Source organism: Bos indicus x Bos taurus, chromosome X (assembly GCF_003369695.1).
Source record: "Bos indicus x Bos taurus breed Angus x Brahman F1 hybrid chromosome X, Bos_hybrid_MaternalHap_v2.0, whole genome shotgun sequence".
NCBI lineage: Eukaryota > Metazoa > Chordata > Mammalia > Artiodactyla > Bovidae > Bos > Bos indicus x Bos taurus.
Window position 1 is genome coordinate 125,222,400 of NC_040105.1, and position 288,358 is coordinate 125,510,757.

The 288,358-nt window shown below is 40.8% G+C and overlaps 3 protein-coding genes and 1 non-coding gene across 14 annotated transcripts; 3 read left to right on the forward strand and 1 right to left on the reverse strand.

Moving 5' to 3' along the window:
• Window positions 1–128,783: 128,783 nt before the first annotated feature.
• GPR101 (G protein-coupled receptor 101) lies at window positions 128,784–138,704 on the forward strand. Of its 4 annotated transcripts, XM_027534487.1 has the most exons (4): window positions 128,784–128,919; window positions 131,034–132,648; window positions 134,326–134,356; window positions 134,877–138,704. In XM_027534487.1, the coding sequence occupies exon 2, from the start codon at window positions 131,124–131,126 to the stop codon at window positions 132,633–132,635; it is 1,512 nt and encodes a 503-aa protein (XP_027390288.1). In that variant the 5' UTR covers window positions 128,784–128,919; window positions 131,034–131,123; the 3' UTR covers window positions 132,636–132,648; window positions 134,326–134,356; window positions 134,877–138,704. The 4 variants fall into 4 exon arrangements, 3 of the variants coding, with proteins under 3 accessions (XP_027390288.1, XP_027390287.1, XP_027390286.1); XR_003509722.1 differs by having other exon boundaries at window positions 131,034–134,957; window positions 135,783–138,704; XM_027534486.1 differs by having other exon boundaries at window positions 134,326–138,704.
• Window positions 138,705–141,635: 2,931 nt separating this feature from the next.
• Window positions 141,636–222,277, reverse strand: LOC113887349 (transmembrane 9 superfamily member 2-like). Of its 5 annotated transcripts, XM_027534443.1 has the most exons (17): window positions 221,899–222,276; window positions 218,157–218,224; window positions 216,508–216,601; window positions 212,908–213,035; window positions 211,765–211,894; window positions 201,891–202,018; window positions 197,081–197,192; window positions 184,491–184,570; window positions 181,396–181,492; window positions 180,563–180,695; window positions 179,452–179,571; window positions 179,202–179,259; window positions 168,013–168,172; window positions 166,627–166,775; window positions 163,841–163,952; window positions 158,804–158,975; window positions 141,636–141,833 (listed from the first exon to the last, which is right to left on the reverse strand). In XM_027534443.1, the coding sequence occupies exons 1-17, from the start codon at window positions 222,085–222,087 to the stop codon at window positions 141,766–141,768; spliced, it is 1,998 nt and encodes a 665-aa protein (XP_027390244.1). In that variant the 5' UTR covers window positions 222,088–222,276; the 3' UTR covers window positions 141,636–141,765. The 5 variants fall into 5 exon arrangements, 4 of the variants coding, with proteins under 4 accessions (XP_027390244.1, XP_027390245.1, XP_027390247.1 ...); XM_027534444.1 differs by lacking the exon at window positions 179,452–179,571; XM_027534446.1 differs by lacking the exon at window positions 163,841–163,952.
• A 24,879-nt stretch (window positions 222,278–247,156) lies between these two features.
• Window positions 247,157–255,984, forward strand: RBMX (RNA binding motif protein X-linked). 4 transcript variants are annotated; one of them, XM_027533149.1, is made up of 11 exons: window positions 247,157–247,338; window positions 248,638–248,766; window positions 248,968–249,074; window positions 249,518–249,689; window positions 250,196–250,348; window positions 250,628–250,742; window positions 250,837–250,962; window positions 251,063–251,145; window positions 251,775–252,997; window positions 253,883–253,974; window positions 254,482–255,981. In XM_027533149.1, exons 2-9 carry the CDS (start codon window positions 248,658–248,660, stop codon window positions 252,083–252,085), a joined length of 1,176 nt encoding a protein of 391 aa, XP_027388950.1. In that variant the 5' UTR covers window positions 247,157–247,338; window positions 248,638–248,657; the 3' UTR covers window positions 252,086–252,997; window positions 253,883–253,974; window positions 254,482–255,981. The 4 variants fall into 4 exon arrangements, with proteins under 4 accessions (XP_027388950.1, XP_027388952.1, XP_027388949.1 ...); XM_027533151.1 differs by lacking the exon at window positions 251,775–252,997 and having other exon boundaries at window positions 254,482–255,984; XM_027533148.1 differs by having other exon boundaries at window positions 251,775–253,974.
• LOC113888278 lies at window positions 248,815–248,886 on the forward strand. The gene has a single exon (XR_003509914.1). It is a non-coding gene; the product is annotated as a small nucleolar RNA SNORD61 (small nucleolar RNA).
• Window positions 255,985–288,358: the final 32,374 nt, after the last annotated feature.

Here is a 288,358-nt window from a genome sequence, read left to right on the forward strand (position 1 = left end):
CAGGAAACACTCTCACCGGCGGGTCTGTGGCGAGGCTTGGAATCTCAGAGTGCAACATAACTGGGAGGAAAAATAAATAAATAAATAAAACACACAGATTACATGCCTAACGGCAACTCCCAGCAGAGAAGCAGCCCAGATTCTCTCATCCACCACTAGCAAGTGGGAGCTGGACAGGGAGGCACGGGCTGCACTGCTTAGGGTAAGGACTGGGCCTGAATGCCCCGAGGGCAATCTGAGGGAACTAACTTGAGATAGCAACCCAGACTGTGGGATAGCTATCCTGCAAAAATCCCTGACCTAAGACACTGCCAGGCCCACTCACAGAACAAAGGACTGAGCAGAGCTAACCAGTTGCAGACCGGCCCATCCCCCATCAGAGACAGGCAGACGAGGGCAGCCAGAGCCAGAAGGGGGCAATCACAGCCCTAGAGAGGCATCCTCTACCAAACTGCAAGCAGGCTTCTTTGCTAACCAAGACTTCTTGGGATTCTGGATGGTTGACATCCACCAGGGGGGTCGCAGCCAGAGATCAGCTCCCCAGAAGAGACACATGGTACACCTGAGAAGTCGCGCCTGTTCTACACCCAGAAAACCGAGCAGCTGGGATGGGGGAGGTGATAAGATGCACTCTCCAACTGAGGGTGACTGTGCTCACCAAGCACCTGGTCACCTGAGCTGCTCGGACCTGGGAAGGGCACAAAACGCAGGCCCAACCGACTGCGCCTTTGTGGAGTACCCGAGAACCTGAACCTGAGTGGCTTAGACCTGGGAAGTGCATGCAACCCAGGGCCCACCTCAGACAGTTCCTGGCAGAGGAACCTAGAGCCTGAGAAGTGTAGACCATGAAAGTATACACACTGTGAGCAGGAGCAAACCCAGTGCAGCTGAAACACTGCAAACACTCCCCACATACGCCAGTGATATTTGTTTGCAGTGTTCCTCCCTCCCCAGAGCAGGACTGAACAAGTGAGCCTAAAAAAGTGACCACCACCGCCCTCTTGTGTCAGGGCAGAAATTAGACCCTGAAGAGACCAGCAAACAGAAGAAGCTAAAATAAGCAGAGGGAACCACTTTGGAAGTGACAGGTGCAATAGATTAAAACCCTGTAGTTAGCATCAACTATATAGGAAGGGGCCTAGATCTTGATAAGTATAAGCCAGATCAAGGAACTATTTGAAAATGAACTGACCCCACACTGTCCACAACAGCTCCAGAGAAAGTCCTAGATATATTTTTACTATTATCATTTTTTTAATTAAAAAAAATTTTTTATTTTTAAGTCCTCTATTCCTCCTTTAATTTTCATTTTTATAACCTACTATTACCTTGCAAAAAAAAAACCCTATTTTTAAATCAAACTTATATTTTATAAATTTTTTTACTTTGTTTTGTCTTTTTTAATATTGTATTTTGAGAATCCAACCTCTACACTAGATTTTTAATCTTTGCTTTTTGGTATTTGTTATCAATTTCATACTTTTAAGAACCCAGTCTTCAGTACCCATTTTTATTGGGAGTGAGATTACTGGCTTGATTTCTCTCTCCCCCTTTTGACTCCCATTTTTCTCCATCAGGTCACCTCTATCTCCTCCATCCCCCTTCTCTTCTCTACCCAACTCTGTGAATCTCTTTGTGTGCTCCGGGCTGTGGAGAACACTTAGAGAACTGATTACTGGCTGGATCTGTCTCTCTCCTTTTGATTCCCCCTTTTATCCTCCTGGCCACCTCTGTTTCCTTCCTCCCTCTTTTCTTCTCTGTGTAAATCTGTGAATATCTCTGAGGGAACCAGACTGTGGAGAGTACATAGGGAAATGATTACTGGCTAGCTTGCTCTCTCCCCCTTTGATTCCCCCTCTTCTCCTCCTGGTCACCTCTATCTCCCTCCTCCCTCTTCTCTTCTCCATGTAACACTGTGAACCTCTCCAGGTGTCCCTCACTGTGGAGAAACTTTTCATCATTAACCTAGATGTTTTATCATCGGTGCATATATATGGAGAACTCTTGAGGCTACTGTAAGAATAAGACTGAAAACCAGAGGCAGGAGGCTTAAGTCCAAAACCTGACAACACCAGAGTACTCCTGACTCCAGGGAACATTAATCGATAAGAGCTCATCAAAAGCCTCCATACCTACACTGAAACCAAGCACCACTCAAGGGCCAACAACTTCCAGAGCAAGACACACCACGCAAATTCTCCAGCAACACAGGAACATAGCCCTGAGCTTCAATATACAGGCTGCCCAAAGTCACACCAAATCCACTGACATCTTAAAACTTACTACTGGACACTTCATTGTACTCCAGAGAGAAGACACACAGCTCCACCCACCAGAACATGGACACAAGCTTCCCTAACTAGGAAACCTTGAGAAGCCACCCATCCAACCCCACCCACAGCAAGGAACCTCCACAATAAAGAGGAACCACAAACTGCCAGAATACGGAAAGGCCACCCCAAACACAGCAATATAAACAAGATGAAAAGGCAGAGAAATACTGAGCAGGTAAAGGAACAGGATAAATGCCCACCAAACCAAACAAAAGAGGAAGAGACAGGGAATCTACCTGATAAAGAATTCAGAATAATGCTAGTGAAAATGACCCAAAATCTTGAAAACAAAAGGGAGTTATAGATAAATAGCCTGGAGACAAAGATTGAGAAGATGCAAGAAATGTTTAACAAGGACATAGAAGAAATAAAAAAGAGTCAATATATAATGAATAATGCAATAAATGTGATCAAAAACACTATGGAGGGAACTAAGAGTAGAATGATTGAGGCAGAATATAGGATAAGTGAGCTGGAAGATAGAATGGTAGAAATAAATGAAGCAGAGAGCAAAAAAGAAAAAAGAATTAAAAGAAATGAGGACAACCTCAGAGACCTCTGGGACAATGTTAAACACCCCAACATTCGAATCACAGGAGTGCCAGAAAAAGAAGACAAAAAGAAAAACCATGGGAAAATACTTGAGAAGATAACAGTTGAAAACTTCCCTAAAATGGGGAAGGAAATAGTCACCCAAATCCAAGAAGCCCAGAGAGTCCCAAACAGGATAAATCCAAGGTGAAACACCCCAAGACACACATTAAGCAAATTAACGAAGATCAAACACAAAGAACAAATATCAAAAGCAACAAGGGAAAAGCAACAAATAACACTCAAGGGGATTCCCATAAGGATAACAGCTGATCTTTCAATAGAAACTCTTCAGGCCAGGAGGGAATGGCAGGACATACTTAAAGTGATGAAAGAGAAAAACCAATAGCCCAGATTACTGTTTACAGCAAGGATCTCATTCAAATATGAAGGAGAAATCAAAAGCTTTACAGACAAGCAAAAGCTGAGAGAACTCAGCACAACCAAAACAGCTCTCAAACAAATGCTAAAGAATATTCTCTAGACAGGAAACACAGAAAGAGTGTATAAACTCAAACCCCAAACAACAAAGTAAATGGCAATGAGATCACACTTATCAATAATTACCTTAAATGTAAATGGGTTGAATGCCCCGACCAAAAGACAAAGACTGGCTGAATGGACACAAAAACAAGATCTCTTTATATGTTGTCTACAAGAGACCCACCTCAAAACAAGGGACACATACAGACTGAAAATGAAGGGCTGGAAAAAATATTCCACACAAATAGAGACCAAAAGAAAGCAGGAATAGCAATACTCATATCAGATAAAATAGACTTTAAAATAAAGGTTGTGAAAAGAGACAAAGGACACTACATAATGTTGAAAGGATCAATTCAAGAAGAAGATATAACGATTATAAATATATATGCACCCAACATAGGAGCACTGCAATACGTAAGACAAATGCTAACAACCAAGAAAGGGGAAATTAACAATAACACAGTAATAGTGGGAGACTTTAATACCCTACTCACACCTATGGATAGATCAACTAAACAGAAAATTAGCAAGGAAACACAAACTTTAAATGATACAGTGGACCAGTTAGACCTCATTGATATCTATAAGACATTTCACCCCAAAACAATGAATCTCACCTTTTTCTCAAGTGCACACGGAACTTTCTCCAGGATAGATCACACCCTGGGCCATAAATCTAGCCTTGGTAAATTCAAAAAAATTGAAATCATTCCAAGCTTCTTTTCTGACCACAATGCAGTAAGATTAGATGTCCATTACAGGAGAAAAACTATTAAAATTGCAACATATGGAGGCTGAAAAACACGCTGCTGAATAACCAACAAATCACAGAAGAAATCAAAAACGAAATCAAAATATGCATAGAAACAAAGGAAAAAGAAAACACAACAACCCAAAACCTACAGGACACTGTAAAAACAGTGCTAAGGGGAAGGTTCATAGCAACACAGGCTTACCTCAAGAAACAAGAAAAAAGTCAAATAAATAACCTAAATCTACACCTAAAGCAACTAGAAAAGGAAGAAATGAAGAACCACAGGGTTAGTAGAAAGAAAGAAATCACAAAAATTAGGGCAGAAATAAATGCAAAAGAAACAAAAGAGACCATAACAAAAATCAATAAAGCCAAAAGCTGGTTCTTTGAGAAGATAAATAAAATTGACAAACCATTAGCCAGACTCATCAAGAAACAAAGGGAGAAGAATCACATCAACAAAATTAGAAATGAAAATGGAGAGATCACAACAGACAACACAGAAATGCAAAGGATCATAAGATACTACTATCAGCAACTATATGCCAATAAAATGGACAACTTGAAAGAAATGGAGAAATTCTTAGAAAAGTACAACTTTCCAAAACTGAACCAGGAAGAAATAGAAAATCTTAAAAGACCCATCACAAGCACGGAAATTGAAACTGTAATCAGAAATCTTCCAACAAACAAAAGCCCAGGACCAGATGGCTTCACAGCTGAATTCTACCAAAAATTTAGAGAAGAGCCAAAACCTATCCTACCCTAACTCTTCCAGAAAATTGCAGAGGAAGGTAAACTTCCAAACTCATTCTATGAGGCCACCATCACCCTAATACCAAAACCAGACAAAGATGCCACAAAAAAAAAAAAAAAGAAAGAAAGAAAACTACAGGCCAATATCAGTGATGAACATAGATGCAAAAATCCTTAACAAAATTCTAGCAAACAGAATCCAACAACACATTAAAAAGAAGACCAAGTGGGTTTCATCCCAGGGATGCAAGGATTCTTCAATATCTGCAAATCAATCAATGTAATACACCACATTAACAAATTGAAAGATAAAAACCATATGATTATCTCAATAGATGCAGAGAAAGCCTTTGACAAAATTCAACATCCATTTATGATAAAACCCTCCAGAAAGCAGGAATAGAAGGAACATACCTCAACATAATAAAAGCTACATATGACAAACCCACAGCAACCATTATCCTCAATGGTGAAGCACTGAAAGCATTTCCCCGAAAGTCAGGAATAAGACAAGGGTGCCCACTCTCACCACTACTATTCAACATAGTTTTGGAAGTTTTGACCACAGCAATCAGAGCAGAAAAAGAAATAAAAGGAATCCAGATTGGAAAAGAAGAAGTAACATTCTCACTGTTTGCAGATGACATGATCCTCTACATAGAAACCCTAAAGACTCCACCAGAAAATTATTAGAGCTAATCAATGAATATAGTACAGTTGCAGGATATAAAATTAGCACACAGAAATCCTTTGCATTTCTATACACTAACAATGAGAAAACAGAAAGAGAAATTAAGGAAACAAGCCCATTCACCATTGCAACGAAAAGAAAAAAAAAATACTTAGGAATATATCTACCTAAAGAAACAAGACACCTATATATAGAAAACTATAAAACACTGATGAAAGAAATCAAAAATGACACAAATAGATGGAGAAATATACCATGTTCATGGAATGGAAGAATCAATAAAGTGACAATGAGTATACTACCAAAAGCAATCTATAGATTCAGTGCAATCCCTATCAAGCTACCAATGGTATTTTTCACAGAACTAGAAAAAAATAATTTCAGAAATTGTATGGAAATACAAAAAGCCTCGAATAGCCAAAGCAATCTTGAGAAAGAAGAATGGAACTGGAGGAATCAACCTGCCTGACTTCAGGCTCTACTACAAAGCTACAGTCATCAAGACAGTATGGTACTGACACAAAGATAGAAATATAGATCAGTGGAACAAAATAGAAAGCCCAGAGATAAATCCATGCACCTATGGACACCTTATCTTCAACAAAGGAGGCAAGAATATACAATGGAGAAAAGACAATCTCTTTAACAAGTGGTGCTGGGAAAACTGGTCAGCCACTTGTAAAAGAATGAAACTAGAACACTTTCTAACACCATACACAAAAATAAACTCAAAATGGATTAAAGATCTAAATGTAAGACCAGAAACTATAAAACTCCTAGAGGAAAACACAGGCAAAACACTCTCCAACATAAATCAAAGCAGGATCCTCTATGACCCACTTCCCAGTGTACTAGAAATAAAAGCAAAAATAAACAAATGGGAACTAATTAAACTTAAAAGCTTTTGTGCAACTAAGGAAACTATAAGCAAGGTTAAAAGACAGCCTTCAGAATGGGAGAAAATAATAGCAAATGAAGCAACTGACAAAGAATTAATCTCAAAAATATACAAGCAACTTCTGTAGCTCAATTCCAGAAAAATAAACGACCCAATCAAAAAATGAGCCAGAGAACTAAACAGACATTTCTCCAAAGAAGACATACAGATGACTAACAAATACATGAAAAGATGTTAAACATCACTCATTATCAGAGAAATGCAAATCAAAACCACAATGAGGTACCATTTCACGCCAGTCAGAATGGCTGCGATCCAAAAGTCAACAAGCAATAAATGCTAGAGAGGGTGTAGAAGAAAGAGAACCCTCTTACACTGTTGGTGGGAATGCAAACTAGTTCAGCCACTATGAAGAACAGTGTGGAGATTCCTTAATAAACTGGAAATAGAAAGACCATATGACCCAGCAATCCCACTGCTGGGCATACACACCAAGGAAACCAGAATTGAAAGAGACACGTGTACCCCAATGTTCATCACAGCACTGTTTATAATAGCCAGGACATGGAAGCAACCTAGAGATTCATCAGTAGATGAATGGATAAGAAAGCTGTGGTATATATACACAATGGAATATTACTCAGCCATTAAAAAGAATACATTTGAATCAGTTCTAATGAGGTGGATGAAACTGGAGCCTATTAACAGAGTGAAGTAAGCCAGAAAGAAAAACATCAATACAGTATATTAACACATATATATGGAATTTAGAAAGATGGTAACGATGACCCTATATGCGAGACAGCAAAATAGACAGAGATGTACAGAACAGTCTTTTGGACTCTGTGGGAGAGGGCGAGGGTGGGATGATTTGGGAGAATGGCATTGAAACATGTATATTATCATATGTGAAACCAATCACCAGTCTAGGTTCAATGCATGAGATAGGGTGCTCTGGGCTGGTGCACTGGGATGTCCCAGAGGGATGAGATAGGGTGGGAGGTAGGAGGGGGGTTCAGGATGGGGAACACATGTATGCCCATGGCAGATTCATGTCAATGTATGGCAAAACCACTACAATATTGTAAAGTAATTAGCCTCCAATTAAAATAAATAGATTTATATTTTTAAAAAAGCAGAGACATTACTTTGCCAACAAAGGTCCATCTAGTCAAGTCTACGGTTTTTCCAGTGGTCATGTATGGATATGAGAGTTGGACTATAAAGAAAGCTGAGTGAAGAATAATTAATGCTTTTGAACTGTGGTGTTGGAGAAGACTCTTGAGAGTCCCTTGGACTGCAAGGAGATCCAACCAGTCCATTCTGAAGGAGATCAGTCCTGGGTGTTCATTGGAAAGACTGATGTTGAAGCTGAAGCTCCAGTACTTTGGCCACCTGATGAGAAGAGCTGACTCATTGGAAAAGACCCTGATGCTGGGAGAGATTGAGGGCTGGAGGAGAAGGGGATGACAGAGGATGAGACGGTTGGATGGCATCACTGATACAATGGACATGGGTTTGGGTGGACTCCCAGAGTTGTTGATGGACAGGGAGGCCTGGCCTGCTGCGGTTCGTGTGGTCGCAAAGAGTCAGACATGACTGAGCGACTGAACTCAACTGAACTGAAAATTTATATTGAAGCCCTTCCCTATGTGATGGTACTTAGACATGGAGCCTTGGGAAGATAATTAAGTTTAGATGAAGTCATGAGTGTGAGGCCTCCATGATGAGATGAGTGTCCTTATAAGAAGAAGAATATACCAGAGTTTTCTCTCTGCCGTGTGAGGACCCAAGAAGGTACCAACTTGCAAGTCAGGAAGAGGATCTTTCAGATCAGATCAGATCAGATCAGTCGCTCAGTCGTGTCCGACTCTTTGCAACCCCATGAATCGCAGCACGCCAGGCCTCCCTGTCCATCTCCAACTCCCGGAGTTCACTGAGATTCACGTCCATCGAGTCAGTGATGCCATCCAGCCATCTCATCCTCTGTCGTCCCCTTCTCCTCTTGCTCCCAATCCCTCCCAGCATCAGAGTCTTTTCCAATGAGTCAACTCTTCACATGAGGTGGACAAAGCACTGGAGTTTCAGCTTTAGCATCATTCGTTCCAAAGAAATCCCAGGGCTGATCTCCTTCAGAATGGACTGGTTGGATCTCCCTGCAGTCCAAGGGACTCTCAAGAGTCTTCTCCAACACCACAGTTCAAAAGCATCAATTCTTCGGTGCTCAGCCTTCTTCACAGTCCAACTCTCACATCCATACATGACCACAGGAAAAACCATAGCCTTGACTAGACCAGGCACCAAATCTGCTGGTACCTTGATTTTTTTACTTCCTAGCCTCTATAGCTGTGATAAATACATGTCTATTGTTTAAGTTACCCATTACATCATATTTTGTTATAGCAGCCTGAACTAAGACAACTGGGTTAAAGGAACTGTGGTAAATAGGCATTTAGTAATGTCATGACGTGGAGAAGGCAATGGCACCCCACTCCAGTACTCTTGCCTGGAAAATCCCATGGACGGAGGAGCCTGGTAGGCTGCAGACCATGGGGTCGAGAAGAGTCAGACACGACTGAGCGACTTCACTTTCACTTTTCCCTTTCATGCATTGGAGAAGGAAATGGCAACCCACTCCAGTGTTCTTGCCTGGAGAATCCCAGGGACGGGGGAGCCTGGTGGGCCGCCGTCTATTGGGTCGCACAGAGTCGGACAAGACTGAAGCAACTTAGCAGCAGCAGCAGCAATGTCATGATGAGGTGTAGGGGAAGAGGAAGCATTCTATAGCCCTATGATTAGGTCATAATCTTTTGGTGATCCTGTACCCTTGGATGGTAAATTTCACAGGATGGGTAGTGGGGGTTGGAGTTGGGTGCTTCCCTTCCCTCAAGTAGGCTTTTATAAACTCTAGCATGTGAGGTTCTAATAAAATAGTTTCTGGTAAAATAGCTTCTCCTGAGAGCATACCTTGTTAAGAAGAACATAATGGTTCCAACATAATTTCTTTTCTCCTCTGCCTGCTAGAAACACAAAAGAATCTTCTCTGATATTTACTGTGATGGCCTGGTCAAGCTCCTAGAAGCAAAACTCACAGAAGTTTGGTGGCCCCCATATGACTGGGTCCCTCTGGGGTCTTTAACTCCTAGAGCTGTCCACACTGATCCTCCAGCTCAGTTTACTGTAACTGAAATTCATTGATCCCAGCTCACACTCTCCTACTGCAACACTGGATCCCAAGGAGGTTTCTCCTCATAGATTTCTAATTCATCAAGTAGTGATTCTCTGTATATGTCTGTCTGTCTTTCCAATTTCAGGGGGAGCAATTTGCCCTGTGACCTCACTTCTCTGACAGATCTAGGAAGAGTTGTTGGTTTTTCCATTTGCTCAGCTTTCTATTTGTTAAGACAGCATGGCAACTTCTAAGTCAGTTATTTGTTTTTCCTACCTAAGTATACATATCTTCTTTAGCCACTCAGTCCCTACTTCCTACAGTAAAGTTATAAACAGATTTGTTTGTTTTTAAAGGAAAGTGACATAACAATAAAGATGAAAATCATACTCAATTCTTTAGATGATTTTTTTTTCATAAACATATTTTCCTGTTACGGTAAATTTATATTAAGTAAATAATGATGGCATTAACTGGTATTCTTGATGTGCTTTTGATCATCTTTTTCCAAAAGCTACTGCCAAGAGAACTTCCTAAGAAATACCACTTAACCACTAAATGACCATTTCTTATATAATGGCCATTTCTTATATATAATGATAGCTTAGTTAGATATTGCTCTTCATTCCATTTTCTTCTCTATTCTATTGCCATTAACAATAATGAGATTTCCACACTTTCTCTTAAAATATAATAGATTCATTGAGCAATTGTTTCCCTGCCAAATATTATTGTAGAAAATGAAACATGTCTTCAGAATGATGTTTAATAGCTCGAGCCTTACCCAAAGCCCTCAAGCTTAGGATCCATATCTAATTTGAACCTTATTTATGGCCCTTATCATACTGTACTATAATTGATTGTTTACTTGTCTGTCTCCAGACTGGATTTGCAGATCCTCAAGGGCAAAGGCCATATTCATTCATCTTCCATGTCAAGCACCATGCCTTAGCACATAGCTGGCACTCAGGAAATACTTGTTGAACTGGGATGTACTTCCTCTTACCCTTGGTTCACTTTTTGCCATATATTCATTCACTCATTCACTAAGTGAGCACATATTCAGCGTAAAAATGCTCCCTTCCATAAACATGGAAGGGGACTTTTCAAGTACAACCTTTTCTGTATAACCCTTTCAAAGACAGGTTTTCACTGCACATCATTCATTCAATAACAAAAAAGTTTATTGAGTACTTCATTTGTGCCTGGGCTTTCCTGGTAGCTCAGCTAGTAAAGAATTCACCTGAAATGCAAGAGACCCCAGTTTGATTCCTGGGTTGGGAAGATCCCCTGGGGAAGGGATAGGCTACTCACTCCAGTATTCTTGGGCTTCCCTGGTGGGTCAAATGGTAAAGAATCCATCTACAATGCAGGAGACCTGGATTTGACCCCTGGGTTGGGAAGATACCCTGGAGAAGGGAATGGCTACCCACTCCAGTATTCTGGCCTGAAGAATTGCATGGACAGACGAGCCTGACAAGCTACAGTCCACAGGGTCACAAAGAGTCGGACACAACTGAGCAACTTTCACTTTCACATATGTGCCTGGAATGATGCTAGGCACTGAGGCAACAATAATATATAAGACCGATGAGGTCTTCACTCTTATACTGAAAGAGACAGATATTAAACAGTTATTTAATCACACTAGCATGTGTCTCAACAGAGCACAATCATACCGTTTCTAAATTGCCTTTCCTCATCTGTCTACCCCTTTGGAGTCATGCCCTTAAGGACAAGAACTCTGTCTACCTGCTTTACTGACTCTCACCCTTCAAGCACCTACCACAGTGCCTGACATATGCTGCTGCTGCTAAGTCGCTTCAGTCGTGTCCAACTCTGTGCAACCCCATAGACAGCAGCCCACCAGGCTCCTCCATCCATGGGATTTTCCAGGCAAGAGTACTGGAGTGGGGTGCCATTGCCTTCTCTGGCCTGACATATGGGACAAGACCAAAAAACATTGGACAAATAAATAAAAAAATTAAAGAGTGAATGGCCAAATGAATAAATATTGTCAATATTACTATGTGGTAAAATTAACTAGGCAGTCTTCATACCTCCTACTGAGCAGGTCCTCTTGGATTTACAAACAACAGATACAACTTACAGAATCATAGCCTGTGTGATTATGGCCTATGGAATTTAAGTGCTCCCTATTTCTATCAAATTATTATTCTTCCCAGAGGAAGGAGAATCATTGATGAGAAGTTAAAGAGGACAAGGAGAGACTCAATAATAATATATAGCAGTTATTGATAATGAACCACAGTCTGTACTAAAAGGTTTATGTAGAATATCTCGTTAAGTACTTATAGCATCTCTTTGACATGGTATAATTATCACCACTGATAGAGAAAAGAGAACCCTTCTACAATGTTGGTTGGAATGTAAATTTGTACAACCATTATAGAGAACAATATGGAGGTTCCTCAAAAAACTAAAAACAGAACTACTGTAGGAGCAATCCCACTCTTGAGCATATGTCCAGAGAAAAGCACAATTCAAAAAGATATATGTACCCCAATGTTCATTGCAGCACTATTTGCAATAGCTAAGACATTTAGGAAGCAACCTAAATGCTCATTGACAGAGTAATGGATAAAGGTGTGGTACATACATACAATGGAATATTGCTCAGCCATAAATAAGAATAAAATAATGCTATTTGCAGTGACATGGGTGGGCCTAAAGATTCTCATACTAAGTCAAGTAAGTCATACAGATACAGCCAAATATCACACAATATCACTTATATGTAGAATCAAAAAAAAAGATACAAATGAACTTATTTACAAAACAGAAACAGACTCACAGACTTCAAAAACAAACTTATGGTTACCAAAGGGGAAAGGTGGGAGGGATAAATTAGTAGTTTTGAATTAACATATACATACTACTGTATATGAAATAGATAATCAACAAGTACTTACTGTATAGCACAGAGAAAACTATTCAATACTCTATAATAACCTATATGGGAAAAGAATCTGAAAACGAATGGATATATGTGTGTGTGTGTGTATATATATATAACTGAATCATTTGGCTGTACTCCTGAAACTAATATAACATTGTACATCAACTATACACTAATATAAAATAGAAATTAAATTTAGAAAACAATAATTATCACCATTGTTTTTTAAACATGAAGAAACTGAGGATCAGGGAATTTAAGTGATTTTTCCATGGTCACAGTTAGTAAATAGTATAAGTGGAAATGCAACTCAGGTCTGTGTGTCTCAAAAATAGAGCACTAAAATGCCTTGATAGATGCCTAATATAATTGACCAAGCGTTCTCAGTGTGAGAAAAGGAAATCAAAATCTGCAGAGGGTCATATATAATGTGAAAAAGTATATATTCACTTGGTTAAAGATGCTAGATTGACAACACATATTTATCTCCTTTCCTTCCTAAGAACTTCTAAAATGACACCAAAGGAATTTTTTTAAGGTATAAATCTATAAAGACCGAAAAGATTAAGAGAGAAATCATCAGAAGCCATCACCCAGAAGCCATGGGTGAGATTTCAACAATTCTTGGAAGTAGAGACTTCAGAGGAGGATATTGGATAAGCCAGCTGATCTGCTCTGTGAAATCCCCAAGAGACACCAATAAGGTAGGAGTGTAATTCAGAAATGAATACTGGAGAATGGCTGAGTATCTGTGTGTGAACTGAACATCCTCTGATGTCCCTACCCTTATTCCAAGCAGTAAGGCAAGAAACTATAGGTTCTATCTCTGGAAACTCAAATGAATAAGGTCATGACTTAAAAGACACCAAACTATGCTGGAGAGCAGTGGTTAGATGTCTTAAAATTTTGCTTCTAAAATCATGAGACCATTCTCACTCCCACCTCCAGATTCCTCCCTGCTAGGTTCAAAAAATGACAACAGCCAGGCTTCTGTCAAGACATGGAAGTATTATTTTTGGAGACACTGGCCTATCTGAGCAAACTATCTCCACATACTTACAGCTGAGATGTGAGGATCTTAGTAGAAAAGTCTGGCTTCTCACCCAACTACCAGCTGTAGGCTACCAGTCAACAAGCTTTATCTGCACACAGACTTCCTATAAGTGTTTTTGTACCTCACCCTAAATATATATAACATGTACCAATCATCATCTGACATATAATCATCATCCCACTTAGAATATAAACTCCATGAAAGCAAGGGTTTTGTTTCTTTTTTTGTTTATTTAAAACAATTTACTCAATATAGTTGAATGAATGAATAAATTTTAGGAAGGTCTCCAACAATAAATGAGCAAACAAATAAAGCATAAATAAGGGAATCCAGAACTATAACAGAGAAAATGGGGGGGGCACAGGAAAAAAAATTTGCGTTTTAGAATCTCCATATTGACATCAGTAGGAATGATAGAGTATGGACATCTAAAAATTCTCTCCTCCATAAAATCAACAAGAACATGGCGCGGGAAGGGGGGGAGGATTGTTAGAATCAACATTTTAAGAACTCTGCATATTAATGAAAAGATTGCAGCAACTGTATTTTTTAAGAAAATGGCTGGTTTTCTGTGTAAGAGTGAGCTTTGAGGCATTTTTAACTGACTTTATCCCCACATGGCTCTCCCTAGCTCAAGAGTAGCCTTGAAACCTAACATCCTGCAATTACAGTGAATAGCAGCAGCCTGGCAGCCACTGGAGGAAAAATGGGGTTCAATAAACTATAAAACCCAGAGAAGAGAACTGTCATTATTTGGCCTATCTGGTGATTTCCTGGAAGATTCCACTCACAAGTTTCACTGTTATTTAACCAGACTGCTGTTGCTGCTAAGTCGCTTCAGTCATGTCCAACTCTGTGCGACCCCATAGATGGCAGCCCACCAGGCTCCCCCATCCCTGGGATTCTCCAAGCAAGAACACTAGAGTGGGTTGCCATTTCCTTCTCCGATGCATGAAAGTGAAAAGTGAAAGTAAAGTTGCTCAGTCGTGTCCGACTCTTCACTCCCCGTGGACTGCAGCCCACCAGGCTCCTCCGTCCATGGGATTTTCCAGGCAAGAGTACTGGAGCGGGGTGCCATTGTCTTCTCCAATTAGGAGCTTGTTAAATACCTAAAATCTTTTCCCCAGAGAAAATTATAGAAAATAATAAGAAGTGGTTGAAAAACTTCAAGACTGCCTTTAGGAGTAGTTAACAGTTCAAAAATAGGCTAACAAGCAAGTTTGAAAGGAAAACCTGGAGAATGAGATATCCAGGGGCTTTGACAAGTTCTGACATAGTCCACGGAATCTAGAAAGCCATGTGCATGTGTAATGAGAAATCAGCTCTTATTGAGAATCCCTTGTATGTCCCACACTCTTTTCAAGATTCTCTGTTTGTCTTTCAACAGTTTAATTATGATATGTCTAGGTGTCGCTGTCTTTGAGTTTTCCTACTTAGAATTTGTTGAATATTATGTAGATTATTTAGATGACCCAGGAAAAATGTATAAACTCCTAGAAAGACATTAACTAGCAAAGATGAGTCAAGAAGAAATAGGAACTCTAAATAAACCTCTAAGAAGTAAAGCAATTAAGTCAGCAATCAAAAAATTTCCCACAAAGAAAAGCCCAGGTCCCTATGGCTTCACCAGCAAATCTTAAAGAAGAATTAACACCAAAAACTTGCACATTCATCTAAAAACAGAAGAGGAGATACTACCCAACTCATTCTATGAGGCCAGTATTACCCTGATACTAAAACAAGACAGACTTAAAAAGAAAACTATAAACCAAAAAAAAAAGAAAAGAAAAGAAAACTATAAACCAAGCTCTTATGAATTGAGATGTAAAATTTCATCACAAAATACTAGCAGACTTACACAAAATGCTGCTGCTAAGTCACTTCAGTCGTGTCTGACCCTGTGCGACCCCATAGACAGCAGCCCACCAGGCTCCCCCGTCCCTGGGATTCTCCAGGTAAGAACACACAATAACCATAAATAAATCCAGCAACATATACAAAAGATTGTAAACCATGACTGACTGAGATTTAACCCAACAATGCAAGGTTGGTTCAACATCAGAAAATTAATTGATGTAATATACAATATTAATAGAATAAAAGATAAAAAACCACAGGATCATTTCAGTAGGTGTGTAACAGTCATTTGATACAACCAAAACCCTTCCATGATAAAAATAAAATAAACAAACTAGAAAAAGAAATTAATTTCTTCAGTCTAGTAAAGGGCATCCTATGAAAAATCCACAGCTAACATCATACATAATGGTGAAAGATAGAAAACTCTCCTTCCCAGATATCAAAGGCAAAACAGGAATGTTCACTCTTGCCATGCCTATTCAATATTGTACTGGAAGTTCTAGTCAGGGCACTTAAGAAACAAAAAGAAATAAAAGGCTTCCAGATTAGAAACAAGTAAATCTATCTCTAACTACAAATGACATAATTTTGAGTACATGAAATTCAAAGGAATACACACCAAAGAAACTGTTAGCACTAATAAATATGTTCACCAAGACTGCAATATAAAAGAACAAATACAATAATTGATTGTATTTCTATACACTAGTGATAAACAATTCAAATGAAATTAGGAAAATAATTCCAACAACAATAGCATCAAAAAGAATAAAGTATATAGGAATAAATTTAACAAATGAAATACCCACACTGTCTTGAAGAGATTGTTGGTAGGAATATGATCATTAAAACACACTACTATATAAAAAATAGATAACTAATAACAACCTACCGTATAGCATAGGGAACTCTACTCCATACTCTGTAATGGCTTATATGCAAAAAGAGTCTTAAAAAAAACAGTGGATATATGTATAATTGATTGTTTGCTCTACACCTGAAAATAATAAAACACTGTAAATCAACAAAATAATAAATCCAATAAAAAATCCAATCCAATAAAAAAATTTTTTTAAAGAAAGGAATTTTTAAAGTGATTGGGAGGAAATTTCAGATGAAAATAAGGAATATGTTATTGGAAACTGTAGGAAAGGTGATCCTCATTATAAAGTAGTAAAGAAGTTGTGTTCCAGTGTTCTGTGGAACGTTAAAAGTGATAAACATGGATATTTAACCAAGGAGATTTCTATGCAAAGTGTTGAAGGTGCAGTCTCATTTCTCCTTACTGTTTTTAGTCAAATAAGAGGGGAGAGACAAATTGAAGTAATTGTTAAGCAAAAAGGAACTAGAACTTGAAGATTTGGAAATGTCTCGGCCTATTCTTATTATGAAAAATGAGAAAGCATGTTCTGGAGAGAATACCAAGAGAATGGCTGGAAAATCATTTGATAAAAAGATTATGGGTGCTATTCATAGATTTAATCAGCCATCTCAGCAGAAGCTAGGAATAGCAATGAGATTATATTAACAGAAATATTGCCGGCTTGGTCTAAAGAGGACAGAGGTCAAAATGAAGGAAGGCTCTTAGACTCCTGGGATTCTATAAGATGAAACAATAGAGCTGTCCAGCATCAACCATGTGCTGTCTTTCAAGAAGAGGGAAGAATGACCCTGAAAGTGTTTCAGAAGTCAGTAGGGTTGCCACTCCCATCACAGACCGAGGGGACAAGGCTGTCTCCTCCTCAGTTTCAGCAGTCCATGCTGCTGCTGCACAGTGTCACAGGGACAGGGCCCCCATTCATAGCTACATAGGTGATGCTGCTATTGCAGTGGGCCCAGAGGGCAGAGCATTGAGCCAAAAAGGATTATACTTGAGCTTTAAGATCTAATAGAATTTGCCTGTACTTGTGACTGCATTTGGACACAGGGCTTTTAAAGAGGTAAAGTTAAGTCAAGTCATAAGGGTGAGTCCTAATCCAATATTCCTGGTGTCCTTATAACAAGAGAAAGAGAGACCAGAGACACACATTCCCAGAGGAAATTCCCAGAGGAAAGGCCATGTGAGGACACATTGGGAAGATGGCCATTTGCAAGCCAAGGAAAGAGGCTTCAAGAGAAATCAACCCTATGGGCACCTTGACCTTGAACCTCCAGCTTCCAGAACTGTGAGAAACTAAATGACTATTGTTTAAACCACTAGTCTATGGTATTTTGTTATGGCAGCCCCAGAAAATGAATATAGCCACTGCTGCTGCTGCTGCTAAGTCGCTTCAGTCCTGTCTGACTCTTTGTGACCCTGTGGACTGTAGCCCACCAGGCTCCTCTGTTCCTGGGACTCTCCAGGCAAGAATACTGGAGTGGGTTGCCATGCCCTCCTCCAGGGAAACTTCCCGACCTGGGTATCAAACCCGCTTCTCCTGCATTGGCAGGCAGGTCCTTTACCACTAACACCACCTGAGAAGCCCAATATAGCCACTACAATCAAGTTTCTACAGTTTGTCACCAAAAATATTCCTAACTGCTACAATGTATCACAGGCAAAGGACTATATATCTATATGTGTGTGTAAAACCAAATAAAGAAGAATGACTCTATAGATAAAAAGAAAATTAATATGAAGAAATAAATGTGTTCTTAAACACATGAAAAAAAATACTCAATCTCACTCATAATAAAAGAAATATACCTTCAGACTACAATGACATATAACTTTTTAGGTAAAAAGTTAGGTAAAAAAAAGTACATGATGCATGGTGAAAATGGACACTCATACATCACTGATGGAAGAATAAATCTCTAAGAACAATATTTAAGGGGTAAATTTAGCAAAATCTATAAAAATATAAAATTCACATATTCTTTGACCCAGTTCCTAGAGGTAGCTCTAGGAACTGATCCTACACACATAGTCATATGGGTGCAGACTGAAATATGTTTAAGGTTATGCATTGAAGAATTTTTTGTAATAGCAAAGTCTGGAAGCAACCTACATATTCAGCATAGGAAATTGGTTAAATAAATTGGTTAAAATTTATACAGTAGAATATTATGCAGCCACTAAAATAAATGAGATAGTACTAATTGGACTGAACTCATATGGACTCATCTCCATGATATAAGGTTAAATGATAAAAAAAAGTAAGGTGCAGAACTATATGTAAATTATTTTAGTAACTAGAAAAGGAAAAACAAAGTACACTTACAGATCTGGCTATATACACATAGAATATCTCTGGAAGGATACACAGAGATGATAGTGGTTACCTCAAAATAAAAATAAAGAAAGAAAGGAAGGGACACACATAGATCAAAAGAACAGAATGCAGAATTCAGAAACAGAGTCACACAAATATGGACACTCTGTTTGGGGCAAAGGAAATTCAATAGGGGGAAGGGATAATCCTTTCACAAATGCTACTAGAATGACTGGACAACCATACGCAGATCAGATCAGATCAGTCACTCAGTCGTGTCTGACTCTTTGCGACCCCATGAACCGCAGCACACCAGGCCTCCCTGTCCATCACCAACTCCCGGAGTTCACTCAGACTCACGTCCATCGAGTCAGTGATGCCATCCAGCCATCTCATCCTCTGTCGTCCCCTTCTCCTCCTGACCCCAATCCCTCCAAGCATCAGAGTCTTTTCCAATGAGTCAACTCTTCACATGAGGTGGCCAAAGTACTGGAGTTTCAGCTTTAGCATCATTCCTTCCAAAGAAATCCCAGGGCTGATCTCCTTCAGAATGGACTGGTTGGATCTCCTTGCAGTCCAAGGGACTCTCAAGAGTCTTCTCCAACACCACAGTTCAAAAGCATCAATTCTTTGACACTCAGCCTTCTTCACAGTCCAACTCTCACATCCATACATGATCACTGGAAAAACCATAGCCTTGACTAGACAAACCTTTGTTGGCAAAGTAATGTCTCTGCTTTTGAATATGCTATCTGGGTTGGTCATAACTTTCCTTCCAAGGAGTAAGCATCTTTTAATTTCATGGCTGCAGTCACCATCTGTAGTGATTTTAGAGCCCAGAAAAATAAAGTCTGACACTGTTTCCATTGTTTCCCCATCTATTTCCCATGAAGTGATGGGACCAGATGCCATGATCTTCGTTTTCTGAATGTTGAGCTTTAAGCCAACTTTTTCACTCTCCACTTTCACTTTCTTCAAGAGGTTTTTTAGTTCCTCTTCACTTTCTGCCATAAGGGTGGTGTCATCTGCATATCTGAGGTTATTGATATTTCTCCTGGCAATCTTGATTCCAGCTTGTGTTTCTTCCAGTCCAGCATTTCTCATGATGTACTCTGCATATAAGTTAAATAAACAGGGTGACAGTATACAGCCTTGACAAACTCCTTTTCCTATTTGGAACCAGTCTGTTGTTCCATGTTCAGTTCTAACTGTTGCTTCCTGACCTGCATACAAATTTCTCAAGAGGCAGATCAGGTGATCTGGTATTCCCATCTCTTTCAGAATTTTCCACAGTTTATTGTGATCCACACAGTCAAAGGCTTTGGCATAGTCAATAAAGCAGAAAGAGATGCTTTTCTGGAACTCTCTTGCTTTTTCCATGATCCAGCGGATGTGGGCAATTTGATCTCTGGTTCCTCTGCCTTTTCTAAAACCAGCTTGAACATCAGGAAGTTCACGGTTCACATATTGCTGAAGCCTGGCTTGGAGAATTTTGAGCATTTCTTTACTAGCGTGTGAGATGAGTGCAATTGTGCAGTAGTTTGAGCATTCTTTGGCATTGCCTTTCTTTGAGATTGGAATGAAAACTGACCTTTTCCAGTCCTGTGGCCACTGCTGAGTTTTCTAAATTTGCTGGCATATTGAATGCAGCACTTTCACAGCATCATCTTTCAGGATTTGGAATAGCTCAACTGGAATTCCATCAGCTACACTAGCTTTGTTCATAGTGATGCTTTCTAAGGCCCACTTGACTTCACATTCCAGGATGTCTGGCTCTAGGTCAGTGATCACACCATCATGATTATCTGGGTCATGAAAATCTTTTTTGTACAGTTCTTCTGTGTATTCTTGCCACCTCTTCTTAATCTCTTCTGCTTCTGTTAGGTCCATACCATTTCTGTCCTTTATCGAGCCCATCTTTGCATGAAATGTTCCTTTGGTATCTGTGATTTTCTTGAAGAGATCCCTAGTCTTTCCCATTCTGTTGTTTTCCTCTATTTCTTTGCATTGATTGCTGAAGAAGGCTTCCTTATCTCTTCTTGCTATTCTTTGGAACTCTGCATTCAGATGTTTATATCTTTCCTTTTCTCCTTTGCTTTTCGCTTCTCTTCTTTCTTTTCACAGCTATTTGTCTCTTCTTTTCACAGCTATTTGTAAGGCCTCCCCAGACAGCCATTTTGCTTTTTTGCATTTCTTTTCCATGGGGATGGTCTTGATCCCTGTCTCCTGTACAATGTCACGAACCTCATTCCATAGTTCATCAGGCACTCTATCTATCAGATCTAGGCCCTTAAATCTATTTCTCACTTCCATTGTATAATCATAAGGGATTTGATTTAGGTCATATCTGAATGGTCTAGTGGTTTTCCCTACTTTCTTCAATTTAAGTCTGAATTTGAGACCTAAACCTCACACCTTAAATAAAAATTAATTCAAGATAGATCATAAGCCTACAAATGAAACATAAAGCTATAAAATTTTTTAGAAAAAAATTAGAAATCTTTGTGACCTTGGGTTTAGCAATTAGTTTTTAGATCATGAGTCATACAAGAAAAAATTAATGAATAGGATTTTTGTCAAATTATAAACTTTTCCTCTGCCAAAGATACTGTGAAGAGACTTAAAAGACAAGTCATAGACTTGGAGGGAATATCTTCAAACCACATATCTAAAAAAGTTCCTAAACTATAGAAAGAGCTCTTAAAATTTAACAATAAGAAAATTAATACGAATTAAATTTTTTAAATGGGAAAATATTTTAACAGACATTTCATACCAAAGATTATTTACAAATGGCTATAAGCACATGAAACCCCACTCAAAGTCATTAGGGAAATGATATTAACAAGGATGCAGACTGTATTAGAAAGAGCCCTCATAAAGCAGTTAATATATTATATCAAATGTAGTACTCAATTGAATCACTGAGCAAGTCACTTAACCAATGTACAACTTTTCTGCCTCTGCAAAAATGTGGACCTTGACTAGATTATTCCTACAGTCTCTGCAGTTCTTACATCCAATAATTCTAATTATTCAAAATGTTTCTAATCCTTAAATATTTAGTGTTATCTCTCTGTCTTTACTGAATTAAAAATGGGCTGCCTTGTATTTTAATCACTCCTAAATGTTAATCACACGACCCTGGCTAGAATATAAACTTTTTAGTACAGGGACTCTGTCTCACATAGGAGAAGGGGGCAACAGAAGATGAGATGGTTCAATGGCATCACCAACACAATGGACACGAGTTTGAGCAAACTCCGATTGACAGTGCAAGACAGGGAAGCCTGGCATGCTGCAGTCCATGGGGTCACAAAGAGTCGGATATGACTGAGCGGCTTAACAGCAACAAATATCTCACATATCCTTTGTGTTCACTATAGCAGTAAGAAAAGTACACTAGAAGAATAGTTACTTAATACTCATTAAAGTGAAATAAACTAATTCTAAATCCTTTAAAAGATTGCTATGTTTTTCTATATGTAAATGTATTTCAATTAAAAACAAATAAATATTAAACTTAATGATATTCACACTGAAGAGTTTAGAAGTGATGTATGCTGATGTCTGCAACTTATTTTCCAATAATCAAGACAAAGCTCATAAAATGGACTGATGGATGGAAAGAGACACAGGTGGATAGATATATAATAAAGCAAAAATAACATGTTCATTGTTAAATCCAAGGAAGGATGAATGTGTAGATGTTCACTATAAATGTCTCTCAACTTTTCTGTGTGTTTGAAATTTTTCATAAGAAAATATTGGAAGAAAAGCAAAGCATGAGAAAGTACTATGAAAGGAGTCATAGGATTTTAAAGTTTATCAGAAAGGAACAAGTCTTTTAAAAGATATCCAAAACAATGCTATGGGTAAGGAAATCAAAGTTAAAATGACCTACACATGATGGCCCAGCTTGAAAGTGGCAGAGAAAGGTCTGGAATCCACATATGTGCATTCCCATAGCATGCAAAGTCTTCTCAACAGCAAGCCTCCAGAGGCACAGTGCCACAACCACATACAGCTGTCCTCTGTCTAGCACAAAACCATGTACAGTGAGCACTTTGAGCCATTAGACAAGGAGGGAGGACATGTCTTCACCAGCTCTGCTCAAAGTTTTATTCAAAGAGTTTTAGTGAAATCAGGTTCTGGGCTTCATTTGTCAACAGAGAATTTTAAACTTCCCTTGGGATATTTGTAGGCATGAAACTTTCATTCCAGCCTTTCTTACACCTAAGAGGCACTGCTTTCTCATCTTTGTTGAGTCAGAAACACTTCAGTTAAGTAAATAGCCTGGAGAGAACTACCATTGCTTACATCAATCTTTTTGGACCAGATTGCACATTTTAAAACACAAATAACCCTAATATTCATCAACAGGAGGATGAATGAAAAATCGTGATGCCATTATGCAATGGAATACCATGCAGCAATTAAAATTAAATGAATGCACTAGCACTGCATGTAACAAAATGGATAAATCTCAAAAACATCATGTTGAACAGAATGCGAAAGTTACAGAAGAATGTATTTAGCACAATATCATGTTTCAAAATTTTAAAAACATACAGAACAATCCTATACATTATTTGAGGATATGCAGCTATGCAGTTAATGTATAAAATGATAAAAACCAAAATCAGAATAATACTTTCCTCCTGGAAAAGAGAGGAGTTACACAGGTGGCTTCTGTAATTCTTTAGAGATAAAAATTTAAAACATAGACTTCTGTTTCTGATCATTGCAGATGAGCTCATTCAGAACTACCTTTCTGCTAAATAAAACTAACAAAGTATTTTTATAAGAACATATTTTTTAAATTATCAAGGAACTAATAAAAGAGTGTAGAATTACCAAGCCTAGATTTAGGCTTGGATTAGAAAACTCAGATAGGTATTTGGCCCACTATTGCCCATGGGGATTTTGCCAATATCAAAGTAGCTGCAAGGTGAGCAACTTGTTGACAGTTCTAGAGCAACAAAAGTTGGAGCCCAGGATCCACAAAGGGTGGGAACTGTGTAAACCACCCCTAATCTGGGGCGGGGACCTCAAAAGACCAAACACTAGGTGGCATAAGCATGAACTGGAAATAAACCATACGTCACATGGATTACAGCCCTGCTTAGGATTATCTGGGTGGTCCAGAACACCTCAAGCCCTAAACCTGGAGCAACATGATCTTGAATAGCTAACGTAGAGTTCTGACACTTAAGCATTTGGAAGTACATTCTTCTGCAGTCTAGCCTCCAAATGAGAATTCAGCCTGTCTGACCCCTTGAATGTAGACTTATAAGCCCCTAAATAAAGAATCCAGTTAGGCCATGCCCAGACTCCTGACCCACAGAAACTGTGAGATAATAAAGTGTGACCCTTCAAACGTGGTTGTTTGAAGCCCCAGAGTGTGTGGTAACTTGTTACATTTCAATTGATATATAATACAACCCTCATGTTGACTCGGAGAAGGCAATGGCAGCCCACTCCAGCACTCTTGCCTGGAAAATCCCATGGCTGGAGGAGCCTGGTAGGCTGCAGTCCATGGGGTCACAAAGAGTCGGACACGACGGAGCGACTTCACTTTCACTTTTCACTTTTCACTTCCATGCATTGGAGAAGGAAATGGCAAACTGCTCCAGTGTTCTTGCCTGGAGAATCCCAGGGACGGGGGAGCCTGGTGGGCTGCCATCTATGGGGTCGCACAGAGTTGGACACGACTGAAGTGACTTAGCAGCAGCAGCAGCAGCATGTTTACTAGTCACTGGATGCAAGTTGTCCCCAAGAAGGAGGCTTGACCTTGGACAAGGTCCTCTCTTCAACAGAAGCAATTCCTATAAAAAGCTGGCAGCTAAAGACTGGTATGCAACAGAACCTCAGAGGATGGGTGAATAAGTCCTTGAGACCTAAAAGGGGACTGAGGGAGTACAGCACAGAATCCATATCAATCACACCCATCATTCACATCTCATTCAGTAGTTTCCTGTGATTGCCCGAACAAAGCACACTTCTGGAGGCAAGAAGTCTGAGATCAAGGTGCTGGCAGGGCCACACCTCCCTTACTGAGAATCTCTTCCAGCTTCTGGTGGCTGCCTGGCAGTTGTCTGTCCCTGGCTCGTGACTTCAAGATTGCTGGCAGAAATATCAGTAACCTCAGATATTCAGATGATACCACCCTTATGGCAGAAACAAAGAAGAACTAAAGAGCCTCTTGATGAAAGTGAAAGAGGAGAGTGAAAAAGTTGGCTTAAAACTCAACATTCAGAAAACTAAGATCACGGCATCTGGTCCCATCACTTCATGGCAAACAGATGGGGAAATAGTGGAAACAGTGAGAGACTTTATTTTGGGGGGCTCCAAAATCACTGAAAATGGTGACTGCAGCCATGAAATTAAAAGATGCTTGCTCCTTGGAAGAAAAGTTCTGACCAACCTAGACAGCATATTAAAAAGCAGAGACATTAAATTTGCCAACCAAGGTCCGTCTAGTCAAAGCTATGGTTTTTCCAGTAGTCATATATGGATGTGAGAGTTGGACTATAAAGAAAACTGAGCACCGAAGAATTGATGCTTTTGAACTGTGGTGTTGGAGAAGACTCTTGAGAGTCCATCGGACTGCAAGGAGATCCAACCAGCCCATCCTAAAGGAAATCAGCCCTGAATATCCATTGAAAGGACTGATGTTGAAGCTGAAACTCCAATACTTTGGCCACCTCATGCGAAGAGCTGACTCATTTGAAAAGACCCTGATTCTGGGAAAGGTTGAAGGCAGGAGGAGAAAGGGACGACAGAAGATGAGATGGTTGGATTGCATCACCTACTCAATGGACATGAGTTTGAGTAAATTCCGGGAGTGGTGATGGACAGGGAGGCCTGGCGTGCTGCAGTCCATGGGGTCGCAAAGAGTAGGACACAACTGAGCGACTGAACTGAACTGAACTGTGGCTTCTTTGCTACAATCTGTCTCCATCTTCACATTGCCTTCTGAGTCTGTGTGTCTTGTGTTCTTCTGTCTCATAATGATATTTGTGTTCCCTCAGCCAGATGTGACTTTATCTGCTGGTTCCAGTCCAAAGTTCTACCCTCATGTTCTCTATCCTTGGAAACTCCAGAATCCCTGAGTGGCACTTCCTTTATGGCATTTTCCTTAGAACACCTTCTGTTATAGTCCTAACCTTGTATACCTTCACCCTTACCACTGTTCATCTCTGAGCTCCAGGGAGGCAGCATGTGCTTTATGTTCAACTTCCAACTCAGTCACTTACTAGTGTGTGACCTTAGGCAAGCTCCTTTAGTCATGTACTTTATACATATTTATTGAGTGCCTTCTATTTTCCACACATCTTACCAAGTGCTAGGTATACAGCAGTGAACAAAGCCCCCTGTGAGACATACCTCTAGAGAGAAAGACAAACAGTAAATGAGATAAGAGTGAAATGTATTTTATATATTTACACGTGCTTACTCAGTCATGTCTGACTCTTTGTGACCCCGTGGACTGTAGCCCACCAGGCTCCTCTGTCCACAGGATTCTCCAGGCAGGAATACTCGAGTGGGTTGCCATGCCCTCTGCTGATGTATCTTCCCGACCCAGGGATCGAACCAAGGTCTCCCACATTGCAGGTGGATTCTTTACCATATGAGCCACCAGGAAAGCCAGCTATATATATTTACATACTTTATATCAAATAGTAACAAGGGATCTGGAGTAAAATGAAGCAGTAAGAGAGTTTAGAAAGCACGGGGTGGTGAGGAATTTGGAACAGAACTGTCAAGGAAGGTCTTACTGAGAAGGCGGCAGTTGAGGAGAAATTTTGAGGTAATGAAGCCACTAGTCATGTGGTTATCAAGAGGAAAGTCATCTCAAGCTGAAGAAATAACATGAACAAAGGTCCTGAGGCGGGATCATGCTTGAAATATGAAGTATGAGCTAGAGGGAGAATAAGTAAGAGGAGGGTAAGTGAGAGGGAGAAAGTAAGAGATGAAGTCAAGGTGGTAAGGAGCAGAGTCCAGATCATAAAGGGCCTGGTGGGACATGGTGAGGACTTTGAGCTTTACTCTGAATGAGCCTGGGAGTCACTGGAGAATTTTGAGTAGAAGAATGACAGGATCTGGCTTACATCTGAACAGGATCACACTAGCTGCTGGGTAGAGGAGATACTGCAAGGGGATGTGGTAAGCAGAAGACTGAATATACATCCCCAGCCAAGAATTCTATCCCCTGGTTATTAGCACTGTGAAAAGATTTTTCTAACATAAATGAAGTCCCAAATCAACTGACATTAAAATATGGGGATTGGGACTTCCCTGGCAGTCCACTGATTAAGAATCCACTTTCCAATGCAGGGGACTCAGGTTTGATCCCTGGTTGGGAAACTAAGATCTTATATGCCACAGGGCAACTAAACCCATGTGCCACAACTCGAGAAGCTTGCAAACTGCAACAAAGACTCCATGTAGCCTAAATGAATAAATAAATAAAATCTAAGCTTAATAAAAATAAATCATGGAGATTATCAGGGTGGGCTGGACCCAATCAAGTAAGCCCTTGCTCTGGGTGGTAGCAGAAGAGGAATTCAGAGAGATCTGAAACACAAGTCTTTGATGTATTTGATGTGCCATTGCTGAATTTGAAGATGTAGGGACCACATGGGAAGGAATGTGGTTGGTCTTTAGGAGTTCTCCCCCTGACAGCCACCAGCAAGGAAACAGGGACCTTGGACCTACAGTCACAAGTATATGGATTCTTCCAACATGACCTGGGAATGACCTGGGAAGTAGATTCTTCCCCAGAGCTTCCAGGTAAGAATCCAGTCTGGTTGACACCTCAACTTTGGCCTTGTGAGATCCTAAGCAGAAAACTCAGCCAACCCCTCCAGACTCCTGACATATACAAGACTGTGAGATAATATATGAATGTTATTTTAAGCTGTTCAAAGTGTTAGTTGCTAAGTCGTGTCTGACTCTTTGTGACCCCTTAGACTGTAGCCTGCTGCCAGGCTCCTCTGTCAATGGAATTCTCCAGGCAAGAATATTGGAGCAGGTAGCCATTCCCTTCTCCAGGGGATCTTCCCAACAAAGGGATCAAACTCAGGTCTCCTGCATTACAGGCAGATTCTTTACCATCTGAGCCACCAGGGAAGCCCATTTTAAGCTGCTATGTTTGACTTGCTATGCAGCAATAGGGGGCAAGAGAAGAAGCTTGGAAACCAGTTAAGAAGAACAATTACTATCAATGGTAGCAATTTAGATAAGAGAGGACAGTAGTTCAGGCCAAAATCGGAGCCATGGAGATGGACAGAAATAGTCCAATTCCAGATATATTTTGAAAATGTGAGAAAAAAGTTTTTGATCCAAGAGCAGGAAGAATAGAGATTCCCAAGACAGGAGGGAAGAAGGCAGGGCACAGCCATTAATAGAATGACAGCCACTGAGAAGAACAGGAAAAGCTAAGACTCTTAGAACCAGCTAGGTCCAAGATGGCAGATGTAACTTCCAGTGAACCTTGAGCCTCATTATATGCTCACTAAAACTCAACATTCAGAAAACGAAGATCATGGCATCTGGTCCCATCACTTCATGGGAAATAGAGGGGGAAACAGTGGAAACAGTGTCAGACTTTATTTTTTGGGGCTTCAAAATCACTGCAGATGGTGACCGCAGCCATGAAATTGAAAGATGCTTACTCCTTGGAAGGAAAGTTATGACCAACCTAGATAGCATATTGAAAAGCAGAGACATTTTGATATTTGGCAAAACTAATACAATTATGTAAAATTTAAAAATAAAATAAAATAAAAAACAAAAAAAAAAGAAAGAAAAGCAGAGACATTACTTTGCCAACAAAGGTCCGTCTAGTCAAGGCTATGGTTTTTCCAGTGGTCATGTATGGATGTGAGAGTTGGACTGTGAAGAAGGCTGAGCACCGAAGAATTGACGCTTTTGAACTGTGGTGTTGGAGAAGACTCTTGAGAATCCCTTGGACTGCAAGGAGATCCAACCAGTCCATTCTGAAGGAGATCAGCCCTGGGATTTCTTTGGAAGGAATGATGCTAAAGCTGAAACTCCAATACTTTGGCCACCTCATGCAGAGTTGACTCATTGGAAAAGACTCTGATGCTGGGAGGGATTGGGGGCAGGAGGAGAAGGGGACGACAGAGGATGAGATGGCTGGATGGCATCACTGATTCGATGGACGTGAGTCTGAGTGAACTCCAGGAGTTGGTGATGGACAGGGAGGCCTGGCGTGCTGCGATTCATGGGGTCGCAAAGAGTCGGACATGACTGAGCGACTGAACTGAACTGAACTGATACATTTGTTGTTGTTATTCAATCACTAAGTCGTGTCAGACTCTTTATGATCCCATGGACTGCAGCACGCCAGGCCTCCCTGTCATTCACCATTTCCTGGAGGTTGCTCAAATTCATGTCCATTGAGTCATACATTAGCATGCTAAGTAACACACGGACAGGTCATGACAGTTACAAGGCTGACCATAAAGTGCCAAAAAGTGGTCGGTGGCCCAATTCCTGGATATCTCCTCTCCTTCCCCCAAAATAATTGGAATAATCCTCCCATTTATTAGTCTATGAAATTACCCAGCCCATAAAAACCACACCCACACCCTGAGTCTATTCTCACTGTCTGAGACTGATCACACTCTGCCCATAGAATGTGCATCTCTCTAAATAAGCCTTCTTTCATTTTACTACAGGTCAGTGTAAAATTTCCTGTGCAAAGCCAAGGACCCTCACTTGATGGCTCATCCCAGGGACTCATTGGAAATCTGGGACACGATCATCCTCTCTCTTGCACCCCATTTTCCTGCAACAATCTCATCAACTCAGATTGGGAAGATAAGGAAAAAGCATTTTAAGGGAAGGGGAACTCCATTCAGGACATAAATCTGAGATGCCTATTCAACAAATATGGTGGGATCTAAATATGGTGGTGCCATGAAACTAAATGAGATCAAATCTAGACCAAGAAGACATCCAAAGACCAAGCCCTGGGGTACTCCAGAGTTAGGTCAGGAAGATGAACCCACAAAAGAGAATGAGAAAGAGCAGCAGTTAGTTTCTCCAAGCCTTAGCTTCCTCATCTGTACAATAGGGATACAAATAGTACTTCTATAGAGTCACTGAGGGCTTCCCTGATGGCTCAGATGGTAAAGAATCCACCTGCAATGCAGTACACCTGGGTTCAATCCCTGGGTTGGGAATATCCCCTGGAGAAGGGAACAGCTATCCACTCCAGTATTCTTGCCTGGAGAATTCCATGGACAGAGGAGCCTGGCAGGCTACATCCCAAGGGGTCGCAGAGTTAGACACAATTGAGCGACTTTCACTTAGAGTCACTGAATTAAGTAATGGGTCTTTTAAAATATTTACTTATTTATTTAGGCTCCACCAGGTCTTAGTTGTGGCACAGAGGAATCTTTGATCTTCTTTGCAGCATGTGAACACTCAGTTGTGGCATGTGGGATCTAGCTCCCTGACAAGGGATGGAACCCAAGCCCCCTACATTGGGAATACAGAGTCTTAGCCACTGGACATCCAGGGAAGTCCCAAGTAATGGGTTTTTAAAACGTAGAACAGTGCCTGGTACATTGGATGCATTCAACAAATGTTAGTGATTATTCAACAGGGCAGAGGCCATCTTTCATTTATCCTTTATCCTTGTCACCTCCACCTCTCTGCCTCCATCCCCACCACCTCACCAGCACCAATGCAGGGCTTTGAACACAATCATCACTAGATTGATCGATATCTACTAAAGTGAATTTAATACTCCATCATAGTGTTCTAAAGCTGGGATTACTTTTTCAAGCTGAGTGAAATGAGCAAATCCATATGGCCATACGCAACTCAGGATCTGGGGAGCCAAGGGCAAGAGAAACTGTCAAAAAACGAATTCCTTCATTTTGGCAAGTGGCTTCTGTCATTACGCCACAGCCATGCTGACGACTCTACACACACAGCTTTTCTCCCTAGATTTCCATTCTGGAGTAGTCGTAAGTGGAACAACACAACAACAGAGAGAAAATCAATTCTGTTGACAAGACAAGGCCACAGATACTTAGTTTTCAAATGAAATATCCCCGTAGGGTTTACTTATTTTCTGTTTGGAATCATTTCTTCAGACCCTCAGGATATTTATAAACGCCTAACTGAAAAATACTGCCCATGGTAGGTCATAATTCTTTGACATGTGCTTTGTGGTTTCAAACAGTGACCTGAACAGTGGCTACTGGGAATACTGGTACATTTCCCTCCTAACTCCTCCTCTGAGACTTATTTACTGAAATACTTTATTGCCTCTGCACTGAGAATTATTTAAAACTGCAGTTAAGCCTGTAGTGGTTAAGTAAAAGCATGCATCATTTGGATTGAATTTGTTGAGAATGAATCAACTGTTCACTATCTGCCGTGAAATTTTGAAAATTCTAGGCAATTAGCTCCTTGAAAAGAAAAACTGTTCTAATTTACTCGGCTGCACAGAAATGCACTCAGAAGTGCTGTTCAAAGCCTTAACGTTTGCCTTCTGTGTTTTAAGGTAACTGTTCCAATCTCAGGAAAATGTGTGAATTTAATTAATGGTATCCAAACAAAAGAAGCGTTTCCAAAGTGCTCCAATCCATATGAGACCAATATGTTGACTTGTTGATGTGAATTTAATTAGTGTCTTCGAGCATTAACTCCAAAAGCCCCTTTTATCTAATCATCACATTTATATAAACCGTTAGCACGTAGTACTTGGTTTGAACCGCTTTGCTACATAATCCAAACTGTTGTCCTACCCTAGGAGAGTCTCTAATAAACTCAGTATATTTCGACAGAGAAACTTTTGTACCCACATCAAGTAAATTTAGGTTCAATTGTTGCACAGAAAGTAACTTAAAACTGGTCTTTAAGCACGTGTAACGGAAGTGATTTAGTGCTTGTTCTGTTTTTCCACCACCTTCTGTCATGAATAAAAAGGAAGCTTCTGCACATCAAAGGAAACTATTAGCAAGGTGAAAAGGCAGCCTTCAGAATGGGAGAAAATAATAGCAAATGAAGCAACTGACAAACAACTAATCTCAAAAATATACAAGCAACTCCTACAGCTCAACTCCAGAAAAATAAATGACCCAATCAAAAAATGGGCCAAAGAACTAAATAGACATTTCTCCAAAGAAGACATACAGATGGCTAACAAACACATGAAAAGATGCTCAACATCACTCATTATCAGAGAAATGCAAATCAAAACCACTATGAGGTACCATTTCACACCAGTCAGAATGGCTGCGATCCAAAAGTCTACAAGCAATAAATGCTGGAGAGGGTGTGGAGAAAAGGGAACCCTCTTACACTGTTGGTGGGAATGCAAACTAGTACAGCCACTATGGAGAACAGTGTGGAGATTCCTTAAAAAACTGGAAATAGAACTGCCTTATGATCCAGCAATCCCACTGCTGGGCATACACACTGAGGAAACCAGAAGGGAAAGAGACACATGTACCCCAATGTTCATTGCAGCACTGTTTATAATAGCCAGGACATGGAAGCAACCTAGATGTCCATCAGCAGATGAATGAATAAGAAAGCTGTGGTACATATACACAATGGAGTATTACTCAGCCATTAAAAAGAATACATTTGAATCAGTTCTAATGAGGTGGATGAAACTGGAGCCTATTATACAGAGTGAAGTAAGCCAGAAAGAAAAACACCAATACAGTATACTAACGCATATATATGGAATTTAGAAAGATGGTAACAATAACCCTGTGTACGAGACAGCAAAAGAGACACTGATGTATAGATCAGTCTTATGGTCTCTGTTGGAGAGGGAGAGGGTGGGAAGATTTGGGAGAATGGCATTGAAACATGTATAATATCATGTATGAAACGAGTTGCCAGTCCAGGTTCGATGCACGATACTGGAAGCTTGGGGCTGGTGCACTGGGACAACCCAGAGGGATAGTATGGGGAGGGAGGAGGGAGGAGGGTTTAGGATGGGGAACACATGTATACCTGTGGTGGATTCATCTGGATATTTGGCAAAACTAATACAATTTTGTAAAGTTTAAAAATAAAATAAAATTTAAAAAATAATAAAATAAAATAAAAATTAAAAGGAGGAAATCAGATTGGGCTAGCTTAACCAGTCTCTCAGGAAGCAGCCTGAGTGAATGACTAAACTGAGTCCCAGGGTTCCATGCTGCACAGAGTGACAATGACTGAAGAAGTCAGTTCGTCAGGCAATATTGACTTGACAGCTTTAGGTGAAGAAATACCACTCTTGGGTGTGCCAGGAACAATTTCTCAGTAATAAGTACATTTATCTTCCAGTGACTCCTTTTCCCTGTCTCTCAAAAAAAAGTTCTTAAAAGCAAAAAAGAATTTTAATATGGCTTTCAGTAATCACTGTAATGACTCTGTGACCCTAAAATTTGACTCTGTGGATCACAATAAAGTGTGGAAAATTCTGAAAGAGATGGGAATACCAGACCACCTGACCTGCCTCTTGAGAAACCTATACGCTGGTCAGGAAGCACCAGTTAGAACCGGACATGGAACAACAGACTGGTTCCAAATAGGAAAAGGAATACGTCAAGGCTGTATATTGTCACCCTGCTATTTTAACTTATATGCAGAGTACATCATGAGAAACGCTGGGCTGGATGAAGCACAAGCTGGAATCAAGATTGCTGGGAGAAATATCAATAACCTCAGATATGCAGATGACACCACCCTTAGGGCAGAAAATGAAGAAGAACTAAAGAGCCTCTTGATGAAAGTGAAGAGGAGAGTGAAAAAGGTTGTTTATTATTTTTTTTAATTTAAATTTATTTATTTTAATTGGAGGCTAATTACTTTACAATATTGTATTGGTTTTGCCATACATCAACATGAATCCGCCAAGGGTGTACACGTTTGTTTAAAGCTCAACATTCAGAAAACTAAGATCATGGCATCCAGTCCCATCACTTATGGCAAATAGATGGGGAAACAGTGGAAACAGTGGCTGACTTTATTTTGGGGGGCTCCAAAATCACTGCAGATGGTGACTGCAGCCATGAAATTAAAAGACGCTTACTCCTTGGAAGGAAAGTTATGACCAACATAGACAGCATATTAAGGAAGCAGAGACATTACTTTGTCAACAAAGGTCCATCTAGTCAAGGCTATTGTTTTTCCAGTAGTCATGTATGGATGTGAGAGTTGGACTATAAAGAAAGCTGAGTGCAGAACAATTAATGCTTTTGAACTGTGGTGTTGGAGAAGATTCTCGAGAGTCCCTCAGACTGCAAGGAGATCCAACCAGTCCATCCTAAAGGAAATCAGTCCTGAATGTTCATTGGAAGGACTGATGTTGAAGCTGAAGCTCCAATATTTTGGCCACCTGATGCAAAAAAACTGACTCATTTGAAAAGACCCTGATGTTGGGAAAGATTGAAGGCAGGAGGAGAAGTGGACGACAGAGGATGAGATGGTTAGATGGCATCACCGACTCAATGAACATGAGTTTGGGTAAACTCCGGGAGTTGGTGATGGACAGGGAGGCCTGGTGTGCTGCGGTTCACAAAGAGTTGGACACAACTGAGTGACTGAACTGAACTGATCGTGGTGGTGATTTAACTCTTTAGAATCAACACAATAAGAAGCCAGCCTTTTGGAGTATAGCCTGAGATCCAAGACAGGAAGGTAACGGGCCAGTAGGAAGCAGGCTCTGAGGTCAGACTGAACTGGGTTCAAATCCCAGCTCTGCCCTTACTCTGTGACCTTGTGCATGTCACTTACATTTCTGTACCTCAGTTTATTCATCTGTAAAGTGGGGATAAAACTAGTAACCCCTGTATGAGTTTGCTAGGGTACTATGTTACCACAGTGCCAAAAACTGAGTGACTTAAACAACAGAAATGTATTTGTCTTACAGTTCAGCCAGCCAGAAGTATTAAGACTTGTTAGCAGGGTTGGTTCCTTATGAGGCCTCTGAGGGAAAGATCTAGTCCAGACCTCTCTGCATGGCTTGGTGATGGCCATCTTATTCCTCTGTCTCTTCACATCAACTTCTCTTTATGTCTGTGTGTCTTTGTCTCCAAATGTCCTCTTTTCATAAGGACAGGGATCATATTAAATTGCAGCCCACCTTCACAAACTCATTCTAACTTGATTCCCTCTACAAAGGCCCTATTTCCAAATAAGGACACATTCTGAGGTACTGTAGGTTAGGTCTGCAACATGTAGATTTTGGGGGAAGACAGTTTAATCAAGAACATTCCACAAGCAGGTGCTGTGAGGATGTGATGAGATAATATATGCAGCTAGCAAAATTTAGCATAGGTTCTGGCTAATATAAGCACTAAAAAAAAAAAAAAAAACTAGTTAATATCAGGCACTGTGGGGGTCCATACTTACTGATTTTATGGGCTTAGATAATTTTTAGTAAAAATGAAATCAGTAACTATCCGCCCCCCACCACCACCGCTAAAGAATACTTTCTTCAACAAGTACAGATGGTCGAGGTGAGAAATGCTAAAGCATTGCAAAAAGTAACGAGGGGGACAAACTTGGGCAGTGGGGTACCTTGAAAGTAGAAACTGAATCTAAGGTAGTAGGAAATGATAAAAATTCCTCACCTGACAGACTGCAAAATCAATGTTGGATCATCAAGCAATCTTGGGATGGTGTAAGATACTTTGGAGATGACTTCAGTCTAGAAAAAACGGCAAGCATTTTAAGAGACTAATCAAAAACCCCAGAATGACAAGGCTAGAAGCCCTCAATCCCATGGTCTGTTCTATGGAAAGACTGGAGTTCAAGTGCAATCTGAATCATTCCCTTATAGCCAAAGGAACAATAGGCTCTGCTATGGTAAATTTATCAGGTTACTCTTTCAATAATGCGTATTCATAAACACAGGACATGTGGCCTGATCATAAAGAAAGTAGATGGAATTTCTCATACATTTCTATATACACGTATGCTTAGGCAAGGAAAATGGGTCCCTAGAGACTGGAAGAAAATGGCCACCAACAGAGTCAATTCTGACTGTACAGTTGAAAAAGGAACTGTGTGGTAGAAGAAATGTAAAGCTACCAGTAAAGAGACTTGCTTCTAGACCTAGACGTGCTACTAACTAGCTTTGTAACTTTGTTTAAATCACTTCTCTCTGGGCCTTACTGAAAAAAGAGGATTGGGCTGGATAACTGCTACATTTCTGTGCCTTGGTTTATAATTAACTCTTTTATACAATAAAGCAATAAATAATACACCCTAAATTATTAGCAGTGGTTCTGGGAACTGCAGACTTCACAGTGTAATTACATCTTCCCATAATGTCTATGTACTACCAAATAGAGTTAAAGTTTCAGAAGACAATCCCACCCTCTTGAGAACCTTTGCCAACTGCCATTTTCTTTCACATAGCAGATGCCCCATTTTCTTCCTATGCATCTTATCTTAGTAAATGGCACCTTCCTCCACTTCATACTTCTGGGAGATATCCTTCATCCCTCCCTCTCAATCCCCACAACCAGCCAACTACCAATTCTCATTCATTCTATTTCATAAATATTTCTCAGATCTATTTACTTTTACTAACTCTACTGCCACTAACCTAGTCCAAGCCACTTACCTACTTCAAGTCACTAACCTAGTCCAAGCTACATCATCTGGGCTGTGACAATAGTCTTCTTCATTGATCTACCCACTTCTACCCATGCCCACTCTTCCCAGTCTATCTTCTACGTAACAACCCAAGGGATCTTTTTTTCTAAGTTCTCATAGCACTTCCCCATGGAAGTGGGGAAGCACTTACTTTATTTTGCAAAAATAGCACTTCACATATTGTCACACACTTTATTGTATACATATCTATCTCTTCCACTAGGTTGCAAAATTGTAGAGATGAGGAGCTGGATCTTACACATTTTTCTACTTAGGATATTTGGTACTTAAAAATACTAAGGTAAAGAAAATTGAACCAAATTTTAATGAATAATCTCAACAAAATTACATAATATTACAGTGTTTGTAAATATATAGTTGGCATATATGAATGTGTGTTCATATTATACAAATATACTAAAATGTTAAGGATAATTTATTCAGTGAGGTAAGGTTATGGGTTATATTGTGTATTCTGTAACTGTTTTGTAAATTTTCTTTTATAACTATTGAGATGTAAATATAAAACTGTACATAATTAATTAATACAACTTGATGAGTTGGATATACACATATACACACGAGACCATTATCAAAATCAAGGTAAAAAGCATATTCATCAGCTCCAAAAGTTTCCTTGTGTCCCTCTTCTTCTGTAGGGAGTGGAGGTATGGACACAATATGCAAATCATATCATATTACATCCTTTTCTAACCCCACCTCCAGTGGCTTCCCACTGCACTTAGAATAAAACCCAAAGTCCATAACTCAGACCTCTGTTTCCTCATCTCTCTAGGCCCCCATCATCTCTCACCTGGACCTGCTTTTCCCCAACTCATGCTTCATATTCCATTTTCTATACAGAGTCAATGATCTTTTTAAAATACATCATGAATTTGTCAATCTCATGATTAAGACCCTATCATGGTTCCCTACTATCTATTGGGTTAAGTCCCAACTCCTTCAGTTCAGTTCAATTCACTCTCTCAGTCGTATCCAACTCTTTGTGACCCCATGGACTGCAGCATGCCAGGCTTCCCTGTCCATCACCAACTCCCAGAGCTTACTCAGACTCATATCCTTCGAGTCAGGTGATGCCACCCAACTGTCTCATCCTTTGTCGTCCCCTTCTCCTCCTGCCTTCAATCTCTCCCAACATCAGGGTCTTTTCAAATGAGTCAGTTCTTCGCATCAGGTGGCCAAAGAATTGGAGTTTCAGCTTCAGCATCAGTCCTTCCAATGAACATTCAGGACTGATCTCCTTTAGGATGGACTGGTTGGATCTCCTTGCAGTCCAAGGGACTCTCAAGAGTCTTCTCCAACACCACAGTTCAAAAGCATCAATTCTTCAGTGCTCAGCTTTCTTTATAGTCCAACTCTCACATCCATACATGACTACTGGAAAAACCATAGCTTTGACTAGATGGACCTTTGTTGGCAAAGTAATGTCTCTGCTTTTCAATACACTGTCATAACTTTTCTTCCAAGGAGCAAGCACCCAACTCCTTAGCTTCCAAGGAGCAAGTACCCAACTCCTTAGCTTGGTATTTAAGGGCTTTTCATAGTTTGCCCAACATTCTCCCCCCGATCATACCATCTATTTCATCAGCCTCACCTTTGGACACTCACTTCCACCTTTACTTTGTCCTAACTATAACAAATCTCTTATTTTTTCTTTGTTTTAAAATTCTATTGTGGAAAATTTCAGATGTACACAAAAATAGAAAGAATAGGACAATTAATTTCCTAATATCTATCATTGCACTTCAAAATTATCCACTCTCTGTCATTCTTGTTTTGTCTATTTGGTCTCCTCCCCACCCCACAGACTTTTATCTTTCTGGAGCATTTTGGAGCAAACCCCAGATTTCACATACACTCACCTGTTAATATTCAAGTGGGCAGTTCTCACAGAGGAGAACTCACCAACCTGCTTGGTGTTCTCCAAATATGTCTACTTTCCCCTGTGTCTCTGCACAGTGTGTTCCTTCTGCCTATTGTGGGCTCGGTTCCCTTACTTCACCTGACAAACTCCTAGGTACCATTCAAGGCCCACCTCAAAAGTTAGTCTCTCTGTGAAAACTTCCCTGCCTCTCCTCTGTGCTACCACAGTGCTTTGTAATATGCTACACATTTACTGATGAAATAGACACATAAAATAATAAGTATGGTGGTGGTGGTTTAGTCACTAAGTTATGTCCAACACTGTGCAACCCCATGGGACTGTAAAGCCTCCAGGTTCTTCTGTTTATGGGATTTCCCAGGCAAGAATACTGGGGTGGGTTGTCATTTCCTTCTCTAATACATAAGTATAGCTCATATTAAGTTATATTAATAGATCATATAATGCTATTGTATATTTCCTATTTCAAAAAATTTATAAAAATAGAATATAATATCTAGCCTATTGAATACCTATTGTATTTAAATTCTGTGTTTTTGTGCCTTTCTCTCCTACTAAAGGGGAAGCCCTTTGAGACAGAGAATGTTTCTATTTCTGTCTTTTCTCACAGGTTGAGCCCACCATGTTTGTACTCAGCACCTAGCAGTATTTGGTACATAGGACTGATTTGCAAATATTTGTTGCTGCTAAGTCACTTCAGTCATGTCTGACTCTGTGCGACCCCATAGATGGCAGCCCACTAGGCTCCCCCGTCCCTGGGATTCTCCAAGCAAGAACACTGGAGTGGGTTGCCATTTCCTTCTCCAATGCATGAAAGTGAAAAGTGAAAGTAAAGTTGCTCAGTCATGTCTGACTCTTCACGACCCCATGGACTGCAGCCCACCAGGCTCCTCCATCCACGGGATGTTCCAAGCAAGAGTACTGGAGTGGGGTGCCATCGCCTTCTCCGAAATATTTGTTAAATTAATACATTAATCAGGTGTAGTATCACAAAAAGCATATAGAAATTGGAGTTTAACAGTTTATAATAGCCAAGACATGGAAGCAACCTAAATGTCCATCAACAGAAGAATGGATAAAGATATGGTATATATACACAATGGGGTAGGCATGTGTGCATGCTAAGTCACTTCAGTCATGTCTGACTCTTTGCGATCCCATGAACTGTAGCCCGCCAGGTTCCTCTGTCCATGGGATTCTCCAGGCAAGAATATTGAAGTGGGTTGCCATGCCCTCCACCAGGGGGTCCTCCCAATCCAGGGATCAAACCCAAGTCTCTTATGTCTCCTGCATTGGCCGGAGGGTTCTTTACCACTAGCACCACCTGGTAAGGCCAACTGAATATTGCTCAGCCATTAAAAAAAGAAAATAATGCCATCTTCAACAATATGGATGGACCTAGAGACTATCATACTAAGTGAAGTAAGCCAGCCAGAGAAAAGATAAATGATATTGCTTATATGTGAAATCTTAAAAAAAAAAAAAAAGATATGAAAGAACTTGTTTACCAAACAGAAATAGATCTACAGACTTAGAAAATAAACTTATGGTTACCAAATGGGAAAGGGAGGGGAATAAATTAGGAATCTGGAATTAACAGATACATTCTACTATATATCATAAAAACAACAAGGACCTACTATACAGCACAGGGAACTATACTCAATATTTTGCAATAACTTATAAGGGAAGAGAAACTGAAAAAGAATATACGTTTGCGTCAATGTAATGAAGGACAGGGAACCCTGGCATGCATGGGGTTGCAGTGAGTCGGATGTGACTTAGCAGTCACTTCAGTCGTGTCTGACTCTGTGCAGCCCCATAGACGGCAGCCCACCAGGCTCCCCCGTCCCTGGGATTCTCCAGGCAAGAACACTGGAGTGGGTTGCCGTTTCCTTCTCCAATGCATGAAAGTGAAAAGTGAAAGTGAAGTTGCTCAGTCATGTCTGACTCTTTGGGACCCCATGGACTGCAGCCTACCAGGCTCCCCTTGTCCATGGGATTTTCCAGGCAAGAGTACTGGAGTGGGGTGCCATTGCCTTCTCTGGACTTAGTAGCTGAACAACAGCAAATACACACATACACACACACACACACACACACACACACACACATATATATTCAGTTATATGTATATGTAACTGAATCACTATGCTGTACACCTGAAACTAACCTAACACTGTAACTCAACTATACTTCAATTTTTTTAAGTTAGAAATTAAAAAATATTAATTTGGAGTTCAACAGACTTGGATTTAAGTTCCAGTTCCAGCAGTTATTTACAAGCTATCTTACCTCTCTGAGCCTTGATTTCTCATTTGGCAATTGGCATAGTAATGCCTGTGTATGTGTATGTTAGTTACCCAGTTGTGTATGACTCTTTCTGACCCCATCAATAGTAGCCCATCGGGCTCTTCTGTCCATGGAATTTTCCAGGCAAGAATACTGGAGTGGGTTGCCATTCCCTTCTCTAGGGGATCCTCCAGACCCAGGGATTGAACCTGGGTCTTCTGCATTGCAGGTGGATGCTTTAGCACCTGAGCCACCAGGGAAGCCCATAGTAATGCCTACATCCCTGTATTGTGTGTAGGGGGGGGATAAGTAAATAGTAACACAGTAGTACGGAGAAGACGATGGCACCCCACTCCAGTACTCTTGCTTGGAAAATTCCATGGACGGAGGAGCCTGGTAGGCTGCAGCCCATGGGGTCCCAAAGAGTCAGACACGACTGAGCTACTTCACTTTCACTTATCACTTTCATGCATTGGAGAAGGAAATGGCAACCCACTCCAGTGTTCTTGCCTGGAGAATCTCAGGGACAGGGGTGCCTGTTGGGCTGCCATCTATGGGGTCACACAGAGTCAGACATGACTGAAGTGACTTAGCAACACAGTAGTAAATACAAAAACAATCACTACATACAAAAACCTTCCACGTGTACGGCAACAACAACAAATATGCAACATGACCTAAGGCATGAAAGTGTTTCACACAATGCCTAGAATATAGAAAGTTCTCAGTGGTTGCAAGCTATTATCATTATGCTTGGCAATGAGGCTGCTGCCAGCCACCCTACTTATTCATTCACCTTTGTGTGTGGGAGAAGTGATTGATGGATAACCAAGCAGCTCTGCCCATATAGCAACTGCTCTTCATTTGTTGGTTCCATGGCTATGTGACTGCTGCTTGCACTCTCTTACGTCTGCAGTTTATCAGCCATTGAAAATATTCCATACGGAGGAGGTCCTAAGATGGCGGAGGAATAGGATGAGGACACCACTTTCTCCCCCACAAATTCATCAAAAGATCATTTGAACGCTGAGCAAATACCACAAAACAACTTCTGAACTCTGGCAGAGGACACCAGGCACCCAGAAAGGCAGCCCATTGTCTTTGAAAGGAGGTAGGACAAAATATAAAAGATAAAAAGAGAGACAAAAGAGTTAGGGATGGATACCCGTCCTGGGGAGGGAGTCTTAAAAGAAGAGAAGTTTTCAAACACCAGGAAACTCTCTCACTGGCGTGTCTGTGGGGAGTTTTGGAATCTCAGAGGGCATTACAACCGGGAGGAAAAAATAAATAAAACCACAGATTAGGCGCCTAACTGCAACTCCCAGTGGACAAGTAGCCCAGAATCTCGCGTCCACCACAAGCTAGCGGGGGCTGAACAAGGAGGTGCAGGATGCATTGCTTAGGGTAAGGACCAGGCCTGATTACCCCGAGGGCAATCTGAGGGAGCTAATATAGATAGCAACCCAAACCGTGGGATAGCCAGAGAGGAAAAAAAGAAGAGGAGAGAGAGAGAGAACTTTCCTGCGAAAAGCTCTAACCTAAGGCACTGCGGCCCACTCACAGAACAAAGAACTGAGCGAATACCAGAGGAGAGTTAGCCGGCTGCAGACCGTCCCATCCCCCGCGGGAGGCAGGGAGGCAGGCAGGCAACAGCCAGAGCTGGAAGGAAAGGGGCATCCTCTACCAAACTGCAAGCAGGCTCCCAGTTGCTAATCAAGTCTTCCTGGGATCCTGGATGGTTGACATCCATTAGGAGGGTCGCAGCCAGAGATCAGCACCCCAAAAGAGACACACGGCACACATGAGACGGCGCACCCACTGCGCACCCAGGAAACCAAGCTGCTGGGACCGGGGAGGTGATAAGACGTACAGCCCATGTGGGAAGAGAGCACTCGCCAAGCACCTGGTCACCTGAGCTGCTCGGACCTGGGAAGGGCACAAAACGCAGGCCCAACCGAGTCTGTGCCTTTGTGGAGCACCTGAACCTGAGCGGCGTAGATCTGGGAAGTGCACACAACCCAGGGCCCGCCTTAGACTCTTCCCCAGCAGAGCAACCTGGAGCCTGAGCAGTGCAGACTGGAAAAGCACACATGCCGTGAGCAGGGGCAAACCCAGTGTGGCCCAGACATTGCGAGCACTCCCCACACACGCCAGTGATATTTGTTTGCAATGTTCCTCCCTCTCCGTAGCACAATTGAACAAGTGAGCCTAAATAAATGACCACCTTCGCCCCCTTGTGTCAGGGCGGAAGTTAGATACTGAAGAGACTTGCAAACAGAGGAAGTCAAAATAAACAAAGAAGAGGGAATGACTCTGGAAGTGACAGGTGCAACAAATTAAAACCCTGTAGTTAGCACTGGCTACATTGGAAGGGACCTATAGACCTTGAGAAGAAGTATAAGGTGGAATAAGGAACTATCTGAAACTGAACTGACAACACACTGTCCTCAACAGCTCCAGAGAAATTTCTAGATATATTTTACTATTATCATTTTTCAATTAAAAAAAATTTTTAAGTTCTATATTACTCCTTTAATTTTCATTTTTAAAACCTACTATTACTTTGAGGGAAAAAAAGACCCTATTTTTAAAGCAAATTTCATATTTTTTTATATACCTTTTGTGATTTTGTTTTGTTTTTTTAACATTGGATTTTTGAGAGTCTAACCAAAGAATTGATGCTTTTCAACTGTGGTGTTGGAGAAGACTCTTGAGAGTCCCTTGGACTGCAAGGAGATCCAACCAGTCCATTCTGAAGGAGATCAGCCCTGGGATTTCTTTGGAGGGAATGATGCTGAAGCTGAAACTCCAATACTTTGGCCACCTCATGCGAAGACTTGACTCATTGGAAAAGACTCTGATGCTGGGAGGGATTGGGGGCAGGAGGAGAAGGGGATGACAGAGGTTGAGATGGCTGGATGGCATCACTGACTCAATGGACGTGAGTGTGGGTGAACTCCAGGAGTTGGTGATGGACAGGGAGGCCTGGCATGCTGCAATTCATGGGGTCGCAAAGAGTCGGACACGACTGAGCAACTGAACTGAACTGAACTGAACCTCTACTCTAGATTTATAATCTTTGCTTTTTGGTATTGGTTATCAATTCTGTACCTTTAAGAATCCAATCTTCAGTACCCATTTTTACTTAGGAGTGTGATTACTGGCTTGATTGCTCTCTCCCCTTTTGACTCTCCTTTTTCTCCCCCAGGTCACCTCTATCTCTTCCCTCCCGTTTCTCTTCTCTACTTAAATCTGTGAATTTCTTTGGGTGTTCCAGGCTATGGAGAACACTTAGGGAACTGATCACAGACTAGATTGGTCTCTCTCCTTTTGACTCCCCTTCCCCTCCTCCTGGTCACCTCTATGTCCTTCCTCCTTCTTCTCTTCTCTATGGAACTCCGTGAACCTCTCTGAGTGTTCCAGACTGTGGACAGCAAATAGGGAATTGATTACTGGCTGGCTTGCTCTTGCTCCTTTTGATTCCCTCTCTTCTCCTCCTGGTTACCTCTATCTCCCTCCTCCCTCTTCTCTTCTTTATGTAACTTTGTGAACCTCTCTGGGTGTCCCTCACTGTGGAGAATCTTTCCACCATTAACCTAGATGTTTTGTCATCAGTGCTGTATGGATGTCTTGAGGCTACTACAAGAATAAGACTGAAAGACAGAGGCAAGAGGCCTAAATCCAAAACTTGAGAACACCAGAAATCTCCTGACTCCAGGGACCATTAATTGACAAAAACTCATCCAAAAGCCTCTATACCTGCACTGAAACCAAGCTCCACCCAAGAGCCAACAAGTTTCAGAGCAAGACATATCTAGCTAATTCTCCAAGAAAGCAGGAACATAACCCTGAGCACAAAAATACAGGTGGCCAAAAGCCACACCAAACCCATAGACACCTCAAAACTCACTACTGGACACCTCATTGCACTCCAAAGACAAGAGATCCAGCTCCACCCACCAGAACCCCAACACAAGCTTCCCTAGCCAGGAAACCTTGACAAGACACTTGTCCAACCCCACCCACAGGGAGGAACCTCCACAATAAAAAGGAACCAAAAATTTCCAGCATACAGAAAGGCCACCCCAAACACAGCAACCTAAACAATATGAAAAGGCAGAGAAATATTCAGCAGGTAAAGGAACATGATAAAAGCTCACCAAACCAAACAAAAGAGGAGGAGATAGGGAGTCTACCTGAAAAAGAATTCAGAATAATGATAGTAAAACTGATCTAAAAATTTGAAAACAAAATGGAGTTACAGATAAATAGTCTGGAGACAAGGATTGAGAAAATGCAAGAAAAGTTTAACAAGGACCTAGAAGAAATAAAAAAAGAGTCAATCAATAATGAATAATGCAATAGCTGAAATCAGAAGCACTCTGGAGGGAACCAACAGTAGAATAACTGAATCAGAAGATAGGATAAGTGAGGTGGAAGATAGAATGGTAGAAATAAATGATGCAGAGAGCAAAAAAGAAAAAAGAATTAAAAGAAATGAGGACAACCTCAGAGAACTCTGGGACAATGTCAAACGCCCCAACATTCAAATCATAGGAGTCCCAGAAGAAGACAAAAAGAAAGGCCATGAGAAAATACTTGAGGAGATAATAGTGGAAAAATTCCCTAAAATAGGAAAGGAAATAGCCACCCTAGTCCAAGAAACCCAGACAGTCCCAAATAGGATAAACCCAAGGCAAAACACCCCAAGACACATATTAAGCAAATTAATGAAGATCAAACACAAAGAACAAGTATCAAAAGCAGCAAGGGAAAAACAACAATTAACCCACAAGGGGATCCCCATAAGGATAACAGCTGATCTTTCAACAGAAACTCTTCAAGACAGAAAGGAATGCCAGGACATACTTAAAGTGATGAAAGAGAAAAACCTACAACCCAGATTACTGTACCCAGAAAGGATCTCATTCGAATATGAAGGAGAAATCAAAAGCTTTACAGACAAGCAAAAGCTGAGAGAATTCAGCACCACCAAACCAGCTCTCCAACAAATGCTAGAGGATCTTCTCTAGACAGGAAACACAGAAAGGGTGTATAAACTCGAACCCAAAACAACAAAGTAAATGGCAACAGAATCATACTTATCAATAATTACCTTAAATGTAAATGGGTTGAATGCCCCAACCAAAAGACAAAGACTGGATGAATGGATACAAAAACAAGACCCCTTTATATGTTGTCTACAAAAGACCCACCTCAAAACAAGGGACACATACAGACTGAAAGTGAATGGCTGGAAAAAGATATTCCACGAAAATAGAGACCAAAAGAAAGCAGGAGTAACAATACTCATATCAGATAAAATAGACTTTAAAATAAAGTCTGTGAAAAGAGACAAAGAAGAACACCACATAATGATCAAAGGATCAATCCAAGAAGAAGATATAACAATTATAAATATATATGCACCCAACATAGGAGCACGGCAATATGTAAGACAAATGCTAACAAGTACGAAAGGGTAAATTAACAATAACACAATAATAGTGGGAGACTTTAATACCCCACTCACACCTATGGACAGATCAACTAAACAGAAAATTAGCAAGGAAACACATACTTTAAATGATACAATAGACCAGTTAGCCCTAATTGATATCTATAAGACATTTCACCCCAAAACAATGAATTTCACCTCTTTCTCAAGTGCACACGGAACCTTCTCCAGGATAGATCACATCCTGGGCCGTAAATCTAGCCTTGGTAAATTCAAAAAAATTGAAATCATTCCAAGCTTCTTTTCTGACCACAATGCAGTAAGATTAGATGTCCATTACAGGAGAAAAACTATTAAAAATTGCAACATATGGAGGCTGAACAACACGCTGCTGAATAACCAACAAATCACAGAAGAAATCAAAAACGAAATCAAAATATGCATAGAAACTAATGAAAATGAAAACACAACAACCCAAAACCTACAGGACACTGTAAAAGCAGTGCTAAGGGGAAGGTTCATAGCAATACAGGCTTACATCAAGAAGAAACAAAAAAGTCAAATAAATAACCTAACTCTACACCTAAAGCAATTAGAAAAGGAAGAAATGAAGAACCACAGGGTTAGTAGAAAGAAAGAAATCACAAAAATTAGGGCAGAAATAAATGCAAAAGAAACAAAAGAGACCATAGCAAAAATCAACAAAGCCGAAAGCTGGTTCTTTGAGAAGATAAATAAAATTGACAAACCATTAGACAGACTCATCAAGAAACAAAGGGAGAAGAATCAAATCAGTGAAATTAGAAATGAAAATGGAGAGATCACAACAGACAACACAGAAATACAAAGGATCATAAGACACTATTATCAGAAACTATATGCCAATAAAATGGACAACTTGGAAGAAATGGAGAAATTCTTAGAAAAGTACAACTTTCCAAATTGAACCAGGAAGAAATATAAAATCTTAATAGACCCATCACAAGCACGAAAATTGAAACTGTAATCAGAAGTATTCCAACAAACAAAAGCCCAGGACCAGATGGCTTCACAGCTGAATTCTACCAAAAATTTAGAGAAGAGCCAACACCTATCCTACCCTAACTCTTCCAGAAAATTGCAGAGGAAGGTAAACTTCCAAACTCATTCTATGAGGCCACCATCACCCTAATACCAAAACCAGACAAAGATGCCACAAAAAAAGAAAACTACAGGCCAATATCACTGATGAACATAGATGCAAAAATCCTTAACAATATTCTAGCAAACAGAATCCAACAACATATTAAAAAGATCATACATCATGAGCAAGTGGGCTTTATCCCAGGGATGCAAGGATTCTTCAATACCTGCAAATCTATCAATGTAATACACCACATTAACAAATTGAAAAGATAAAAAACCATATGATTATCTCAATAGATGCAGAGAAAGCCTTTGACAAAATTCAACATCCATTTATGATAAAAACCCTCCAGAAAGCAGGAATAGAAGGAACATACCTCAACATCAGATCAGATCAGATCAGTTGCTCAGTTGTGTCCGACTCTTTGCGACCCCATGAATCGCAGCACGCCAGGCCTCCCTGTCCATCACCAACTCCCGGAGTTCACTGAGATTCACGTCCATCGAGTCAGTGATGCCATCCAGCCATCTCATCCTCTGTCGTCCCCTTCTCCTCCTGACCCCAATCCCTCCCAGCATCACAGTCTTTTCCAGTGAGTCAACTCTTCGCATGAGGTGGCCAAAGTACTGGAGTTTCAGCTTCAGCATCATTCCCTCCAAAGAAATCCCAGGGCTGATCTCCTTCAGAATGGACTGGTTGGATCTCCTTGCAGCCCAAGGGACTCTCAAGAGTCTTCTCCAACACCACAGTTCAAAAGCATCAATTCTTTGGCACTCAGCCTTCTTCACAGTCCAACTCTCACATCCATACATGACCACAGGAAAAACCCTAGCCTTGACTAGATGGACCTTTGTTGGCAAAGTAATGTCTCTGCTTTTCAATATGCTATCTAGGTTGGTCATAACTCTCCTTCCAAGGAGTAAGCATCTTTTAATTTCATGGCTGCAGTCACCATCTGCAGTGATTTTGGAGCCCAGAAAAATAAAGTCTGCCACTGTTTCCACTGTTTCCCCATCTATTTCCCATGAAGTGATGGGACTGGATGCCATTATCTTCGTTTTCTGAATGTTGAGCTTTAAGCCAACTTTTTCACTCTCCTCTTTCACTTTCATCAAGAGGCTTTTTAGTTCCTCTTCACTTTCTGCCATAAGGGTGGTGTCATCTGCATATCTGAGGTTATTGATATTTCTCCTGGCAATCTTGATTCCAGTTTGTGTTTCTTCCAGTCCAGCATTTCTCATAATGTACTCTGCATATAAGTTAAATAAACAGGGTGACAATATACAGCCTTGACGAACTCCTTTTCCTATTTGGAACCAGTCTGTTGTTCCATGTCCAGTTCTAACTGTTACTTCCTGACCTGCATACAAATTTCTCAAGAGGCAGATCAGGTGGTCTGGTATTCCCATCTCTTGAAGAATTTTCCACAGTTTATTGTGATCCACACAGTCAAAGGCTTTGGCATAGTCAATAGAGCAGAAATAGATGTTTTTCTGGAACTCCACTGCTTTTTCTATGATCCAGAATAAAAGATATATATGACAAACCCACAGCAACCATTATCCTCAATGGTGAAGCACTGAAAACATTTCCCCAAAAGTCAGGAACAAGACAAGGGTGCCCACTCTCACCACTACTATTCAACATAGTTTTGGAAGTTTTGACCACAGCAATCAGAGCAGAAAAAGAAATAAAAGGAATCCAGATTGGAAAAGAAGAAGTAACACTCTCACTGTTTGCAGATGACATGATCCTCTACATAGAAACCCTAAAGACTCCACCAGAGAATTACTAGAGCTAATCAATGAATATAGTACAGTTGCAGGATATAAAATTAGCACACAGAAATCCCTTGCATTCCTATACACTAACAATGAGAAAACAGAAAGAGAAATTAAGGAAACAAGCCCATTCACCATTGCAACGAAAAGAAAAAAATACTTAGGAATATATCTGCCTAAAGAAACAAAACACCTATATATAGAAAACTATAAAACACTGGTGAAAGAAATAAAAAATGACACAAATAGATAGAGAAATATACCATGTTCATGGATTGGAAGAATCAATAAAGTGACAATGAGTATACTACCCAAAGCAATCCATAGATTCAATGCAATCCCTATCAAGCTACCAATGGTATTTTTCACAGAACTAGAACAAATAATTTCAGAAATTGTATGGAAATACAAAAAGCCTCGAATAGCCAAAGCAATCTTGAGAAAGAAGAATGGAACTGGAGGAATCAACCTGCCTAACTTCAGGCTCTACTACAAAGCCACAGTCATCAAGACAGTATGGAACTGGCACAAAGACAGAAATATAGATCAATGGAACAAAATAGAAAGCCCAGAGATAAATCCATGCATCTACGGACACCTTATCTTCAACAAAGGAGGCAAGAATATACAATGGAGAAAAGACAGTCTCTTTAACAAGTGGTGCTGGAAAAACTGGTCAACCACTTGTAAAAGAATGAAACTAGAACACTTTATAACTCCATACACAAAAATAAACAAAATGGATTAAAGACCTAAACATAAGACCAGAAACTATAAAACTCCTAGAAGAAAACATAGGCAAAACACTCTCCGACATAAATCACAGCAGGATCCTCTATGACCCACCTCTGAAAGTACTGGAAATAAAATCAAAAATAAACAAATGGGACCTAACTAAACTTAAAAGCTTTTGCACAACGAAGGAAACTCTAAGCAAGGTGAAAAGACAGCCTTCAGAATGGGAGAAAATAATAGCAAACAAAGCAACTGACAGAGAATTAATCTCAAAAATATACAAGCAACTCCTGCAGCTCAGAAAAATAAATGACCAGGAAAATAAAATTCCAGAAAAATAAAGGACCCAATCAAAAAATGGGCCAAAGACCTAGACAGACATTTCTCTAAAGAAGACATACAGATGGCTAACAAACACATGAAAAGATGCTCAACATCACTCATTATCAGAGAAATGCAAATCAAAACCACAATGAGGTACCATTTCATGCCAGTCAGAATGGCTGCGATCCAAAAGTCTACAAACAATAAATGCTGGAGAGGGTGTGGAAAAAAGGGAACCTTCTTACACTGCTGGTGGAAATGCAAACTAGTATAGCCACTATGGAGAACAGTGTGGAGATTCCTTAAAAAACTGGAAATAGAACTACCATATGACCCAGCAATCCCACTGCTGGGCATACACACCGAGGAAACCAGAATTGAAAGAGACACGTGTACCCCAATGTTCATCACAGCACTGTTTATAATAGCCATGACATGGAAGCAACCTAGATGTCCAGTAGCAGATGAATGGATAAGAAAGCTGTGATACATATACACAATGGAATATTACTCAGCCATTAAAAAGGATACATTTGAATCAGTTCTAATGAGGTGGATGAAACTGGAGCCTATTATACAGAGTGAAGTAAGCCAGAAAGAAAAACACCAATACAGTATACTAACGCATATATATATGGAATTTAGAAAGATGGTAATGATGACCCTATATGCAAGACAGCAAAATTGACACAAATGTAAAGCACAGTCTTTTGAACCCTGTGGGAGAAGGCGAGGGTGGGATGATTTGAGAGAATAGCATTGAAACATGTACATTATCATATGTGAAACAGATTGACAGTCCAGGTTCGATGCATGAGGCAGGGTGCTCAGGGCTGGTGCACGGGGATGACCCTGAGGGATGGAATGGGGAGGAGGTGGGAGGGAGGGTCAGGATGGGGAACACATGTACACCCATGTCTGATTCATGTGAATGTATGGCAAAAACCACAATATTGTAAAGTAATTAGCCTCCAATTAAAATTTAAGAAAAAATAAATTTTAAAAATATATAAACAAATAAAAGTTAAAGGAACATAAAAATAAAATAAATAAAGTCAATTTTAACAATTTATAAAAAGAAAAGAAAATATTCCATGCTACTGAATGCCAGGGTTCAAGACAGCGTTAAGTTTATCCAAGCTGATGGTCAAGGCTGGAGGAATCATACAGATCCCAAAGTGTGTAGGATAGTCTCAGGCTATGTTTATGGTATTCTTTCACTTTCAAGAGGGTTATTTGTTGTTCATGTCCAGCTCTTTGTGACCTCATGAACTGCAGCACACCAGGCTTCCCTGTCCTTCACTATCTATCTCCCGGAGCTTGCTCAAACTCAAGTCAATTGAGTTGATGATGCCATCCAACCACCTCATCCTCTGTCACCCCCTTCTCCTGCCCTCATTCTTTCCCAGCATCAGTGTCCTTTCCAATGAGTTGGCTCTTCACATCAGGTGGCTAAAGTAGAGGGTTATAATTTGCACAATAAATGATACTATGGTTAGCTTCATCAAGAATATATAATATTTGCTACTCAAGTTACTTGTTTTCATAACAATAAGAAGAAAAAACCCCAAGTTAAAGTCTTATTAGGCTCTTCTCCAGAGAAATATCTTTCTTATATTTGGCACAAGGGTTTTTTTTTTTTTGGGGGGGGGGGTGGTGGTTTTTCTTTTGGCTTGTTTTTGCCTCCACACAGCACATGGAAGCAGACCATGAGGGAAATTAAGAGTGGTACAAGCAGCCTTGTCTCATAGCCCCTGGGTTTATTTACATGAGGAACTATTCTGTATTTGCATCTATCTGCTCCTTGTAGCAGCACGAGCAGGATGCCTTCCTGGACTTCAGAGGGCATTCTATTTGGAGCTCTACCATCTGCCCACTTTTTGGCCACTGGCCACATGGCAGGGCAGTGCCTATAGCCATAACCTGCGCAAATGGTCCTCAGTCCCCAGCTCTCTCCCAGACTGCAGTTTTAAGGGGGCAACTTCATTTCCTTGTGGCTCAGCTGGTAAAGAATCTGCCTGCAATGAGGGAAACCTGGGTTTGATCCCTGGTTTGGGAAGATCCCCTGGAGAAGGGAAAGGCTACCCACTCCAGTGTTCTGGCCTAGAGAATTCCATGGACTATATAGTCCATGGGGTCACAAAGAGTCGGACACGACTGAGCAACTTTCACTTTCACTTTTCACTTCATTCTACAGCCTGTGCCCTCAGTTACCTGGAGACTTACAGACAACTCTGCAACCACTCCTAGCTACCACTTGAGGGGCAGGGGTGAGAACCAAGGGCCACAAACCACGTTGGCCAACTTCAATATCTCTACTTAACCTCCTCTTATGTTGACTGAGCCAGAGTCAGTTAGATATGATTCATTAAAAAGCATTCTGTCAGTCAGACTATGCCACAGATATTTACATCTGCTGGTTTAGTCCTTATTAAAGCTGTTCAGCCATGGTATATTGTAGGCAAAACTTCAGTGTCAGCTGTTCCCAGTGAGAAGAAACATCGTTATGCATGACGATCCAGCCATCATGAACTGTGCTTGACTGATGCCTGTTCCGTGCCCTGCACAATGAGGGAGAGAAAGTCTAAATCCCACTGGGAAAATCAGAGTGCAAACACAGAGCAGGGTAATTTATTCCGATCAGGGAAGGACTTAACTCCTTCGTTGAATCTATGGATCTCCTCTACTGAACACGAGGGGAACAGTGGTAACTGAGACAAGCACCACTCCTGCCCTCATGGGACTTACAAGAAAGTAGGCAAGACAGACATTAAAACTGCAATTTTAAAATGCCCTGAAGGTTAAAACAACAACAGGATATAAAGAAAGGGCTTAACATGGTCTGGGATGGCCAGGGATACTCTCGGGACTGACTCCTAGAGGAAGTGGCAACTAACCTGAGACCTGAAAGAAGTTAGCTGCACAAGAATCAACAAATTGTATTCATTCACACAGTCATATATTTAATGGGTATTTGTTGAATGCCAGGCTCTGTGCTGAATGCCAAGGAAAGTGTTTTGAAGAAGACAAAATGAGTCATCATAAAGCATACTGTCTAGCAGAATTTCCAGAAAGTTCATGATCAAGGAGAGTTTTCAGAGACCCTGAGCGCTTCTGTTCCCTCCTATCTTTCCTAGCTAGAGAAACATAGGCCGCTTACCCCAAAGTTTAAGGTAACTGGTCTCCTAGCTTGTAAAACAATCCCATTCTAAGGCTGTGAAGCCTACTCTCCTTTTGAGTCTGGTGTTTAGGTCAAGGGGAAGCTTTGATTTTAGATTTTTTGGACTCTGAGTCAGGAATCACTGAACCCCCTCTATACATATATACACATCCTAGTTTCTGTTCCTTACTTATTTGCAAAATATCTCCCTGGCTCCCAGAATCCCCAGGCTGGTATAAGAATCCTTCTAAGACCTTGTTTCTTAGTCTATATACGCATTAGAGATGGGCTTTACTCTTTCAAAATACCCTCTGTATTCCAAAACAGACAAATTTTGTGGAAATCACTTCTAATACCCTGTCATTTTCAGTGTATTTACTTCACAAAACATTTCATAATGTAGAGAGGTTTTCAGTCTAGAGCATTTTCCCCAATATTTCTATTAGAAAAATATCAAAAATACAGAAAACTTTGAAAGAACTGTACAATGAACACACACATACACATCACCTATATTATACAATGAACATCTCATTATATTTACTTTATCACATCACTGATCAATCTATCTTATTTTGGATGCACTACATAGTAAATTGCAAACATTTTCACCCCTAAACACTATAATATGCATTTTTAACTAAAGTTTAACATTTGTTTATGGTTCTTTTTTTTAGGTTAAAATTTGTAAAAGGTATAATGTACATATCTAAACCACTGAATGAGTTTTGACAAATGCATGGACCTGTGTAAACCAAACTTCTAACAAGGTGTAGAATATTTTTATCACCCTAGTAACTTTCCTTATGCAGCCTCTCCTAGTCAATTGCTACTTATCCACCACTGGCAATGATTGCTACAATTTTTTCATCACAGATAGGTTTTGTTTATTATAGAACTTCTTATAAATGGAATCACAGTGTATAATCTTTTGTGTCTTTCTCATTTCACTCAACATACTTTGGAGATTCAACCATGCTATTGCATATATCAGCATTTCATTCATTTTTATTGCTGAGCAATTTACCATTGTATGACTATTCAACTCCCATTCCATAAATTTTGGAAAACACATTGCCTTTCCAAGATTTCTGTGAATTCCCAGGAAAGAAGAGCCAAGTGTCAACAGACAAAGTAGAGAACAAAATTTAGATGATAGAAGCAAAAAAAAAAAAAAAAAAAGGACAAAACCCTAGGGTTATATCAGGAAATGGGCTGGAGTAAGCTGGAGACCAGGCTTCCCTGGTGGCTCAGATGGTAAAGAATCCACCTGCAATGCGGGAGACCTGGGTCTGATCCCTGGGTTGGGAAGATCCTCTGGAGAAGGGCATAGCAGCCCACTCCAGTATCCTGGAAAATCCCTATGGACAGAGGAGCCTGGCGGGCAACAGTCCATGGGGTCGCAAAGAGTCAGACACAACTGAGTGACTAAGCACAGCACAGCACAACCTGGAGACCAGTAAGATACAGCAAGAAGACCAGTGAGGGCTCAGAGAACATGGAGACAGAACAAGGTATGGGAACAAGCCAGGACTTCAAGAGTACTTTTGGGGGTTGCTCAATTCCAGACGTGTTCTCCCTTTGTTCCTAATTTGAGGAACTCCTACCAGACCAACACGGGTAGTGCAGGGACTAATCAAAGTCAGCATCAGGGGAAAATGAGATAACAAAGAGGGCCTAATCTAGATGGAATGTTGAAGGAGGAAGCAGCATGAAAGACTGTTCTAGGAAACAGCCAGAGCAAAGGCTCAGAGGCAAAAAACCTGTTGAGGAAATGATGAGAAGGCAGAATGGCTACTGTAGGGCCTGGTAGGGAGACTGTCAGAAGATAAGGCTGAAAGAGCATGAACAGATCATGAGATCCTTGTAGGCCACTGAAGTTTTGCCTTTATCCTAACAACAGGCATATTTAAGAGGGGCTTTAACGAAGAGGGGAGGCGGATGATTGCATTTGTGTTTCAAAAAGGTCACAGTGGCCATGGGAGGGAAGATGATTTGGACAAGGGCCAGGGTGAAGGCATAGATCCCAGTTAGGACACTACTGCAGATGTCCAAGTGACAGAAAGAGATCTTTGGATCATGTTAGTGACACTAGAAGTAGCAGTAAGATATCAAGATGAATTTCACAAGTCAAACTGACAACTTTAGGGTCTGAAGTGAGGAAACTGGAAAAAGAGAGTCCCAGCTCCTGTTCTGTAATAATTTTTTCCAACTGCTTTTCTGCATTATCCTTTGATCATGGAATGTGGCTGTGGTCTTCTTTGCTGGAAATGTTTAGGTTTCCTGTTTTGCCTACAGAGGCCTCTCTCTTCTATTTCTGATTCGTGCACTTAATAGCATCCCCAGATATTATCTCTGAACATTAATCTAATGCCATGTGGGGACCCTACTTAAAACCTAGACTTTGGGTGGATGAATATTTGTGAGTGTGTGTTTTGCCTAGAAAATGTCTGGGAACATAACCACCAAGTGTTAGTAGGGACTATCTCAGGATGGGAGGTATTTTCTTGAACTTTTTATTTTGTACTGGGGTATGGCCAATTAACAATGTAGTAACTGTTTCAGGTAAACAGCAAAGGAACTCAGCCATGCATACACATGTATCCATTCAGGATGGGAGGTATTATTAACAGATTTTTATTCCCTTCTTTGTTATTGTAGTTTTTCAAATTACCACAATGAATATGGATAACCGGTGGGGGATGGGTGGAAGCAACAAAGTTATTACATTCTTAAATCCCAAAGAAAGGTGATATCAGACCTTAACCATAGACACGACTATCCTTTGTGTTATGCTGACCCCATCAGAGGCCCTCCACTCTCCAGAGAAGATCTGAAGTGTGTGACTACCTCCTGGGAAACTGCCTTCAGGACCTGCAGTCCAAATTTCCAGTGTGCTCAGTGGCCACACAGCTTCACCCTCTGGGTGGGGCTTAAAGTTTTGCAGTCATAAGTTATTTGGAACCACATCTGTTGGGCCTTCAGGGTAGAGGGTGGTTGAGGGAGCCAAAGGTGAAAAGGTAAGTGATGCTATTTTAGTTAAAACAACCACCACCTGTGACTCCAATGTTCTAAGACCTGGTTCTTCTGTTTTGCTCGTAAACTGCCTCTGAAGACAGATCCCAAAAAAAGCTTGCTTGTAGCCAGCTTTTGAGGAATGGATGCATTCTTACATGCAGCCTAGACATCCTTCCAAGCTTAAAAGCCAAAATCTCATGACCTTACAGTCATTTCTTATTTATTACAGGCAAATTCTCATTGCTGAACACTAATAGGAAATTTCTGCATCCTATTCCTTTCCTCCAACCAAAGTCTAGGTTTTAAGTAGGGTCCCCAAATAGCATTAGATTAATGTTTAGGATACTATCTGGGTGCATGAATCAGAAACAGAAGAGAGAGGCCTCTGTGGGCAAAACAGAAAACCAGAACATTTCCAGCACAGAAGACCACAGCCACATTCCATGATCAAAGGATAATGCAGAAAAGCAGTTGGAAAAAAATTATTACAAAACAGGAGCTTAGACTCTTTTTTTTCCAGTTTCCTCACTTCAAACCCTAATGCTAATACCAGCCAATCAGATGCAATTTTTGATCATGAGTGTTTTGGCTCTAAGGGAATAATAATAATAAAAAGCCATCTAACTTTTTCAGCAGTTTATTTTAAACTCTCTAAAACTTACCTCTTGTCAGTGATATATTAGATGACTCTTGGTATTTTATGGTGATGCATAAAAATAATGTAATTATGAATGTGCCATTTGCAGAACAAAGTCAGTAAGTATGTTGGGGAAAATTGCTCTTGTAATTGGCTGCAATAACTATCCCGGATTTAAGGACCTGAAATATGTGACTGTAATGCAGAAAAACCTAAGGAAAGTTAAAATAAGGACTTCAGAGCTCAAATATGTAATTTTACCCAGAATCTTAGTGTCTGAGTGCTCTCCATAAGATCTAGGCCTAGAAAGGGAAGACATTTGTCTGCCTGACCCTCTCAATGGCTACTTGAAAACGATTAAGAGCCAGGAAAGCTGCTAAGGACTCACCTAAGACTATGGCTATATTGGAACTCTGTAGGACAGTGAAAGGTAAGACCCCACATGTTTTGTCAAGTATTTGAGCAGGTTTTTCAATGCAACTCTTTATTACCTGTCTAAATGGAAGAGCAATTGTTACTGCCTTTACCTCTTCAAAGGAAAAGATAAGCTCTCATGGTCTGCCTCCTGAAACATCTTCCAAAACTGCAGGTCTGCTCATGCCACTCAGCTACTCACATGTCTCTAGGTGTCCTCATCCTGAACCACACTGCCTACAAAATAAAAAGCCTCCGCCTGACAGCTATCTCCTTCTATTTCCTTGTTCCCAATCAACATCCTCAACTGTGTTGACCCATACGCAACACTCCCTTCACATACTCTATGTCTTTGTAAGGACTTTTAGTTGCTGTGGTTGTAGGTGTTTGGGTTTTTTTGTTGTTGTTATTTGGTTGGGTTTTTTTTCTTTGGTTGGTTGTTTGTTTGGGAGAGATTGTTTTTGTTTAATTGTTGTTGGTGGTGGTGGTGGTTAGATGAGATCATTTGCTAGGAGAAAATGTCAAAAAGAGAATAGGGTCCAGGACTCAGTCCTGGGTCACTCCAACATTGATAAGCTGGGAAGAAGAAGAAAATGAGTCTGATAAAGAAAAAAAAAAAAAATGGAGGCCAGAAAGGTAGGAGAAAATTCTGGGGAGTGAGGTGTCCCAGAAGCCAAGAAGAATTTCAAGAAAGAGGGAGCAGTCACTGGGGTCAGATGCTCTGGAGACATTAAGATAAGGAGGTCTGAAAACTGACCACTGGATTTAACACAACAGAGCAGGGCCGGAGAGAAGAGCATAGATATAGAGAAAGAAGCAGGAAAGCCCAGGGCCCTGAGTAAGAACTACCTGTTACTTGAAACAAGCTGTGCCAATGGTATTTGGTGGCCCCAGGTTTTAAGGGTGGCTGAAGGAATCTGGGTGGCTTTGTGAACAAGAAGGGCTGGCAGGCACTGGAGGAGGGGAGATTCACTGCTCATCGTTAGCAGCTTCTAGAAGACTGTCTCTACAAGATTCTTCCTCCTCCTTAGCAGCTATCTCCCTAGCTTTCCCAGAGGTCTTGTCCCCCATCAGCTGCTCTACCTGCTACTCAGCCTATTTAAACGTCAAACCAGCTGTACCAATTAGCACTGGCCCAGCCATCCAGAGCCTGAAAAGAAATGAAGTGTAAATGCAAAAGTCAGGATAAAGAAACCCTCAGAAAATGCTCCCCCATCTCCCCAAACCTGCTGTTACACTTTTTCAAGGTAGGGAAGGTTTTCCACAAGATGCTGTGAGAGCAGGGAGGGGAAAACACACGTGCAGCAAAAAGCAAACATGGCCAGGAAAGACCTTCATGAGCTGATCTTTCCAGGGTCTGTTTGTAGAGCTGTATTAAACTTTCTCTGGAAACCTTATATGACATTTGACAGAGAAAATCAAACTAGCTCTGTGAAGGGTTTGCATGAGGATTGTTAATAAGGAATATGCTCAACTGTATCTATGGATTAATCAGACTCATTAGAAGAGAAATGTTGATCACTGTGTCCAAATGTGCTTAGGTTCTGGGACCGAGACGAGTCACTCGGGACTTGCCTGAGATGCACCACTGTCTGTACTGCAGACTCTGTTTAAATATCAGGAAACAGCATCAAATGGCCGCTTCTACACTTCAAGTTTTTCAGTGGAGTGAAATTGATAATTCCATATACAGCAAAATGATTATAATGAACACTACTGCTCCTCAAAGTTAGCTCTCGGAAATGGTCCTCATTTCTCTTTTGCCCTCCATCTTAATGAAGTGCAGAAACACCCACTCCTAGCTCCCAGGCCTGTTGCCATCAGTTCTTGTCACCATTCATGATGCTAAAGAAAGAAGAAATGTCCCAAGTGCAAATTCAGGCAGTATGCTCAAGCTCTGACCTGGGAAACTCAGAGACAAATCCAAGATCTGCCACTAACTCACCTGGTAACTGCATTGGCATTCTCTCAGCCTCCGTTTCTTCAGCAGTAAAGTGGGAGGAGTAAATGAGGACAGTCCAAAGACGATTTCCAGAACAACCTGTGAGGGTTTCTCTTGAACTTGGTTTGTTTTTTGCTTTACTGTCATTGTACGGCCACTGAAACATCTGGATAAGATACAGCTGCCCTTGGGCTGCCACTTTCCCCTTAAAGAGCCAAGTCTCCCAAGTTCGAGGAAGGAGGCTAGTCATAAGCTGTGGATTTGTTTCAGCCTTTTCAAACCAACACCCCAAGGACTCCCAAGTTTCTGTCCTAAACATGCTTGCAGGCAGAACTTGCACATATTCTAGTAGGCAGGTATTAGTACTTAATATGAAAATTAGGAATTTGGGTCAGAAAGAAATCCCAAAACTTTAAGACCAATAGAACACACAGAATATCAATAACCTCAGGTATGCAGATGACACCACCTTTATGGCAGAAAGTGAAGAGGAACTGAAGAGCCTCTTGATGAAAGTAAAAGAGGAGCATGAAAAAGTTGTCTTAAAACTCAACATTCAAAAAACTAAGATCATGGCATCTGGTCCCATCACTTCATGGTAAATAGATGGGGAAACAGTGGAAACAGTGGCAGACTTTATTTTCTTGGGCTCCAAAATCACTGAAGGTGGTGACTGCAGCCATAAAATTAAAAGACACTTGCTCCTTGGAATAAAAGCTATGACCAACCTAGACAGCATATTAAAAAGCAGAGACATTACTTTGCCAACCAAGGTCCATCTAGTCAAAGCAATGGTTTTTCCAGTAGTCATGTATGGATGTGAGAGTTGGACTATAAAGAAAGCTGAGTGCTGAAGAAGTGATGCTTTTGAACTGTGGTGTTGGAGAATACTCTTGAGAGTCCCTTGGACTGCAAGGAGATCAAATCAGACCATCCTAAAGAAAATCATTCCTGAATGTTCATTGGAAGGACTGATGTTGAAGCTGAAGCTCCAATACTTGGCCACCTGATATGAAGAACTGACTCATTGGAAAAGACCCTGATGCTGGGAAAGATTGAGGGCAGGAGTAGAAGGGGACAACAGAGGATGAGATGGTTGGATGGCATCACCAGCTCAATGGACACGAGTTTGAGCAAGCTCTGGGAGTTGGTGATAGACAGGGAGGCCTGGTGTGCTGCAGTCCATGGGGTCGCAAAGTCAGACACGACTGAGGTACTGAACTGGACTGAGCAGAGAGAGCTGAATTTGAGTCCAAACTCCTCCCCTATCCTGTGTGACCTTCAGCAAATTACCTAACTTACTGGATTACCAATTTCCTCATCCATAAAATGGAAATGCTACCAGTAGTCCTTAACACACTAGGTTCTTCTAAGGATGAAAAGAAACAAGACACATGCCCTTCCCAAGCATGATGACTAGATGATACATTGACTACCTACGGTTTTAAATCCCTTGTTTTGAGCTTGTGGATAAGACTATGGCAATAGTTTCCAAGATGAAATTTCTTTCCTTTTCTCAACCCTGGAAACCATCTGAGAAATACCCAAAAGGTGGGGCAGAAGAACAACGGCTTCATTGCTCTTCAGCACCTATTAGTGTCCACACTACTTAATCTCTCCTAATCCAAGGAAAATGAAAGGTGGAAACTTCCTGAGAAAGTCCCCTTGGCTCTCTCTTAGACCTTAGGGCCCTAATCTGAATTTATCAGAACACATTACTTTGAAACATGCTATTTTGACTTCTCACACATCAAATTGAAAATCAAAATCATCTAAGCCTTACTTAGATACCTGAGATGAGTCACCCCGTCTCTTCTTTCACTGGCCCGACAAGGCTCTTTCCAATCTCTTGTTGGGACTTCTGAGAAATGATTATACATATTGTTGTTGCTGAGAAGCATTTGGTCTACAATTGTTTTCATTTTCCCCTTCGGAAGCAATAGCAATTGAAGAAAAATAAAGTTGGATTATCTTAAAATAGGGGGAAATGCATGAGCAAACAAAAATATCACAAAATGCTCCTCTTTATGCTGAGAAAAACAGATCTACTACTTCTCTCTTGAGATCCCAAAGGCCTCATTCAGCATATGGTGTCAGGGCACTTAATAAATATTGCTTAAGGGGATGATGATGAAGATGATGATTTTAATAAGAATAAATACCTCTCCACCAGGCACACATCTCAGCCTTCTCTTCTGTAACAGAACCAATGTCTCTTCTTTCCCATCTGTCACTACAGATCATGTTTTCTAAAGAATATTGCTACTTGCCAAACATGGGTCTTCAGACAAGTTATTTAACCTCTCTGTACATCACCGTAAGGACCATGATAACAGTTTGAGCACAAAAACACACCCTATTGACCCTGTTTTGTTTCAGGAAATGGCTAGCCACAGACAATCTGACACTCTTAACAATGAATAATGTTACCTCTATTGAAATGTCCCTAAAATGCTTGTTTACCCCCATGGAGCTAATCACCGACTGCCAACCATACCTGAATTAAAAGTTACCTTGCTTCCAAAATTCCCACACCAATTGAATGCTTGCCAGTCAAAGACTGTCTTTGTATTTCCTCTTTTATACTCTATAAAACTTACTCTCCTTTCTAACATGTGTCCCACCTGCTGAAACAAAAGTTACTGCAGCAAGTTTATGAATCAGCACCCTTGTTAATTCTGTCTGTAACTTCATTTTGTCTTTGACACGCTCAAGAAACAGCAGCTATATCAATTCATAGTTCTATACTCCACTCCACTTGTTCAACCAGGCCTTGGACACAGAAAGCACACAACCCATATTAATGAAATAGTTAACAGTAAGTTAATTATAAATTTATAATTACCAAAGGGTAAAGAGGGGAGGATTAAATCATGAGTTTGGGATTAAAATATACATACTACTAGATATAAAATAGATAACCAGCAAGGACTTACTGAAATGGAAAAGAATCTTAAAAAGTATAGTGTGTGGCTGATTCATGTTGATGTATGGCAAAAACCATCACAATATTGTAAAGTAATTATCCTCCAATTAAAACACATTAATTTTTAAAAATCATAAAAATAAAAAATAAATTATAAAAGTATTGTGCGTGTATATACACACACACACTGAATCACTTTGCTGTACACCTGAAACTAATACAACATTGTAAATCAACTATATTTCAATAAAATTTTTAAAAATAGTAAGTTAATTATTACTTTAATCAACATTTATTGAGCCTCCTACGTCACTAGTCCCTGTATGAGGTGTTTTCACTCACATTTTCTCTTTTTACCACATTATTCATCAACTCAATCTTACAGGTTGAAAATCTTTTCATTATTTTCTAGAAGCTGTGTTAATGATAAGAAAGAGTTCTGTTGTCTGTGAAAATTGAGATCTGGAAATCCTAGTCCCAGGACACTTCTGACTTACACTTTTACTTGTACTTTAAAATAGTATAGCTGGTGGGATTCCCTCAGCATGCAGGAATCATGATAAATAAATAATGTTCTTTTTCCCTTTCCTCACTTTGCCAGTCCTTGTAATTTATTTCCCTAATTGCCAAGATCCTCTTATCTTTTGCATTTTACACCGTGTGAGATTGTAAGGTAGGGGCAGTGGAGGAAACATTCCCTTAAATTTAGGAGAAGGACTTAAAAGTTCATCCACCATGAATGAATAAAGCCCTGAAAAGGAAGGAAATTCTGAGACATGCCACAATGTGGGTGAACCTTTAGGACATTATGTTTAGTGAACTAAACCATTTGCAAAAAGACAAATACTCCATGATTCCATTTATATAAAGTAGTAAAATTCATAGAATCAGAGAGCAGAATGGTGGTTGCCACAGGCTAGGGGGAGGGAGAAATGGGAAGTTGTTGAATGGGTACAGAGTTTCCATTTTGCATGATGAAAAGAGTTCCAGAGATCTGTTGAACAACAGGATGAATATATTTAACACTACTGAGCTGTACACTTAAAGTAGTTAAGATGGTAAATTTTTTTTGTTGGTTTTAGCACAATGAAAAAATATTAGAAGATGCAGATTCCACAGTGATCCAAGGGCCTTGGTGAGGCAGCATTAAGCCATCAGCCCCAGGCATCTCCTACAATGCCGTTCATTTTGAATTGAGGGCCCACCACTCAACACACATGTCTCTTCCACTGCCATGACTTCTGCAGCTTCTTATTTATGATCCTACAAGTGAGCTTTACTTCAGGGCAGGAGACTAAGAAAACAGAAGTGCATGAGACAAGCACTTTCCCACCAATTGCTTTCCAATTGATATTGAGAAATATTCAATCTCCTCTACGGAACAGTGCATGGGAATTTGCAGTTGCTCATCTCTACTGTGTTTCCTTATTACCAGGAGCTCTGTCAAAGTCATTCCACGTGAGCTTTTAACTAAAGCTTATGGATCAACTGAGTCACTGTATGCATATGAAACATGTTCATAATAAATATTTAAAACCCTAGAGCCTAACTTTCGGAGAAGGCAATGGCACCCCACTCCAGTACTCTTGCCTGGAAAATCCCATGGATGGAGGAGCCTGGTGGGCTGCAGTCCATGGGGTCGCTAGGAGTCAGATATGACTGAAGCAACTTAGCAGCAGCAGAGCCTACCTTTAAATATCCTCATTACTGTGAAACTCATCAGTGAAAAAGAGCAACTTCAAGGCAAAAGTGACCAGCATGAAATTGATGAGCAGAGAGTGGCTGCGAGAGAAAAGAAAACTCAGCTCTGGTTAAAATTTCACCTTGTTGATCCCCTTTGTGTGTGTGCTGGGCGGTGATTTCTGGCCAATCTAGGATGTTTTAATTTATCATAGTGTTCATGTAACCAAGGCAGTTAATTGAATAAATGCCTTAAATATTTCCAGCTTAATTGAGGAGAACATCAATATGGTTTTTTGACCTCTAACATTTGCATAATAAACTCTAAACAAATCTCTCATTACCAACTTCTCTGAAAAACAAACATATCCTGCTAAAAATGGAAGGCTCAGAAACAGATGGGGATCACCTTCATTCTGTCCTCAAAATGTCCCTAGATTCACATCTACCCATGACCTTGATTCTCCTTCCTCCATATCTCCCCCACTCCCATATCCCCTGCCTGCAGCAATGCCATCCTATCAGTGAATACTTACAAAATAGTCTCCTAGTCATTGCTCTACCATTGGATATCTGCTTCATTGTATTAACAGCAATAATAGCAGTAGTAATAGTAATAATACTGACAGTCATAACAGCAACAATTTATTGAGCCCCTAATACGTGCCAGACAGTAGTAAATGTACATTTATGTATACGGATTTCTTTAATACTCATTTAAAGTGCTGTAAAATAGACACAGATGAAGAAGAGTAAATCTAAGTCTAACACACAATCAAAATCTAGTGTGGCTAGTAAATAGAACTAGGTCTGTCTGACTCCAAAGTCCATTACCTTGGTGTCCCTCCATGCCACCACTAAGAATCATATTTCCAGAACTGGGCAAATATTATAAAGAACTCCAAGTGTTATAATCCACATTCATACAATGCATGACAACAAAGTAAAATGTGGTTTCCCTTTCCAACCAACCACCAGAACTTCTGTATCAAAGTGAATGATGACCTTCTGAGTGGCACCCATGGGAGGACATATACTGATTCCAAGGACATGAGCATTGATCCAGTGTTCCAACATTTCTTCAACCCTCTTTATCAGAACTGCCTATAAAATGCCCTTTGAAGCTACACAGGAAAATCTGTCTCCTCACCAGAGAGACAGAGCTCATTTCAAAATTCAAAACATTCACTGCTGGGCATGATCACCCACCTTATCCACCAGTGTGGGCTCTAATGACTTTGGGCTGTTTGTTCAAATATAGCCTGTTCTGAGAGGATAAAGATTTATCACCACAGAGGAGATTCAAAGGAACATGTGACAGGCTCTGAATGCAACTTGACAATAGAGTGGCTTCTTCTTCCCCAACATCTAGCATCTGGTTTGCCTTTTGAAAATGTCATGGCAAACAGGCAAGAAGGAATCGAGAAGTTCTTTTCTGAATCAGAAAACAAAACTTTTTCCTCTAAATATAATGTCCCAGAAAGTTTGCCTTCTCCAGACGACATTCATAGATCCTGGAAGGGCTACTGCTGGAAACAAGTTGCTAGTTGACCTTTGCTTTGCAGTGGCCAGAAACCAACTGGCTCCCTGGGGGTTATTCACAGTGAAACAGGAAACAAACTATTTCTCACCGCAACTCTCCTTTGGTTGGAACTGTTTACTCCAGGAATAAATTCACTGCTGGTATAAAACTCTATTCCTACTTTGCCTGATGTATGTCTGTGAGAGGAGAGAGCAAGGCCCTTTGCCAGGTGGTTGCTTGGAGATAAACAGGCAGTGGCAAACCAGCTGCCAGTTGGTCATCCTTGCAACCACCATCAAATACATATTTCAAGCTGTCTCTCCTGCTCATACTGATAAAATTTCTAGTATATTTATTGTGCAGGAAGTAATCAACATAAGCATGATGTACCAAACCACATTGCTAAGTAAATAAGATATATGCTTCATGGATCAATTACCTTCATGCAAATTGCACATCACTTTAACACTCTCATGATGTGTCAAGCTTTTTGCATTTGAATGCCAAAAAGGATATAAAGGGGAATTATTATTTTGGTGCTAGGGATATGATACCAATGTAACATCCCTGGGCCAAGCAATGGGACTTTCTGGATGTGGGAGTTGCAAAGAAAGGGGCACTTGAAAAATAGCCTGAGTGAAGGATGGCCAACCTGTGGTTAGCCCTTGAGCAAATGGGAAAGAAAATCCAAGGCCATTCTGAATGGGATAGATGCTGTAATTAAATTGCATTTTATATTTCTTAGATTATATATTGCCTTGAAATGGCTGGGAGCATTATAATCAATAAGCAATGGTGGAAAGCAGGGGAATTTCATGATCTTCTTTTCAAATAAAGCAGACAGTGGATTCAGTCATTCATCAGTGGTCCTGTGAAATCTAGCATTTGCTCTTAGATTCCATTGAAAATCTCATGCTAAATCGTCCAGGGAGCAGTCATTTGGGGCAATTTATTGGAGGTTCACTGGGTTCTTGAAGCTTCCTACCACCTTCCTCTTCTCGCTTTTCATTCCCAGGCTCCCACATCCCTCTTCATCCTCTGAAGGCCATCTGAGGTCACTCTCACAGATCTCCTGGTCTAAAATGCTGCTCTGGGTTAACATAGAGGCTTTCTGACAGCCTTAGACCTGTGTTTAACTTTGTTAGGTAAATTCAAGTGAAACCCAACTGAGGATCTGCTGTGAAAAGCACATTCTACACAAAATGTATTGGTATCTATAATATTCTCACTAGTGAGTAAAATTCACATTCCCACATGAACTGGAAATGCTCGATTTCTTCCCCAGGGTTTTTCTCTTACTAGGCTGCCTTTATCAGAGTCAAGGCTCAATCAAATACTCTTTATTTGTGTGTGTGGTGTACAAGCCTCTAAGAGCTCTTCAGTCATTTTCCTCCTCAGTCTGGTTTTTAATTTTCCTCAAGGGAGAAAAATCTGTTTTACATGTAACCTGAGCACATGACAATATCCAAATCATTTTATAAGCCAATGAAATGTTGTAATAAGCACTGCCAGAAAGTTAGTAATGTTAGCCATAAACATTACCCATGCTCGCTGTACATTTGCCCCATCAGCAAAATCCATCTGCATCAAGAAATGTCTTAGCAACACTAATGTACCATCATGACCCTAAATGCATTCAGATTTTCTTATAAACAGAAACAGGAAGCCCTAGACTAGAAGGGTTGGCCGTGGGAGCAGATTTTTTTTTCTCTGCCATATTATTTCCTTTCATAAAGACTCCTGATTTTTGGTGACTTTGCCTCTTGGTGGGTCCCATGAGAACTCGGTTGATCATAAGGACTCTGCACTTTTCCCAGCTCTCCTGGGACTACTAGCCAGAGAGGACATTCCCAATTAGTCATCTTTTTCAGCAGGGCATGTTGCCTGACACTAGTGAATCTCAGAGCATGAATACAATCCCTCTCAAAGGCCGTATTTGCTGCCACTGAAGTTTGTGAACACATCAAGTTTGACAAAAAGTAATTTCACAGGAGCTTGTCTGGTACTACCTGGGACCAGATCCTTTTATTTTGTTCTAGCACCTTTTTACAAAATGCCACATATTTACTTGGAAGTCTAAGTGGTAAAACAATCTCTAATGCAATCCCCCAATCAGTGGCCCCAAGATTAGGTCATGAGAGCTGGGATACTTGCAGACTTGGTTAAAGAATTCCTCTCCTTGATAGTACAGCAGACCCCAAATACCCCTTGAGGTCAAATGCTTCATCAGTTCAGTATCCTATATGGATACTGCCACAAATTCCCTGTGTCCCCACCCTACTGGAGAGTAAAAATGTTCTAAATATCCATTGATAACCATTTGAAGCATGCATTGATGAAAGACTTTGAACAGCTATGGGTACAGCCCTGGGAGGGCTGCAAAATATTAATACATGTTTTGATTTAACAAACTTTTTATGATTATGAAACAAACGAGAAATCATTCCTAAGCCCACAACATATTTTACAACCATTTAGCAAGTGTGTGTACATCTTCAGTAAAGTCAATATAAACCGAATACAGTCCTGCTATTTTGTCATTGCTGAGAGATTTCTCAGTTAGCCTGATGACATCGCCAATACTATCTTTTGCTGTTGATTTAGAAACATACTCTGTAAGCACTTCTCCCTTTATTTGCGCAGAAGGCATTCAACTACTTATTGACGATGAAACTCGCTGGTCAAAGGAAACACTCAATTTGACTCCTTGACTTCTCCCATTTGGGGGACAGTCTCAAATGCCTCCAAGGAGCAGCATAAGCATCTGGTCAGTTTTTCTCTAATAACACCTGCATTTGCTCTTAAACAAGCAGGACTGAGCAAGGAGGCAGAGACGGAGAAGGGGAGAAGCAACAAAGGCACTAAAGCTTAGTTAAATCCCTTAGAATAATGGTAATAGTGCTTATTTAACCCCCCAAAATTAATGGTCAAAAGTCAAAACCAAGAGCAATCAGTTCCCCTATTCTTTAGGAAAATATGTGTTCTTTTAAAACACAGCCAGTAACATAGCTGAAATTGGCTTATTCTGCACACTAAGCCAGGATTCTTGTTACTGCCATGTCACCTGAGTTCAAGTCCAATCTTTTCTCTTTTGTACAAGCCAGGTGAGCCTGAGGCAAGTCATTCTACTTCTCTGAACTGTTTTCAAATAGTAGCACGTAGGAAAATCACAGTATCTACTGCACAGCATCGTTATGACACTTAAAATCAAGATGAGAGGACGGGACACTATAAAGTACTCGGCAACGCCTGCAGACTCTCAAGCAGTTTATAAACATGAGGTAATGTTATCTACAGTTTAGGGACCACCCAAGTTCATGTGGTTGCTGGGAGAAGCTGAAAGATTCCAAAGTGCTTTTAGCAGTAAGTATAGTTAGGTCTGTTCTCACTCCTCTCAGCCCTCATCTTCCATGCATGTAGTACGTATCTACTAGGCAGACCAGTTGGTTACTCAGCCACTCCACTTCCCAATAAGACTGAGTAGAAGAGTCTACCAACTGCTTTGACCCAGAGCTAGGTGTACCCTCTCATCTCAGTGTCTGCCTTATTGCCACCCGCCTCCAGGCATCAGACAATGCAAGAGAGAGGGACAGAGGGAGGGAGAGGGAATATGTAGGTAATGTGACTCCTTTACTACATGCAACCGACTGGCAGATACTTGGCTGTTGGCCATTCAAATCCTAGAGTCCATCTGCCAATAGGATTGCCTTTACCCCTCCTGGGCTCACAGATGTATACAGGATGGCAATTAGCTCAAACCATGGCTAAACAATTTCATTCAAGCTATTTTCCACAAAAATATTCACACCCCGTTCCAGGATGAATAACCAACTAATAACCCAGTGTCATTGGTGGTTCACGTATAAACTGTGTATGAAACCAGCTTACATGAGTGTTATATTCTCATGAAGTACTTTGCCTCATGTTATTCTGCATTTCTCCTCATAACAACCTGGGAGGGGGTGGGTAAGATAGGTGCTACCCTCTCCTCTTTCAAAATGATGAGGCTAAGACATAGAATGTTATTGCTCCAAGTAATATAGCTGTAGCACAGGGAACTATATTCAATATCTTGTGATAAACCATAATGGAGAAGATTATGAAAAAGAATATATATCTGTAAAAGTGAGTCACTTTGCTGTACAGCAGAAATTCACTCATCATGTAAATCAACTATACTTCAATACATTTTTTTAAAGTAATACAGTGGGTCAGTGAGAGGCCCAGGCCTAGAACTCGGGCTTCCTGACTCCCAGTGCTCTCTCTAGGTGCTAGGTGTCAACAGAAAGGGAGCTGTGGTCAGTATAGGCAAGAGAGACAGAGGCGCTCTTAGCAGGGCTACATCAGCACCCCGTCACACTGGCCCGCCCACATGCAGCACTGACAAGGGAAGATGTCTGAGCTTTTCAATGCAAAGACTGACTGTCGCACTGAATGCAAAGAGAAGTGCTCCATGTTAAGAAGCATATTCTCTTGCAGCCACCAAAAAACACGGGTTGACCCAGCATCTCCTTCTCCCTGGAAACTCAGCTTTGGAATTTCACCAGCCTGATCTCCAGAATCACACTGTGTAAACCCTAAAACATGACTACGAACTCACCCAGTTCCTCAGCTTCTTGGCTTCTTTTCAGGAACAAGGAGGGGAAAACCTGCAAAGAGAACACTGTGGACCATTCACCAGCACTCATGGCCAAAATAAATAAATAAATAAATAAAATCTCAAAGATAAACAGGGCTGCCCTTAAACAGGTTGTATTCTACCCAATTTTGCCCTGGGCTGTATCTCTCATGAGCCTATCAATTTCTCGGAAAGCTATTTTTATTGCTTTTATATAATGACTATGCCTGCAGGCCTATGAACTTCTGCACTGGAGAAGAGTCGCAAATAAGACAGAGTCATGGTTTTCACCCACAAACACGGAAAGTCATTTCATACTCCCTGGCCCTACTAATTACTGAAAATAATTATGCAACAGTGAGAGCTTTCTCTCTCATTGTGTTTGGACTGATCATAATAGAAAGCCCTCAGGCAAATTAGAAGTCTAGCAACTGCTTTGTTCAGAGTGGGAGAGAACAGTAAACTGGGAGGAGGAGGAGGGCACAGGAGTAGAGCCAACTAGAACTGGAGTGATTTAGGTTCATGCAGGAAATTTCTCACCTCAGAAACAGTCAATTTCCTTGTGTCTCTTCCCGTATTTTAAGTGCAAAACAAGAATAATAGCTCAAGTGTGTCCCAGTTGAACCATAGGCTCTCCCTGAACTGGAATAGGTAGCTCTTTGGTCAGGTCAATGAAGCGATTTTCTTGGCAGAGAGAGATCACTGGCTTCTGTGGCAATTCCCAGTAAGGGCTCCCAGAACTCGTCAGTGACAACCAGTGAATCCAAGCTACTGTAAGGGAGGGGCTCCTCCAGCCTCTACAGCACCCAACTCCCTGCAAATGCTCATGGTCAGTTTCATCCCTGGCACCTATGTTCCATCCCCTGTTTGCTTGTTTCTGATTTGTATAAGTAAAATGTATACAGAGAAATGCACAAGTCTTAAGTGTACCATTTAAAGTTGTTATTCAGTCGCTAAGTCATGTCTGACTCTTTGCAACCCCATGGACTACAGCATGACAGGCTTCCCTGTCCTTCACCATCTCCCGGAGTTTGCTCAAACTCTTGTCCATTAAGTCAGTGATGCCATCCAACCATCTCATCCTCTGTTGTCCCCTTCTCCTGCCCTCAATCTTTCCCAGCATCAGGGTCTTTTCCAATGAGTCGGCTCTTCCAATCAGGTGCCCAAAGTACTGGAGTTTCAGCTTCAGCATCAGTCCTTCTAATGAATACTCAGGGTTGGTTTCCTTTAGGATTGACTGGTTTGATCTCCTTGCTGTCCAAGGGACTCTCAAGAGTGTTCTCCAGCCCCACAGTTCGAAAGTTATCAATTCTTCATCACTCAGCCTTCTTTATGGTCCAACTATCACATCCATACATGACTACTGGAAAAACCATAGTTTTGACTATATAGACCCTTGTCAGCAAAGTGAGGTCTCTGCTTTTTCATGTGCTGTCTAGATTTGTCATAGCTTTTCCTCTAGGAAGTAAGCATCTTTTAATTTCATGGCTAAAATCACTGTCTGCGGTGTTTTGGAGCCTTTTCCCCTTCTATTTGCCATAAAGTGATGGGACAGGATGCAGTGATCTTAGTTTTTGAATGTCAAGTTTCAAGCCAGCTTTTTCACTCTCTTCTTTCATCCTCATTAAGAGGCACTTTAGTTCCTCTTCACCTTCTGCTAGTAGAGTGGTATCATCAACCTATCTCAGGTTGTTGATATTTCTCCCGGCAGTCTTGATTCCAGCTTGTGACTAACCCAGACCAGCATTTCTCATGATGTACTCTGAATATAAGTTAAATAAACACAGTGACAATATACAGCCTTGATGTACTCCTTTCCCAATTTGGAACCAGTCTGTTGTTCCATGTAAGGTTTTAACTGTTGCTTCTTGACCCACATACAGCTTTCTCAGGAGACAGGTAAAGTGGTCTGGTATTCTCATCTCTTTAAGAGTTTCCCACAGTTTGTTGTGATCCACACAGTCAAAGGTCTTAGTGTAGTCAATGAAGCAGAAGTAGATTTTTTTTTCTAGAACTCTCTTACTTTCTTTATGATCCAACAAAAGTTGGCAATTTCATTTCTGATTCCTCTGCCCTTTCTAAACCCAGCAGTACATCTGGAAGTTCTTGATTCATGCACTGCTGAAGCCTAGCTTGAAGGATTTTGAACATAACCTTAATAGCATGTGAAATTAGCACAACTGTATCATAATTTAAACATTCTTTGGCATTGCCCTTCTTTGGGATTGGAATGAAAATTGACTTTTCCAGTCCTGTGGCCACTGCTGAGTTTTCCAAATTTGCTGACATATTGAGTGGGCCACTATAACAGCATCATCTTTGGGGATTTTAAATAACTCAGCTGGAATTGCATCACCTCCACTAGCCTTGTTTGTAACAATGCTTCTTAAGGCCCACTTGACTTCACATTCCAGGATGTCTGGCTCTAGGTGAGTGACCACACCACTGTGGTTTTCTGGGTCATTTTCTGAGTCATCTATACACAGAACTTTTTTGTATAGTTCTGTGTATTCTTGCCACCTCCTCCTAATCTCTTCTGCTTCTGTTAGGCCCTTACCATTTCTGTCCTTTATAATGCCCATCCTCGTATGAAATATTCCCTTGATATTTCCGATTTTCTTGAAGATATCTCTAGTCTTTTCCATTCTATCATTTTCCTCTACTTCTTTGCATTGTTCATTTAAGAAGGCTTTCTTATCTCTCCTTGCAAATGCAAGTTTCCTCTGGAACTCTGCATGAATCTGAAGATGGGTATATTTTTCCTTTTATCATTTGCCTTTCACTTCTCTTCTTTTCTCAGCTATTTGTAAGGCCTCCTCAGACAACCACTTCACCTTCTTGCATTTCTTTTTCTTGGGGATGCTTCTGGTCATTGGGCTTCCCAGGTGGCGCTAGTGGTAAAGAACCTGCCTGCCAATGCAGGAGATGTAAGAGACGCGGGTTCAATCCCTGGGTCAGGAAGATCCCCTGGAGGAGGAAATGGCAACCCACTCCAGTATTCTTGCCTGGAGAATACCATGGACAGAAGGAATCCATAGGGTCACAAAGAGTCGGACATGACTGAAGCAACTTAACATGCACACACAGTTTTGGTCATTACCTCCTGCAAAATATGAACTTCCATCCATAGTTCTTCAGGTACTCTGTCTACCAGATCTAGTCCCTTGAATCTATTCATCACCTCCACAGTATGATCATTAGGAATTTGATTTAGGTCATACCTGAATGGCCTAGTGGTTTTCCCTACTTTCTTCAATTTAAGTCTGAATGTGGCAATAGGAGCTCATGATCTGAGCCACAGTCAGCTCCAGGTCTCGTTTTTTTCTGACTATACAGAGCTTCTCCAACTTCGGCTACAAAGAATATAATCAATCTGATTTCAGTATTGACCATCTGGTTATGTCCATGTATACAGTCATCTCCTGTGTTGTTGGAAGAGGTTGTATGCTATGACAGTGCATTCTCTTGGCAAAACTCTGTTAGCCTTTGCCCTACTTCATTTTGTACTCCAAAGCCAGACTTGCCTGTTACTCCATCTCTTGACTTCCTACTTTTTCATTCCAATCCCCTATGATGAAAAGGACATCATTTTTGGTGTTAGTTCTAGAAGGTCTTGTACGTCGTCACAGAACTCGTCAACTTTAGCTTCTTCAGCATTAATGGTTAGGGCATAGGTTTGAATTACTATGATGTTGAATGGTTTGCCTTGGAAACAAACCAAGATTCTTCTGTCATTTTTGAGATTGCATCCAAGTACTGCATTTTGGAATCTTTTGTTGACTATGAGGGCTACTCCATTTCTCCTAAGGGATTCTTCCCCACAGTGGTAGATATAATGACCACCTGAATTAAATTTATCCATTCACATCCGCTTTAGTTTGTTGATTCCTAAGATGCTGATGTTCAATCTAGCTATCTCCTGCTTGACCAGGTCCAATTTACCTTGATTCATGGAACTAACATTCCAGGTTCCTATGCAATATTGTTCTGTACAGCATTGAACTTTACTTTCACCACCAGGCACATCCACAACTGAGAGGGCAATTGCCCTCTCCTCTTCCTCAGTAGCATATGGGACACCTTCTGACCTGTGGGGTTTCATCTTCTGATGTCATATCTTTTTGCCTTTTCATACTGTTCATGAGTTTCTCCAGGCAAGAATACTGGAATGGGTTGCCATTTACTCCTCCAGTGGACCATGTTTTGTCAGAACTCTTCAGTATGACCCATCCACCTTGAGTGACCTCGTATGGCATGGCTCAGCTTTATTGAGTTACACAAACACCTTCAACAAGGCTGTGATCCCTGAAAGGAACCATTCAATGAGTTTTGATAATGCACACACAAGGATAACCCACATCCCAATCAAGATATAGAATATATCACTCACCCCAGTTCCCTCATTCCTCTTTGTAGTCAGCACACATGCTCATACAAACATATGTGTGCATGCCACCCTCAGAGCCCCAGTGGTCTGACTGTTCTCACTACGCCCTATTTTAGTACTTCAGTCAGTCAATTCAGTCGCTCAGTCATGTTCGACTCTTTGTGACCCCATGGACTGCAACACACCAGGCCTCCCTGTCCATCACCAACTCCCAGAACTTGCTCAAACTCATGTCCATCGAGTTGGTGATCCCATCCAACCATCTCATCTTCTGTTATCCCCTTCTCCTCCTGCCTTCAATCTTTCCCAGCATCAGGGTCTTTTCCAATGAGTCAGTTATTCACATCAGGTGGCCAACACATCGGAGCTTCAGCTTCAACATCAGTCCTTCCAATGAATATTCAGGACTGATTTCCTTTAGGATTGACTGGTTTGATCTTCTTGCAGTCCAAGGGACTCTCAAGTGTCTTCTCAAACACCACAGTTCAACATCACAGTATTCATGTAATGGAAACATAAAACCATATACTCTTTTGGATAAGCCTTCTTTCACTTTCATAGATATTCATCTATATATTTATTCACTAAGTAGAACTCTAATACATGACTATACTATAGTTTTTTTAATCCCTTCACCAGCTGATAGACATTTGGCTTGTTTCCAGTTGGAGGTAATAAAACTGGTATAAGCTTTCTTTTACAAGTGGAATCAGGCTTCCATTTCATTTCTCTTGGGAAAACGCCTAGCCGTGGGATAACTGGGTCATAGGGTAAAAGTGTGCTTAGTTAAATATGAAACTACTAGTTTTTTTTTCCAAAGTGGCATGCCATTTTACCTTCCCATCAAAGGTGTATGAATATTCCAATTGCTTCCATCTTTCTCCACACCTGGCAGTCAGTCTTTTTTAATTTTAGCCATCCCAGTGAATGTACAGTGGTATCCCATGGTTTTGGTATGCTTTCCCTAATGACCAAAGATGTTTAACACTTTTTCTGGTACTTATCAGCCATTTGTATTTTCTCCCTTTGAGAAGTGTCTGTTCAAATCATTTGCCTATTTTTTTATTGAATTTTCTCATTATTGAGTTGTAAGAGTTCTTTATACATTCTGGGTATAAGTTCTTTGTCTTAGTGCTGTGAATATTTTCTCTCAATCTAAGATTTATGTATCCATTTTCTGAATGTTATCATTTGGTGAGAAGTTACAAATTTTTATGATATTTAGTTTATCATATTTTTCTTTTATGATTTTTGTTTTTCATGTCCTAAGAATATAATCAATTTTAAGTCCTGTTGATGCTCCCTCTTCAATTGGTCTTGTTTCTGGCCCCCTTCCCCTTTTCTTTCCCTTTTGCAAATAATCAACTCCGAGCCACCATCATCTCTTGTCAAGACCATAAACTCTTCGGAAGCCAAAATAGATCTCACAATTCCCAACTCTCCACTCCCACTCCTACCAGTCCCTCCCTTGGTCTCCCCAATCCTTTCCACACCCTTGAATCTTCTCTTGCTCTTACACCATATGGTAAGTGCATCAAGAAATCATACAAGCTTTCTTCTCAAACATGTATCACAGTCTACCTGGAGTACAGCAGCAGGTGTTTTTCTAGTCTTCTCTAGAAGAGTGCAAGCTCCTTGAGACAGAGATGCTACCTCATTTACACTCATGCAAAGAGAAGGCAATTGTTTACATGCTGCAATGTCATGCACCAGATGATCTCTCCCATCACAGTGCTCACATGTTTCAAATATCAACATCAGAACTCCTTTGTCTGGGGTCCTGAGTCTATTTCAAATGCCAGCATTCCTAGAATGTCCCACCAAAGTGTTAGTGGTGCATCACATCTGCTTCCTTCATGTGAACGCATTAGCCCATAGGGGAGAAGGAGAACACCACCCAAAGAGAAGGACAATGGAAAGAAAGGCCCACAGTACAATTTCATCTTACCTTTGCCCTGCACATTGCCAATACCCCATGGGTAGCAGAGCGGTCCCCGACTGGCTACACAAGGAAATGTTTATACTCAGAATGCGCCATACTATTCCTTTCCTCCACAGATGTTACACCAGAGAACATAAAATAAAGTTCTTCAAGACCTTAGAAGAATAATTTTTATTAAAAAAGTTAAACAATAGGAAGAGGTAAGAATCTAACCAAGAAGATGGAAACTGGTAAAACCTTTCTGAAAAGCAATTTGGCTCTTGGCATCATAAGCCTTTGACCCAGCAATTCCCCATTTGGAAATCAATCCTCTGTGGGGAAACAAAATCCAGAAAAAGAATTCTATGTAATGATACACATTTTTAATGGTCAACAAAATGGACAACTGATCTGTCCAACAACAATGGATCGGGTAACAGATATAAGGGAATACTATGCAGTCAATGAAAGTTGTATTTTCAAGGAATATTTAATGACCTGGGGAAATGCTCATGATATAATTAAAGTGGATAAACTAAATGCAAAACTACAAATGCAGTATGTGTATATTTTTGATGGTGTTTATTGTATAAACAATTTGTCTATTGTGCCTACAATAGTGGCTGCCATGTAATAGTGCCTGGCTTAACAAATAATCATTAAATGGATAAATGTCATATATATAATATGTAATAGTCCATCTAGTCAAACTCAAAAACATAGTCTATGTTTTTTCCAGTAGTCATGTATGGATGTGAGAGTTGGACTATAAAGAAAGTTGAGCACCAAAGAATTGATGCTTTTGAACTATGGTGTTGGAGAAGACTCTTGAGAGTCCCGTGGTCTTCAAGGAGATCAAGCCAGTCCATCCTAAAGGAAATCAATCCTGAATATTCATTGGAAGGACTGATGCTGAAGCTAAAACTCCAATACTTTGGCCACCTGATGCGAAGAACTGACTCATTTGAAAAGACCCTGATGCTGGGAAAGATTGAAGGCAGGAGAAGGGGATGACAGAGGATGAGATAGTTGGATGGCATCATCAACTTGATGGACATGAGCTTGAGCAAGCTCTGGGAGTTGGTGACGGACAGGGAGGCCTGGTGTGCTGCAGTCCATGCGGTCGCAAAGAGTTGGACACAATTGAGCGGCTGAACTGAACTGAACTGAACTGAATGTAGCATTATACAACAGTCTTTGAATGATTAAAATATTTGAGTGTTCACAATGTATCACACTCTACACAGAAAGCTTTATATGGTATGTGCATGCATGTGTGCTAAGTCGCTTCAGTCATGTCCAATTCTGTGCAACCCTGTGTACTGTAGCCTGCTAGACTCCTCTGTCCATGCAAGCAAGAATACTGGAGTGGGTTGTCATGCCCTCCTCCAGGGGATCTTCCCCACCCAGGGATCGAACCCACATCTCTTACGTCTATCTACATTGGCAGGCAGATTCTTTACCACTAGCGCCACTTGGGAAATGCTTTACATGGTGTACATACCACATTTCATTCTTACCACAATCCTTGTGAGACAGTTATTGGCATTGTATCAATTTTTATAGACAAGGAAATTGAAAGTCTGAAAGGGTAAATAATTGTATCAAAGGATACTCAATTACTAAATGGCAGAGCTAGGATTCCCACCCAGGCAGTCTGATTTCACAACCTAAGTTCTGTAACAATATAGTAACACCATGCAGATTCAGCACTTATAGGGGAAAAAAGACAAGGAGAGAAAAACACCAGTATGTTACCAGTACCTTATCTCTGGCTGATAGGATAAAAAGGAATTGGTACATTCTGCTTTTGTTTTTCTTTATGTTCCAAATTCCCTATAATAATTTAGTTCAGTTCAGTTTAGTTCAGTTGCTCAGTCATGTTCGACTCTTTGTGACCCCATGGACTGCAGCATGCCAGGCTTCCCTGTCCGTCACCAACTCCCAGAGCTTACTCAAACTCACATCCATTGAGTCAGTGATGCCATCCAACCATAATTATGCATTGCTTTTGTACTCGGACTTTTTTTTAATCAAGAATTTAGCTAGGAACTTTGAAGTTCTCAGCGCTCAAGTTCAGCCCTTGGTCCCAATTTCACTCTCACAGCTTGGGGCAGATCCACTTCCCTGCAGTCCTAACCTAGCACTGTGCTCTGACCTCCCTTGCCAAATCCACCTGATTTCCAGCTGTAAGTGTAAACAATGCTTCCTGGCAGAGGCTGGAGTTAGCTGTGTCCCTCTGTAGTCCCTAGTATCCAGCTTTCTGGCTTCCCTTGGTCTAAGCCCTTGTTCTGCCTTGCCCCCAGGCTCTCTGCCTCCTGGCAAACCATCCCCCACTATCCCCTACCCCTACCTTTCTTTCACAGAGCCTATAGGCCCAGTATGGCATTACGGCAACAGCGACTGCCACAGCTGGCGGCAGAGGAGGGTGGGGTGTGTACAGAGTCCTTGCAGCACACAGGATCCAGGAACAAACCACAACAGCACTCTCTCTCCTCTGTGACATCTTCACTTCCCTCTTCAATTACAGACCCCAAGCTGATCACACCACGTTAATAAGGCCCTGATCAATGCTAAGGAGTTATTTTATGATTCCTGCAGGTTGTATTCCTATTATTATTACACATCACAGCATCACATTAGCTTTCAAAAAACAAACCAGCATTGATCTGCTGACTCACTCTATGGTCTCCTATGACGCCCAGATCTTTCCATTATGTTTGCATCTCCAGGCAAAGAGAGAATTGATTTCCTCTCCAGCCCTCCATAAGAAGTTCCTGTTCATTCGCCACTCCCAATCTTCCCCCACCCTCCCATCCTCTGGACCGAAATTGGAGAAAAGCAGAAAGCAACAAAACCCTCAGGTCTATTTGTTAAAGCCCTGAAAAGCAACAACCAAAAAGACAAAAGCATTACAAGAAGTAAACTAAAGGCTTTTTGCCTAATTTCCCCAAATCTCTCCAATTTTTGATTTGAAAACTTTACAACCAAAATTATACTTTATTTTTTATGCTATAAATCAACACAATGGAGTAGTTAAGAGCTGAAGTTATGGAGTCAGAGAAATCTAGACTTAAAAGCCAGTTCCCAAATCTCCTAGCTGTATGATCTTGAATAAACCACTTTGCCTCTTGAGACCTCAGTTTTACCACCTGTAAAATGGGAGTAATTATAGTACAGTCAGGCTTCCCTGGTGGCTCAGCAGTAAAGAATCTGCCTGCAATGCAAGGGGCTAGGGTTCGATCCCTGGGTCAGGAAGATCCCCTGGATGAGGGCATGGCTGCCCACCCCAGTATTCTGGCCTGGGAAATCCCATAGACAGAGGAGCCTAGTGGGCTACAGTTCATAAGCTTGCAAAGAGTCAGACATGACTAAAGGGACTGAGCATACATGAATACTACAGTGAGTTTTGCAATAATGTGATGTATGACAGTTTTACATGTTAGACGGTTAAGAAATACATAAAAACTATAATAAAGGTAGCACTTTAAAAAGACTTGATTTGCAACAACAACAAAAAAAAGACCTGACTTGTGGAGGCAGCTGTTAAGAGGGTTGCAGCTTTTGAGTTCTTATGCCATGGTGGAGGGAGGGTGATCTGAAATCAGACAGAAATTTGTCAAGCAGATGTGGGCAAGTGTGGCTCATATCATACATGGTGAACTGACAGAGCTGGTGGACGTTTGGATTGTGTGTGTGTGTGTGTGTGTGCACACACATGCACAAGTGTACTCATATTCCTGCATGCACATACTTTGCATACTACTTTGTGGCTCAGTTCAGCTACATGCAGTTTCCTGTGTTCACTGAGAGTTTCTCATGGAGAGATTGTGCATAAGCATACACAAAGTTCATGTTATGCTCAAACTGGTCCCTAAAACATCAATCCCATTAGAACAAATTCACATTTCTCAAAAGAAGATTTTATAGCAGAATTGACTGTCCCAATCTCCTCGGCTTGGGAAGATTACATGAAATAATGCCTTTAGCAAAAAGCCTAGTACCTGGTAAGCTCCCAGTAAATGATAGCTGCAGATAGCTAAAGCAGCACTAGTAGCTCAACCACTGTAGCCCTACAGTGCCTGCAGGTAGAACCCGGAACCACTTCGATGTGGGTTTTCCTTCACGTATCTGATGAGAGGCAACCAAAGTCCAGTAAAGCTCATCTCAGTTCGGATTCATCTTTCCCCACACCCTACTTGCTAATCAAGTGCCTGTAACACTTGCAATTAATTCTGGAACACCTTTTATGGCCCTACAGTACCAAACCATGGCTAAGCAGTGTAGAATTTACAGAAGAGCCACAACAGCCCAACGGCCTAAAAGAGTTTCCTCTGGGGACTTCCCTGGTGGTCCAGTGGCTAAGTCTCCACACTGAACCTGGGTTCAATCCCTGGTCAGGGAACTAGACCAAACATGCCACAACTAAAGATCCCCCAAGCCTCAACAAAGATCGAAGATCCTGCGTGCAGCAACTAAGACCTGGTGCAGCCAAATAAACAAACAATACCTTTTATAAAAAAGAGTTTCCTCTGATAATCAGTGGGCAGAGTGAAGTGTAAGGGGAGCCAGGGTGGTCTGGTTGAAGGGTCTCCGATAAGCAATAGAGAGACACTGTTGGTTCTGGAGAGGGCAGTGACATAATCAGAGCCATTGCTTGGAGCAGATGTCAGCAAATTTTGTTCATAAGAGGCCAGATTATAAATTTTTAGACTTTGCAGGCCATATGAGTTTTGTTATAACTAATCAAATCTGCTACTACAGCATGAAAAGAGCCATAGACAAAACATCCATGAATAAAGATGGCTGGGTTCCAATAAAACTTTCCTCATTAAAACAAAACAGGCAGATAGAACAAGATGGAGGAGGAGTTGGAGGACGTGGAATACATCTTTCTCCACAGATACATCAGGAATTCACCTTCAGACACCAAAGTGCATGCAGAACACCAGCTGAGAGCAGACAGGAGTACCTGACCAGTGGAAAAGAATATATAGAACCACGCAAAACTCAGTAGGATGAAGGAACTAGAGGGGGAAACAGGAGTGTTAGTAGGACTGGACCTGCCCTCAGTGGGTGGGGAAACTGAAACAGGGGTCCAATCCCCACCTTGGGGCAATTGTCTGGGTCAGAGGAGAAAGATTTAAGGCTGAGAGTGAAGCAGCTGATCTGTCACAGCCTAAATGGAATGAGAATCAGACAATCCTTGCCACATCCATACGTACCCTGGACAGAGACACAGATCCCCGGGAAGGTGCAGTGATTAGGAGCTGGAGTTCAGGGATTGTGGAGCAAGCCCAGGGCGAGGGCTGCTGTTGACTGCTGGGAGATGGACTGAGGGGACGTGAGGGAGGAGATTGTGGTGGGAAATGCCTATGGGGGAAAGTCAGGCAGCCACGGAAGCAAGGTGATACTGCTGAGTCATGCACAGGGGGTGGAGCCATCACCATAGCCTCTCTCTCCCCTTGTGTCAGCACCGGCAGCTGAACAATAGAGAGGCTGGCCCATCAACCGCCTGTTGCGTGGAACAACAGAGTAGGACCCCACCCAGGGTGCTCCCTTTCCGTGCCTGATACACCGAACAACAGAATAGGGCCCCAGGCAAGGGAGCCCTCTAAGTGCCTGAACAGGTGGAACAATGCAGAAAGATTAGCCAAAGAGGCCTTCTGATCGCCAGCTACCAGAGGCTCGAAAAAAGGCAATGATAGGGCCATAACTCCTGCGTCTGAGGCAGTCCATGTCCCTGCATGCTTGATACCTCCAGGGTCCCCATGACCCAAACAGCTGCACCACCTTCACACTCAACCCTCACCAGAGCAAAACTGCCATGGGGGGAAAAGTCTTGCATCTATGCACATGTGGTTGCTTTGGTCATGTCCAACTATTTGCGACCCTGTAGACTGTGGCCTGCCAGGTTTCTCTGTCAGGGGGGTTCTCCAGGCAAGAATGCTGGAGTGGGATGCCATACCCTTCTAGAGCACTGTATTTCCTAGCCACCAACTCCTCTGAGTACCTGGTGCTGCCAGGGCTCCTGTGACCCAAGCAGCTGCACCACCTCCACACCTGGCACTCACTGGGGCAGACCCAAGTCCTCTAGGGCAGCCTCAGGAACAAGCCCCAGTGGATGGCCCACATGCAGAGGTGGAAATAAAATCACAATTGAAATCCAGGGCAGTGTGGCTAAGGAAGAGGACCCAAAACCTTCCCACCAGCTGTACAAGCTGCAGATTAAATCCACAAGATCAACTAGGCAGACTCTGTGTCTATGGAATACATAAAAGGACACTGAGACCTCCCACAAAAGAAAATGCACTCGTTCTGACAGCTGTGGACATTGGAGGCAAGAACACACAAGTGTAGGACCAGATCGGAGTCTGAGCTGCCCCTACAGCAGGTCCAGAGATGAGCACAGCGTTGGAGGGCATCCTAGGGAGGTGAGGTGGACTGTGACTCCCAGTGAGGGAAAGGATGCTGACAGCAAAGACTCAAGAAAAACATTTATTATTCTTATATTTCGACTTGTTCTGTAGTTTCTTTTGGATTATTTTTTTCATTTTGGTTTCTTTTTTTCCTCTCTCCCACCCCGCCTCCAGTCTGTTGTAGTTGTCTAGTCATTGATTTTATTAGCACTATGAAATCTATTTAAGCTTTTTTAAAATCACACTTTTTATTTCTGTTATAAACTTCTGCCTCTAAGTTAGCCTTTCACAGTTCTGTAGAGTTTTCCTTTTTTATTTTCTTTTTCTTTTTTCTCTTTTGTTAATTTAAATTTTTTAACTTTTTAGACATTATTTTTTCTACATTTATTCCTTTGTTTGCTTTTCCTACTGTTCTTTTCCCCTTGCAATTAATCTTTACAATATATAAAACTTCTTTATCTATCTCTATTTAACTTTGCATTTATATTCTTTCTTTCTTTTCTTTCTTTCCCTTCTTTTTCTCACCATATTTGTTATATTTGTTAGTTTTGTTTTCATTGCTTTATTCCCAAGTTGGTACCTTGCTTTAGTTTTGTTTTCCAGTTTGTGCTTTAGTTAGTTTTGTTCTTAATTGGTGGATATCATTTTGGGGTTCCTTTGTTTGCTGGGTCAACCTATTGTACTTTATTTTTGTTGGACTGTTTTGATTTTGCTTATGGGTGTATATGTATGTTTGTATATTCCATTATTTTAATTATTATTTGCCTGGTTTTGTAATTGCCATTTGTCTGGGGTTTGTCTTTGGTTTCTCGTTTTGGGGTATCTGTTTCAATCTCATTTAATGCCATAACAAACCACCTGTGGAATCTACATTCCTGGCCAGAGATCAAGCCCTGAGCCTTTGGAATGGGAGCACTTACTCCAAGACCCTAGACTACCAGAGAACTCCTAACCCTAGGGAGTATTAAATAGTGAGAACTCCCAGAAAGGCAACCACTTGTATACAAGACCCAGCATCACCCAACTACCAGTAGCACCCTGTGCAGGATGCGTCATCCAAACAACAAAAGTGAAAGTCGCTCAGTTGTGCCCAACTCTTTGAGACCCCATGTTGCACAGTTCCACAGCTCATGGAATTCTCCAGGCCAGAATACTGGAGTGGGTAGCTGTTCCCTTCTCCAGGGGATCTTCCCAACCCAGGGACTGAACCCAAGTCTCCCGCATTGCAGGCAGATTCCTTACCAGCTGAGCCGCCAGGGAAGCCCTCCAAACAACAAACAAGACGAAAATACAATCCAATCAGCAGCCAGGATTACCACCTCATTCAGCCCTGCCCATCAGAGGGAAAAAAAAAACTCACTTCCTCCCACCAGAGGGACAAGTCACATCCTACACGAAGCTTACACAAACCACTAGACCAAACTTACGAGGGCAGAAACCAAAAGAAAGTATGTAACCTTGAAGACTGGAAAAAGGAGACCTCAAACACAATAAGTTAAAAAAAATTAATGAAAAGGCAGAGAAATACTGCACAAATGAAGGAACAAACTAGAATCACACAAGTCCAAATAAATGAAGAGGAAATAAGCAAACTACCTGAAAAAGAATTCAGAATAATGATAGTAAAGATGATCCAGAACCTTGAAAATAAAATGGAGAAAATGCAAGAATCAATTAACAAAGACCTAGAAGAATTAAAGAATAAACATACAGAGACAAACAACACAATTACTGAAATTAAATTAAAAGTACTCTAGAAGGAATTAATGGGAGAAGGCAATGGCATTCCACTCCAGTACTCTTGCCTGGAGAATCCCATGGATGGAGGAGCCTGGTAGGCTGCAGTCCATGGGGTCGCTAAGAGACACGACTGAGTGACTTCACTTTCACTTTTCACTTTCCTGCATTGGAGAAGGAAATAGCAACCCACTCCAGTGTTCTTGCCTGGAGAATCCCAGGGGCGGGGGAGCCTGGTGGGCTGACGTCTATGGGATCACACAGAGTCAGACACGACTGAAGTGACTTAGCAGCAGCAGCAGCAGAAGGAATTAATAGCAGAATACCTGAAACAGAAGAATGGATCAGTGAGCTGGAAGATAAAATGTTGGAAATAACTGCAGAAGAGCAGAATAAAATAAAAAGAATGAAAAGAACTGAGGATAGCCTCAGAGATCTCTGGGAAAACATTAAACACACCAACATTTGAGTTATAGGAGTCCCAGAAGAAGAGAAAAAGAAAGGGTATGAGGAAATTGTTGAAGAGATTATAGTTGAAAATTTCCCCATGATGGAAAAGGAAATAGTCAATCAACTCCAAGAGGTGCAGAGAGTCCCATACAGGATAAACCCAAGGAGAAACACGCCAAGACACATACTAATCAAACTATCAAAGATTAAACACAAAAAAAAAGAATATTAAAAGCAGCAAGGGAAAAGCAACAAGTAACATACAAGGGAAACCTCCATACATTTAACAGCTGATCTTTCAGCAGAAACTCTGCAGGCCAGAAGGGAATGATAGGATATATTTAAAGTACTGAAAGGGAAAAATCTACAACCAAGATTACTCTACCCGGCAAGAATCTCATTCAAAATTGATGGAGAGATAAAAAGCTTTACAGACAAGCAAAAGTTAAGAGAATTCAGTACCACCAAACCAGCTTTACTACAAATGTTAATGGGACTTATATAGTCAGGAAATACAAGAGAAGAAAAAGATCTACAAAAACAAACCCCCAAAGAGACACTGATGTATGGAACAGTCTTATGGACTCTGTGGGAGAGGGAGAGGGTGGGAAGATTTGGGAGAATGGCATTGAAACATGAAAAATATCATGTATGAAACGAGATGCCAGTCCAGGTTCAATGCAGGATACTGGATGCTTGGGGCTAGTGCACTGGGACAACCCAGAAGGATGGTATGGGGAGGGAGAAGGGAGGAGGGTTCAGGATGGGGAGCACATGTATACCTGTGATGGATTCATTTTGGTATTTGGCAAAACTAATACAATTATGTAAAGTTTAAAAATAAAATAAAATTAAAACAAACAAACAAACCAACCCCAGAGGCGGTCCTAAGATAGCAGAGGAAAAGGACGGGGAGACCACTTTCTCCCCCACAAATTCATCGAAAGAACATTTGAACACTGAGCAAATACCACAAAATAACTTCTGAAAGTGTCGGAGAACACCAGGCACCCAGAAAGGCAGCCCATTGTCTTCAAAAGGAGGTAGGACAAAATATAACAGATAAAAAGAGAGACAAAAGAGTTAGGGATGGAGACCCGTCCTGGGGAGGGAGTCTTAAAAGAGAAGTTTCCAAACACCAGGAGACCCTCTCACCAGCAGGTCTGTGGGGAATTTTGGAATCTCAGAGGGCAACATAACCAGGAAAATATAAATAAATAAATAATAAAATAAATACTAATAAAATAAAATAAATAAAACCCACAGATTAGGGGGTCTAACTACAACTCCCAGAGGAGAAGTAGCTCAGACGCTCGTGTCCTCCACCAGAAAGCTGGGGCTGAACAGGGAGGTGCAGGCTGCACTGCTTAGGGTAAGTATGGGCCTGAATGTCCTGAGGGCAATCTGAGGGAGCTAACATGAGATAGCAACCCAAAGTGTGGAAGAGCAGAGAGGAAAAAAAAAAAAATATATAAGAGGAGGAACGAGAGAGAGAATTTTCCCGTGAAAAGCTCTAACCTAAGGCACTACCGGCCCCGCTCACAGAACAAAAGGCTAACAAACACATGAAAAGATGCTCAACATCACTCATTATCAGAGAAATGCAAATCAAAACCACTATGAGGTACCATTTCACGCCAGTCAGAATGGCTGCGATCCAAAAGTCTACAAGCAATAAATGCTGGAGAGAGTGTGGAGAAAAGGGGACCCTCTTACACTGTTGGTGGGAATGCAAACTAGTACAGCCACTATGGAGAACAGTGTGGAGATTCCTTTAAAAACTGGAAATAGAACTGCCTTATGATCCAGCAATCCCACTGCTGGGCATACACACTGAGGAAACCAGAAGGGAAAGAGACACATGTACCCCAATGTTCATCGCAGCACTGTTTATAATAACCAGGACATGGAAGCAACCTAGATGCCCATCAGCAGATGAATGGATAAGAAAGCTGTGGTACATATACACAATGGAGTATTACTCAGCCATTAAAAAGAATACATTTGAATCAGTTCTAATGAGATGGATGAAACTGGAACCTATTATACAGAGTGAAGTAAGCCAGAAAGAAAAACACCAATACAGTATACTAACACATATATATGGAATTTAGAAAGATGGTAACAATAACCCTGTGTACGAGACAGCAAAAGAGACACCGATGTATAGATCAGTCTTATGGTCTCTGTGGGAGAGGGAGAGGGTGGGGAGATTTGGGAGAATAGCATTGAAACATGTATAATATCATGTATGAAACGAGTCGCCAGTCCAGGTTCGATGCACGGTACTGGATGCTTGGGGCTGGTGCACTGGGACGACCCAGAGGGAGGGTAGGGGAGGGAGGAGGGAGGTGGGTTCAGGATGGGGAACGCGGGTATACCTGTGGCGGATTCATTTCGATATTTGGCAAAACTAATACAATATTGTAAAGTTTAAAAATAAAATAAGAAAAAAAAAAAAAAAGACTGAGAGAATACCAGAGGACAGCTAGCCAGCTGCGGACCAGCCCATCCCCCGCCGGAGGCAGGGAGGCAGGCAGGTGCCAGCCAGAGCCAGAAGGAAAGGGGCAAACTCGGCCTAAGAGACGGCATCCCCAATCAAACTGCAAGCAGGTTCTCAGTCACTAACCAAGTCTTCCTGGGATCCATCAGGAGGGCCACAGCCAGAGATCAGCACCCCAGAAGAGACACAAGGCACACCTGAGATGCAGCTGCGCACTAGGAAAACAAGTGGCTGGAACCGGGGAGGTGATAAGATACACCGCATCTGGAGAATGTGCGCTCGCCAAGCACCTGGTCGCCTGAGCTGCTCAGACCTAGAAAGGGCACAAAACGGGGGCACAAAACGCAGGCCCAACTGAGTCTGTGCCTTTGTGGAGTACCCGAGAACCTGAACCTGAGCTGTCTAGATCTGGGAAGTCCACGCAACCCAGGGCACACCCCAGAAAGTTCCCTGGCAGAGCAACCTGAAGCCTAAGCAGTGTAGACGGGGAAAGCACACATGCCGTGAGCGGGGGCAAACCCAGTGTTACCCAGACATTGTGAACACTCCCCACACACACCAGTGATATTTGTTTGCAGTGTTCCTCCCTCCCCACAGCACAATTGAACGAGTGAGCCTAAATAAATGACCACCTTCGCCTCCTTGTGTAAGGTCGGAGGTTAGATACTAAAGAGACTTGCAAGCAGAGGAAGCCAAAATAAACCAGGAAGAGGGAACAGCTCTGGAAGTGACAGGTTCAACAGATTAAAACCCTGTAGTTAACACTGACTACATTGGAAGGGACCTATAGAGTTTGAAAAGAACTATAAGGTGGAACATGGAACTATCTGAAACTAAACTGACCACACACTGCCCTCAACAGCTCCAGAGAAATTCCTAGATATATTTTACTATTATCATTTTTAAATTTATTTTTAAGTTTTTTATTAATCCTTTAAATTTCATTTTTAAATCCTACTTTTAACTTGAGGGAAAAAAGACCCTATTTTTAAAGAAATTTCATATTCTTTTATATCACTTTTGTAATTTTGTTTTGTTTTTTTAATATTGTATTTTTGAGAGTCTAACCTCTACTCTGACTTTTAATCTTAGCTTTTTGGTAATTGTTATCAATTTTGAGGTTGTACTTTATTCTAGTAAAGTAATGCTCAAAATTCTCCAAGCCAAGCTTCAGCAATATGTGAACCATGAACTTCCTGATGTTCAAGCTGGTTTTAGAAAAGGCAGAGGGACCAGAGACCAAATTGCCAACATCCGCTGGATCATGGAAAAAGCAAGAGAGTTCCAGAAAAACATCTATTTCTGCTTTATTGACTATGCCAAAGCCTTTGACTGTGTGGATCACAATAAACTGTGGAAAATTCTGAAAGAGATGGGAATACCAGACTACCTGACCTGCCTCTTGAGAAATCTGTATGCAGGTCAGGAAGCAACAGTTAGAACTGGACATGGAACGACAGACTGGTTCCAAATAGGAAAAGGAGTAGGTCAAGGCTGTATATTGTCACCTTGTTTATTTAACTTATATGCAGAGTACATCATGACAAACGCTGGACTGGAAGAAACACAAGCTGGAATCAAGATTGCCGGGAGAAATCTCAATAACCTCAGATATGCAGATGACACCACCCTTATGGCAGAAAGTGAAGAGGAACTAAAAAGCCTCTTGATGAAAGTGAAAGAGGAGAGTGAAAAAGTTGGCTTAAAGCTCAACATTCAGAAAACGAAGATCATGGCATCTGGTCCCATCACTTCATGGGAAATAGATGGGGAAACAGTGGAAACAGTGGCAGACTTTATTTTGGGGGGCTCCAAAATCACTGCAGATGGTGACTGCAGCCATGAAATTAAAAGACGCTTACTCCTTGGAAGGAAAGTTATGACCAACCTAGATAGCATATTCAAAAGCAGAGACATTACTTTGCCAACAAAGGTCCGTCTAGTCAAGGCTATGGTTTTTCCTGTGGTCATGTATGGATGTGAGAGTTGGACTGTGAAGAAGGCTGAGCACCGAAGAATTGATGCTTTTGAAGTGTGGTGTTGGAGAAGACTCTTGAGAGTCCCTTGGACTGCAAGGAGATCCAACCAGTCCATTCTGAAGGAGATCAGCCCTGGGATTTCTTTGGAAGGAATGATGCTAAAGCTGAAACTGCAGTACTTTGGCCACCTCATGCGAATAGTTGACTCATTGGAAAAGACTCTGATGCTGGGAGGGATTGGGGGCAAGAGGAGAAGGGGACGACAGAGGATGAGATGGCTGGATGGCATCACTGACTCGGTGGACGTGAGTCTGAGTGAACTCCAGGAGTTGGTGATGGACAGGGAGGCCTGGCGTGCTGCGATTCATGGGGTCGCAAAGAGTCGGACACAACTGAGCGACTGATCTGATCTGATCTGATCAATTTTGAACCTTTAGGAATCAAATCTTCAGTACCCATTTTTATTTAGGAGTGTGACTACTGCCTTGATTGATCTCTCCCCTTTTGACTCTCCTTTTTCACCCCCAGGTCACCTCTATCTCTTCCCTTCCCCTTCTCTTCTCTACTTAATTCTGTGAATCTCTTTGGGTGTTCTGGGCTGTGGAGAATACTTAGGGAACTGATCACAGGCTAGATTTATCTCTCTCCTTTTGACTCCCCTTCCTCTCCTCCTGGTCACCTCTATCTCCTTCCTCCCTTTTCTCTTCTCTGTGGAACTCCGTGAACCTCTCTGAGTGTTCCAGAATGTGGAAAGCAAATAGGGAATTGATTACTGGCTAGCTTGCTCTCTCTCCTTTTGATTCCTCCTCTTCTCTTCCTGGTCACCTCTATATCCCTCCTCCCTCTCCTCTTCTTCATGTAACTTTGTGAACCTCTCTGGGTGTCCCTCACTGTGGAGAATCTTTTCACCATTAACCAAGATGTTTTGTCATCGGTGCTGTATGGATGGAGACGCCTTGAGGCTATTACAAGAATAAGACTGAAAGACAGAGGCAAGAGGCCTAAATCCCAAACTTGAGAACACCAGAAATCTCCTGACTCCAGGGACCATTAACTGACAAAAACTTATCCAAAAGCCTCTATACCTACACTGAAACCAAGCTCCACCCAAGAGCCAACAAGTTTCAGAGCAAGACATATCTAGCTAATTCTCCAACAAAGCAGAAATATAACCCTGAGCACAAAAATACAGGCAGCCAAAAGTCACACCAAACCCATAGACACCTCAAAACTCACTTCTGGACACCTCACTGCACTCCAGAAAGAAGAGATCCAGCTCCACCCACCAGAACCCCAACACAAACTTCCCTAACCAGAAAACCTTGATAAGCCACTCATTCAACCCTACCCACAGGGAGGAACCTCCACAATAAAGAGGAACCACAAACTTCCAGCCTACAGAAAGGCCAACCCAAACACAGCAACCTAAACAAGATGAAAAGGTGGAGAAATACTCAGCAGGTAAAGGAACATGATAAAAGCCCACCAAACCAAACAAAAGAGGAAGAGATAGGGAGTCTACCTGAAAAAGAATTCAGAATAATGATAGTAAAACTAATCCAAAATTTTGAAAACAAAATGGAGTTACAGATAAATAGTCTGGAGACAAGGATTGAGACGATGCAAGAAAAGTTTAACAAGGACCTAGAAGAAATTAAAAAAGAGTCAATCAATAATGAATAATGCAATAGCTGAGATCAGAAGCACTCTGGAGGGAACCAACCGTAGAATAACTGAGGCAGAAGATAGGATAAGTGAGGTGGAAGATAGAATGGTAGAAATAAATGATGCAGAGAGCAAAAAAGAAAAAAGAATTAAAAGAAATGAGGACAACCTCAGAGAACTCTGGGACAATGTCAAATGCCCCAACGTTCAAATCATAGGAGTCCCAGAAGAAGACAAAAAGAAAGGCCATGAGAAAATACTTGAGGAGATAATAGTTGAAAAATTCCCTAAAATAGGGAAGGAAATAGCCACTCAAGTCCAAGAAACCCAGACAGTCCCAAATAGGATAAACCCAAGGCAAAACACCCCAAGACACATATTAAGCAAATTAACGAAGATCAAACACAAAGAACAAATATCAAAAGCAGCAAGAGAAAAACAACAATTAACCCACAAGGGGATCCCCATAAGGATAACAGCTGATCTTTCAACAGAAACTCTTCAAGACAGAAGGGAATGGCAGGACATACTTAAAGTGATGAAAGAGAAAAACCTACAACCGAAATTACTATACCCAGCAAGGATCTCATTTGAATATGAAGGAGAAATCAAAAGCTTTATAGACAAGCAAAAGCTGAGAGAACTCAGCACCACCAAACCAGCTCTCCAACAAATGCTAAAGAATCTTCTCTCGACAGGAAACACAGAAAAGGTTTATAAACTCGAACCCAAAACAACAAAGTAAATGGCAATGGGATCATACTTATCAGTAATTACTTTAAATGTAAATGGGTTGAATGCCACAAACAAAAGACAAAGACTGGCTGAATGGATACAAAAACAAGACCCCTACATATGTTGTCTACAAGAGACCCACCTCAAACCTAGGGACACATACAGACTGAAAATGAAGGGCTGGAAAAAGATATTTCACACTAATGAAGACCAAAAGAAAGCAGGAGTAGCAATACTCATATCAGATAAAATAGACTTTAAAACAAAGGCTGTTAAAAGAGACAAAGAAGGACACTACATAATGATCAAAGGATCAATCCAAGAAGAAGATATAATAATTATAAATATATATGCACCCAACATAGGAGCACTGCAATGTATAAGGCGAATGCTAACAAATATGAAAGGGGAAATCAACAATAACACAATAGTAGTGGGAGACTTTAATACCCCACTCACACCTATGGATAGATCAAAAAAACAGAAAATTTGCAAGGAAACAAAAACTTTAAATGATACAATGGGCCGGTTAGACCTAATTGATATCTATAGGACATTTCACCCTAAAACAATGAATCTCACCTTTTTCTCAATTGCACATGGAACCTTCTCCGGGAGAGATCACACCCTGGGCCATAAATCTAGCCTTGGAAAATTCAAAAAAATTGAAATAATCTCAAGCATCTTTTCTGATCACAATGCAGTAAGATTAGATGTCAACTACAGGAAAAAACTATTAAAAATACAAACATATGGAGCCTAAACAACACACTTCTGAATAACAAACAAATAACAGAAGAAATCAAAATATGCATAGAAACAAATGATAATGAAAACACAACAACCCAAAACATATGGGATTCAGTAAAAGCAGTGCTAAGGGGAAGGTTCATAGCAATATAAGCCTGCCTCAAGAAACAGGAGAGAAATCAAATAAATAACCTAACCCTACACCTAAAGCAACTAGAAAAGGAAGAAATGAAGAACCCCAGGGTTAGTAGAAGGAAAGAAATCACAAAAATTAGGGCAGAAATAAATGCAAAAGAAACAAAAGAGACCATAGCAAAAACCAACAAAGCCAAAAGCTGGTTTTTTGAGAGGATAAATAAAATAGACAAACCATTAGCCAGAGTCATCAAGAAACAAAGGGAGAAAAATCAAATCAATAAAATTAGAAATGAAAATGGAGAGATCACAACAGACAACACAGAAATACAAAGGATCATAAGAGACTACTATCAGCAACTATATGCCAATAAAATGGACAACTTGGAAGAAATGGACAAATTCTTAGAAAAGTATAACTTTCCAAAACTGAACCAAGAAGAAATAGAAAATCTCAACAGACCCATCACAAGCACAGAAATTAGAAATCTTCCAACAAACAAAAGCTCAGGCCCAGATGGCTTCACAGCTGAATTCTACCAAAAATTTAGAGAAGAGCTAACACCTATCTTCAAACTCTTCCAGAAAATTGCAGAGGAAGGTAAACTTCCAAACTCATTCTGTGAGGCCACCATCATGCTAAGACCAAAACCAGACAAAGATGCCACAAAACAAAAACAAAACAAACAAACAAAAAAAACTACAGGCCAATATCACTGATGAACATAGACGCAAAAATCCTTGACAAAATTCTAGCAAACAGAATCCAACAACATATTAAAAAGATCATACATCATGACCAAGTGGGCTTTATCCCAGGGATGCAAGGATTCTTCAATATCTGCAAATCAATCAATGTGATACACCACATAATCAAATTGAAAGATAAAAAACATATGATTATCTCAATAGATGCAGAGAAAGCCTTTGACAAAATTCAACATCCATTTATGATAAAAACCCTCCAGAAAGCAGGAATAGAAGGAACATACCTCAACATAATAAAAGCCATATATGATAAACCCACAGCAAACATTATCCTCCATGGATAATGGAAAAATTCACAGCATTTCCCCTAAAGGCAGGAACAGGACAAGGATGCCCACTCTCACCACTACTATTCAACATAGTTTTGGAAGTTTTGGCCACAGCAATCAGAGCAGAAAAAGAAATAAAAGGAATTCAATTGTAAAAGAAGTAAAACTCTCACTGTTTGCAGATGACATGATCCTCTACATAGAAAACCCTAAAGACTCCATCAAAAAATTACTAGAGCTAATCAATAAATATCACAAAGTTGCAGGATATAAAATTAACACACAGAAATCCCTTGCATTCCTATACACTAACAATAAGAAAACAGAAAGAGAAAGTAAGGAAACAATTCCATTCACCATTGCAACAAAAATAATAAAATACTTAGGAATATATCTACCTAAAGAAACAAAAGACCTATATATAGAAAACTATAAAACACTGATGAAAGAAATCAAAGGTGACACAAAGAGTGGAGAAATATACCAAGTTCATGGATCAGAAGAATCAACACAGTGAAAATGAGTATATTACCCAAAGCAATCTATAGATTCAATGCAATCCCTATCAAGCTACCAATGGTATTTTTCAGAGAACTAGAACAAATAATTTCACAATTTGTATGGAAATACAAAAAACCTTGAATAGCCAAAGCAATCTTGAGAAAGAAGAATGGAACTGGAAGAATCAACCTGCCTGACTTCAGGCTCTACTACAAAGCCACAGTCATCAAGACAGTATGGTACTGGCATAAAGACAGAAATACAGATCAATGGAACAAAATAGAAAGCCCAGAGATAAATCCACGCACCTATGGACACCTTATCTTTGACAAAGGAGGCAAGAATATACAATTGGAGAAAAGACAATCTCTTTAACAAGTGGTGCTGGGAAAACTGGTCAACCACTTGTAAAAGAATGAAACTAGAACACTTTCTAACACCATACACAAAAATAAACTCAAAGTGGATTAAAGATCTAAATGTAAGACCAGAAACTATAAAACTCCTAGAGGAAAACATAGGCAAAACACTCTCTGACACAAATCACAGCAGGATCCTCTATGAGCCCCCTCCAGAGTAATGGAAATAAAAGCATAAATAAACAAATGGGAACTAATTAAACTTAAAAGCTTTTGCACAATGAAGGAAACTATAAGCAAGGTGTAAAGACAGCCTTCAGAGTGGGAGAAAATAATAGCAAACGAAGCAACTGACAAAGAATTAATCTCAAAAATACACAAGCAACTCCCGCAGCTCAATTCCAGAAAAATAAGTGACCCAATCAAAAAATGGGCAAAAGAAGTAAACAGACATTTCTCCAAAGAAGACATACAAATGACTAACAAACACATGAAAAGATGCTCGACATCACTCATTATCAGAGTAATGCAAATCAAAACCACAATGAGGTACCATCTCATGCCAGTCAGAATGGCTGCTATCCAAAAGTCTACAAACAATAAATGCTGGAGAGGGTGCGGAGGAAAAGGATCCTTCTTACACTGTTGGTGGGAACGCAAACTAGTACAGCCACTATGGAGAACAGTGTGGAAATTCATTAAAAACCTGGAAATAGAACTGCCATACGACCTAGGAATCCCCCTGCTGGGCATACACACTGAGGAAACCAGAATTGAAAGAGACACGTGTACATGTACAGAATTGAAGGAACACATGCTGTTCATTGCATCACTGTTTATAATAGCCAGGACATGGAAGCAACCTAGATGTCCATCAGCAGATGAATGGATAAGAAAGTTGTGCTATGTATACACAATGGAATATTACTCAGCTATTAAAAAGAATACATTTGAATCAGTTCTAATGAGGTGGATGAAACTGGAGCCTATTATACAAAACAAATTAAATCAGAAAGAAAAACACCAATATAGTATATTAATGCATATATATGGAATTTATAAAGATGGTAACGATGACCCTATATGCGAGACAGCAAAAGAGACACAGATGTATAGAATAGTATTTTAGATTCTGTGGGAGAAGGCAAGGGTGGGATGATTTGAGAGAATAGCCTTGAAACATGTATATTAACATATGTGAAATAGATCGCCAGTCCAGGTTTGATGCATGAGGCAGGGTGCTCAGGGCTGGTGCAATGGGATGACCCTGAGAAATGAGATAGGGAGGGAGGTGGGAGGGAGGGTCAGGATGGGGAACACATATACACCCATGGTTGATTCATGTGAATGTATGGGAAAACCACCACAATATTGTAAAGTAATTAGGCTCCAATTAAAAAAAAAAGAAAAAAAATAACAAACCCCAATTAAGAAAATGGCAATAGGAACACATATATATCAGTAATTACTTTAAATGTAAATGGATTAAATGCTCCAACCAAAAGACACAGACTGGCTGAATGGATACAAAAACAAGACCCATATATATGCTATGTATAAGAAACCCACTTCAGACCTAAAGACACATATAGACTGAATGTGAGAGGATGGAAAAATATATTCCATGCAAATGGAAATCAAAAGAAAGCTGGAGTAGCAATCCTCATATCAGACAAAATAGACCTTAAAATAAAGAAGATTACAAGACATAAGGAAGGACACTACATAATGATCAAGGGATCAATCCCTTGATCATTATAAATTGTAAATATCTATGCACCCAATGTAGGAGCACCTCAATATATAAGACAAATACTAATATACATAAAATGAGAAATTGACAGTAACACAATAATAGTAGGAGACTTTAACACCCCACTTACACCAATGGACAGATCATCAAAACAAAATTAATAAGGAAACACGTCTTAAATGATACATTAGATGAGATGGGTCTCATTGATATCTTCAGAATATTCCGTCCAAATGCAGAATACACCTTCCTCTCAAGTGCACATGGAACATTCTTCAGGATAGACCACATCTTGGGTCATAAATCAAACCTCAGTAAATTTAAGAAAATTGAAATCATACCAAGATTCTTTTCTGACCACAATGCTATGAGACTACATATCAATTACAAGAAAAAAAAACTGTAAAAAACACAAACACATGAAGATTAAACAATACATTTCTAAATAATGAACAGGTTACTGAAGAAATCAAAAGGGAAATATAAAAATTCCTAGAAACAAATGACAATGAAAACATGACAACTCAAAATCTATGGGATGCAGCAAAGCAGTTCTAAGAGGGAAGTTTATAGCAATACAATCCTACCTCAAGAAACAAGAAAAACATCAAATAGACAACCTAACTTTACACCTAAAAAGAACACACACAAAAAAACAAAATTAACAGAAGGAAAGAAATCATAAAGATCTGAGCAGAAATAAATGAAAAAGAAATTAAAGAAACAATAGTAAAGATTAACAAAACTAAGAGCTAGTTCTTTGAGAAGATAAACAAAATTGACAAACTTTTAGCCAGATTAATCAAGAAAAAAAGACAGAAGAATCAAATCAACAAAATTAGAAATGAAAAAGGAGAGCTTACAACAAACAGTGCATAAATACACAGGATTATAAGAGACTATTATGAGCAACTATATGGCATTAAATGGATAATCTGGAAGAAATGGACAGATTCTCAGAAAAGTTCATTCTTCCAAGACTGAACCAGGAAGAAACAGAAATTATGAACAACTCAATTACAAGCACTGAAATTGAAACTGTGATAAAAAAAAAAAATCTCCCAAAAAACAAAAGCCCAGGACCAGATGGCTTCACAGGTGATTCCATCAAAATTTAGAAGAGCTAATATCTATCCTTCTAAAACTCTTTCAAAAGTTTTAGAGGACACTTCCAAACTCATTCTACGAGGCCACCATCACCCTGATACCAAAACCAGACAAAGACAACACACAAAAAAGAAAACAACAGGCCAATATCACTGATGAACATAGATGCAGAAAAAGCCTTTGACAAAATCCAGCACCCATTTATGATTAAAACTCTTCAAAAAATGGGCATAGAATGAACCTACCTCAACATAGTAAAGGCCATATATGATAAGCCCACAGCAAACATTATTCTCATTGGTGAAAAACTGAAAGCATTCCCTCTAAGATCAGGAAGAAGATAAGGGTGTCCACTCTCACCATTATTCAACATAGTTTTGGAAGTCCTAGTTATAGCAATCAGAGAAGAAACAGAAATAGAAGGAATCCAGATGGGGAAAAGAAGAAGTAAAGCTCTCACTGTTTGCAGATGACATGATACTATACATAGAAAACCCTAAAGATACCATTAGAAAATTACTAGAGCTAATCAGTGAATTTAGCAAAGTTGCAGGATACAAAAATCAATACACAGAAGTCACTTGCATTCCTGTATACTAACAATGGAAAATCAGAAAAAGAAATTAAGGAATCAATCCCATTCACCATTGAAACATTAAGAATAAAATACCTAGGAATAAACCTACCTAAGGAGACAAAAAAACTGTATACAGAAAATTATAAGATGAAAGAAATCAAAGATGACTAAACAGATGGAGAGATATTCCATGTTCCTGGGTAGGAAGAATTGTGAAAATGACTATACTACCAAATGAAATCTACAGATTCAGTATGATCCCTATCAAATTACCAATGGCATTTTTCACGGAACTAGAACAAAAATTTCACAATTCATATGGAAACACAAAAGACCCTGAATATCCAAAGCAGTCTTGAGAAAGAAGAATGGAGCTGGAGGAATTAACCTTCCTGACTTCAGATTCTTCAGATTAGGAAGAATCAAATTTCCTAATCTTCAGACTGTAGATTATACTACAAAGCTACAGTCATCAAAACAGTATGGTACTGGCACAAAAACAGAAATATAGACCAATGGAACAAGATAGAAAGCCCAGAAATAAACCCATGCATCTATGGGTACTTTATTTTTTACAAAGGAGGCCAGAATATACAATGGGGCAAAGATAGCCTCTTCAATAAGTGGTGCTGGGAAAACTGGACAGCTACATGTAAAAGAATGAAATTAGAACACTTCCTAACACCATACACAAAAGTGAAAGTGAAGTCATTCAATCGTGTCTGACTCTTTGCGACCCCATGGACTGTAGCCTACCAGGCTCCTCCCTCCATGGAATTCTCCAGGCAAGAGTACTGGAGTGGGTTGCCATTTCCTTCTCCAGGGGATCTTCCCGACCCAGGGATCAAACCCTGGTCTCTCGCATTCCAGGCAGACGCTTTAACCTCTGAGCCACCAGGGAACTCAAAATGGATTAAAGACCTAAATGTAAAACCAGAAACTATAAAACTCTTAGAGGAAAACATAGGCAGAACATTCGATGACATTAATTAAAGCAAGATCCTCTATGACCCACCTCCTAGAGTAATGGAAATAAAACAAAAGTAAACAAGTGGGACCTAGTTAAACTTAAAAGCTTTTGCACAGCAAAGGAAACTATAAATAAGGTAAAAAGACAACCCTCAGAATGGGAGAAAATAATAGCAAATGAAACAACAAACAAAGGATTAATTTCCAAAATATACAAGCAGCTCATACAACTCAATAACAGAAAAACAAACAACCCAATCAAAAAGTGGGGAAAAGACCTAAACAGGCATTTCTCCAAAGAAGACATATAGATGGCTAACAAACATATGAAAAGGTGCTCAACACCACTCATTATTAGAGAAATACAAATCAAAAATACAATGAGATATCACCTCACACCGATCAGAATGGCCATCATCAAAAAGTCTACAAACAATAAATGCTGGAGAGGGTGTGGATAAAGGGGAACCCTCTTAAACTGTTGGTGGGAATGTAAATTGATACAGCCACTATGGAAGACAATATGGAGATTCCTTAAAAAACTAGGAATAAAATCACCATATGACCCAGCAATCCCACTCCTAGGCATATACCCTGTGGAAACCAAAATTTAAAAAGACACACGTACCCCCAATGTTCACTGCAGCACTATTTACAATAGCTAGAACATGGAAGCATGTTCATTGACAGATGTCCATTGACAGATGAATGGACAAAGAAGTTGTGGTACATATACAAAATGGAATATTACTCAGCCATAAAAAGGAACACATTTGAGTCAGTTTTAATGAGATGGATGAACCTAGAGACTATTTTATTGAGTGAAGAATGTCAGAAAGAGAAAGGTAAGTATCATATACTAATACATATATATGAAATCTAGAAAGATGGTACTGATTAATTTATTTACAAGGCAGCAATGGAGAAACAGACATAGAGAACAGACTTATGGACACAAGCAGAAGGGAGGAGAGGGTGAGATGTATGGAGAGAGTAACATGGAAACTTATATTACCATATGTAAAAGAGATAGCCATTGGGAATTTGCTATATGTCTCAGGGAACTCAAACAGGGTCTGTGTATCAACCTAGAGGGGTGGGGTGGGGAGGGAGATGGGAGGGAGGTTCAAAAGGGAGGGGACATATGTATACCTATGGCTGTATTATGTTGATGATGGACACAAAACAACAAAATTCTGTAAAGCAATTATCCTTCAATTAAAAAATAAATAAATTTAATTAAAAAAAAAAAACAAACAGGCAGTGAGCAAGGTTTGGTGTTCATGTCATGGCTTGCCAATCTCTGCTTTAGAGAAGTCCTTATCTAATATAATCTGTGCCACAAATGCAAGCCACAGAGGTAACTTTAAATTTTTCTAGTATCCACATTTTAAAAAGCCAAAAGAAAGAGGTGTACTTTTTTAGTAGTGTATTTTTAGAGGAGTACATTAATAGTATATTTCATTTAACCCAGTATATCAAAAATATTATCATTTCAACATACAACAAACAAAGAAATTATTAATGAGATATTTTACATGTTTTTTATCATACCAAGTCTTTGAAATCAGTTACGGGCCAAATTGAATTTCTCAAAAGGGTGTTGAAGCTTTAATCCTCTGTACTTGTGAATATGATCTCATTTGAAAGAGGGTCTTTGCAGGCAATCACACAAAGACAAACTCATTACAACGGGCTCTAATTCAATAGGACTGTTATCCTTATTAAAAGAGGACATTTGAACACAGAAACAGACACATACAAAGAGAAAAAGCTATGTAAAGACAAAGGCAGACATTGGGGTGATGGAGCAGAAGCCAAGGAATGCCCAATATTGTCAACAAAGCACCAGAAGCTAGGGGAGAGGCCTGGAACAGATCCTCCCTTAGAACTCTCAGAAAGAACCAACCTTGCAGACATGCTAACCTCAGACTTCCAGTCTCCAGACGAGGAGGAAATAAATTTCTGTTTTTTAAGCCACTCAATGGGTGGTGCTGTGTTACATCAGCTCTAGGAAATGAATACAAAATCAAAGCCTTTGTATTTACAGCACAACTCAACTGATACTAAACATATTCCAAGTGCTCAACAGCCAACCAGGGCTAGTGACTACCTACTGGAGAGTGCAGCTTGAGAGGCAGCAATTTGGCTTCCCCTCAGAGTGGGTTGAGTAGCTTAGGGAAAGAAAGGCATCAGGGAAACAGGGAGTTTGAGGACTAAGTATAAACAAAGAACTTTTTACAAATCTTGACCTTTCTTGAAAATGTATTAAATGGAATAGTGCTAGGTGTTTACTTTCTTTCAATAGTTTAGGGCCCTCAGGAACTGACCACGGCAAAGCCAAGGAGTACTCCATTTTCTTTAGTTTGGGCCAAAGTCATTTCATTTCAGAGTTCTGTTTTTGCTTCTATGGTGTATGATCATTTTTAACTCCCAACTGATTTCCTCTGAACTCAATATGTGATATTTTCCCTTGAAGTAATTTGGTGGTTTCATCATTTTATTGATCTTACTTTCCCATTAACTGTATTCGAGTATGCAATATATTATCTGAAGTGACAGGAAGATGGTAACAAAAAGCTCCATTGTTGATGTCTGACTGCTGACAGCTTTCAAGCTACTTTCCCCTTTTCCCCTTCTGCCCCACATCTAGTAAGCCAATAAGAAAGGCTGAGCCCTCTCTCGCCTGGTGCTGATGAGAAAGCTCAAACCAAGTACACCCCGAGCCATGTTCAAGACTCTTCACCCCAACCCCATCTTCTACCCACACTAAAAACCAGAGCCTCTCACCACACATCCTTTGCACAAGGCAAGTGGATGGGCTTGAATGCCAGCCCTACTCTCTCCAGAAAGCCTCGTGATATGAATAATAAACCTTTTCACATCCTCTTGGTGCATGTGTGGCATCTTTGGCCTCAAGATTCAAACCAATTTGGTGTGTGAGTAACAGGTATGATACTGCCCTTTCACAGAGGAACTCCAAGATGGTTGGTGCTGAGAACAGTAGTGTCTAAAAGATGCCCAGCACCTCCTGAAGGCCTTTCTTCTACTGCTTCCAGTTAACTACCTGGTTCCACAGCCTGCAGGCAAATCTGCACTCTGAGCCGCTCCCTAGGGCCTGCTGCCTAGTGTGCTCTTTGAACCGTGCTGCTACCTGCTAGTGAACTCACGTTAGAGTTGCTGCAGCATTTAATAAGTCCTAGCAAGCCTCAGTCAGAAGATTTGCATTTCAGGCCAAGACTATGGGATTGGGACCCTACTTAAAGTGGCCCTGTGTTGGGTATCTCAGCCTGGACCTATTGGTCTCAGATTGAGTCACGTGTCTCAATTCCTGCACAAGGTATGACTGATGCCATACTCAGGGGAACAACTCTCATCCAGTGATTGCTGAGTGTATGTTTCAACCAGGCATTGGTCCTATTCTATATAGTGTTCAGGGAAAAGACTGATAACATGTGCGATATGATGGTCATGGGTGGTCACTGGGGTAAGAAACAGTTGTCATATGGAATGCTGAGGTCACATGCCTAAAAGCAGATGGCATATTAGGACCCTAAATGACTCTGGTGCAACAAATATCTTGATCTTCAGTATTATAGTAGAAAGCATGCACCCCTGGTATCCCTGTGGCAAAGACCCTTATAAAAAACATCCTTAATGCTTTATTCCCAACCCTCTTAAAGAACCAGGGGTCACCATCACCTTATTGCTGCTGCTGCTGCTAAGTCGCTTCAGTCGTGTCCGACTCTGTGTGACCCCACAGACAGCAGCCCACCAGGCTCCCCCGTCCCTGGGATTCTCCAGGCACGAACACTGGAGTGGGTTGCCATTTCCTTCTCCACCATCACCTTATTAGATGGTTGCAAAATGGATCAATGAAGACTCTGGGTTCAACTGAGTACCACATGTGATCAACATACCAAAAGGTTAATTCAAACTCAATTTAAGCCCAGAGTCTCTAGGCCCAATAAAACAATAATTGCCCTAACAAAGGTCCCTAACCCTGATAATACTGATTTGGGACGCTTTGGAGGAAGAAACTTATAAACATGACCAGGGTAGAGAGGAGTCCTCCAACACAAGGTATATCCAGTAATGACCAAAACGAAAAAACGAAACAAACAAAAATTGATGTGGGATGGAGGAAACAGAGAAACTACAGTTGAGACCTGCAGTTGACTCAATTGCATATCCAAATTGTTGGAAAACAATTTATGCAACAGAAAGCTAAAAGTGTGCTGATTGGGTTTTGTACTTCTAAAACGTTCTAAATTAATTTTAACATCTGCTGAAATGAACCAACTGGCAAACTTCCATGGCCTTAATTGATACTGGGGCCCAAATTAAAGCCAACCTGTAGGTCTCACTAAATTTAAACAAGGTATCCTCTATATTTTCAGATAATTACCAAACATAAAGTAGAGGTGGGGAAAGGTATGCCTCACCTTAACCATCAGGACTGCTGCCTTGACTAAGTCCCCATGGTCACACTGCCCACTTCCCTAATACATCCCATAGCGGGCATGGATGCTCTGATCAAATGAGTAATAAATTGAAATAAAATTAAATATTTGGTATTTACAACTGGTGTGACAAAATGGAACCATATAGACCTCCTCCCTGATGAAAATCAGCCAAGGGAAGAGACACATGGGACCAAGTTCCTCCAAACTGGAGCTTCCAGTTGTCCTCTCTCCACAGTCAAGGACAGCATTCGTTTCCTGGCATCAATATGTGACAATATACATTGAGTACAGTCCACGAGGGAAGCTCACCTGAGCCTTGAGTCCAGAGTCTTTAGTGTTGCTTGATAGTACACCCCTGGCCAGCCGTCCATATGGCTGATCTCAAACTCCAGTCCCTCCAGAGGTCAAGTGAGACCTCATGAGGTCTCCCACACTAAATCAGACTGTTACTGTGACCCAAAGTCCTGAGACAAATGAAGATATTCCTATCGGGCATGGCATTTCAAGGGCTTATCTCCAAGAAGCTAAGGGAAAAGGCTGGACCTGCCTCTGGGCAAGGTTACATTCTTTACTACACAGCTTCCATAACTAATGTTATTGAAATTACTGGACCCAATCCACAACTGGCAAATGTTCTGCTACTAAATATTTGGTGAATATGCTCTACTCAGCGCCTATTTCCATAGTCTCTCAATTGAAGTCTGCCCTCATCTTCAAAGAGATATAATATACCTTCACCCAGCTACACACAGGGTATCTCAACAACCCTGCCATGGCACACACAATCTTTGCAGGGAAGATGTCAATGGCATCCAACTTTCCTCATGAGCACAGGTATAATATCCCACTGATGACATCTTCCTCTGAAGAGATTCATCTGACACACTGATTCAGGATAAAAAATGTCCACAAAGGAGCTCACAAAGGGGGATGAGCTATTGCCCCAGCATTTGGCTAAATTCCTGGAAATCATTTGGCCAAAGGGCCACTCCACCCCAATACTGTCAAGAAACAACTATTGACCGTTTCAGCAGCCACATCATTAAAACAAGCCAAACATCTTTTAGACATTTGGGGGTTCCCAAGGCAATATATTCCTTCTTTACAAATTTTACTTAAACCCACTTATGCTGTTACTTACAAATCAGCCCATCCTGAATGAAGTTCCCACCAATGAAATGCACTTGAATGTGTCCAAAGTGCAAGATGGCAGGCACTCTCATTACTGTCTTCCAGAGAGTCTTTCACTGTAGAGGCTTGAGGAACCTCCTCTCCTGCCTCCTGGAGTCTCTGGACCACCTAGGATGGCCATAAGTTGTCTATGCAGAAAACCTTTTTTTTCTGATGCAAAAGCTGCTCCTCAGCCCCAGGCTACATGCATTAGAGCAACAACTGCTGGCTATTTGAGCATACCAGGCCCTTCTGCAGATGGAGACTCTCACAGGAGACTCTCCATGCCAGCTGCCCAGGATGCTTTTGATCATGGTGGCAGCACCCCTCCTTATTGAAACGAAAATAATATTTCCACAATAGGGCCAAACCTGGGCCTTATAGCATAGCTCACCTAGAGGAATGGGTGGCCTCCTCTGTCCCCAGGCCCTTGACAGATCCAATGATGCTGAAGGAGATTACCTTCTTCCAGATTCAATGATCACCTGAAGAGCGCCTTGGGATCAACTTCAGATCCGCAAAGGGAACTGGGACACTTTACAGACAGCAGCACTGCTGGAGAGCTGCTGCTGTTCATCATCCAACCTGGACATCCCTAATCATGGACAGGACTCAAGAGTCATCAAAACTGAGTCAACTACAGGCCATCATCTTAGCACTAGAGGATACCCTGGACAATCAATCCCATAAGCATTTGCTTGGTCGGTTGTTGTTTTTTTTATAGACTCTTGGGCCACTGCCAATGGTGTGGTCACCTAGTCCAACCAACGGCAACAACAATTCCTTATCCAAGGTTTCCCCTTTTGGGTAAAGAATTCTGGGAATTTATGGCTTCACAGTTACCCAAAATATAAATCAAGGTCACACATGTCTCTGCAAGGTCCCAGCAAGACACTCCTTATCCTCTTCAGAGTTCCAGACATCATTGATAGTGAATAAGGCATTCATTTCACTTTTCAGAATACACAATGCTAGGCTCTCGAAGCAGGTATTCAAAGGAACGTTCAAGACCCTCACTGGTCTCAGGCTGCAGACCTCACAGAGCACCATAATGGCTTACTTAAACAAGTTCAAATTCAATTAAATGAAACACAGCATAATTCAGTCATCAGTGAAACATCAGAGATGAATTACATCAAAAATAAAGAGTCTGAACCCATGTTTTATGCTTGCTGATGGCTTTCTAGCCCACTCCCTCTTTCTCATTTGTCCCAAGTTTGCACAACTCTGGAATAAAGTCCAAGTGATCCCTCCCTTCATGCCAGCAGGGAGGTTCAAACCATCAAAATTTCAAAGGAACCCTCACCCTTACCACATGCCCAAATCACAATAGAACCAAAACAACCACTAGCCTCTTCCTTCAATCAAGTTAAATGGACATGCTTGGGAGCTTGCCATGCTCGCCTTATGATGGAATAGCTTTTTTGTACCATCTTGGTGCATTATGACATCTCAGCCTTGATTTAAAAACCAGTCTGAGGCTGAGATGATTCTTTCCTCATCAGGGCAACCATAAAACCAAGATTCTATCCATTAATAATAGAAAATGTACATCCCATTTCTGATGAAAGCTGACTCCACCTCCAGAAGTAACTGACTTCTAGTCACAAAAGGAGATTTTTGCAATTGTATCCATGAAAGAAGAACATGTTTGAGAAGTTTATATAATGTGTCACATACCTCCCCCACTCCCACTTAGTTACAGATTAATTTTCCCTTAAATATATTTGCAAAAGCTTACTTTTCTAGCCAGGCAGGAAAGAATGCAACATTCAAAGCCATCGTCTGTACAGAAATCCTGGTAAAGAGTTTTAAAGAACTGCAATGTCACAGCTCACCTGGTATTGTTAATCCATGAAAAGGAGAGTCAGCATTGCCCAAGAAAGCTTTGTTAATACTATAACCATCACACACTTAGCCAGCAAAAAAAAAAAAAAAGTAGCAATAGTAGGATTGAATCTTGAGTAGGTTTTATAGAAATGAAGGGTCTGTAAGAGGTTATATAGTGAAAATGATACTGACAAATGCCATAGCAACCAAAACTGCTTGTTGTCTCGTGAAAATAAAAATCTTCCTGATGGTCAGGCATCTGGTGTGTGTCTGTAGATAAGTGTATGAATAAAAAGGTTCTCTCGAAATAAAATCCATTCCAGGGCTGCTAAGACTGTTCAGGGAAAGGGGTAACTTCGATCATGGAACTCTTTTTTTTTTTTTTTTTTTTTTCAGTCTAATCCTACACAGAAGGTATCAATTTCAGTTTCCGATGAAAACAGAAAGGAGAAATCTGTATTTATGTGAGGATGTGAAGCAGCCACTGCACCGCCTGCCTGCACAGCTGGGTTGTGCTCTCAGGCAGGGCTCTTCAGAAATACTGTATTTCCACAGAATGAGATTTCATTTCCTCCTTTTGCTAAACACTGCTCACAGCCCTCACTCACAGAGTTCTTTCTGGGTCTAACTTCCATTCTTCTTGCCCTGGTTTCAGTGCTTCTCATTTTTCTGGAGATGGTTTTCCTTTTACCTTATTGGTAGATTTGGTAAGTAGATTTGAACCTTATTGGTAGGTTCAGCATCCTGCCACTTTGAGATAAGTCCTTGGCTCTTGAATCCAGTCCTGTCCACTGGTTTATAAACTCAGAAATATTTCCATTCCATCACTATGCTCACCCTGACATTAGTCCCACTTGAACATGAGTGCTCCTCTCTCTCTCTCTGCTAGGAGTCACTGCAATTTGCTATTTCCATCTCAAAGGAATTCTAATGGAACTCTTCTTTCTCCTCTGTCTTCTCCCCTTACATACACACACTTCACAGGATCCACATTCCCAACAAAGTGGAAAGCACTACTATAACTTGAATGCATCCTATGAGCTGTCCACTTGATGAACCCCTCTGATCCTCACTCAGCCTTACAGGTTGTCATCCTCCTTCTCCATATGAGGAAACTGAGGCTGAGAATCAAAGCAGAAGCCTTGCAGCACTAGCGCTCTCAGTTCAACCAGTCCATTTTGAAGGAGATCAGCCCGGGGATTTCTTTGGAACGAATGATGCTAAAGCTGAAACTCCAGTACTTTGGCCACCTCATTCGAAGAGCTGACTCATTGGAAAAGACTAGCACTATACACAACTGAAATTCCCAGTTTAACCCCTGGGGCTGCCACAGCTCCCCACCATCGGGCCTGGAGATCAAGGGCAGAGTCTCAGACTGTAGGGGTGGGGCAGGCCACTCCCTCCATCCTCCCTCCTTGAAAAGTGCTAAAAACACCATGAAAATATCCAGTGGTCCTTTCTGGGAGTCCAGCCTTAGGTCCACCAACCAGCCCCATCTCCCAAGAAGACCAAGTACACAAAACAAAAACACCAAGGCCCCTGGGGCTCTCTGCCACTTTCTCTTGGTGGTCCAGTGCATGTCCCTCTAAACCCAAGGTGTACAGACCTATACTAAGTCCTGAGCAGTGGAAGTGGCCTTCAGTATTTTTCCTGCTATGCCTTCCCAGATTTTCCCCTTGCAGGGAGGTTGCACAGTTACAGAGAAAAGCAAGCAGTTGAACACTGGCAGAAGAAATCAAGTTTGAACTTTGAACTTTGCATATGTGCAACAATAAAATTAAAAATAGAGAGGATAGGTAAGGGGGAAAAAAGAAGAAGAAAAATGTACATTTAAGAAGGCCCACACAATGGCAGTGCTTCTGTAAGCCTTGGGTTTTCTTAAAAGTGACATGCAATTGTTTCTTGCAATTGTATTTCTCTTATCATTTTCTCTCTCCAACCTCTTACAGATCTGCCTTTCACAGAAACACATTTGGTGATGGGTACTGAATTGGAACACTCTACTTGTGATAAACCTGTCCTGCCGAGTTCATATAAAAGGAGAGGGGAGGTGCGAGGAGGGGGAACTCAAGTAAGAGAAGATAATGCCATAATTGAGACAATAGTAATTCTTCTTCTTACCTTTACCGTTAAAAACATTTTAACATTTGAAGGGATGAATACATAGCCTCTCAGGCTGTGCTATTCAATAATACAATTCATTACAAGGGAGCAGAGAGGAATCTCGGTAGCATTAAGAACACCAAGCAAGGGGGAAATGAAGGCCGGTGTTACAAGCCCTATGGCCAAACCCAGAAATGAATGACAATTAGATTGCAGTTCGAAACGCTCAGGCGATCCAGACACACATTTTGAAGCCCATCCATATTTTTCAGAAGGAAGAGGGAGACGACGCCTGGAATATTGTCTTTCAAAAGTATTAATGATGCACTATAAATTTCGTCCACGTATTAATGATAATTCAGTCCTCATTAAACGCCGGGTGCTGATAGCAACCCACATTTCGGCACAGCAGGCCCTCGCAAATTTATTTCCCTTTGTGAAACCCAGTTTTCTTTAATAATTTGTCGAAACATAGACTGAAGCTGCGCAGGGGTGAAAATCCATTTCTACGTCTGATCAAACTCAGGGTTTTCTAACCCGCAGCGCCTGCGCTCCACGGACCCGCGGGCATCTTCCTGGGGCTGCACATTTCGTGTGGTTCCCAACAGGGTACCAGAGAGAGAGAGAAGCCCCCCTTTCTCCTTGGAGTGCTTCCCCAAACATAAATGGTGGCGAGGGCAGCAGATGGCAGCCTCCAGGGCACTGCGGGATGGGGGCTGGAAGTGGCAGCTTCTGAGCCTGGCGGGCACAGCGGTCCCGAGACGGCGCGGTAGGGACCCCGGCTGCACGCTACTGAAGGCGCTGCCCTCAGGGCCAAGACCGAGCGCCCCGTTTTAAGCACAGTTTTGCTAAAGAAATAAAAGACCCGGAGCGCCACCCCCTAGGTCTGCGTCCTGGGGTCCAGGGGGACCCAGGACCCCGGGGAACGGAGATGGAGGCGCGTGGCGGTGCCAGGGGTCTTCGCAATCACTCTCGGTGATCCGAGCGGGCTGGGGGCTCGGGCACTCCCGCAGTGACAGCTCCAGGACACCAGAGGGCGCCGCGCGCACAGCTTGCTTTCACCGCGAGCCGGGGACCGGCGGGGACTTGGGGGCCTCCGGGAGGCGAGGGACGGAAGCGAGGCTTCACCTGCCCTCCAGTCCGCCTGAACCACCGCCCCCTCCACCCACGCCCCCGGTAGCGCGCGGCCCCGGAGCTCCCTCTGCAGCCCACAGGGAGAGGCCTGCGCTTCTCGAAACATCGGATCAGGTAACCTCTGCTAACAAGCTGGCAAAACGCAAATGAAGGAGGGGGAAGCATCCATAACACCCACGGGAGCTCAAGCAAATGTCATTTTTAAACGGCTGAGAATGAGCAATTGCCATCAGACCCCATCCTGCCGCACCTCGCAAATCCCTTAGCGCTGGCTCTGTCCTGAGGAATGTACCCCGCCTCAGAGATGCCAGGTGCCACCCACCAAGGAGGCGTCCGCTAAGGACTGCATCACAGTCATCCGAAAAGCACCTACTATTGTACTTGCCACTGTCGCTCTGAGCACTTGCACATCAATCATTCTATTTAATCCTCAAAACTATCCCACGAGGCATTCTCAGCCTGACTTTACAGAGGCAGAAACTGTAGCTCAGAAGGGGTATAGGATCTGTTCAAGTTCACAGAAAAACCGTGTATTTTTCATGGTCCACACCGCCTCCCTGATGGGGAACACAGCTGGCCAAATGACTGCTTACACAATTCTTCAATCCAGCAAGAAATACTGGAGCTAAAAGGTATGCATATGAGTTTTTAAAAATAACTCAGGCTCTTAATTCCTTTTCACTTGGAAATAACCCCCAAACCTTCCTCTGGTGTCCTTTGAATGCAGTATCTCAGACTGACTGAAGTAAGCCTTCCCCACTTGAGTTAGGAAGTGATCGCCCACACCAGGAGCCATAGTGGCCCCAGACACCCAGAGTCCTTTAGACTCTCAGGCCTGGCTTCTTGCCAACATTTGCAAGATCTGCTTTCTGGGCACAGAATGGAAAAGCATCCAATAAGTGGTCCAGAGGTATCACTAAACACATTGGCGTAAACTACTGATGCCAGGATCTTACCTCCTTCCAGTAGCTTTTTCAGCCCACATTAATTTCTGTCTCTGATCTCCTCCTAGTACTTAATGTAGGAGCCACCCTGTAGCGACTTGCTTGTTTCCATGTCCTGTTCTCTGATTCTCTTGTGTGTGTCTGTCTCCACAGAGAGCTGGCAAGAACCACGGGAGCAAAGGCCATGTCAGCACTGGACAACCAGTAGCTCTTGGGGACTTGTGAAACTGAATTAGGGCCGCATCTCTACTCACAACATCTATCACTTTCCACCAATTAAACAAGGTGGCCCTGTCTGCTTTTTCGTCTAGTTTGGGGGTTTGTTTATTTGAAACACTGATGCCTGCTGACAGGTAGAGTTTATAAAAAGACAACAGTAATGGTGAAAAGGTGAATTATTTCCTTGGCATGATGTAATGTTCACTGTGTCCTCTCTTCTTGTTTGGATCCCTGTTTCATCTTTCTTTCACAGCTGTATTTTGATAACAGGTACTCACTATGCTATAGAAAACCAAAATACAAATGAATATTAATAGGAGACAGCACTGTCTGGCGAATTCCCATCTTCTCCACCATTTGCTAGTAACGCACTTCAAGCAGAGTGCTGTGTAGCAATCAGATGCGCTGGGCTGGATGTCTCTCCCTCTCTCACAATGCAGTAGCCAAACAGGCTGTTACTGATAAGAAATGGAAAGATGGGCGGTGAGGAGGAGGAAGCAAGAACTGATAAGGAAACGTGATGAAAAAGGGGTGCTGGAAACTGGGAAAGCAGCATGGCAGTATGTCTGTTGTGTGTAATCAGTCACTCAGTCGTGTCCAACTCTCTGCGACCCCAGGGACTGTAACCCACCAGTCTTCTCTGTCCATGGGATTTCCCCAGCAAGAATACTGGAGTGGGTTGCCATTTTCCTTCTCCAGGGGATATTCCCGACCCAGGGATGGAACCCGCATCTCCCGCATTGCAGGCAGATTCTTTACTATCTGAGTCACCAGGGAAGTCCCAGTATGTATAGACAGAACCTCATAACTTGAAAGATGAAGTGCTATGCACTGAATATTTGTGTCCCTCCCCCCAGATTCATATGTCAGAATCCTAACCCCCAATGTGATGGTGTTGGGAGGTAGGGACTTGGGGAGATGCTCAGGTCACAGAGGTGGAGGCCCCATGAATGAGGTTAGTGCCCTTATAAAAGACCCCAGAGAGCAGTCTCATTCCTTATACCATGTGAGGACACAGTGAAAAGAGAGCAGTCTCTGCACCAGGAGGCAGGCTCTCACCAGACACTGAATCTACTGCTGCCTTGATCTTGGACTTCCCAGCCTCCAGAACCATGAGAAATTAATATCTGCTGTTTTTTTTTTTTCATTATGGCAGCTCAAAATAATATAGAGAGGAAGACCCAAATAGTTGGCACTTCTTGCTAGACCAGGTATGCCACCCAAGCAGCTCCTTTCAAAATGCACACATTTGCAGAAGCTTCAGAGTTTCCAGATCCACCCCACCATGCTGCCTCAGCTTGAAAATGAGTTCCTCAGGCTAGCTAGGTACTTTGAAGTGAAAAGGACAAGGAGAATTTCACTCAGGATCCATTCTAGTTAATAATCCCCAGTGGCTGCTAACATCACAAAGAGTGAGATGACCACACAACACGCATCTCCTAACAGAGGCACATGACACCATCTCTGTGGAAGTCTTGCTGAAAGGCAAATGTGAGTCTGATCAAACATCAATCCAGCTACCCATTTACAGGAAAAACAGAGGACAGAGGAACATGTTAAAAGACATCATGGGGATGCAATCAGCAATATCCAGACTCCCAGAAACTCTACATAACAAATGATCTCATTTCTTCAACAAATAAATTGGAGAGCAAGAAGGAGAGAAGATATGGGGAAACCTGTAGATTAAAAAGCTTAAATAGGGGATTCCCTAGCAGTCCAATGGTTAAGACTCCAAAGCAGCAGGCATGAGTTCGATCCACGGTCAAGGAACTAAGATTCTCGCATGCCACACAGCATGGCCCAAAAAAGTCATTAAAAAATCTTAAATACATATCAAGCAATTGCAGTGTGTAGATCATAATTAGAACCTGATTCTAACAAAATATATAACTAACAAAATCCCATAGCATCTGAGAGATGATTGGAAACTTTAATCTCATTGGAGAGCTTAGGGTATTAAAGAATTATTATTAATTGGTTTACATGTGGTAATGGTGGTGTGTCTGTGACTGTTTTTAAGACTCCCATGCTTGATCTAGATCTACATATCCAAGTATTTACAGATGAAATGATAATATCTGAGATTGGCTTCAAAATGTTCTAGGGATGAACATTTATAATAGTATTATTCATAACAGACAAAAAGTAGAAACAACTCAAATGCCCATCAGGTGGTAAATGGAGAAGCAAAATGTGATATGTCCATACGATGGAATCAATTCAGTTCAGTCGCTCAGTCATGTCCAACTCTTTGTGACCCCATGAATCACAGCATGCCAGGCCTCCCTGTCCATCACCAACTCCCGGAGTTTATCCAAACTTATGTCCATCGAGTTGGTGATGCCATCCAGCCATCTTATCCTCTGTCGTCCCCTTCTCCTCCTGACCCCAATCCCTACAATGAAATACTATTCAGCAATTAAAAATGTATGAAGAGCTGATACACGCCACAGCTTCAAAAACATTATGCCACATGTAGAAAGCTAGAAGCAAAACCTGCATATTGTATGATTCCATTTATATAAAATGCCCTAAAACCACAAATATATAGAGACAGAAAGCAAACTGGTGGTTGCAGAGTACTCAGGGTGAGAAAGTTCAGGAAAATGAGTACAAGGAATCTCTTTGGGGGTGATAAAAAATGTTCTAAAACTGGATGTGGTTATTGATAGTTCTACAACTCTGTATATTGACTAGAAGCTATTCAGTTTTACACTTCAAATGGGTAAATTTTTTAAAATGAGTAAATTCTATAGTTTGTAAATTATAACTCAATAAACCTATTTTGCTTTTAGTGCTTCAGGGGATGGGAGGAAGAAGTGGGTGGGAATTAAATGAGACAAGATCAGCCATAATTGCTTAAGCTGGGTGATGGGTACATGGGGTTTATTAAGCTATTGTCTTTAATTTTGCATATATCTGAGAATTTCCACAATAAAAAATAATTAAAAAGTGAGGGGAGGAAGTTGGAGGAAGTAGAAATTGAAAGTCATCAGGAAGTGAGGTTTCTCTGGAGACCTGCTACTCTCTGCATTTCTGTCTCTCATGTGTCACATTACCTCTCACGGTGTCCCGTGCCACTCGAATGACCAACTGACAAAGCCGCTCAACATTCTCTAGTCCAAATTCCAGATGGCACTGTCTGCATGGTCTGGCTGATTGCCAAGGCCACTATTAGGCCAAGCCCTTGGTGCCAGTCCCTGTAGGATCACTCTTGGGTCAGGTGCCCATTTCTGGTCCAAACAGTGAAGAAAGAAGGAAAGAAAGGAAGGGAGGAAAAAATAAAGAAAGAAGGACATGACTTCCCTGATGGTTCAGTGGCCAAGACTCCGTGCTCCCTGGGTTCCATCCCTGGTCAGGGAACTAGATCCCACGTGCCTCAACTAAAGATCCTGCATGCCACAACTAAGACCTAATAAATACATAATTTTTTAAAAGAAAGAAGGAAGGAAAGCGAGAGAGAAAGGAAGGAAGGAGGAAGAAAGGCAGGAAAGGGGAAGAAAGAAAGACATGCAAAATGATATGCACCAAGTTCCCTGGGGAGGGGGCTGTAGAATAGGCTGTTTGCTCTAGAAGTGAAAGCTGAGTGAGACGCTAGCATGTCCTATATAGACCCCATTCCTGCTGCCCATAGAACATAACAGAAGGTGCTACCTTTTCGGGAACTGCCTTTCCTGCATGCAGCTCTAGCAGTTGAGTCTGAAACTCAACAAGCAAGAATGAACGAAAAGTGATGGGATGTACCCTAGTCTAGCATTGGATGGCAAAGGTTAAAGAACAAGTCAAACTCCTCTTAAGGGCCCACGGACGTTAAGTGTGAACCTAAAGAAACTCAGGAAGTCCCCAGCAACCTATAATTCAGCAGGCCCAGCACCTCTCCTCAACGCCTTTTCTCTGGTAACCTACTCTCAAGAGTTTTCTCCCAAAATTAATTGACCATAAAGATCATAAGAGAGATTTAAGAATTTGGGAGAATGGCATTGAAACATGTAAAATATCATGTATGAAACGAGATGCCAGTCCAGGTTCAATGCATGATACTGGATGCTTGGGGCTAGTGCACTGGGACGACCCAGAGGGATGGTATGGGGAGGGAGGAGGGTTCAGGATGGGGAGCACATGTATACCTGTGATGGATTCATTTTGATATTTGGCAAAACTAATACAATTATGTAAAGTTTAAAAATAAAATAAAATTTAAAAAAAAAAGAAAAAGAAAAGACTTCTGGGTGGCCAGACTTGTGTCTGCCTTCTTGTGGTGGGGCAAGTAAGTGACAGTGAGTGGTCGGTCCGTTAGCAGCAGGTCACCCCTGCCACCTCTGAAGAGGCTGATTACAAACATTTCCCTGGTTATTACCCCATGAGCGCACCTCCCACCTCCCACACAAGTGGCGTGTTGCCTTAGGCAGGGAAAGTGCTACATTTGAGCGAAGAAAGCTATTCAGCCTCCAAGCCCCATTGGCTTGTCCTGCTTGAATACATCACAGGAAAAGTAGGACTCTCTGCCTGCTGCAGTTACACTTCAGCTGCCACTCCAGCTCTTTGGCTGGGTCAATGCCAGCCAAATGCTGGGGCAAATTCATGATGCCAAAGAGATACTCAAGACTGCCACAGTGAATTCCAACTAACTGACCCCTTTTCCCTCTGCCTGTAAGTGCCAAAGGAGCATGTCTCTGAAGGGACCAGTCTAGCCAAAGCTGCTGCACAAGCTGCGTATCTTAGTCACTCTCCCTAATTGCTCACCATGGTGGATGTGAGGAGCTCAACACAGCTCAGCCTTCACAAAGGACATTCTGCTTCAAAATGGACCAGACTCAGGTACATTAAGGACAAGTGTGCATGCCCTGAAGTGCTGTTTGCCCAACTCTTAATGTCTACTTTCTGGATCCCAGCTTCCCCCCTCACATGAGCTCCATGGCACACATGAGCAAGCTCTCCTAAAGGAAATCATGATGTCTCCATCAAGAAATAAAATATCAGGATGAGAGAGGTTTGAACTAATAACATTTGCCCTCCTCTACCATTTACTTTTCATTAGGCTCACTGCTTTTTTGTGTCACTGGCTCTCTAAGTCTATTCATTTCATCCACTAGTCCTTCACCTTCAAACCATGGCTTTGCATTCAAACATAACTTCACTATTAATTGAGCTTTTACCATACTCTTGCCTGTTTTCTTCATAGATTTTGGCTGCTATAATAGAAAGCAATGGAGTCTCTTCCCCATTTGCCAGCCACAGAAGTACGTCCCAGTGATCCTATATCCACCAGCAAGCCTCCCATCACAGAAAGCACCCTGACTGAGACGCCATGAGAATCTGCCACTTGACGCTCCTTCCCTCTCCTTTGTATTGTTGGTGGGGCTCAGCACAGAATTATTGTCCAAGGGCAAATGACTCCTTCCAGATACAGTCAAGGCTCTGGATCAATTCTGGTGGTTTGCTGATCACCAACACTAGTCCTAGACCATGAAGTCAGAGCATAACCAAGCTGCAGTAGGGGATGCTGAGCTCAGCACAGGCCAGGAGCCACCTTCTAGGGCTGGAGCAATGAACCCGGGGTCCTTAGACTCCAGATTACATGGACGTGCCTTCACAGGTCATGAACCCCCTACAACTATATTCAGATTGGTGTGTCTGTATGTGTGTGTGTGTGTGCGTACATGCAATATTTGGTGGACAGGGTCCCCAGCTTTCAGTAGTTTCTCAGAGGGGTCCCTGATCTAAAAACCAAACAGTTTAGCATCACTGTACTCAAAGAAACACTAAGCTTGGTCAGCAGTTCTCCCATGACATTGTGAAGAAGAACAAAAAGCCAGTGTACAGGGCCGGGCATGATGAAACCAAGGATGAAAGTTCAGGGCCATTTTCTTCAGAGCCACACAGCCCAGTCCCAGCCACCAATCCAGACGGAAATCCTGGCTGCAGGGTTCAGGTATCTCAGTGATCTAAAAATCTTGCCTGATTGATCCATGGACAAGAGTGTGCACTGAAAATGTAGTAATGCAAACTGAATCACTGGGATAACATTTACACATCCCTGTCCTTCCTATGGGCCAGTCCTCTCATTAAAAGGATGAAACTGAGCCCAGGGCGGGGAAATGGCCTACCTACTATCATTCAGGAAAACTGTGACTGAGACTGGCTACAAGCTGGGTTTCTCTGACACCCCCATATTACCACATAGCACCTATTGGTTTCACCTGTCCTCTCCCTGCACCCAGGGCCCCTGTGGAAGACAGAGGCCTATAGTTAGTAATAGATACTGATCAGGTCATTTTGAATAAGGCTTCTAAAATGCTGATCCTGGAATAACCAGAGTCAGCATCCCAGCGGGAGAGGGAAAACCAAAAGAAATCCACCACAGACTGACTGACTTCATTCCAGCAAATGGAACCCTGACCAAACATGAGCATTCCTTAGGAAAGAACACGAAAAGGTTCAGTATGGCTATAACCACAAGAGGGCCGTAGATAGTTTAGAAAGTACCTTATCAAAAACCCAGGGCAATGTGTACCAAGAAGCCAAAATATCAGAAACTTTGAAAGAATTACCTTTGAGCAACTAAGTAGCCAAGTGAGAGAGAGAGGAGCTGTAAGATAAACGCTCCTTCTCCAAATGGAAAGGTGGCTCAAGCAAGGAACAAAGATGCTCTTGAAAAGTGTCACAACAAAGGCACTAAAACTCAGGGGGACCAAGGGAACTGAAAAGGAACCAGACGAGTTACCTAAAAGCCAAATTTGAGATCTAGCCTAAGGAGAATGCCGGCAAGACAATCAATGGGGACAACTGACAGTTCGGATAGCAGCCATGCTTGGGAGACCAAAAAGCGAACAAATACCAAGCAGAATATCAGTGGGATGTCTGCTCCCCCGCCCCCACTAGAAGTGTCCAAGTCATGAGACTAGATAGTGGCAAATGCTGTGGATGTCCAAGGCCTACAGAATAGCTTAACTCTGCACCCGTCACTAGGACTCAGGGGCAAGGCGTCTACGTGAAACTAGGTCCAAAGATGCAGCCTATCCTCAGCAAGGGCCCCATGCCAAGACTGCCACATTGCCAATACGAGCTCCATTCATAAAGTAGGGTCCTAAAGAGATCCCAGGGCACAGGCTGGGCAACACATAAGTTTTAAGTCAAAGGATGAGCTCAATGACCATTTGGACAACAGTTTACACAAGATGAAGTCATGCCAGACCAATCTATCAGAAATTTTTAAGCAGTAAAAATACATATGGATTAAAAAGGGAATGTGAAAGCAAAAGATTTTGACACAGTTCCAAACCACCATTGGAGTGCAAGTACAGTTGTATCAGGATAAATGATGGGCACAGGGACAGGAAACAGGGAAGAACCTGATTTTCTCTGAGGAGAGAAGTCTAGACCCCGTGTGTGTGTGTGTGTGCATGCTCAGTCATGTCCAACTCTGTGTTACCCCATGGACTGTAGCCCCCCAGGCTCCTCCATCCATGGGATTTCCCAGGCAAGCATACTGGAGTGGGTTGCCATTTCCTACTCCAGGGGATCTTCCCGACCCAGGGATCAAACCCACATCTCCTGCATTGGCAAGTGAATTTGTTTATCACTGAGCCACCTGGGACACCCTCTAGACATTATGGCCTCCCCTCAAAAAAAAAAAAAAAACTGATAGAGAGATCTAGTTCATCTGACTTACTCAAAAATTATGTGGAAGAAAGTCAGCCTAGTAAAAACTTCAGGTTTCCAGGCAACACTCAACCCTTTTGAGTAGTAACATGTTAAGATCTTTAGATTAAACTGCAGAAGATGCTGAGAGGCTGAACGAGTGGGCTGAAAAGTAGCAGGTGAGCGTCGGTGTAGACAAGCACAACATAATGCACCATGGAAAAGAATCCCATTAACCACTCAAAATAACACATGAAGCAATCAAGCCTTCTTTGTAGAATCCTCCGGACATCTGCATCCAAAATAAAAGGGCTAATTCTTCTATTATATAAATGGAGTGACACAGAGGTCATCCAGCTAGAGATGAGGATATGGAGACCGAGGGACAGAGCCAGGAATAGAACCCAGGCCAGAGGACTTCACTGGGAGCATAGCAATCACAGAAGACTGCATGCATGTGTGCTCAGTCACTTCGGTCGTGTCCGACTCTGTGTGACCCTCTGGACTGTAGCCTGCCAGGCTCCTCTGTCCATGGGACTCTCCAGGCAAGAATAATGGAGTGGGTTGCCATGCCCTCCTCCAGGGGATCTTCCTTATCCAGGGATCAAACCAGCGTCTCTTCTGTCTCCTGCATTGGCAGGCAGCTTCTTTACCACTAGCCCCACCTGGGAACCCCCAGCAAAGAGTATTAGCCTTAAAGTATGAGTGGACAGCGGAGAAGGCAATGGCAACCCACTCCATACTCTTGCCTGGAAAATCCCATGGACGGAGGAGCCTGGTAGGCTGCAGTCCATGGGGTCACTTAGAGTCAGACAGGACTGAGTGACTTCACTTTCACTTTTCACTTTCATGCATTGGAGGATGAAATGGCAACCCACTCCAGTGTTCTTGCCTGGAGAATTCCAGGGATGGGGAAGCCTGGTGGGCTGCCGTCTATGGGGTCGCACAGAGTTGGACACGACTGTTAAGTGACTTAGCAGCAGCAGCAGCAGCATGAGTGGACAGATGAAGGAGTCTTGGAAACAGTATGGTATAACGGAGGGAGCACAGGTTTTCAGATACATTCTAGCTGTGTACAAATTCAGCAAGTTGCTTAATCTTTTTGAGTCTCAGTTACCTTAACTGTAAGATGGGAATCATGACACATACTTTCCAAGGTTGTTATCAGTAGAAGTATTTTAAAAGTGCTCTACAAAGGGATCTGAAAAGATGCTTAACATCACTAGTCATTACGGGAATGCAAATCAAAACTACAATAAGATTCTACTTCACATCCACTAGGATAGCTATAATCAAAAAAGGAAAATAACAAGCACTGGCGAGGATGTGCAGAAATTGAAATCCCAATACACTACAGGTGCACATGTAAAATGGTACAGCTGTTGTGGAAAACAATTTGGCAGATCTTCAATAAGTTAAAAAGAATCAACACATGACCTAGAAATTACACTCCTAGGCATATGCCCAAAAGAATTGTAAACAGATGTTCAAACAGAAACTTGGACACGAATGTTCATTGCAGCACTATTCACAATAGCCAAAAGGTAGAAACAGCTCAAATGTCCATCAACTGATACACAGATAAGCAAAAAGTGGTATATCCATACAATGAAATACTATTCAGTCATGAAAAGGGATGAAGTACTGACACATATTACAACATGCATGAACCTTGAAAACACAATGCTAAGTAAAAGAAGCCAGTCACAAAAGATGACATAGTATATGATTCCATTTATACCAAATGGCCAGAATAGGTCAATTTAATAGATTTGATACAAAAAATAGATTAAGGATTACTTAAGGCTAAGGAGTGAGTACATGGGATGTGGGATAATGGGCTGTTAGCTAAAGGGTTTCTTTTTGAGGTCATGAAAATATTCTAAAATTGAGCATGGTGATGGTTGCACATATCTGTTAATATATTCAAATCAGTTGAATTGTACACTAAATGGGTGTATGGCATGTAGTAAGTAAGTAAGTGTCAGTCACTCAGTTGTGCCCGACTCTTTGCAACCCCATGGACTGCAGCCCACCAGGCTCCTCTCTCCATGAGATTTTCCAGGCAAGGATACTGGAGTGAGTTGCTATTTCCTTCTCCAGGGGATCTTCCCAACCCAAGGGTCGAACCCGGGTCTCTTGCACTGCAGGCAGATTCTTTACCGACTGAGCTACATGTAGAATACATCTCAATATAGCTACATAAATAAACAGTATGTTCTACAGACAGTGATGTGTCGGTAAAGGTTTAGCATCTGGCTTTCAGAGAAATAAAGTCGTGATTTGTAGTGTTTGATGATTTCCATGGTAAAAATACTCCCTTGGCCAATTTCAAGTGATTAATGTGATGTCAGTCAACATGGAGTTGTAAGGAGTTGTGTGGCAGCACACCATTATAAAGTATTTGCACTATACATATACAATGGGCATAGATAATCATGGATAATAGAAAAAGGTGATGAAATAATTAGGAAGTGATGTGTTTTGAGTATTTATTACCTTTTTTAATATAATTCATTTAACTGTACACTTTGCAATTCAATTTTTAACCATCACTTGCAAAATTCCTGATAACACAACAAACCAGTACACCAGCTCTCACAAACCAGTACAGATTGTCTCTAGACTGTCTCTACCACACTGTACCACAGAACACTCTTTTTGAAGTTCACATGAGCAGCTTCCAGAAAACTGCCACCTTTTGCATTCCTCTGGGCCAAAGCTCTAAAAATTATATGGTCATTACAGTTTGATTTGAAGAGGTTGCTTTCTCCCCCTCTAATGCTGATATCTGAGCATGGCAGAAATATTTTCCTAAATGTGGAAACATAATCCTACTTTCTGTCAACTCCATTTTGAGGCACTTTGGCCACATCTCTACAGCCAACAAGCAATACTAACAGTTCAAGGAATGCACCAGAACATACTCGATGAACCAACTCTCTCTCTAGCTGACCCACAGGCTCTGTGGCTCCCTTCTGATTCTTAACCACCATCAAACTCTGGTTTTTTCCATCAAATTTCCAAGTCTTAATTCAATGAAAAGCAAAATATAAATTTGCATTTGAAAACTCCACAGACCCTAACATTTCATGCAGAGACATGGGAGATTTGAAGTGTTTGGTACTTTGAATATCCAATACTCAGCAACCATACATCAGTTTTAACCACCCAAGTCCTCCACTCACGTGTCATAAAACAGAGCAGGCCATTTCAGTGTTCCTGGCACCTGACGCGGCACCAAAGTTAGGCTGTGAAACTCTAGAGCCTTTAAACAACTTGATTCAAGAAGAGTTTAGTATGGTTCCAAAGATGAGAGGATTTAAATCTTTCTGGCCCTGAGGATGACAGTAAGCTAAGCAGCTATGGAGAGTGGGCTCTGTAGTTACCCATATGCTATTGGGGTGGCTTAGAGCAAATTATTTAGATTCTCTGAGCTTCAGTTTTCTCATCTATAAAATAAGGAATATTAACAATACCCACCTCACAAGATTGTTGGAGAATCACATGAGATAAGGTGTATAAAGTTCCTCATGTATGAGTGATAACACATTTTTAAAAATTGCTTAGGATAGGGAAGCAAAATCGTGTCTCTGCTAAGCATCTGGACTATAAATTCAGAGTCAGTCCTAAATTCACATTCGAGCCCTGCCTGTTTCTGAGTGACTCTGAGTAAGCCACAGCTTCTGTCTAAGCCTTTGGTTCCCCATATATAAAATGAGGTAAATGATAGCACAGTGTTCATTAAATGAGCTGGGAGAAGTCAAGTGCTAGGTACACTGTTAAATCCTCAGTAAATGAGAGCTGCTAAACTGCCATGAGGGGATGTACACAATTCTGCAAGCATTTGGAAAGAGCTCACATCGTGTTCCCATCACAGAGGGACAGAGGGGCGAGAACACTGATTACTCAAACACAAGGGTATGCTGATGAGAGCCAGGACGTGGTGCTGGGAGGCCTGATGATTCCCTCAGAGAAAGGTGAGTATTCTAATGCTGGAGGTGGGATCCTGGACACCCAAACCATTCGCTTTGGGTTTTTTTCCCCTGGGGACTTATTTTTACATACAGTTTTATTTAGGTATAATACATGTAGATTCAACTGCAAAAATCTAAACAGTACAATTTGATGAGTTTTGAGATAGGAATACACCACGAACCATCAACACCACCATCAAGATAGAGAACATATATGTTATCTCTAAAAGATTCTTCATACCCTTCCCTCTCTCTTCCCCCATCTCAACACAACCACTGATCTGCTTTATGTCACTTAGTTTGAATTTCTGGAATTTTACATAGTAAGGAATCTATATAGTATGTATTCTCTTTGAGTGGCTTCTTTCGCTCAGCATAATTATTGTGAGATTCAGCCATGCTGGTGTATATAGCAACACTTTGTTCTCTTTTCGGGTAAGTAGCCATCACCACACTCAATTTTAGAATATTTTCTTAACCACAACGTGTGAATATACCATTCACCTGTTAATAGACACTGAAGTTGTTTCCAGTTTGTATCTTACAAATAAAGGTTCTATAAACATTCATGTACATCTTTACATGGACAAATGCTTTCGTTTCTTTTAGGAATGGAAAAGCTAAGTCGTATGTTCAGTGTATATTAAACTTTTTTAAACCAGCCAAACTTTATCAATGTGGCTGTTTTATTTTACATTCCAAAAGCAGTGTATGAAAGTTATAGTTTCTCCAAATATCCTTGCCAATTATATGGCAAGGATTTATGGAGAAACAGAAAGTATTGTGATGTGTCTTGGTATGATTTTCATGTTTCCTGTGCTTGAGTTTTGCTGAGGTTCTTAGATCTGTGGGTTTATAATTTTTATTACCTTTGGGAAAGTTTCGGTGATTATCTCTTCAAATAACACTTCTGTCTTCCTAACTTCTTCTGGGGCTCCACTTACACTTATATTAGGCTACTTGAAATTGTCCCACAGCTCACTGTTTCTCTACTTATATTTTTTCTCTTCATTTTGGACAGTTTCTATTTCTATGTCTTCAAGTTCACTAAACTTTTCTGCTGCAGTATCTAATGTGCTAATAATGTCATCTTTGTATTTTTATCTCAGACATTATATTCTTCATCACCAGAAGTAAGATTTAAGTCTATTTTCTATCTTCTCTGTCTCTCCTTGACATACCTACACTTTCCTCTACCTTCTTAAACATACAAAATACATGTTTCAAGTCACTTTACTTTTTTTTGCCCAATTTCATCATTCATGTCTATTTCTATTTAAGGATTTTTCTTCTTATTATGGGTTGTGTATTTTCCTATTTTGCATGCCTTATAATATTTTATTAGATTTCAGACTTTGCAAATTTTACCTTCTGGTATGCTAGAGAATTTTGTACTCCTTTAAATATTTCTGAGCCTTGCTTTAAGTTGCAGTCAAGATACTTGAAAACAGTTCAAGTCTTTTAAAGCTTGCTTTTAAGCTTTGCTACATGGAACCAGAACAAACTTTACACCAAGGTTAACTTGGCTCCACTGCTGAGGTAATCTTCTTTGAGTACTCAGTCTAATGCCCTGAATATTTCGAGTTTCTTCTCTCTGGCTGTCGGGAAACTGAGCTATTCCCAGTCCTATGTGAGCTCTAGAAATCACTCCACCTACCCTTTTGGAGTCAGGTCTCCAGAGCTCTCTCTCTGGGAAGCTCCTCTATGAAACATCCCTTGCAAATTCTAGCCACCCTTATCTACCCCCCTGAATTCTGACCTCTGTCTTCTCAGCTTGGGCAGACTTCTAGGTTCATCCTGGGTTCCGAGCTGGTAAACTCTGTCTAGGTGGTAAACTGGGGCAATCGTAGGGCTCACCTCATTTGTTTCCCTTCCTTGACAATCACTGTCCTGCACATCCTATTGTCCAATGTGGGACAACCATTATTTCATATATTTTGCCCACTTCTTTAGTTAGTTAAGAAGGAAGGATAAATCCATCCCCTGTTACTCGTCCATGACCAGAGGCAGAGGTCCAGTTTTCAGGTTTTAAAATAGTTGAGGTGGATTAGTTTGGGGATTTTTAATAACATCAAGATATAAAATAGATGGAATCAGTCAAAACCTGACAGGACCCTTGGAGATTACCTAACACTACCCCCACTTCATTTGGTGGACTAACAGAACTGAGATCAGAGAGGGGAGGGTATCTTCCCAGAGTCACACACCTAATTCTAGCCACAGAATTAGGACTAAAAATCAGGTCTCCTGCTCTTTATTTGTATTCCATCTGGTTATTTTCTGCTGATTTTTTCTTCCAAACCATTTTATTTGGATAGATACAGCTTGGAAATCTAGACCTTCTGTCCTGCCCAAGCCCACTGAGTGGGAAAAATTAGCTCACACCCAGAGGGTATTTAATTTCATGTGATTTTTGCAATCACAATCCCTAGGGTTGGCCTAAAGTGAATACCAGAGCAGCTCATAACACTGAAAAACTTAAAATACCCCCACGGGTAGGCACTCCAGAACAAAACCACATATTTTTCCCCATTGACTTATTATGAACTCACTATGCAGGAAGGAGTGTGACTTAGAATTTAGATCGGCTAATTTAGTCATTTCACCACCTATGGGAACCATGTATCCTACAGAAAGAAGCCATTATCACTGCAACTGCATTTGTCTTACCACAATTTTAGCTATTCATCTGGATTCAAAAACTCTTTCTGGGCTTGGTCTCTGGGAGCTTTTCTTTCTGTCCTGCCTCTTGACTCTTCCAAGAAGCAGCCTAGGATACGCTCCTGCTTTGGAGTCAGAACAGGTTTTACATCTCAGCTCCAATACTTACTTGCTGTGTGACCTTGGGTAAAGTTACTTAACCTCTCTGTAAGGACTAGGAGGGTACTGGCATATATTGATTCTAACGCTCATTTCTCTTCTCATTTTAGCATCTTTGAAATCAAGATGCATATTGCCAGCAGGGGTGTGAAGGTTAAATTTGCAGTTTTTTATTCCTAATAGTATATGATGTCTTGGATTCTAAAAATACTGTATTAATCTCTAACGTGCAGAGTCCCCTCGAGGATTAAATAGGATAAAGCAAGCATACATACAGTGTGGCATGTGGTAGGTGCTGAAGGACTCCTGCACTCCCACTGTTACTGGAACCAATACCTGACTGGGTCCTGGGCCTCTGACTTCCCTCACCTGGCAGTTGGTACATGCGTCGGGGCAGTCTGATGAGGTGAACAAGTCTGGGAAGACCGGGCTGGCACACTGCTGGCTGGTGTTGCAACTTGTGGTTGTCATCAGGCCCTAGAGGCTTTCTAGCAGCTTCCTGCCCTCCAGTTCTGCTTCAATAACACCACTAGCCTGATCTTACCTCTGCTGCTAAGGTGACTTCTGGTGCCATTATCCCAGACTCTCCCTGTCTCATCCCAAAGAACCTCCACAGAATCTAACAAAGCTTGTCAGTCGAAGGGCTCTCCCAAGGCCATCGGAATCAGACCCTGCAGGGCCTGAAGCCAGATCCACATTCCCCAAGGCCCCCCACATACCTCGAGTTGGGATGCTGATACTTGCATGCCTTTGAAATTCAAGGACACCAACTCTGCTCCCGCCTGGAGGGAAAAAACGGAGAAACAGACACCTGAGGATTAATAAACCTCAAACAACTCCCTGTACAGAAAAGTGGCTTACATTTCTTCCTCAGGGCTTCCCCACCTTTTGCACTGTCTCCTGCAGGCAGACTGACTTTGGGTGCAGAGGCCTCATCGCACTCAAGCTCTCCCATCATGTCCCTTGGCACCAAGGGGTGTAGCTGCTGATTCCATGAGCCCACCTCTCTGAGGCACTTACTTCTGACATGTACCGAGAGGTTTTCTCCCTGTGCCCTGCTGGATCCCAGCAGTCCAGGAAAAATCTCAGGACCACAGTGAAAAAGAAGAAAGAGCAGGACAGACTAGACTAGCCTTTGTCTTTGGTCATTTCTCCCAGCTTGACAGTCTCCTAAGTGATTTGAAAATATGGAGTCTGAGTGAACTGCCACATGACAGTTCATGCCACCCAGGATTCTGCACCATGGCCAGTGTGAGACTGGGAATTAATAATTGTGAGTGACTATCATGGAAACTGTCTCCAAGAAAAACAACCTCAGTTATACCATTCAAACTTCAGAAGATAAAACAGGCCTAGCTCCCATCCCCCAAAAAAGACAAGAAATCTACACCAAATGATAGGACTTGAAATCCAAAGAACATCTTGAGGCCTGATTCTACACTTGCCTTGTATCCCTACCCAAAGGCATGGGGTGCAGTGCGGGGAGGGGTGGATCTCCATCCATCCCATCAATCAACTCAGAATCTTGTATCATCCTGGACCCTCCCCAGCACCTCCCCGTCCTTATCCCTCTCCACTGTCAATTTTGCTTGTCTAGGGGTCTATGCTCAGCCCCCTTGTTGTGACCTGTTGAGACTGTCTTGTCTCCTGCCACGGCCTTCTTTGTGCTCTTTCCCCATTCAAAGTCTTGCCCCCTCCACTCCCAACCCCAGATCTGCTTCTAGGAGACCCTAGAAAAACAGAACTCTTCCCACATGGCCCTGCACAGAAACCATCAATGAAAACTGAAAATCGTTTTTAAATAATATATAATCTTATCATACACTAGATGATAACTTATAACACATCCACCTTCATATTCTGAATTCATGTATAAAAAACATATAGGCCATTTTAAACAAAAGTATCTAGCAGACTTCCCTGGCACTTTTTAAGTGTTTAAGACACTACACTTCCACTGCAGGGGGAACAGGTTTGATCCCTGGTCAGGGAACTAAGATCCCGCAAGCAGCTGTGGCACAATCAAAACAAAAAATAGTATCTAATTTTATACTCTGATTTTTTTCACTTATTAAACCTTCAAAAAAATCAATGAACAATAATGGCAAAATACTTGTTAAGATTGCATGGTGAGAACAACAGGGAGTTATATGATGATCCTCATCATATTTGTGCATGTTTGAAACTGTGCATAATAAAATATATCCTCAACGGCCCTCCACGGATCTTGGGATCAAGTCCAAACCGGCATTCAGGGGCCATGAGGACTTGCCTCCACTCCATTTTTCTGGCTCACCTGCTGGCATTCACCATGCTGCAGCCTCTCTTGGCACCCAGCTCTCTGCTGCAGCCCTCTTTGCCCATGCATCTCCTTCTAGAACACATTCTCCCCGTCTGTCATGCCCAGAAGGAGGCTCATCATCCCTTGGAAACCAGATGAAAACAACCCCTCGTCTGGACCACCTTCCTGGGCCACCTTCCTGGACACGACTCTCTTCTGGGAGGCAGAGGGAGTTACAGTCTGGTGTTTGCTGGCCTGGTAAAGAGCAAACAATCGATGTGCATGTGTTTGGGAGAGACCCAGAAAGTCTTAGTTAATAGTGAAGTGAAACTCGCTCAGTCATGTCTCACTCTTTGGGACCCCATGGACTATACAGTCCATGAAATTCTCCAGGCCAGAGTACTGGAGTGGGTAGCCTTTCCCTTCTCCAGGGGATCTTCCCAACCCAGGGATCAAACCCAGGTCTCCCACATTGCAGATGGGTTCTTTACCAACTGAGCTACTAGGAAAGCCCCTAGTTAACAAAACAGGTACATTTACTTGAATTTCTGGCAAGTCAGGTAATCTCGCTCGGCTTCTGCTTCTGTCTCTATAAAAATGAAGATAATAGCAGCACTCATCTCACAGGGCTGGGGTAAGGATTCGAGGGTATTCTCTGTGTAAACAGTTTTCCCACAGTACCTGGGGGTGGGTGAACCAAGAGACTGACTTATAGACAGACTTCAGTCAAATACTAGAGTGGATAATTGAGCAGCTCGTCTTAGAGGAAATGCTCCCAAGGCCTACAGGAAAGGAACTGCTCTTTAGCTCTTGCTGGGAGCTAGAGCAAATTGTGGCAAATCGGTGATATCAGAGTCACTTCCTCTCAGAGTCCCGGGGAGGTTCATACTTGAGGGAGGGTGGGAGTGAGGCGGGGGGAGGGTCTTCCAAGGTCGAGGCCCCAGGCCCCGGCTAGCTTTCTGCTTCTCTTCGGAAGACGCGTGCCAGTCTCGGGCCTGGCCCTGGACAGAAATCCGGGGGGCTAGTCGGCAGGAAAACCAGCCCCGGTGACGCTCCCCAGTCTGAGTCCCCAGTGAGCTCGGACCGCCCGGGGCGCTGATGCCGGGTGAGCGGCGCTAAGCGGCCCGACGCAGTGCCCCCCGCCCGCCCGCTCCTCCGGACGCCCGCGGCCTCGTGCGTCAGCGGCGCGGGCGGGCGCGGGGGGAGGGGGGCGCCGCAAGGTGAGGGCCCCGCGCCGCCTTAAGACGCCGCGCGCCCCCGCCGCCGCTTAGAGCTCGCAGCGCGCCGCGCCGGCCGGACGTGCGGGCTCGGGCGCCCCGGCTCTCGCGGCTCGCGCCGCCAGGTTCCAGCTAGCGGCCGCCGGCGCCTCGGGAGGCCGCCCGGTCGAGCGCACCGCGTCCCGAGGGACTGGCACGCAGCTCCCGCGGCGCGACGCCTCCGGCAGCAACAGGTAAACGGCCCCAGCCCTGCTCCCTGCGCCCAGCCGGACCCCCATGTTCTGGCGCCCCGGACGCCCCGTCCACCGCGGGCGTCCACCAGACGCCCCGCGTGGAGTCCCCCCCCCGCCCCAACCCCCGGCGCGGCCCCTTCTCGGCCAGTCCCTAGCCCTCGCTTTTTCACTCGCACTTTCCCTCGTCCCCCGCCCCTATCGTCTCGATGTGTTCTCATTCTTTCTCACATTCTCTGCTTCCCATCGTCTCTTTTTAATTTTTTTCTATCTCTGTTTCCCCCGTCTCTTGCCCTGTCTCTCCTTCTTCTGTCTCTCTCTAATTGGCTCATTCATTGACTCTAGGTCTCTTTTCTCTATCATTCTCTCTGTCTCTGGGTGGCTCTCATTCTGTCTCTCATCTTTTTCTGTCTCTGTCTCTTGATGTTTTCTTATTCTCTTTCTCTGTCTGCCTCTCAATCTCTTGGCGCTCTCTCTCTCAGACTTCTCCCCCACCACCTTCGCCTCTTCCCCGGCTCTCCCCAGCTCACCCATCCCTCCACCCGCCACCGCCGAGGCCGGGTGGGCTGGAGAATGCAGACAGGATGCCGAATTGGGGGGCGGGGGGCATCCGCAGTAGGCATCCCCCCTGCATCCAGCCGCTTCTGAGCTGTGAGAAACTAGGAGGTTTATCCGCTAGAGCCCGCGGCGGCCAAGGCGGCAGCTGGTTTCCATGGTAAAATAAAGTCGACAGAGAGATAGGGATCAGAGACAGAGATCCAGCCAGAGATAAACCGAGGTGAGAGATCATCGGAGAAGGATAGTAAGAGAGACTGCACACACACTCAAACATACCAAAAAAAAAAAAAAGTGTTTCGCGAAAGTCCCAGAGAAGAGAGTGAGAGACAAAGAAGCTGACTCCCTTTAAGTGCACACGCTGGAAAGAGTCTGAGTAACGCAGAGGCAGAGATAATCAGGAGACACGGAGTAGATCCTGAGGGACACGGGCAGATAGTGATAAGGAGAGAACTTAAGGCGCAGGGAAGACAGAAGCTGCAGGAGGGAAACAGGGAGAGACACCGAGGGGAGAGGATCTGAGAAATTCAGAGCAAGAGCAGCGAGAGATGGGAGACGCTGAGAGACAGAACCCGAGAGAGAGACACGGTGACAGGAGAGCTGGAGAGATGCGGAGACGGTCAGAGACACACATTCAGTGAGTGATACTGAACAGGTGCACCGGGGACCCACGGAGATTGTCAGGGAAATAGACTGTGGGAGAAAAGTGGGGAGACAAGACAGCATCAGGGGAAGACGCATAAGCGCACGCACTAGCAAGCGACAGAGACAGTGACTGGCAGAGACACAGAAACGAGAGGGCATCAGAAAGAGACGGAAGGCGAGACAGGGACAAGACCCAGAGAAAGACGACGAGACGCAGAGACGCGCGCGCGCACACAGCCACGGAGAAAGTGCGCTGGCGAAAGCAGAGAGAAACTGAGGCGGAGAAGCTGACCGCGAGTGGGAGGGCGAGAGGGGAGTAACAGAAACGGAGGTGAGAGGAGAAGGACAGACTGGCAGAAGAGACACAGCGCACACGTGCTGGCAAGGGTCTGAGAAATAGGGACAGACCCCAGAGTGAGGGACAAGGGTGAGACAGAGAAAACCGGTAACGCGCGCACGCACACGCACACACACACACACACACACACACACACACGAGATACAGGAAAAGTGCGCTAATTAGAGACTCTGGGGAGAAAAAGACAAGTGTACACACGTAAACAGGCAGGGATGGAGCGCGCACGCGCATGCGCTAGCGGGAGAGCGCAGGGAGAGATTTCTGGAGAAACCCAAACTGCGAGACCCCCAGAGAGTGTGGGAGGCGCACGCGCCAGCTGGAGACAGCTGTGGGAGGGGTGTCTCGGAAACCCCCCAAAAGAGGGAGAGGCAGAGAGACCCAGAGAATAAGAGAAGGATTTAGAGAAACTGCCCGGACGCGGGGGAGAGACGGGGGCACGCGCACGGGGTCCCCGGGGCTGGGGTCCTGCAGCGCTGCTGCCCAGCGTGGAAGTACCCACCCCACCCCCGCGCCCCAAGCAGGGGGACTAACCCAGCCCGCGTGTTTCTTTCGTCCCCAGCCTAGGCGCTGAGTGTGTTCCGTGCGCCCCTTCGCCGCCCGCCGGGGCCGGCCCGGCGCCCGCACCTGTCGCCCTCCTGCCCCTGCCGCCATGGCGTCCACCTGCACCAACAGCACGCGCGAAAACAACAGCAGCCACGCGTGCATGCCCCTCTCCAAAATGCCCATCAGCCTGGCGCATGGCATCATTCGCTCGAGCGTTCTGCTCATCTTCCTCACCGCCTCCTTCGTGGGCAACATAGTGCTGGCGTTCGTGCTGCAGCGCAAGCCTCAGCTGCTGCAGGTGACCAACCGCTTCATCTTTAACCTCCTCGTCACTGACCTGCTGCAGATCTCGCTCGTGGCCCCCTGGGTGGTGGCCACCTCCGTACCCATCTTCTGGCCCCTCAACAGCCATTTCTGCACTGCCCTGGTTAGCCTTACTCATCTGTTTGCCTTCGCCAGCGTCAACACCATCGTGGTGGTGTCCGTGGATCGCTACCTGTCCATCATCCACCCTCTCTCCTACCCGGCGAAGATGACCCCACGCCGGGGCTACCTGCTCCTCTACGGCACCTGGATCGTGGCCATCCTGCAGAGCACGCCCCCACTCTATGGCTGGGGCCAGGCTGCTTTCGACGAGCGCAATGCCCTTTGCTCCATGATCTGGGGGGCCAGCCCCAGCTACACAATTGTCAGTGTCGTGTCCTTCATCGTCATCCCGCTGATTGTCATGATTGCCTGCTACTCTGTGGTGTTCGGGGCTGCCCGCCGGCAGCACGCGCTGCTCTACAACGTCAAGAGCCACAGCTTGGAAGTGCGAGCCAAGGACCGGGTGGAGAATGAGAACGAAGAGGGCGGCAAGAAGGATGAGTTCCAGAGTGAGAGTGAGTTCCACGGCCAGGATGAAGGTGAGGTCAAGGCCAAGGTGGACAGCGAGGAAGCCATGGAGGGCAGCAAGAAGGCCAAAAAAGGGAGCGTGGAGACTGGTGAGGGGAGCATGGAGGCCACTGGCAGTGAAGAGGTCAGAGAAAGCAACTCTTTGGTGGCCAAAGGCAGCACCAAAATTCAGAGCAGCAGGAAGGCAGACAAGGGCCGCCTAGAGGTCACCCAGTGCAACATTGACCTGGGTGAAGATGACCTAGAGTTTGGTGAGGATGACCTCCATTTCAACGAGGATGACATCGAGGCGGTGAACATTCCAGAGAGTCTCCCAGTCAGTCGTCGAAACAGCAATGGTGACCCCCCTCTGCCCAGGTGCTACCAATGCAAAGCTGCTAAAGTGATCTTCCTCATCATCTTCTCCTACGTGCTGTCCCTGGGGCCCTACTGCTTTCTAGCAGTCCTGGCCGTGTGGGTGGATGTCCAAACCAAGGTACCCCAGTGGGTGATCACCATAATTATCTGGCTTTTCTTCCTGCAGTGCTGCATCCACCCCTACGTCTATGGCTACATGCACAAGACCATCAAGAAGGAGATCCAGGATATGCTGAAGAAGTTTTTCTGCAAGGAGAAGCCCCCCAAAGAAAACAGCCACCCAGACCTGCCCGGAACCGAAGCCGGCACCGAGGGTGGAACTGAAGGCAAGATCGTCCCTTCTCATGATTCTGCCACTTCGCCTTGAAGTTGGTTCTAAGGTAAACCTTGAACTGTTCACAGAATACAGGAGCAGCTTTCTCTTAAATGGACCATCCACAATCGCGTTAATGCCAACCCATACCATTCCAGGCAAAGGTTCTGCACATGCCCCTCTCACCACAAGGTAGATGCATATATGGAAGAGGTAGGAACTGGGGTCTTCCCTAAAAAGTGTGCCCCTCAAAGAATAAACTTGAGGATTCTGACTGAAATTTCTCTCCCTCCCCCCGAAAAAAAAAGTTATTAGGCTCTAAATTTCTTAAAGCAACAAGGGCTATCCAATTTGGACATGTGCTTGGTATTATGTCTGTCTCCCCAGAGCTACCATGTATCAGTTTTTGCTCTGAGGGAAAAGGAAGATGATGCTGGTGAACTTAAGGACTTGTGAGCTCATGGGAAGGGCTCCAGCATATGTTCAACTGAAAGAAAAGCAATGGACCAAGTCATTCACGGAGCCCAGGAAGCAGAACCTGAACGACTGATCAACGTATTAGCCAAATTCTAGACTGAAGAGCCCCCACAATCTGGTGCAAAGACTATTACAGAAACTAAGGGCATTGTGTAGTTAAAAGACCAAGAAGGTTTCTATATCCTCCAAAGGGATCCAGAAAAGTGAAAGAAGATAATAGAGCATGTTTGAAATGGGGAGCTAGTCCAAGGGAGAAGATAGGAAAATCACACATCTGTGGGGCTAAACAGTTGACTTTTCTATAAAATCCTGGGTTTGGGCATGGGCGGAGGCCACAATTGTTTTATGCAAATGGAAAATTGTCTATTGACACTGAACTATTTTCTGTCTCCTATTTGAATAATAGTGGGACAGAAATCACCACTGTTTTACAATTTTCCCTTTGTGATTGAATTGAGATGCTCATGAGAATCCTCCAAATCACCTCTGCCAGTCACTTGTCCTACAAAACTCACACTGCCAATCAAGAGAGATATGCCCACTAGAAATGTCTTTTGTGTCCCTGAGATCATAAACAACACATATGATCTCCACATGGGGCAAAAGTAAGGCAGGATAAATGTTTTCCTTCGTCCAGGCACACCCATGAGTCTTTTCTACCTGTGACCATCTCTGAAACCTGTAAGCTCTCCACAGATGTGGTAGAGAAAAATAAGAGTTGGGAATAACAGAGAGGATGCTTTTTCAATACCTGGCCTATTACCTGACCTGTTCCAAACAATGCTAAATCGAAATATTCAGGTCAGACTTATCCTCATTATTTCTGTCGAAGTATATCACTTTGGGAAAACCTTTACAATATCTAAATCATCCTTAGGGTCAATACAGAGGAAGAAATTTCAAATCCCAAACCCTGAAATCACTTTGAGTGGGTATATACTTGTGTATTTCTGAGGGCACAGACCATATTGACATGACCAAATAACATGGAACCAAAAAATGGTCAAGACAGTGTTTTGATCCTCCTGAATATCACATTAAAGCAACTCTGTGATCAAGTGTTCAGGCAGAAATCCAATGTTAATATGGGTAGAGGGAGAGGAAAGAGTATTTCATGGAAAAAATGGTTGATCAGGTGCTGTATATAAAGACGGCCATATTCAGGGTTTAGTCTCATTCTTGTGTGATGACCATGTCTGTATTAGAACTGAAATTTCTTTCATTTAAAAGCCAAGCTCACTTATATTTTATCTCTTCCTCCTGACAGATTCCAGCATGAGCATCTCAAGGGGGAAGAGGTAAACAGCAGTCAGTGTATTTGGGCTGTGAATAAGTCTGCATGGAATTTGACATTGCCATGTTCAGAATTTAGGAAATAAATTTGGGGATAGTCCCAAATAGCATTGAGCTGACTCATAAATTTGATATATCCATGAAAATCATATTGATTTCAACCCCAGTAATTTGGAACTTGTGGTAATTCAGACAAGACATGGGGGCTAAAGTTTACCTTTGTAAATCATTTATTTTTATACCAAAATGTGAATTAACAGTCATAAATTTATGATACCAATTTATTGCCAAGCTCTTGTATCAGTCTGTCCTCAAAGGATTTCTGGGTGAAGAAATGGCCCATGTGACCAATCCTTCTATGGGGGGAGGGGTTTTGCCTTGAAGATCAGTCATGGTCAAAGGAGTTTGACGTAGTGGTAGCCTGTCCTTTAAGTAGAAATGCTTACCTGGGTAGGAAACAGGTTTTCAAACATAAGTGTCTCCAAATATTTTGTTGAAACTGAACTTCTTGTTTTATTTTTAAAGCGCAACCCCTTCAAAGTGTATCAGAGAAAATTGTTTGCCAAAATCCCAAATCCAAATGGAAGCAGAACCTGTCCAAGTGTGGTAAGTTCACTTAACACACACAACATCCTCCAGGGCACCAACACTCACCAATTTCCTTTTTCAAGTTCCTCTTTTCCCTAATTTAGTCATTGTCCATTCTCATAGCAAATTGGATTTTTCAAAGTCGAAAACCTTTTGAAAATAGGGGACTGGGAAAAGAGGACCTTTGAATTAAGAGCATTCTGCTTTGCTGACATCTTCTTAACGAACAATAGGGCCTCTAGTGAGCTCGGAGATAGCAACTGCTTCAAATTGTATGCTATTTTGAATAAAACACTATCAACTTAATGAGGTTTTACTGCACATACTGTTTTGTCATTTGAAAATCTGAAAGCACACACAGAAGTCATCATTAGCCTCACAGATCCTCGTGTGCAATAGCTTTCCCTAAATGTTTTTAAAGGAGGTGTTCTTCTGCCAAGGCCACTTCATACATGCAGTATAAATCCCATTAAAGTCCAGGGGCCAGACAAACCAGACTTTGAAATGATGTGGTTTCCAATTTAATGATTTCCTTATTTAAAAATAATAGAGCATCCAGTTTGCCAAGGAGTCGCAGGTGCTTTGACTAACACACCAATTTCAACAAGCTTGGGAAGGCAGTAATAAGGAGCAAGCCCCAGGCTTCTGTGACTTTTATGATTGCAAGGGTCCATCTTCTCTATGGCACCACAAATACCAGCTGCTTGGAAGTCCTGTGTACTTCCGGCCCCCTGCCTACCTCCTGCCATTATGCCCACTGCCTTCACCCCCTCCCCCTGCTGTGCTGGCCCTTCTTGAAGCTCTGTGTGCTCACTCACCCCCATTCATCGCCTTCCCACCCAGAGCTGACAGGTTCACAGGGACCCGGGGGCCCATGAAGCAGGGAAGAACAGAAGTAAACAGAGGGACCAGCAATTAAAGGTATTTTTCTGTCTCCTCCCCCAACTCCAGTCCAATTTAAAGATGAGGGGATATCTACTTCAAATTCAGCAGGTAAGGAAAACTGCCATTTTATCATAGAGGGGGTAGGTACCTCATTTCTTATCAAAAAACACCCACTACAACACATCTTAGGGAGCACATTCAATTCTGTAGATACTATCCAATTATTTCAGCAAAAAAAGAAAAACAGTAGAAAAATTACCTATAAAATTGTAAGGTGCCTGATACTGCCTTATTTTCTACATAATTAGCCAATTAAGCTAGGTAAAGTTACTTCAAAAGATTTTTTCATACTACCTAAAGAGTAACATGTAAGATTAAACTACACTTTCTTTTTAGACTTTGCCAAAATGCTCTTAAAACTATCTGAAATATACCATTTGGAAGAGAAATATTATGCATCATCTGGTCATTTGAATGCTCCAAAATAAAACCCTCAGAGGTCGTTAAGATCAAACAAAGAGAGTACCAATGTCAACTTGTGGACTGAATTTTTTTTTTCTCATAACTGCCCTCTCCCAGATTTTGAGGGAAAAAAAAAATCAAAAAAGTGTTTTCCCCTCATAATATCTTTTTTATTGTATTCTTCTTTAAGACAAACCCTTGTGCTGTCAGGAGAGGCTGCTCTAAGCAAAATGTCTTTTCCCTCTAGAGCAGACAAACGATTAAAGGAACAGGTGGCTGTGAGCCAGTCACCAAGATAAGGAGAGAAAATCTGGTCAGTCATGGCTTTTAACCCTCTCGGTCCTTATCTCTGTCTCTCCTTCTCTATGGGCCAGACAGGTGCTCCTGGCCCCTCTCAAAGCCCTTCCAAGCTGAGGCATGAGGAGACAAAAGCAGTGAGCCACAAACAACAGATCATAGCTTAGAAGTCAAAAAAGGAGAGAGACCCTTGCCATAAATTCTTTCCAGTTACTTACAATCTCTTCCTCTAAGGCAAAGGCCCAACTTGCTTACAGCAGTCTTCTGCTAAAAGCAGCACTGCTGACTGAAGGAAGAACTAGGAAAGCTAAAATTCACAACTAAAGTTCATTGCTCTTTGTTAAAAAGTAGAGTAAGAATCCTCAAGGTCAGTGAAGGTTGCCAATAGTTGTCAAGTATTTTCATCACTGCCTCTCAAAGCTCACCTGTCTCAACGTCTACACACCAAGGGGAAAACACAGTAACTTGTACACTCACAAGAGGTTTGCTATGGCCGAGAATTCCTTCCTGGATCTCTCTTGTTCTAAAATACACGCAAAAACAAGATTGGTTTCAGTTTGGTGCTTCAAAGTTGAGTGGATTCCCCACCCCTTCATCTGTGCTACAACTTTGATGTTAAAACTTTTGGTATTTTTGTCCGTTTCAGTGGTGTATTCCGTTCTGTAGTAATTCTTCTAAATGTAAGCTATTACTGTATATAAAATATGTGTTCTTGGAGATAAGGTGCTAGATATTAGACTGTACGTGTCTATAGATTGTGTCACCCTCAAAAATGGGTAGTGCGTCCATGTAAAGTTAGTGAATCAAATGCATGCACAATTCTATTTGTGACCCACACCTTGGTCAGTTTCCAAAGTAGAACATAGTATATTTGTGTTTAAAGTTTTCTTTTTAAAGTGTATACTACAGGATGTAGAAGAGGCTCCAAGGTGGAGTGGCAGGAAGTGGTGCCTTTCATTTCTTAAATCCCTGGTACAGTATACGACAGGTGAGAACTGATTCTCGTACAATTGGTCATTATGGCAACTTAATCATCTTGGCTGAAGTTGTCACTGGCAGTTCAACGACACGCTTGGCACTGGCACGCCTGTTTTCCATTCATTGTATAGAATGCAAAATGAAAAAGACAATCCTTTCATCCTTACAAAGCAAAGACCCCAGGACAGGCTATTGGAATCCTGTTAGCAGGATGGAAAGAATGATGTACTCTCAAGATCCAACCAGTACCTGACTGTGAACTGACAGTTTGCATTGAGCAGATCTATATTGTGACCATCTCTCCCCTCCCAGAGCAGTACCACAAACCAGAAAAAGGCTGCTCTGTTTTTTTTTTTTCTTTGATTGATTGCCTGAGAAGAGCTTAGATGGGTAAATAGATAAAGAAGTAGTGGGACTCCTCCAGGAGTCCCAGCTAAGATGTTTGAGAATTACAATCATATAGCAGCAGCATTTGCATCAGACAAGAAAAGAGAACTATGAGATGAGTTCATTATATTTTAAGAATAAAAATAGTAAAGCTAAAAGCTATATATATATTGAATAATTTCTAAAACTGCCTTTTAATACCAAATTTTATGTGCTGTTTTTGAGACTGAAAGCAGGAGGAAAATGCATTCAGTCAATAAACAGTTTTCTTTAGCATTTTGAATTTGAATTTTTCCTTTTCCTTTTCAAAAAGCATTTGCAATTTAAAAGTGCCTTTTCAAAGGATTGCCAAACTACAATCCTGGGGCCAAGTTCCCACTGGCACAACTTACCTTCAGGTGCACAAAATGGGTGGACTTAATCCTCCTCCCCCCAGCAAGAAGAGAAACCCCTTCACACCCCAGTCAAATTCATACATCAATACTGTTACACAGATCAGGAGTCTCAGAGACTCTGCCCAAGGACAAGGTTTCATATATTGGTTGACTTCAATTGGATCCTTTCTAAAATGGTTACAGCGCATGTTCTTGCTGGACAGGAATAATGGACTCCTGCTTGGGGAATGCAGAGAGATTGATGTTTGTGGTTTAACTAAATATTATTAAATAATGTTTGTGTTTCTTAAATAGGTGCTGTTAATCTGTCCTTGGTATATTCTTCTTAAATATGCTAAATAAAGTCTAATTTTAATGCGTATCTGGTTATTGTTCCGAGCTCCATGGGAAAAACATAAAGGAGGGAGACACATAACCAGTTCTCCATCCCTTCTCTTTTGGTTGAACAAAGGAGACAGGGGAGAAACTAATCAGAGTACATGGTAGAATGAAATATGTGGGCTCCAATATTTTTGCATTGTTTTTCCAATATAAGGAATATGCAGTGGGAGGGGGAGTGGTCTTCAGGGGCTTGCTGGAAGAGGGGATTCTGCTTAGCCCTCCCAAAGTGAGAGTGGTCAGATTTCAAAAATAAACTTATGGTCACCAAACGGGAAAGGTGGGGAGGGATTAATTAGGAGTTTGCGATTAACAAATACACACTACTACATATAAAATATATAACCAACAAGGACCTGCTGTATAGCACAGAAAACTCTACTCAATGCTCTTTTCTAACATATATGGGAAAAGAATCTAAAAGAGTGGATATATGTGTACGCATACCTGATTTACTTTCTGGCACACCTGAAACTAACACAACATTGTACATCAACTATTCTCTCATATAGGGACTTTCCTCGGTGGTCCAATGGTTACGACTCTACCCTCCCAAATGCAGGGGGCCCGACTTCGATCTCTCGTCAGGGAACTAGATTTCATATGCTGCAACTAAGACCTGGCTGTTTGTTGTTTAGTCACTCAGTCATGTCCAACTCTTTTGTGACCCCATGGACTGTAGCCCACCAGGCTCCTCTGTTCATGGAATTTCCGAGCCAAGAATACTGGAGTTGCTATTTCCTCCAACAGGTGATCTTCCCGACCCAGGAATTGAACCCACGTCTCCTGCATTGGCAGGCTGACTCTTTATCACTAAGCCACCTGGGAAGCCCCAAGACCCAGTTCAGCCGAATAAAATAAATATTTTTAAAAAACTATAATCTCATATAAAATTTTTTAAAAATGGCAAACTGAGGGTGGGTGGTCAGAGTGGAAAAATGGGGCCAGATGGCTTGTGGGGCTCTCAAACGCCAGCCTTATTCCAAAGGCCATGAAGTTGTTGGGGTGGGGGTGAATAGGCTTTAAGAAACAGTACTGCCCAGCACCTGGATCACCCCCACTGGGCTCCTGGCCCTGCTGTCCTGCTACTCATGAGCAGGACACCTCCCTTGGCACAATTAAGCCACGCACAGACCATTCTCACCACCACCACCACCCCCCCCACACACACACAATCCAGTTCCAACTCACCAGGGTTTATGTAACAAGAGGCAGGACCGTGTTCCCTCAAGCCCCAGTTTAAGAAAATGGGTCTGCCTCTAACACCAACCGTAACATGAAAGCACGGGGCACAGATGAGACAAACAAATATGTCTAAAACTTAAAGAGTCTACTAGTTCCTCTCAAGTCCAGGTGCTTGACCTACTGGTAGCCCTTCTTCTCCAAATCTTATCAGTGGTGGTATAAGGAGCTGCTCCTTGTACCTCTGAAGCAGCCCTACAGAGGTTCAGGGAGCTATCCATGCCCATTTCAATCAAAAGAAAGTGCCCTCCCTTCTCCATTTTCACTCCAAAATTAAATTGAATACTTACCTACATGCTGTATTTCAAGATGTTAAAAGATGGCTGCCTTATTCACACAGTCACCTTTAACCCTGATTTGTGAATGCCCACCAGGCAGTGACCTTCTGCTATAGAAATACTTTTACTAATACCTTCTAACAAGCTACCAGTGCAAGCAAGTGAGCTCAGATAAAACGATCAGGCAGCAAACCTGGTAGGAGCTGAGTCCCCTGAAGCTGGAACAATGCTTAATGCAGAGTATTTAGAGGAGAAGGGGCCTGGTTCCAAGGCATCACCTCATAACAGCTCTTCCTCTCAGGCAGGGTTTAGGGGTCAGCTTTCGATTATGAGACTGAATGCGAGAGGTCTAAGAGGATCTGAAAATCCCACTGTCAAGAGACAACTCTGACCGTCTGTAGCCACTCCTCCCCTCAGTCTGCTCCAGGCCCCCGTCACAACCCTGCTCCTTCCAATATAGAAGGCCTACTACAGGCGACCAAATGAGTTTCTTCTTCCCCAATGCAACTAGTCAACTCTTCCTCCCTCTCCTACTCTCTTTCAGAATGCAGTTCTCTGACCTTGTCCCTCTTCATTCCAGACTCTCCTTCAAGAGCCACACCACCTCTTTGATCCCTGCACACACCAACATGTATTCCTCAGCTTGAGGGCGACTTTGAGAACATTCATGAATTGAAGGGTATGTATAGATGGTTTTTAAATGTTTACCTCAATAAGACAAATATTTATCAATAATATTTACCACAAAACAATGTATGAATTTCATGCCATCTCCCCTGAAACTGCAAGCTCAAAGAATATTTGCAATACAAATTCCCAATATTTAGGGAGTTGTGACACCTGACTATTGTCTAATAGGAGCAAATAAATCCAAGAGAATTGACTTCAAAGATTTGTTATCTACACAACTAAGTCAAGCTTACACACTCTCAGCACATTCTCCAAGGGCAGCAAGCAAAAACAACAGGCAACTAAACAACCACGAATGTACAGATTCAATTGAGTAATAAGACAACAGGATCTGGTATTTCATAAACTCTGTATGCTAAACCAATGGATATTTTTAAGTGATCACCCAGATACAAAGGTGTAATATTGTTTGTACAATCAACTTAAGTTGGAAAATGTCACATTTTACCTAACATTTATTTGACAGTAGTTTTGATGTTCTGAACAGACGAGGAAGAAAAAGAAGGGGAAAAAACCTTCTCAACTGAAAAACCAATGTACTTAAATTAAGAAAAAGTACCTCCCTTGCTCTGATTGTTTTAAATTAAATACCCTCTTATGGTATCATTTCAGGAAAATAGTACTTAGAATAAACCTACTTGCCACCTTGATTTTTCTCCCATACAATCGCATTTTGTGTTACACAAACTGAGGCCAGACAGTGAGATTTTTTAATTGATATATATTTAAAAGCATGCAATTGGAAGCATATGTATCTCTGTAGATGTTCATATAAGATACAGATACATATTCAAAGGCAAGGGTGACGTGCCTTGAAGCCTTTGGCGGGATTCTTTAATCCACTTTCACCACGCTGTAGATTTTAGAAATAAAAATAAAACAGGAAAAAAATCCAACAGTTCCTGAAACAAAATGAGAAAGATCTTTGTTAACCAGACATTATAGAAAATCAAAATAGCTTTCTCAAAAATGCAAAGCACGTCAGTTTGGAGATGGAGTACTGATTCTCTGCATCTCAAGACCTGTACTTTATCCAGTAAAAATCACCAGGCTCTCTTGCTGAGCAAAGAGGATGAGCAGCAGGGCTGGAGGCAGTCACCTGCAAAGGGGTGTGAGAATCCATTTGATTGAACACTGCAGGTCTCTAACCAAAGCAAAAAACAAGTAGCTTAAGTTCTCTATTTCAAAATGGATACAAAAAGGTCCAAGGCTACTTTTCTAACACAAGAAACTTTGTATAACTTGCTTCAATTTGGAAAATGTAAATAACCATTATCATTATGCATAGCAAAATCAGGAATAATCTTGGGACTTCCTTCGTGGTCCAGTGGCTAAGACTCCGCTTCCCACTGTAGGGGGCCCGGGTTCGATCTCTAGTCAGGGAACTAGATTACACATGCCACAAGGGTTCATGTGTGGCAACTAGAGATCCTGTGTACCACAACCAAGACCTGGCGCAGCCAAATAATTTTTTTAAAAGCAGGAGTAATCTATTTACTTATATAATCAGAGCATATATTAGTTTTCTAAATGAAAGTTTTATATTATTAAGCTTGAGAAACATCCCATCTCTGGGGATTTATCCTAAAGAAATGATCCTATAGAGGAAAGAATGTCATGCAAAAAATGTTCATAATACTGATTTATAATATTGCAAAACTACAAACAAACCAAATGCCCCCAAATGATGGACTAAGATGAAATAAGAGAGGCAGCAGAAATGTCAAATAGAGACTTCCCTGGTGGTCCAGTGGCTGGGACTCTGAGCGCCCCTTGCAGGGGGCCACGGTTTGATCCCTGGTCAGGGAACTAGATCCCATGTGCTGCAACTAAGAGTTTGTATACAGCAATTAAAAAAAAAAAAAAAGATTCCATGTGCCACAACTAAGACCAGCGCAGCCAAATTAATTGATTAGTTTAATTTTTTTTATTTAAAAATGACAAATATAAAGATATATAAAGCAGCATGGGCCAATCTTTTTTAATAACATTTATTTATTTTACTTTTGGCTACATTAGGTCTTCGTTGCTTTGCTTAGGCTTTCACTAATCTTCATTGCGATGTGCGGTTTCTCATTGCAGTGGCTTCTCTTATTGTGGAGCACAGGCTCTAGGGCTCGTGGGCTTCAGCAGTTGTGGCTCACAGGCTTTAGAGCACTGGCTCAGGAGTTGTGGCACGGGGGCTTAGTTAATCAGAGGCATGTGGAATCTTCCTCAGTCAGGGATCAAATTCGTGTCCCCTGCACTGGAAGGTGGATTCTTATCCACTGTGCCACCAGGGAAGTCCTGGGGCAATCTTTATAATATGGTATTAGGTGAAAAAAGCCAGGTCTTAAACAACTTCCAGGTTATCACACCTATGAGAACATTACATAAGCTTTAAACCCACAGACTAGAGCACAGCATAAATGAAAGAAGATACTTTCCTATTTTAGAGTGACATGATTATGGACAAATTTTTCTTTAACATAGAATTCCATTGATGTTCATACTATAAAAATAAATTTTCAAATGACCTTAATGTTCAATGACTTAATTGAAGAAAATTCTAATCAGATTTTGATATAATAAGATCAAATCCCATAGTCTAAGTGGGGCACCATAAGACAAGTCAACCATCTAGAAAAATATCTTAATAGCAAGATCACAGAAAGCTTTAGGCAGGATTTGTTACATTTTTCTATGCCAATTTCTAAATTTAGAATAACTTTCCATCCTATATACCATCATGCCACTTCCCTCCCACTCTTTACAGCTCCTTGTCAGTTAATAGGGTATCAAACCAGTCAATCCTAAAGGAAATCAGTCCTGAATATTCATTGGAAGGACTGATGCTGAAGCTGAAGCTCCAACACTTTGGCCACCTGATGAGAAGAGTCAACTCATTGGAAAAGACCCTGATGCTGGGAAAGATTGAAGGCAGGAGGAGAGGGCACAACAGAGGATGAGATGGTTGGATGGCATCACCAACTCAATGGACATGAATCTGAGCAAACACCAGGAGATAGCAAAGGACAGGGAAGCCTGGCATGCTGCAGTCCATGGGGTTGCAAAGAGTCGGACATGACTGAGCGACTGAACACACACATGGTATAGTGATAAGATTATGGGCTCTAGAGGGACACAAATGTCCTCTGTTGGTTATTTGTTGATCTTAGGCAAGTGAGAATCTTGCCAACCCTCAGTTTTCTAAGCTGAAAAATGGGGATGATAATACCTTTTCCTACTTTTGTCTCCCTTTTCTGAATCCAACAACTTCAAAGGTTCATGAGATAACATATGTCTGAATCTAAAACACTCCTGATTTCCATTTGCTGCATATTAGTCCCATAAATTATGAAAATGTCTATGAATTCTCAACTTTTTGATGCTCTACTTAAAATACCAAAATGTGTCCTACCCAAAACACAAAAATTCATCAGCCCTCACACTGTTCTGAGAGCTGACTGAGCTAAAGAATCTGGACTTTAGAGTCACGCAGACGTTTAGCTGGGTGATGTAGAACAAGCTACCTTTCTCCTTTGTTCCTCATAACTGAAAAGGAATCACACTCCCATCCACCCAACAGGCTTGACCTGAGGCAAAAAGGACAAAATACATTGGAGTGTCTGTCAAAATAGGCACTCAAGAAATGATGTTCTGATCAATCACTGATGTTCTGATCTGGGGTTGAAAAGTATGTTCACTTGGGATTTATTCGACTTAACTCCTCAATATCAACTGTAGCCTGGAATCACCTGGGAAGATTTAACAAATACTATTGTCTGGGTCACACCCTCAGCTATGCTACTTAACTGGTTGAGATGCAGCCTGAATGTCAAGATTTTTTAAATCTCCCCAGGTCCTGCTACTATGAAACCAGGGTTCAGAACCTCTGGGCTAGCCTATCTGTCTTCCTTCCTTCAATGTTTCCTTCCTTCCTTCCTTTCTTTTTCTTCCTTCCTTCTCTGTAAACAAACATTAAATATTAAGAAAGGTGTGGAAATTTCTAAGGGCCATTGAACCACACAAGTTAAAAGCAATGTAAAGGAGCAGGCTTCCCAGGTGGCTCAGTGGTAAAGAATCTGCCTGCCAATACAGGAGATGCAAGAGACATGGATTCAATCCCTGGGTCGGGAAGATCCCCTGGAGGAGGAAATGACAACCCACTCCAGTATTCTTGCCTGGAGAATCCTATGGACAGAGGACCCTGGCAGGCTACAGTCCATGGAACTGCAAAGAGTCAGATACAACTGAGTGACTCAGTAACAACAAGGGATCTGGAGAAATTTAAAAAAATTTTCTACAGCTCAACTGCTGGTACTACAACTTAAGGATAGAAAAAGGGAGATGGAACAAAAAGGGAGAAGTATTATACCTTTGATGTCTTTGCCTACATTTGTCCCAGGACAGAGAAAGTACTAAACCAGTACTAGAAATGTCCTAGTTTCTTTCTAAACTTCGTAACCTTTTCTCATTAGGTCAGGAGACACATTACAAAAAGACAAACCAACTACCGGATCTTGAATGAGGCAGTCCAAGACAAGCAGAGAAGCTCATTTTCCCCCATCCTTTCCCTAAATGCAATTCTACAATGAGAAAAACAAAATTCACAGCCTGATCTAGGACTGGCATCCAATACACATTTCCTCCAGGGCCTTCCCAAAGTCTTCATGTACACTTGAAAAAGAAGAAACTAGCTAAATAAAACATTTTGAAAGTCTATCACATTCTATTCAATATAAACAAACCTTTAAAGAGGCTTTCCACAGCTACTGTGGGGACTAAATTCCAATATATATTAATTTGAGAATTGGCACCTGTGACTAAGACATGCAGAAAAGATTTTCCTAACATTGGAATTAGAGCCATTGCACAGAAGAATAAAGAGAAAGCTTATTTGGAGCAAAGGTCTTAGGGACCTTGACTCTCTTCAGCCATATTTGATTCAGTTTTCAGTAAACACTTTCTCTGGGCCTGGCACTTGCCAGGTAATGTAAAGGATAGAAAAAGTGGCTCAGGGACTTCCCTGGCAGTCCAGTGGTTAAGACTTCTCACTTCCACTGCAGGGGGTGCAGGTTTGATCCCAAGAGGGGGAACTCAGATCCTGAGTGCTGTGAGGTGTGGTCAAAATGTAAAAAAGTAGCGGGGGGGGGACCTCTGGTGGGGAACAATGTCAGTGGCTAATCAACATATTGCTGCTTATATAGAGGTCACAGTCAAAGACTTGGAAAGGACCCTTGACTCCAGTCTTTCTCACTTTCATATTTTATCAGTCACCAAGACCTTCCAATTCCAACTTGGAATTTGTTTGAAGTGCAAATATTTTATTTTACATTCTTACTTAAACACTTCTTTTCACCTGCCTTCATGGCCCAGTGGGCAGTGAATCACTCTCATACATACTTTTCTTCAACTGACTACTTACGTGATACAGAATACAACCACTTTTCCCCTCTCAATTGGTAACCTGTGACATTTTTTGTTTCTGTGTTTACTGCAGAAACTCTTAATAGAGACAATTTAATATAATTTATAAACATATTTTATACTCACATTTGCATAATTGTATAACATAAAAATAAAAATCAGAGATGGTAAATGTAGTTTTCACTGATTCCTTGATTAATTTATGCTTACTTTCCAAGCTCAATGCTCTATCAATAATAAAATAATGCTTCCTATGATCTTTTCTCTAAAAACTTTATTATCACTTCTAGAACATGATTGGTGTTGCTTTTTTATGGGAATCTTCTGAATCCATCCCCTCCATCCACCTGTCCATCTCCATAGCCATCGGGTCTTAAGTCATACTCACTAAATCTCTCATCTACAAAACTATCTCTCTTGGCTTGTCTTTATGGCCAGTCTCCCTCTCAAATCAATTCTCCACTCTGTCAGAGTGATTGTGATATTTCCAAAACACAAATTTGATTGCCCAGCCCCTACTTACAAACTATAAATAGCTTCCCATAGCAAAGGTACTTAAACCCTGGAGAGTATCACAAACTTGTTAAGCAATTAAAAATACAGATAAGCAAGGATTCTGATTCAGAAGCTTTGGGATAGGCCCTGGGCATCAGATTTATTGGTTTTAGTTGGTTTAGTTTAGCCAGAGATATGAACAAATACCTTCATGACCAAGACAATGACGATGATGATTATAATAATGACAATAGCTGTTATTTATTAAATGCTTGGGTTTCCCTGGTGCCTCAGTGGTAAAGAATGCCTGCAGTGCAGGAGACGACGGTTTGATCCATGGGTCAGGAAGATCCCCTAGAGAAGGGAATGGCTACCCACTCCAGTATTCTTGCCTGGAGAATTCCACAGACAGAGGAGCCTGGCGGGCTACAGTCCACAGGGCCTCAAAGAGTCGGACACGACTTAGCAACTGAGCACAGGGAAAAGGAATAACGTCCCTTCCTTTGAAATTTTACCATGATGCTTGAAACTAGAAGAATACTAGCTACCACAGGGCCCAGAGTTAGAATAGGTCTGTAACTACCTGTACTGGGAAAAAATGTTAAGACCTTGAGGTTTTCAATATTCTTGAAAATAGAGAACACTGTGTTCTGTTCATTCCAATAGTACCCGGCATTTTGGTACATAAATATAAGCCAAAATAAAAATGAGCTGGGACTGAAGAGGTAATAGAATTATCCCAAAGATTATACTGGCCTTGACTCCCTGTATTCTAGAATAATGGGGAAAAATTGGAAGGATGTGCCTTTATTTTTTTAAGAAGGGCTGGAAGGGTTGAAAGAGCATGAAAAAGACTTGGAATGGGCTGTTATCATCATCTGTCCCTGAGGGTGAAGTTTTATGGCTTTAGGTACATGCGCCTGTCTTCATTGTCCCAATTACAGGAAGTCCACCAGATCTAACAGAAGGCCACAGAGGAGATTTCACAGGCATCATTTGGTGGTTTGTTTGCCCTAGCTTAAAGAAAGTACCTCTTTCTTAAGGAGGATGTGGAGAGTTGTGTTTAAGAGAATAAACAGTGGAGTCAGACCAACCAGGGTTTGAATGAATCATAGCTCCCAGACTAAGCTAGCTAAGTGACCTTGAACAAGTCACTTAATCTCTCTGGACCTCAGTTCCTCATCCATGCAATAGGAGTAATATGACTTACACTTCATAATAGTTAGACAATTAGGTGAAAATTGAGATAAATGTATGTTAATAGTTGACACATAATTGACTCAATAAGAAATAAATAGTATTATATCTTATGTTTTCATATTTGCTGTAAGCACCTTGCCAAGCCCATAAAAAGTTTAATAAATATTTGTTGGCTGCTTAACAATTAGCATTAATACATCTTTATTCCTTTCTGATCTTTTGTCCTTTAGAATTTAAATTTTTAATAAGACAGAGACAATTTGGTATAATAAAGCACAAAAAGACCACTATAGCTAATATTTGTATATTAAGATAATTGGACTTTTCCTTCAGTATAGTTTATTTCATCATGCACTGTGTGAGAACATTTTTCACTTCAATTTAGTGACAAAAATATTATACAGTAGACACTCAAAATATACTGAACTTTATTTGCTCCTTTTAATTAATAAAAATATATTTAAAGCATAGATACTTAGTGAGAAAATCAACAGAAAAGCACTCTGAACTTGGCTGATACTTCTGGGTCTTAGAAACTCTTTGCATCATACTGGCTTCAATCACTGCACAGTGACTGTTGATTCAGAGTCTCTGATTCTAAACATGTTCTCTTGAGATGAACAAAACTATATTTGGAAAATAGCATTAACTCCCAAGTAAAAGTGAGGTTCAAAAATAGTATTTCTTACAGTACTATTAACATTTTGGGCCAGATAATTCTTTGTTGTACATCACAGGATGTTTAGCACTATCCTTGGCCTCTACCCACTAGACGTCATCAGCATCCTCCCATCCCAGTCGTGACAATCAAAACTGTCTCCAGATATTGCTAAATGTCCTATAAGGGGATAAATTTGTCCCTGGTTGAGAACCACTGCTCAAGAAAAATAGACTGTGGCTAAATGCAAACATTTATATAAAATGTTTAATTTACTACCCAATGATAATGCCAACCAGGATTTATATTAAACCATAAACTCTATTATCATAATAGAACATAGCAGTTAAACTTTAGTAGAACGAATCTTAAGCGTTAGATCTGAATTGGTTATTCTGATCTTATATCTATTATATCAAACTAGAGATACATTATTTCAATTAATTTTAAGACTTTAATTCATTTGTTGATATCAAAAAGAGAACTTGATGCAAATTTAAAAAATTCACTGTCCTCCAATCAAGATCAAGTATCCACATCTGTGCCAACCATCAATCTCCATTAGAGATCTGAGTAAAGCGATCAAATTAGAAGATATCACAGCCTACTTGGTCATGCATAGAGTTCGTTTCTTTAATAGCTGGTTTCTTAACAGCTGGTTAAACTAGTGATACTGAAACTAGTTAGGATTTGGGATAAGTCACCCAACTTGAACTGAAGTTTATCTTTGTCTCTACAATGTAACATTTCCCTCCTGGTACCCTTTGGTGACATTATTGGTATAGTGTGGCTTATCCTTGTGCCTGTTCTTTGAATTCTATTTCAAAATGTTATTTACACATCTGTTAGTGTGCTATGTACTGAAAATTGAGTAGAGGAACACCAGCCACAATGCACATCATTTCCTTTGCCTCAAAAACTGAGAGGAAGAAAATACTGGGGTGCCATTTTAGACATACTGAGCTAACAAAAAACAAAACCATTTTGGGGGGGGGGGTTGGTTATTGTTTCTGTTAAAATAATACTCAATGCCAGCCGAGGCTGTAGTGAAAACAATACAACTCTGCTGATGCCAGAAAAGCATAAAGAGCCATAAAAATATTTATGCTTTTTGACCCTGTCATCCCATTTCACAGACTATCCTAAGGAAATAATTCAAAGTCGGCGGGGGGGAAGGCGGTGGGGGTGGTCAACAGTGAAGAAACAGTTAAGTAATCTTCTCAACAGATTAAACAGCCATAAAAGTGGCAAATATAAAGGATATATAGGAACATACTCAATATTGAAAAGTGATAGCTATGAGGTCCTATACTTCCATTATGATGCCATGGATGAATTCAAGTACCAAAGAGGAATGTGGTGACCACAAGGAAGAACTTCGGATGAGTGCATAATTATTCTAAGTTAGTGTAAAACTCTCGGAGAAGGCAATGGCACCCCACTCCAGTACTCTTGCCTGGAAAATCCCGTGGATGGAGGAGCCTGGTAGGCTGCAGTCCATGGGGTCGCTGGGAGTCGGACATGACTGAGCGACTTTCCTTTCACTTTTCACTTTCATGCATTGGAGAAGGAAATGGCAACCCACTCCAGTGTTCTTGCCTGGAGAATCCCAGGGATGGGGGAGCCTGGTGGGCTGCCATCTATGGGGTCGCACAAAGTCAGACACGACTGAAGCGACTTAGCAGCAGCAGCAGCAGTGTAAAACTCTTCAGTATATTTTACACACGAGTAGATATTGCTAATTTTAAAGTTCTCATTTAAAAAAAATTCACTCTCAGAAAGATCTGCCTGTAGCAAGAAAGAGTAATCAGCAATTAAGAACTGTACTTTTGTGTACATCTATATTCTCAAGACTAATTATTTCATTAAGAATGTTTTCCTCAAAAGTGAAACACCATGAGCAGAGGCAATAAGCCTTGCTTCCTGCTGTGAACCTCAAAATATAATGGTGAAATGGAATATAGAGATGCCATTCAAGAGTCTTAGGCAGAAAGGGGTTCTTAAAGAACAGTTGTAGAAAATGGATGTCAAAAGCACACTTGACGATTTAAAAATTTTTTCCTGATATGAACGATAACCAGGATTTACTTTGGGGGTTTTTCATGATTTAATTTTAAAATAGATATGGAGATCTCTTTTCCTCTCCCCACCCGCCGCCATGAAAACTAATTTGCTCTGATTCAAGACAGGGACATAGGAAGATCCTAAACTCACCTCCTCCCATAGACACACCAAACCTACAGCAATACATGAAACAAATTCCTCTGAAAAAAACCTGGCATAGCAACATCTTCACATAGCACAAATGAGAGGGGAAATTACATCATAGTGGGTAGGAAAGGCTGGGACAATGATCTCACCATAAACCCCAAATCCAGCATGGTGATACACAATTGGGAGGGAATCCAAAACCTGGAGCTTCTTTCTGAGGACCAAAGGGTTCATGCCCTACATCAGGCACTCCAACCTCTAAGACTGGCACCTGAGAAATAAACTCTCCAGACATCTGGTTTTGAAAAACCATGGGGCTCACACCCATGAGACCCAAGCAGCTGATACAAACTGAAGTTTGGCTCTTAAGGGCTCATATGCCATCTCCAAAATATACTAATAGTTCATGCAGCTCAATATATTTAAAAAAAAAAAAAAACAAAAAACACCCAATCCAAAAAAAATGGGCAGAAGATCTAAAGAGTCATTGCTCCAAAGAAGACATAAAGATGGCCAAGAGGCCCATGAAAAGATTCTCAACATCACTAATGATTAGAGAAATGCAAATCAAAACTACAAAGAGGAATCACCTCACACCAGTCAGAATGACCATCATCAAAAGGTCTATAAATAATAAATGCTAGAGAGGGTATGGAGTAAAGGGACCCTCCTATACTGTTGCTGGGAATATAAACTGGTACAGCCACTATGGAGAACAGTATGGAGGTTCCTTAGAAAACTAAAAATAGAGCTACCATATGATCCTGCAATCCCACTCCTGGACATATATCATATATGTGGAGAAACCATAATTCAAAAAGATATAAGCACCCCAATGTTCATCGCAGCACTGTTTACAATAGCCGAGACATAGAAACAACCGAAGTGCCCATAAACAATGAATGGATAAAGAAGGTGTGGTACTATATATACAATGGAATATTATTCAACTATAACAAAGAATGAAATAATGCCATATGCAGCAACATAGATGGACCTGGAGATTGTCATGCTGAGTGAAGAAGTCAGAGAACAACAAATATCACATGATATCACTTCTATGTGGAATCTTAAAAAAAGGGGAAGAAATAAACTTATCTACAAAACAGAAAGAGACACAGATGTAGAAAATAAATTTATGCTTACCAGGGGGTGGAGGGAAATAAACTGGAAGATTGGGATTGACATATACACACTATTATATACAAAATAGGTTAACTAATAAGGACCTACTGTATATCACAGGGAACTCTACTCAATACTCTGTAATAGCACCTATATAGGGAAAAAGTCTAAAAAAGAGGGGATATGTGTATATGTATAACTGATTCACTTTGCTGTACACCTGAAACTAATACAACATTGCAAATCAACTATTCTCCAATAAAAATTAATTTAAAAAATCGAAACTACAATGAAGTATAACCTCACAACAGTCAGAATGACCATCATTAAAAAGTCTACAAATAACAAATGCTGGAGAAGGTGTGCAAAAATAGGAACCCTTCTACACCGTGGGAATGTAAACTGGTGCAGCCACTATGGAAACACTATGCAGATTCTTAAAAAATTGAAAATAGATTTACCACAAGATCCAGCAATTCCACTCCTGAGTATTTATCTGAAGAATGCTGCTGCTGCTGCTAAGTCACTTCAGTCGTGTCCGACTCTGTGTGACCCCATAGATGGCAGCCCACCAGTCTCCCCTGTCCCTGGGATTCTCCAGGCAAGAACACTGGAGTGGGTTGCCATTTCCTTCTCCAATGCATGAAAGTGAAAAGTGAAAATGAAGTCGCTCGGTCATGTCCGACCGTCAGCGACCCCATGGACTGCAGCCCACCAGGCTCCTCCGTCCATGGGATTTTCCAGGCAAGAGTACTGGAGTGAGGTGCCATTGCCTTCTCCATATCTGAAGAATACAAAAACACTAATTCAAGCTATATGAACCCCTATGCTCACTGAAGCATCATTTACAACAGCCAAGATATGAAAGCAACCTAAGTGTTTATCAATAGATGAATCAATAAACAGGATGTGGTATATGTGTGTGTAGATACATATATATACATAATATATATAACATAGATATATATACATAATACACATATGTTATATATATATCTCTCTCAGACATTAAAAAAGAATGAAATCTTGTCATTTGACCATTTGGGACAACATAGATGGACCCACAGGGTATTATGCTAAGTAAAAGAAGTCAGACAGAGAAAAACAAATACTGTACATGGAATCTAAAACACAGAACAATTGAACAAACATAACAAAATAGAAAAGAGTCATGGATTTAGAGAACAAACAGGTGGTTGCTGGAGGTAGGGAGTAGGGGGGAGGAGTGAAACAGGTGAGGGAAATTAAGAGATACAAAATCGCAGCTACAAAATAAAGAAGTCATGGGATGAATTGTACAGTATGGGGAATATAGTCAATGATTATGCAATATCTTTGTATGGTGACAGATGGTAGCTAGACTTATCATGGTGATCATTTTGAAATGGACAGAAATATCAAATCACTGTGCTGTATATTAAGAACATAGTGTTGTAGGTCAATTATATTTCAACAAAGAAAGAAAGAAATTCATAGAAAAAGAGATCAGATTTGTAGTTACTAGATGTGTCAGAGAAGGCAATGGCAACCCACTCCAGTACTCTCGCCTGGAAAATTCCATGGACGGAGGAGCCTGGTAGGCTGCAGTCCATAGGGTCGAGAAGAGTCGGACACGACTGAGCGACTTCACTTTCACTTTTCACTTTCATGCATTGGAGAAGGAAATGGCAACCCACTCCAGTGTTCTTGCCTGGAGAATCCCAGGGACGGGGGAGCCTGGTGGGCTGCCGTCTCTGGGGTCGCACAGAGTTGGACACGACTGACGCGACTTAGCAGCAGCAGCAGCAGCAGCAGATGTGAGGGGTAGGGGAAGAGGAAATGGTTGAAGGCAGTCAAAAGATACAAAGTTTCAGTTATAAAATAAATAAGTATTAGGAATATAATATACAACATGGTAAGTATAATTAATACTGTTGTACATTATATATGAAAGTTGTTAAGAGTAAATCCTAAAAGTTCTCAGCAGAAGAAAAAAATTTTCTATTTTGTTAATTTTGTATCTATATGAGATGATAAATGTTCATTGAACCCACTGTGGTCATCATTTCATGATGCATGAAAGTCAATAATTATGCTGTATACCCGAAACTTATACAGAGCTGTACGTCAGCTATACCTCAATAAAAAATCTGAATAAAACCGGAAAGGAAAAAATATATACACCCTCCAGAAAGATTTTAGGCTTGTTACTATGCTGCTGCTGCTAAGTCACTTCAGTCGTGTCTGACTCTGTGTGACCCCATAGACAGCAGCCCACCAGGCTCCTCTGTCCCTGGGATTCTCCAGGCAAGAACACTAGAGTGGGTTGCCATTTCCTTCTCCAATGCATGCATGCATGCTAAGTCGCTTCAGTCGTGTCCAACTTTGTGCGACCCTATGGACAGCAGCCCACCAGGCTCCTATGTCCATGGGATTCTCTAGGCAAGAATACTGGAGTGGGTTGCCATTTCCTTCTCCCCCTGTTACTATAGATGTATGAAATTTATTACCAAAAAGTGGACAGAAGATCTGAATAGACATTTTTCCAAAGAAGACATACAGAAGGCCAAAAAGTACATGAAAAGATGCTCAGTAGCACTAATCATCAGGGAAATGCAAATCAAAACCACAATGAGATACCATCTCACACCTGTTAGAATGACAATTATCAAAAACACAAGAAATAAAAAGTTTTAGGGAGGATGTGGAGAAAAGGGGACCCTGTGCACTGTTGATAGGAATATACATTGGTATAGCCACTATGGAAAATGGTATGGAGGTTCCTAAAAAAATTAAAAATAGAATTACCATATGATCCAGAAATTCGACGTCTGGGTATTTATCCAAAGAAAATGAAAACACTTACTGAAAAAAAAAAAACCACGTATACCATGTTCACTGCAGTGTCATTTATAGTAGCCAAATTATGAAAACAACCTAAGTGTCTGCTGATGTATAAATGGATAAAGAAAATGTGGTATATGCATACAATGGAATATTATTCAGTGATAAAAAATACAAAAAAATCCTGCTTTTTGTGACAACATGGATGGACTTTGAGGGCGTTATGCTAAGTGAAATAAGTTAGACAAAGAAAGACAAATACTGCATGCTCTCACTTACATGTGCAATCTTAACAAAATCAAACACCAAATTCATAGATACAGAGAATAGATTGGTGGTTTCCAGAGGCTGGGGGAGGGAGATAAGAATGTGGGCAAAATGGGTGAAGGTGGTCAAAAGGTCCAAATTTCCGGTTATGAAATAAATAAGTCATAGGGGTATGATGCACAGCATGGTGATTATAAATAGCAATACTATACTTATTAGTATTTAAAAGTTGCTAAGAGAATAAACCTTAAAAGTTCTCATTGATTCCAAACATTTTCTAACTGTGTATGACAGATGTTAACTAGACTTATTATGGTAATCATTTGATAATATATACAAATATAGAGTCATTGTGTTGTAGACCAGAAACTAATAAAATGTTGTATATCAATTACACTTCAATCTAAAACATTTTTTAAAGTAAAATAGATATGGAAACATAGGGTATCTACCCTCTTTCATACACTATGTAATTCAAGAAGAACCATGTGCTTAGCACTATGAAGGATAGAAAATAGGCATAAGATGTGTGGTCCCTGTTCTCAAGAAGATTCCAAGTTAGGTGGAGAGACATGCAAAAAAAAAAAAAAAAATCAGGAGGATACACGCCTGAACTCAGTAAATGGTTCAGTTTAAGAGATTTAGAAAATATACGGAGCAGGGAGAACAGGAGCCCAAACACCAAGGTAAGTTTAGATCTTGATAAGGAAGTATGGCACTATTAAAGTTTTCTAATAAGATGAATGAAATTATCACATTTAAACCCCCTCAACTCCCCATAACTCCAACAATAAAATCTAAATTCCTTAGTAGAGTTTTTGAGACCATGGCAAGATCTGCCAGTTCCTTACATCTCTAACATCACTATTGCCACCTAGTGAAATCCCCCACCCGCTGCCATGGTGAACTCCTCTGCGCTCTCTGAAGATGTCAAATTCCTTCCCCCTTCAGGATTTTTGAACATGCTGTCACCTCTGTTTGAAACACCTGATTATCCACCTCTTCTTTCATATCATTTCTTTCACAAAGCTCATCAAACCCATAATTCCTTCTTTGTCTGCCATCTATTAACATATAACATCCACAAAAGCAGGGGCCCTTACCTGTCTTGTTCACCACTATGTCCCCAGCACCTAGCCCAGAGTCTAGCGCTGTGTAAGACAGAAAAAGAAGCTTCTGAAGAAGAATAAATAGGGAGGTTGTGATTAACTATAAAGCATGGAAAATGAAAGTGAAAGTCGCTCAGTCATGTCCAACTCTTTGCGACCCCATGGACTAATACACTCCATGGAATTCTTTAGGCCAGAATACTGGAGTGGGTAGCCTTTCCCTTCTCCAGGGGATCTTCCCAAGCCAGGGATTGAACCCAGGTCTCCCTCATTGCAGGTGGATTCTTTACCAGCTGAATTACCAGGGAAGCCCAAGAATACTGGAGTGGGTAGCCTATCCCTTCTCCAGCGGGTCTTCCCAACCCAGGAATCGAACTGGGATCTCCTGCACTGCAGGCAGATTCTTTACCAACTGAGCTATCAGGGAAGTCCATAAAACATGGAAGGGCTATGTTAAGAATTCATGCAAAATAAGCCAAGGAGATCAGAGATTAGAGATGAGGGTCAAAGAGAGAGAGAAATTCAGATGAATCAGTGGGTGGGGGAGGAAGTGCTAGATTCACTTTCTGGGGCATGAACCAACATGACATGCAAATGTTCAGAATATACATGAAGAGAGATTATGGCTAGAGACAGAGATTTGGGAGCTGTCAGCACTAAGGAGATAAATGAAGCCCTGGGACTAAATAAACTCTAAAAGGGAGAGTGCAGAAAGAAAGGACTGAAATGCTGAAGCTGGAACCTTCAATAAAGCCTAGAGTTAGGTGACAGGAAGAAGGAGGGAAACAAAAGAATTCACAATATGGCACAGGAAGAATGCCAATCATGCTAGAAGAATTTCACAGAATGGGTGTGGAGTAGTGTTTAACCAAGAAGCCAAGGAGGATGGAGACTAGGGAACGGCCATTAGGTTTTTGCAAGAGACCACTGAGAACCTTGAAAAGTCAGATATTAGTGACAGAAGCAATTTAAGTGGTGGAGACTACCAATGGGGATAGCTGTTTGTCAGCAATGGAACCATTTGGGATGACATTTCACTTTTGAAAGAAGCTGCTGGTAATATAAGACTCCCAGAAAAAGGAAGCCTGAGTCAAAGTGTTAGGTAATGAAGAAAACATTAGCCTGAAATCACTGCACTCAATCCATTCAACTGCACATTACACAAATAGAAGAGCCAGTAACTTAAAAGGAGAGAAATCCAAAACAAGACACTGTGGGCAGAGATGGCATGTACACACAGCAATATGGGTGAAATTCACAAACAATCTGGAGAAAAAGAAACCTGACCTCAAAAAAGCCAGACATAGAAGAGTATATCTTGTACGATTCCATTAACCTACAATTCAAAAACAGGACAAGTTAACTGATGCTGTTAAAAGTCAGGATAGTGGCTGCCTTTGGGGAAAATGAGTGGAAAGACGCCCAACAGAGGCTTTGGGTCCATGGATCATGTACTTTTTATTAACATGGCTGTCAGTTATAGAGTGTGTTCAATGCTGTACACTTATGATGTGTGCATTTTTCTGCAGGCATATTTCAGTAAAAAGTTTAAAAACCTCAAAAGCAAACATGAGGAGCCTCATTAGACTAAAATAGTGAGACACTCTCAGGCCTTCTTAAAACCCAACTCATTTTTTAGTTCCCCAACCAGGAATGGAACTCAGGCTCCCTGTAGTAGAAGTGGAAGCGTGGAGTCCCAACCACTGGACCACCAGGGAATTTCCTAAATAGAACTGAGAGATGAGAGGAGGCCTGCACAGTCTTCTCTCTACTGAAGAGTTGAGAGCAGCAGGTACACAAAAAGGACAGAAAGAAGTCACCACCGAGATGCCCAGTTTCTCAGATAACGTTTGCCTGTGTCTTAAGGCTTTGATTTCTGACAAATTTTCATTGTTAATTTTTGCATATTTGTTGAACCTGGAGGGTTAAAAGCATAGGAAAATGCTTGAAATGTTCCAAACTGACCTACACAAATGATGTGACTTGAGCTAAAACCAGAACTTAAGAAGTGAGGCAGGTAGAGGTGGACCACTGCTTCCCTTGGGCTGGCAAGGCCATAAAGCTCTCCAAATTCATTATTTCTCCAATGGGATCATTTTAGAAACCATGCCATTTTTTCACCTGCTTTAAGCATTCATCTAAACAAGAATTGCCATCACATCTGAACCAAAATAACAATCCCAAATGAGTAATCCTGAGAAGTACCCATCTTGTTCCTCACCTATAATTGCTTATATTGACTTAATCTAATTTTACTAATTTAAAAGTTATTCAAGTCAGTTAATTTTTTATGCCTGGAAGGAATTCAAAAGTGATTACACACAACCCTTACTGTGCTTTGGAACACATCCCTACTGTTTAAAAACATTCACAAGAGATGGTCTTGTAGCTAAGTACATAAGGTCCCTCCAGCTCCCCAGGCCTTGCAATCTTTTATCCCCAAAGCATAGAAATGAACATGATGACTTTGTTCCCTCTTCCTTCCATTAATTGTTAATTGATGCTTATTATATTACGGCTATCTCCAAGTCTCTTTGGAGAATCCAAAATACACAAAATGTAATCCTGTGCTTACCGGTGAACAGGAAAAAAATCAAGACCATGATCATCGTGTACCCAAAGTACAAAATGATGCTTGCAATGTCTGTGATTTTAAGTTTAGCGAAGAAGTAGTAGACTGCATAAGCAAAAAAATAAACAGCTGTAAAACTGCTGGTAAGAAAGGCTCTCCACCACCAATGATAATCCTGTGAGAAGAGGTAGAAAAAAACAACTTTTTAGATGAAACTCTAACTATACATGGGTTAGTAATTATAATAAGAGGCAACATAAAATAGGCTCTATAGGATTATGGATTAAAAGAAATAAAAGAGGAAGTTTCATAAGAAATCTAATTTCATATGTACAGTCTGACTAATGTACATCCTGCTTGGGGCGCCCTCACAATGATAAACTCTTGGTTTCCAGGGGGACCGTGTGTGCCCTCAGGGACTGTACTTCTAATATGCACATCCTTTCTCTCTAGACGCTGCCTCAGCCCTGGAAGGTTTTCACATCAGCTTCAATTTACTGGCCAGAGTTGTGCTGGGCCTGAATTGATGCCTCAGTTCAGGTAAAAAAGGTTAGTAGAGAAATTTAAGATAGATCTTTTTTCCCCCTTACAGTTTTATTGAGATATAATTGATATACAGCACTGTCTAATTTTAAGGTGTACAATATAATGACTTGACTTAACATATCATGAAATGATTATCACAGTAATTTTACTGAACATCCATCATCTCATATAGATACAAAATTAAAGAAATAGAGAAAAATATATTTTTCCTCGTGATGAGAACTCTTAGGATTTACTATCTTAACAATGGTCATAAAGAGCACACAGCAATGTCAATTATATTTATCATGTTGTACATTACATCCCTAGTACTTGTTTATCCTATAACTGCAAGTTTGTACCTTTCAACCACCTTCATCCAATTCTCCCTCCCCCTAACCCTTGCCTCTGGTAACCACAAGTCTGATCTCTTTTTCTACAAGTTTGTTTGTCCAAGATAGACCTTTATGGTTAATGGGAATTATTTTAACTGGCTAAATTCATGACCCATGGAGTCATGACAGAGGTCAATAATCAGGTTAGTCACACCCTGCCCATGGGTCCTTCCTGATAATAAAATTACCATAAAAGCACCATGGTCAAGGGCCAAGGGGATAAACTGTGCAGAAAAGAGTTAACATAGCAGGTCTGAGGTTGCCATCTTTAGAAAGGTCTGCTTACAAGGTTGACTCTTGGCTTAATACCTGGGAAGTTAGCATTTAATCATTCCCTGACTGATAAGACTGGTTTTCTATACCTAGACTGTACAAACTATGTGATCCGTGGCGAACACGTGCTGGAAAGTTTGGAGTTGTTAGGCAGAGTGTGCCTGTGTGACTAGGTCCCAATAAAAACCTTGGCTATTGAGTCTCTTGTGGGCTTTCCTGGGCAGACACACTGCACATATACTACTGCATTTTTTACTGCTGCAGAAGGAGCATGCTGGGTGTGTTCCCTCATGAGGGAGAGAAAACACAGGAAGACTTCACATGGGTTTTTTTTCCAGGTTCCACCTGTGTCTTTTTCCCTTACTAATCCTGTTGTGCATCCTTTTGCAGTAACAAACCTTAGCCAAGAAGATGTCTATACGCTGAGTCCCATGAGTCCTTCTAGTGAGTCACCAAATATGTGGGTGGTTTTGGGGGCACTCAAACCTTTCTAAGAAATATATGTGTGTGTGTGTGTATATATATATATATATACACATAGATCTTATACCTATTAATGTTTTATTAATGATTGTTACAGAATTCCTATGACAAAATGTATCATAGAATGAATGAGTACCTAAGTATAATATGTACATAATTATATATCTTTTACATTTATTCCTATAGCTCAAGAAAAAAAATGCTCTAAGACATCATGTATATAATAATCATTCCCGAAACTCTCTTGTTACCTTTAGAAAGTTACATTAAATTACCAAAATAAGAGAGATCTAGAGGATTTAAGAAAATATGTTCACCACTAGCTCAGTTACTCAAAATGACATCAGGAAAAACTGAGGGTGGCACTGGGTAAAAAGAATTATATATGTCCATGGTAACCAAAAGGCAACAAAAAGAAAGAGAAAGGGCCTTTAGCAGCAACCTCAAGCCCATAAAATATAATCCTGGCCTAAGCTACAAGAGGAGAAGGCAATGGCACCCCACTCCAGTACTCTTGCCTGGAAAATCCCATGGACGGAGGAGCCTGGTAGGCTGCAGTCCATGGGGTCGCTGAGGGTCAGACACAACTGAGCGACTTCACTTTCACTTTTCACTTTCATGCATTGGAGAAGGAAATGGCAACCCACTCCAGTGTTCTTGCCTGGAGAATCCCAGGGATGGGGGAGCCTGGTGGGCTGCCGTCTATGGGGTCGCGCAGAGTCGGACACGACTGAAGTGACTTACCTTACCTTACCTTAAGCTACAAGAAAATGTTAATTGTTAAAAAGAAAACATCATTGAATCAGATGTTTTATGTCAGAACTATCAAATCAGTTCCCTGTGTTTTCCTATGTTAACTGAATACTATACAGAAATTACAGTAACTAGCCAGAGAGAAACTGCTTTCTCTTGAAAACTTTCTATCAAAGTAGCATTAACTTACTGATGAAAGAAATCAAAGAGGACACAAATAGATGGAGAAATATACCAAGTTCATGGATTGGAAGAATCAATACAGTGACAATGAGTATACTACCCAAAGCAACCTATAGATTCAATGCAATCCCTATCAAGCTACCAAAAGTATTTTTCACAGAACTAGAACAAATAATTTCACAATTCGTATGGAAATACAAAAAATCTCAAATAGCCAAAGCAATCTTGAGAAAGAAGATTGGAACTGGAGGAATCAACCTGCCTGACTTCAGGCTCTACTACAAAGCTACAATCATCAAGATAGTATGGTACTGGCACAAAAACAGAAATATAGATCAATGGAACAAAATAGAAAGCCCAGAGATAAACCCACACACCTATGGACACCTTATCTTTGACAAAGAAGGCAAGAATATACAATGGAGAAAAGACAATCTCTTTAAGAAGTGGTGCTGGGAAAACTGGTCAACCACTTGCAAAAGAATGAAACTAGAACACTTTCTAACACCATACACAAAAATAAACTCAAAGTGGATTAAAGATCTAAATGTAAGACCAGAAACTATAAAACTCCTAGAGGAAAACACAGGCAAAACACTCTCCGACATAAATCAAGGCAGGATCCTCTATGACCCACCTCCCAGTGTATTGGAAATAAAAGCAAAAATAAACAAATGGAACCTAATTAAACTTAAAAGCTTTTGCACAATGAAGGAAACTATAAGCAAGGTGAAAAGACAGCCTTCAGAATGGGAGGAAATAATAGCAAATGAAACAACTGACAAAGAATTAATCTCAAAAATATACAAGCAACCCCTGAAGCTCAATTCCAGAAAAATCAATGACCCAATCAAAAATGGGTCACAGAACTAAACAGACAGTTCTCCAAAGAAGACATACAGATGGCTAACAAACACATGAAAAGATGCTCAACATCACTCATTATCAGAGAAATGCAAATCAAAACCACTATGAGGTACCATTTCACACCAGTCACAATGGCTGCCATCCAAAAATCTATGAACAATAAATGCTGGAGAGGGTGTAGAGAAAAGGGAACCCTCTTATACTGTTGGTGGGAATGCAAACTAGTACAGCCACTATGGAGAACAGTGTGGAGATTCCTTAAAAAACTGGAAATAGAACTGCCTTATGATCCAGCAATCCCACTGCTGGGCATACACACTGAGGAAACCAGAAGGGAAAGAGACACGTGTACCCCAATGTTCATCGCAGCACTGTTTGTAATAGCCAGGACATGGAAGCAACCTAGATGTCCATCAGCAGATGAATGGATAAGAAAGTTGTGGTACATATACACAATGGAGTATTACTCAGCCATTAAAAAGAGTACATTTGAATCAGTTCTAATGAGGTGGATGAAACTGGAGCCTATTATACAGAGTGAAGTAAGTCAGAAAGAAAAATACCAATACAGTATACTAACACATATATATGGAATTTAGAAAGATGGTAACAATAACCCTATATGCAAGACAGCAAAAGAGACACAGATGTATAGAACAATCTTCTGGACTCTGTGGGAGAAGGCGAGGGTGGGAAGATCTGAGAGAATAGCATTGAAATATGTATATTATCATATATGAAACAGATCTCCAGTCCAGGTTTGATGCATGAGACAGGGTGCTCAGGGCTGGTGCACTGGGATGATCCAGAGGGATGGGATGGGGAGGGATGTGGGAGGGGGGTTCAAGATAGGGAACATATGTAAACCCATGGCTGATTCATATCAATGTATGGCAAAACCCACTACAATACTGTAAAGTAATTAGCCTCCAACTAAAATAAATTAATTTTTTAAAAAAGCATTAACTTGATAGCTGCATCAAAATCAAAATGTGTCATTAGGAAAACACAATATAGAAGTGATCTCAAGTTGTACAAACCATGCAGTTAACACTTAGTTTAATCCCTTTCTCAACAGACTTTTTTTTTTTTTTGGTGCAAAGACTCATTTATTCAAGAGCTCTTGTGAACATAAAAATACATAAAGTAGTAGATTAAAAAGAAGTCATCACATAACAAAGCATTTTACAATCTATTTGGAGAGATTATAAAAATCTCAAAGCTATAGGGGATATCAGAGAATACCTGGCCTCTCTCCTTATTTTTAAGGATGTAAAACTGAGACCCAGCCAGGTGGATTAGCCTAAGTAATCCTAAATGGATTACCTCTAAAAGTTACTTAGAGGTAAAGACAGATTGAGACTGCTGCTGATGCTAAGTCGCTTCAGTCGTGTCCGACTCTGTGCGACCCCATGGACGGCAGCCCACCACGCTCCCCCGTCCCTGGGATTCTCCAGGCAAGAACACTGGAGTGGGTTGCCATTTCCTTCTCCAATCTCAACAGACTTCGAATAATGCAAGTTTAGAAAGCTTCAGATGTACTATTTTCTTATGTCTTTACCTCGGAACACAAATGAAAATAACACAGCAGAATGGTAGCTTCAGAACAAGTAATCAGAAGAATTATAAAGACTAAGAAAAGGAAGCCAAACATGATGTACATCTGATGAGACCTGAAAAGAAAAATGACAATTTTAAAATAAGCTTTAACTTAAGGATACACACAGAAAGATCCATCCAACTCTAAACAGTAAACTGTCACACACTTTTCTCACCTTGAGATTTTCATTCCAGACTTCATCTATTCATGTAATATCATCAAATTCATGTAGTATCCATGTAGTATCAAATATATACGTATATTCCCTCACCTACACAGCTTCAGAATTTGGCCATATTCTCTCTCATCAGAAATAGTATTGCTACTCACCAATATTTGTCTGCTCCTATAATTTAGTTTTCACTTGAAACCCATCAATTTTCTCTATACACAGTTGAAAACATGTTTTCTCTTTAGAAACGCAAATAGCATGCTGCTGCTGCTGCTGCTGCTAAGTCGCTTCAGTCATGTCCGACTCTGTGCGACCCCATAGACGGCAGCCCACCACGCTCCCCCGTCCCTGGGATTCTCCAGGCAAGAACACTGGAGTGGGTTGCCATTTCTTTCTCCAATGCATGAAAGTGAAAAGCGAAAGTGAAGTCGCTCAGTCGTATCCGACTCTTCGCAACCCCATGGACTGCAGCCACCAGACTCCTCTGTCCATGGGATTTTCCAGGCAAGAGTACTGGAGTGGGGTGCCATTGCCTTCTCCGACCAGCGACTATATTATACAACAGAAAACCACAGAATCAAATTTTGTTTTTGGAGGTCTATTAACAGGTAGCTTCTCCAAATTGGTCTTTATAGCACAACACACATAATTCTGTTAAATCTACTTTCAAACATGCATCTTTAAAAATATCACTGTGTAGATTACATTTAGGCCAAACTTCAAAGGAATGAAGTAATTCCTTTCATTATTATAGAGCAAGCTGACTAAATTGGGATAAGAAATAGTCATTTCAAAAAGCCTTCTGAAGAGAAGAAACTGGTGAACTGATCAATATTCCATTTTAAAACCTCATGTAAAATATACACCTGGGGGTGAGGATGAAGGATGGGGGTTGGGAAGAATCATCTCTAGAGTTCATAAATATATACAAAGTTGTACACAACAAGCACCCTGGTTTCTCATTGAAACAAAAATTAAATCATCTAAAGAATCTTGGCTCAAGCAGTAAAGAATCTGCCTGCAATATGAGAGACCCAGGTTCAATCCCTGGGTCAGGAAGATCTCCTGAATAAGGACATGGCAACCCACTCCAGTATTCTTGCCTGGAGAATTCCATGGACAGAGGAGCCTGGTGGGCCACAGCCCATGGGGTTGCAAAGAGAGTCGGACACGACTGAGCGACTAACACTTCAAATAATCTTTTAGTTTTGCTTTAAAAATACTTTCCCATCAAAAATATCTGCAAAATTTGGTTACTATAAAGGTAACAGATTTTACTGCTTATCTTTCAAACAACTTTGACACAGTGCTGTTTATAAAAGGTGGGCAATTAATGTCTATGATTAAACCTAATTTCCTAGTACATCAAAGCTTTGTCTAGAAGATTCTTTGGGGACAGAAGTGTTATAAACATGCACAATTGGTGACTGCATTTTATTTTATTGTGCATTTGCCCCATCTCCAAAAATCCCTCCAGAGTAAATCCCACTTGGCAGCTCCCAAAACCAAAATGCTGTCAAGAATCAGGAAGTAAGAAAAAAAAGGGACTTGGAGCAACTGAAATAGCTGTCACAAAGCAGGGGCACTAAAACTGTAGCACTTTAATCAGAGAGCACTGGTTCTTACTTCACATGCATTTGTATATTGGTTATTGGTGCATGTGTGCTCAGTTGTGTCCAGCTCTTTGTGACCCCATGGACTGTAGCCCACCAGGCTCCTCTGTCCATGAGGTTCTCCAGGCAAGAATACTGAAGTGGGTTGCCATTTCCTCCTCCAGGGGATCTTCCTAACCCAGGAATCAAACCTGAGGTTCCTGCATCTCCTGCATTGGAAGGCAGATTCTTTACAACTGAGCTACCTGGGAAGCTCCATATTGGTTATTAGAATTCTTAAATTACAACAGATTAAAAGTAGCAGATAAAAAGAGGAAGGCTTTAAGGAAAAGGCATCTGACAGCACAACTAACAGTTGACAGAAAGGAAGACAGAAAACCATGACTTATAGCTCAGTACAGATGAAGACCCAAAATCAGTGCTATTCACGTTATTTTTAGCAGAGAAAATAAATGAAATCTTGCATGGGAGGCCAGTATGGAAAAACGATACAAATCAAAGCTTCCCCTTCCATCTTTAGGTACCTCCCTCCAAGGGACACCCCCATTCAACCCCCTGCAAAGTCTCAGAGAAGTATGGTTTGAGACCAACTTTTCTAAGTCACCTGGAAAGGATTAAAAAGAGGCTATTAATTTTCAAAAAGGAAAGCTTTATAGACATTTCCATCCAAAAGTGGCTTTTAAATGTTGTAAATTAAGTCTTAGTTTCCTAGGAAATTCCTTCGGGTCAGATTGCTATTCCCTGGATAAAACAGGGTAGTACATGAAGTCTTACTATACCAGAATTTGACCTCGACATATAGGAAAATTAATTTATTAACAATTAATATTTTGGAGATTAAGAAGATATGAATACCTATGGCTGATTCATGTTGATGCTTGACAGAAAACAACACAATTCTGTAAAGCAATTATCCTTCAATTAAAAAATAAATAAGCTAAAAAGAAGATAATGATACTCACCAAATGCTGTTTAGAATAAAAAATAGTTGGATAAAAATACAACCAAAAGGTAAAACGCCACCGATGATGATACTAAAAAGTGGTCTTCTAATGAAATCCTGGTGAGGAATATGACGAGGAATCTGGTTTGTACCAACCGGATAGTCAAACTGCTCGAAAATAAATCAAATGAAAATCAGAATGAAATAAAACTGAAGTAAATTTATACAGACAGCATCACAATACACAATCTTAAATCTGAACATTTTCAAGAGCAGTTATATGGGCAAAGGCTAGACCAATGCTCTGCCACAGAAATACTATGATGCAAGCCACAAAGGCAGTAAGTATCCAGTTTCTTATATATGTTATTTGATCTAATGATCTAACATGCCCAAATAGTATCATTTACATTTGTGACCAATATAAAATTATTAATCAAGATATTTTACATTCTTCTTGTTGTTGTTGTTCTAAGTGGTTGAAAACCAGTGTGTATTTTACACTTACAGCACATAATTCAGACTAGCCACATTCCAAGTACTCAAAAACTATAGTTGTTGAGTGGCCACCATGTTAGATAGGACACAGGTAAACAATAAGGATGTTTATCTTTCCTTACACATTTCAAGGGAGATATTGGACAAAACTTACTAGTGACTGTTTCAATGTAAAATAATATATGACGTCAAAAAGTTCTCTCTTAGAATTTGTCTAATAATTTATCTCTGAAAATTTGTCAACAGTTTTCAGAAATTTTTCTTTTTCTGCTCTATATGGAACTCCACTTCCTGTTTTGTTTTGTCTGACTTCTCCCATGCAAATTCATGCTATGTCCTCATAATACAACCCTTTTGTAGTGTGGCCTCATTTAGTCTTTTTGGTATACTGTTCCTTTTCCCTATATGTTGAATAAGCTATCAAATATGTACACTGGGTGAGAAGATACAAACTATTACACAGAGAATGGATAAACAACAAGATCCTACTGTATAACACAGGGAACTATATTCAATATCCTGGGATAAACCATAACAAAAAAGAAAAAAAATCCGTCAACAGAACCCATTTCTTGGATTGTATCTTGGCTTTCTTCCCCCAACTATATAATCTCATCATTTTTCTGACTTTCTTAAAGTCAGCCTTCCTATAATATATCTTTTAAATTTTGCCCATCAGAGAGAGAGGGAAATATAAACAACCCATAAAATGTGAAATACATTAAAGAATGTCTTTTAAAGTGTTACTGTCTTTCATTTAAAGTTTGTAAAAATCTTTTATCCCTAAATGATTATTCTTCGTCATTTTCTCCAATGGTACATCTTCCATTTCCTGTATAGTCTATTCACACTGAGGTATTATTTCAGACATCATTCGATGGTCAAAAGCAGTATTTTAAAAGTTTACCTTTTGGAAACTTCCAACGTATGCACCCAAAAATGTTAATGGCACTGAAATTCCAAACCACAATGCAAGGATTCCTACCAAGGTACCAAATGAGATAGCAGATGATGACCCTTCAATCCAAAGAATTAAATTCATGATAAAGATGTCAACAAAGACCACACTAGGGGAGAAAAACCATCAGAAAATGTTACGATTTCAGGAAAATGTTATAAACATACTTGATATGAATGTTAGAACATTAAACCCCAGAAGAATATTAAATCATTCTGTGTAAACCCAGTTATTGAGTTGGAGCTTAAACTCAATACCATATATATAACAAGATAGCAATTTATTACAGGACATAATTTCTACATCTCACTCATCTTTGCAGCTCCAGAGCCTAGCAGAAAATAAATAGGGTGTGGAATAATATACCATTGAAAAACAATATGCAATAGAGTAAACACAATTAAGAAAATACATATATTAAAACAGATTTTAGAATACTAGACTGAAATGGGCTATATAAAGCCTCTTGTCAAACAAGTATTCATTTAAAACCAAGAGTTTTATGATTTCCTGTAAGAAAGTTCATTAAAAATTATCTTATACATACCTCTTTTTTTTTCAGAGCCTTCCTAACAAAGATTCTGCCATACAATTTCTATTAATAGCTCTAAGTGGTGGGGGGAAATGTTTACTATCATGCAGACATTTTCAGCTTTTTTTTTTTTTTTGACCTTCAGTACAGGAGGTAGAGAAATCTTAAAAGCTGTTTCACAGGTAGTGCAAATAGGGCTCAAAGTTATTAAAAGTCCTTTTAAATTCCAGCATAGTGTAAGAAGCATTTTTGGGAATGGTGGCAGTTTGATTTGTTTTTAAAGAGTGTATTTGCCAAAGTGGGGGTGAGAGATGGTAGGAGTGGGAGTTTTGGGATTAGCAGATGCAAACTGGTATACACAGAATGAATAAACAACAAGGTCCTACTGTAGAGCACAGAGGACTATATTCAATATCCTGTGATAACCATAAGGGAAAAGAATATGAAAAGAATTTAAGATGTTATGGAAAAATCTGAACAAACTTTTCGGCCAAACCTGTGCAAGTGTGTGTGACTGAATCACTTTGCTGTACAGCAGAAATTAACACAACACTGTAATTCAACTATATTTCAATAAAAAAATTTTTTAATGTATATTGACAAAAACCTACTTGTGTATACAACCTTGTATGTAAATAAGATTTTTTTCCTCTTGATACCACCTCAGAAACTGAGTCTCATTTAAGTAATTTAGTATTTGGTTAGATTATTTCAAGTAGATTTTTGTATTCTGGATTTATAATTTTGTTGACAAAGATTTTGGTGATCAATTTGCAAGTATTTGTTAATCCTTGAGTATAAGAATCTGTTTTTTCTCTGCATGATTTCAATACCTTTAGACCATGAAATTTTTGCACCTTATGTCCCTGGATATATTCCAGTGTCTCCTGGCTTATAGTCTATGGAACTTGAATAGAATTTGTGTCCTGCTGCTGTGTTAAAACTGTATAAATCTTAATTATGTTGAATTGGTTCATACTGCTTTTCAGGTCTACTATGTCCTTCTAGTTTTCTGTCTATTCATTCTATTAATGTTTTAGAGTTTGATATTGAAACTTCCCCTAAAAATCTTTATTTATCTACTTAAAAAATAATTGTAATATATAGTGGAACTACATATAACTTTGTTTTGTATTTTCCAAGTCTCCTGTAAATGTGTTATACTTCCATAATTTAAAAAATAAAAACATTTTTTAAAGAATCTGTCTTTTAAAAATAGTATTTAATATTTTACAGCCTAACTAAGTGTAATGGAAATCACTACTTTAAATCTAGGAAATAAGCCATCATGTATCTAAAGATGAATAATTTCAAATGAGCTGATAAGGTTTTTATTACTTTTTTATTTGAAATGTTTTATGGACTGGCTTAATTCTATTTAAAGTTTAACTGTGTGCTTATGGTTTATTTTGTATAAATTTTACAATAAAATAATTTAAATTTTCCCCCAAAATAAAACAAAGTGTTTAAATTCAAAATCAGCAGATCAACCCCTAAGTCTAATGGATAAATCACCAGGCAAGCCCAGCTACTATGCCTGTAGATGTTCCAGACAAGTTTAATCACAGCTACAGGTAAGTATGGGTATCAGTGGTGCGGATGTGAGTGTTTCTGACAGGGATTCATCCCTTCCTCTTTCTTAACATTTATTTATTTGGCTATGCTGGGTTTCAGTTGCTACATGTGGGATCTAGTTCCCCAATCAGGGATTGAACCTAGGCCCCCTGCATTGGGAGCATGGAATCTTAACTACTGGACTACCAGGGAAGTCCCATGAGTGTTTCTGAAAGCCTAAATGATGAGGTTGAAAAGATGGGCAGAAGTTAGACTGTGGAAGGCTTTGAATGTCCAGTTAAGGAATATAGACTTTATCCTGTCAACACTAGGAAGCAACTGAAGGGTTTTTACACTCAAAGCTGTGAGATATTCCATGCAATTTTCCAGAAAGGTGAATCTACAGCATTCCAAAGGACAAATCTAAAGGAGGAGATACTAGAGGCAAGGAGACTAGATATAAAGTGTTAAGAATCTGTACAATGTGATGATGGTTAAAATGTAAAGAATGTATACAAAAGACATGAAGAATTAAAAGACTTTGGGTTAAAGATGGCACATTGAATGCATATTTAGTTCTGCTCCCTCATCAAAACCCTGATAAAATTATAGCAAAAGGATTTTTTAAAGGCATAAGGATGGGGGGATGTTGTAAAGGGGAGAAGATATTAGCAGCAAAGTTTGGAACCAGAGAGCAGACAAATAGTAACCAAATTAGTTGGAGTGCGAACCTGTATCCTAAGTCGTCAGTAGAAAAAGCTGAGAGGCAACTCAGTTTATACCACAGAGCTCCAAAAAGGCTTGGGAATTTGTGGTGCCAGGTACCTCTACAGGTAGGGATGAAGGAGTGGCTAAAACCAGAAGGACTGGTTCAAAGTCAGCCTGAGATGTGGACAGACCTGCAGATTCTGTCCCCCACCCCCCAACTCTGCAGAACCAAACATCATTTCACGACCCCTGCAGAAGACAGGAGGGTTAGTTCCTTAGAGAAGATTCCTGAAGCTCAGGAAAAAACTTTACCAAGACCATTTAAGATCCTCAGAGAAATTAAAGGAGACATTGCAGCCATGAGACAGGAAGAGGAAATTTTAAGAGTTTTGAGAAAATGGAAGAGTTCTTGCTGTTGTGTTTTTGTTTTTGTGTCAGCTGTGCCACAGGACTTGTGGCATCTTAGTTTCCCTGACCAGGGATCCAGCCCCCTGCAACAGAAGCACACAGCCCTAACCACTGGACTGCCAGGAAATTTCCTAGAAGAGGTCTTAGGCATTAAAAGTATGACCAGAGGCACTTGTATGTGAAATCTAAAAAAAATAAATAAACTTATTTACAAAATGGAAAGAGACAGACATAGAAAATAAACATATGGTTATCAAAGGGGACAGTGAAGTGAAAGTTGCTCAGTGGTGTCCGACTCTTTGAGACTCCTATAGTCCATGGAATTCTCCAGGCCAGAATACTGGAGTGGGTAGCCTTTCCCTTCTCCAGGGGATCTTCCCAACCCAGGGATCAAACCCAGGTCTCCACATTGCAGGCGGATTCTTTACCAGCTGAGCCACAAGGGAAGCACAAGAATACTGGAGTGGGTAGCCAATCCCTTCTCCAGTAGGTCTTCCTGATCCAGGAATCAAACCAGGGTCTCTGGCATTGAAGGTGGATGCTTTACCAACTCAGCTATCAGGGAAGGAAAGATGAGGAGAAGAATAAATCAGGGGGTCAGGATTAACATATGTAGCCCACCAGGCCTCTCTGTCCATGGAATTTTTCCAGGCAAGAATAGTGAAGTGGGTTGCCATTTCCTCCGCCAGGGGATCTTCCCAACCCAGGGATTGAACTGGTGTCTCCTGCATTGGCAGACAGGTTCTTTACCACTAACGCCACCTGGGAAGCCCATATATACACATCAGGGAAGTCCTATATACACACTACTATATATAAAATAGATAATCAGCAAGGACCTGCTGTATAGCACAGGAAATGATACTCAGTATTTTATAATAACCTATATGGAAATAACTTTGAAAAGAACATTTATATATATATGTATATATACACATATAACTGAATCACTGTTTTGTACACCTGAAACTAACACACTATAAATCAACTATACTCCAATTTTTTTTAAATGATAAGGTAAATTTAAACCTTAGTAAAAGGTTTGGAAGATAAAGCTGATGAAATGTCTTAGAAAGCAGTTTAAAAAGAGAAAGAAATGAAGAACAGGCAAGAAAAAAAAGGAAAATTAATGATCAACCCAGGTAAATGTAAAACAAGTTACATGGATAGAGTTCTTTCTGAATATCTTTTAGGGATAGTAAGTAATTTGCTGAAGATCAAACAGCTGGGATTCTTACTCAGATGTGTGTGTGTGTGTGTTTTTTAACAGCAAGCTTTCTCCATCCCACTGTGCTATAATAAAGCGTCTACAGTAGGAACCAACCAGACCAATCGCATCTACCTTCTCCTCCCCAAAACATTTTGTCAAAGATCAGAGACAGGGAATGTGGTGACAGCCACTTGATGCTGCACCAGGTTAGGCTTTGAGGTCTACTGTTTAGAGAATCTCTGATTTCAGTCTTCAGTTGGAAATTCTCTCAAGGCCCATTCCAGTTCTAGTATTTTAAGGCTTCCTTCATATTTTCCATCTATTTTCAATTTCTTACTTAGGATCATTGTTTTGGATCCTTCCCCATCCCTCATTATAAGTGATTTTGTCCTTTCTAAACCTTCTTTCATTTTATTCTTTTTTTATTCATTCATTCTTTCATTTTACCATTTCTACTTCACCTTTCCTCCTTGCATTTACAGACTCTTCCATTAACACTTTTTTCAGTAGGCATATCTATTCTGCTCTTTAAAGGCTCATACTTTGCTCCTGTTGGAGATATAGCTTCCAGTCCTTTCGAACAACAGCATGTACAACAATAAAACCTCCACCTTATGTCTCATCAGTTTCTGGCTTCTCAATAAGGGAGTTTAGTTTCCCATGATTTAACCATACTTCCTCAAATGTTTTCTTAATACCTTTCTGCTCTAATGAATTTGTTTAGCCGCAATATTCCTCTGCCACATTTTCTAGCTTTGGAAAGATTCATTTTAACTGTTATCTTTCCATAGCCAGAAAAATTACTTCTCAGTTGACAAATCATAACCTTCTTTCTTATATATAAACTCAATTAACCCGTCTCAACGATTTCCCTTTTGAAAGTACACTCTAGAATGCTAATATGTGTTTAACAATTCTGTAACTGTCCTTCCATTTCATGTTTTTATATTCTAAGTATTTCTTCCTTTGTCGATGTCTAATTATTTCTAGACCTTTTCATAGAATCTTAAACAGCAAAACTAGAAGGAAACTTAAGAGGTTACCTGGGTCCATCTCCTACTTGAAACATTTATTCACACATTCATCAAACATTTATTGAGTACCTATGAGTTAGGCCCTGGTGTTCCAAGATAAATAAAACAAACATCCTTGCTCTGAAAAAGCTCAGTCTAGTGGCGGACAGAGATAAACAAATTACAACATAGGAAATACTATAGCAGATAATAGATATAAAACAGTAGGAACACAGAAGAAGAGAGTGACCAAAAATGCTTTGTAGATCACAAAACAATTTCACAATCCATTAGCTCATTTACTTTTCTTTTTTTTTTTTTTTCCCCTTCCCAGCCTTGGAGTTGGAGGGGGCTTCCTACACCCAGGGCTGACCCTGTGCCCCCACCATCATCCTGTTTTTCCCCAGCTCCCGCAGGACAAAGTCCCAGTCCCTCAGCCTGGTGCTCAGGCCTCTCTGTGGTCCAGCCCTGGCTCCCTGGCCTTCCATCACCCCTCCTCGGTGCCTCTGCAGCTCCAAGCTGCTCAGACTTTCCCAACAGACCAGACTGCTGCTTGCCTTGTGCCTTCGCCCCTGCTGTGCCTTCTGCTTGGGTGCCTTTCCCTCATTTACTTTTCTAAATGACTCTGTGACACAAGCATTACACGCAAGGAAATGGACAATCAGAAAGGTTATAGGACATATCCAAAGTCACTTAGCTAATACTGAGTACTAGAATTCAACCTTCCTTCTTCTAATTTTAAAGTTTGGGTACATGCCCATCAACCTCTGCTGACTCTTCCCTTTCTTACCTACCGCTTTTGGGGCTACATGCAGCAAAATTACATCATTTAATAATTTTACTTTTTTCAATTTCTCTTAGGAAGTGTATGCTCATTAACTGAACTGCTTCTCCATGTAAATTCAAAACCATTTTTACATTGTCCATGTCCATACCATGAGGCACTGAAACTCTTTCAAATTACCACATTTTAACAAATAAGAATCCCAATACCTTAAGATTCTCCCTCTCATCTACTTAAGAAAGCCCCTAAACCTCTTGATAATCACGATGGTGTGATCACTGACCTAGAGCCAGACAACCTGGAACGTGAAGTCAAGGGGGCCTTAGAAAGCATCGCTACGAACAAAGCTAGTGGAGGTGATGGAATTCCAGCTGAGCTATTTCAAATCTTGAAAGATGATGCTGTGAAAGTGCTGCACTCAATATGCCAGCAAATTTGGAAAACTCAGCAGTGGCCACAGGACTGGAAAAGGTCCGTTTTCATTCCAATCCCAAAGAAAGGCAATGCCAAAGAGTGTTCAAACTACCACACAATTGCACTCATCTCACACGCTAGTAAGGTAATGCTCAAAATTCTCCAAGCTAGGCTTCAGCAATACGTGAACTGTGAACTTCCAGATGTTCAAGCTGGTTTTAGAAAAGGCAGAGGAACCAGAGATCAAATTGCCAACATCTGCTGGATCATGGAAAAAGCAAGAGAGTTCCAGAAAAACATCTATTTCTGCTTTATTGACTATGCCAAAGCCTTTGACTGTGTGGATCACAATAAACTGTGGAAAATTCTTCAAGAGATGGGAATACCAGACCACCTGACCTGCCTCTTGAGAAATCTGTATGCAGGTCAGGAAGCAACAGTTAGAACTGGACATGGAACAACAGACTGGTTCCAAATAGGAAAAGGAGTACGTCAAGGCTGTATATTATCACTCTGCTTATTTAACTTCTATGCAGAGTACATCATGAGAAATGCTGGGCTGGAGGAAGCACAAGCTGGAATCAAGATTGCCGGGAGAAATATCAAAAACCTCAGATATGCAGATGACATCACCTTTATGGCAGAAAGTGAAGAGGAACTAAAAAGTCTCTTGATGAAAGTAAAAGAGGAGAGTGAAAAAGTTGGCTTAAAGCTCAATATTCAGAAAATGAAGATCATGGCATCTGGTCCCATCACTTCATGGGAAATAGATGGAGAAACAGTGGAAACAGTTTCAGACTTTATTTTGGGGGGCTCCAAAATCACTGCAGATGGTGATTGCAGCCATGAAATTAAAAGACGCTTACTGCTTGGAAGAAAAGTTATGACCAACCTAGATAGCATATTGAAAAGCAGAGACATTACTTTGCCAACAAAGTCCGTCTAGTCAAGGCTATGGTTTTTCCAGTGGTCATGTATGGATGTGAGAGTTGGACTGTGAAGAAAGCTGAGCACCGAAGAATTGATGCTTTTGAAGTGTGGTGTTGGAGAAGGCTCTTGAGAGTCCCTTGGACTGCAAGGAGATCCAACTAGTCCATTCTAAAGGAGATCAGCCCTGGATGTTCTTTGGAAGGAATGATGCTAAAGCTGAAACTCCAGTACTTTGGCCATCTCATGCAAAGAGTTGACTCATTGGAAAAGACTCTGATGCTGGGAGGGATTGGGGGCAGGAGGAGAAGGGGACAACAGAGGATGAGATGGCTGGATGGCATCACCAACTTGATGGACGTGAGTTTGAGTGAACTCAGGAAGATGGTGATGGACAGGGAGGCCTGGTGTGCTGCGATTCATGGGGTTGCAAAGAGTCGGACACGACTGAGCGACTGAACCGAACTGAACACATGTATATGGTATACAATATGAAAAGAAAAAGAAACATAGAGAAACAGCGAAAATAAGTATAAAACAGTCTCCTTCACACTCCTGTCCCCCAGCCATGCAGCAACCCACCTAGGGGACAACTACTGTTAACAGCTGCTTTTCAAATAAAAAAAAATACATTTTCATAAAACTGTGATTTGATACTGAACCATTTCATAGTCCCTGTAACCCTGAGCCATGTTATTAGGGACTTCCACTCGAATTTTTTAATTTTGCTGTCTAAAACATCCTTCAAAATTGATCCCATAGAAAACAAGATAAAAACAGCTCATAGTGCACTGAAAATGCTAATTCATTTCCAGACATTAATTGTTCAATTTAGTTAATCAAGCTTAGTGACACAGCATATTCTAATTCTTTTAAATTTTCTATTCTAATGACGTACGTAACTTCTTTTTACAATGAGATGGAACATCTGTCTGATGAAAAAAAATAGGCCATTATTATTCATCTGAAGCCATGAAGGCAGTTTCAGGAGAGATTTACATTTATTTCCTCTCCAGTGCCTAGCATAATGCATTAAATATAGTAAAAAAAAATTTTCAAAAATACAATAAATAAGTTGAATGAGTAACTAAATAATGAAGAGAATAGTAGATGGTTTATTGACTAGTTCTTGCTCACAATATCCCTTGTATTACAATCCAGTATAATGACTTTTGCACAATGGCACTTTTGTGCCAAAGTTACTCAATTTCAGATTCATCTGAGTCTTGAACTTGAAGCAACAAATATTTGAAATATCGTCAAGGACATTGCTTTCTTACATAAAGGTATTAAAGCTCAGGAAAGACCACCCATTCTAGTTCACTTGAAAAGAGTTATAGAAAAAGCAGATGGCTCTATTCAAGGTGGCAAGGGGAAAAGGAGTGCATTGTCCTTATTTTAAATAAATCAAAAACTCTGTGGTACATGTATTTGATGTGCAAACTTGGAATATTCAAGCCTTTCCCTGGAGTTGAAGGGAAAAGCCACACGTAGATAAAACATTATGAGTCTACTGAATGTATCATCTATCACTGCATTGCACTGATGATGGCTTTATACTCAGTCACAGAGCATTTGCTCTCATTTTGTCACTGATTAGTATACAATGTAACTGAATTTATTATGTATAACTTCCATTATAGAATTTCCACCATTGTGACGGGGCTTCCCAGGTGGCTCAGTGGTAAAGAATCTGCCTGCCAATACAGGTGATGAAGGAGAGGTGATGCAGGAGACACAGTTTTGATGCCTGGGTTGGGAAGATCCCCTGCAGGAGGAAATGGCAACCCACTCCAGTATTCTTGCCTGGGAAATCCTATGGACAGCGAAGTCTGGTGGGCTACAGTCCATAGAGTCACAGAGTCGGACACAACTGAGTGACTGAGCATACATATATGCATTATTGTGACACACTTCTAGCATTAAGGACATGGGAATTTTACAACAAATAGAAATTAAATTACCACAAAACAGGACTTCCCTGGTGGTTCAGTGATTGGGAATCCACCTACCAATGCAGGGGACATGGGTTTGATCCCTGATCTGGGAAGATTTCACATACCATGGAGCAACTAACCCCATGAGGCACAACTACTGAGCCCACGCGCCTAGAGTCTGGGCTCTATAACAGAAGAAGCCACCGCAATGAGAAGTCTGTGCACCACAATTAGAGAAAGCCATGCAGCAATCAAGTCCCAGTGCAGCCAAAAGACACAATTTTTTTTAAGTTCCATGTAACAATTAAGATATAATCCATGACATTTCCTACAAAAAAAAAAGTCCTCCAGAACATATTAAAGAAAGAATTTTTTTAAATCAAACATGCTATGGATTGAATTGTTTCTCCCAAAAATCTTATATTAAAATCCTAATCCCTACTTTGCTCAATGTCATGTGGCAGTCTGAATGGGAGGGGAGTTTAAGGGAGAATGGATACATGTATATGTATGGTTGAGTCCCTTCACAGTTCACCTGAAACTATCACAATATTGTCAATCACATATACCCCAAAACAAAATAAAAAGTTTAAAAAAAAAAAAAAAAAACCCTAATCCCTAATGTGATAGTGTTTGGAAATGGGGCCTTGGGAGAGGGATTAGGTTTAGATGAGGTCATGAGGGTGCAGCCTTCATTATGGCATTAGTGCCCTTACAAGAAGAAATACTGTAGAGTTCAGTGTCTCTCTTTTCCTCTGCCATGTAAGGATGCATCAAGATGGCAGCCATCAGCAACCAAGAAGAGAGCACTCACCAGGACTCTATCCTGTTGATGCCCTGATCTTGGGCTTCCCAGCCTCCAGAACTGTGAGAAAATAAATGGCTGTTGTTTAAGCCACCCAGTCTATGGTATTCTGTTACAGTAGCCCGAGCTGACTAAGATAAAACATATTAAAGAATCTGAAGATAAAACTCAAAACAAGTCAGCACCTTATTGGTGAGGCATTATGGGAAGAGCACTGGTCAGGGATATTGGGTTGGCCAAAAAGTTCACTCATGCTTTTCCACAAGATGGAAAAACCCGAATTAACTTTTTGGCCAAGCCAATACATAGCCTGAGCTCCATTACTGACTTCACGTATGACCTTGAACATGTTGATTCTGCATCTTTAGAATTAGGGCACCAGAAGAGCTCCCTAAGAGCCACTGTGCAGCACCACCCTGACTCCCTCTCTGACCATGACTCTGCCTGGGGTCTGCAGTCACTAATGACACTGCAGTAACAAGGTGAGATAGGAAGAAATAATCACAGAAGGCAGAGACAAGGAGAATAACACAATGTGGTATATAAGCTGCCACTCTAACATGATACATAAGGCAAGATGCATAACTGAGATGAGCATTTATGAAACCTGCTTCAAAAACAAAGATCAAAATTGAATACTGCAGCACCATCACCATCTCTTTGTACTAAGGGTTACAAAAAGATGAAAAGAATGCAAATACACCAAAAAAGAATGCTGCAGCCACAGAAAAAACAGTGGTCACTCACCTCCATTCTACTCTTCATTATTGTGTACAATGATTTTTCCAAGGTAAAGTATAAGAAAGATTATAATTGTGTAGAGAAAGGAGAACATCATATACTAACCCAGGACACAGCAGTGCCGTCAGAAAGAAATTTGTCTTCCACTTCAGACCTCTAAACGCTGAGGAAGTAAAGGACAGAATAATTACTAGGGCAACTAGATTTAGTCCACTTTACAAATATTTTACAGTAACAAGGACACAATTATATTTTGCTAGGTCAGCTAAAATTCCTGATGCAATTTTTAAAATTTTCAAGCTTTTTAATTTCTATATTTAACACACCAACTTGGAATAATAATAGTAATGCTTACACTTGTACACCTTAGCAGACACGTATCCAGCAGATGCTCCCATAAGGACCCATAACACAACAGAACAGGTCATTAAAGCACCACGATTAGCGGGAGAAAGAAAACCAAGACAGGCAAGAACTAAAAGCACAAAGAAGAAATATCAAACCAGTGACAATGATAGCCTCAAAACACATAAGGCTTTATAATATATTAAAGACACCTTATTAAGACATTTTATGAAACAGCATACAGGGAAATTCTCTGATGTTACTTACTTAGCTAATTTTTTGACAATCTGTTCTTAACGAAAAGTCTGATCCCATACAAGGCAAACTGTGTTTTCAATTTAGTCTTTAACCTCCTTGTTTAAATCATTAATTATATTATTTTAAATCAAAATCAAAGAGAAGATCGTCCCTTTCCCTACTCCAGTAGTCACTCCCTAAAGAGCAAATCATTTTTCCCCACAAAAATTTCCTTCTGTTTCCTTTTATTCAAGGCGGGGGGGGGGGGGGGGGGGCGGAACATCACAATGAGACTCGGTCCCAGGAAAACATAACCTTAAGAGCTAAAGTTAGAAGTTATCATTGACATCTGAAACACCTAATAAGCCATTTATTTACAGAAGCTTTGTTTGTGAAAATCCCCACTCTGGTTATCAAAAACTGACAAACTCTACTCTTGGTTGATAATGAAGGCAGAGAGAGTTCATCAGCCATTGTGAACCTACTAACGATGCCACTTCATTTATACATTTCAAGACCAGCGCTTAGGCTTGCCTTAGCATTTCAAAATCCTAATCTCTGAATTACAATTCCCTGAGCCCACCTAAAATATGATCTACCCACATGCAAAGCAAGGAACATGTATATTGGACATTACAATAAATTATTCAGAACTGAAGAAACTATGAAAGGTCCTTGATATAGGAACATATTCAGATCCATACCCTTAAAATAAAATACAAATTTTATTTTAAATATACTACAAATACTCATTAAAATATACTATAAAATACACATTTCCTTAAACTTTAGGGTAGAATTTTCAGTTCTTTTGTACACATGAATCAAAGTTTAACCTATGTCAGGATGTTGAAGATGACACATATTGATCTGAGCCTACTCACATAGAGTAATAAATGTCATAATCAAAACTTGTGTTCCTTGACCCAGTAAAATTGATAACAACATTCCAAGCCTTGGAGGTCTGAATACATCTGCATGAACAAGCTTCCAACCGTAATCCTTCTGGATATCTTCCTGCATAAGAGAAAGTCTTTAATAAACGCAGGAGTTATTATGACAGAAAGTTACAAGAGCTCTGAAAGTTAGCAGAAAACTAATTTTCCTCTAAAGACAAACTAATGGCTCATTTTGGATAAAGTAGGTCTCTGGCAGGTATGTGATCCTGCCATACAAATGAGCCATTCTCTAAATTTTGCACTGAAGGGAGTGTGTTAATTATGTAAAGCACACAACTGGCTTGATTTTCATGGAAAAAGCAACATGATTTAACATACAAAAAAGAATTCAACTAATTCTATAGAAATTAAAAATTCATCAATACATAAATGATCATAAGAGTCAGAAGAGTATAAATTAGATAAAACTAAATTTGCCATAAATTGTAGTATTTTGCAATGTTTTGTACATATTCTCATGTTCCAAATTAATGAAAATCTTAAATAATGATATTTTGAAAGATCAGAACATGGAAAGGTATATAATCAAAGAGTCGATAGCAAATAACTCTCTAATAAACTTACCTATACTTTTTAAGAATCTACACAATACTCTATACTTTGATTCAGCACAATATGCAAAATTACTAGACATTAAAATGTGTTATATTCAAGGTGCTATACTCTAAGTAGAAACATAACCTTGAGAACTGGGCAAAGCAGGCATTCAAATATTGGCTGAATCAAATATGTGCATTTTTATTTACAGGAAAACAAACCTGATTATATCTGATAATATCTTTGTGGAGAGTTCTTAATATGATCATAGCCACCATTCCAGTTAAGAAGAGAACAATGACAAATGAATTCAAGATACTACAAAATGGAAAGAAGGAAAAATAGAAGTTAAACCTCAAATTTCTTATTTGAACAGTAAAAAAGAAAATTTGTGCACATGTAAAAGACATTCAAATTGTCATGTCAATCAGTTTTCTAAAGTTACATTTGGATCAAAGGCTAATACATTTGGATAATACCTCAATATATTAAATGAACTTAAAGTTCTATCACAAAAGTTCATTACCAATTAAGCAATAGAAGCAACACTATTCTTAAGGTTATTTTACAACTTTTTAAGAGTACATTCCCAAAAATAAACAAGGGGAAATGAAAAAGATCAGGAACGCAAACTTAGTTCCAGAACATGAAACTGAGAATGGAAGTCCAGGAGTCAAGGTTAAATTGATGACTGCCTGACTGTCCTTGGGTAGATCCTTAGATGGACCAAGGCTTTTAACTTTATCAAGTTTCAGGGTAAAGATCCCATGGACCACTTACCTACCAGCTCTTACTGGTTCCAAAACTGAATCTTAAAAATTATGTCCAAATGAAAACCAAGACCTTTAGCCATCCCACCACCCAGCCAAATCCAGACACATTTAAAAAAGTTTCACCAGAATCTCTGAAAAGACCAGCACTGTTGTAGAAAAGTGCCGCTAAGATGTCTAAAATGTCTGTTAAATGTCATAAGTAAATTAGCTCGAGACAGAAACTAAAGTACATTTATTATTACATCATAAATATTAATACTAGAGATTAGCCCCACCATTGATCTGGATGCCCTTTCCTTTCATGACCCCTTTAAAGAAACCATTTTAAAAAATTTTATTTGAAGAGACTCCTTGGAGGTGTGACAAAATGGGACGTGGACTATTGCCCCAACAGAAGATTTTCTAGAAAAGTTAAGATATGATCATTATAATGAGGAGGAGAAGGAGGGAGAGGAGAAGGAAGACTGAGGATAGAAATAGGAGGAGGAGAATGGGAGCTATTCTCACTTTAAAGGCAATAGCATTGTAAATCAACTGTACTTCAATAAAATGAAATTTTAAAAAATAAAGTTGATAACTAATGAGAACCTACTGTTAGCTCAGGGAACCCTACTCAGTGCTCTGTGGTGACCTAAATGGGAAGGAAATCCAAAAAAGAGGGGATATATGTAAACACATAGCTGATTCACTCTGCTGTACAGCAGAAACTACCTCAATATTGTAAAGCAACTATACACCAATAAAATATTTCTTTAATTAATTTTACTTAGAGGCTAATTACTTTACAATATTGTGGTGGTTTCTGCCATACATTGAAATGAATCAGCCATGGGTGTACATGTGTCCTCCATCCCAAAATAAAATATTTTTTTAAAAACAAAGGCAATGGCAGTATAAGGAAAATCATTACCTCAGAAGACCATACTCATAGAATTATACCCTTCCTTACTTTCATCTTTTGGACTTCCCTGATGGCTCAGACAGTAAAGCGTCTGTCTACAATGTGGGAGACCTGGGTTTGATCCCGGGGTCAGGAAGATCCCCTGGAGAAGGAAATAGCAATCCACTTCAGTACTATTGCCTGGAAAATCCCATGGACAGAGGACCCTGGTAGGGTCCATGGGGTCACAAAGAGTCAGGACACGACTGAGCGACTTCACTTTCACTTTACTTTCATCTTTACCTTTATAGTCTTCCTCCATCCAAAACTGCTTTATTATAAGAGATGAAGGGGGAAAGGTACTATGTGTACAGTTTCATCTATTTCTCATCAGCTTCTCTGATCAGTCTCCTAAATTACTAACTGAAGATCCTATGCTCGCTGTCAGCACTTTAGGAAAGCCTCAATCATCACATTCTCAGCTGGTCCATCCTTCAGTTTCATGTTGAAACTATTCCTTCCACAGTCACGAAGGACTTCTAACTCTGTGGTTTGATCCTGTTGAAGATTCCTGAGGAATCAAGTCCCTTCACTGTGATTCCACTAGAATGTAAGCTTCCTTCGAGAAGAAGCCTGGGTGCCTTATTCACTGGCATGTCTGAGCACCTCCCCTAGTGCTTGGCATCCTAATAGGGATGAAAATGAACACCTGGAGAATGAATCGACCTTCACTCACAGACATTATCTCCACACAATTGTCTCATCTAAATGACTTGCCTTGATTAAGTGACCACTTGCAGTGCTTTGGTTTCTCATCTGTAATCTTTTCATCTTTCTCTGCTCTTTTCCCAGTGTTTCATGACATCTTTACCTTCCTCCACTCCAGTTGGTTACTGCTTTTCCTACACTCTACTTTGCTCAGACTTTCTGACCCCACAAATGAAAGCATCTGTCTTGTTCTCCTTCCATCTTCTGCACAGGGTCCACTATCACAGTCCTATCCTGCCTACTTCCCAGCATGTATTACTCTTTACACGCAGACATGCTATCTCTTGGACATCTCAGCCTTCTTTTTCCCTTGAGCATAAACATTAGTATATTTACAACAGATTTTCCTTTTTGTTTCTCTTTGTGTATGTAGAGAGGTGGGGGAGGAGAAGAAGAGGGGAAATTAGCCAGAGAGAAGAAAAACTGTCACTCAAGATCATCTCTGATAGGGGGTTAGGGGAAAGGGAATTGGGTGAAGTAATTAAAAGGTACAAACGTGCAGTTGTAATTTAAATAAGTACTAGAGATATAATGTACAATATGATAAATATAATTAACACTAATGTACGTTATACTGAAAGTTGTTAAGACTGTAAATCCTAAGAGTTCATCACTGAGGGGAAATTTTTTACATTGCTTTCATTTCGTATCTATAGGAGATCACTGATATTCACTAAACTTTGTGTGGTCATCAATACAAGTCAGATCATTATTCTGCACACTTTAAACTTATACTATTATATGTCAATTATATCTCAATAAAACTGGAAGGAACAAAAGATCATCTCTGGTAACAAAATAATTTTTAAAATACACATATGCATATATATGTGTGTGTGTGTATATACATTTCCCACCGTGAAGCTACTTACTCTTTAATTCATAAAGTGCTTACCTAAACCACTGAATGCTGGTATGAGACATAGATTCCAAAATATAATCCCACCTAGAACCCCACCTGATCTGTTTGTTTTCCTAGAAACAAAAATACAAAAATCACATGACCAAATTTTAACTGACCTTTTATTAAAGGTTATAATCCTAAAACAAAGTTATTCTGCCTGTACATTCTCCATTTCTTTACTGCTAACTTCATGGAATCATGCAATCTAGCCTGACATTTTCATCTTACTTTTATTTACTGATATCCTATCTCATTTCAGGCTTCCCTGGTGGCTCAGATGGTAAAGCATCTGCCTGCAATGCAGGAGACCCGGGTTCAATCCCTGGGTTGGGAAGATCCCCCGGAGAAGGAAATGGCAACCCACTCCAGCACTCTTGCCTGGAAAATCCCACGGACGGAGAAGCCTTGTAGGCTACAGTCCATGGGGTCACAAAGAGTCAGACAAGACTGAGCAATTTCACTTCACTATCTCATTTCAGAAAGGGACTAGGAAAAAAAATTTAGTTTACTGTTCATCAGAAATAATAGCACCTTTTTGTTATTTTTCTGTCACCCTAAATCCACCCCATACTTCATTTCTTTTTGTCCAGACCACATTTTCATCTTAATTGAAACTTCATAGGCATATATAATGAGAGTCACTGTGGTTTGTTTTTAAATTTAAAAACCTAAAAATAATCAAAAATCCCCATCAGAATAGGAATAAACAAACTATGGTAGTCCATGCTAAGAAATACTATGTAACCATTAAAAAGAATGATGTACATCTCTAGGTGATGACATGTCTATGAAATAGCATTAAATGAAAAAATAAAGGTGGAAAGTACATAGTAAGACACGTATGTACAGCAAGATTCTATTCCCCCTCCAAAAAAAATACATATTTTGTAGATGCAAACATTTTTCTGCAAGAAAAAACAATGGTTATACTTTCGGAGGAAGAGACTAGAAATTAGGGGAAGGGTAGTAAAGGAAGGCAGAATTTTACTTATACATTTTCTATATGGTTTGAAGCCTTCACCACATATAAGTATTATCAATATTATTATTTTAATTGAACTAAAATTTTGAACTATAAGACAACTTGCTTCACTACAACATACCAAATCCACCTCCTGCAAATAGGTTTATTATTATTTTGTTTACTTAGAAAACAGTATTCAATTTCTGTCATTATTTCTTACAGAATATTCTAATATTTTACTTTTGTACTTTAAGTATTTTGAAATGTTTCAGCAACAAACTGATAAAAAGTTTTTTAATACTGTGGTTCTCAATACTTATTAAAACCTAAGAAAATATAATCACCAGTTGTTTCTGCTGATGTATGATCAAACTGAACCTTTCAATAGCTTTCTTATAAAATAGCCCCAATAAATGAATATCTTAAAAGATAATCCCTGATAAACATTTAAACCATTAATGTGGTATGATTACCCCTTAAATTAATGGCATACTCTTAGCAAAAGGAAAACACAGGTAACAAACGGACCAAATATGACTTATTATTTAAAATTTGGTATCTGCACCCATCATTTAAAAAGTGGATATTTAATTTAAAAAAACACAGGGTTTTTAAAGTACCTTTAATATTAATTTCTCATTTTAATTAGTTTCTCATTTAAATGCTTTCTTCTCTGCAATCACCCACTGTGTTTCTTCAGTCTTTGAACTTCATTGAGGCTTTCAATGGCTAAGTCAAAGATCTCTCCTGGTAAATGTCACATTGCACTTGAAATTATGTGGTTTATTTTCAAATATCTTTTGATAATGATTTCTAAAATAATTCCAGTGATAAGAAAACAGACTCTGTATGATTTCAATACTTTTAGACCATGAAATTTTGCACCTTGTTTTATGTCCGTGGATATGTTCTAGGGTCTCCTGATTTATAGTCTATGGGAACTTGAATAGAATTTGTATCCTGCTGTTGTATGAAAATTGCATAAATCTTAATTATGTTAAATTGGTTCATAGTACTTTTCAGGTCTGCTATAGCCTTCTACTTTTCTGTCTATTCATCCTATTAATGTTTGAGAGTTTGATATTGAAGCTCCAACTAAAAATCTTAATTTATCTACTTAAAAATAATTGTAATATATAATGGAACTATAGTAACTTTGTTCTGTATTTTCCAAGTCTCCTATAGATGTATTATCATACTTTTATAATTTAAAAAAATTTTAAATGGGCAGAAAAAATTAATAAAATTAGGTATCTATGTTTTTTGTAAAGTGTGGGGGATGGGTATGAAGAAAGTCAATGTACACTGCTTTTAAAAAAATGGAAATGATGGATTTTAATTGAAATGACTTTTAATTCAACAGTAGACTTTAGCTAACACCTGATGACCCAGTGTTCATGATGAACATCATCTATGAAAGGTCAGGTTGACATTTTGTATCTACTGATGTGAGGTATCATTTTGCAGTCTTCCTGTTGAGAATCCATGGCCTGAGCCTGGTCATGAAGAACCATCAGACAGACCCAGGTTGATGGTCATCCTACAGAATGTAAGGTCTGTACTCTTCAAATTTTCAAGAATATGAAACATAGGGAAAGACTGAAGAACTGGCCCAGATTGGAGGAGATCAAAAACTAAATATAACATGTAATCCTGGAAAGGATACTGAACCAGAAGGGGGAAAAGTAATATTGTTGGCCAGCTGGCAAAATCTGAATGGATGGATATGAATCAGATGGTAATGTAATGCTGTAATGCCAATATTGATTCCTGGTTTGCACAGTTGTATACTTGTTTTAGGGAAAGACACTCTGGCAGATTTAGGGGTGATGAGACAACATCTAGCTCTCAAAGGATTCACAGAAAGACTAATGATAATGGACACAGAGAGAAGAGCGAATAATGGAGCAAATGAAGTAAAATGTTAAACATTGGAGTATCTAGTTAAAGGGACTATAAGAGTTCTTTGTGTTATTTTAGCAATTTTTCTGTAGTATGAAATTGTTTACTTTTAGAAAATCTGAATTTACAGACTGACAAATTCAGGGATAGATATTCATTGCATGAAAGGATTTGTCTTAGCCATTTTATTATTAAAATATTATTATTATAACAAAGTGTGACTTAATTTGTCAAAATTTGAATTGCATGCATTTCTTCACCAGACTACTGTCCATTGCCTTAAGCAAGTTAACGCATATCAAGCCCTTTAACAAGGAGTGAAATAAGTGAGGGAAATTAAAAGGTCCAAACTTTCAGTTGCATAATAAATGAGTCACAAGTATGAAATGTACAGGGTGAGGAGTCAATGATTATGTAATACCTCTGTATGGCGACAGATGGACTAGACTTATCGTGGTGATCATTTTAAAATGGATAGAAATATCGGATCACTGTTTTGTAACAAACAAGAACTAACATAGTATTGTAAGTTAATTATACTTCTAAACCAACAAATAAATCAATCCACAGAAAAAGGGATCATATTTGTAGTTACCAGAGATGGAAGTGGGGAGAGGGGGAATTAGATGAAGGTGGTCAAAGGGACAAATTTCCAGTTATGAGGTGAACAAGTACTAGGGATGTAATGTGCAACATGATAAGTGTAATTAACACTGCTGTATGTTACATATAAGAGTTGTTACAAGATTAAATCCCAAGAGTTCTCATCACACGGAAAAAATATTGCTTTGCTATTTCTTTAATTTTGTATCTATATGAGATGATGAATGTTCACTACATTTATGTAGTGACCACATTTATTGTGGTCATCATTTCATGATATAAGTCAAACCATAATGCTGTACACCTTAAACTCATACAGTACTCAGTCACTCAGTTGTGTCCGACTCTGTGACCCCACGGACCGTAGCCCACCAGACTCCTCTGTCCATGGGATTTCCCAGGCAAGAATACTCGAGTGGGTTGCCATGCCCTGCTCTGGGGGATTTTCCCAACAAAGGGATTGAATCCACATCTCTTGCATCTCCTGCATTGGCAGAAGAATTCTTTACCACTGCAGCACCTGGGAAGCCCCTAAACTCATACCATGCTGTATATCAATTACAGCTCAATAAAACTGGAAGAAAAAATAAAACGTAAAAAAAAGAGGTACTTTCAAATATACATGACGAAGTTTGGCTTTTAAATACAAAGAGAGCCTAGAAAATCTGCAGTTGTTAAATCAAGTAGTTTTTGCACCAAACACTGCCATCTGCTGGAAATAACAGTCCACAACACATACTACTCCTCCATAAGACAATAAGAAATTATTTTAAAATCCTAAGGCATATTTGAGACAAAATGACAAATGTAAAAAGATAACTAAATGGTGGAACCCATTGTTTAAATCCATTTAAAAGCAATTATTCTGCATCTTTACATCCCAGAGTTTCAAAATCTTTTATAAGACATAAAAGCATATGAGGTAGGCAGGTCTTTAATGCTCTTTCTAATGAAATCACAAGAAGCAAAGGCAGAAATATAGATGAGAGTTCTTGATTCAGGACCCAGTGTATGATGGGTTTCACTCAGTAAAAACACCTGCAGGGAATCAAAGAAATCAAGGGGTAGGCAACTAGAGCTTCTTTTAGTCTAGTTGTTTTCAACAGGGAGAACAGTACCCTCTAGGGGACATAATGAAACGATGCGAGGATACTACTGGAATTAGAAGCATAGTAGAATGCCAGACAGGGCATTGGGAGACCCACACAAAAAATTGAGAACTTCCAAAAGCCCCATCCACCATTTATGTGCGTGAAAAACTGCTTATGATTATCTGCAGCTAGATTCTAACTTCATTTTACAATTAAAGTATTTTTGTGTGCTAAATCTTTTCAGTCGTGTCCAACTCTTTGCAACCCATGGACCGTGACCCGCCAGGCTTCTCTGTACATATGAATCTCGAGGCAAGAATAATGGGGTTGGTTCCCGTACCCTCCTCCAGGGGCTCTTCCTGACCAAGGGATCGAACTCTTGTCTCTGGCATCTGCTGCATTGGCAAGCAAGTTAATATACATTTATTTTTCCCCCAGGAATGCAACTACCATGTAAATTGAGGGAAAATGGTACTGTTTGGCTTGAAACTTTATTAAAATTGATCAACATCTCAGAAAATCATGGCATCCTTTAGAAAGATGTGATATTTGAGCCACCAATATACAATAGTCTCACATTCATCTGTATTCATATATATATCATATTTACAATGATTATACACATAGGTCCCTGGAGGAGGAAATTGCAATATACTCCAGTATTCTTGCCAGGAAAATCCCATGGACCAAAGAACCTGGGAGACTGTATGTAGTCCATAGGGTCCCATAGAGCGGGACATGACTGAGCATGCGAATACACATAGATGCAAGCATCTAACAATGACTGAAATATATCTTATTAAAAATTGATTTTTTAATTTCTCCTTTATATTATAGTTGTGGTGTTATACTGATGTCTCTTGAAACTATGTGTAAGACAAGTTTAATTATCTAGTATCTATTAAAATTATTTTACAATAGCAAAGGGAGAAGGATAAAACATTTGTTATTAAAAGAAGATATTAATCTGATAGGGTTGAGCTCCATTCCCTCACTTTACTATAGGGAAACTGAAGTCCAGAAAAGAAAATGAACCTGCTCAAGGTCAAGTATGAGTTTGAAGTAAACCAGTACCAAAACTCTCTGATTCTCAAATTCAGTTATTAGTCTATGGTGCCTGAAAATCAGGAATGCATCTTGCAAAAAAATGCAAGACCTGTGGCTAGGGTCTCAAGCTAGCCCACAGCTAAAGCTTATATAACTCACATACACAGATACATAGCTAAAATTAATGTGATTAGAGTGAAATCAAAAAAATCTTTAATTGGTAGTATAAACAGTAAGTTTTTTAAAGTAAAATATGATGAGTAGAAATATCTTAGCCCGGCATTCAAGGCCATTCAAAATGTGTTTCAAATCTACCTTTCTACGAATACTGTTTACACATAAACGATTAAAGTCTGGGGTATTATACTGAATCTTTTTGGCCTTTATATACCCAGGACTTAACACCTGGCACCTAGGATGCACTTATTACCTATTGCTGAATGAATAAACAAATGAAAAAATTTCTTTCAGACAAATCTATTCACTGTTCCCCACATACACATGTACATTCTCACTTGGAAAGCCCTTCCTCTAGCCCCCCTCCAAATTCCTAAATTCCAGGTCTTTTAACTCAGTCTATGACCTTTCCCAAAATGCCTTCCTCAGCATCCTTCAAGGACTAGCTCAAGGCCTCTCTCTTAAAAAGTCTTCCTAGCACCTGGGAGTTCTGCCCAGCCTGGGCCTGGATGGTGGGATCTGGCCTCCGCTGCCCACCAGAACCCCGGGGCTTCTGGGAACCAATCCAGCCCCTCCACCAGCCCCCCAGGGCCTCGCCTTCTGGATGCCCCAGGGCCTGCTGGCCTCTAGACACTGTCTTCCTGCCAGAGCCCCGCCCTCCCCTGGGGGCTGTCTGTAAAGCCCTCCCATCCCCACCCTTTGTTTCCAGGCATAGTTCCTGCCCATTGTAAACTCATACCTTGGGGACTTCCCTGGCAGTCAGGGAAGCAAGATTTCACATGTCAAAAAATAAATAAAAAATTAAAATAAACTCACACCATTAAAGTGGTTGTTTTAGGAGCCTGGATTCTGTAGCCAACTTAATCTAGATTTATAATCCTTTACATTTGTGACCTTGGGCAAGTGACTTTATGAGTCTCAGTTTTATAGTCTATAAAATGAAGATTTAAAGGGAATTGCTGGTGGTCCAGTGGTTAGGACTTGGCACTTTCATTGCTGTGGCCTGGGTTCAATCCCTGATCGGGGAACTAAGATTCTGCAAGCCAACCTAGACAGCATATTAAAAAGCAGAGACATTACTTTGCCAACAAAGGTCCGTCTAGTCAAAGCTATGGTTTTTCCCATGTTTGGATGTGAGAGTTGGACTGTGAAGAAAGCTGAGCACCAAAGAATTGATGCTTTTGAACTGTGGTGTTGGAGAAGACTCTTGAGAGTCCCTTGGACTGCAAGGAGATCCAACCAGTCCATCCTAAAGGAGATCAGTCCTGGGTGTTCATTGGAAGGACTGATGTTGAAGGTGAAACTCCAATACTCTGGCCACCTGATGCAAAGAGGTGACTCACTTGAAAAGACCCTGATGCTGGGAAAGATTGAGGGCAGGAGGAGAAGGGGACAACAGAGGATGAGATGGTTGGATGGTATCACCAACTCGATGGACATGGGTTTGGGTGGACTCTGGGAGTTGGTGATGGACAGGGAGGATGGTGTGCTGTGGTTCATGGGGTCGCAAAGAGTCAGACACGACTGAGCAACTGAACTGAACTTGTGGATAATGGGAGCCAGGTTTCTCAATATCAGAGAAAGAAGTTACAGATCAGCAAGGGGAAAGGGCTAGCACGACCACTGCTATACTGACATACTGATCAGGGAGATCAGTATGAATTCCTATTTATCATATTTATTTTATCCATTTATTTTTATATTTTCCCATTTACAATTAGAAAATAATCTATGGAGTGCTACTTTGTCACTGTGAGAATAACCCAGTTTCTCCAGCACTCAGTCATCTACAGTTTTAATATCCTTTAATCAATTATTGACCTGAATCAATTATTTAGTTGGAGGATAAAAGGAGACTTATTTTCTTTTTTTTCTCCTTACTGCACTGTCTGGCATGTGGGATCTTAATTCCCCAACCAGGGACTGAACTTGTGCCCCCTGCATTGGAAGCGAGGCGTTCTAACCACTGAACCACTGGGGAAATCCAGAAAAAGAGACTTATTTTCAAATTCTGTCATTCCCACTGAAGCAATTCAATAAATGATAATTAAGTACACAGCTTCTCATTTGTCCACTGAAAGCTATGTTATAGGTTCAATACAATTTTTTATTGTAGAGAATTGAACTTTCATTTTCATAATATTAAATTTAAAATAATATAATCTCACCAAGTTTAAATTTAAATAATGCAGAAGAAAATTTAATCATATGGCAAGTGTTTACATTATATGGTTAAGTTAAAAGGGCAGGTTACAAAACAATGTAGCTCATCCAATTCTCACAACCTAATGATACTACTAGTAGCAAGCATTGTTTGAGCTCCTTCTTTGTGTCAGAAACTATACCACGTGCCTTTAGTTATATTTCCTTATTTAAATTTCACACCTGTGATGTAGATAATTACTATTATTGACCCCGTTTTACAAATGAAGAAACTGAAGATCGAAGTGGTAAATGGTAGGCAAGATCTAGTATAGTAAGTAGTGGTAGAAAACAGGAACTCAAACCCAGCTGTCTGATTTCAGAATTATCTCTTAATTCCATACACCAAAATTTTCATGGTGGTTCTCAGCACATGGTGGTATTCTAAATGACTTTTATTTACATTTTGTGATCTTTCTATATTTTTAAAATGAACATGAATTACTACTATAATTTTTTTTTTACTTAAAACAACTGACAAGGACCTACTAAATAGCACAGGAAACTATATTCGCTATTATGTAATAACCTATAAGGGGAAAGAATCTAAAAAAGAATATATATATATATATATATATATATATATATATATATAATGCGTGTGTGTAACTGAATCTGTGCTGTACACCTGAAACTTACATGATATTGTATATCAACTATAGTTCAATAAATTTTTTAAATTTAAAATGTAAAAATTTCTAGTTTAATAGAATCTTGTAAGGTACGATAAGACACAACCACCTTATACACCTAGTGTGCACATAGTAGAATCTGCAGTGGGATAGAAATGTTACTCCAGAATAGTACTCCATAGTCAAAGAGGAGTCTAAACTGTTGAGTTAGACTCAGTCAAAGGTTTCTCTATTAGGAGACTTTAAAACACTAATGTGGGCTTCCCAGGTGATTCAGCGGTAAAGAATCTGCCTACCAAGCAGGAGTGTGAATTTGATCCCTGAGTCGGGCAGGTCTCCTAGAGAAGAAAATGGCAACCCACTCCAGTATTCTTGCCTGGGAAATCCCACGGACAGAGGAAGCCAGTGGGCTACAGTCCATGGGGTCGAAAAAAGTCAAACATAGCAACTAAAAAACAATATCAAACACTCATGTGCTTTGTGAAGCTACAAAAGCAGACAGTAGGAAGTAGCATTTTCCAAATTTGACTAGCATTCTTGGGAATGCACTTTGGGACATGTTGATATGTACGATTATCACTGGGTAAAAAATTTTAAAAAAACACAAACATTTTGAACCCAAGACAGAAAATAAAGAAACAGCACCATGAGAGATATTCATAACCACTCTTCCTGGCACCCTCCCCACAACTGTAACAGCAACTTTCTGGTGTTCAGATACAGAATATTGTGGTTAAAAGCAATTAAGTAAAGGCAAAAAAAGAATATTGTGGCTTAGTGCATTCTCACTGTGTAAGTGTACTCTGCACCTATGAGCTACTTTTGCATAAGACATTTGTAAAGCAAGCGGTCCTGTATCTGAGAGAAGGCACAGGAAACACTGTGTGTCTACTACCGGCTAGGAGCTGTGCTAAATATTTTATATGTTTGTTCACTTATCTCTGCTAGCAATCACATGAGGTGACTATTTTATCCCCATTTTACAGGTCAGGAAATATAGGCTCAATGTAACCTGCCCAAGTTCACACAGCTAAGAAATGTCAAAGCCAGGATTCAGACCTTGGGTTTGTCTGGTTCTTTCCATTGTACCACATCTGGAAGCCACAGGCCTTCTAAGCACCTTAAATGAGTTTCAGTGGGAAGGAAAATTCCTCTTCTGAAATAGCTTCCAGGATTAAGGAAAGTTAAAGAACAAGGAGTTAAGATCTAACCCCAAATAAGGCAATTTCCTCAAAACCCCCACATGCTATGCTGCTGCTGCTGCTAAGTCGCTTCAGTCGTGTCTGACTCTGTGCGACCCCATAGACGGCAGCCCACCAGGCTCCCCCGTCCCTGGGATTCTCCAGGCAAGAACACTGGAGTGGGTTGCCATTTCCTTCTCCAATGCAGGAAAGTGAAAAGTGAGAGTGAAGTCGCTCAGTCGTGTCCGACTCTTAGCAACCCCATGGACTGCAGCCCACCAGGCTCCTCCGTCCATGGGATTTTCCAGGCAAGAGTACTGGAGTGGGGTGCCGTGGCCTTCTCCGCCCATATGCTATAGCTGCATCTAAACCTGCACCTTAGCTCTTTTGACTGCCACAGTTGCTTCCAGCAGGCAGACAGACCACCAACACCATACCATGTAGGCCTCTGGCTTGAGTCTAAACTTCAGTTTAGATGTGCTTTCCCTTGACATTTCCTGTAAACATAAGCGTTCTTACACTTAAATTTTTTTATTTTATTATTTTTTTCTTCCAGCTTTACTGAGTATAATTGATATACAGCACTGTATACATTTAAGGTGTACAGCATAATGATGGGACTTAACATATGTCATGAAATCATGACCAGAATAGGTTTAGTGAGCATCCATCATCTCATATAGATACAAAATTAAAGAAATTTAAAAATATGTTTTCCCTAGGATCAGAACTCCTAGGATTTACTCCCAACTTTCATATATAACATACAGCATTAATTATATTTATCATGATGTACATTACATCCCTAGCACTTATTTATCTTATAACTCCAAGTTTGTAGTTATGATCACCATCATTTAATTCCTCCCTCCCCTCATCCCCTGCTTCCAGTAAGCACAAAGCCAATCTCTTTCTCTCAGTTTGTTTTTGAAGTATAATTGACCTACAAATCTGTCAGTTCTTGTTACACAACATAGTGATTCAATATTTCTATACATTTCAAAATGATCACCACAAATAAGTCTGTTACCATCCTACACTTAATTTTAATAGCCAATTGATAAGTGATAAAAATGTATAAGAGCTTCCACTCTTCAATCTACTTCTGATAATAGCTTGAAGTCGGAATACTATTTTCAATCACTAGGGAAAGGTTATTTTAATTTCTTCAGGGTGTACTTCATTCCTTTTCCCAGATTACACTTCTGTGTTTCATCCAGAGATTAGAAGACTGGACTATACTTATTGGACTGGTAAATTGCCTGTTTTCACCAATTGTATTTTGGGTAAACTGCAGGATGTAGGATCAAGTAATCCTGACCTCTAGCTGGATGACTCAAAGTACACACACACCTCTCTAACATAAACGCTTCTCATTTTCTTTACAGTAACTCTGTAGGCAGAAAATATAATAGACCTTTAATATAGAAAGCCAGAATGGAATAGTGGAAAAACTATGAGTTTGGGGCCAAACAGACCTGAGTTTGAATATCACTTCCACCTCCTGCTAGCTATGATCTGGAGAAAATTACTTCAGCTCACTGGGCTTCAGGATCCTCATTTATAAAATGGAGATAACCACTCTAGGTGATACATAGGGACAAAAGCAAGGCATCCCCAAACTGGAATTGCTTTGAGAATGAGATTAGGAAGAATTGTGTTATAATGGCTGTCAGGCCATCTATAGAAATGACACAAACCAAGCACAATTTGTAAGTGTTCAAAGAGATTTGAGACCTGATCCCAAATAAGGTGATTAGGGTTTTGTCTCAGGAAAGCACATCCAAAGCTGTAAGAAATAAGCCTTGTATAAAATCAAGTATAATCAAAGCTGAATCAAAAATATGACACATAGTCTTTAAGAAAAACTATAAAGAGAAATACATATACCTACATAGTGATAAAAAGTTTTCCCTATGAAAGGAAAGCCCCAGTGTTCATTTTCTGGAGAAGTACCTCTAATACTGTCCAAGGCTAAGAGCACCTGACCCATGAATATAAACATCTGGTCCATGTGCCATACGAATATCATCTTTTAATACTTGTCTTCCTTTTTCTCTGGGGTCCTATGTTCACCAAGAAACTTTCTACTTATTCTATTCTGTTTATATTTGTTTTCTCATATCTCTTTATCATAGGCAGATGTGCTAACCAGCTAACATGAATGATGTGGTCAACAAGGCATTTAGATTTCTCCAAATAAATTATGAAATTGGTGTTCTGGTTTAGATATTAGACCCTTAGGAGTTTGCCTAGTATGAATCTATCTTACTTTGTTATACTCACAGAATTAAAATTCTGAAGCAAGATTTTTTAAATTGACAGAAACCTAGTATTGCTGAGCATGCTAGGGAACAACCTAGCAACTTTCTTGTGAAGAATTTGGTAATGTGTTATCAAAATGTGTACACCCTGGGACTTCCCTGGTGGTCCAGTGGCTAAGACTCTGTGCTCCCAATACAGGGTCCCGGCTTTGATCCCTGATAAGGGAACTAGATCCCACATGCTGCAACTAAAGATCTTGCATGCAACAACAAAGATCAAAGATCCTGTGTGCTGCAACTAAAACCCAGAGCAGGCAAACAAATAAATACGTCTTTTTAATGTTTACACCCTGTTATCTAAATTCCTACTTCTAGGAATTTAATGCAAGCCTGGTAGGAATGCAAGTCCATCTGGTCGCAAAGAGTCGGACACGACTGAGCAACTTTATTTTCATTTCATAGGACAGTTATATACTTGATTTGGAAGAAAAAGTAAGATTATGGCATGGAATACTTACTTCAAATTTCACAGAATAAGTGTAGATGATGTTCAACTTATCTGTATAGTCTCCAGGGATTTCCATAGGGGTTCCATTGCAAGTTAGATGGTTTTCATCTACATGTTTGTAGCTAGTAAAAGAGAGGGAGAAAAGAAAGGGAAGGGGATTTTGATATCAAATTGAAATTGTAAATTTCTGATTCATGGCTCTTTGGGCATGTAATAACAGCAGGATGATAAAAATGGGCCTTTCATTATATTCTGCATTTAAAACTCTTTACAATTTAAAATATTCTTGTTTCTAAATGTCCCTAACATGCAAATAGACTCAATATCCTGCCGAAAACACAACACTTAAGAACTTTCTCTTTGACTGTGGATAGATTTTTTTTTAATCCTTCTATTAGTAAATGGCTTTATTTTTCATCTTTCATCCCATCCCTCTCTTCCATATACTAAAAAAAAAAAAATCTATCTTGTAACCTCAACTATAGTTAGAAAATCAAATAGATGAGACAGAAGTCATATTTATAAGCACCCAGAGATTTGAGGGCCTACTGTGTGTAAAATGCCATGCTTAGCCATAAAAGGGCCTGAGGATATATCTATGTGAACCTTTTGTGTTTGAAAAAGAGAATGATTATTAAAACCCAAAGATGGAAAACAAAAACTAGAGAAGCTTCAAACTAGACAGGACTGGTGAAGCTAGCAAATGCCTGGTCAGAAATAAAGTGACTCTTCCATTTCTTGAAAAATAAAAGAATAAAGGGGAGAGAGAAAAATCAAAAGGAGAAACCATGTTGCTTCATTTATGAAATAGTTAACTCAACATACAGTTTACCCCATGGTTTCTGTCTAAAGATTAATATGCAGTCTCTACACATACATGCACAATCAAACCACTCACTCACAACTGCAAAGGTTATTGGTGTGCACATCTTTTGTATTCATTCTTGTAACCCTACTGTCTGGTCCATATGTGCCCTTACAAGTGTAGGATAAACGTATTCTTTTAAAGCCAAAATACATTTTAAAATAGCTATGAATTAGAGAAATCATAATTGTTAAGGCTACAGGTCAACATTTCACACTGAAGGGAAAAATTAAATTACTGCATGATAATGCATATCAAGTATGCTCTGAAGTACGGGTCTTAAACCCCGTACAGGGAAGATCTGCATTTCATTTAAGAGACTGTGTGGCAAAAATTCTATAAAGGTCTCTAATCAAGTTAGAAGCCCTATTTTAAACCACTGGCCTTATACATGGATTGTATAAGGCTTTCCAAGCCACTTTCACAACTTCAACTTTTACTCTGAGATGGGAAGTCACTGGAAGAGTCTAAGTGGCGGACTGACATGAGCTGAAATTTAAAAAGGCTCACGTACGTGTACGGCTGAGTCCCTTCGCTATTCACCTGAAACTATGACAACATTGTTAATCATCTATACCCCAACACAAAATAAAAGTTTAAAATGAAAAAAAAAATAAAAAGGAATGCTCTGACTGCTGTATTGAGAAAAGGTTATGAGAAGACAAGGGTAGCAGCAAGGAGACCAGCTAGGTTTCTGCACCAACCAGGTAAGTATGACGATGTCCTGGACCAGCTGATAGTGCTGGAGGTGATGACAAGTGGTGTATTCTAAATACGTTTTTAAAATAGAGCCACATGGGTTCTTCCATGGTGGTCTCTGGGCTTCCATCACAGGGAGCATGGGATCCATCCCTGGTCTAGTAACTAAGATTCCACAAGCCATATGGTGCTGCCAAAAAAAAAAAAAAAAGCCAGAGCCACATGATATACTAAAGGATTGGACCAGATATAGGGTATGAGGGAAGAATGATAAAGAGAAATCAAGGGTGATGTCATGGTTTGGGGGTCTGAGCAACTAGAAGGATATAGTTGCCATCTACTGAGATGGAGAAGACAACAAGAGAAGTGGGTTTGGACGGAAGATTAGAAGATTATTTGGGGACATGTTAAGTTGGAAATGCCTATTAGACATCCAAGTGGCAAATAGACAGCTAAATATACAGGTCTAGAGACCTAAGAGGGGCTTCCCAGGTGGCATTAGTGGTAAAGAATCTGCCTGCCAATGCAGGAGACACAGTAGACACGGGTTTGATCCCTAGGTCAGGAAGAGCCCCTGGAGGAGGGCATGACAACCCTCTCCAGTATTCGTGCCTGGAGAAACCCATGGACAGAGGAGACTGGTGGGCTACGGCCCATAGAGTAGCAAAGAGTCGGACATGACTGAAGCAACTGAGCACACACACAGAGACTTAAGTGTCATTGTGGTATCTGATACCAGGAGACAGGGTAAGATCACCAAGGTGAGTATAAAGAAAGAGGCAGAGCTCAAATACTGAGTTCTGGAGCCCTCTGATATTAAGAGCTTGGAGGAAAGAGGGACTTCCCTGGCAGTCCAGTGGTTATGACTCCATACTCTCACTGCCAAGGGCCCAGGTTCAACCCCTGGTTGGAGAACTAAAATCCCACAACCGTGTGGTAAACCCAAAAATGACAAAAAAAAAAAAAAAGAAAGAGAGGTTGGAGAATTTGGAAGACTGATGAGCAACCAGTGAGACAAGAGAAAACCAGGAAGGGGTAACCCAAAAGCCAATGCAGCAGGTGTTTTAAGGAAAAAGAGATAATCAGCTATGGCAACCATCAGGGAAATTAACAGGGTACAGTACCTGAAAGAAAACACAAGACTTCAGACTTAGAAAACCATTAGGCCTAACTCACATCTATGACCTTGAGCAGACTGCCCAATTCTGAAAAAGATGAATTTTAACACAGTCCTTATACTCAGGGGGACCAAATAAATGAGCTTTACTGTGATTAGATAAAAGTTTTATTGCATGCATACATAAGTGATTACCATGAGCAGGATAGATAAATACAGCTCTAAAAAATGATTTTCTTGGCTTTTTTTTAACTCTGTCTGAGCCTGAGAGTATGAAATGTGCCTGTAAGCACTAAATTTGATTTTCATATAGCTGATGAGATTAGCTTCCTATATCATACTTTGTATGTTAACTACCTTTCTACCCAAATGACTTTCAACAGGAGCAGCCATTCTGAGTCAGATCTCACAGTCCATGAACCTAAAATTCTATTCCCACTTATCAGAAGTGACATACACAAAGAAGCATGGGTGATTGCCCTTGACAATTGTTAGCATTCCCTGGCCTCTCTGGGTAGCTCTGTTTATCCTGTTAATGATAAACACGCCCTGATCCTTTTAATCTTTCTTTCATTCCCTATCTGCAATACCTTATGAAATAAATCTTCAAAAAAATTTAACATAGCCACTAATTTCCAAAAGAATATCTTTTTATAAAGATAAATCAGAGTTGGAAAGTACCAGTGTTCTTCATCTTCTGGGGTCTTGTTTATCTAATGAAATATATGGACCCTTTTACCCAGAAAAATACACATCAATAAAAACTGGGTTTGATGCATCAGAATCTATATTCAGTTCAGTTCAGTTCAGTCGCTCAGTCGTGTCCGACTCTTTGAGACCCCATGAATCGCAGCACGCCAGGCCTCCCTGTCCATCACCAACTCCCAGAGTTCACTCAGACTCACATCCATCGAGTCAGTGATGGCATCCAGCCATCTCATCTTCTGTTGTCCCCTTCTCCTCCTGCCCCCAATCCCTCCCAGCATCAGGGTCTTTTCCAATGAGTCAACTCTTTGCATGAGGTGGCCAAAGTACTGGAGTTTCAGCTTCAGCATCTATATTAAAATTAACCCTAACCCCTAATTCAGTGCCCTCCTTTTGTAGATGAGGAAATTGAGCCTGTGAGACATCAAGTTAATGTACCCAGGGCCAAAAGCTTGGTACAGTACATTCTTTAACTATTCTTTCCTTTTGGTCATTAGTTGTGACAGATGGAACAACCTTGGCTAAAATAAAATAGGCTGGTAGACTTAAAAACAATGAAATCTGATCCATCTTGATGAACTTAGGGTTGACTTCCAAAATGGAACCAGCAGATATGAGACTAAAATCCAAATTTCCAAATTCCTTGTTCTGTGTTCAGAAAACTATACCATACTTACCTCCTTTAATATTTCACCTTAGTCTCAAAGGATAACTTCCTCCATCCTAATATACCAGATTTTGTAACATTTTACCCATATCAATCACGATTTGATATACTGTATGATTTATTTCTCCTCCCTCTTTTAATTGAAGAGTACCAATCTTATCCTACAGTTTCAAAGAATCTTGAAGTTAGAACATCATTTGCACCTATCCAGTCTCTTACCCAATGCAGAACTGCCCTTGAAATTCATTAAGTATTCACTTACTAGGGACCAGACACTATGCTGGGTGCTTAATTATGAAATCTCTAAGAGCTGGGTCATCTAGGCTCTTCCTACAACATCTAGGGGTTAACTACTCACTACTTCTTGAGAGTGCTTATTCAACTGTTAGAGAGCTCTAACTGCTAGCAGATTCTTCCTCAAACCCAGCTGGTACCTGCCTAATAGACTCCACTGTAACTAGAATTCTCCTCTGAACAAACACAAACCTTAAGGTAATCTCTGTCATGTGGCAGCAACTAAAGAAGAGTTAGGACACCCTCAATAAGGCTATTCTCTTCCAGATCTGTCAGTTCTTTCTCACACTACATGTTACTCGCATGCTTACTATAAGTAAAAGGGTATAAAATTGTCTATTTGATTTTTTAAACTTTATGTCTAAGGTTATATCACACATATATCCTAAAAATGAAAATTCTGGTGAGATCTTCTACATTTTGAATTAATTTTTAAATTAATGGAACTAATTTAAAAGATATTCTATAATTACCTTTTGGGCTCAAGTCTAGCAGAAACCAATTTTGAAACATACCAATCTACTTCATTTTCACTGTGATATGTAATGGTAATATCAACGTGGTTGAAGATGTAGTAAGTATTAGTTTTGTTGAATTCAGGCTGCAAAAATATAAAGAAATTTAAAAGAAGTTTGAATGTTTCCTATAAACTCAAAAATATAAATTGTGAGCATGGAATGAAAATGGGATATATTAGTTCTAAAAAACCAAGCTATAAATTAAGAATACTGAAGTGTAAATGTGTTTTTATAAGATTAAAAGTGCAGCCCTGAACATCTGGCCTAAAATTAATATGTTACTTAATTCTATTGTCTTAAACAGTTGTTACAAAGGAATAATATTGAAAATGTAAAATTCACAAATGTATACATTGCTGGTTTTAACCACACAAAAATATGAAGTAATGCAAATAAACTAATAAAATGTTATAGGTACTTAAAGTTTAAGCATATCAAGAGTTTGGCCTTTATTTATGGTTAAAGTAAGGAAACAAGAAAAAATAGAAGACGTGTTGCAGAATGCAAACTGTGGTGTCTCTGGGTAGTGAGACTACAGGCATTCATTTGTCCACTGGTTCTTTAGATTTTTCTGTACTTATCAAATTTTGTATAATGAGGGTATATTTACATTTATAATCAGAGGCATAAAACAGAGGCACCAAAAAGTGAATTAAACTCTATCAGTCAAGTACTCTTTAGTTCGTTCCCTAACAGCCACAACTATATCTGTAGGTAATTATCCTACATCAATGCTTCTTAAACTTGAAAGTTTATTCAAATCACCCAGGGATCTTGTTAAAATGCAGATTCTGACTCACTGGGCCTAGGGTGAGACTTGAGATTCTATATGTCTAACAAGCTCCCAGGTGGTGCCAATGCTACTGGTCCTGGAACACACTTTGAGAACCATTGCTCTAATTCAGAAGAAAGAAAACTTCTGACTGCTCTTTTCTGGTAAAAGTGGTTAAGGGAGAGTGAATGATTATTTTTCCATAAGGATGTGGGAGAAGCTTCTGTATAAGACTTATGATGGGTTGGACTATCCCCCAGTACAGTGAAATGAAAGATAATATAACCATACAGAGAAATACAATGCAGCTACAGTAGATCTGCACGTACTGATATGGAGGTATGGCCATGATAGACACTAATAGAAGCAGCACACTGTGCTTAGTCACTCAGTCACATCCAACTCTTTGTGGCCCCATGGATTCTAGCCCTGCAGGCTCCTCTGTCCATGGGGATTCTCCAGGCAAGAATACTGGAGTGGGTTGCCGTGCCCTCCTCCAGCAGATCTTCCCCACCCAGGGACTGAACTCAGGTCTCCCGCATTGCAGGTGGATTCTTCACCATCTGAGCTGCCAGGGAAACTCAAGAATTCTGGAGTGGGTAGCCTATCTCTTTCTCCAGAGGGTCTTCCCAACCCAGGAATTGAACTGGGGTCCCCTGCATTGTAGGCAGATTCTTTACCGGCTAAGCTACCAGGAAAGCCCCAGAAGCAGCACAGCATAGGGGTTAAAGAAGTGGACTCCACAGTCAAATTGCCAAGGTTGAAGACTCAGGTATGGCATGTACCAGCCTGTGTGATGTTGGCCAAGTTGCTTAACCAATCAGTGTCTTGATTTCTGCACCTTTACTGTAGACATCATAACAGGGTGTGTGTTAGTTGCTCAGTCGTGTCCAACACTTTGTGACCCCATGGTCTGCCCATGGAATTCTCCACACAAGAATACTGGAGTGGGTTGTCATTCCCTTCTCCAGGGGATCTTCCCAACTCGGGGATTGAACCCGGGTCTCCTGCATTGCAGGCAGATTCTTTACCATCTGAACTACAGGGTGCTGGAAGCATTAAATCAACGCATGAAAAGCATTTCAACTACCATGAGGCATAAAGTACTGGATCTGAGAGATAACATGGTAACAAGGTCCTTCAGGATCTGAATCCTGCTTATCTCTCCAGACTCATCTGCTGCCATAGCCTCTACTTAAAATCTGATGTTACTACAAAAGAATTCTTTATTCTGTGCTCTCACAGCACTCAGCTCATATCTGTGCCACTTATATCAGATTGTAGTCGATGTATTTACATGTTTACATCCCCTAGTAAATTGTGTTCCCCATATGATCACAAGGCTAGGAATTTTGTCTGGCTCATTCATTCATTCAACAAATATTTTTGAACATCTACTATGTGCCCGGCACTTCTCAAACATGTTCTCAGAGCTAATATCCTGTAGATGTTCAAAAAATACAAAAAGCAGTTTGGGATGGTGCAAAGAGAACAGAATTTGGATCAAAAAAACATTGGCATGAGGGAATTCCCTGGCGGTCAAGTGGTTAAAACTCAGTGCTTTCACTGCCATAGCCTGCGTTCAGTCCCTGGTTGGGGAACTAAGATCCTGCAAGCTGCATGGTGTAGCCAAAAAGCAACAACAACATTGAGATGGAATTCATATTTTGCCACATACAATCTTTTGTATGTCAATTTTTCTGGGCCTTGGTTTTCTTAGCTGTAAAATGGGGCTGCTGCTGCTGTTGCTTAGTTGCTCAGTCATGTCCGACTCTTTGCTACACTATGGACCGTAGCCCACCTGTAGCTCCTCTGTCCATGGGGATTCTCCAGGCAAGAGTACCAGAGTGGGTTTCCATGCCCTCCTCCAGGGAATCTGCCCAACCCAGGGATCGAACCCAGGTCTCCTGCATTGCAGGCAGATTCTTTACTACTGAACCACCAGGGAAGTCCATAAAATGGGGCTACCATCACTTAATTCATGAAATTATTAAGAGGAATAAGTGAGAAATCATATGGAAAGAGCTAGTACAGTACTTGGCACAGAATAAGGAAGTCATTAAAAGATTCCTTCCTACTACATATTAAAATTATGCTTTAAAACTTTAACTAGATTTCCAATTCCCATCTTATTTGGGCCAAATCTCCTGCTGCAAAGCACAAATGATAAACATAACAAATATCTCCTTAAAAGCAACATGAGCATAGGATGTAGCACATTGACCCCTAACGTAAACTATGGACTTTAAGTGGTCACCATGTGATGCATCAATGCAGGCTCATCAGTTGTAATGAATGTCCCACTCTGGTGGAGGATGCTGAGAATGGAGGAGGTTATGTCTGTATGGCACAGAGGGTATATGGGAAATCTCTGTACCTTCCTCTCAATTTTACTATGAACCTAAACCTGCTCTAAAGAAATAGGCTTTAAAATTTAAAAAAGCAACATGAGGTGACAAGAAAGTAAGGAACTACCAATGCCAAATTCTTTTTTTTTAATTATTCTTATTTTTTAATTAATTTTTTGGCCATGCCATGTGGCATATAGGATCTTAGTTCCTTGAACCAGGTATCAAACCCATGCCCCTTGCATTGGAAGCCCAGAGTCTTAACCACTGGACTGCCAGGGAGGTCCCAATGCCAAATTCTAAGGGGAAGCAGCAAGCCAGAGAGGTCAGCTGGGTAAGGAAGCACTGATGCTGCTCTTGCCCTGAGGACACCTGCTAATTTGGGCAAACCTGAACTTCGGTTTGGGTAGCTTCCAAAGGAGGAGGAAGGGGCACTCAGGGAGGGCCCTCCCAGATGAGAAGGCTAATATGAAACCCTCTGCACACTAAGCTGAGACCACCTACCCCTTCCAAAAGCAACATACTCAGGATAAAGGTGAGCCAGAAGTGAGCCTACTCCTATAGTCCCAATGGACTATTGGGAAGATGGCCTCAAAGATAAACAGAACCAGATGCGGGTAGGGGGAGAGAAATAAACTGTCCTCAAAAATCATAGATTTGCAGGCTGGATTTACATCATCTAAGTTGCCTCAGGAAGTTTAAATTATGAATTTGCCTTAAGGTGTTCCCGGACTGGTCTTTCCCAAAGACACCAATGTGGAAGTAAATGAAAATCCTCTCTGAAGGAAAGTACTTTGACCCTAGGACTCAAACTCCACAAATACTACTTGAGAACAATGAATATGAAGTCAAAATAACGAAGCATACAAGGTAAAAAGGAATCATGAGCGGGAACTAGCAGAAACAAATTTGTAAAGATTTCAGATCCAGGAATGATAGAGGCAGATTTAAAATTAACCAAACTTAATATATTTCAAAGACATCAAACACAAGTGTGAAAGCATGTGCATAAAATAGATAAGTATAAAATAATGACCTAGCAGATTTGAAAAACAACAAAACTTGTAGAAATGAGAAAGATTATTACTGAAATTTTAAAAGAAGGAACATGTGAAAAGAGAATTTATAGACTAGAAGATACACCAGAAGAACACAGTACAGAAAAAAAATAGAAAATACAGAAAAAAACTTAAGACATGTAGAGAAGAAAAAATACTTAACATAGCTTTAATTGCAGTCTAAAAAGGAAAGAAGAAAAGATCTGACTATGGCTGAGAATTACAGAACTGATAAAAGGCACCAATCCAGGAAACTCAAGGAATTAACACCACGATTAAAAACACAGCAAAACAAAAATCCATAACCAGATGCATAATCATGAAACTGAATAACACCCTCTAAGAAACAGGTGACTGGAAGGTCCCTGGTAGCCTAGTGGCTAAGATTCTGAGCTTTCACTGCCTCAGCCCTGGTTCAGTCTCTGGTTAGGAAATTGAGATCCTGAAAACCATATGGTGTGGCCAAAAAAAAAAAGTGACTAAGAAGTAGGTAGAAATGAAAAGACTATAACAGAAATTCAAACCTTAAATATTAGAAGAATTACAACAATAAAATGTAGACCACATAAAGACTTTTCAAAGAAATATCATATTTCATGGAATTGAAAATGCCACCATTTGCAAAATATCATTTTATGTGCTGCTAAAAAAATACACTGCCAATTAAACTTTAACATGCCATCAACTGGAAGACACATCTTGATTTCATAAATGATAAAATATGGGGAAACATGAGTCTTAGAATCAATAAAATGTGGAATATCAAAATAGTAAACAAAATGTAATATAACAGAACTGAGAGTAAATGTCATAGCAATACATGTAAATGGACTTAACTCAGCCATTAAGAGGAAAAGATTTTTCAGAAGATGCCCTGAAGCAAAACCCAACAACATGTTGTATAAAAGAGACACATCCAAAAGAGATCTGGAAAGTTAAATTGAAAGGATAGGCAAAGTCACACCAAGCAAATGTATGCAAAAAGAAAACAGGAGAGTGGAATCTCCTCCTCCAGACATGATGGAAGAACACGAGACTAGATTTACTCTTTCACCTTAAACAATTTTTTCAAATGGTTAAAATATTTGAAAACGGTTTTCAGACCTTGGACAGCAAAGAACATTAAGAGAGTGATCACCTAGAGAAGGGGAAGCCTCAAGCTTCCTTCCCAGAGAGAATTTCCAGGCTGTGGTGCAGAGAAGGGGTACCCAAGGAAGCCCCGCAATCTCCCCAGTTGGGAAGACAAAGTTCAAAGTCCAGAGAGGCCAAGGGGGCTGGATTTTGTGGGGCAGAATACCAGAGACAGGGAAGCTGCACAGAGATTTTGGGAGATAAACGAGGGCTCTCTTTCATCAGAGTATTGATCAGTGCATGCGTGTAAGGTATGCCAGTTATTGATTTATTGCCTCTCATTGCCAAATTCATGCTCTTTGACCTCTGTGAAAATTATCTGGGCCCTTTGAGTATTTTAACTAGGTTTCCTTTGCAAGCTGGCACTGAATGAAGCTTTGTCAGTAGAGGGCGCTGCCTAGATGCTGCGAGAGAAAAGGTTTTTGTTTCCTGGTTGATGGAAGCTTACGGTTTCTGAAGCCTCAGCATCCTCTAAGGAATAGTGGATCCAGTTATCACAGTAAAAGAAAGAAACAAAAGACACCAGGTGGAGGGGGATGAACAAGCAGAGCACAGAAGACTTTTAAGGCAGTGAAACTACTCTGTAGGATATTATAACAGTGGACACATGTCATTATACATTTGTCCAAACCCATAAAATACACACAAGAGTGAACCCTAATGTAAACTATGGGCTTTAGGTGAAATGTGTATCACATTAATTAATGTGTATCACATAGTGCTACAGTGTGTATCTTCACTGTGTATCAATGAAGATTCATCAGTTGTAACAAATGTACCACATTCTGGTGAGTGATGTTGATAATGAGGGAAGCTATGCATGTGTGAGGGCAGAGGCACCTGGGAAGTCTCTGTACCTGCCATTTCATTTTTCTTGACCTAAAACTGCTCTAAATAATAAACCTATTTTTTAAAAAGAGACATTATGTGCATCCTGATGAAAGAACACATCACTACCTTATCTTGTCAAAGAGATCAAACCTGAATCTAATCAAGCCACTAGATCCATCTATCAATTTCAAAGAAAACAGGGACAGAGGAAAATGTACCATTGTTTGGATGAATGATACAGGAATAGACAAATGTATAAATCTGTGATAAATCAAATCCAAAGATGCTAATTATAGAATCTAGGTGCTGGGTATCTGAGTGTCCACTATACAATTCATTCAGCTTTTCTGTGTGTTTGAAAATGCTCCCCCCAAAAAGAGAATGTTCAGTCCATGGGGTCGCAAAGAGTCAGGACACAACTGAGCAACTTCACTTTCACTTACACAAGAAAATATTGATAAAAGATATATAAAATGCTCAAGTTTAAACCATAGTGTTGAGAGATGTAGACTTGGGTCATAAAACTGTAAAAGAAACTCAAGGAAGTGATTAGGGTGAAAAGTTAGGATTGTGGTTATTTTAAGGGACGCGACAGAGTTTCAATGGGTAGGATACATGGATACCTTCTGAGGAGGCTGACCAAATTCAATTTCTTGATCTGGCTGACATTTACAAAGGTGTTCCCCTTATAATAGTTCATTAAACTTTATATCTGCTCTGTGTGGTTTTCTGTTATCTGTTTTTGTTTGTTTGTTTTAACAAAAAGGGTTTTTATTAAGTCCATATCCTTTGGAGAGTTCCCTGGTGGTCTAGTGGTTAGGATTTGGCGCTTTCACTGCCATGGCCATAGTTCAATCTCTGGTCAAGGAACTAAGATCCCATAAACTACATGACCCAGCCAAAAATAAGAACCATTCCATATAGAATTTCATCTAGAGTATCAAACACAGACTTTATTTACCCAAATTTCTCCTGTTCATTAACTTCTCTCTTCTGCTATTTGCTGCTTTTCCTCCCACATTCCCTATGTCAATGTTTACCATTGTGAAGAATATATATCACTGGGGATATATGAGATAATCTTAGGTAGTAGATGAAAAAACAATCTGTATTCTACTTTTCTATGTACTTGAAAATAGATGAATAAAATATATATGTACACTAAGCCTGTAATTTCTATAATTTCCTTTTAAATAAGTTCTTATAAGTTAAATTAGAAATAAATACATATTTGCCATCTCTTTTGCAGAGCATTGTATTAACAAGCCTCCTAGACTGAGCCACATGACTATTGAGGTCCTTAACAAAACAATAGCTTTTATAAAGCAATTATATTCCAGTTTTTTTTAAAGGAAAGAAAAACTTTTGAAAAATAAAACAATTATTTTGTTACTACTTCTAAACTCTATCCCATTTATCTCAACTTTCTTACCTCGGAGTGATTTCTCTGTGCTCCAAGAATTGGAGCTTCTGGCCTTGGTCTTCTCTGTATTCCACTCCAAATCCTTATGCTTGTCAGATCTAAAGCCATTTGTCTTTATATCTTTACCTTTGCTAGTAATATCTCATAAATGAAATCATACAACCTGTAAAATTTTATTTCTGGCTTCTTTCGCTTATACAAGTTTGAGATCTCTCCATGTTGTGCATGTGTCAACAGTTTGCTCATTTTAATTGCTGAGTTGTTGTACAAGGAATGAATACCCCATATCGTCTTCATTTACTCACCTGCTGAGCGGCATTCACATTGTTTGCAGATGTTAGCTGACATAAATTGTTACAAATGTTTGTGTAAAAAAAAAAAAAAAAAGCCCCCTTTTTCCTAGGATGTCTTTACTGGAGATGGGAGAAGAGATGGAGTTTTCATGTAACTAGGACTTTTAGTGGCCTGCTCTGATATGCTGGAATCCCTGAGACATGTATACAAACTACACCTCAGGCCCCATGAGTCTTGTTAGATATGTCAAGCCTTTGATATTAAAAAAATACCTCTGAAATCTATTAAAGATTAAATATCTATTGCTTTATATATCATGGTCACTATACTTTTTGCTATAGCTATTTTAACTAGCAGTACCAAATATAACTTTCCTTTCTAAATTCATAACAATAAAACTTTAAAGAAATTTTTTAAATTACAGATAAATAATAATTACAAGTGCCTCAGTTATGGCACAAATCACCAAGGTGGTCCCTGAATGACTGAAATGCAAGAAGCACAGCCCCTTTCTCTGGAAAGAAACAATGAAGGGTACCATCATTTAGACTCCAAAACAGAAACCTGGCAGGCAGCCTCTGCTCCTCTGTCTCCCTTCCCCTTCAGCCCATTGCAGATCCACATTGAATCTCTCCATATAAGAAAGATTCTAAGTAGTGCTGCCCTTCCATGACCATTCAGCCTCCAAGGCAGCCCCAAGACACTTCTGTTACTCTAGGACCCAATAGAAAACAGTTTGAGAACCACAAGATAAATTTCAAACCATGTGATTGGGACTTCCAAGCTAAAAAGATCTGAGTTGGAGTCCTATGTCTCCCACTTACTAGCTGTCTGCCCCTAGTCATGTCCCTTACTGTTTCTGAGATTGGATTTTATCATCTGTAAAACAGCAATAGTAGATTCTAGCAACAGGGCTGTTTCAAGGATTAAATTAATCACTGTGTATAGGGTGATATAACATTGCTTCTGGCTCATAATAGGCATTTAATGTGACTTTCCTTACCACTGTATACAGGACCTCCTGCCATGATTGGCTTCTACCTACCCCTGTTTTGAGCTTCATCTCTACATGCATCCCCAAAACTCCAAACCTTATGCTGCAGATATACCCAATTACTCACAGTCCCTCAATCACAGCATGCTATTTCAGACTTCCAATCTCTTGACCAATCTCACACTGATTTCCCTTCTAGAAATGCTCACCCACCCATTCGTCTAACAAATACTTTTTCATTCCCTTAATTATATCCTCCTTGCTCCTTAGTCTCCTACCATAAAACATTTTATTGCATCAGTTTGCTCACAAGTCTATCTCCTACTTAGGACTATGAACTTCTAGAGGGCAAGGGACCACTTGTCTGTGTATCCTCAACCTCTAGCATAAAATGGAGACAATAGTAGCTGTCCCATTCATGTTTAAGTGACTATGCTGCTGCTGCTGCTGCTAAGTCGCTTCAGTCATGTCTGACTCTGTGCGACGCCATAGACGGCAGCCCACCAGGCTCCCCCGTCCCTGGGATTCTCCAGGCAAGAACACTGGAGTGGGTTGCCATTTCCTTCTCCATATTATATCATATTATAATATATATTTATTATATATAAATATATTATACATTATATATTTATTAATACATTAAAATCTCTTTAGTTTTTCTGTAAGAAAAACTTTTCGTAAGAGGAAGTTAATATTTAGTAATTAATGTTTTAAAATCTTATTTTATTTGGAAATGACCTAGCTATTTAATAAATTTATTATTTAGTTTAGTACAACTCTAGAAATTTAAGTTATCCCAATCCTAGGAGATTATTTTAGATTATAATAAATATAAATATTTTTAATAGTTTATCTAAAAGTTTTTATCTCATTTCTATATTTATATATATAAAGACTTACCTTTTTTTAAGTAACTAGAAAGCAAATTGTAAATGAAGCAACATTCTTATATTTCTATAGTAAGTTCTCAATACTTACATGCATGAAGCAAGCATCACTGGATTCACCACTTTGGGGAACAAAGCATCCTACTGGAAATCCTGTTGTACAGTACTTATTCCCACCATTTATATCACGACACCATACCACTGGCATATTATCAATAATCCTAAATATAAATATTTTTAAGGAAAAGATTTAATAAGCAATTCATATAAAGCAAAACTAACATCATCTTACATATATTTAAGTTCAGATTCTTGTTTATTTTTGTTTTGGCCACACCACATGGCTTGCAAGATCTTAGTTCCCCAACAAGGGATTGAACCCAGGCCCATAGCAGTGAAAGTGCTGAGTCTTAACCACTGGACTGCCAAGGAATTCTCCAGAAGCAGTTTTAAAATCTATTTAATATCTACCTGAAATTATATACTATTTTTTGTGGATTGGCTTTGATTAAAAATCTTAACTTATGGGGAGGAGGTAGGAGGGAGGGCTTAACAAGTAAGAGGTATATGTATACATACAGCAGATTGATGCTACTGTACAGCAGAAACTAACACAACATGTAAAGAAATTACATTCCAATTTATTTTTATTAATTTATTTGTACTCCAATACTTAATCTTTTTAAGAATCTGAACTTAAGGAATTCTCTGGTGGTCCAGTGGTTAGTACTCCACTCTTTCACTGCCAAGGGCCTGGGTTCAATCCCTGGTCAGGGAACTAAGATCCCACATGCTGTGTGGCATGGCCAAAAAAATGAAAAAAAAAATTTTTTTAATTCTTCCACTCATTACCCATTCAACAACTATTTACTGAACACCTGCCATATGCTAGGCACTAATACATAAATTTGTTTTCAGATAAGAAATAAAAAGGATGCTACATAAAATCTAGCAAATAAAGAAGTCACCCACAAGTTTACCAACTGTCAAACATTGTTTTTCATTCTGTTCTCTTTCCTTGAAGATGATTTTTAACTCCCCAATCAAGATTTCCCCCAATCCATTCCTAAATGCCAGCATATTTTCAAAGAATGCAAACTGGTTAATTACTTTACAGTAAACTACTAATTTATACTATCACAACATACATTTCTCCAAAGGTAAATAAAACCTATAAAACTGCTTCTGAAGGGAATTGAAAATTTAAGTCATACGATGTCAGATGCAAACCTACCAGTGATGTTGATAATTCAGTTGTATTCCTTTCTTCAAAAAATCCAGCTTTTTCTTTTGATCTTCCTTTGCTGTGTCATAAGATTTCATACAAACTTTCACACATGTCTCTGACTTGTTAAAGGAAAACTGTTAGGAAAGAAAATTTAAAAATTAAGAGATTGGACTAAGTTGTACAAACCAAATGTCACAAAGTAAGCACTTTATCTTATAGATAAAACTTTTCTTCAGAGATTTCAGTATGCCATGATTCTCAACACGATTTCCTCTACACTTCAGTACACATCTGAAATAATTAAACTAGACACACACTGCTTTCAAGAGAACCTGCCTTCTTCAGTACTATATAAGGTGGGGTATAAAATCCACTGCAGCTTTCTATAAATTACCCTGATCTAGAACACTTCACTTAAAACTTATAATAAAATTGGTTGTAGTGATGGTTATAGAATTCTATGAATATACTAAAAAGCACTGAAATGGACACTTATGAGTGGGTAAATTATTCGGCATGCAAATGATCCCTTAATAAAAGTGTTACCAAAAAATGAGAAGAAAATATTTGAAACTTTTAATATGAAATCTCTTATTTACAAAGTCTGGCTACTGGAGATGAGCAAGGTGAAGTGCTAGTGTTGTTAATCAGAAAACAATGAGCAAGAATAAACTATGAAAATTCAACACCTGATATCCTGAAATCATACAATATTAACCCCAAACTGAGTTGAACTGTCATGTTTCTTCAGTGCAAAGCATAGCATTTCTTGAAAAGGTGCGCTTTTCTTTTAGTACAATGGTACAATTGGGGGAGTGTGTGCAACTTTAATCATCAAAAAGCAAATGCCTGACACACAGACCAATGGAACAGATCAACAGAGAACCTAGGAATTACACCTACACAACTAGGCCCAAGTGACTTTTTTTACAAAGGTGCAAAAGCAAGTAGTGGAGAAAGAATTGAAATTGTTGAAAAGGTCTTTTCAGCAAATGGTACTGAAGTAATTGCACACCTACAGGCCAAAAAAGAAAGAAAAAAAATTTCAACCCAAACCTCATACCTTATACAAAAATAATTCACAATGGATCACAGACTTAAAGATATAAAGCTAAATTAAAAAACTTCTAGAAGAAAGCATAGAAAAAAGTTTTTAGGCCTGAAGGCTATACAAAGTCTTCTTAGACTAGACACCAGAAGCATGATTCATAAAAGGAAAACTTGATTATTGGACCACATAAAATTTAAAGTATTTGCTTCATGAAAGACCCTAATAAGAAGTAAAAAAAAAAAAAAACAAGTCACAGACAGGCAGAAACTATTTGCAAATGACTGTTGCAACAAAGGAATCATAACTAGAATACATAAAGAATTCTGAAAACTAAACAGAAAAAGAACAGTAAATGGAGAACTTTAGGGAGCTCTGTGCTGATAGAACTATGCTATGTATTGACTGTGGTAGTAGGTACACAAACCTGCATCACACACACATATAAGTGCATGTAAAACTAGTGAAATCTGAATAAGCTCTGTGCATTGTCTACTAGTTTTGCTTTCATAGTGTAGTTATACAAGATGTTGTTGCTGTTGTCAGTCACTCAGTCGTGTCCAATTCTTTGTGAGCCCACAGACTGCAGTACTCCAGGCTTCCCTGTACTTCACTATCTCCCAGAGTTTACTCAAACTCATGTCCATTGAGTCACTGATGCTATCTAACCATCTCATCCTCTGCCATCCTCTTCTCCTTTTAACGTGCAAGATGCTACCATTGGGCAAACCTGGGCAAAGCGTACATGAGACCTCCCTGTTCATTCTTTTGTCATTTCCTGTGAATCTGTAATTACTTCAAAATAAAAAGTTGGAAAACAGGCTAATGCCTGATGGTTTCACATATATAGATCAAATTATACACTTTTAATATGTATAGTTTATTGTACTTTAGTTATACTTCCATGAAGTTGGGAAAAAAAGAAGAAAAAAATTAGTGCCTTTGTAATCATAACTGCTCATGAAAACATCCTTACTCTATCCTCACATCTATTAAGATATTGAGGGCAATATCAATAGACACTGAGAGTCCAATTATATCTACTTATATCACCCTACCCAAAATATATAAGAACAAACAATTAAACTTTTTCTCTTTATGAAGCAAAAATAAAATGTGAAAGGCAAAATCATTGTGTGGAACCACCAACTACTGCAGAAAGCTTAAAGAGCATAGAGTCATCCCACAGTATGTCATTGTGCTCAGTCTCTGAGTCATGTCTAACTCTCTATGACCCCATGAATTATAGCCCACCAGGCTCCTCTGTCCATGGAATTTTCCAGGCAAAATACTGGAGTGGGTTGCCATTTCCTCCTCTAGGGGATCTTCCCAATCCAGGGATCAAAATCGCATCTCTTGCTTCTCCTGCATTGTCATGCTGATTCCTTACCACTAGCACCACCTGGGAAGCCCAGTGAAGTATATCGAAGTGGAAGACATCAAGATCCACAGACACCAAAATCCACCATTGCCCAAGTCCCTGATATAAAATGGTAGAGTATACACATATGGGGCTTCCCAGGTGGCGCTAGTGGTAAAGAACCTGCCTGTCAATGCAGGAGACAGAAGACACTGGTTCCATTCCTGGGTCAGGAAGATCCCCTGGAGGATGGCATGCCAACCCACTTCAGTATTCTTGCCTGAAGAACACCATGGATAGAGGAGCCTGGTGGGCTACACTCCAGAGGGTCACAAAGAGTCTGACACGACTGAGGTGACTTAGCATGCATGCATACGCATATAACTTATACACATCCTCCCCTATATAGGTAACCCTTGAACAATGCAGAGGTTAGGGGATCAACCCTCCCTGAAGCTGAAAATCTACCTACAACTTATAGGTGGGCTTTCACATAGACGGTTCCTCTGAATGAGTCCACATCCACAGATTCAGCCAACCATATAGATCATATAGTGGAAAAAAAAATCTGCGTATAAGTAGATTCACACTGTTCAAACTTGTGTTGTTCAAGGGTCAACTATACTTCAGATCATCTCTAGATTACCTACAATACTTAATATACAATGTAAATGCTGTGTAATTAGTTTTAAGCATAATGTAAATACCGTGTAAATTCTAATTTTGCTTTTGGGGACTCTGGAATTTTTTTACCTGAATATTTTTGATTCTCAGTTGGTTGAATCTTCAGATGCAGAACCCTCAGATTTGGAGGGCCGACTATATTAATGCATTCTTCTGGCAACACCAGATTCTACCTCCTTTCCTTTTTCTTTTCCTTTTAAAGCAATGACTCTTTGGTATGACTGTTGACCCTTGAACAACTACAAGTTTGAACTGCCTAGGTCTATTCTTATATGTGGATTTTTTTTCAATAAAGGTTCGACATCCACGTATTCAACCAACTGTGGATGGCAGATGGAAAACTTAACACGTGAACCACGGTTCGTTCAATCTACAGATGCAGAACCTGCCTGTATGGAGGGCTGACTATGGGACTTTGAGCATATGTGGATTTTGGCATCCACAGTGGGTCCTGGAACCAACTTCTCATGGATACATTTTAAAATAAAATTTTAAATAAGATCAACCAAATAACCTCATAAGGAGATGATGTTATTCTTTCTCCAAACAGTACTTGTCCGAGATTTTCAGAAGGACTTTGCTTTTTGAAGTCATGACAGAAATCAAATCTAAAAAAAGAAAAGTTTAAGTAAGGTTAAAAAAAATTCAACAAAGAAATCAGTCCTGATCATTTATATAGCTGCTCCACCTTTCATGATAGATTCTATGTTTCTCTTTAAATTGTTCAACCTCTGATAATTATGAATTCATGATTCAAAATGCTCATGGTACTGCTCTTGACTTTTGTAATGTAGGTAATCACAATCAGAAGGAAACTAACACTATTTTTAGGGTTAAACTTCAAATGACATGTAAGCACAAATAAGGAAATCATGGCTTAAAGTCTGTACTGATTCTAACCTGAGACATTTAGAAACTGTAATTATCAGTTCAGACCAAAAGGGAATTTAAAAAAAAAAAAGCCCCCAAACACATTCTCACATATTCACAAATCAAATGGTTACTAACTGAAAAGAATCACAACTACCTTTAAGTGAATTTGAATGTAAAATGGTTTACGTAGAAGATAAAATAAATAGTAGGCCTGAGTAATATTTTTAATACTCATACTAACACCCTACATTTACACCTGGTATTTTAATGAAAATGAGACCTGATTTTATTTCTGCTTAATTAGAGGTAGTAAAGCAATACCAAAGGAAACTATGATCATTTTTTCCCAAGAAGTGCATCATTTGTTGTTATTGTCAAATGAATGCTCATACTTAATCTTCAATATATAATAACTACTCATTACTAAACTAATCACCTTCATCCATTAAAATCTTAGTAGAAACCTACCTATTCGATGTTTTAGAAATAAGGTACAACTGCAAAGATATTTTTTCAAGGTTCAAAGTGTAGCAAATTTATAATTTGCCTTTCTTATAAAGAAAAATCAAGAATGGAAACTTCCTAATCTTTTAAGCATTTGTCTTACATTGAAAGTTCTGTATTCTAATCATTTTTTCTGTTACCTTTATTATACCTTTATTATACCTTTATTATTACCTTTATTATATTATTATAATATTACCACATTTCTTAATATACCCATGGCTTGCATTCACTAACTTTAAAAACTGAAGGCACATCTTAACAGTATTATATCATAAATTAATATAAATTAATATAAAATTTATATATAATATTATATATTATATATATTATGTTATATATCATATATTATATACTATATAATATATTATATATATATTATAGTATATAATATATAGTATATAATATAATAATATATAATATAATAATAGTATATAATATAGTATATATAATATATTATATATATATTATAGTATATAATAATATATAATATAATAATAATAGTATATAATATAGTATATATAATATACAGTATATAATTATATATATATAATATATATAAAGTATATATAATATACTATATAATATATAGTATATAATATAATAATATATAGTATATATAGTATATAATATATAATAGCTATAATATATATTATAATATATATTATATACTACAATATATAATATTAAATATATTGTATATTATATATTATATAATATAATTAATATACATTAATCACAATTATATCAACTATATCAGATATAATTATAATACTTATAACTTACGTATTATATTCATAAGGTAGCACAGACTCTACTGAGTCCAATCTGTTTACATACAGTTCTACTGATGACTGCAAGAAGGAAAAAAAAACATTAATAATACAAAGTAAAATAAGGTAGCACTTGCAAAATACATAATGAAGTAACTGAAAGGTAATTGGGTTTATTACTCCCACCAATTTATAACTGTATATTTATAAATTTATAACTTAGTGTAGTGTAATACATTTATAACACAGTACAGTTATAAATTTTAACACAGTATAGCGATAAATTCATAACATTTCATTTATCTGGCATTATCAGGGTCTCTGAACATATGAATTTTTCAGATACCTCAGCCATTCTTAACTTTTTAAAATCATAGAACCCTTTGAGAATATGATGAAAACTATGGCCCATCTCCCCAGAAAAGCACACACGTTCACCAAATTCCATATTCAGCTTTAAGAGGCTTCATAGGGACCCTAGCATCCATGGAACTCAAGAACTTGAAATAATTAAGCTACCTGCATAAGTGCTTTTTTTTGCATTATTTTAACTATTTTTATAATTATTCTAAAATACACTTCACTCTTTCCTATCTTAAACAGAACATTATGATCACAATTTAACCTTCCTTGATGACTCAGGGTCATTTTGAGCATCAGCCATTGCACTTGCTTTGACTCTATGACATCTTCAGGATCAACTGAAATGAGAAGAGTTATTTGCCCCAAAACTGAATGGCAAGAGATGACTACTCACACCCCCACTACCCACACTCCCTCAACTCTACCAAAGAATATAAACTTGTTTGTAAAGATTTTATGTCTCTTTCCTTATGGCTGTTGCTGTCATTAACATGTATACTCTGATTTTATTTTGGTAAAAAAAAATGCATGTGAACTCTCATTCACTCCTGGTTGGGAATGTAAAATGGTATGGCTACTTTGGAAGACAGTTTAGCAGTTTCTCACGAAACTAAATATACTTTTACCACATGATCCAGGAATTTTGCTCCTTGGTATTTACTCAAAACAGTTGAAAACATGTCCATACAAAAAACTTACACACAATGTTTATGGCAGCTTATTCATCATTGTCAAAATTTGGAAGCAACCAAGGTGTCCTTTAGTAGATGAATAGATAAATGCACTGTGGCACATCTAGACAATGGAATATTCTTCAGCACTAAAAAGAAATGAACTAGTCCACTATGAAAAGACATGAAAGCGACTTTAATCATATTACTGTGTGAAAGATGCCAAGCTGAAAAGGCTACATACTGTATGATTTCAACTATGTGACATTCTGGAAAAGGGAGAAGTGTAGAGACAATAAATACATCACTGGTTGTCATGGGTTAAAGGGACATTAGGATGAGTGAGCAGAGAACATAGAGGATTTTTAGGGTAATGAAATTACCCTGTATGATATTATAATGATGGATACACATCACTATACATTTGTTCAAACTCATAGGATGTACAATACTAAGATTAAACTGTAATGTAAACTATGGACTTTAGGTGATGATGTTATTCAGTGCAGGTTTACCAACTGTAAGAAATGTACCTCTGATTGGGGATGTTAATAATGGGAGAGGCTATGCATGTCGGGGGCGGGGTGGGGGTAGGGGGGGCAAGGCATATGGTAACTCTATATACTCTCTGCTCAATTCTGCTGTGAATCAAACTCCTCAAAAAATATAGTTTATTCAAAGTATAAATGTGCACTGTTGTTCAGTCGCTCAGTTGTGTCCGAATCTCTGGGACTCCATGGATTGCAGCACACCAGGCTTCCCTGTCCTTCACTGTCTCCCAGAGTTTGCTCAAATTCCTGTTCTCTGAGTCTGTGATGCCATCCAATCATCTCATCTCACTATGCAATTTCTGCCTATCTGAAATCAAGAGGCCAGACACTATCTGATTTCAACCAATCGGAAATCAAGAGGCTGGACACTATTGAATTCGGGAAGTTTGGCATGCTAAACATAAAATGAGAGACTCACCAAAGGAAAGAAGGTACAATCTCAGAATCAAAAGTAGAACACATTCAAGGAGGCAAGTAAATCTAAAAAGAGCTTACAAAAAAGAAATTCCAGACATTTGATATGGTTAAAGATTATATTATTTTTGCTAGGAAGTCTGCTGAAATAAAGAAGAAAGAGACAGGACTAGGCATTACCAGTCAGAGAAAAGGCAGGTGTAAAATAGTTTTTAATGACATTTCTTACTTACTGTACTTGGCAAGATGATGGCTCAAAACACTACTATCAATACTTCTCACAGGAAAAGGCAAGCTCCAGGTTTTAAGTGCAAATTTGCTGCACCAAGACCTGGTCTCTAAAAACCCCAACTTTCAATTTGTTAAGTCTGTAGTCAAGCCACACCTAGCACTGTTCTTAGCTCTAAAGCCTTTGCGGTTCCTTCTACCAAAACATTGCGCACACACTTGACTGGCAACTTGAGATCAGAAAATAAGTCTTACTATTGATTAATACTTTTTGAATGGATTACTTGCAAAAAAAAATTTACAGTGAGTTTCTAGTTTAAAAAAATAAGGCTGCCAAGGCAGGAAGTCAAAATTTATCAGGGGGACGTGTGGAAGAGGAACTGAGCAAGAAATCTCTGGCTAAAGAAAACTCATGATGATAACGGTCACCACTTATTGAAAGCTTACCATGTGCCAGATGTTTTTGTCAGTGCTTTTCATACCTTGTCTCGTTTTATTCTCACAAGTCTGAGAGGTAAATATTATCTTGCTTTTTGCAGAGAGGGCCCAAGGGAAACCAACATGAATTAACAAGAATTAAACAGGTAAATGTCTGAGACCACAGGAGGAGTGACACACACATGATGTGACTATATGTAAGATCAAGTGAGAAGTGTGTCTTGAAAGGCAGATTGTAAAAAGGGGACAACAAGAAGGGGAAGTGGGGGAGAAGACTATACGTAGGGGAAGAGGAAGGAACCACCGGAAGAGGAAGGAACCACCGAGACGGAGGGGGAGGGGAGGAGCTATGAAGGGGCGGGGCTATGACGGGGAGGGGCTATGACGGGGAGGGGCTATGATGGGGAGGAGCTATGGAGGGGAGGGGCTATGACGAAGGAGGGGCTATGATGGGAGGAGCTATGACGGGGGAGGGGGCTATTACAGGGAGGAGCTATGGAGGGGCGGGGCTATGACGGGGCGGGGCTATGACGGGGGCGGGGCTATGACGGGGGAGGGGCTATGATGGGGAGGAGCTATGGTAGGGAAGGGCTATGACGAAGGAGGAGCTATAACGGGAGGTGCTATGACGGGGGAGCGGCTATGACGGGGAGGGGCTATAACGGGGAGGAGCTATGGAGGGTAGGTTGGAACCACTTGGGAGGGGCTGTGAGGGAGTAGGCAGGACCAAGCAGGAGCAGGAACTAGGGGGGAACCGAGATAAGGAAGGGGCGGGGCCAAGGGGAGGGCGGGGGCAAAAGGGAGGGCGGAACCTAGGAGAAGAGGGGAAGGGAGGGGCTGAGCTGAGAGGGAGGGGACCGGAGGGGAGGGGCTGAGCCGAGAGGGAGAGAAAGAGGATCAAGGGAAAAAGATAGATCCGGATCTGCCAAGTGCGAGGTTCTGCGATCGAGACCCTGAGACACACCCACAGAGAGGGCTTAGGCATTCCGGGTAGAGTCAGATAGCTCTCAGCACTGGTCGGCCCCGGTGTGCCTGATACTCCAACCCGAAGCCTTCCCCTCACATCTCACTTCCTCCCTCTAGTCCTCACCTGACAGTAATTGGTCTTTCCGTTCACTTCGCAGAAATTGACTGGCGCCAACCCGGGAAGATAGAAAGCGTTGGAGCTGGCGGTCTGAAGGCCCAGGATCAGTCCCAGCACCAGCAACCCCCTGAGCCCGGAGAGGGTGGGCCATAGGCTCCAGGGGTAGGTTCCCATGCAGAAACAACGGATACTCATTTAAGTAGCCGGTTCTGCGCTTGGGGACACACCCACCGCGGGCGTGATTGGACCCACTGGAAAGAAGAAGCGGAAATGATGAGGAGAACAGAAAGGACAGAGGAAAGCCCAGCCCAGCTAGTGAGACTTAGCACTCTGGGGAAGGCCAACTGTTAAGGCGAGATACTGGCTTGGAACTCGGTTGCTACGCGACCTGGCTGCTTTTATGAGCTCGCGCGCGCGCGCGCGCGCGCGCGCGCCGTACGCATGCGTGATGGTCCTGCTGCATCTTCCCCCGCCCTCCCCCCTCCCAGCATCACCCCCTCCCCTCCCTCCCAGCATCCCCTGCGGAACACGTTCCCGCGGTTTGGGCGACTTCTCGCGCGCCTCCTTCAGAGGTTCCTCGCAGAGTCTGGAGGGAGGGTGCAGGGTTGGGGAATGGTTGCAGAGGTGGGGATGAAGTCTGAGAGATTTCAACTTTCCAACATCCCAGAGTCTGGCATCCTCTTGACTTTGCCTCGCAGTACCAGAGTAGCAGGGTTACCGGGCGGTAAGCCGCCCAGCCATCTTCAGGTCTTGCTGCAGGTGGGTGGAAGGGAGAAGACAGGAAATTCCTGGACCTTGTTGCCCGCTGATTATTATTACGGGCTTGAAATGCAGCTAATCCAAAACTGATGTTCTGTAAGTGTACATTGCATGTTACTGTTGTTCAGTCGCTAAGTCATATCCCAGTCTGCAAGCCCAGGGACTGCAGCAGACCAGGCTCCTCTGGCCTCCCCTATCTCCCGGAGCTTGCTCAAGTTCATGTCCATTGAATCCGTGATCCCATCCAACCATCTCATCTTCTGTCGTCCCCTTCTACTCCTGCCCTCAATCTTTCCCAGCATCAGGGTCGTTTCCAATGAGTCATCTCTTCACATCAAATGACCAAAGTATTGGAGTTTCAGCTTCAGCATCAGTCCTTCCAATGAATAGTCGGGGTTGATTTCCTTTAGGATTGATTGGTTTGATCTCCTTGCTGTCCAAGGGGCTCGCAAGCGTCTTCTCCAGCACCACAGTTCAAAAGCACCAATTCTTCCACACTCAGCTTTCTTTATAATCCAACTCTCATATCCATACATGACTACTGGAAAAACCATAGCTTTGACTATAGGGACCTTTGTCAGCAAAGTGATGTCTCTGGTTTTTAACATGCAGTCTGGGTTTGTCATAGATTTCCTTCCAAGGAGCATCTTTTAATTTCATGGCTGCAGTCACCGTCTGCAGTAATTTGAGAGTCCAAGAAAATAAAATCTGTCACTGCTTCTACTTTAACCCCTTCTGTTTGCCATTAAGTGATGGGACCAGATACCATGATCTTAGTTTTGTTTTATATTGAGTTTCAAGCCAGTTTTTTCCCTTTCTTCTTTCACCCTCATCAAGAGGTTCTTTAGTTCCTCTTCACTTTCTGCCACCAGAGTGTTATCTGTATATCGGAGGTTATTGATATTTCTCAGGGCAATCTTGATTCCAGCTTGTGCTTCTTCCAATCCAGCATTTCTCATGATGTACTCTGCATGTAAGTTAAATAAGCAGGGTGTTAATATACAGCTTTGATACTCCTTTCCCAACTTTGAACCAATCCATTGGTCCATGTCTGGTTCAAAATATTGCTTCTTGACCCTCATACAGGCTTCTCAGGAAACAGGTAAGGCGGTCTGCTTCTCCCATCTCTTTAAGAATTTTCCACAGTTTGTTGTGATCCACACATTCAAAAACTTTATCATAGTTAATTAAGCAGAAGTAGGTGTTTTTCTGGAATTCTCTTGCTTTCTCCATGATCCAACAAATGTAGGCAATTTGATCTCTGGTTCCTCTGCCTTTTCTAAACCTAGCTTGTACATCTGGAAGTTCTTGATTCACATACTGCTGAAACCTAACTTGAAGGATTTTGAGCATAACCTTGCTAATATGTGAAATGAGCGCAATTGTACGATAGTTTGAATATTTTTTAGCATCACCCTTTGAGATTGGTTTGAAAACTGACCTTTTCCAGTCGTGTGGTCACTGTTGAGTTTTCCAAATTTGCTGACATATTGAATACAGCACCTTAACAGCATCGTTTTTTAGGATTTGAAATAGCTCAGCTGAAATTCCATCACCTCCACTAGCTTTGTTTGTAATAACGCTTCCTAAAGCCCACTTGACTTCACACCCCAGTATGTCTGGCTCTAGATCAGTGACCACACCTTCATTGTTATTCGGGTCATTAAGACCTTTTCTGTATAGTTCTTCTGTATATTCTTGTCATCTCTTCTGCTTCTGTTAGGTCCTTACCATTTCTGTCCTTTATCATGCCCATCCTTGCATGAAATGTTCTCTTGATAGCCCCAGTTTTCTTGAAGAGATCTCTAGACTTTCCTATTCTATTGTTTTTCTCTACTTTGCATTGTTCATTGAAGAAGGCCCTGTTATCTCTCCTTGATATTCTCTGGAACTCTGCATTCAGTTGTGTATATCTTTACTTTTCTTCCTTGCCTTTCCCTTTTCTTCTTTCCTCAGCTATTTGCAAAGCCTCCTCAGACAATCAGTTTGCCTTCTTACATTTCTTTTTCTTTGGGTTAGCTCCAGTTACTGTCTCCTGTACAGTGTTACAAACCTCCATCTGTCATTCTTCAGGCACCCTATTTACCAGATCTAATCCCTTGAATCTATTCATCACCTCCACAGTATAATCATACGGGATTTGATTTAGGTCATACCTGAAAGGCCTAGTGGTTTTCCCTACTTTCTTCCATTTAAGCCTGAATTTTGCAATAAGTAGCTGATGATCTGAGCCACAGTCAGCCCCAGGTCTTGTTTTTGCTCACTGTATAGAGCTTCTCCATCTTTGGCTGCAAAGAACATAATCTGATTTCACTACTGACCACCTGGTGATGTCCATGTGTAATGATCTCTTGGGTTGTTAGAAAAGGGTGTTTGCTATGACCAGTGTGTTCTCTTGACAAAACTCTGTTAGCCTTTGCCCTGCTTCATTTTGTACTCCAAGACCAAACTTGCCTATCATTCTGGGTATCTCTTGACTTCCTACTTTTGCATTCCAGTCCCCTGTGATGAAAAGGACATCTTTTTTGGTGCTTGTTCTAGAAGATGTGGTAGGTCTTCACAGAACTGTTCAACTTAAACTTCTTTGGCATCAGTGGTTGGGACATAGAATTGGATTATGGTGATGCTGGATGGTTTGCCTTGCAATGGTACATTGCACACCAGGCTTCAAAGACTTTGCATGATAAAAAGAATGCAAAACCTCCCCAACTTCATATTGATTACATGTTGAAATGATAATATTTAGGGTGAAAGTCGCTCAGTCATGTCCGACTCTTTGCAACCCCATGGACTGTAGCCTACCAGGCTCCTCTGTCCATGGAATTCTCCAGGCCAAAATACTGGAGTGGGTAGCAATTTTCTTCTCCAGGGGGTCTTCCCAACCCAGGAATCGAACCCAGGTCTCCTGCATTGCAGGCAGATTCTTTACTGTCTGAGCCACCAGGGAAATATTGCATTAAATAAAACATTAAAATTAACTCCATCTGTTTCTTTTTTGTGACTTAATTTTTTATTGAACTATAGTTGATTTACAATGTTGTATTAGTTTCAAGTGTACAGCACAGGGATTCAGTTATATATGTGTATATATCTATTCTTTTTCAGAGTTGTTTCCATTATAGGTTATTACAAGATATTGAATATAGTTCCCTGTGCTATACAGTATGTCCTTGTGTTTACTTTATAATAATAATGTGCATCTGTTAATCTCAAACTCCGAATTTGTCCATTTCTTCATTTTTTTAAGTGTGGCTACTAGAACATTTAAGATTATATATGCTGTTGGACAGCACAATCTGGGGAAGGAGGAAAAAGGGAGGGAAACTGAAGAAGAGAGAGTAGAAGGAAGGGGGTTGCTCTTAGATTCTGAAAGAAACTTTTCTTTCTCTTAGGGCAGGGATCTTATTTTGCAGCCTCTGTCAGAATCCTTACCTTCTGCTCCTTGTTCTGTCTTTTAATGCAAAGTGTCTGTATTTGCACCTAGAGAGTATTGTAGGTGCATGCTCAATCTTGTCTGACTCTTTGTGACTCCATAGACTGTAGCCTGCCAAGCTCTTCTGTTCATGGGATTTTTCAGGCAAGAATACTGGAGTGGGTTGCCATTTCCCATTCCAGCGGATCTTCCCAACCCAGGGATTGAACCTGCATCTCCTTCAAGTTTTCTGGATTGGAGGTGGACTCTACTGCTGAGCCACCAGGGGAAGTATTGTAGGCATCACAGGACAAAAATAGAAGAGCGTATTATTTTCCCTCCTTGTGTCTCAAGAGTTTTGGAGAACAGAGGTCATTTGTTTATGTTGAGATGTGTGTCCCTGGCCAAGGGCATTTCTGTGCAAGTTCCCTCACTCCAAGAATTCTGCATCTTCTGCAGATTGGCAGGGGCGATTCAAGACCAAACAAAGGCAGCTAACTGGCCAATAGCAGAAGCTGGTAGAAATTTTAGCGAGGTAACTCCTGGACCCAAGAGGTAGGAAAGGTTGTTGGGGAAATGAATGGAGAAAATGTACTAATGATCAGAATTAGTCATGTTGTTAGTAAAAGGATTAAACTTGACCAATAAAACTGGAGAAGCCCCTGTAAAGATTTGAAAAACAGGATAACCCAGCAGGCCGGAACTGCTGCAGCCTGGGCAGCCTGCCAAGTGCCTGCGGATTCTGCTAACCCAGGGGGGTGGGGTTCTGGGCACTGCCTGGAGGAGGGGTGCCCCCCAGGTCCTCTACAGGATGCCTGCCCCTGCCCCTCTGCTCACTCTCCAGAGAGATTCTGAGAAGCAGGAAAGAGCAGTGGTCAGCAGATTACCATCCTCACCCTCTACAACTCCAATAGTGCCATCAAGGTTTTCCATTAAAGCTCCCTGCCACGCTGTGTCTCTTAACCTCTAGAAGTGAAGCATCACAGAAAGCTATGTCTCCATTCTCTGCAACAAGACATAGCCCTCCTGGTGTTATCAGTGTGTGATCATCACCAGCCCCAGCCTTCTGCTGGACCTAGAGATACAGCATATTCTCTGTGCTGTAGAGGCTCTAGGAATTTGTATTCTGCCTCTTCACTCAATTGCCTTGGAAGACTGACCTAAGAAAACATTGGTACAATTTATGCCAGAGAATATTTTGCTTGTATTTTCTTCTAGGTGTTTTATGGTGTCATGTCTTATATTTAACTCTCTAATCCATTTTGAGTTTATTTTTGTATATGGTGTTAGAGAATGTTCTACAATTATTCTTTTAGCTGTGCAGTTTTCTCAGCACCACTTATTGGAGAGACTGTCTTTTCTCCTTTGTATATTCTTGCTTCCATTGTCAAAGATTAATTGACCATAGGTGTGTGAGTTCACTTCTGGGCTCTCTATTCTGTTCCCTTGATCTATCTGTATGTTTTTTGTGCTAACACCACACTGTTTTGATAACTGTAGATTTATCTGAAGTCTGGGAGGATTATGTCACTTGCTTTATTCTTTTTCCTCAGTATTGCTTTGACAGTTCTGGGTCTTTTATGATTCCACAGCGTTTTTAGGATTATTTGTTCCTTGGGAAAATGCCATGGATAATTTGATAGGGGTTACATTAAATCTCTAGATTGCTCTGGATAGTATGCCCATTTTAAGGATATTAATTCTTCTAATCCAAGAGCATGGGATATCTTTCCATTTCAAAGAAATTAGTTTCTTAATGTAGACTATGCCCCAAACTCCAGGAAGACATGGGTTCTCTCTCCTGAGCCATGATGAATGTTGGTAGAAAAGTAGAGCATGAGCACTGTATTAATTGTATGTGCTTACTTGTCTCTCTACCTCTACTGAAAGTAAGCTTCTTGAGCACAGGATCCATTTCTTATCTTCAAATCCATAGCGCACATCTGGGCCCTTTGTAATTCAGAATAAATGAAAATATGAATTAATACATGAACTCACACTGTCACAGACATTTTGTGTTTTACCTTATTTGGAAATCAAAAGAGGATGCAATCAAAGGACAGATAAGAGTAAGTACAGATAAGAAGGATAATACCCCCTTTATTTATGTAGCAGTAGAGTTTGCAAAGTTTGTGCCCATCCATTACTTCAAGTGATTAAGAGGTAGGCAGGGTATTTATTTAATGTGAAGTAACTGAGACCAGGAGAAGTTAATTTGCTTGTCCAAGGTCACACAGATAATCGATGACCAAGTCAAGGCTGGAAAACAGGCCTCCTGATATCTAATATAGTTCTTGAATTAATGGAATTAAAAGTGAAGGAATTCTCTGATGGTCCAGTAATTGGAACTCCATGCTTTCACTGCAGGGTCCCCAAGTTCAATCCTTAATTGGAGAACTAACATCCTGCAAACCTTGTGGCATTGCCAAAAATAAAGAAATGTTTTAAAAGGGAGTGAAAAATGTTTGGTAATAAAAAAAAAAGAAATAAACTCATTTTATAATGTAGCTGTTACATTTCCAGCTACATTAACTAAGAATGTTCTGGAAACAAGCAGGTAAAGGATTGCTGCTGCTAAGTCACTTTAGTCGTGTCCGACTCTGTGCGACCCCATAGACGGCAGCCCACCAGGCTCCCCCGTCCCTGGGATTCTCCAGGCAAGAACACCGGAGTGGGTTGCCATTTCCTTCTCCAATGCATCAAAGTGGAAAGTGAAAATGAAGTCGCTCAGTCGTGTCCGACTCTTAGCGACCCCATGGACTGCAGCCTACCAGGCTCCTCCATCCATGGGATTTTCCAAGGAAGAGTACTGGAGTGGGGTGCCATTGCCTTCTCCGAAATATCAGGTTAGGAGCTATCTTTGACAAAGGCACATAGATTTGTGAAATGCAGTATCACTCAGACAACATTGTAAAGGGAGAGAAACACAAGGAATGGCACCTCACAAAAGCAGATGCTTCAGGACATTAGTGAAAATGTATAAAACAGACCAATGCAACTATTAGGTTTTAATAGTTATTTTTCCCCATGTTTCTAACCATGTGGAGTTAAAGGTATCCAAGCTACAATCCCCATCCTCTTTCCAGTTCACTTCAACGTGCCCATACCAAAATTGAGTAGAACAAAGGAATACTGGAATCCAGCAGAATCATACTCTATTTAAGCCATGTTTCTAAATCAGCATATTGGAACATCAAAAAGAGAACTAACCTGCCATGGTAGGTCAGTGTGTCAGCTCCAGAAACTACAGCACATGTTTCATAGATGGGGCAGATTAGCTTATTCCTTGGGCTTCCCACCTTGGCTCACTTTTTCCTTCCCCATTGCCCACAGTCTAAATATGTTTCTCTCAAAACTGATAGTACCAATGTGATCATGTCACACTCCTCTTTAAAATCATTTACTGGGGCTTCCCTGGAGGCTCAGTGGTAAACTGCCTGCCAATGCAGGAGACACAGGTTCAATCCTGGATCCGGGAAGATCCCACATAACCACGGAGCAACTAAGCCCGTGCGCCACAACTATGGCAGAGTCTGTGCACTGGAGGGAACCACGGCAACTGAGCCTACGTGCTGCAGCCACTGAAGCCTGTGCGCCCTGGAGGCCGTACTCTGAACTAGAGTAGCCGCCGTGATGAGAAGCCCGCACACCACAGCTATAGAGTAGCCCCCACTCACTGCAACTAGAGAAAAGCCCACACAGCAACAAAGACCCAGCATAGCAAAGACCCAGCACAGTAAAAAAATAAATAAATAAATATAATTAGAATCCCTTACTGAGCAAATTAATGCAACATGGGGTCCCAGATTGGATCCTGCTGCCCGCACGCGCACGTGCACACACACACACACACACACACACACACAAGGACATTAGTGGGAAAACTGGTGAAATCCAAATAAAGTCTGTAGTGTAGTTAATATTAATAGTATTGTACCAATCTTGATTTCTTAGTTTGATCATTCTACCGTGGTTATGTAAGAGGTTCATGTTAAAAGAAGCTCAGTGAATACGTATATGACACCTTTTTGTACTATTTTTGCAACACTTTAGTAAATCTAAAATTATCTCAGAATAAAAAGTGGAAAAAAAAATCTTCTCCTAGCTCTTCATTACCCTAAGAATTAAGTACAAATTCTTTGCCTTTGCTCAGGAAGACATGCATGACCTAACCCTTCACCCCCACATACGTACATGCTCCAGCATCAAAATTTAGTGCAGGGAAGGAGGGCGGAGGGCGGGGGGTGGGGGGAAGGATGGGAATTTCACTCCCACAGTCAGGCCACTCTCTGATTCCACTCCAAAAAACTACTTTCAGTTACATGAAAAGGCCATTCTCTCTAGCCTCTGAACAAATTGATCCTTGCTGTTTCTTCATCTAGTAGGCCCTGCTGATCCTGCCACCTCCTCTTCCACATTTTGCTTGGCTGAAATCTTGTTTGTATATTTCTTGGAAAGTTACCTTTCCTAGCAAATCTTCCCTGAAAACCCGCCCCCCCTACTCCACGTATATACCACTCCCTCCCCACGGATACACCACAGAGTTGGATTAAGTGTCCTTTATATGTGCTCCCACTACACCCTATGCGTTTTTGCGATTTGTCACTTTTACACTGTATTATAGTTCTGTCTCCCCCATTAATCAGTTGTTGACTCTGGGTCTTCTCCTTCTAGCCACACCTATGACTTTCATACAGCAAGGCAGACATTAAAATAGCTTGATTTGACAGGTTTAAAACTTTGAGGATTAAAAAAAAAAAAACTTTGAGGATTGAGTTTTCCATTCAAGTAATTATTCGTATAGTTTATATATTCTATGATATGGTGAGAACAGAGAGGTTTCCTTTTTTTCCTTGATACTGCTGAGTTTCTGTGAGTCATATTTCTGCACCAATATTAATTTATTATCCAAAGGGTACACTATATCCCTTTATTATGGGGATCATTGAGAAATGATCAGCGCAATAAGTCTAATTTAGCTTCTATCACTATACATACTTCATCTTTGTGATGAAACTTTTAGGATTTACTCTCTTAGCAAGTTTCAAATATGCAATACAGTGTTATTAACTATAGTCACTGTGTTATAAACACTACACCCCATGGGACTTATTTTATAGCTGGAAGTTTGTACCTTTTCGCTCCCTTCACCTATTTTACCCCAATCCTCCACCTCTGGCATCCACCAATCTCTTCTCTATACCCATGAGCTCAGTTTTTGTTCTTTTATTTTGTTTAGATTCCACATATAGATGGCAGCATATGGTATTTATCTTTCTTTCTCTGCCTCACCTCACTTAGAATATCTCCCTCAGGTCTATCCATATTGTCACAAATGGCAAGATTTCCTTCTTTTTGTGGCTGAATAATATTCCATTTGTGTGTTGCATGCGTGACTGTGTATCTATCTGTCTACCACATTTTCTTTATCCATTCATCCATGGATGATGAACACTTAAGTTGCTTTCCTGTATCTTGGCCATTGTAAATAATGTTGCAAAGGATGTGGGGGAAGAGGCAACGTATCTTTTCCAGTTACTGTTTTCATTTTCTTTAGATAAATACCTAGAAGTACAATGACTGAATCATATGGTAGTTCTATTTTTAATTTTTTGAGGACCCTCCATATTGTTTTACATAGTTGTTGTTGTTTAGTTGTTCTGCTGCTAAGTCGCTTCAGTTGTGTCCGACTCTGTTCGACCCCATAGATGGCAGCCCACCAGGCTCCCCTGTCCCTGGGATTCTCCAGGCAAGAACACTAGAGTGGGTTGCCATTTCCTTCTCCAATGCATGAAAGGGAAAAGTGAAAGTGAAGTCGCTCAGTCGTGTCCGACCCTCAGCGATCCCATGGACTGCAGCCTACCAGGCTCCTTCATCCATGGGGTTTTCCAGGCAAGAGTACTGGAGTGGGGTGCCATTGCCTTCTCCGTTTAGTTGTTCAGTCGTGTCTAACTCTTTGCAACCCTATGGACTGTAGCCCGCCAGGCTCCTCTGTCCATGGGGATTCTCCAGGCAAGAATACTGGAGTGGGTAGCCATTTCCTTCTCCAGGAGACCTTCCTGACCCAAGGATCGAACCTGCATCTCCTGCATTGCAGGTGGATTCTTTACTGCTGAGTCACCTGCAAAGCCTGTTTTCCATACTGGCTGTACCAATTTCTTTCCTTCCCTGATAGCTGAGTTGGTAAAGCATCCGCCTGCAATGCAGGAGACCCTGGTTCGATTCCTGGGTCAGGAATATCTGCTGGAGAAGGGATAGGCTACCCACTCCAGCATTCTTGTGCTTCCCTGGTGGCTTAGCTGGTAAAGAATCCACAATCAATGCGGGAGACCTGGGTTTGATCCCTGGGTTGGGAAGATCCACTGGAGAAAGGAAAGGCTACCTACTCCAGTACTCTTGCCTGGAAAATCCCATGGATGGAGGAGCCTGGTAGTCTACAGTCCATGGGGTTGCAAAGAGTCAGACACGACTGAGTGACTTCACTTTCCTTTTCCTTTGTACCAAATTACATTCCCACCAACACTGCATGCTCTTTTCTACATCCTTGCTAACATTTGTTATTTCTGTTCTTTTTGATAATAACCATTGCAACGGTGTGAGATGATATCTCTTTGTGGTTTATTTATTTCTTTATTTTTGACTGCACTGGGTCTTCATTGCTGCAGGCGGGCTTTCTCCAGTTGTGGCAAGAGGGGGCTACTCTCTGTTTATGGTGCATGGGATTCTCACTGTGTTGGGTTCTCTTGTTGCAGAGCACAGGCACACATTTGGGAGAGTACTGAATGAGAAAAGAAGATGATCTAGGGCAAGTCTTTAAAAAAATTCAACGAATTTGTGGTCTAGTAGAGAAGGATAAGGTGCAGGGTTGTTAGAAAAAGAGCAAGCAGAGAGGTAGGTGGAAAACCAGAACGTTAAATATAAGAAAGTTTAGAAGTCAGAGGAAGAGAGTGCTTCAAGGAGAGAGTGGCCAAGAAGAAAAAAAAAGGCCAAGTAAAAGAGCAGAAAACATCTTTATCTTTTTGATGTGGTGACACAGATGTCATTGGCAACATGAAAGAGAGCTATTTCAGGGAAATGATCTGGATAAAAGCCATATTGGAGTGGGTTGAGAATTGAGTGAGAGGTGATAAAATGGAGTAGTTGGTATAGATAACTCTTTTTTGACAACTCTTTCTTTTACTTGATTTTTAATTAAATAAATAATATATAAATATATTTTCCTTTTAAAAAAATTAAAACATTACAAACAAGACTAAACTCCTCTTTGATCACTGCCACCAATCCTGGTTTTCTTCTCCATCTTTCAGAGGTAACCATAGTTATTTGTTTGGTATGTCCTTCCTGGCTTTTTTCTATATATTAATATATTACTGTTATAGGTAACAGCATAATTTAACAAAGTTGTTGTTCAGTTGCCAAGCTGTGTCCGACTCTTTGTGACCTCACGGACTGCAGCACATTAGGCCTCCCTGTCCCTCACCATCTCTCAGAGTTTGCCTAGGTTCATGTCTATTGAATTGGTGATGCCATCCAACCATCTCATTCTCTGTCGCCCTCTTTTCCTTCTGCCTTCAATCTTTGCCAGCATCAGGTCTTTTCCAATGAGTCAGCTGTTTGCATCCCTCTTCATGGATCACTGCCTTGTCGTGGGGAAGGGGCTTGTGTAATTCAATGAAGCTATGAGACACTGAAGATGGACAGGTCATAGTGAAGAGGTCTCACAAAACATGGCCCACTGGAGGAGGGAATGGCAAACCACTCCAATATTCTTGTTGTGAGAACCCCATGAACTGTATAAAAAGGCAAAATAATAATAATGCTATGCTATGCTATGTCACTTCAGTCGTGTCCGACTCTGTGTGACCCCAGAGATGGCAGCCCACCAGGCTCCCCCATCCCTGGGATTCTCCAGGCAAGAACACTGGAGTGGGTTGCCATTTCCTTCTCCAGTGCATGAAAGTGAAAAGAGAAAGTGAAGTCGCTCAGTCGTGTCTGACTCCTAGCAACCCCATGGACTGCAGCCCACCAGGCTCCTCCATCTATGGGATTTTCCAGGCAAGAGTACTGGAGTGGGGTGCCATCGCCTTCTCTGACACCTGGGAAGCCCATTTATATCAATACATATATTATATAGTATAATATGATATATGGAATGAACTACTTCATTTTTTAAATAAATGCACCACAGATATCACATACTATATTATAATTTATTTGACATTCTTCTACTGATAGTCTTTTAAGTGCTTTTATTTTTTCCCCCAAGTCACTCACAATTCTGCAAAACACTGCCTTATATACATTGACTTTGTCAAAGAAGGCAAAAGGAAGAGTATGCTCATTTAAATTTCAATAGACACAATTGCAATACCAAACTGCCCTCCCTCCCAAATGACTGCACCAATTTTCCCTCCCATCAGCAGTGGGAGACTAGTAAGACTACTGACTACCCCTTATCCCACATCTGCAGCAACTCTTTCAAGATATTTGGCTGGGGAGGGAGTAAACTATCCCCTGGTAGCTAGAAGGGGGTGAAAGATTGGAAGAGAGAGTTTTGTATATGAGAAAGGCAAGAGTATGTTTTTGGGTGTTTTTTTTTGTTTGTTTTTAATTCATTTTTATTGGAGTATTGTTGATTTACAATGTTGTGTTAGAGCATTTTGCGGGGCCCTGCTGTGAGGCATGTGGGATCTTAGTTTCCCAACCAGGGATCAAACCCCTGCCCCCTGCAGTGGAACCACTGAGTCCTAACTGCTGGACTGCCAGGGACATCCCAGAGCATGCTTTCATGTGCATGAGAAAGTTCCAGTTGAGAAGGAGAGGTTGCATATACATGATGAAAAAGAGACAATTAATGACATAACATTCCCAGGAGAGCAGAGGAGGACATTATCCCAAGAAGAAATAGAAGGAATGGCCTTACGTGGAAAAAGGCATCATTCTTCTATTGCATTGGTTCTCTAACTGGATTGAGCCTCAGAATTCCCTGGCGACAACAAGAGCAAAAGACAAACAAAACAAAGGTAAATAAATAAAACAGAATTCCCTGGAGAGCGTCTTAAAACTGATCACTGCCCCCTCCTCCACCAGAGTTTGTGATTATGTAGGTTTGGAGGTGGGATCTGCAAATCTGCATTTCTAACAAGTTCCCAGACAGTGTTGATTCTGTTGCTCTGTTCTGGCGGATTAACTACACTTTGGGAACCACTATCCTATGTAGCAGGAGGCAAGGAAGACAGGGTAGGTGAGGAGATGGGTAGATACGTGTATTTGGCCAGCAGAAGATGAGGGAGTTCCTATCTAATGGCTTCTATTTTCTCTGTGAAATGAGAGTTGTGGTCAAGTATTGAATGTTTGAGGGCAAGTAGGAGGTGGTGCTTGGGTAGGAGGTTAGAGAAGAGTGGGGAAGGTTGTAAAAAATGGTTGCAGAAGGCAGGTGAGTGGATTGACCAAAAATATGTAATAAAATTACTAGGCAATACTGAAGTCTCATTTGGGGTCTGTGATCATGAATTTTACAATAGGCCCAACCTGCCAATTATGTGACTTTTTCCAGTAGCCATGGAGAACATAAATTATCAGTTTTACTCAAGACCAAGGTTTTGCCACTCTAATGACTCAAGGAGACAAACAGTAGTTCAAGCTGGAAGCCTGACACCACCATTGATTTCTCCCTCAGTCGCAGTGCGTCATCAAAATTAATAGTTAACACACAATATCAATTGTGCTTACTGTACTTTAGAAAATGTGGTAAACATGCTGTGTATATTAACTCATTTCATCCTGACACTTCCTATAAGTACCATTATTATCATCATTTTGTAGATGCACACACTGAGTGAGGCGCAGAGAAATTACGGATTTGCCTGAATCCGTCCTGCAGGTTCGATCCCTGGGTTGGGAAGATCCTCTGGAGAAAGCAATGGCAACCCGCTGCAGTATTCTTGCCTGGAAAATTCCATGGGCAGAAGCCTTGTGGGCCAAAGTCCATAGGATCACAAAGAGTCTGACACAACTGAAATGACTTAGCATGCACACATGCAACTAAAAAGTGGGAGAGCCAGGCTTCGAACCAGGCATTCTAGCACCAGGGGTTAGTTCTTAGGTAGACTATTCTGCACTGTTTCAACTTCCCATCTATTATATATATACATATACATATATATGTATATATATACGTGTATAGGCCACATCACAGGGCATGGGGGAATCTTAATTCTCTGATCAGGGGTACATTAAGCACTGGACAACCAGCAAATTGCTCCAACTATCTTTCTGATCTCTCCACTTTTCATCCTGTCCACAATCCCTAATCCATGCCACATCAGAGCTTATGCAGCCTTAAACTCCTTTACCAGCTTCCATGCTTTCCACTGAAGCTCATTCTCCATGGAGCTGCCAGAGTTATCTTTCAAACTAGCAGTCAGCTCCAGTGCTTCTCCCAGACTGAAGCTCTCCAGTGGCTCCCATCGTTCTTAGCATACACTCCACAAATACTCACTATGACTTATAGGATCCTGGGTGATCTGATGCTGTCCTAACCTTCCAACTGGATTAACTGTCACTGTTTGCCCTAAATCACCATAGTGACTTCCTTTAAGTGCTTCATATACATCTCATTCTTTTCCTCAGCAGGGCCTTTGCACATGCTGCTACAACAATCTAGAATGTTCTTCCCATGGGTGGTTGCTTCTCATCCTTAAACTCTCAGCCTACATGACACTACCCCCAGAGAGATCTCCTCTGGCTATTGCAAGTCTCCTCCCATGGCACACACATTAAAAAAAAAAAAGAAAGATCTCTATTGTTGCAGCTGATTCACAGAGGTTTTCACTACTTATTGTTTGTTTTCTTGTTTTTCTCACAACCTCCTCCCCAACTAGAATGTAATAGAATGTAAACTTCACGAGGGTGGGGACCAAGTACATTTTAGTCACCACTGTGTACCAGTTTCCTACCATAGTGATCAACAGAGTATGTACCCCGTGAATATTTGGCAAGAGAATGAGTTAATTAATTGGAGGTATCTGAGTAGTAATGTCACTCAGGAAGCTGAACATTCAGGTTGAGGAGCCAAACAGAGAGATTTGCCACAGAAATATAAATGCTGAGGCAGAGAGTTCCTTAGTGGCTAAGTGGTTAGGACTCTGCACTCCACTGCCAGGGACCCAGGTTGGATCCTTGATCAGGGAACTAAGATCCCTGAAAGCCTCCTGGTGCCCCCTAAAAAGCAAGCAAACAAACAAAAAACCCTTGAGACCACAGAGATATTACTGTAGTGGGCTTCCTGGGAATGGATGAGATTACTTAAGGGGTGAGAAGAGAATGAAAAAACAAGAGCATGTGTCAATGAGACTGAAGAAACTGTAATATTTAAAGATGGACTGGAAAATTCTTGAAGAAAATATTTTTCAAAATGAAAGTTTTTGTTACAATTATGTTACATGTAATTTCTAATTTGTTGTTATTTAGTTGCTCAGTTGTTTCTGAATTTTTGTGACCCCATGGACTGTAGCTCGCCAGGCTCCTCTGTCCATGGCATTTCCTAGGCAAGAATACTAGAGTGGGTTGCCATTCCCTCTTCCAGAGGATCTTTCTGACCCAGGGATCGAACCCCTGTCTCCTGCATTGGCATGTGGATTCTTGACTACTGAGCCACCAGGGATGCCCAATTTCTAATTTATAATATATAATTACAAATATTGATTTACTGCAGCTAATAAAGCTGATAGAGTTCCTTATTCTCAGTTATTTTTTCATGTATACATTTAGTTTTTGTTTTTTTAAACCACTTGGCTAGTGGGATCTTAGTTCTCCTGACCAGGGATTTAACTTTTGCCCCCTAAAGTGGAAGTCCAGAGTCTTAACCACTGGACCACCAGGGAAGCCCCCTTAGCTTTTTAAATTCTAATAAAGTTATGAAAATATCAAAGGCTGTTGAGAACCATGGTTGAACAAAGTTAGTTTGCAGTTTGAAAAAAAAGAATGAGTGAACCATCCAAGCAATTTGAGAATGAACGAATGCTCTTATAGTTAAGTGAATCAGTGTTTTCATTCGTGCTGTCTGGGTTTCATGTCAAGAAGTCCTTTAGGTCTACCTTCAAAATATATCCAGAATCAGACAACTTCTCCCCACCACCAGCAGCAATGCTGTCCCAGCACGCAAGGCCTTATTACAGTAGCTTTCACTAGGTCTCCCTGCTCTCAGCCCTGCTCCCATGAAAGAAAAATATTGCCTGCCTTATTATCAAACAAAAGATGCTGTGATCATCAAGGCATCAGCCACTGCCACCGTGCAAGGGTGAGACTGGAGGGAGCCCCCAAATGTGCACCCTGGGGGACTCAGGATGGGAAAGAATGGGGTACCAGCCCTGGATAGTTAAGGCGCATAGTAAAAGAATGATTTCAATGAGTCCAGACTCTTGTATCTTCCCATACAAAGAAAAAGCACTAGATTCATTAACCTGAAATGTCTGGTTTTCTTTTAATTAACAGTAATCTTATGATTACTGAAGTTGAAGCTCCAGTACTTTGGCCGCCTATACAAAGAGCTGACTCATTGGAAAAAAGACCCTGAGGCTGGGAAAGATTGAGGGCAAGAGGAGAAGGGGGTGAGAGAAGATGGGATGGTTGGACGGCATCACCAACTCAATGGGCATGAGTTTGAGCAAGTTCCAGGAGATAGTGAAGGACAGGGAAGCCTGCTGTGCTGCAGTCCATGGGGTTGCAAAGTCGGAGGGACATGACTTAGGGACTGAACAACAACAAAAAATCTTGTGATGTTCCAACTACCTGGGTTTTTGTCGCAAAAACTACTATATATCCTGGCTCCTCCCTTGTCTCTTTGGAGCAGTCCCTCAGAGCGATCTGAGAGGCTCAAGTCCTCAAAAATTCCACCAAATAAAACAAAATTCTCAACTTTTAGGTTGTTCATTTTTCTCAGCTGACACTCCCTACACTGTCTGCTGCATACAGCAGCAATGTAATCCTGTTCTGGGGTAAGACAAATCTGTCCTTCCTCTGGTCAAAGCCCTCCAGTGGCTTTTGATTTTAATCCCTGGTGGCTCAGTTGTAAAACTTCCGCCTGCTAATGCAGGAGACACAGGAGACTTGGGTTCAATCCCTGGGTCAGGAAGATCCCTGGAGAAGAAAATGGCAACCCACTCCAGTATTCTTGCCTAGAGAATCCCATGGACAGAGGAGCTTGGCAGGCTACAGTCCATGGGGTCGCAAGAGTCAGGCATGACTGAGCGACTAAACAAAAAGGTGAAGGAGAGCAGAAATGGGCACATCCAAGTCAAAAATCCTCTTTGCCATGAGGATTATATTGAGATGACTACTAAGAAACAGCAGGGGGCTTCCCAAGTGGCTCAATGGTAATGAATCCGCCTGCCAATGCAGGAGACATGGGTTCAATCCCTAGGCTGGAAAGATCCTACTTGCCTGGGAGCAGCTGAGCTCCTGTGCCACCACTATTGAGACTGTGTTCGAGAGCCCAGGAGCTGCAACTACGGAGCCCATGTGGCGCAACTACTGAAGCCTGAGAGCCTTAAAGCCTGTGCTCCCCAACGAGGGAAGCAGTGAGAAGTCTGCACACTGCCCGCAACTAAAGACTAAGCCCAAGCAGCAAAGACCCAGCACAGCCAAAAATAAATAAATTTGAAGAAACAGCAGACACAGGAAAAGTTTTTAAAATCATGAAGAAGTTGCCCTTTGTAAGAGACATTTACATTTACAAGGAAAATCTCCATTTGTAAGTGTCTTTCTCCCTATGCAGAAGAAACAGAAGGATAATCTTATCTTTAGAAACTCTTATCAATAGAGAGTGGAATATTTGTGATTTGCATCACAATCATATTCTTGTTTACTGTGCTTGGCTTGATAGTCTTAGGTATCTGGTTCCTACAACATCTGTTTTAGCTGACGAGGTATTTAAAATGGTGGCTTGAGTGGAAGGGGGAGGGCCAAGATTGGGGTAGAGGATAAAAGGGACAAACCATTGGGTTAGCCAAAAAGTTACTTTAAAAACCCGAACAAACCCATTTTTCAGTTTAAAAACTCCAACGAACTTTTGGGCCAACCCAATATTGTGCACAAAATAAGCTACACACAACATTGTAAAGCAACTATACTCAAATAGAAACTTTTGAAAAAATATACTACTGTTGGGCCAGTGTGAGGAAAGCAGGAGAGACTCCATCTTGAAGCCTGTCATCAATCTTAAAGACAGGATGGAAACGGGGCCTGAACCCGCCCAAGAGTGAGGAAACTGTTGCTATTGAAAACCAGGTCTCCTGGAGACATCCCACCCTACAGATGGCAAACGAGACTGTAGTTGAGTCAGGCTGCCCCTGTTAGATTAACCATGGAGACATCCCTTCTTAATGTATAATCATTGTTGTCCATGATTGAGTTTTACAATAAAGAAGTTGCTAACATGTAACCAGTCACATAGAGGGGTGTGGGGGCGGGGGTTATAAAACTGGCCTCTCAGAAACATCAGGGTCCTTGTTGGGAACTGATTCCCCTTGGACCAGCTGGTGTAATAAACTGTACTCCACTGTCTTTAGTGTCCTCCGAGGTGTGTTTTGCCACTCCGGATTCCACAATACTACAAGGATATACTGTGCAACACAAAAACATAGCCAATATTTTACAATAACTATAAATGGAGTATAACCTTTAAAACTTGTGAATCACTATATTGTACATTTGTAACATATAATATTGTACATCAACTATACTTCAATTAAAAAATGAAATAAAATGATGGCTTGAGTCATTTCCTGAATTACTCAGTTTTCCTGGTTATCCTCCATGTATACGGGAGGTATGCATGTTATTAAACTTGTTTCTTTTTCTCCTATTAATGTCTTTTTATTACAGTGGGAGGCAGGGACATCTCAACCAAGAACCTTGAAGAGTAGAAGGAAAATGATTTTTCCTCCCCAACAAAGGCAAAGTCTCTACCAATGGCCTACAAAACCCTCCACGATCTGGCCTTAGCCTTGTGCTCTGCTATTTTTGTGTTCGTTCACTCAGTTTCATCCATACTGATCCCTTTGCTCTTTTTAGAAGGGGGCAGGTATGCTTCAGTCTTTCTGGCACACTCTTCCCCCAGATGGCTTATTCCCTCCTTTATCTTTACTTCAATGGCACATTCTTGGTTGAAGCCAACTCAGATCCACCCTTTTAATTTTGTATCCTTTCATTCCTGTACTCCTGACACCCTTCCCCTGCTTACTCTGTTCTATTTCTTTAGAAGAGGTGGCAAGAATACACAGAACTATACAAAAAAGATCTTAATGACCTGAATAACCACAATGAACTAGATCCCACATGCTCCAACTAAAGATTCTGTGTGCTGCAACTAAGACCCAGTGAAGCCAAATAAGCAAATAAAAACAAAGAAAAAAAGAATATATGGGTGTTCCCAGTACCATTTGTGAAAAGACTATCCTTTCCCTGTATAAATTGTCTTTGCACCTTTGTTGAAAATCAAATATATATATATATATATATGTTATATATATATGTTTTATATGTATGTTATATATATATGTTATATATATATTATATTTATTATATTTTTACAGTCTGTCTATTCAAGAACATTTCATGCAAAGATGGGCAAAATAAAGGACAGAAATGGTATGGACCTAACAGAAGCAGAAGACATTAAGAAGAGGTGGCAAGAATACACAGAAGAACTGTACAAAAAAGATCTTAATGACCCAGATAACCACGATGGTGTGATAACTCACCTAGAGCCAAACATCCTGGAGTGCTAAGTCAAGTGGGCCTTAGGAAGTATCACTACAAACAAAGCTAGTGGAGGTGATGGGATTCCAGCAGAGCTATTTCAAATCCTAAAAGATGATGCTGTGAAAGTGCTGCACTCAATATGCCAGCAAATTTGGAAAACTCAGCAGTGGCCACAGGACTGGAAAGGGTCAGTTTTCATTCCAATCCCAAAGAAAGGCAAGGCCAAAGAATTTCTTTCATAGCATCTTTCATTTTCAAACACACATTATTTATTTGATTTATTGTTTATTGTCTAGCCCTCCTCACTAAAATATTAGCTGCAGGTGGTCAGAGACTATTGTCTTCTTGCTCACTGATGAATTCTCAACAATCAAAACAGTGCTGAGGCACAATAAGCACTGAATAAATATTTGCTAAATGAATGAGCAGATGGATGTTCCTCATGACAAGATTATAAAAGTATCTACCCATTTTTCCTCTAGTACTTCAGTGGTTCTACATTTTACATTTAAACCTTGGAGCTGGAATTTATTTATTTATTTATTTGGAATTTATTTTGGAGTAAAAAATGTGGTCTTCCCTGGTGGCTCAGACGGCAAGGAATCCACCTGCAATGCAGTAGACTCAGGTTCTATGTCTGGGTTGGGAGGATCCCCTGGAGAAGGGAATGACAACCCACTCCAGTATTCTTGCTTGGAGAAATCCATGGACAGAGGAGCCTGGCAGGCTACAGTCCATGGGGTCACAAAAGAGTCAGACACGACTGAGTGACTAACACTTTCTTTCAAAAAGTGTGGTATGAATCTATTGCAGGAAGGGGGACCACTTCAAGGGCCCAAGTGGGGGCTCTTGCTTATCACTCAGGAATTGTCTGAGGAGACACAGATGCTGTTTTCTTGGGAAGGGGTGCCTGGAAGGAGAGCAGGAGGGTAAGGGAGCCCAGGAGAACTTCTCTGCCACATGGCTTGCAGTCTTGGGTTTTATGGTGATGGGATTAGTTTCTGGGTTGTCTCTGGCCAATCATTCTGACACAGGTCCTTCCTGGTGGTGAATGCATCCCTTAACCAAGATGAATTTGAGCAAGAAGGATCCTGGAAGGTTGGTAGCACTTATAGACTGGCGTCTCCTTTTGACCTTTCCTGAATTCTTGTGGTTGCTGGTGGCTTGTCAGTTCTATGTTCCCTGCCAGGACCTCCTGTAGTAAAACAACTCATACAAATGGTTATTGTGGTGTCTGGCCAGGGTAGGGGATTTAGGTCAGTGGTTCTCCTAACAAATCCAGATTTCTTTCTCCCTTCCAAAGGCTCTCTAATTGCCTTGACACAAGTTATTGAAAATGCAATCATCTTTCCAGCCCCCACCATTTTGAGATATTTCTTATGGTTTGCTTCAGTTCCTTTTTAAGGGGGTATGAAAGGTGAAAGCGTTAGTTGCTCAGTTGTGTCCAACTTTTGGCAGTAGCCCACCAGGCTCCTCTGACCATGGAGTTTTCTAGGCAAGAATACTGGAGTGGGTTGCCTTTTCTTTCTCCAGGGGATCTTCCTGACCCAGGGATCAAACCAGGGTCTCTTGTATTACAGGCAGATTCTTTACTGTTTGAGCCACCAGGGAAGCTCAAGTATGAAGCCTGGTTAAAAGTCATCATCTCCTCCACTGTAGAGAAAGATACAGTAGAATTGTATCTTCACTCAACCTTCCAGTTACTCTATATCAGAGCTGTACACTGGTTACAAAGTTTTTTTTCCTTGCTTGTTGTAGCAAAGTAGGCTATCTTCTGGAAAGTGTCTTGGAAAGCCTCCCAATTTTTAATCACATACAATTCTTCCCTCCCTTCCTCCTTGTTTCATGCCAGATAACAGACATTTTTAGAACAAGTGGCAAGATATCTTTCTGTAATTTGGAAAACAGGCATAACTGGCTGCAGAGTGACCTCACATTTGCCCTTTCTGTAAAAATGCAAGGCTAACTGGAGAGCTTTCCTTTAACTAACTCATCACAAAGTGACCCTTAGCTTGATGACTGAAGGTTATTTCTTAACCATTTAATGGTTTGAAGCTTTTAAAACTATGGAGTGTTTTTGTTTTATTGTTGTTTGTTCAGTGAAAAAAAAAGTGAGCCCTTTTCAGGTGAATTGGGATTTGAGACAAAGGCCATCAGTATTCATTAAATACTTACTATACACCCATCTCATACTAAGTACCACGGAGGATAAAAACAGCTTGTTGTTCATTCATGTGTGCGTGCTAAGTTGCTTCAGTACGACTTTTTGCGACCCTATGGACTGTAGCCTGCCAGGCTCCTCTGTCCATGGGATTCTCCAGGCAAGAATGCTGGAATGGGTTGCCATGCCCTCCTCCAGAGGATCTTCCCTACCCAGGGATCAAACCCATGTCTTTTACATCTTCTGCATTGGCAGGTGGATTCTTTACCACTAGTACCACCTGGGAAGCCCTGTAATTCATTCACTCAATATTTATTTAGCACTGATTATATTCCAGGGATACACAGGGGCACATTTAATATCACTTGACTCAGACCATCAATCATTGAGATGACATCTGGAGAGAAACAAATGGGGCAAAGGAAAAATCAGAGTTAAGAAAACTATAACCACATTTAATGATAATCCAAAGGAGTAAATAGGAAGAAAGAAGTAAAGAGAAAAATCTAGAAGATCCAGGAGAGGGAAGGATGGGCTTCAGAGATTCATTTGGGGCAGTGTGAGACTTGCTTACCGGACTGCCTGTGGACCAGAGTTGCTAACCCTCAGTCTGCCCACATCCCTTCTCTCTTGGAACTACATCAGCAACACCCTGCTTCCTGCCCCTCCCTTCCCCAGCACAGCCATGGTGATCTCTTAAGATGAAATCTGATTACCTCCACTTCTGATCAGATCAGTACACCCTCTGCCTCCCTCTCCAGTTACTTGCTTTGTCCTCTCTGTTTCACCTCTAGATTCTAAGCTACAGCCATAATGATCCTTTCTTACAGATTCTTTAACTAGACATGCCCCACCACATCTTCCTCTCTCTTGCGGTCCTTTGAAGTGCTGTCTACCCTAGTCTAGAGCACTCCACTCCCCACCCCCATCCCCATATTCCTGAGCACCAACCACAAAACCTGCGTGATCTGTTCCCTTCTTGAGACCCAAGGGGACAAAGCCATCTATGGTAGAGTCAGCCCTGTTTTGCCCTAGACTGGAAGAGACCCTGTCATCCTCTGTCTGGATCTGAGACAGATAGAGTGCCTGCTGGCCTCAGGGGGAGGGATTTCTGCCTGGAGGTGCAGTTCTGCCTGGAGGTGCAGACTCTGCTTCCTGAGCCATACATTTAAGTGTTTTATGCCAACCTGGCCAGTTCCCAACTATTGGCAGAGATAATAATATATATAACTTATTCTGAACACAAGTAGACGTGACTTTTGCTTTGCTTTTTCTTATTTGGCTGAGAAAAGAAAAAAAACAACAAATATTCTTATGCTACTGAGCACTATTCCCTCCGTTAATGTTAATAACTCAGAGCTGGTTCCAAAGTTCCTTGGGGGTTTTTACCTATGACCTGAGTTGAGCATCATTTACTACCACCTCCCTGGCATAAACCATAATTCACCATGGCAGACAGAGCAACTGTAACTGTGTAGAAGAAAAGTAACAACTGTTCACAAATTCTATCCTTCCGGTGAGATAAACTGGTAACATTTTAACCTATTTCCTTCCAGTGTCTTCCTCTCCACATGTATTTTTTGATACTTAGTACTGTGAGATTGGGGGACTTCTTTTCCCCACTATAGTCTCTTCTTGGTGGTATCATTCATTCTGATGAGTTTTATTACTATTTCTAAAGCAACAAATTTAGCCCTGATCTTTACTCTGCACATCAGATTTTTCCATCCCCGCCCACATCCCCAAACTTGCTCCTTTGCAGCTGTTTTAGCAAATGGCCACCCCTTACTAATACCAGATATTTACTCATCCATAATGACTTATCCTGTTTTTCAAATTATACCTCAATGCTTTTCCATCTGATTCATGAGCAAATCCTGTCCGCTGCTTGCCATATACACCTGCCACAACCCTAATTCAAGGCACTGTCTTCTGTTTCCTGGTCCATTTGCACAGCCCCATTGTTGTCCCTACTTCCACACCTACCCCCTGCAATCTTGTAGTGGGTTTGAATGTTCTGCCTGCCTTGGCTCCCTCATATAATGCCCCTTAAATTCTGGTCACCCTGGATCCCTTTTTGTCCCTTGAAACATGCAAGGTCTTTCACTCTACTTTGTGCTTCTTTTTCTGAAAAGCTTCTGATCCTCCCCTACCCTCCAGCTTACCCATGGAGGGTTTCTTTTCTTCCTTCAGATCTGACCTCCAAAGTCACTTCTTCAGGTAGACCTTCCCTGAGGGTTAGATCGAATTTGGTCTCTTAAATATTGTCCATCAAAACACCGAGTTTACTTCCTCCCTGGCACTAATCACAGAATGCAATTGTTTTATTTATTAATTGTATTTAAATTTCTTCTTCAGTTTTTAAAGAAATTAGCAAATCAAAAACGTTTATGATCCCCTCCGCGAGTAGGATTGACAGGTAAAAAGGAAATCTCCAGTTAAATTTGCATTTCAGATAAACGGCTAATAAGTACATCATATTGAGAGCTATTATACTGAAAAAAGTATTTGGTATCCGAAATTCAAACCTGAAGGGGTTTTCTGTATTTTCACCTGCTAAATCTGGCAGCATTACCCATGAAGCGCGTTGACCTCGTCTTGCTTATTCTGGGTTGTACCCTCACGGCCAAGCCCAGAGCCTGCCTGCAATTTAGTAGGTGCTCAGTAATTGTTCTATAAAACGGGTTATCTCCCCGCTGTTTAATACAGGTTTTTTCCCCCACCTGACATTTATCAGAATTTTCCCCATTCACCAAAAATTCTTGTTAAAGGTATTTTGGGGAAATATATTTTATTATCTAAACTTCTTTGTTTTTCCTTTCTGCAAAACTGGCATAGTTCTACCCTCGTCATGTTGTTTCGAGAATTAAATGAGTTAATGGGTGTAAAGTTTAGCACCTTGCCGGGACCACTAGAACACGCAAAAAATTTGAATTCTTTATTATATGCAGTCCGTGAACCATTTTAGAAGAAAGCAAAAACGCGGGTTTGTGGAGCACCGGTGGGGGCTGGGAAAACGGTTAGAAACTGGGGCCGGCTGACGAGACGAGGGCCCGGGAAAAAGGGAGGAGCGAAGAGTGATTAACAGCGGGGGCAGCCAGTGAGGATACTGGGAACCGCTCCCCCTCCCTGCACGTTTCAAATTCTAAGCCCCGCCTCCATCCGGGTCCTTGAGCCTCGTTCCCGGGCCGTATAAAGTTTGCTGTCTCCTTTGTTCGCCCTCGTTGCGCAGTAGTGCGAGCGCCTTACAGCTTCCGTTCTGAGGATCGGCTGCCCTCCCGCGTGCCGAGCTGCTAGGAAGCCGCTGTTGGCGAGCTCGCAGGAGCTTGAGACCGTCGTCACCTCTCCAGTACGTGAGTCCTTTTCGTTACTTTGTATCTTGCGTCCATTTTTGCCACGTTACAATTTGGGATTATCTCCCTGGAGATGAGGGTGGCGGGCGCCATTTTAAGAACCCGGAGGTGCCGACCTATTTAGGCAAAGCTGGGAGTGTCGACGGGAAACCGACGCGGGAGTGGGGGGCGCTTCGTAATGTGCCTCCCCGGAAAGTTTGGCTGTTTCTCCTGCAGGGGTGGGGGGTGGCGGAGGTTAGACCGGAGCGGGACGAGGAGGGACCGCGCTTCCTCCGCCGATATCTGCCTGGGGATGGCCCTGACCTCGGGCAGGCACGTGCACTTTTGCGCGGGGTCCTTGTTCATTGGCGGGCCTTGGAGAGGAAGCCCTTTGAATTTTCTGAAGCGCCGCTGGTGGCAAAAGTTACTCCTTGACCGGGGGAGGTTGTTCTGGGCTCAATCCAAGTGTCGCCATTTTGTATTTTCCACGCGGTTTTTAATGACGGGTTTTAATTGGGTTCCACTGCAGCCTTTGAGTACTGGGTTACAGGGCGCGCTTCCACATTCCGTTATTTCGTATGAGATAATACTGACGCTTTTTAAAAGTCGGTAATGTGAGCGGGGCAGGGGCTGTTGACGGAGAGTCATAACTTGGTTAAAACTTTAAATTGCTGCTTAGATTTATTAGGAAATCGTAATGAAAGGAGCCAGAGTTCTTGGATTGGTCAGAGGGACCTGCGTTTGGTCTGTGACCTTGACTGAGTAGGTTTTTAAAAATCACTAGGGTAATTGGGATGGGATAATTGAATTTTTTAAGGCTTCCCTGGTGGCTCAGCGGTGAAGAATCTGCCCGTAACACCCAGGGTTTGATCCCTGGGTGGGGAAGATCCCCTGGAGAAGGGAATGGCTACCCACTCCAGTATACTTGCCTGGAAAATCCCATGGACAGAGAAGCCGGGTGGGATACAGTCCATGGGGTCGTGAGAGAGTTGGACACGACTTAACAACTAAAGAACAACAATTGAATTTTTAAAATGCAATAAATATAGTGTTTAAAGTAAAATGCGCTTTTTGAAGTGTTGTAGTTACTTAAGACTGCCAAAGTGGATTAAAGATGCAGGAATTAGTTAAGTTGGCTTTATAAGCCAGTTTATTAAACTGTCACTAAACTAATTACACAGGTTTTCTGGTGAGGCTTAAGAATTGCTTTCCGTGTATTATGTTAATGATTTTAGTAAACAAAAAATAAGCATGATACATAACATTGGGTAAACTTGAACTTTTTTTAAGGGAGGGTAACTTTTTTTTCCCAACAGATTTTAACCAGGGGGGGAAAATGGTTGAGGCAGATCGCCCAGGAAAGCTCTTTATCGGTGGCCTCAATACAGAAACCAATGAGAAAGCCCTTGAAGCAGTATTTGGCAAATATGGACGAATAGTGGAAGGTGAGTTATCTGAAAATGTATGCAGGGTTATTATAATTAAAAAGGTGAGCTATGATGACTTTGATTGCATTGATCACATGAAATGATAATGTGCTTTGTCCTCTAAGAAGTTCTGAGCTTGCTTTCTTTTTTACAGATTAATTTTTGTTTTTCCTTTTCAACTAGAGTAACACTTTTTTCCCCCTGAAAACTACTTTTTAGTTCTCTTGATGAAAGATCGTGAAACCAACAAATCTAGAGGATTTGCTTTTGTCACCTTTGAAAGCCCAGCAGATGCTAAGGATGCAGCCAGAGACATGAATGGAAAGGTAAGAGTGTCTTTAGGATACAGTGTTTCCTAGTACTGTAAAATAGCACATTGTTACCCACGTCTGGTGTAGGGCTGCTCTTGAATTTGAGTATAAACCTTTCCATGACCCTGCTACAGCACCTTGTAATTTCAGAAGGACCTTTTGTACTCAGTGTATTCTTAACAAAAAAATCGTTCAGTTTTAAATGTTATGTATGATACTTTGTATTATACTTCGGCTTTGCTTTTTGGTTATTTGTCTTAATAAGTTGGTAATTGTTTCACCTTGTTAAATTTTAGCAACTTTACCGATTACTTAACGTTTTAGTTCAAATAATATCTTAAAACTTTGAATGCTAAACAGAAAGGTAAAAACATTTTGAAGGACCTACTAGTGTCAGTGCATAGTGGATCAGCAAGTTCTCTTTTAAATACTTTTAATTAACCATGGATATTATTTAGTCCTTAGATGGAAAAGCCATCAAGGTAGAACAAGCCACTAAACCGTCATTTGAAAGTGGTAGACGTGGACCACCTCCACCTCCAAGAAGCAGAGGCCCTCCCAGAGGCCTTCGGGGAGGAAGAGGAGGAAGTGGAGGAACCAGGGGACCTCCATCCCATGGAGGGCACATGGGTAATGACTTAAGTTTGATTTAGGCTTGGTATATAAATTAAGAACTGTAATACATCAGTGTGTACTTTGGTTAATCTTTATTTTAAAGGCCTTAGCTTTTGAAATTGAGAACATTTTATTCATCTACCAAAGTGATTTCCTTAAGGGAAATATAGAAGGCATACTCAGTTAAATTAACAATGCCTTGAAATAATTAACAGTAAGCTATTATTTATCCAGATGAACTCATTCTATAGGGAAAAACAGTTATAGAAAAATTTTGATAGGTATTAAATAACTTGGGGGTTTTTTTTGAAGTAATTTGAACCCTCAGTAGAACCCTTCAGTTCTACTTTTCTGATCTATACTAACTCGTGTGTCTATATAGACTAACACGTCTCACAGTCTCTATATAGACTTAACAACTAAAGATTCCCCCCCCCAAACAGAAATGGTCTTGTTCTTGATCAAGCAAAACTTTTGTAGCTTTTTCATGTATTAACATGATTTTTTTTGTTCTAATGTAGATGATGGTGGCTATTCCATGAATTTTAACATGAGTTCTTCCAGGGGACCACTTCCGGTAAAAAGAGGACCACCACCACGAAGTGGGGGTCCTCCTCCTAAAAGATCTGCCCCTTCAGGACCAGTTCGAAGCAGCAGTGGAATGGGAGGAAGAGGTAAATGTTCTGTATATGACAGTCTATTCTACCATCATAACACAAGGATTGAGGTGAATCCTAAAAATGATATTTAAACTGTATCTAGATCACTTGAAGTCATGAAGTTAAATGCAGAGCATTGAAAATAATTTTGGCATAATTAAGAAATTTTAGAGGATTTCCTCATATACATCCATATTGTCATATTTGGTTGAATCACTGCTTTTCATTGCTTCAATGCAAATTTGTATTTTTACTTTGCTCTGGCTGTATTTTTAAAATTGATTTCTCCTTAAGCTCCTGTATCACGTGGAAGAGATAGTTATGGAGGTCCACCTCGAAGGGAGCCCTTGCCCTCTCGTAGAGATGTTTATTTGTCCCCAAGAGATGATGGATATTCTACTAAAGACAGGTAACAGAAAAGTATAGTAGCTTTTGTCTCTTAATACTTAAGGTTGAAGGAGAGCTTATCAGAAGTATGAACCAAGTTACTTTTGTTTCTTTAGCTATTCAAGCAGAGATTACCCAAGTTCTCGTGATACAAGAGATTATGCACCACCACCAAGAGATTATACTTACCGTGATTATGGTCATTCCAGTTCACGTGATGACTATCCATCAAGAGGCTATAGGTATGTGACTTGCTCTTGCTGCCATGGCTTGATGTAAAAACATTTTTTTAGCTGTAAAAACTAATGTTCTGGGGCTTATACATATTTCTTGTTAATATAGTGATAGAGATGGCTATGGTCGTGATCGTGACTATTCAGATCATCCAAGTGGAGGTTCCTACAGAGATTCATATGAGAGTTATGGTAAGATTTTGGTTGAGGGTCTCTGACTATCACCAGCTTGAGTTTTTAGGTTCATGAGCCAGTTTATTAGGCTGTTGTGGTGCTTGCTTTTAAAGGGATGTTTGCTTGCTTTTAAGGGGGTAATTTATTCAGCTGGGCTTTTCCTAGTCTTGTGAGGGGCTTTTGTTTTTTCTAAGTTTTTTTTGAGGCTGTTGGCTTGCTTTGGAGGGGATTTTGCTTGCTTAAATTGGCAGCCTTATGTGTTTTCCCCCAACAGTGAAAATACAATTTAAAAACTTTATTAACAAGATCAAATGTTTACCATTGCAATATGAAGGAAAGTCTACAGTTCAAAATTGCAACTTATCACTGGAAAGTTGGCTGAGTGTCTACTATAAAATAACAAGCTGTCTGGAATATCCTCTTGAAATACACACCGTCTTCAGTCTTTTCAAACAAACATTAAAACCCACCCATTTCCGTGTCTCAGCAGATGAGCAAATCCCTGTTAATGGCCAGCAATGGCAGAGTTTAAAACCTCCCAGTTAAGACAGTAAACGTTTAATACAAGAATTCTGTAAATTCAGATTTAAATGTTGTATATATACAATTTATAGTGTTGCCATATTACCTGACCATTGACCCTGCAGGTAACTCACGTAGTGCTCCACCTACACGAGGGCCCCCGCCATCTTATGGTGGAAGCAGTCGCTATGATGATTACAGCAGCTCACGTGACGGATATGGTGGAAGTCGAGACAGTTACTCAAGCAGCCGAAGTGATCTCTACTCAAGTGGTCGTGATCGGGTTGGCAGACAAGAAAGAGGGCTTCCCCCTTCTATGGAAAGGGGGTACCCTCCTCCACGAGATTCCTACAGCAGTTCAAGCCGCGGAGCACCAAGAGGTGGTGGCCGTGGAGGAAGCCGATCTGATAGAGGGGGAGGCAGAAGCAGATATTAAAAACAAACAACTTGGACCAAAATCCCTGTTCAAAGAAACAAACAAAAGTGGAACCTGTTCTATCATAACTACCCAAGGACTACTAAAAGGAAAGATTGTGTTACTTTTTTTAAATTTCCTGTTAAGTTCCCTTTCCATAATTTTTATGTTCTTGTGAGGAAAGAAAGTAAAACATGTTTAATCTTTGATTTTATGACATTGCTTTCAACAAGCAAATGAAATGTTAAGTGTGTTAAGACTTGACATGTGTACTAGTGGTGTAATCTCCAAGTAAAAGTGTCCCTAAAGGCCACTTCCTATAGGATTTTCCCCAGTAAATGATGAGGCAAGCAGTTTATCTTACACAAAATATCTAGTCATCTAAAATGGAGAGATGAATCCTCCTGCCTATATAAACAAGCTAGCTATTAGAGGGTGGTCGGGGTATGCTACTCTTAGGATTTCAGAGTGTCTTCAAACTGAAATCTCAAATGTTCTCAGTATGAAAAACCTGAGATCAGATGCATATATGTAAGGAAAGTGCTATTCGCCCAGTAAACCCAGAAAAAAGCAAATGGATAATGCTGGCCATATTTTGCCTTTCTGACATTTCCTTGGGAATCTACAAGAACCTCCCCTTTCCCCCTCCCCAATAAGACCATTTAAGTGTGTGTTAAGCAACTACAGAATACTAAATAAAAAGTTTGGCCAAAACCAACCATGAAGCTGCAAACGATGCTTGCTCTTACTGTTTCAAATTTTTGCAACTCTGTAGTGTCTCACTTTTAAGGAACAGCTTGATTGCAAAGGAGAAAATAGATAAGCAATGAAGTTATCTCCAACTTCTCAAAGGCTTATGACTTCTAAAAAGTGAATCTATCAGCATTCCACATCAGATTTAAAGCATCAAATGCCTGTGAAACAGCAAAGATGGTAAGCAAAGCAAACTAGTTTTTCCGTCTAAGTCGAAATTGAACACTTACCTTCCTCATAGTACAGTGAAACATACTGTACCTCATGGCAATGGAAATGCTTTCTAGATTAAAAAAAAAAAAAACTTTTGGAAAACAAAGTGTTCGATAGCATATTAGAAGTCCTCCAAATTCAACACTTGGATTTCTTTTTTTAAAGCATGTGTGACACTTAAAGGCCCTAATACAGCTGTTTACCAGTAGCGATCTGGGGCTTGGGAGGGGGTATTTTTTAAATCTTATTTTTGATGAAGACCTTTAAACATGCTTCATGTTTTAACGTTTTTCAAATTAGTCTTTTAGTCAATATAGGAAATGGCTTAAGTTTGGGGTCCCCCTCTCTTTACCCCCTGTAAGCCATTGCAAACCTGACATTTAGTTGGATGCCTGACTTGTTTTTAGTTCTGTGAAACTACACTCTATGGAGAAAATCTATTGCAAGTGGTCTTTAAAAAGCAAAACCTGAGGCAGCATGACCCAGGTCCAGCCATGAAGTTGAAAAAGATGCTCTTGAATATAGTAAACTTGAAGACCTCCAACTAAAAATCCTTACACTGCACTTAATTCCTTCAAATAAGTTTTGTCCGTTCAACTTATGGATTTAACATGGCAGTGCACCATTGGAACAGAATGGGAATCCATAAGCCATGCAACTTAACCATTTAAGCCATTCCAGTCCATCCCAAGCCAGTGAAGCTTCCACCACTTAAGAGAAATAGTAGAACACGAAATACGTTAAGCTGCAAGTCTGAACTTGCCTTTTCTTTCTGGAAAAGAGGGCAGTTATAGGCAAGTTTTGAAGAATTTCCTTAAGAGAGATAACTAGTTACCTATTTAATTTTTACAGGTTGAGAATTTTGGTCATGGTCATGATGGTCATGGAGTGCTGATTTTTTTCACACTAGATAAAGCTGGCAACAAGAGAAATGCAATGCTAAGGTAAGTTTTGCACTGGCTTTTATAGGTATAAATACTATGGCATTGCCATGTTGCATGCCTTGATATTGGCAAGTTATCTGTAATGGGTTAATTTTAGGATTAGCAGGGTAAATCTGTAACACCTGGCACGTTAAGGGAGTAAGGTTTTCTCAAACATAGCTGTATTGAATGTATTTCATGTATACAGCTTGCTAGTCCTTTGTTACCAGGTGTTGGCTGGAGTGATACAGTGTAGCGTTTTGCTATGTGAACAACTTGTATGAGGTTCTAACTGTTTCCTGAGCCTTTTTAAAAAGGATACTTTATCTTTCCAGTTTGGCTAAAGGGTGAACTAACTGATAACAGATGCCACTAAGTCTTTAGCTTCAGTAGCAGTTTTACTGGTAGAATGATAACAGGAATTCCGATGGGGTGTTTTTTTTTTTTTTTTTTTTTGAGCTTCCTAGGTTATTTCCTGAATGAAACAGTAAATATCTTGTGACCTGATAGCACCTTTTCATTTTACAGAGCTGTTGAAGCAGAAGAATTGCTGATTGTCCTTAAGGCACAACAGTTGCATAAGCAGTACTCATCAGAATTGGTTTGGTGCAGACAAGATTTTTGCCTTCCAGGTTTCCCGTGGCTCTAAGGAAGGCATCAACCCCAGTTGGTTAGCACTCTTAACTAGGGAGTGGCAGTTTCTTAAAATAAGTAATTGACAAGATGGAGAAAGGGGAGTAATTAAGGAAATGGGTAAGTGGAGGTAGTCAGGAAGTTCTTGTGGTTTCTTTTTTCAGCTTTGACTTTACTTTAGCTAAAGTCATAGAAGTGACGTGAAAGTTGCTCAGTCCTATCCAACTCTTTGTGACCCCATGGACTATACAGTCCGTGGAATTCTCCAGGCCAGAATACTGGAGTGGGTAGCCTTTGCCATCTCCAGGGGATCTTCCCAACCCAGGGATCGAACCCAGGTCTCCCGCATTGCAGGCAGATTTTTGACCAGCTGAGCCACCAGGGAAGCCCAAAGTCATAGGGACAACTGCAACTTAGAACTTCCTAATTACCACTGGTTGTCAGAAAGTTGGATTAGAAAACTGAAAGGCATAAGAGGTAACTTTATCCAGTAAAGTGATTTTTCAGCAAGTAAAATATTTCCTTGTGTTTATCCAAAAGTGAGATTTAGTCTTAAAACTAAATGGAAGACTAATATCTGGAAACTAAAGTAACTGGAAACAGCTGAAATGCTCGAAAGCACACGTTGAAAACTGGAGACAAAATTGGGCCGGTTGGCTTTTGCTGTTTTTTGTTTTTTTGTTTTTTTTTTTTTTTTTAAAGAATAGTTGTTTTGTAAGCTTCCTTTACCCCCTACCCCAGTTCATGTCTTGCAAACAAATCGTTACAGCTTTATCATTTATTGCATTGAAGATTAGAGCCAATGGTGTAAAAGCTAATGTTCTCAAAGGAAACAGATTTGAGTTGTTGGGTTAGAAGGAACCAACTCACCTTCTGAATGTTTACCTAGTAAATATCAGTACTGTCATGTTTACCGTTTGCAGTTGTGGAAAATATGCAGAAATGTAACCCTCATTTTGACAGGCTCTTCCAATCACAGATCATGAGGGTATTGACCAAATTTAAAAAGCCATTGCACTTACATAGCTGTCTTCCTCAATCATTCTGTAATCGAAATTACTTGGGTCTGTGCTCCCAAGGACCTTTTGGCTCTTGAGATTTTATTTAGGTATCTTGAAGATAGTGTAGAACATAGAGACTAACCATAGTAAAACCAATACTAAATTGAATGTTTAATGACCAGACAGCTATTTGGCAAATAGTTTACTGACCCAGCAGACTTATTTCTGCTCCTGTTGGGAAAAGAATTGGTCTTGATTTATACTGGTTGTAAAAGAAACAGAATAACGTGTTTTCTTCGTTTAACTGGTAGTTGAATATAGTACTTAGATACAATAGATGGCTTTTCTCTTTTTGGAATGTTTTGTATTTGAACCTAATAAAACTTGACGTGCATTTTTTGTGGCTCTGGGGTCTTTATTATAAAAAAGGGTTTTATTTTGGCTTTTAATTAAGGATCTGCAAACGTCCTCCACCCCCAAACCCTAGTTCTTAGGCGCTGTTCGCCCTTGCAGCCAGTTGCCAGGGAACATAGTCATTGAAGTAGCCTATGGCTAGGCTTCCTAGGGGAGGGAGCTTCGGGTAGGCACTGAGGTAATTCAGGTGATCCTTGCCCTGAAATTGGAGCAATAACACCAAAAAACTGGAAGCTAAAGTACCAAAGATTGTAATGTTTCTAGTATTTCCCGCTGGCTCCTGGGAGAAACAAGTTGGTTAATTCAATTTGGCAGTGAGTCCCACTTCAGACCAAGTCCCTTGGGGATGTCATTAAATCAGCACAAGATTAGTGTTTGTTGGCTCTATGTACATCTGACTCATGTTCATTTGCACTTGATAAAACTAATTTAGTGACAGCTGTCCTTTAAGGGAAAGCAATCGGTGGGTTGAGTACAGTACCTCACAGGCAGCGAAGCACTGTTCCCAGGGTATCATTGGCTGTGGGGCCCCTGTTTGTAGGGGAAGGTGAGCTCGCTAAAGCTGAGTTGGGCTAAGTTGATACAGGCAGACTTTGTGACCCTGTGGACTGTAGCCCACCAGGCTCTGTCCATGGGATTCTCTAGGGAAAAACACTGGAGTGGGTTGCCATTTCCTTCTCCAGGGGATCTTCCAGCACAGGGATTGAACCCACATGTCTCATCTCCTGCATTGGCAGATGGATTCTTTACTAGCACCACCTGGGAAACCCATAAAGCCAAGCTGCTAAGTCACTTCAGTCGTGTCCGACTCTGCGACCCCATAGCCCACCAGGCTCCCCTGTCCCTGGGATCCTCCAGGCAAGAATATTGGAGTGGGTTGCCATTTCCTTCTCCAGTGCGTGAAAGTGAAGTCGCTCACTCGTTTCCGACCCTCAGCGACCCCATGGACTGCAGCCTTCCAGGCTCCTCCGTCCATGGGATTTTCCAGGCAAGAGTACTGGAGTGGGCTGCCATTGCCTTCTCCATAAGCCGAGTTGGAGGATTGTGATTGTGTCTTGGCTTGCCTGGTTGCTTAAGTGGTTAGAGAATCTGCCAGCCAATATAAGAGACAAGGGTTCCGTCCTTGGGTTGGGAAGATCCCTGGAGTAGAGAATGGCAACCCACTCTAGTATTGCCCAGAGAATTCCATGGGCAGAGGAACCTGGCCAGCTACAAGTAACTGCAAGTGACATGATTGAACAATGTTAAAGGTCACCTTGACATGTGGTTTCCTGTAAGCATGGGCTTTGTAGGTTTGCCTTTGTGAGGTGAGTCAGGCCACTGCAACAGCCTTCAATTTGTGGTTCCCGTTACATGTATTTCATTTCACTCAGTTGTGTCCGGCTCTTTGCAACCCCATGGACTGCAGCACGCCAGGCTTCTCTGTCCATCAACTCCTGGAGCTTATTCAAACTCTTACCATTGAGTCGGTGATGCCATCCAACCATCTCATCCTCTGCTGTCTCCTTCTAATACACTGTGATTAGATTATATAGCCAGTTGAAAACTCATCACCGAACCCCCTCTCTGGTGGCTCAGATGGTAAGAAGCTGCCTGCAATGCAAGAGACCCAGGTTCTTCCATTCCTGGGTTGAGAAAATTCCCTGGAGAAGGGCACGGCAACCTATTCCAGTATTCTTGCCTACCATGGACACGCTACTGTCCATGGGGTGGCAAAGAGTAGGACACTGAGTGACTAACACTCATTCTGTAAATAACCTCAGGCAGTTCATGGCAGTGCGTGCATGCTCAGTTGTGTTGGACTTGTGACCCCAGGGACTGTAGCCTGCCAGGCTCATCTGTGCGTGGAATTTTCCAGGCAAGAATACTGGGTTGGGTTGCCATTTCCTACTCCTGGGGGATCTTCCCAATCCAGTGATGAAACGAACCCGAGTCTCTTGGATTGGCAAGCTCGTTCTTTTATCATTGAGCCATCTGGGAAGCCTGAATAGCCTCAGCTCTGTACTACCAGTTGTTCCAGAAAAACTTAAATCCATCCCATCAATTTTTATTTTTTAAAGTTATTTTTAATTGAAGGATAACTGTTTTGCAGTATTCTGTTGGTGTCTGTGAAACATCAACATGAATCAGCCATAGGTATATCTATGTCATTCCATCAACTTCTGTTTAGTTGCACACGTCAACCTGAAAAACAATAACAATAGGAACAGTAACAAGCTCTGAACAAATTTTGAAGGGACTTCAACCTAAAGCATATCATGAGATTTGGTAAAGACATACACACTCTCAGGGTAGAGCACGTTGCTGTCACCTCACCGTGTTACCTTGTGGCCCTTCCTCAACAATTCTTTCCTTCATCCCCAGACATACAGACTAATTGCTTGTTCTGGAACTTACAAATGCAAGATATGGGTCCTTGTATAAGGCTATCATTAGGCAGAATGCTTTTGAGATTCAGGCATGTTGTGTATGTATGAATGAGTACTGGATTTTTTTTTTTTTTACATACTTTTGGCTATTACAAATAATAGCCTGGGTCGGGAGGATCCCCTGGAGAAGGAAATGGCACCCCACTCCAGTATTCTTACTTGGAAAATCCCATGGAGGGAGGAACCTGGTTGGCTACAGTCCATGGGGTCGCAAAGAGCCGGACACGACTGAGCGACTTCACTTTCACTTTTCACTTTCATTACAAATAAAATCCCTATGAATGGTGTTCTTATGCAAGTCTGTACATGGTTAGAGATGAAAACAGGTAAGAAATTGCTGGATATTATGTAAAGCAGAAAGTTTTGTTAAGAAATGGCCAGATGATTTTTCCAAAGCTGTGTCACCACTAACAGTGTGAGTTTTGGTTACTCTGTACCCCATCAATGTATCATTGTGGCTTAAATTTGTGTATCTCCAGTGAATAGTGAGTAGCATCTACATTTTAAAAATTGACATATTTTTGACTGTGGTGGGTCTTTGCTGCTGTGCGGGCTTTTCTCTCACTGTGGCAAGTGGGGGCCACTCATTGTGATGATGCAACTCTTGTTGCAGAGCACAGGCTCTAGGGCACGTGGGCTCAGTAGTTGGGGCTCACAGACGTAGTTACTCCACTGCATGTGGGATCTTCCTGGATCAGGGAACAAACCCACTTGCCCTGCGTTGGAAGGAGGATTCTTTACCATGAGCCACCAGGGAAGCCCCAGTATTTATATTTTTTGAACTGAAATATTTACAGTGAAATGCATAGATTTCAAGTGCTCAGTTTGATTAGTCCTGAAAAATAGGCTGTAACCTGCGCATCAGGAGAGAACGTTTCCCTCCAGAAGGTTCCCACCTGCTAGAGAAGCAACATTGACTTGATTTCTACTGGTGTAGGGTATTTGCTTAATTTACTACTTTATATACATTAAATCCTACATCAGTGTACCTTCTGTGTTTAGCTTTCAACATGTTTGAGGGTCATCCATGTAGTTGTATTAGTAGTTTGTTCCTTTTTGTTGCAGGGTAAAATTCCAGTGTGTAATTTATCCCTTATATTGATAGACATCTGGTGTGTTTTCAGTTTGGGGCTATCAGGAATAATGTTGCTATGAATATTCTTGGGCAAGTTTTGGACATACATTTTCACGTCTTCTGGAGAAATAGCCTGCAGTGGAATTGATGTAGTAAGAGAGTAGATGATACATGCTTGATTTTAAGAAACTGCCAAAAAGTTTTCTTCAAAGGTGACTACCACTTTAGTCCTTAGCAGTTTATGAAAGTTCTGGTTGCTTTCCAATATTTGCTGCTGTTGATCTGTTCCATTTTAACCATTTTAGTGGATGGGGTGGTGGTGGTATCACAGTCATTTCTTGTTTGTTGGCCACATGGCGCAGTTTGTGGGATCTTAGTTCCCCAACCAAGGATCAGACCCACGCCCCCCTGCAGTGGAAGCCCAGAGTCTTAACCACTGGACCGCTGGTTATTGTCACTTAGTTCTATTTTACGACGTCAAACTCTCTTCCATGGTAAAGGTTTGCCTCAAAAGAGTGGAGGTTTTTGGTTTGGTGCTCATGATTATGAGTAGGGGATTAACATGTCTGTAAGCTCTGAGGGCTTCTTCACAGCCTCACTACGAGTACTGTGCTCGGGAAGTCCTCATGCCATTGCCTTTGGGTTTTTTCTCTTGGGATACTCACATTCCTCAACGAAATCTTGGTCAAATTCCTGCCTTGGAGGGTCTTGTGTTTATTTACTAGCTCTAGACGTAGGGCTGGGGTTTCTCTGTGTGGGTGGGGGTGGGAGATGACTCGGCCTGTGTACCTGCCAGTGTAATATACCCCCTGCTCCCCAGCAACTCCGGTGCTGCCCTGTGTGACACTTGACACCACTGTTCTGTCTTGCTATGCTGATAAAGTAGACCGTGATTCGCCCAGAACAACACAGAAGGGGGAACAGAAGGACACAATCAGAAAGTTTCCTCTGGCCTCTCTCGTCCCTGGCGTGCCCCTCTTCCATTTTAGGCCGCTTGTCCCTGACCTCCAATCCCCCACCCCAGACTCACCCCTTCCAGTCTCTTGGTGGTCCTCAGTTTTATCTGGGCTGAGTTAGAATTCCAGCTCCAGTATTACCAGCTCTGTGACTTTAGGCAAGTTACTTAATCTCTCTGTACTTGTTTTCTCATTTGTATAATGGGATTAATATAGCATTGGCTGGGATGATTAAATGAGCTAATAGTGCCTGGCGCATGGTAAAATGCTGCAGAATGACTTCAACATTATCTGTCAATTTTCCTTCTGTGTGTCATCTTTAGGGCTGGAATTGCAGGGAGGCAGCACCTTATGTTAGACCAGCATCTTGTCAAGGACTGAAAGTCCCTACTGCAAGCCAATGTTCGTTCTTTCTCTCCTGAGTCATACTCCTCAAATTTTTAATTGTTTTGATTAGTCCACACAGGACCCTTGTCATTAATTTTCACTTTTTATTCCCTCTCCCATTCCCCTGCCCAGCAGTGGCAATAATTCTAATTGATTTAATCTATATTCTTTGTGTGTTCTTATTGAATATATCAATGTTTTATATGTATACATTTTATTCATTTTTTAATTTTTATTTTTTAATTATGAAAGTATTATCATTCTTTTTACAGGATAAACGTGTGTTATCAAACACATTTACAGGAGACTTGGAAAATACAGAACAAGTTCACATGAAGTTCCACTGTATGTTACAATTATTTTATAAGTAGATAAATTACGAGTTTTAGTTGGAGTTTCAATAATAAACTCTCAAAAATTAATAGAATGAATATACAGGGAAGTAGAAGGATATAGTGGACCTGAAAAGCATTGTGAACCAATTCAACATAATTAAGATTTATACAGTTTTCACACAACAGTAGGATACAAATTCTATTCAAGTTCCCATAGACTATAAACTAGGAAACACTGGAAAATATCCAGGGACATAGTACAAGGTGCAAAAATTTTATGGTCTAAAGTTATTGAAATTACACAGAGTCAGTTCTCTTACCACTGTGGAATTATGGTAGAAATCACTATCAAAAGATATTTGAAAATAACCCACATTTTCCAGTGCTATGTGACATTTACCAAGGGAGATCTTCAACTTAGCCATCAAAGGCATAAATTTTAAGTTAAATGGTATATTATATACCTTACTCTGTTTCTTACAACTTCTTATCACCAGTTTTGAAGTTTTGAAGATGTTGCAAATATATATCTAGTCCATTGCTTCTAACTAGCTTAGTATTTGAAGGTGTTCCTCCCCTGTTTAGCCTGTTCACTCTCCCAGTTTGGTGTATAAACTGTTCTTCCTGGGTTTTAAGTGTGTATCTAGCTACCTAGAGTAGACTGAGATTTGCCTGTAGCTATGGATTTAATGGCAGTTTAAGTGGTTGTGGTAGGTCTTAAAGAGAATACCACCCCCTTTCAAGGAATCTGCCTCAGGTGAAGTTATCATAGGATTTTAAGCAGAGGAAGGCTTATTTCTCCAGATATAGCAGGACAAGCTGCCTCAACTGGTAAGGGAAGTTGAAAATGGCTTGCGGCTTCAAAATTGTCCATTTCACCTAGGTCCAAACAGTTTCACCTAGGTCCAAACTCCATTCTAAGTTTCAGGGTCCCATTCCTTATCAATCACTGCCTTTCACAAGAGAAATTTGAGGCTGAATTCAACTGTCACTGTAATTCAACATCCTATGATTTTGGTTTTCAGGAATATCAGCCCTGTGATTTAAGAGGTTTGTTTTAGGGTTGTCCTACAAGCTCTTTGATTTTCTTTGATTTGAGAATTAATGGACTTGAGCTTATAGTTTTTTTCTTTGTAAGCACTCAGCCGAACTCAGAAAAATCCACCCAACATCACAGTTTGATGGTCATCATTACTGGTATAATGGTTAGGCACAGCAGCTACTTGATCTTCCAAAGCACTGCTTCAGTTGGCACTTCTTGATGCTTTGTGATTGCCTCACTGTGCCACGGATCACTAGCATCTTTTCTTCTCATTTGCAAGGAGCACTTGCCTCAAGCCCAAGTTCAGTTCAGTTCAGTTCAGTCGCTCAGTCGTGTCCGATTCTTTGCGACCCCATGAATTGCAGCACGCCAGGCCTCCCTATCCATCATCAACTCCCGGAGTTCACCCAAACTCATGTCCATCGAGTTGGTGATGCCATCCAGCCATCTCATCCTCTGTCGTCCCCTTCTCCTCCTGCCCCCAATCCCTCCAAGCATCAGGGTCTTTTCCAATGAGTCAACTCTTCGCATGAGGTGGCCAAAGTACTGGAGTTTCAGCTTTAGCATCACTCCTTCCAATGAACACCCAGGACTGAACTCCTTTAGGATGGACTGGTTGGATCTCCTTGCAGTCCAAGGGACTCTCAAGAGTCTTCTCCAACACCACAGTTCAAAAGCATCAATTCTTCCGTGCTCAGCTTTCTTCACAGTCCAACTCTCACATCCATATATGACCACTGGAAAAACCATAGCCTTGACTAGACGGACCTTTGTTGGCCAAGTAATGTCTCTGCTTTTCAATATGCTATCTAGGTTGGTCATAACTTTCCTTCCAAGGAGTAAGCGTCTTTTAATTTCATGGCTGCAGTCACCATCTGCAGTGATTTTGGAGCCCCCAAAAATAAAGTCTGACACTGTTTCCACTGTTTCCCCATCTATTTCCCATGAAGTGATGGGACCAGATGCCATGATCTTCCTTTTCTGAATGTTGAGCTTTAAGCCAACTTTTCCACTCTCCACTTTCACTTTCATCACTTTCTGCCATAAGGATGGTATCATCTGCATATCTGAGGTTATTGATATTTCTCCCAGCAATCTTGATTCCAGCTTGTGCTTCATCCAGCCCAGCATTTCTCATGATGTACTCTGCATATAACTTAAATAAGCACAGTGACAATATACAGCCTTGATGTACTCCTTTTCCTATTTGGAACCAGTCTGTTGCTCCATGTCCAGTTCTAACTGTTGCTTCCTGACCAGCATATAGGTTTCTCAAGAGGCAGGTCAGGTGGTCTGGTATTCCCATCTCTTTCAGAATTTTCCACAGTTTATTGTGATCCACACAGTCAAAGGCTTTGGCATAGTCAGTAAAGCAGAAATAGATGTTTTTCTGGAACTCTCTTGCTTTTTCCATGATCCAGCGGATGTTGGCAATTTGATCTCTGGTTCCTCTGCCTTTTCTAAAACCAGATTGAACATCTGGGAGTTCACAGTTCATGTACTGCTGAAGCCTGGCTTGGAGAATTTTGAGCATTACTTTACTAGTGTGTGAGATGAGTGCAATTGTGCGGTAGTTTGAGCATTCTTTGGCATTGCCTTTCTTTATGTGGGGTCACTCCTCTCCCTCAAGCCCAAAGGCGTGAACAAATCAATCTCCAAATCCTGTTTTTGTGGGTCTGGAGTTGTCAATTTTCAGGGTCTATCTCCAGGCCATTTCAGTATTTATTTGGAGAGGGAAACTACACAGCACTTTGATCAGGGAAGGTTTGATATGAAGAATTATTTAACATGGGTAGAGTAATGAGGGATTACTTAGAAGTAAAGAGAAATCTTAAGAGCATATGCAGTAACCACTATTCCTATGGCCAAGATGGAGTACTCAAGGAAGAGCCCCACTCCCACCCCAGGGGTGAAATCTAGACCTTGTTGGGGAGGCATGCCTTTACTTGTTGAATGGTAGAGAAGTCACTGTGGTGCCACACCCACAGAACTTGCTAGAACTCTACCCTTTAGGGTACTGAAAGTGAAAGTGTCACTTGCTCAGTCGTGTCCAACTCTTTGAGGCCCCGTGGACTGTAGCCCACGAGGGACCTCTGTCTGGGATTTTCCAGGCAAGAATACTGGAGTGGATTGCCGTTTCCTTCTCCGGGGGATCTTCCCTACCCAGGGATCAAACTCAAGTCCCCTTCGTCCCCTGCATTGGCAGGCGATTTCTTTACCACTGGCGCCACCTGGGAAGCCTTTAGGGTACTGAAGGAGGCTTTTGGTTGCTGCTGCTACTGCTACTGCTGCTGCTAAGTCGCTTCAGTCGTGTCTGACTCTGTGCGACCCCATAGATGGCAGCCCGCCAGGCTCCCCCGTCCCTGGGATTCTCCAAGCAAGAATACTGGAGTGGGTTGCCATTTCCTTCTCCATTGCATGAAAGTGAAAAGTGAAAGTGAAGTCTCTCAGTCGTGTCCGACTCTTAGCGACCCCATGGACTGCAGCCTACCGGGCTCCTCCGTCCCTGGGATTTTCCAGGCAAGAGTACAGGAGTAGGATACCATTGCCTTCTCTGAGCTGTAAAACTTGAGCAGGGAGGGGAATTTCTGGGGCAACTGCTGCCCATAGTACACTGCAGGAGCTGTGAGCACAGTAGGGCCTGAGGCTGGAGACACCCACCTCCACCAGAAGAAGCTGCCCTGGCTGGAGAAACACATGCTGCAGGAGCCTGCCAGGCAAACCTATGTCACCCCAAAAGCAAAAGTCCTTTTTTCTTCTTATAATCTCTCTACAGTGTCCTTTACTGACAAAACGTAATATGATGTTGTGATGGGATAAGAAGTAAGTAGTTGGATCTTCATCCCCAGCTTCTTCTGAAACAGCTCCAGAATGATAGACATGAAAAGAGCATCTTTTGCTGTAATACTTGGTTTTTGTCCTCAGTTCCTCAAATAGTTCCAGAGTGGTAAATGTGTGATGATTGTCTTTTGTTGCAGGCCTGTTTTCACCACACCCGGGTTTGTGCTAATAGAATGACTTTTGGAAAGTCCCTAAGGGTGTGGGGCTAGTTGCCAGGAAACCAACACTGTGATTAGAGGACTGGAACTTTCAGACCCACCTCCTGACCTCAGGGAGTGGAGAGGAGTGGTCAGTGATGTAATCATGCCGATATAATGATACCTTCATAAAAACCCTAACCAAAGAGTTAACAGGCTTCCCCCATTGGCTCAGCGGTATAGAATCTGCTTTCAACACAGGAGGCTAGGGTTTGATCCCTGGGTCAGGAAGATCCCCTGGAGAAGGAAATGACTACCCACTCCAGTATTCTTGCCTGGAGAATCCCACAGACAGAGGAGCCGGGCGGGATACAGTCCATGGGGTCGTGAAAGAGTTGGACACGACTGAGCAACTAAACAGCAACAGCGTGAAGGTAAATTAGTCTTATAAAATGAATTGGGAAGTGTTTGCTCCTCTTTTTTTTAGCCATGCTGCGAAGTTTGTTTAATCCTAGTTCCCTGACTAGAGGATTGAACCCAGGTCCCTGGCAGTGAAAGCACAGAGTCCTAACCACTGGGCAACCAGGGAACTCCCCTTCCTCCTCTCTTTTCTGAGAGTGTGTTCAGGGTTGGTACTACTGTCTTTTCTTTAATGATGATAGAATTCATTAATGAAATCCTCTGAACCTGGAATTTTCTTTGTGGAAAGATTTTTTTTTTAATTGCAAATTTAATTTATTAAGTAGATATAGGTCTATTCAGGTTTTCTATTTCTTTTTGTATCTGTGGTAGGCAGGATTCCAAAATGGCCCCCCAGATTTCCCTGCCTAGTCCCTGGGACATGATATGTCATAGTCACAATTATGTTCCTTGATAAAAGGGATTTTGCAGATATAATTAAGTTTATTAATCACTTGACTTTTACAAAAGAGAGATCACCTGAGTAGGCCCAATATAATCTCATGAACTCTTTAAAAGCAGAGGGTTTTTTTCTCTAGCTGTTAGCACAGAGGCAGTCAGAGAGATTCAAATATGAGAAGGATTTCATATGCCATGACTTGCTTGAAGATGGAGGGGGATCATGTCAAGGAATAAGGCTAGCCTCTGCTGCTGCTGCTGCTGCTGCTGCTGCTAAGTCACTTCAGTCGTGTCTGACTCTGTGCGACCCCATAGACGGCAGCCCACCAGGCTCCCCCATCCCTGGGATTTTCCAGGCAAGAACACTGGAGTAGGTTGCCATTTCCTTCTCCAATGCATGAAAGTGAAAAGTGAAAGTGAATCGCTCAGTCGTGTCTGACTCTTAGCGACCCCATGGACTGCAGCCCACCAGGCTCCTCTGTCTGTGGAATTCTTCAGGCAAGAGTACTGGAGTGGGGTGCCACTGCCTTCTCCGAAGGGTAGCCTCTAGAAGTTGAGAAAGGCCAGCAAGGAAAAGGAACTAAATAATACCATCAACCCAAATTAGCTTGGAAGCTGATTCTTCCCCGGAACCTCAAGAGAATAGCCTGGCCCAGGCAGTGCCTTAATATTAGCCTTAGATGACCCTGCTGCTGCTGCTGCTAAGTCGCGTCAGTCGTGTCCGACTCTGTGCGACCCCAGAGGCAGCAGCCCACCAGGCTCCCCCATCCCTGGGATTTTCCAGGCAAGAACACTGGAGTAGGTTGCCATTTCCTTCTCCAATGCATGAAAGTGAAAAGTCAAAGTGCAGTCACTCAGTCGTGTCTGACTCCCAGCGACCCCATGGACTGCAGCACACCAGGCTCCCTTGTCCATGGGATTTTCCAGGCAAGAGTACTGGAGTGGAGTGCCATTGCCTTCTCCTAGCAGTAGCAGTAGATGACCCTAAGCAGAAAACCTAACTGGGTTGAAAACATCCATTTGATTAACTCTCTCATCTTCCTCAAGTCTTTGCTCATCTCATCCCCTCAACGAGGCCTACTCTGACTCTTCTATTTAATGCTGCAGTCTGCCCATCCCAGGCTTCCAGGGTGGCTCAGTGGTAAAGAATCCACCTGTCAATGCAGGAGACACAAGAGACATGGGTTCGATCCCTGGGTTGGGAAGATCCCATGGAGAAGGAAATGGCAACCCACTTCAGTATTCTTGCCTGCAAAATCCCATGGACAGAGGAGCCTGCTAGGCTACAGTCCTGCTGCTGCTGCTGCTGCTAAGTCGCTTCAGTCATGTCCGACTCTGTGTGACCCCATAGGCGGCAGCCCGCCAGGCTCAGCCATCCCTGGGATTCTCCAGGCAAGAACACTGGAGTGGGTTGCCATTTCCTTCTCCAATGCATGAAAGTGAAAGGTGAAAGTGAAGTCGCTCAGTCGTGTCTGACTCTTAGCAACCCCATGGACTTCAGCCTACCAGGCTCCTCCGTCCATGGGATTTTCCAAGCAAGAGTACTGGAGTGGGGTGCCATTGCCTTCTCCGAGGCTACAGTCCACGGGGTTGCAAAGAGTCAGACATGACTGAGCACACATGCAAAGCATCCCATCTCTCCCCGTGCCCAGCAGGCCTGAACTCCATTACCCTGCTCTAGTTTTCCCCCATAATTTTATTACTTTCTTACCTACTATTATAACCATTATTTATTTTCTGTCCTTCCTTGTTAGAATATAACCTCTGAGAGATTAGGAAACTACCTGTTTGTTTATTGATGTGTCTTAAAAGCCTGGCAGAGTAAAAGTTCAACAAATATGTTGAATGGTTGAATACCCTTTTCTCCCCTTACTCTTCCCAAAATGTCTCTGCCTAACACACTTTGACTGTTTTGCATATACCCCAAATATACTGCTCCATTTTGTTGTTCAGTCACTCAGGCATGTCCGACTCTCTGTGACTGGACTGTAGCCCACCAGGCCTCTCTGTCCATGGGATTTCCCAAGCAAGAATATTGGAGGGGGTTGCCCTTTCCTTCTCTAGGGGATCTTCCCTACTCAGGGATCGAACTTGCATCTCCTGCATTGGCAGGTGGATTCTTTACCACTGAGCCACCAGGGAAGTACCATACTGCTCCACGGCCAACCCCAAAGAAAGATAACCCAAATTTTGTGAATAATTGCATTCAACTCCAAATGCAGAATTTCTTGGATCTTACCTCTATATTCTCCTAGATATGGACTAAAAATGCTAAATTTCTCCCCTAACATTCTATTGGGAGGAAACAAGAGTATGATACAACAAGGGACAAAATTCAAGTGGAATCTATAGCCCTTGCTTAGGTGACTAGTCACAAGGCCATAACTGGTATTTATAAGATTCTCCCTAAAAGATCCATTTATTATACCCTTTTACTTCAGTTAATGGTATTTTACTTGGTGATATAACCTAAACCTTCATTCCTGAGGAGTCCAACTATCTGTGTGTTATAGTAATCTTCTTTAGCTTTTAAAAAACATTTTAAAAAATATTGAAGTGCGACACGGAAAAGTCAAGAAAGCGACTTCCACCTTTGACCACGATGGAGTAACTGGTACTGAACCCACTTTCCCACCATAAGCAACAGTAAAACTGGATAAAATATGAGACAACTTTTTCAGGCATTGCTTAGTAAGTATTACAGGAATACAATCCCGAGAAAAGAGAAACACATGAGGGGAGCCGCATATTCACTCCAGTTCTCTGGCCTGGGACACTTTCCTGACTGTAACACAGGGAGGTAGAGTCCAAGTCTCATCAAGTTAAAGTCAGGGTGTTAGGACAGTTGCACTCCTCTCAGTAGGCTCAAGAAGATCCATTCTCTTGCTCAGTTGCCTTGTTGGTAGATTCCATTTCCTTGTGGTTGCAGAACTGTGGTCCGTGTTTACTTGCAGGTTGTAAACTGAAGGATATTCCCAGCTTCTGTGTTCTCAGTAGCTTCAGTCATGTCTGACTCTTTGAGACCTAATGGACTGTAGCCCATCAGGGTCCTCTGTCCATGGGATTCTCCAGCAAGAATACTGGAGCAGGTCACCATTCCTCCAAGGGATCTCCCTGACCTAGGGACTGAGCCTGGTTCTCCTGCGTCTCCTGCATTGGCAGGTGGATTCTTTACTGCTGAGCCATCAGGGAAGCCCTCCCAGCTTATAGAGGCTACCAGATTCCTTCGATTGTATCCCCCTTCCTCCAACATCAGAGACAGCAATGGCAGGTGAAGTCCTTGTTATGTTACATCTCTCTGACCTCTTTGGCCTCTTTCTTCCACTTTTTACAATTCTTGTGATTAGATTGGGCCCACACGGATAATCCAGAATAATTTCCCTACTTTATGTAAACTGATCAGTAACTTTAATTCTATCTACATCTTTAACTCCTTTTCTCCATGTAATATAACATATTTATAGGTTCTGGGGATCAAATGTAGACATCTTTGGGGGGACCATTATTCTGCCTATCATATAGGATATGTTCTCTAACTATAATAGAACCATGCTAGAAATCAATATCAGAAATGCAATAGGAAAATCTATGAGCACTTAGAAATAAATCTTTAGCACTGCTAAATAACCCATGGATCAAAGAGAAACTCTCAAAGGAAATAAAAAAAGACACAGAATTGAATAAAACAGATCAAACTATGTGGGACTGAGCTAAAGCAGTGCTGAAAGGGAAATTTTTTTTATATAGCAGCTTGAGATAGACTTTACCCTCTTAAAGTGTGCAATTCAGTGGTTTTTAGTGTATTCACAGAGCTGTACAACATTACCACTATCTAATTTAAGAATACTTTCATTGCCCCCCAAAGAAATCCCATACCTATTGCAGTTTCCCATTCCTCCTTGCTCCCAGGCCTTAGAAATAACTAATCTACTCTCTGTTTCTATGGATCTGCCTGCTTTTTACTTGCATGTGAATGAAATCATACAATACATATGATTGGCTTGTTTTAGATAACACAGTATTTTCAAGGTTCATCTATGTTGTAGCCTGTATCAGAACTTACTTTTTTGCCAAGTAATATTCCATTGTATGGATATAAGACATTTTGTTTACCCATTCCACAACTGATGGGCATTTGAGTGGTTTATTCCTTTTGGCTGTCATAAGTAATACTGTGTGGGTTTTGGTGTGTGTGAACATGTTTTCAGTTCTCCTGGGAAGATACCTCAGAGTCAAACTGCTGGGTCATAACTGCTGGGTCATATGGTAACACATTGCTTACCATTTTGAGTAAAAAAAGAAAACAAGACACATTGTTTTCCAAAGTGGCTACACCATTTTACAATTCCACAAAAGAGAAATTTATAACACTAAATGCTGTTTACATTAGAAAAGAGGAGAGGTCTCAATTCAATAATCTAAGTTCCCTTTTCAATCAACTAGAAAACAAAAAGCAAAATGAAACCAAAGGAAACAGAAGGAAGGAAAGAATAAGAACAGAAATCACTGAAATTAAAAACAGGAAAACAGTAGAGAAATCAATGAAGCAAAAGTTGATTCTCTTAAAAAATCAATAAAATTGATAAACCTCTAGCAAGACTGACAAAGATTTTTTTAAAATTATAAATACCAATATTGGGAATCAAACAAAGGATAGAACTAAGATCCTACACACACTGAAAAGATGTGAAAGGGAATGTTAGGAACAATTTGACACTCACATATTTGAAAACAGAAGAAATGTACCAACTCCTCCAAACCCACGAGGTACCTGTGATGTTTATGTGTCAACTTGACTGGTCTAGGCGAAGCCCAGATTACTGGTAAAATATTATTTCTGGGTGTCTGTGAAGGTGTTTCTGGAATAGATTAGCATTTGAGTTGGTAGACTAAATAAGACTGCCCTCATCCGTGTGGATGGGCATCATAGATTCAGGGCCTTAAAAGAACAAAACAGGCAGAGGAAGGATGAATTTGCTCTCTGCTTGAGCTGAGAAATCCATCTTCTCCTGCCCTTAGACATCTATGCTCTGGTCCTCAGGCCTTTGGACTTGAACCAACTTATACCATTCAGTTCAGTTCAGTTCAGTCGCTCAGTCGTGTCTGACTCTGCGACCCCATGAATCGCAGCACGCCAGGCCTTCCTGTCCATCACCAACTCCGGAGTTCACTCAAACTCATGTCCATCGAGTCAGTGATGCTATCTAGCCATCTTATCCTCTGTCATCCCCTTCTCTCCTGCCCCCAATCCCTCCCAGCATCAGGGTCTTTTCCAGTGAGTCAACTCTTCGCATGAGGTGGCCAAAGTACTGGAGTTTCAGCTTCAGCATCAGTCCTTCCAAAGAACACCCAGGACTGATCTCCTTTAGGATGGACTGGTTGGATCTCCTTGCAGTCCAAGGGACTCTCAAGAATCTTCTCCAACACCACAGTTCAAAAGCATCAATTCTTCGGTGCTCAGCTTTCTTCACAGTCCAACTCTCACATCCATACATGACCACTGGAAAAACCATAGCCTTGACTAGACGGACCTTTGTTGGCAAGGTAATATCTCTGCTTTTCAATTATGCTATCTAGGTTGGTCATAACTTTCCTTCCAAGGAGTAAGCGTCTTTTAATTTCATGGCTGCAGTCACCATCTGCAGTGATTTTGGAGCCCCCCAAAATAAAGTCTGACACTGTTTCCACTGTTTCCCCATCTCTTTCCCATGAAGTGATGGGACCAGATGCCATGATCTTCGTTTTCTGAATATTGAGCTTTAAGCCAACTTTTTCACTCTCCTCTTTCACTTTCATCTTATACCATTGCCCCCCCACCGCCCCCCCCACCCCTGCCTAATTCTTGGGCCTTCAGGTTTGGACTGGAACTATACCACCAGGTTTCCTGGGCTTACAGATGGAGATGGGACTTCTCAGCCTCCATAATTATGAGACACTTCCTCATAACAAATCTCTTTCTGTATATCTATTTATATCCTGTTGGTTCCGTTTCTCTGGAGAACACTAATACAGTACAGGCTTACCTCAGGGATATTGCAGGTTAGGTTCCAAACCACCACAATAAAACAAATATCATAATAAAGAGAGTCACACCAGTTTTTTTTATTTCCCAGTGCATATAAAAGTTATGTTTACACTATACTGTAGTTAATTAAATGGGTGTTAGACTGCCGCTTGCAGGCTTACAAGTCCTGTGCTTCCCCAGCTTCAAGACCAAAGAAAGAGCCCTTAGTCAGTGACAGAGACATCACTGGTTTGATGGATGGGAGGAGCTTACATGACAGAAGCAAGGTCCTGCAGAGATACCCCACCCACTGTGTGTGGTGGATGGAGGGGAGATCTCCAGTTATAGGGGAATTGACATCAGGTGGGCTCATTAGTTACCAGGGCAACTAGCAGAGGGGCAAGCCCCTCACCACACCTTTCACAAGAACAATGACTAGCTGGGGCCTGAGGCAAGTACATAGGAAGGTCGGTCATGTGAGTAGAGTGTAGGTGAAGCACACATTGGTTGGGCAGGGGATATACAGAAAGCAAGAGAACAACCATCTTGAGTGGCCTAACCACACAATGTGCAATAGCATTATGTCTAAAATAACAATGTACATACCTTAATTTAAAAATACTTTATTGCTAAAAGCTAACCATTATCTGAGTCTTCAGTGAGTTGTAAGCTTTTTGTAATGGTGACATAAAGTATCACTGATCACAGATGACTGTAACAAATATAATAATGAAAAAATTGGAACTATTGTGAAAATTAACAAAATGTGACACAGAGTCACGAAACGAGAAAAGGCTGCTGGAAAAATGGTGCCAATAGACTTGCCTGATGCTCATAAACCTTCCATTTGTGAAAAACACAGTATCTGCGAAGTGAAATAAAGTGAAGAACAATGAAATGAGGTGGGCCTGTACTAAAACTCAACCAAGATAAAATAGATCATCTGAATAGCCCTTTTACCACGAAAGATGTTTGAATTCACAAAGCAAAAAAAGCTCCTTAAAAAGAAATCTTAGGAACTTCTCTGGTGATCCAGTGGCTAAACCTCCAAGCTCTCAATGCAGGGGTCCGGGGTTCAATCCTTGGTCAGGGAACTAGATCCCACATGGCACAGAGAGTTTGCATACCACAACTAATGATCCTGCAGGCCGCAATGAAGATCAAATATCCTGCAACTAAGACCTGGCACAGCCAAAAACAAAAAAGTGCTACCTCCATAGCATGGAGTAATGTGCAGCAATAAAGAAGAATGAACTTGATTCATGCCACAAACTAGGTAAATCTCCAGAGCATTGTACTAAGTAAAGTTAATCCCAAATGTTACATAATATATAGTTTAATTTATATGACATTCTTAAAATCACAAGTTTATAGAGATGAGAAGCAGATTAGTAGTTGCCAAGGACTGGGCACTGGGGCATGGAAGGTTTTGAGGTTGGTGTAAGAGATTGCATGAAGGAATCTTGCGATGATGGTGTTGCAGAAACTAGTACTCGAGAAACCAAGCACCACACTTGGAGAGTTGGAGAACTCACATTTATTATGCCAGCAGGCCCAGAGGGGTTAACACTCTAAGCTCTGAGCCCTGAACAAAGGGCTTACAGAGTTTTTATACACAGACAGGTATGATTAAGCGGGTTTGTGGGTTTGTGGGTTTGCAGGGGCTGGGAGATTGCAAACAGCAGGACAAGGGTGAGTGAGATAAGCTCCAGTTCCTAGTATTGTGAGTCCCCACTTTCTGAGACCTATGTGATCCAAACTTTGCAAGGAGCAGGAGGTTATGTAAAATTTTAACTTTGCCTCTTCAATGGAACAGTTAGTTCTACACTTCCACTTTCAAAGTATTGAAAGAAAAATCTGTCAAACGTAAGTGCTATATCCAGAAAATGAATATGAGAGTCACTCAGTCGTGTCTGACTCTTTGCAACTTATACAGTTCATGGAATTCTCCAGGCCAGAATACTGGAGTGGGCAGCCTTTTCCTTCTCCAGGGGATCTTCCCAACCCACGGATCGAACCCAGGTCTCCCACATTGCTGGCAGATTCTTTACCAGCTGAGCCACCAGGGAAGCCAATATCCAGAAAACTATTCTTCAAAACTGAAGACAGTTGCTAACAGAGTAGATCTTAGGAAAAAATTATCACATCACAAGGAAAAAAATTATTATGTGTGCTTATGGATGTTAACTAGATTTATTGTGTTTATTGTGGTGATCATTTTGCAATTAAACAAATAAAAAACTGAAGGCAACACAAATTCCCATATAAACAACCTGTGAGAGAATGTATTGCTAGCATAATTACTTCACAAGAAATAGCAAAAAATAAGTAAATTAAATTAAATGGGAAAAATATCAAAAGAAGTTTTTTTTTAGGGTGAAAAGATTTTATACCAGAGAGTAAATCAAATCTGTACAAAGAAGCAAAGAGCATACTAAAGATAATTATGTAGGCAGTTATACAAAGACAGAAATTATATATCTGTAGTACGTCTCTTTTCTCATCTGAATAGATTTTTTAAACAACTCCATAAAATAATAATTATAAAATTGTATTATTGGGCTTTTAACATAAAAAGATGTGATCTATATGACAATAGTATCAAGCAGAGGAGAGAAGGAATGAAACTATATTAGAACAAATAAATGACATAAAACAGTAAGTTGAAACCACAGGAAAAAAAAAAAGAATGCCACAAGCGGTAATATCTATGTTATGACAAAAAATTTGAGCAACCACTAAGAAAAATAACTCAAAAAATAGAGAAATTATTCAACAAAGGAATGAGGAAGATACAGTAGAAATGTGTTTAATAAAAAATAAGGCAATAATTAAAAGAGGGACAGAATATTCCTCAGATGACATATACATAAAAAATTAGCAAAATGGCCAACATAAATCCAACCATGCCAATAATAACATTAACTGTGAATGGCTTAAGTGACTTAATCAAAGGTAGTATTATCAGAGTGGATTAAAAACCCAAAATGAAACTATGTATTATCTATGAGAGATGTACTTTAATTTCAAAGACACAAATATGTTGCAAGTGAGAAGATAAAAGAAGATGTGTTCATACAATGTGATAAAAATGTTACTAGAGACAAATGATATTTTATAATGATTACTTGCATGGGTGCTAGGTAGTTTCAGTCAGGTCTGACTCTTTGCAACCCTATGGACCGCAGTGGGCCAGACTTCTCTGTCCATTGGATTCTCCAGGCAAGAATACTGGAGTGGGTTGCCATGGCCTCCTCCAGGGGATCTTCCCAACCCAGGGATTGAACCTGCATCTCTTATGTTTCCTGCATTGGCAGGTGGGTTCTTTTCCACTAGTGTTACCTGGGAAGCTCATAATGATAAATGTTAGCAAAAAATGTAGAGAAATTTGAACCCTTGTGTATTGATGTTGGAAATATAAAATGTTTCAGCCACTTTGCAAAGCAGTTTGACAGTTCCTCAAAAACTTAAACACACAGTTACCATGTGACCCAACAATTCTACTCCTAGGTATGTATCCAAGAGAAATGAAAACATGTTCACAGAAAGACTTATGCATGGATGTTTGTAGCAGCTTAATTCATAATAGCCAATGGTTAGAAACAATCCAAAATCTCCATCAACTGGAGAACAATAAAATGAAATATATTCATTCAGTGGAATACTATTTAGAGATTAAAAACAACCAGACTACTGTTTCCTGCTAAATATGTGAAAGTTGCTCAGTCGTGTCCGACCCTTTGTGACTGTACAGTTCACAATGGAATTCTCCAGGCCAGCATACTGGAGTGAATAGCCTTTCCTTTCTCCAGGGGATCTTCTCAACCCAGGGATCGAACCTAGGTCTCCCACATTGTGGGCAGATTCTTTACCAGCTGAGCCACACGGGAAGCCCAAGTACTGGAGTGGGTAGCCTATCCCTTCTCCAGAGGATCTTCCTGACCCAGGAATTGAACCAGGATCTCCTGCCTTGTAGGTGGGTTCTTTACCAACTGAGCTATGAGGGAAGCCCTGCTATAACATGGATGAACTTCAAAAACATTCAGAAACTAGGTGCAAAAACTACCTATTCTATGATTGCATTTATATTAAATGTCCAGAAAAGACGTATCTATATAGACAGAAACTAGGTTAGCTATTACCTAGGTTTGGGAGTGAAGATTAACTGCAAATGAACATGAAGGTGATGATTGCACAATTCTGTAGATCTACTAAAAATTGGTGAACTCTTACAGAGGTGAATTTTATGGTATGCAAACTATACCTTAATAAATTTGAAAATATGATCAATATCATTAATTACTATGAAAAGGCAAATTAAAACCCAAATGCGATAACATCACATACCCACTAGAATGGCTAAAATAAAAAAAGTAGACAATAACAATTATTGTTATTGTAAAGATACAGAGAAATGGGAAACCTCACAGATGGCTGATGGGAATGTACATGGTGCAGAATATTTATGGGAATGTGCATTGGAAAACAGTTTGGCAGTTTCTTAAAATGTTTAGTTATAAGTTTACCATATGACCCAGCAGTTATTTTCTAGGGTGAATGAGTACCCAAGAAAAGACTAGTACAAGAATGTTCCAAGGAGGGGCTACATTATAGCCAAAAAGAAGCAGCAAACCAAATGTCAACTAACTGATGAATTGATAAACAAACTGTAATACAACAGAGTGTCATTCAGCCACAAAAATGTATGAAGTACTGATACATGCCACTATGCCACTGAACCTCTAAAATGTGATGGTAAGTGAAATAAACCAGATAAGAAAGTTTGCAGATTGTATCTACATGTATTGATACACATACTGTATCACATGTATTATATGATACCATTTATATGAAATGTCCAGAACAAGCAAATCCATAGAGACAGAAAGTGGTTGCATGGGCCTCATGATGAGAACAAGCATTAACAGTAAATAGGATTTTACTGGGATGATGAAAATGTCCTAAAATGGATTTATGGTGACAATCATACAGTTTGGTAAATTTACCAAAAATCATGGAATTGTACACTTGACATGGGTAAATTATATGATATGTAAATTTGCATCAGTAAAGAAATAAATACATTTTTTGGCTCTGCCACTTGGCTTATGAGATCTTAGTTCCTGACCAGAGTTTGAACAAACAGGAAGAGCATGAAGTTCTAACCACTGGCCCACCATGGAATTCCCAATAAAGTTATATTTTTAAAAAACTGATGTGTGTTAGGGATGTGTAGTCATTACTGTTGTTGTTCTGCCTGGATCCCCTCCAGGGATACTGTGATTTACAATAAGAAATATATACTTGGTTTTCCTCATCATTGCTCACACAGAGCTGCTAAAAAATTTGAAATTTCCTAAGTGATAAGAGATATTAAGGTATCTTTTCTTTTTTTTTTTTGAAAGTTTTTTGTTGTTAATTTTTTAAATTTTATTTTATTTTTTAAATTTACAATATTGTATTGGTTTTGCCATATATCAAAATGAATCCGCCACAGGTATACATGCGCTCCCCATCCTGAACCCTCCTCCCTCCTCCCTCCCCGTACCATCCCTCTGGGTCGTCCCAGTGCACCAGCCCCAAGCATCCAGTATCGTGCATCGAATCTGGACTGGCGACTCGTTTCATATATGATATTATACATGTTTCAGTGCCGTTCTCCCAAATCATCCCACCCTCTCCCTCTCCCACAGAGTCCAAAAGACTGTTCTATACATCAGTGTATACGAGACAGCAAAAGAGACACTGATGTAAGGTATCTTTTCTTATTCACAACAACCCCCTTTGAACCACAACCAAGTTTCTATTAATGAGGTGACTTTTGGAAAGCCCCCAAAGATAGGGCTGGTTGCCATGGGAACCAATCTTGTGATTAGAGAGTTGGACCTTTCAGCACTAACCTCCAACATCTAGGGATGGGAGAAGGGTAGAGGTTGAATCAATAACCAATGACCAGTGATTTAATCATTCATGTCTAAGGAATGAAACCTCCATAATAACTCAAAAGTGTGGATTTAGAGAGCTGCCCAGTTAGTAACCACATGGAGGTGCTGGAAAAATGGTATGCCTGGAATGTGCATGGAGCTCTGCTTTCTTCCCACAGACCTTGCCCAATGCATTTTGTCAATCTGGATATTCCTGAGTTGTATCCTTTTATAATAAACTGATAATAGTAATTACAGTTGATCTTTGAAAAATTCGACAGTTAGGGGCACCAACCCTCTGAGCAGTTGAAAATCTGCTCCATTTGGGTGGTTCCTCCATATTTGAGGTTTCACATCTCGGATTCGGCCAATGGCGGATGGTATAGTAGGTCGTGTTTATTACTGTAAAAAAAACCTATGCATATAATTAGATACTCGCAGTTCAAACCCGTGTTACTCAAGGCTTAACCATAAACTTTTTCCTGACTTCAGTGAGCCACTCTGCTGCTGCTGCTAAGTCGCTTCAGTCGTGTCCAACTCTATGTGACCCCATGGACGGCAGCCCACCAGGCTCCCTTGTCCCTGGGATTCTCTAGGCAAGAACACTGGAGTGGGTTGCCATTTCTTTCTCCAATGCATGAAAGTGAAAAATGAAAGTGAAGTCGCTCAATCGTGTCCGACTCTTAGCGACACCATGGACTGCAGCCTACCAGGCTCCTCTGCCCATGGGATTCTGCAGGCAAGAGTACTGGAGTGGGTTGCCATTGCCTTCTCCACATGAGCCACTCTAGCAAACCTCGAATTCTTTTAACAATTTGTGAGCACAATTCCACTGGCTTTTGTTGTCGCTTTGCTTCTGTACCTGTGTCTCTACTGCTCTTAGAAGCCTGGTTTTGGGTTAATGGAGCCACTTTGCTTGTACATGCAGAGAGCTGGCATTGTCTCTGAGTTTATAGTCATCCTTACACAACCCCTTTTCTTCCCATCTGCCAGTCGTGGACAGTCTTTACCCAGTGACTGACTGCTGTGAGAGTATGTGTATGTAGTTCCTTTGCCTCAAGTAGGGACAAGCTCTGAGGCAGAATTTCCATTCAGTATTCTCCTGCTGGATCACACTGAAGCAACCCTCCACAAGATGTTGTCAGAAAGTACATATTTGTTTAGCTTCTTCCTCTTTCCTGTTCCACTTCCTCCATTCTCTTATCAGGTTGTCCTGGGAGAACTTCCTTAAGTTATTGCATGTACGTTTCAGCAACTGCTTCTGGGGAACCCAACCCAAGATGAGGGAGCTATTTATTCCTCATTCCCCCAGTTTGCAGGTGGAGGAACACCCACTGAGGTAACACTCCAGACTCCTCTGTCCCCCTCCCTTGCTTCTCCCTATGGGACTAGGAATTTGGCATGTATTGCTAGAGCAGATGCTCTGTGAGCCCTCAGATAGAGATGCTGCCTGAGACCTTGTGGGCTAGTCAAGGCAAATCCATAATTTGCATGTGTGTCAAAATGAACAGTTGACATTGTCAAAGGGAAGGGGTCATGTAATCATTTTGACAGCAAGTGAATCGTTGATATCCTCAAGGGATGGTGCCATACTGGGGACTTGGTGTTGGTCTCTTGCTGGAATGTTAACATTTGGCCATGGCAATGTGTACAACAGTGAAGCCCTGGCTGATGGGCCCATGCATAGCTGCCATCACTGCTACTGTGCCTACTCCATTGTTCAAGGACTGGGATGGCAGAGGACAGACTGGCTGATATCAACTGACCAGATCATCCTGTCTCCTTGGTCATTTTATGAAAAGACAAAATCCTTCACTTTGTGCCCATTCGCATAAGTATATCCACATGCCTCTTCCTCAGACCTCCCAATCTTTCCATCTTTCCCATCCAAGCTCCTATCCAACCAACCAAACCATTCACTGTTGGCCGTGAACCAATATATATTATAACCTCAAGCCACTTCTTCCACACAAAGTGGATGACCAAGTGTACCATCAAAAGCTCTGCCCACTGTCTTTCCGGGACATCCTTGAGCGGAGTGGTAGGGAAGCAGCTGCACGTTTTCAGCTTATACCCAAACACTGGGCCGACATATCCAGGAACCAAGTTTGAGCTCTGTTTTTGCTTGCAGCTTGTCATAAGGGATGCTCCATTTCATGTGCCCATAGGTGAGATTTGAAGGAGAGACCCCAGTGCAACAGTGGTGGGTGACATAAATGTCTGGACCACCTGTTCCTACAGCTTCCTTGTGTCCTCTGCTTGATCCCAATCCCGTTGGATGTACCACTTCATCTTAGAATGAATTTCTGCTGGGTCTGCCCAGCCTTGTGGCTGGGTAGATCAGACAGGATCCAGCTCATGATAGGCAGTTCTGGGAACGTGGTCACTTGATGTCCCAAGTTCAGGTGTTCAATCTCTTTTAGGGCCCAGCAGCCTGCCAGGAGCTCTTTTCAAATGGTATATAATTCTCTGCTTCCTGATGGCGTGGCCCTGCTCCAGAACACTAAGTAATAGCACTGCATTGCTCCTATTTGGCCTCGTCAGAGACTCCACATGGCATTTTTTTTTTAAACCACCAATACCTCTGCCTTCATGGAACTTTCTGGATCATGCATTTCACTGACCCAAATAACAGGATTGCATTTACTACAGCTGAGGCTTGCTACAGAGGCCTTTCTTGCTCTGAGCCCCATTTAAAATGAGTAGCCTTCTGCGTCATTCAATAAATGGACCAGTGCAGTATTTCCAAGTGCAGAATGTTGCTTCCAGACCCAAAGGGTCCAACCTGCCTCCTGAATCTTTGTAGGGTTTCTCTCCAGCTCTCTAGAGTGTGTGTCTTATCAGGGCATCCAGGGTACTTTTGCATTTTGCTCCTCACGTCCAATTAACACGATACCATCTGTATGGTGGACCGATACAATGCTTTAGGAAGTATCCAGATGGCTTAGTATCCTTTGTGCTATATTATGAGAGAGAGTACAAGAAATAACATAGCCGTGGGGTAAGACTGTGAATATATAGTCTTGGTGTCTGTCCCATGTGAATGGAACCTGTTTCTGATTTTCCTTCCTGATGTGTGTGAAAAGAATATATCTGCCCAAATCTGTGGCCACCTGGTAATCTGCTCTAGTAAAGAGACCACATCCAGACTGATTAAATGGGCATATGATAGAGATCATGGCTCTTTTTTCAAAAAAAAAGTTTATTTATTTGTATTTTTGGCTGTGCTGGGTCTTTGGCTGTGCTACACATGGGCTTTCCCTAGTTGCAGTGAACAGGGGCTACTCTTCACTGCGTACTTCACTGGTACACGGGCTTCTCATTGCAGTGAAAGCTCTTGCAGCATGCGAGCTCAGTAGCTGTGGCTCCCGGACTTTAGAGTGTGGGCTCAATAGTTGTGGTGCACAGGCTTAGTTGGCTCATGGCATATGGGTCTTAGTTTTCTAACCAGGGATGGAACCAATGTCCCCTTCACTGGCAGGCAGATTCTTAACCACTGGACCACCCAGGAAGCCTGGGATCATGACTCTTACATCATTTAATGTTTTGAGAGTGACACTAATCTTTGCTCCCACCCCCATGCCTGTGCAGGGATGTGAGGTTTTTTGTTTTTTTTTTTAATTTACCATTTTGGCCCTTGGAATGTTTTGGGGTGGGAGAGAGTTTCAGGGTCTTTCATAGGGCCTTTCCTATTATAATATCTCTTACTTTGTAGATCAAGGAACTAATGTAAGATATCTACTAACTGCTAATATATTCATTGCAATTATTCATCTGGGAGTCATGGAGATAACTACTGGACCTACAGAGACAGACCTGAGCTGATACTGTTTTTCTCATTATCATCTGACCCTCATATAGCCCTCTCTAGCAGGGCAGCCACATGGCAGGTTAGGCTGCTGCGCATCAGTGTCAACTTATTTCCTGGTTCCAATAGACCTTGAAAGTGTACTCTCCTTTCCCCAGCTGAGTAAATGGTCATAGACCCTGACTTTCAGACTGAGGAAATCTCTACCAGATATATGTGCCATGTTTTTTTAGGGTCCTTCCTTATGGGAACCTGGCCTTATCTTCACTTTATGGATTTTGGGATCTGAGAACTGTCTCAGTTCTGGAAGTTGGGAAAAGAGATGTGACTTTCCACTGGGGCAGTTGACCTGTGTCTTAGTCCATTTGACCTGCTATAAATAAAAACACCAGAGACTTGGTAGCTTATAAACAATAAACGTTTATTTCCCACACTTCTGGAGGCTGGAAAGTCCAAAATCAAGGTGACAGCAGATTTGTTGTCTGGTGAAAGCCCACTTCCTGGTTCACAGGCAGCCATCTTTTCATTGTAACTTAAATGGCAGAAAGCATGAGAGATCTGTATGGGGTCTCTTTTGTAAGGACACCAATCCCATTCATGAGGGCTCCACCCTCAGGACCTAATCATCTCTGTAAGGTCCCATCTCCAAATACCATCACCTTGGGGATTAGGTTTCAACATATGAATTTGAGGGGGACACAAACATTCAGTCTATAGCAATCTCTGCTGCTAAGTCACTTCAGTCATGTCCGACTCTGTGCGACCCCATAGACCGCTGCCCACCAGGCTCCCCTGTCCCTGGGATTCTCCAGGCAAGAACACTGGAGTGGGTTGCCATTTCCTTCTCCAATGCATGAAAGTGAAAAGTGAAAGTGAAGTCGCTCAGTTGTGTCCGACTCTTAGCGACCCCATGGACTGCAGCCTACTAGGCTCCTCCATTCATGGGATTTTCCAGGCAAGAGTACTGGAGTGGGGTGCCATTGCCTTCTCCATAGCAACCTCAGACTTCTGCTTATTTAATATATATATATTAGTCAGTATCTCAGTCATGTCCAACTCTTTGCGACCCCATAGACTTCAGCACATCAGAATTCCCTGTCCATCAGCAACTCCCAGAGCTTGCTCAAACTCATGTCCATTGAGTAGGTGATGCCATCCAACCATCTCATTCTCTCTCTATGAAAGAGAATGGTCTTGCCCCTAGGAATTCAGTGTTCTATGAATCATCTCATTTGAAATGCATGGGTCAGGCACACTTTGGTGAGATTGTACCTTCGGTGCCCATTACAGTATTTATACCCACCGTGCTTCTCATGCTTAAGTGCTACCACCTGACCTCACATTTTCCAGAACCTTATCACCCCTGTTGCTACTAGGGAGTCCAGTCCTGTAATAGCATCTTCTACCATAAGCCCTGGCTCACATCCACAGCCTCCCTTCCTTCCCTGTTCTCCTCTTTCTTTCTTTCTCTCTCTTTCTTCTCTCCCTTCCTTCCTTTCACCCTCCTTTCTTTCTGTTTCTCTAGTGGATAAATCTATCTTTATTTGCTTTTGCTAATGAAAGAGTCAATTTTTTAAGAATTTTATATATTTATTTTATTTATTTTTGGCTGTGCTGGGTCTTTGTTGCTGCACAGAGTTTTCCCTAGTTGTGGTGATAGGGGGCTACTCGCTAGTTGCAGTGCACGGTCTTCTCATTGCAGTGGCTTCTCTTGTTGCAGAGCATGGGCTCTAGGCATGTGGGCTTCAATAGTTGCAGCACGTGGGCTTCAGTGTGTACAGGATGCAGGCTAAGTAGCTGTGGCACACTGACTTTAGCTGCTCCATGACGTGTGGAATCTTCCCAGACCAGGGATCGAACCCGTGTCCCCTGCATTGGCAGGAAGATTCTTACCCATTGGGCCACCAGGGAAGTCCTCAGGAGTTCAGTATTTATGGCAAAGAATTCCTCATGGGTTTTGAGACTCCTCTATTGTTTTTTCTAGTCATTTACAGGAAAACAGAGAAATTTGTTCCACTAGTGTTGTAGATGATTTGTCACTAATCTCAGAAACCAAAGAACAATATAAAACTGATTGATACTTTGGCTTTGGTACAGTTCTTTGCTTCACAGGAGCATAAGGCCTCACTGGACAAATCAAAATATTGCTGATCTGAGGTAAAACAGGACATCTGTTGTCAGCTGTAGGCCACAGTGTGTGGCAGCCTGGGACCTAGCCCATTTTGCAGATCTATCTGTTACTTAAAAAACCTGAGATAATTTTGTGATGAGCACAAAAGAGCTGTAGACAGTAGATTCCAGTTTTTGCAGAGGGGACAAATCTTCTGATGAAGCAATTGCCTGGTTCACCTCCAGATCTTCTGGTTTGGTCCTTAGAATCTGAAGAGGATTTGAAAAACTGAAATTGATGATAGCCTCTCCTTCAGCTTTGAGGAGTCCAAATTTTGAAAAAAAATTCTGACTTGTTTTATGTGCTGTTCTTGTTAAAAATGCAGATTTAACGGAATTCCCTGGTTGTCCAGTGGTTAGGACTCAGCGTTTTCCACCCACTGAAGTGGCCTGGATTCAATCTCAGGTCCAGGAACTAAGACCCCTCAAACTGTGTGGGGTTGCCAAAGGAAAATAAACGCAGATTTAATGATATTTACCAATGGGCAATGTACTGTAGCTAAAAGTGACCCACTTATGTCCTCCAATGCTGTGCTGACTTGTCATACAGTCATTGAAATTCATGTTTTGTCTGGAATTAAGCCAACACAAGCAGATGAGTTAATATCAGTTACTAGAGCTACAGTCTCTGGTCTGGACTTAAATATATAATGTATAGACTACTAATAAAGGGCTTCCCTGGTGGCTCAGTCAGTAAAGAATCTGCCTGCGATGTGGGAGACCTGGGTTCAATCCCTGTGTTGGAAAGATCTCCTGGAGGAGGGCATGGCAGCCCATTCCAGAATCCTTGCCTGGAGAATCCTCATGGACAGAGGAGCCTGGCAGGCTGCATACAGTCCATGGGGTTGCAAAGAGTCGGACATGACTGTGTGACTAAGCACACAGCACTAATAATAAATGTATGTTTGGTGTCTGTCATGCAACAAGGCAATTTAAAAAATGGAGAATTTTCACTTTATTTAGAAGTGAAAAACACAAAATCTCACAGAAAACCGCAAGGTGATTTGTGGTACCAATAGTTCACATTGCTGACAGAGTGGCAAAAACTGCTGTTAAAACATGGCAGACTTCACAAACTTAGAAGCCCTATTCTTTGTTTTTGTAATTTATTATTATTTTTTCAGCTGGGAGATTTTATTTTTTTAAAAATGTAATGTTTTGTACAATTTTTTTGTTGTTTTGTACAATTTTTAAGAAGTCACTTTCCACTTGCAGTTATTCCAAAATATTGGCTGTATTCCCTCTGTTATACAATGTATCTGTGAGCATGTCTCACACCCAGTACTTTACACCTCCCACTCTCCCACTCGTATATTGCCCCTGAACCACTAATTGGTTCTTATTTCTTTATGGCTGTGCTGGGTCTTTGCTGCTGCGAGCAGTCTTTTACTAGCTGTGGGGAGTGGGGGCTACTCTCTAGTTGCAGTGTCCTGGTTTTGCACTGTGATGGTTTCACTTGTGGAGCATGGGCTCTAGGGTGTGTGGGCTCGATAGTTGTGGCTCCCGGGCTCTAGGGCACAGGCTTAATAGTTGTGATGCTCTGACTTAGTTGCTCCACCACATATGGGATCTTCCCAGATCAGGGATCGAACCCATGTCTCCTGCACTGGTAGGTGGTTTCTTTACCACTGAGCCATAAGGGAAGCCCTTGTTTTCTCTCTCTCTCTCTCTCTTTTTTTGTTTACCACCCCTTGCATCTTACAGTGTCTTAGTTGCCCAGCCAGTGATGAAATCCAGGGCCCCAGCAGTGGAAGCATGGAGTCCTAACCACTAGGCAGCCAGGGAATTCCAATCACTAGTTCATTCTCTTTATCTGTGAGTCTGCCTCTTTTTCTTTTTATTATAGTTTTTAGTTTGCACATATAAGTGATATTGTACAGTATTTGCTTTTCTCTGTCTGACTTATTTCACTTAATGTAATACCCTCCAAGTTCCTCCATGTTGCTACAAATGGCAACATTTTCTTTTTTATGGCCAAGTAGTATTCCATTGCAATATATGCCACATATTTTTGGAAAGAAAGTAGGATTTATTGGTGGGCATGAGTAAGGAGGGGCCAGTGCCAAGGCTTTCATGAGCACAGGGTCCACCACTTGTCCAGAGGGCCAAATTTTAGGGATGTATTTGACCCCACAGCCATCGGGGATGAGCTGCTGTTCTGCCACCATGTTTTCAAATTCATCAGCATTAACCTTAGTAAATCCCCACTTCCTGGCGATGTGAATCTTCTGGTGGCCAGGGGACTCAAGCGTGGCCCTGTGGAGGGCCTCAGTCCCGTGCTCCTTGTTCTGCCACATGGTGTGGATGGACATTATGACTTGGCCAATGTGGACCCTGGCTACTGTGTCCTGGGCTTTCCAAAGGCACCGTGTATAACTGTCTGTGGCCTAGATTGGGGACAGCATGCCAGTCATGAATGTCCACTGGAAACTATGCCCCATCTTCTTTATCCATTCATCTGTTCATGGACATTTAGGTTGTAGAAGCCTTATTTGTTTTGTAGTGGTTGATTTGGTTTTGCTGCACAGCTTGTATGATCTTAGTTTCTTGACTAGGGATTGAACCCTTGCCCACTGGACCACCAGGGAATTCTCAGAAGCCTTATTCTTAATATGATAAGAAATTTCTGTTTATTTTTAAAAATATATTTCAGAAAAGGAAATGGGAAAATGGATTGAAAAAGGGATTAATTTTGGGCTGTTCCACTCTCACCACTACTATTCAACATAGTTTTGGAAGTTTTAGCCACAGCAATCAGAGCACAAAAAGACATAAAAGGAATCCAGATTGGAAAAGAAGAAATAAAACTCTCACTGTTTGCAGATGACATGATCCTCTACATGCTGCTGCTGCTAAGTCACTTCAGTCGTGTCCAACTCTGTGCGACCCCATAGATGGCAGCCCACCAGGCTCTGCCGTCCCTGGGATTCTCCAGGCAAGAACACTGGAGTGGGTTGCCATTTCCTTCTCCAATGCATGAAAGTGAAAAGTGAAAAGTGAAAGTGAAGTGGCTCAGTCGTGTCTGACTCTTAGCGACCCCATGGACTGCAGCCTACTAGGCTCCTCCATCCATGGGATTTTCCAGGCAAGAGTGGTGGAGTGGGGTGCCATTGCCTTCTCCAGATCCTCTACATAGAAAACCCTAAAGACTCCACCAGAAAATTACTAGAGCTAATCAATAAATATCACAAAGTTTCAGGATATAAAATTAACACACAGAAATCCCTTGCATTCCTATACATGAACAATGAAAAAACAGAAATTAAGAGAAAGAGAAATTAAGGAAACAATTCCATTCACCATTGCTATGAAAAGAATAAAATATTTAGGAATAAATCTACCTAAAGAAACAAAAGACCTATATATAGAAAACTATAAAACACTGATGAAAGAAATCAAAGATGACACAAATAGATGGAGAAATATACCATGTTCATGGGTTGGAAGAATCAATATAATGAAAATGAGTATACTACCCAAAACAATCTATAGATTCAATGCAATCCCTATCAAGCTACCAATGGTATTTTTCAGAGAACTAGAACAAATAATTTCAAAATTTGAATGGAAATACAAAAAACCTCGAATAACCACAGCAATCTTGAGAAAGAAGAATGGAACTGGAGGAATCAACCTGCCTGACTTCAGGTTCTACTACAAAGCCACAGTCATCAAGACAGTATGGTACTGGCACAAAGACAGAAATATAGATCAGTGGAACAAAATAGAAATCCCAGAGATAAATCCACACACCTATGGACACCTTATCTTTGACAAAGGAGGCAAGAACACACAATGGAGAAAAGACAATCTCTTTAACAAGTGGTGCTGGGAAAACTGGTCAACCACTTGTAAAAGAATGAAACTAGAACACTTTATAACACCATACACAAAAATAAACTTAAAATGGATTAAAGATCTAAATGTAAGATCAGAAACTATAAAACTCCTAGAGGAAAACATAGGCAAAACACTCTCTGACATAAATCACAGCAGGATCCTCTATGACCCACCTCCCAGAGTAATGGAAATAAAAGCAAAAGTAAACAAATGGGACCTAAGACATACAGATAGGTAACAAACACATGAAAAGATGCTCAACATCACTCATTATCAGAGAAATGCAAATCAAAACCACAATGAAGTACCGTCTCATGCCGATCAAAATGGCTGCTATCAAAAAGTCTACAAACAATGCTGGAGAGGGTGTGGAGAAAAGGGAACCCTCTTACACTGTTGGTGGGAATGCAAACTGGTATAGCCACTATGGAGAACAGTGTGGAGATTCCTTAAAAAACTGGAGATAGAACTGTCATATGACCCAGCAATCCGCTGCTTGTCATACACTGACGAAACCAGAATTGAAAGAGACACGTGTACCCCAACGTTCAT

Coding starts and splice junctions, on each gene's coding strand:
- LOC113887349 (XM_027534443.1), bottom strand. CDS start 222,087: ATGAGTATCCGTTGTTTCTGCATGGGAACCTACCCCTGGAGCCTATGG. Junction 211,895..212,907: donor CTGAATTATCAACATCACTG/GTAGGTTTGCAT, acceptor ATTTATATTTAG/GATTATTGATAATATGCCAG. Junction 179,260..179,451: donor GTCTGCTAAGGTGTACAAGT/GTAAGCATTACT, acceptor TTACTTCCTCAG/CGTTTAGAGGTCTGAAGTGG.
- RBMX (XM_027533148.1), top strand. CDS start 248,658: ATGGTTGAGGCAGATCGCCCAGGAAAGCTCTTTATCGGTGGCCTCAAT. Junction 248,767..248,967: donor ATATGGACGAATAGTGGAAG/GTGAGTTATCTG, acceptor ACTACTTTTTAG/TTCTCTTGATGAAAGATCGT. Junction 250,963..251,062: donor TATCCATCAAGAGGCTATAG/GTATGTGACTTG, acceptor TTGTTAATATAG/TGATAGAGATGGCTATGGTC.
- GPR101 (XM_027534485.1), top strand. CDS start 131,124: ATGGCGTCCACCTGCACCAACAGCACGCGCGAAAACAACAGCAGCCAC.